The sequence below is a fragment of the Rhamphochromis sp. 'chilingali' genome, assembly GCF_963969265.1.
Source record: "Rhamphochromis sp. 'chilingali' genome assembly, chromosome: 7".
In the NCBI taxonomy this organism is placed as follows: domain Eukaryota; kingdom Metazoa; phylum Chordata; class Actinopteri; order Cichliformes; family Cichlidae; genus Rhamphochromis; species Rhamphochromis sp. 'chilingali'.
The window spans coordinates 5,328,799-5,617,156 of record NC_137934.1 but is presented as its reverse complement, the minus strand read 5'-3'; the positions used below and the strand labels follow the sequence as shown (position 1 = coordinate 5,617,156).

The window sequence follows — 288,358 nt, the reverse complement described above, 5'->3', positions numbered from 1 at the left end:
TCAAAACAGACGGTTTTATGATTGATAAATTCAAAAAATAAATACATTTAATTTCTCTGAGATTCTCTAATATTCAGTTACAGTTCACAACACAGTTACCCGTACATGCAGTATTATACTGTAAATATAAATCTCTGCATTTAGCATCCCACTAGAGTTCAGTTTAGTTTTGATTAGTTTCAGTTATAGTTTTAGTTGTGTTTGCAATAATTAAAATCCCAGTTTCATCATATCAGTCATGCTCTTTTGCTTATCCTTGGGTATGTTGCTATTCCAGCTACCATACCCTGCACCCTGGACAGGTCGCCTGTCTGTCGCAGGGCTAACACGCAGAGACAGACAACTCACATTCCCACCTATGGGTTCTAGGTTCTATAAATAAATAAATAAATAAATAAAGGCAGATGAACAACCATTGATACCAGGCAACTATAAAATGTATATCTTGGCCCCAATGAGACTATTAACTCTTGCAGCACCGGGTGTTCGTAATTTTGGTTCAAGTGAATTGATAAACTTTTTGAAGGCAATTGACTCACACAGTTATGTAGATATCCCAGTCCTGTTGTCTCGGGATGCATCACGCTGCCTTGCCTGGGGTTAGCTTCTGTTTTCTGGGGATGAGGGTTGAGTGTGCTCCCTTACCTTCTCAAGGTAAGCTAGGTTAGCCTTCTTGTGTGAGCTTTTCAAGTGCATTTTTTTTCCCTTTAGAAATGTCCCTCATAAATTGTCTTTTTCCACTACAAGACAATTGCTTTATCCAAAACACAGTCATATTCAAAGTAATCCCAAATTGGACTCTGGCGCTTTCTCCCGACTTTTCCTGACATGATTCTGCGCGTGGACGGAGCAGCAACACAGACGACTCGACTAACTTACTGCCACCTGCTGGCATAATGAGACACAGCAAGAAAAAAATCTGGAAACTAAACTTCATTTTCACCCTTGACTATTGTATGACACACTAGGGCTGGGCGATATGACCCAAAATTCATATCTCGATATTTTTTAGCTGGATGGCGATATAAGATATATATCTCGATATATTTTTTAAAGCCATAAAGTAAGAACAAAAAGAGAGTTCTTAGTCAAAGCTGTGTCCCATATGTCACACAGGCACTTTTATTAACATAGAGCAGATGTACATAAAATTTACTCAAACATAAATTATGAGCATTTATTAAATAATAATGCTCCATAAATAAAAGAAAACAATGTTGTTTTTGTGCATAACAAAAAGCTCACAATTGTGCAGTTAAAATGTAAACTAAAAGACGCTGAGCATAATAACAAAGACAGATTTCACAGCTGCTCTGTTCCCAACTTGTACCGCGTGTACCTGGAGTTTGAAATCCGCTTCACAACCACGTCTCTTAACAGGTGCCATTTATGGTCCTTATACACAGTAGGGTAATATTACGTTGAAACACAGTACGTATCACTCCGCGAGGCTCAGCCGTAATGCTCCGACAATCCATCAAGTGGTGCAGCTCCGTAGCTTACCAAAGTTGTACTAAAACATTTTTTGACAGATTGCTGAGCGCCGTGTTCCACATAAAATCGGTTCGCGGCCATCAAGCACAACCAGAATTCATACATAAGGCGCGCTGTCAACTTTTGAGAGAATGCAAGGATTTTAGTCCGTGCAGCACCTCTGGGCTGCATGGCGTTAGCGTGGTTAGCTCGTTAGCGTGGTTAGCTAGCTAACACGTTGACGCCGTCCAGCACCACGCACGGGGCGATGCACAGTAACTCGTTAACGGAGATTTGCCGTGTCCATCTTGTCGCTTCCTGCAGGTGAAGCGATGGGGAGGAGGGGGAGTTGTGGTCAGTGAAGGAGAGGCGAGGCCGAGCAACGTTGCGTAAAGACGAAAGTGGACGAAAGAGAGGCAAACTTGCGGCTCCACAAGTATAATTATAACGTAACATAGACTATATCGATGTAAAGGATATTGTCACATCTTATATCTTGTATAAAAATATATCGATATTTTTTAAAAACTTGATATATCGCCCAGCTCTATGACACACACACATCAATGAAAACTAAACACATTTTTGCTATAAATTCAGTTAATTTTAGTTAGTTTTGTGAACACTCATTACAGTTTTAGTTTTCCTTTTTTTGGTTTTTATTTTTATTTCCGTTAACGAAAATGTTTTTTCACTTCTAGTTTTTGTTATTTCGTTAGTTTTCGTTAACGATAATAACCTTGATTGAAGTGCAACAATTTTGCAGGTTCTGAAGTAGTTATACTAGTGAATATAATTTTAAATATAAGGATTGCTTTTAATACTTGTCAGTGACACCCTGAAATCTAGACCATCACCAAATGCTGTGTTTCCTCCCACTGTCAGGCCTTCACTGCAGGCACCGTCAGTTGCTGCTTGTTTGTGGGTCTTTATGCCTTCATTTTTGTATTTAACTATTAAAAAGCAGCATCTGTTGGGTTAAGATCTGGTGGTAATGTAAAAAAATCCCAGTTCTTTGCTTTGAAAAACTCAATTTGTTCTTCATTCATCTTCAAGCATGTAACAAAATGTTGATTTGGACACCCTGGAAGTTTTTACTATCTCTCTGGTAGTTTTGTTTTGTTTTGTTTTTTTGACCGCTTCCCCTACTTGCTGTAACATCTCTATGGTGGGGTGTGGTCTGCTGTAGAGGAAGGGTGGTGCAGTAGGTAGGTTCAGGGGCAGTGTCAGGGAGGCTGGCAGGGCAGCTGGGACTAATCGCCTAATCATGCTTCATCTGGAATGAAATAACAAGGAAAAAAAACTTACTTGGTCATGAAGCACGTGAGTCAATTGTCCAATTAGTTTGGAACTTTTGAAAAGGAGGGAATGTAAATACAAATCCTTTAATTCGTAAACATTTAATCCAAAGTATCTGTAAAACTCTGTGAATTAAAACAGAAAGTCAGTACTTCAATTGCATATTAATTGTTGGATTTAAAATCTATTGTGGTGGTAGGAAAAACTACCCAAATTATGGACCTAACTGCCCATAATGAACACATTGTGTTTCTTAATGCTAATGCTATTTGCTTCTGTAGGTCTTTCTAATACACTGATCTCCAGGTTAAATAGAACTTTCAATAGTTTTCCTAAAATTTAAAGCTTACATGTGAAGTCCATTTTCATATGTTCTATCAGAGCTGCTTCATTAAAGCACAGCCTTTTCAGCCAAATATAACTATGTAACTAGTCACTATAAATGGCTGCTTCCTTGGCATCAATGTCATTGACTGAGCAGGTGAAACAGTGCCGCACTCCTACATCTTGCTGCAGGCTTTAAGTACATGTCATTAAGTTAATTAGAACCAGAACTTAGTCTTCTTAGTTACATTTTAAACGAATTCTCCAGAAATGTGGTGGAGGGTTTACTGTCACATGTCTGCGATGCTGTAATGATGTACCGGCCCTCTGTCTGCTGGTGTCGACATTGACTACCAACTGTTAAAGTTAATAGGGAAATCAAGGTATTTCAAACAGATTCCATTAATAACTATAGGTTTCACTGAAACTACATTTTCTTTTTGTTCTCTTAGGCCTGGGTTTATGCATATATGGAAGATTTTTCTATTTTGCAAACTGGTTATTTACACTTTAATGAGCAAAGGCCTGATCGAATGCTAAGGGTAAAACAAAATGTTTGATTTTGCTCTATGTATGTTATGCATAATATGACAGTAGACAGAACATAGCCAGAAGGAACAGTTGAGTCAATTAGGCGTGAATACAAACCTTCAGCCTGTGTTTAAATGAAAGGAAAGAGAGAGTGTGTTAAGTTAGTTGGACCAAAGTCATGAGCAATCGTTCCCCCAGCTCTACATCATTAGGTGACAGCCTTTCTCCTCTGGTTCTGAGCCACACTCTGATACGCTTCCTAACCCTAGTGACATGGACAAAGTAATTGCTCTTGAAATTGTCTGGAGAAGATGAATAGTATGTATGTGCATACATGAGATATGCGTTATAGCAGTGCATGTGGCTGTGCAGTAGTTCCTCACGACTGTAGGAAGCTATTCCTGAATGTCCAGTCATTTCTAATAAGTTCAGTTTGCAGCTAGCTAAATGGTTTGTGTGTGTCTATGTGTGCACATGGCCACAGAGTTCAGAGCGTGGGGAGAGGTCAAAACAGAGACAGATGTGGGAACAGGCTCTATGACAAGAACCCCCATCATAGCCCTCTGATGTCAGCGCTGCCGTCCCTGTGTGACTCGGGTCACTTCACAGCGTGGGAGTTTGTTCGTGTACCTTAAGGTCCGTGTCGTCTGTGTGCAGTGTCAGTCAGAGGCTACGGAGAGTTCAGGGGACGTCAGGTCTTGTACTGAACAGAAAAAAGAGAGGGATGATGAAACAGTAGAATCAGCAGCTGTGTGGGAGTGTTTGAGTGCTTGTTTCCACATGTATCTGTGGGCACGGAAGGATGAGGAGTTTTTGTTGTCCAAGAAAAGTCAGCTAAATCTGAAAGATGATCTGAAATTAAGAGCACAATGAAAACAGTTGGCAGGCTGATGCTGGTGAGGCCGGTGGTCATTACAAACATGGATTTACTATCTGACTCAAAACAACTGGAACAATGACTACAGTAGCTTGTGTTTGCAGTAAGCACAATGATACAGGCCTATATCTAGACCCATATGCTGCAGCTAGAAGGTCCAGAACTGACCTCTAGTCCGTTATAAATCAGATATCTTTGGCTAGAGTTGCCATAATTTCCGTAGTTACCAACTACACTATTGATTTATTTTGCTGATTAAAATAATGAGTACATTTAACAGTAATGTAGCTTTTATTACACAGTCTGACATACTGTAAATTGTTCTCGTTTTCTAGGCGAATTATTGGATTGTTTATGTTAACTTTAAAAATATATATTACATAATATTCTGCGGCACAGCCTGTGAAACAAAAATAGGCAATGTCTCTGTTTGAATATTTCCTCTAATTATCCTTTTTTCCCCCTTAGTCCTACTACTTTATGTTGTTGCAACGCTACTGTACATATTGAATGTACAGTTTCACAGTTCAGCAGTGACCTCCTGGTAAAGGACTAATGGGCCTATTTAGTCCCCCCAACCACCACCTCACTCCTCATCCCAGACAATCCTGGCTCAAACCCAACACCTCTTAGATGAAGATAGTTTCAGTCATGTGAAAATTGCTATCGAGACGGCTCGTGAGCGAGATGCCATCAAAACCCATTTCCCTGCTCATCACGATGTTCATTATTAATGAAACTCGATGTTAATGAATGTAATTTTTTTCTTGATTGTGCTCCCTCTATTGAAGAACAAAAGCAGAATCAGTTACACAGAGCACATTATCTTCATCACGAGCGGCGGTAGAGCGTGTGCAATCACCCAGTCATTGCAGTCATTAGAAGTGTCTCTCAGTTTTGTTTTGTTTTTCATCTTGTCACTTAAAGAACACACAGCACATACTGTGTACAATTACTTACATCACTTACCTTTACATGCTGTGTTTAAAACAAAGTCAGTTTCAACTGCAGTTGAACAATGGCACGTTTAATTCCCCCGTGATACAGATACAAAGTGCAAAATGCAAAGAATCCCAGCAGCAGTCATTAGAATGAAGAATCGCATGCATTGTGCTGTGAAATACTGGCCGAGTCTGCAGTGTATTTTACAGCGTTTTATGAACAAAAGGGCTGAGCTGTTGACACAGAAGTCCAATTAGTATTTAGTATTTAGTATTTATTTATTTATTGTCATTGTCAAGAACAATGAAATTGCGTTTGGGGCTTCCATACAACCCAAAAAAAAAGAAGAAAATAATAAATACCCCTTAAAACCCAAGTGTACATATTTAACCCAGTGTGACTCCAATGCAATAAGACAATCCTTAGCAATAATGTTCGTAGAAATTCAGACAAAGACCTGAGAAACATGACAAAATACAACAATGCAACCCATTCAATATTATTGTACTGTGAGATATGATATCAGATATGATAGTTATCTATTTAAGAAAGAGGGGGGGGGGGGGGGGGGGGGGCAGGAGGGGGAAGAGAATAAAGATATGATGCACCAATGCAGACCAGTTCATTGCTATTAAGAAGTTGGATATGGTTATTGTCCGTGAGAGGGGGGCAGAGAGTTCAGGAGCCTCACAGCCTGTGGATACAGGCTGTTGGCCAGTCTGGATGTTCTGGCCTGTATAGACCTGTACCTTCTCCCTGAGGGCAGCAGATGGAAAAGGTGGCGCGCAGGGTGATGTTGGTCCCGCAGGATACTGTGCACCCTCCTCAGACAGCGAGTGGGGAAGATATTACTGATCTCTGGCAGACTTGTTCCAATAATTCTGCCAGCTTCTTTCACCACCCGCTGGAGTGCTTGCTGATCGGCCTTGGTGCAGCTGGGGAACCACACTAGAAATCCATACGTCAGAACGCTGCTGATGGCACAGTTGTAGAAGTTCAACATCAGAGATCTGGGAATGTGTGCGCTCCGCAGTCTCCTCAGGTAGTAGAGGCGCTGTTGGGCCTTCCGTACAACTGAGGTGATATGGTTGCCCCAGGACAGAAGTCCAATTAAAGTGATACATGTAATATTCTCTGAAAACTGAGCCATGAAAACATGAAAATTAGGTACTGCCTAACTGAAGTATGCCTTTACTGTTTTACTGCTCTGTTTGCTGTGCTAGTATTTGTGGTTCATATGCAAGAAATCAGTAGGTGGACTTTTGCTTCACTTTAAGAATTAACTAAATGCTCCTTTTTTCCTCCTTCTGTTGATCGACTTGGATTTTTTTTGCACAAACTGTATACATACTGTGTATGGGTACAGTGTGGACACAAAGGGCTGGACATTAGTAACTATACTCAGCTAGTCTGTGGTGTTTAAAAAAATGCTCAATTTGTTACTAAGAGGCCAAAGTGTGTCAAGAAAATTTCCCCCCACACCATTATACCAGCAGCATCAGCCTGAACTGTTGTAAGGAAGGATGGATTCATGTTTGCAGTGTGGTCTTCTGCTGCAAGGTTTGACATGTTGTGGATTAAGAGATGCTCTTCTGTATACCTCAGTAATAACAATGGATATTTTAGTTACTGTTGCCTTTCACTATTTTTTTGAAAATTGTTTCACCAACTTGACAATCAATCTGAAAACAGAAAAATAGTCCTGCAAATTGTATCTAATACACATGATAGCCCCCCTCACACACAAAGCACAGTGCTGCTGTCATGATTAGAGGTATTTTTTAAAATCAGTACCCTGTGGGTTTGGTTTGATTAGATGAGAGTGAAGATGACCAAACAAGCCCAACAGATGCCATCAGAGTTTGATTCAAATAAATATTGTTTATTGTGTGATGCAAAACAGAATTTCACATCATCTTTTTCTGACTGAGCCATACTTCCAGAAATCAGACAGAAAACCAAAAAGAATCATGACTGGATTTGGATTCTTTGTTTTTTTCCCACATGAACAGAGATAACACAGCTCCACCTCGATTCTGAAACACAGTTTGTCTGACAACGTTAACGCTCACTAAAAAAGCAAATGATCCACAGTTTTCTGCAGCTCTGTCACTACCCACAGAACACCATCAACAGCAAAATTGCAAAATTTAAAGTAGATCTAACCTGTTATCAAGATTTATTTTTGATATAGGTCTGCATATTTACTGTAACACCAGTTAAAGAGGCTGGACAAAACACCACTGATTTTCTCAGACGTTAAAAAGCAACAACGACAAAGAGACTGTGTGCATTCCCTCACACTATGCCAGTTAAAAAGAACAGCAAGCCTGCAAAGACTCGCATCACTCTGATTAACAAGGACAAATAGCGGATTTAAACAGTTCCCATGTGAACAAACATGGACAGAATGCATTGTTTCAAAGAGAAAGGGCCCATACATAATTAATTACTGTAAATAAAGGCTGTGACTTCAATTATATTTACTAAGAGATAGATCAAATAGAAAATTAATTTTGTCAACCTGTCACATTTTGGTTTAAAAATAGAAAAAGCAAGTGTAATAGATGAATACAGGTATATGAAACAAAGCTTCTCATCAAATAAAGGGCTGACTGTGTGTGTGTGTGTGTGTGTGTGTGTGTGTGTGTGTGTGTGTGTGTGTGTGTGTGATGCTCTTGTGGGAGGCAGATGGGACAGACCTCCACCAACCCACTCTACTTTCTCTCTGCATGACTTGTCACCACATTCGGTGGGTTGTTTTATTTCCAGAGCAACACACGGAGAGAGAGAGACACACACTTGCACACACTCATGTGACAACTACTGTTTCATTAATCATCTGTATGTGTAAATTAGGCATGAAAAAAGAGTATTTGGAGCATAAAACCTTGGACATACTGTCCTTTTCCGTGTTCTGTGGTGATAAATTGGATGATAGAGTGTATCCTTTTGATCACACCAATATCACAGAAATTTGAATAGCCATACACACACACATATACATGTGTATATGCATATATATTTGTGTATATGCATATATATTTGTGTATATGCATATGTGTATATATATATATATATATATATATATATATATATATATATATATATATATATATATATATATATATATATATATATAAATATATATATAGTACATGCCTTGTTTGTTCTCAAGAGCAATTAAACCTTTTTTTCCTCTTAGTTTTGAATTACACTCATGGACTGATTGTTCACCTTCATGTTTAGCTGGTACTAACCAGTAAGTGTAACTCACACTTATTCTTTCTGCTTTCTAGTTCCATAAGTTGCTTTCAGATGTAATTCTCACAATTATTTATCCATGTTGGCAGCATTAAAAGACGTTTTGAATGCCTTGTCTTGCCCCAAAGATTAACAATTCACCAAGCGGCTTATTAGAGTAATTCATCAAATCAGCGGGCAGTGCTGATTAAATCAACTTGGTAATAAATGGAATGATCTAAAGCCTTCTGATGCCCAGAGTCCTCACAGCCCACCTGCCCGATTAGGAGGCAATTTATCCCATAGCTTTCCACAGAGTCTCTCCCTTTAATTGGGGAAAAATGTGAATGTCCTTCTGTTTTGCCTGATGGCAAAAACTGCAGGTTCTTGATGAAGGATCTCATAGTGACACTTTGGCCCCATGATGAGAAAACACCTTCTTGTAGCCCACTGGCATTGTTGGGCCTATTTCAGGTCGCTTAATGCTACAAGAATTTACGGTACATCCCTAAATAATTGATTTTCACTCTTCTTGCAGATTTATAATTTAAGGGTATGATATAGACTCCAAATTCCATTCCTGAAATGTGAGAGATGCATGTGTTGAGAAGCAGCGGGTACAGCCATGTAGGAGTATTTCTATGCACACCAAAGGAACGTGGGAGTAGCTAGGTTTTCTCTTTTTTGTTCACCATGTGTATGGTGCTGGATTGTGCCTGATAAAGAAGATAATCAAAAACATCTCAGGACTGAGAAATGACAGCTTTTTAACCAATATGCCTGTTGTATCAGCTGTACCCACACAAAATAGTTTGAAATCAATTATGCCATGTCATGTTACAGTAGAAAAAATACCAAGTACCGTATTTTCTGCACTATAACGCACACTTAAAATCCTTTAATTTTCTCAAAAATCGACAGAGCACCTTATAATCCGGCGTGCCTTATGTATGTATGAATTCTGTTGTGCTTACTGACCTCGAACCGATTTTATATGGAACACGGTGCTCAGAAATCTGTCAAAAAATGTTTTATTACGACTTTGGTAAGCTACGAAGCCGCACCGCTTGATGGATTGTCGGAGCATTACAGCTACTGTAGTGAGGAGCCTCACGGAGTAATCTGGGTCCAAAACTCCATATGTTTCAGGTCCCAAAGTCAAACGAACACTGCGACATCACTGAGAGTTAAAAACTGTCTAAATTCTATCATCTTTAATAAAATGATCAGTGTTGCTGCTTTACCAGGTGTAACAATTAAGTTTAACATCCAGGTATCCATGAAAACAGAATTTATTAAGTTTAACTGAGTTAGAAATTAGCAGGAATTTAACTCGCTAGTTTCCACCTAAACATGTTCTGACTGAGAGATTTCTGAGAAAATTTAAACGTACAGCTCTGCTATCACTTCCAACATAAATGAAGACAGAAAATTAAACAGCAGTGACGTTTGTAGGGTTACTGAAGTTGGGCTAGCTCGTATATGCTATGTGATTGCTAGCAGCACAGCTATGTTAGCATAATATAAACAGTGAAGCTGGTAGATGAACGCTAAAAAGCAAAGCAAAAAAAGAAAAGTTTCTTTTTGCTTATAATATTAAGTTAATCATACATATGCAAAACTTCACAAACAGTGGGAAAAATATACAAGAAAATTCTTCTCTTAGAATTGGTATCAGTACCTGAACAATGCAACTGGCCTGTATGAATTTTCATAAGGCCATTGCCAGTATATTGCTAATTACACAGTATTTGCAGTGAGTTCATTGCTCTTGGTCATTTTAGGGTTATAATTAACTAATTTTCTTCAGTGCAAAATGCACAAATCTTTACAGAAGCATTACCTTCGACTTCTGCAAGTTTTGTGAGCGTACTTTGAGTATTTGAAGGTCACAAAATCTGTGCTTTGTATGTTTGCCATACACATGTGCTGGATTTAATTTCACCTCATCACAGATCTAAACAGGCTGAATCAGTAGCTAGCTTCAGTATGAATGTAGATGAGCTGCCCTATAGGGGAATGCTCATTCTAATACAGCTCGACGTGTCTGTTTCTGTGTTTCTACTTGTGTGTACAATCATGCATTTGTGCATACTCCCCGTGAATGTGCTTGCTTTGTGTGCCTGGGTATCTGTATTCAGGGAGGTAAAAGTGGAGAATGTTGGCGAAAGCAACTCTCGGCAAGCATCAGATGGCTTGTAATGAATAGTCAATTAACTATAAACTTGTTCCAGGATGACCAGTGAACGAGGGAGGAGAGGATAGCTGAAAAAAAGGCATCCATTATCTAGCAGCTAATTATCTAGCCACTGCCATTTCCATCCTCGAGATAGCTATGTGATTAAAGGGTTTGGTCAATCAAATAGATAACAGGGATTAGAACTGGGAGGACGGGAGAAAAGGAGAATGAGGGAAAGCAACGAAATGAGCCAGAGAGAAGGCTGCCGGAGGCTCATTTTATCTTGTGCGCTATAAAAGCAAAGCAAGGACCTTCGCAATTATAAAAAAAAAAAAAAAAATCCCATCACTGTACTATTACTTCTTGGATCAGGCTATCTATATTGATTGCATCATCAAGTATGTGGCTGCTCAGTGAGTGGACACGAACAGATTCTTATTGAAGTCAACTGTTGACATGCTCTGTAGTAGTCGTGGTGTCAATATTAAGCCGAAGATGCGCTAATGATTATTTAATGGAAATAACGGGGGGGGGGGAAAGGTTATTTTTTCAGTGCTTTTTTTTTCTTTCTTGTGTTGCCTACATATTTTTATTTTTGGAGTATTTACAATTATATTTGCTGACTGTTCACAACAACATCAAGGCACTGACATAAAAGGGCCCTCCTTTTTCTTGTGTTCAGAGCACTAAAAACTAAAACTCTTCTGAAAAATTACTTCACTCCATTAGAAATTGCTGCCCTGGTAAATAAAATGTTTAATACAGTCTCAATTTACTGTATAAATGTTTGCTGATATAGATTAGGGGACATCTGCTGAAATCAGCTTCTATATAATCTAGCTACCATCTAATATAACACATTTCAACAAAAATTTAAACCAACTAATGTGAGTTGAATCAACATATTAAAAGAAGTAAATGGGTGGCATTAGGACAGATTAAAACAGTGACTGTCTCTCCAAACGACTGTCAAATTATGATGGTAATATGGAATAATATGGAATTTAAGTTTTATGGGTTTTAAACCTCAGATTATAAACACATGCAAAAGTATTATTTATACTCCTGTCTTGTTTTTGACTGATTTACACATTTCCAGAATTTGTCATTTATATAAAATCCAGATTGCAGTGAAAATCTGACACTTATTATCTACAAAATCTTTTGAATGGGAAACCCTGCAACCCTGGCAGAGGTAAGAAAGGAACTATTGTGGTACAAACACCATGAGTTATCACCACCAAAAATAGTAAGAGGCAGTTCATGAATGATACATATTAATATCAGTCTGTGTGTTAACTGAAAGATGAGCACAATAACAAGAAATGCCAGCTCTGTGAAATGTTCAATTCTTCTTTGCCTTATTTTTCAGATCCACATAACTGCATAAGGCTTGATTTACTGTAAAATAAATGTATGCATGGGCTGAAGCATGCCTGAGGTTAGCACATTCTCACTCCACTTTTATTCTTTATTAATACTAGATTACACGTGGGAAGAGGCATGTTCACAAAAACCATGTGAACAATGTTTATACATCTAGCCCCTGATGGTTTCTCCTGCCACAATTACACTGCTGCTACACTGCTACTATAATGCAATATAATGTATAATGCATAATGTAATCCTTTCACTGTAAAACATTACTGTATAGTCACTACAAGTGGGCAATTACAATGAAATGAAGGCCTAAAATGTAAAGAGAATGAACACAAGCTTTGGTCGTTTCTTGTAACCAATCGTTGCTAAAACAATATCAAAAGCTGAGTTTTTAACAGTTGAAAATATCACAACGGCAGCACATCTATTGGAGTCATAAATGACTTCACTCAAGCACTTTATTGCTTTATTTGAAATATAATGTTTGTTCCTTGTTTGAGCATTCAGACGTTGTGGTTGTTACTCAAAAAAAGTAAAGTGTAACACATTACCCATTCCTTTTTTAAAAAATATTGCAGTATGATATGTAGTTACTCATCTGAGAAATTAACTCATTACACTACTTTCACATTAACATGACCCAAAAATGCACTGTCACATAGATCAGTTAACTATTTAAACCTGAGGCTATCCTAATATGGACGCAAAGTCTTTTTATTTGTTGTGCACGAACACAAAACCAACAACAAAATCCAAACTTAAAACCCAACAAATAGAGACTTTGAAGCGTTTGCCACTTTAAGTTTACTTTAGAAGCATGTGCAGGTAGAAATTGAGGTTACAATGCTACAAGCATGCTTGCTCATCACTGCTTTTCAGTTCAAATTTCAGGCTCTGGCTAGGCTGAGATCAGCATATGCTCAGCTATAATCACACTTGGTTCTTCACTAGCTCTATGTTAGCATGCTGTCTGTGCAGCCAATGTAGCAGAATAATGCATTGTTTCTGTCCTGGATTCACTTTGCATTTTACCATCACAAAGAACCTTAATAATACAACTAATGACATATTTATAACTATAGTGCAATTATTATACTATACTATACTGTACTATACTTAGTTACTTGTAATGTGTTGCACCTGACACTCATGTGAACACAATGCGTCAATCTTTCCAAGAGTGGACGTCTCAGAAAATTCACCTTAAGGTCAGATCTTGCAGTGCTCGGAGAAACTTCCAAAACCCCAAAAGCTGCATCCTTGACTCTACAGGCTTCCTCTCCTGGGTCCCCACAGCACGTAACTCCATGTTTGATTCGGTAGATTTTTAAGCCTTCCTGACACAACTCCAACAGATTTGTGTCTCCTCTCAGGATTGAACCAGGGACCTTTTGATTGATAGTCAAATGTATAAACCACTACACTATAACAGTAAAGTTAGAAAAAGACTGAACAAAACTACAAGACAATGATCCCAAACACACCAGCAAAGCTACATCAAAATCATTCTTTTTTTATTTGAGCAGTGATCCAGTCAAAAGTTCAGACCTCACCCTGATAGACATACTGAGGCAGAGCCGTAAGAGAGTTGTACATGAACAAGCACTTGCAAACCTGAATGAACTGAAGCCAAAAATCCTCTGCAATTTTTTCACAGTGCTGCAGTGAGTCCTGTGGAAATGTTCTTTTTCGCATAAGTGTAAATATATTTTCATTTTGAGGCCATTGCCTAATGTCATGAATCCAATGTTGCTGTTCTTCTCAGTCTAAAGATACAATTGTAAAATCATCTAAAATAAGGGTGCAATTCACACTCCAATGCTGAAAGTGTGAAAATTCAGGGTTTTTGCCTTATTAATTGTGTTTTAAAATTTGTTGATGCTGTAAATATTAACACACAATCTAGGCTCCTCAACGAGAGAATGTTCTTGTTGTTGTCATTATTGTTAATTTAGAGTCTAAATTGAACTGTTTTACCTCTATGGAACTGAACTGTCGGACACACTTATACCCCTACTAAAAGCAGTAAATCATAAAAATTAAAGTGCTACTCAAAGTGAAACACATTAAAAGAGGCAGATTTTAGGTTTCACCAAAGGTAAATCTATTTTCTTGTTTTGTATCTTTAACCAGTTAGAAAAGCATTCCTCCCTATATGTTACTTGTTATCTAGGGTTTAAAAATTAAGCCATATACATGATCAATGTGTGTGTTTATCCTGTGGATCTAATGCTAACATTTCCATCAGGTTTCATTTTTCTGGCCATGATATAGATGTAAATCAGATAAACATAATTGGCCCTTCAGGCCCACAGCGAAGTTGAATGTCTCTATTAGTGTCCTATGGGGAAAGGAGTGTGTTTATGTGCAGGGGGTGTTTCCCCCCTGTGGATTATTCACATTCTTCTCGATGCATTTTTCCCCTTGACACACCACTGTACTCCAGCAAAGATCATTTTATTGTTTTGTATGTGTGTAAAGAGCGATATTGGTCATTAATATTTCATGCTCACTGTCAGCGTGGTTCCCCGCAGAGGGAAGGCTTTGCGTATGCTTTTGAGTTAGGCCCATGCTCGTAGTGTGAAACCGATGCCTTGGTTGGTTGTCACACTATCAAATGTGACAACCAAGTACTTTTATGTTTCAACCTGACCTTTTATGTCTCCATTGGACAAAGCTCCCCAGGGACGAACCAATCAGGAAACCCCCGTGGTGCACAGATTAAATCAGTCTCCCTGAGCTGCCAAGTTCTCAGAGAGGATCCATCTTTCACAGGAACGTATAAACACACACTGTAGTCAAGTTCTTTAGAGCTATTTTATGTGTGAATGTGTGAACAAAAACAAACCCCAAGGCAATTAAAGTAAAACTGGAGGTGATTTGGTCATTAAATATATCTAAATACAATTAAACAGCAAAAGCCCTGTGACAGGCTGCTGACCTGTCCAGGGCATACCCTGCCTCTCGTCCTATGATAGCTGGGATAGGCTCCAGTCCCCCCGTGACCCTGATAAGGATGAGTGGATGGATGCTTTATAATACCTCTCTTTGCCTTTGAAACACCACCAGATTACCTACTTGCCCAGCTTTTCAGGCTACTGCAAATGTAAAAGCATAGGCAGTGGCAGGACTTCTTCTGGTTGCTGTTAGGTCTACACTACTCTGGCTGCATGGATGCTGTTGTCATGGTGCAGAATCATTTGATTGTGACCTGCCGCCTTGCTAATTGTACTGCATGATGAATAAAAATCTCTTAAAAGCATTTACGCATGATTGCACATATTCAGTCTTCCTACAATCATAAAGTCTGTTTCCATCCATCAGTTTTAATTTTTTAATGCGATTTGTGTTGTATTTTTAATGAAGACACTTAGACTTAAAAATGAAAAGCCGATTAAAGGACAATTAAAACCTTATTAATGGATCTTGATGTGCCCAAGGAGTGTGATGTGATGCAGTGAACCTTGTAATGTTTTGCAATGAACCTTTGCTAACAGACCTAAAACATTCACTGGTATCTCAAAGAACATGCAGCTTGATAACAGAGCACTGCTGAAAGGCAGTCCGTGGTCAAATACTGTCCAGGGTGATTCAGATGTGATGTCGTTAAAGCTCCAGACAGGTGGAGAGAAGCAGTCTCCATGCACCTGCAGCTCATCACCAGCAATCAGCATGGCGGTCTTCAGGACCTTCCCTCACCGCCAGAACGTCAGCTAAACCACAGCGACCATAAGACCATAAATGGGCCTTCGTGCCTAACTAGTTCAATTATTTCCTCGTGCTCTCATTTCTCCAGTTGCCCACACCTCTGGTTTATTCTCCACTTACCTCCGTGCCTTCCTGGACACCATCTGTCTCTGGTCCTTTGCTCCTGTTTCCTGCCAGCCTGCATCTCTCTCCCAGCCACCGCTGCACCACCTGCAGTAATCGGAAAACTAACCTGTCTGCCCTCCTGCTCACCACAATCATCCACTTCTCCTGGAAATTGTATCTGGACATTCCCGTTTTGCCCGCTGCTCACTTCGCCGTGTTTCCCCAGAGAATCACCCCTCCCTCGATAGCTTCTCCTTTCAATCTGCCTCATAATACAACTCACCTGTAGCCATCGGAGTAGGCAATAATACCTCTCTCTTCCCGTTGCAGTCCCTTTCCCTGTGAAGTTTCCTCAGTGCCTTGCTCTGCCATCGATAATTGCTGTGTTTAATAAAATCAGTTTTAGTTGGAATTCCTCGAGTCTGCTTTTGGGTCCTTTCTCACACTGGCCTACTGGCCACTTCTTACAAATCCAGTAATTCAAGACAAATTTTGGATGGTACTTTTAGCCCATTTACCCAGACATTATAAAGTATATAGTGTCTGGGCATATACAATATATAGGTATAATATATATAGCATGATGGAACTGTGTTGCCAAAACTCCTTTTTTGGCAACACAGCGATAATTAAGAACATTGTAACATTGTATAATATAAGAGAGTCTGTAAGACAAACAGACAAAATCCTGCAAAAAATATAATTGGTAAGTTATACTTCATGAATTACCTCACCTGATTATTTCACATCTTAAAATAACTTGGTCGCTTGAGGATTATTCTGCTGAGCATCTCATTCCACTAACATCAGCTATAGCAGATAAACAGTATTACCTTAGCCAACTTTGTCTTTTGACCATTTTAAGCTAGGCAGCTACATTCTTGTTACTGTGAGATTGAACACTGCTGCCAAAACCTTGTGTGCTTTTCAGAGTAAATCCTTTCTAGTAATATTGTTGATCCAAGCAGCTAAGAACAGCACAACTTGATTTTTGAAATATTACGATCAATATTACCTCCTAGGACCTGGCGTCCACATATGTGCACATCACATTTTGGGTTATTTAGACCAAAATACTTAATTTTGCTCTACATGGGCCTGATATCGAGTTATGAGGACATTATACTGCTACTGTTCTATCAAAATTTTTAACAAATATCCTCATATGTGGCTCTTATTTTTCTTAAAAACAAAAATAAGGTTAAAAAAAATCTGGTAATTCTTTGTTTTTACATTCATCGGGCCCCAATATGCCCAAATATCAAAGACAAATTAAAAATGCATGTTGTAGAAGAGTTGAGGTCTTAGGAGGTTAAAATAGAAGTGAAAAACAGAAACTATAAACTTTTATTAGGACAATATAGTGGTTTACATATTAATCTAACAAGCAAGAGATTCACAGTTCAATTCCAGGAAGACACACAAATCGCTTGGGGGTTGCATCAGGAAGGGCATCCAGCATAAAAAATCTGCCAAATCAAATATGCAGAGCTACATGCTGTGGTGACCTCCTGGGAATGAGGGAGCAGCTGAAAGTAGCTTAGGACAGCTTGCGTTCAGATGCACACATATTGTAGGGAGTTGCCACTCCAGTACAGCTTCCTGTGATTTTTGCACATGTGAGTAGACCAGCAGTATCTACCTTCTCTTGTTTTGTTTTGTTTTTTTTTATTTTTCACAGCTTTTCCCCCAAGTCGAACCTAAAATTCTGTAACCCTAACCACATAGTTTAAGTAGCTTCCCGTCTGTCTTAAACCTACAACAACAAAGTTTTTGGCCACATGGGGGCATCCAAACCAACAAATACACAAAACGCACATTTTATCAATTTGTAAAGTTGTTGCTGGTAAACAGTTTCTATTCACAGAGCAAGTAAACAGGGAGTGGAAGTAGTTTCTATTGTATTATTTGAACACAAAAAACATATTTCCGTCTCTTGAGCTGGACTTGAGGAAAATATTGAGCTGGAAAATATTTTCACCAGAAGTTTTTCCTACCTTCTGTTTAGTGCAGCAGAGGTCATATGCAGTTTGTAGTGTTGAAAGCTGTTATTCAAGAGGACCAACCTGCTGTGGCTTCAAGTGCAGCTGATAAGAGCCGTTCTGAATACATCAGTAAAGATGAAGCTTTAAAATAAAAGTAAAAAAAGAAAAACTAAAGAGATGAAACAAAATTATTTATAGAGCTGAAAGGGAATGAAAATCTTGGACATAATTACCTTATATGTTCATCACAACGGAAATCCTATTTGATATAACATGTTGTTATTAAGGATAGGAAGTTGAGAATTACTAACGAATACTACATTCGTTATAACTGTGTACATCCTAAGTTTTCGGTTGCATACCTACGTCAGATACAGCTGATTCTCCAGACTTGTGTAGATTTCTTCCTACTTCTTCCTCTTTGAACAACACAAATTGAGGACGAATCAACAAAGAATATGACCTTTAGACACAATAGTGACACTGATAATTAGGATATTTCAAGAATAAATTACAGTGTAGCTGAATACTTCTGCATAAAATAGCCTGAGAAAATTATAATAAAATTTATAATACTTGCCTCTGATACAAAATAAGTCAAATAAGTGCTTTAAAATAAGAGTTCCCCTGAGCGTGTCACTCTACAAATGAGTGAGTCTTAACAGCAAATGCTGCCTGCAAGTGTCTGCTTGAGGTCTTCAGGCGGAACGCTGGTTTGGTATGTGAACAGGCCATTAAGGAGCCTGTTTAAATAGTCTTTACTAGTATTACTATGCTGCTTTTGAATGATCTACTACCTATTATTTGTTATGTTTTCTAAATTATACCTGTTAAAAGACCATATTAGTGTTCTGGTTTGGCAATATGAGCTCACTGCACATACGTACACGTTACATGCGGGGACGTTTGGGTCGAGCCTCCACGAAGTAATGCACAGCGATCAGTACGAGCTGGGCACTGAGATGTGAAGGACAACAGTTGACCACCCAGCTGCTGCTGCTTCTGTTTTTCATTACACAGAAAAACGAGCGAGAGAGAGAGAGAGAGAATGAGCAGTGGAATATTTTTCCTCGACTGCTCAGGCGCACATTTTAACACCATCACAAAACGACAATAGATCGCATGAAAAATAACAAAAATCAAGATCTGCCCATTCAGAGGAGCGAGTCATTCATTTTATTGTTTTAATGGTCACTCCCTGCGTCACGGCTGCAGTCAGCGAGCGCACCACAGAGCTCAGAACAGCCATTACTTTTTTACATTTACACTCGAAATGCAAATATCAGCGGGACATTAAAAGCTCAGTCCCTTTGCGCTCTGGTTGGAGTCAACTGTGTCAGTTTGTTTTTGCACCAGTGTCACCAGTTTAAACTCCTGCAGTTACTGGAGTCTCATTTTAGCCGCTGACTGACATCTCCGATTAAGTCAGGCCAGAAAATGAGAAAATACAGAAGATTTTTCCACCTCATTAGGGAATTAGAATCTTTTTTAACCTTTTTTCCAGAGTTATGAATATCTCAGTAAATGAGTTTAGGCAATGTGAGGCTGATGTCAGTTAGCGTGAAAATTAAAACAAAAATAAGGAAAAAGTCAGGGAGAGGAAAAATAGAAAAGGTAAAGGAAAGGGATGGCTGGGTGGGATAAATTTACAGACTGTACAACCGGAATGGACACTCTCTAATTGAGACAAATGAACAACAGGAGAGAGGTGTGTGCGAGAGGCGACAGTGAATTTATCTAGTCCATCTTTTGCCCTTTTACCTCGCTTTTTTTTTGTCCGCTCTTTTTACATAAATCCACATCCTTTTTTTACTCTAAATAAAAAGAGGAGTGCAGCACACTCCATCTGCCCATTCTCATACATTTAGAATCTATAAATCATTTATGGCAAACCTCATCGGTAAATGAGGTTATACAATAGGAGTTATTGTAAAATTCTCGCTTCTTCCATTTATTCTGCGTGTCACACTCTAATGCTGCAGGGGATTCTTTCTTAACTATTACACAGTGCAAACAGAATTAGTTTATTTTAGCACAAAACTGGGTGTTTCTTATCCAAGTAGTTACCAAGCCATTCCTTGTAATTTCTGGCAGTTTGATAAAGTACAGATATTGATTCCCCCCCTCCCCCGAAACACTGACTCTTGAGGATGAAGCCAAAGTGCACCAACAGCAGCTCAGCGAGCACACTTTTTGTTCCAAAATGTGATATCCACCTACTCGAGCACTATGAAAAATGGCGGGTTTGTGCTTATAAACCGTAAATTATTTCATGCATTGAATCCTTTAGCACAACCTGAGGTACTTGATATCCCAGAGGATATGTCTGCATTTGCCACGGGATTCTTGAAAAGACTTTGGATAAACTTTAGAAATTGCAAGTAAAAAAACCCAACACATATATTAGTGCACTGTAACACCTGATTACTACATTTTGTAATTCGTGCAAGAAAACTGGCTGGCAATTGAACAGGGCAAATCTTTAAGTAAATGAAAACTGATCCAACTATTGGATAAAATCATTGGACAAGTTTAGACACGGAATGAAAGACACGTATAATAACAAGGGATTGTTCAAAGTAATATATTAAAGGTGGGCATAAGTTGCATAACTGCTGCTAAACTATTGGAAATATTAGATTACGTAACAGATAAATGGTTGGGTGAGAAGCGACTTAGACACTGTTAAATTATAACAGCTTGAGAATCCAACTTTTACTTTACCTTTAAGTCTAAAAAATGTTATATAAAGCCAAAGTCTAATATTGTAGGAGCATATTATGTTATTACATTGTGATATATTTTAATACATTTTTTAAAAATATATGTTGCACCAATATTGTATTTCTGCTTTAGCAAAAATATTGATTAATTCATTAAAGAATTTTTTTTTTTTGATATTTAAGTATTTAATTTTGACATATAAAAACTGTAAGAGATATAATGGTATGAGTCATATTAATTCATAACTTTGAACAAAGTTGGCAAATGAATTTAAACTCAAAATACCATACCATACAACAAAGTAGAAAAAGAAAATTTATTTAATTATCTGCAATATTGTCAAATGTGTTCCACCAATACTACATCTGTGTTTCATTTTTACATATCAGGGATATTTTGACGCTGGTAATTTAACTGACAGTTTAAATGTCTTTGTAAGTTTATGATGTGTACAGGTAACGTGACGATAACCCCTATAAACAAGTAATACGTACTCTCACTGGTCAGCCATGGAAATCTATGTGACTAATCGCACAGTTTTTGTGATGATTTCAGTCCCAGAGGTTTGAAGTTAGCTGAGCTTTAGCCACTTTTACCCTCTTTGTGCCTCACTTCTAGTAACTTCACGTGATCTGCCTCTTCATTGCTGAGTTGCTGCGGTTCCTAAATGTTTCTGCTTTGCAATATTACCATTTACAGTTGATCCTGGATGATCTAGAAGGGAAGAAATTACACAAATTACACATTCTGTATTCCAAAGTATAATACAGTAGCTATCCGGTAGGATGTGATGACAGTTCCTTCCAGTTGATCTGACATTAGATTTCCACATTTTCCCATCTATACTTGCAACATCCATCATGACAAAGCTCTGATTTTAAGTATTCCTCTTATCTTCTTTGCCTTTAATACTAAAATGTTCTTCATGTACACTGTGTCCAACATTGAGGTACCGTGTAATGATTTCAGACTTTTAGATCCTCTAAAAATAAATAGGTGACCTTGTCAGCAGTGCAGCATATTTTGGTAAAACACCCTGTAGCTTTGTGAGTGTGATAGACTACAGTGAGCTACTGATTTGGGGTCAAAAGCTGCTGGAAGGAGCTTTAAATGACTTTGGTGTCACAGTACTCTATATCCCTGGACAGTGAAAGAAGCAGCTAATGGGACATTGTTTTACAAACGATCTTACTATTAAATTTCACTTCAAGCAATGACTGGAGCACCACATTTTGGAATCTGCCATTTGTAAGAAAGCTGTGTTTGTTATTTGCTCTATGAGAATGTGGCGTTGATTTTCAGCATTGCAATATTTGGTTATTTGAAAAGAAGGGCTGCTGGCAAAGGCAGAAACTCACAAATGGTGGTTTTTATCTGTGCTCGCTTTAGGAAAACAAACGAGCTAAATGTCTGATCTTAGACTTCTTTGTCTTTACTCGGTGTTATGGTGGAGGAGCATTTGTTTTAGACGAGAACTGGGTTGCCTTGGCTGACAGTGAGGCCTCAGCTCTCACAAGGATTGCAGTCTTTAAGGCAGTTGCCAAAACTTTCTGTCAGTGCTGATTCTCTCTTATTGAACTAGCTTTAGAGTGGAGGTGAACTTTGAGTTCATTTGCTCTTTTAACCCTTGTGTGGTGTTCGTATTTTTGTTACTCAGCCAGTGTTCATGGGTCTGGTGGACCCGCTAGAGTTTTGGCTTTCCAAATTAACACTATCAAACAATTTTATGTTAAATTACTCAACAGATGTTTACTTCATCCCAATTACAAGACATATGAACAGCAAACATGGTTAATTTTTTCCCTTTACCTTTGTTAGATCACATTTATGAATTAATGTGCTTCTCGTTTTTCTTTTATATAAAATGTTATAAATAAATCAGTTATAATCAAGTGGAGTGAGTGGAAAGACACAACACATTTACACGTGAAAAAATAATTAATTGTTTAATTTTTCTTTTGAAAAAAACTGAACACGGGTCTCACAGACCCGAACACCATACAAGGGTTAAATCCGCCACAAAATTTGTTGTGCGTATTGTTAAATAGTCCCACATGATTAAAAAATACCACCAGTTTAATGAGCACTTTTCAGCATGCTCTGATTTGTGGGGTTTGGACATCCACACTTGTGCCCCTGGCTTTTGCTGAAGCTAGTCTTGGTTTATCGCGTGATTTGATTTTTGATTTGCATTGACAGACAATTATTCTGCACTCTCAGAAGAGTGCTGAACTGTTTTGAAGAAGCGTTGTAATTGGTTAATGAGTCAGAAAGGGAAAGCTTCTTGATCTCATTTCCAGTGCTTAATTAACCTTGGAGTTGGAGATTTCCCCCGGTGCTGGGGACAACGCAGGGTTACCTCACTCTTTCTCTGTCTTTGTCTCCGTCTTGCCTCCGTCGCTCTCTCGGATGTATGACTCTCCTTCGCAATGACAAAAAGATGCTTAGCTCTCGGTGTGCGTCTTTCTAGAGGCAACAACCCTTTTATCGACTGATCTGAGAGTGCAAATATGCATACGCGGAACTTCCGCATGCACAGATGTTCAACCGTGTGCACAAACGTCTTTTGCTCGCATACCGTGTCTCTTTTCTCTTCTCTGAAACATTTAAGTTCAGACTAAAATGATAAAAATAGCACAGCTGCACCTCCCCCAGCTCTCTCCTCCTCTGACTTTCTCCCTGGGCCAGCCCAGTTCTGTGGCCCCGGGGGTATGAACCCAGTTCTGACAGAATTGATCTCTGTTTCCTCGTCTCCCCCCCCCCCCCTCCCTCTGTCCGTCTGCACCCCTGGGCCTGCCGAGACTAGCTCGACACCCTGCCTCCGCAGCCGGCCCAGCACCGGGCCAGTATGTCTTGTCTCCCGCCCTCTTCCCTGTCCTCACCTACATTATTCCCTCTCTTCTTCCCTCCCTCCATCTGGCCCTCCATACTCGATGTATCCTTTCCTCTCTAGTATTGTCTACCTATTCATCTTGCAGGATTTTTTTTGTCTTGTCCTCTCAAAAATTGCTTTTACTCCTTTTTTTCCCCTCTCGGCCTCATGTCCGTTCACTGCTCCATCCATCCATCTTCCCTTCCCCATTTACTGGAACCAGTGCCATTGTTCTTTTTTTTTTTTGCACACTTCCATGGAGTTTCAGCATTCCTTACTTTGATTGTGCGTTTGTTGTGCAGGACAAAACTATAGGATTTAAAGTCCAAATTGACTATTGTACTACTGCAATGTAATGCAGTGTAATGTAATCTATGCAAAGACCAAATGTTCCAAATTTGCTGCTGACCAGCATCACTGAGTGATGACAGTGCACATAGTGTTACATGCAAAAATCCTGACTCTTCTTAAGGTCCACTCTCAGCAACCTGAACCTCAAAGTGTTGTTAATATTTACGCCACATCCTGCAAACCTGGTCAAGCTGTTCACCTTGACACAAAAAGCAATGACAGGTGTAACCACACACTTTGGTTTCAGTGCTTTATTAACTACTACCAAGCACAGGATCACTTCTTTCTATACCGTCTTTTAAAGCTAGCGCTTAAAGCCTCAGCTATTGTGTTATTTCCTAAAAAGAAATTCTGTAAACTTTTGTTTGTGTTGCACATTTAAACAATTTTAATAATGAGGGGAGTAAAAGCTTGCTTACTTACACAAATAAAGGCTTAATGAACAAATGTGGAACAAGCTGATTATTCATTATGTTCATTACTATTCTCAGGGCTTCTTCCCACATCCCCATGGTGCAGTGATTGACACATTTACCATATATGCAAAAGATGCATGGGTCAAGGCCAGGGGGGAGGTAAAAGAAAAGAGAAAACAGGCTCAGGTCACAGGTTAGTGTACTTATAGCACTGGTCCCAAGCCCGGATAAATGGCATCCAGTGCAAACTCTATGCCAAATGAAAGATGTGGATTCATCCGCCGTGCCTGCTTCCCTTTGAACTCCTTATCAGTTTTTATATAGTGGATGATGGCATTTCACTAAGGAACCAGCTGGGAGAAACTATAGTCGTATATCATTAGGCAATAATTAGTTCATAATTACCCATAATTCAATCTAATGATTCACTTTCTTCATGAGTCACTCCTGATTCATTCCAGTCTAAACACCAAACTGCACAAAAACAAAAAACTAACTTATTCATTACTGATTACCCGTGAACTACTAAAGAGCTAGAAGACACTTTAATAACATGCAGCTGTTCGGCAATGAGGAACTACAGCGCAGCCTCTTAGTACGACTGTCTGAAGTGTGTGAGTTGAAGTCAGCAGGACTTCTTTTAGGCTTTTGAAGATGTTTCACTTCTCATCCAAAAGCCACTTTCGACTACCACGACCTGAACGACTGCGAAGCTACACAGACTTACCTACGCCTGGAGTTACCACCAGGAATAAACGAGTAGCTACAAATATAAACAGGAATGTCTTGAGGAAGAAAGGGACTGATTTATTGATAAATATGGATAAATATCATCATAAATGGCATAACTTGATGTTAATCATGACTTTACTTTTTTCTTGTTAAGCTTCAGAGAACGTTAAACATCCTCCTGCCTCCTCTAAATTAAAGCAAGATGCTGCTCAAGTTCTTTTTTTCCATTATCTCATTATGTCCCACGATTTTTTTACCCATCTGAGTTGAGATTGATGCCTCTCTCTATCCTCTTTCTACTCTTTCCCACCCTCCACCCGGCTCTTTGAAGAACCGCTGCTCTGCCAGGTGAGTCGGTGCCTCGTGAGCACCTGCAACCACCTGCAACCACCCCGCCCTCCCTCCTCAGGCTTCCGTCCCGCTCACTGATACCTCCAGATTAATGCCAGGTAATTTGCTCCTGACCGCGCACCACCTTGTTCCTCCTCCTACCCCCCCTCCAGATGAGACATGCACATTTCTTTTAGCCACCTGAGTTCCTCTGTTTTGTGTTTGTAAACCCCTCCTTTTGTTCTTTTTTCATTCTGCTAACTAAGCTTTCCTCATCCATTCCGTTGCTCTGTCCTACCCCTTCATCCTTGCCCTCTTTCTCTGTCTCTCCTATACCCCCTTCATCCGTCTATCAGAGACAGAGCCATATGGCCGGGTGCGGCCCAGGCCTGCCCAGCTCTCAGCCTCGTTTAAATTCACAGCCTGGGGGTCATTCTGCCTCTGCAGTGGGACGATGAGAAACTGCTACGGCGGAAGGGCGGCTAAAAGCCACTGCGATGAGAGAAGATGGGAAGGGGAGAGGAGCGGGAACAACAGCAGCAGGGAAAAAAAACCCAAACTACAGCCTGAAATTCTTAATTATAGGTAAAGATTGCGTGCGCTGAAATTCTGTGTGACATTGTGATATTTAAATGAAACAGACGGTGAAGTCACATGGCTGAAACAGGTGCTAGTTTGACATTGAAATAATTATGTGGCGAGTAAATGGTAGGTAGGCACATTAGTATTAATTTGAATGACCCAGATTCTATTTCTACTCCGCTATGAATTGCTTTCTTGTGTTTAACTATGATTAGAAGCTTTTTGTAACACTATTTTGTGTGTGTGCGTTGTTATGAGAATCAACAAAGGCCATCAACAGCGAAGCGTGGGAGAAAAGTGGAAAAAGAAACAGCACAAAGGAGAGGGAAAACTGTAAGGAGAGCAGTCAAGGAGGAGAAAATGAGGCAGGAATCGGCAGGACTTAGAGGAAAGTAGCTCAGAGAGAGTGAAGGCCAGCGACAGGTTGGAAAGGAGCAGATAAGCTGAGAGGAACGCTCAGAGGAGGGAAGGAGCGGAGCGAAACAGCGGGCATTAAAAGAGAAGAGGTGTGAAATTGAAACCAATAAATCCAGAACAGATTCCTACAGTCACGGGAGCCACAGTGACCGTAACACACGGCCTCGCCAGTGTTCTCTTTTTAATTTGAGCCGAGCCTATTGTTGTCGGACCAGACTTCAACTTGTCAAACATTTGTGTTCAGTGACACCAGGTTTAACGTCTCAACTGAGTTCTGAGTGCCTTCAAAATTACTTTTCAACAAAAAAAAGCAAGATGTTGCATCATAGCAGTAAAAAAAAATACTGCTATCAAACTTTTTATATCTTGTCAGGATGTAATGTTTATCACAATTTACAGTCTCGTGAACAAGTACTTGCCCCCTTTGTAATTTTTTAGTTATTTGCACATTTGTAAAACTTAAAAATGTATTATGTTATTAAACAAATGTAAGATTACACAAAGATAATGCGAAGAAATAATAACCTGATTTTAAAGGATGATTTAACTTGTTAAGGGGAAAAAAGGCTCCATGCCAGTGTTTAGGCTTCCTGTTTTATTTTGATCGTCTCTCAGCTCATGTGAATTGTGTTCCCCTCTTTGTTGTTAATTGGTTCTGTTCACCTCCACCTTGTTTTCCCCAACTGTGTCTCTTTCCCCGATTACCTCACGTGTATTTAATCCCTCAGTTTTCATTGGTACTTTGTTGTATTTTACTGTTTGTCCTGCTTGTCTGCCTGAGTGTTCTCCTCAGATGTTTCCTGGTTTCTCACGTAAATAAAGGTTTGCTCGTTGTTTATTTAAAACTGTCTGGGTCTGCATTTTGGGTCCAAATTCTTCACAACCATGACATTAACAAGATTTTCTGGAATGTGTCTGGAATTTCCTGGAGTTTAATTTCACAAGCCACATCCAGGCCTGAACTTGTCTGATAAAGGCTTAAAGATCTCAAAAAGATCACAGTAAGAGAGGTTATCCACAAATGTAGAAAACCTGGAACAGTGGTGAACCTTCCCAGCAGTGGCCAGCGTACAAAAATTACTCCAATAGTTTATCAACGAATCTTCCAGGAGATCACAAAATAATCCACAAGAATATCAAAAGAACTGCAGGCTTCACTTGCCTCAGTCAAGGTTTAGATTTCATGGCTGAACAATAAGAAGAAAATGCCAAAACTGGCATCCATGGGGGAGTTCCAAGGAGAAAACCACCCTTGACCAAAAACAACACAAAAGCTCATCTCACATTTATCAAAACAAGAAGAAAAAAGAGCTAATACAGCGGGTTTTGCCAAATCATGATCTTTGGTGTGACCTCAAACAGGCTGTCCATGCTTTAAATCTTCCAATGTGGCTGAATTTAAACAATGCTGGAAAGAAGAGTAGGACAAAATGTAATGATGTGAAACATTTAAGTGTGAAAAAATAAAAAAAAAATCAGGAAGGGGGCAAAACTTTTTTTTATTTTAACTGTTAATGTTTCTTGCTTTATTTTGCATCTATAAACACAAATGGGTATTTCAAAATCAAATGAATTTTACTTACAGACTTTTAATGTCAAAATATTTTTTCTTTGTGGAAATTGTTTTATTCACAAGCCACTTTCTGAAGACAGAACCAATTTAATCACCTAAAGGGAAAAGAAAAGCATTATGCCATCACACTCATATACCACAGGTATAGAAAAACCACACAACAGCATGTTATTTTTCTCTGTGTAGTCTATTTGATTCTCCAGCTTTATAGAGAAACATTTGTTTATATATATATATATATATATATATATATATACATATATATATACATATATATATATATATATATATATATATATATATGGTGCACTCTCAGATGAGTGCTGAACTGCTTTGAAGAAGCGTTGTAATTGGTTAATGAGTCGGAAAGGGAAAGCTTCTTGATCTCATTTCTCATTTGGTGGTCCCCGTGATAATCGGAGCACTAGGTGCGGTGACTCCCAAGCTAGGCGAGTGGCTCCAGCAGATCCCGGGAACAACATCGGAGATCTCTGTCCAGAAGAGCGCAGTCCTGGGAACAGCTAAGATACTGCGCAGGACCCTCAAGCTCCCAGGCCTCTGGTAGAGGACCCGAGCTTGAAGGATAAACCGCCCGCAGGGGCGTGCTGGGTGTTTTTATATATATATATATATATATATATATTTTTATATATATATATATATATATATATATATATATATATATATATATATATATATATATATATATATATATATATATATATATATATATATATATATATATATATATATTTTTATATATATATATATATATTTTTATATATATATATATATATTTTTTTTTTATATATATATATATATATATATATATATATTTATATATATATATATATATATTTTTATATATATATATATATATATATATATATATATATATATATATATATATATATATATATAGTGTGAGGTGGTGCCGTGTTTGGTGGACGAGGGTTGCGACCTGTTAGTCAATAGATCTGGCTGGACTTGTACGCAGCCCGGAGGCCAAGTTAAAACCACTACGGTGAGTTCAGGCTCTCTTTTAGTGCCTCAGGTTACACAAAACCACTCACAAGCTGGTCGATGTGCTTAGAAAACCAACTGAAGTGTACAACTAAACCAAGGACACTTTTTTAAAACAAAATAACAGTAATTAAAAAGTAAAGGTTAAGAGAGCTTTTTGACAAGCTGACTCATTGTACAGGGTGGGCCATTTATATGGATACACTGTAATAACTTGGGAATGGTTGGTGGTATTAAAGTCCTGTTTGTGGCACATTAGTATATGTGAGGGGACAAACTCCTCATGATGGGTGGTGACCATGGTGGCCATTTAGAAGTCGGCCATCTTGGATACAACTTTTGTTTTTTCAATAGGAAGAGGGCCATGTGACACATCAAACGTATTGGTAATGTCACAAGAAAACCAATAGTGTGCTTGGTTTCAACGTAACTTTATTCTTTCATGGGTTATTTACAAGTTTCTGACCACTTATAAAATGTGTTCAATGTGCTGCCCATTGTGTTGGATTGTCAATGCAACCCTCTGATGTGTCACATGACCCTCTTCCTATTGAAAAAACAAAAGTTGCATCCAAGATGGCCGACTTCTAAATGGCCACCATGGTCACCACCCATCTTGAGCTGTTGCGTCGACTAGGAATAAAAAAAGTATCTTCATAAAGCAGTCTATTTTGGACCTTGGTCAAAGCTAAATAGTCTCTAAAAGCCTGAAGCCTCTTAAATCCTGTACAAATGCGTGGATCTGGCATATATATGATATTACACTAGTTTTATGTCTAGTAGTAAAATTATAACTTGAAAAGCCTGTTTTACAAAATCGAATGAAAAAACACTGTGTATAAATGTGCAGTTTCAGGACTGTCAGTGCAGAGGGCCTCTTTAGAGTGCAGCTATTATGATTATTTTCAGCTATGTATTTTAGATCTTGGGCTCTACTAGAGTACATTTAAATCTTCACTACATAGCTGCTGTACCTTTAACACTACCAAACCTTCAAGACAGCATTCTTCTGATTGGCTGTCCCTCACAAACAGAAAGTTCAATCAGCAAGGAGCGACTCAGTGGCAAGTTGGAAGCTAAGGGATAGAGGTGGGTGGATTCATTCAAATATTGATATGAATTATAAGCTCAGTATGTAGCCCACTAAAGTGTATTGAATAATTTTTGATTGTTTGTTTGTTCGGAAATTGAAATGAAAAATGTCTGAACCTTTTAATGTTGATTTTTATTTACAGTGCATTCAAATAGCAAAAGTTGACCCAAAGTCCTTCTTACATTCCAGCTCACCAATAAACCCAGTGTCAAAACAGATGAAAAGCTGACAGGTGTGTTTAGTTGCATTAACTAATTATTGTGGAAGGTAAAAATGACATTTAGTGGTCATTAAAATGTGTTCATAAATACAAATGGCTTTTATAATTTAAAAGTATCAGCACCAGTATTGGGCCCTGTATCACATCAGGACAAGCTGAGAGAAACACTCAGAGCAGGAAAGGAGTGAAGTAGCAAGGTTTAAAAGAGAAGAGGTGTGAAATTGAAACTAATAAATCCAGAACAGATTCCTACAGCTGTGGGAGCCACAGTGACCGTAACACACGGCCTTGCCGGTGTTCTCTTTTTAATTTGAGCCGAGCCTATTGTTGTCGGAGCGGACTTCAACTTGTCAAACATTTTTGTTCAATCACACATCTGAGTTGGACTGTGAGCACCTATAAAATTACTTTTCTTATTCTCCAGAACAAACAGAACAAAAAAGACAATAAACAAAAAGAACAAAATTCGTGTATCACAAAATCGAATTAAAATACTACTTGCATGATTGTCCATGCAGCATGTGTGTTTAAAATGGACCTTAAATGCTCATTTTCTGCTTTATGATTTTATGAAGACGGGTAGGTCTGTGGTGCCTGAGGTGACCGTGGTACCCCCTCCTTTTGACGTCATAGAGAGGCACAGGTAAAAAAAAGGGTCTGAAACTGAGGCTGTGTCATAGGCCTCAGTCACACAGGCCTAGAGAGTGACTAGGTGTGGGTGTGGAAAAGATTCAGATTTCCTGACCTGTTGGTGTTTGCCGGAGGTTGGGTGTCACTGGGTGAAATCGGTTGCGAAGGAGATGCTGCGGGTTGATTTGATAGTGCAAAAGATATTTGAGAAAGTACAATCTGCTATTAGACTAATAACTTTGAATGCGTGTGTCACATCACGTGCAGTATTTAGCACCGCAATTACTCGTCGAGATTGGATTGAATGCAATGTGCGATATTACGTGCTATTACATATTGCTATCATAGACAATAAAAGGATGAAAAATCATTGGTAAGAATAACGCATTAATGGAGTTGCGTTCTATCTTGACAACGCAGAGGATTTATTCGGTGGAACATTGTAAGAGGGAATGCATTTTCAGCTGCTTGAAAATGTCATCACTTTGGCAACGTCAGTTTTTCGATTTAAACCCTCTCAGATGATGTATGGCCGCGGCGCGACAACATGGCACACGCTAATTGACTGAGGCATATTGTGTGGATATTTTCTCCACTCATCCACTCAAGATCTTGAATACCAATCCCCCACCCTAACGCCCCCCCCATCTCCTCCTTCCTCTTCTTCGCCTCTCCCGCCTCGCCCTCCCCGTCTAGTGTCAGCAAAGTATGGCACTAAGATTCTTATAGACTTTAGCTGCGCCAAATATGCTTGTTAATATTCCCCATCTGGAGATCTCTTTAAAAAAATCTGATAAATGATGGCTGGGTCTGTCGCTGACAGTGAGCTCAGGCCAGCATACATCAGAGTCCAAAGCCCTTCCCCCACCTCCTCCTTTAGAGCAGGCTATTAGAACGAGCTCCCAGGCAACAAACCGTACATAGCAAATGTGCCTCTTTAATAATATGATAATTTATAAAAGGCACAGAGTGAGACTGACTGAATATTCTGCAGAATTCCCTCACATACTTTGCGCTTAATAGATGGTGTGTGTTATGCCTACTCTCCTCAGGACTGCACCAAATGTGGGAACTCCTGGGGATGATGGAGTGAAGGCCAACCTCGGCCTGACAGCTTTTAATAACTAATGAAAATACTGGAGGGTAAATTTGCCAAAAGAAGATTAGAGAGCTTCTCGTGTACCGGAGGAAAAAAAACACAAGTAGACAAAAAGTCACGATGAGACCGGCTGACACAGAGAGAAAAAGACTACAAGTAGTGAGTGAGCTTTTTGGCAACTATTGAACCCGGGAGATGCAAAAATGTGGCACAAATGACTGTGCCGCCATGTTCCCAGCATGCATCACTCTGCGAGCATCTGAGACACATCTTGTTCCTTTTTTTTATCAACACCAGTCTTTGTCCCCCACCTCTCTTCTTACCACGTTTCTTCCTCTTGCTCTATTAACACCAGTTTCCCGCTGAGTCCCTCATCGCACTGGAAAGAAACACACACGCCTTAAGGATTAAACACTTGGAAAACATTGATTAGGTTAAAATAAAATAAAAAAAGAAGCTTTGGTTGAGGCGATGCCTTCTGTCATCTTTGATGCTGTGATTCATTCATCAGAGGCTGCTGATGAAGACAGTGTGTCTGTGCTCACCCATGTAAGCGTGTGCACATTTATATCTCTGTAACCACAAAGGATGCAGTGTCAGAATGGAGCTGGCTTCCATGCACAAGATTTTTCAAGTGAGACGAGAACAGAGGAAACTTGCTCTGCTCTCTGGAGCAGATTTAAATTCCAGTGGCAGGCAGATAAAACGTTTCGCTTTTCCTTTATTTTGCGAAGACTTGTTGCTTTCTATTCTCTTGTCATTGCAACCTCTCAAAAATGTGGACTCCGTAATAAAGTGTTCAGAGAATAACCGACCCAGTACAAAGATATCCCTGTCACATTTCTTGTTGCTTTTTTTTTTTTTTTTTGAGCCCTTGAATTTGACAGAGCTGGACAAAAGTCGGCCTTTGATTTCTAGTTAGCAACAGTGGAAAGAATTCCTAGAACAATTTGCACGGCTAAGAATAAAGTGTTACAAGCAAAGACATTTAATATTAGGGCTAACCGGTGTGCCTGATGACAAGTAATACTATCCCAGCCAATGCCAACCGGTGCTGCTGCAGCAAAAGTCCCACAAAATCCAAAGAGCTGCTTACATTACCCTTTCTTAAAGAGTGCTGGGCAGGCTCCAGCCTCAACTCTAGAGACCGCTTAGTGACCTCCCAGCAACTGCTAGGGAAAAACTAAGTTTCTCCAACTGGTTGTGAGTGGTTGCTGGTAGTTACTGTGAAATTGAATGCTGATGCTCCAGTCACTTTGGAAAAGAGACCAGTCAGTGATCCTGGTTGGAAAGTGGTTGCAACAGTGGTTTTTGCCTGTCGCTAGTGACGTACCGAAAACCTCGAGTTTGCTTTGGTTATCAGCAGACTAGAATGTGGTAGTGGCCTGTAGTTTCCAATAGAGATGGCACGATACCACTTTTTTATGTCCGATACCGATACCGATATCATAAATTTGGATATCTGCCGATACCGATATGAATCCGATATAGTGTTTTTTTAATCAACAAAACTGTTTTTTTAAATATCTTGCTGCATTTTGTGTAAGTTCATACTCAAGTTTAAAACAACAACTACACTAAAGTTATTCTGTTATACCTGTATGCAAAAAAAAAAAATTTCATAGTTCAGCAATACTGATCAATCTAATAAACTTAAACCTACACCATCCTCCCTATTCTGGTATTTTAAAGAGTACTTAGCGTAAATATTAAGCAACCTAACTAATAGGGTTCCAACTCCCAGCAACAACAAAAATAAATAAATAAAAAATAGGGAACCACCCCTCACGCTCCACCTCATGATGCTTAATCGACGTAATCAACCTTAATTTGATGCAGTGTGGAAAAAAAATGCACAGAAATCAATTATTTTTCAAGAAATATTAAATAGATTCAACATCTTTCTTCAACAAAATTGCAGACTGCACAGATGGTACCTTTCCAAAGGAAAAAGTACTATAGCTTACTAGGGTATATATATATTAGACTTAATAGTCACTATATACAGTAATTGACTTCTATTCATTTTACATCAAATTAAAACTTTGGGTGTCAGATAATTATTTATTAAAAGCTAGACATTTTAAATGAGAATAAGAAAGAAAAGTATGTCTTTGTGCCCCCTTTTCCCTGTTAATGCCCTATCGGCCCCCCTGGCTAAATTTTGCTAGATCCGCCCCTGCACAGTTACCAGCCGTCAGCTACGTAGAAAAAGATCCTCGAGTAGAAAGTAATATTAAATAAATTCTAACAACAGCTTATCAAGCTTAAACGTGCTGCTGTTGTTCAGCCGCTGGTTTCCTCTTTCTGGTGCAAAGTGGGCCAAAAGCAAACTAGAGACACGGACTCGCAACAGAAAAGCCGATCAGCTGATCGTTAAGCAGTTTCATGATTGAAGTAGCAGCAAGAAGAGGCAGTCGCTTGTTAAGCTTAACGCAGGAATGCTTTACAAACATTCAAAGATGGACTTACACACTTGCTTTACTTCTCTCGGGGATAACTTTGTCGGAGATGAAATGCCGGGTTGCTAGCGAAGCTCCACATGCTATCCAGACCACCGACAGGTCCCGCATGCCACAGCCGCTCTATCACGTGATGCATACTGCTCCGAGTGCTAACGTTCTGAGGTGAGTTACGGCGTGTTGCAAGTTTTGTGAGGTGCTTTTGTGATATTTAATGGATCGGATTACATTTTTTATTTTTCTCCGATATCCGATCCAGTAATTTAGGTCAGTATCGGACCGATACCGATACGTAATATCGGATCGGTCCATCTCTAGTTTCCAACATGCCAACTAGTGTTTGCAGAAAAGTTTGTGCCTTCCATGCAACCTATGTGAGACCTAATACTGTACTAGTGACCAAAACAATAAAAAGCAGATTTTGGTGCAGCACCGTCTTTAAGACTAATTTCCCCCAGTGAGAACTTGCAACCAGCAACAACTCTCCAGCGGGTCACTCTCTAGTCTCTAGGCCTGTGTGACTGTGACCTTAGGTTTTGTCTGTGAAGGTTCTCAGTCATCCAGGTCATCATAGTCTAAGGAGCTTGGAAAGAAAAGCGTCTGGACTTCTTTAAGTTACTTGAAGACGTTTCACCTCTCATCCGAGAAGCTTCTTCAGTTCTAAGGTTAAATGGTGGAAAGTCCCAGATTTAAACCCAGTGGGAGTATCCCCCCAAAAGAGGCACAAAAGGACCCCCCTGATGATCCTCTACCTAATCACATGAGCCAAGGTGTGAAAACGGGTGTGGGTCCCAATCAGCCAGGGTTTCGGGTGAGCTCATTGTGAAACCTGGCCCCACCTTATCATGCGAATTCCTGAGGTCAGATGGCCCAGGGTGTGAGTGGGCGTTAAGGCGTCTGGGAAGGGATCTCAAAACTGGATTATAGATGGCAGAGAGTTGGTGTCGTAAACCACCGCCTCTGTTCAAAGATGGTCGCTCACAGTGGACATAGATGGCTTCTTTCATTCCTCTTTCGAACCATCTGTCCTCTCTGTCCAAAATGTGAACATTGGCATCCTCGAAAGAGTGTCCTTTATCCTTAAGATGCAGATGGACTGCTGTCTTGTCCTGTGGAGGTGGCTCTTCTATGTTGTGCCATGCGCTTGTGAAGTGGCTGTTTGTTCTCTCCAATATAGAGGTCTGGGCATTCCTCGCTACACTGTACAGCATACACCACATTGTTAAGTTTGTGTTTTGGAGTTTTGTCTTTTGGGTGAACCAGTTTTTATCTTAGTGTGTTGCTGGGTCTTAAGTACACTGGGATGTCGTGCTTGGAGAAAACTCTCCTGAGTTTCTCTGATACACCGGCTACATAGGGGATGACAATGTTGTCGCGTCTGTCTTTCTTATCTTCCCCAGTTGGTGTCTGATCTTCTTTTCTGTGCATCAAATAAGTCCAGTCGCTTTTCTTTCCAAGCTCCATAGACGTCCTAAGGTCTTCAAATTTTGGGAACTATTAAGTTCTTAATGTCCTAGTTCAGGCACTTTGTAATGTCAGCTAGTGATACAAAAACGAGCTAATCCTCTCGTAAAATTGGACCACCACCTCTATTTCGTGTTGACATGTTGTACTTAGTCTAATCTGATTATCACCCTTTTTATGTGAGGTCACCATTAGATCAAAATTTGTATCTATTCAAATAATAACATTAAAACCAGCAGCTTAATATACTACCAAAAGCAGCTCTAATCTGCTCCTGTCTTGCTAGAAGTGGATCCTCGGGGTCCTGCGGTTTTCGAGTTGGGGCTTCCATGAATCAGACTTTTTCCTGCCAATGCACAATAGGCTGTGGATCTCTGAGTTTAGAGTCAACACCTTGGGCTCTTTAAAATGTTCCTCGAACCGTTCCCGAGCAGTTTATTTGTGGTGCAGTGGGGTGCATTGTCCTGCTGTGAGGGGCCGCCACACTTCAAAGAAACATCTACCTGAATGCCAGGAACCAAAGCTTCCCTAGAGGATCAGTGTTATTCACTTCACCTGTCAGTAGCTTTGATGTTGTGGTGAATCAGTGGGTTTTAGTGATGAGTTACTCTCTGTAGCACTAGTCCAAATCCTTGCTTAGGGTTACACATCTAATAGTAACGCACCTACACCTGTCAATTAAGGCAATAGAGTTGGATGCCAAGAATGCAGGATGCGGGGATGCAGTTCCATCAGTTTTTATCTATTTTTTAAAACTGTCAATCATAAGTATTGCAGTGTTTTAGTAGAGCAGCACTGTGGATGAGGTTTCTAATTTATTTACTCCTTTTTTTATTTCTTTCTGGTAGCTGCTGTTGCAATCTTGAGCTTAAACCAGCTTTTCCAGTAAATTAAATTCACAATTTTATTTCTGCCTGATGCTTTCCCATCGTCTGCATTCTGTAAATGGAAGCCTATTTTTTATACTTATATGTGATTGAAATGCACAAGTGTGTTCAGCTAATGTTCTGTGTCCCTAATGTCTTGCCTGCCTTTCTCAGATCGAAACGTTTCTAACAAGAGCAGGCTTCAGGCATTAGCAGGTACAGCCTGCATGCTTTTTTGCATGTGTGTTCACTGCTGAACATGTTTATCAAAAGGTTATGCAAACTTTGCATCACACACTGCCATTTCTTGATGCTTTCTGCGCCGGCTGTATCGCTCCTGAGGGATGAGACAGACCGAGTAAGGCATTATCACCTTTCTGCCAAAGCATAAGAATTCAATGAATTATTTACGGTGCGCCAAGCGGGTCCCTAGACAGCTCTGAATCTGAACAACCCAGGATTCAGTTAGGGAACCTGGAGGCCAGGGGCCAGCTGAGAAACCTGGGGGAGTCAGTGGGGATCCCAAGGTAACGAGCGAAGGGAAATTAAATGACAAAAAACAGAAAGGAGCTGTAGGATCAGGGGAATGGAGTGCACGTTCATACACAGTTTTGATGAATGTGTGCATCTCTTTGCAAGCACATAGACCACATCCTCAGATAAATTCACACAGGAACACACAACAGCGCGACTCTCGTCTCTGATTCTTGCATGTTTCCTGCAAACATACGCATACAATGCACATAAACAGATACAGAATAGAATATATGTAATAAGTTCCTGGAGACCGCACACACACACACACGTACACACACACACACACACACGCACACACACAAGCTATCATCAATCTCAGGCTTCAGAACCGTTCCCCCCATGAGTCCTTGGCTCTGTTTTTGGCTCTGTCTCTATGCAGGTAGGAGGTCTCCTGATACTCACCACTGGGTTACCTCACTGCACATTAATGCAACATAGTCCCTCGTTAAGAACCCTATATCAGTTTCTGTTCCTTTCCCTTCAGCAGCTCTTGTAAGTCTTCCTATAAAACTGAATCCAGAGTCGGTGTGTAGGGCTACATTAAAAAGACTGATGGTGAATCACCGTTTGAGGCATTGTTTTTTTTTTTTCTTTCTTGCCTTTATTTTTTTAACGAAAACATCATTTGTGACCGCGCTGTGTTGCTGACTTAGAAGCCAGGAGAAACATATTCCATGTTCCAGGACCACACTCGATATCCCTGTGGGATTTTTCAAGGGGTTCCTGTTTCTCTGTGGGCCTTTATGCTTCTGGTTTATCTACAGAGTTCTTACAGCCAAAATACACATCAGGAATTCAAAGTGTTGGGACAGAGGGCTTTGCACCATTTCCCTTTTTTGCACCTCCCCCGGCCCCGGGCCACCTCTTGAACACCAAGGTGACCTGTGTTGTTTGCTTGCAGTTGTGAATGAAATCACAGCGTGAAAAGGCAACAAAATATTTGTACGAGATACACATTGAAGTCAGTGTTGTGCCAAATGAATTCTAAGCAATTAAATGTGATAACCAAAAGAAAAAAGTATTGCAATTTTGACTTAGTGCCAAGTTCATCAAACATTTCACATCCACAGATTCATTACACAAAAATATGCTCACAACATGAGATAACAGAAACCAAGCAACACAGCAAACCTTAATGTTAATGAAACTAACAAATCAATCCCAAAGCACACGGACACTTTCTAAAAGAGTGAAAGCTGTCACTTTATTCAGGTACAGTGTTGGATACAGTTACAGTGAATTTCTCTTTATGGAAGTCCAAAATTCACAGGGAACCATCTTTATCTTTAAATATATAGATGCTTAACAGCTGTGGGAAAGTTTACAGATGCTTGGAATTCACTGTAGACCTACTCTCACCGAATAAAATAAAATCAATTAAAAAATGCAATAACACATCATCTCTGATTCTACAAAAATATTTTACTATCAAAAAGCAGCAAAGATCACTTAACAAAAATTGTCGTTTTAATATGAGTTAAACAGGACAGTTTTGTGAAGGACATGGCTGAAGTTGTTGTTATTAGCGGTGTGCAATACAGCAAATTTTGGTGTGTTATTGCCGATACTGATACCGATACTTTTATCCTATAAAGGAAGGCAACTTATGCAGGGCAGTGTAGAGAAGTTTGTCACGACTTATGAAATGAATCATCATTAATTTGCAAATTCTGGTCACATTTTAATGACCACTAAATCACAGATTTTTACTTTCCACGATAATTATTTGACGTGCTGCCATGACGTACTGGCTAGTCACAGGAGCAGGTTCAGTGAGAGACTGAGATCACCAAAAAGCACCACTGAACAACACAGGAAATCATTCCTGCCGTGGCCATGTCCCTGTACAACTCCTCCATCTAAAACTTGTATATAATTTGTATATATTAGTGCTATTTCTTACATTTGTAAACTCTGTAACATATTGTATTATTTAATTAGTTTAGTCTGTTACTGTTACTGTCTTGGAGAAACTGTAACCCACATAATTTCCTTAGGGATTAATTAAGTATTCTGATTCTGATTACCACAACAAAGCACACCTTGTTGTTTAAACTTCTGTTATTGCCTATAAATAAAATAGATGTCGATCTTTTCTATTCTTTTATCATATGCTCTTTTTTGCCATAATTTCTATTAACAAAAAGGATGAGAAGAAACCAAAGTCAGTTTTACGTTCCCACATCAATGAGTAAAAATATGACCAGTGATTTGAATTAATTTTCCTATCTGACTCGTCATATGGGGGAATATCCTTTTAATAGATCTGCTTTTCAGTAATGAGGAATATATCAAAAGAGATCTAAGCTTACTTTTATGTTTTTGGTAGCGCTTAGGAAATGTTTTAAATACAACTTAATTAATCCCCACAGTCAAAGTCTCTTTTCATTACTTACCCTCTCAGGAAGGTCACAGAAGAGGTAAGCACTGTAGCAGAGCCAGGTTTGCCAACCTGAACACTCAAACCCTCAAACACTTGATTCAAAGTCTGCTTTTCGCTCTCCACAACTGTGTGTGCGTCTGCTTTTTTCAATCTCTTTCCCGTCACGTTAAGACTAAAAGAAGGTCCAGAGGAAATAAGGACGGTGAGTAGTAAAGGGAGTAGTACAAGCTTAGCACTTTGTTCTCCACAGCTGAGGCTCCATCCTGCTTTCAGTGGACTATTCCCAGATCAGATTTCTCACCGCACGTTATCGTTCAACTAAGAATAGTGAGAAACTTTTCTTCCATAGTAAGTTTCTTTTCAAGTGAAATGACATAACATTTAAACTAATTCACAACTTGAAAAAAAAAATCATAATTAACTTGACCAGTTAGTTCAAATACAGCTTTCATGTTCTTGTGTGGACAAATTAATCCAAGACTTCAGTGGAAGAATCATCCAGGAGGGAATTTCTCTTAACTCATATCTCGATCTGATTTTTTTTCTCACATTGATGTCATCAAATTAAAATTTGATCTCGAAGGAAATCAAGATTTATTTAATGTAATTTATTTATTTATTGCTTGGTTGTGATTCCAAATTTTCTTTTTAATCCCAAATTTCATTTATGTCTTAACCCTCTCAAGGCAGCCGTTGCCGATTTGCAACAGTTAAAAACTAACAACCTGATTACCCCACATACACATTTTATGAGTTTTTTTTACTCAGAAGTACCACTGCAGGACTTGGTTGTGCATTAGCAACAAAAAGTTTAATTTGAGCCTGAGAGGGTTAAATGACAATTAAGAATTTGAACGTCAAAGACGTTCTGTGTTGGCCTGGAAGGAATGTCAGCCAAAGACATTTCCAGCAGCAGTTCAGTAAAAGTGGAGACAATGACTGCTGAGCCAATTATGAAAATGATTTGGGCTTAATAAATGAGATTTCAATCTGAGTCATCGTTCAATGTCAGCAGATAAAGTCTGTCTGTATCAAAAAGTGTGATTTGTAAAGATTCAAGTGTTTGTCATTGTAACTCATGCTGCCATTATTCTCATAAGGATTGTTGTACACTGTTTAATATTTGTGATTGCACCTTTGCCACCCAATAGGAACTTAAAGTCCTTTTGAATCATTGTTAATGATCATTTTAAATAATTTTGCATGTAAAGTTGCCAATTACTACACATCAGCCTTTTTGTCTCGGTGTCTGAAATTGAGAATGGCAGCTCCTGCAGGACTGGTACTACTGCTAGAATTTCCAGTTGTAACTGAACGGTGTTAAAATGTTGTTATTTATGTGTATTTTGTTAGGACATAATGTGAACAATGACTTAAAACAGACATTTGGTGTTTTATGCAGATGAATAAGACTTTTGAAGTTTGATTATTTTTTGAACATTATAAGGTAGAACGTCCTGTTTCTTCAAACAAATGTAAGTTATAAGTTAATAAGTTATTTAATCAAAGTAACAAAACAGTTATTCAGCAGTGTTAAGTGTGTTTCACATGAAACTGTAGTATACACAAATCTACGAAGACACACATTAAAATCTAAAATAACACTGGAATAAAAATAACAAAAGGATGTGTATACAATGTCCTTTCTGGCTCACTGGATAAATATCTGGAACACAATTTCATATATAAAAACCAAAAAGGTAAATGCATTTGCAAAGAAACTAATAGTGGTTGTGGTTTAATTGATAGGCTAGGAGGGGGATAGGGGGTATTTATGAGTATTTCTTAGTTATCTATGCAACTTTATAACTTGGCATTGTTATATATTTAGGGGTCATAGTGATTGTTAATAAACTTGTAGGAATATTTTAAATGTACAGCTCTGTATCATTTGATACAATCACAGGCATGTTATACCATTTGTATTAATAATTCTTTAGCTGTTACACAACAGTTATGAATGCCACATAGAAAAGTCTCTCTTTTTTGTATGAAATAGTGATGCATTCTTATTCTCAAGCTGTTTTGTTGGATTAACGGCACTGATCAGAAATGACACTGTTTCCTTTAAATAGTTTAAATTTCTTTCCTGCTATACTTCATATTTTTGTAACCTCACCTTAAAATCCGTTTCTGGCCAGTAAAACTGGGGCTGGTGAGCGGGGAGATAGAGCAAGTAGTACAAGCTAGGCATTTTGTTCACTACACCTGAGTCTCCGTCCTGCTTTCAGGCTATTCCCAGGCCAGGCCTGCCTACTGCGCTGCTCTCCCCTGCCTGCCTATGATTTGTGGAGCCCACTGGGGAAGAAGCTAGCTCTCCCATAGGTTAAAATCTGCAAACAATGAGTCCTGTGTTCGTGACGGATGGCCTACATCCCTCCCCATTTGTCTGCGCTTTATCCCCCATCTCAGAATCAATTGTTGAACTCCAAAGTTTGCTTAACATGCACTCCCTGCTAGGCCAGGGGGGAGAAAAAGGAGTGAGGGAGACAAAGATAGAGGCAATAGTGAGAAAAGGAAAGAGAAAGAGATCAAAGTTGTCCCGAAGTAGAAGAGTGGATGAGAGGGACTTTCAGTATGACTTTCAGGGTCCTAATTAGGGACAGGACAGCGAGCTACCTCTCTCTGTGACATTTAGCTGGACATACTTGATAAATGTCACACTGCTGGATACAGCCACGACAAATGGATGCATCAACAACGGCTTAATAACCTTTACTGATAGTCCTGCCAGGAATTCAAATTCTTTATCTGTTCTCCCTTGCATCCCCAAAACACTGGCCCCTAATAATCAGCATTGTGTACAGAGGATGGGGGTGGATCGTTCGCTGCGCGTGTGTGTGTATTTGCTCGGATACGTTAAGCCAAATCAAGTGTACAAGAAGGCTGTCGGCATGTACTCTCGCATTGCATCAGTGAGCGTGGCCGCGTGTGTTTGGGGCATAGCTGTGTGTCAGTGCCAAATTATCTTGGCCAGGATAGCGGCAGCGAGAGGGAGACCTTTGTAACTAATCAGAGAAAATGGAGAGCTGTAGACCTCCCTTGTATCTTTCTAAGCTTGTATCTCTAGACATGGAGAAGCCAACTGATTTAATCAGCTCCCAAGACAGTAACAATCGGAAAAGAAGAAGCAGAAGATTGTGCCATTTCTCAGTAATAAGATCATTCAGGAAATGAATGGCATTCACGGATGCGCGAAGAAATTCATATTAAAATCACTGAAATGTTATTTAAATGGGGCAAACAATGCTATTGGGACTAAAAAGCTAATTCCTCAGAGGTGGTTAAGAACTGATAACAAATGAGCCCGTCAGACTTTGCTTCATTTTTAATGAAACTGGCATGTCGGTTGTTACTGGATCTGTTTCGGTCCCATTTGGAACTTCTAATTGGCCTCTGATTACAAGTGACGTTCTAGAGAGTAGTGGGGCAATTTTCATAAGCTCTGAGTGTTTATGAGATGCCCAGGCCAGTTGTGAGTTGTGACAAATACATGACACATTTAGGGTGAAACACAAGGAGGTGCGTTTCGTCTTTTGGCCCGCTCTCTCTCTCTCGCAGCAGCTCGAAGTTCTTGTAAGAAGCCAGCAACTTTTACAAAAAGAAACACTTTGTTGTGGCTTTGTATCATTTTGCCTTTTGCTTAGGACAATGATTATTTTTAAAAGAAGAACCCCCAAATGGACACACTAAAGCCTCTTGTCTTTTGAAGTCTCTCTTTGATATGGAAAATACGTACAGTACAATCAGTTTATGGTTTGGTCTGCTTATGCAAAAAAAGTATATATCTGATTAAATTATCCATCTAAATATACACTCCATGGTTTGTTTCAGAGATTCTTTTATCTGTGAAAAACACTGTGCTGTCCCTGGACTCGGGCGCTTGAGTGATTACGACTGGTATGTTCGAATGAATTTGCTACCGCTTTGCATTCACATGTGCTGGATTTGTGTGTGTGTATACCTGTATATGTATGCATGTGTGTAGCATGTTTCAGGCGTAGCTGCTGTGTGGTGGCTAATTGTCTCTCCTGAGGAATAATTATGTGACAAAAGCAAAATGTGCCTCGCCGCAAAAAAAAAAAAAAAAAAAAGATATATGTAGTGTCTTGTGTGTGGTTCAGTGGAGAGTGCCATTTGTTTGCCAGTGGTACGGACTGGAGCAGAGGACGTAGTGGAGGCCGTACATTTGGAGGCCAAAACCTGGAGATGGTGCAACGATTAATTACGGCTAATTAGATGTATCCGTTATATTTACTGGGGCAACAATAAATCAGATGGTTGTGCTATTTTTGTCCTAAAAGACTTGTAACTAACACCCAGCCAACGTGCATGTGTGTGTGAATATTCTTATGAGAGTGTCTTTGTGTTTATGCACTGTTTTTCTGTTGTTGTTTTTGTTACCCTGTGTGTGTCTGTGTGTGTAAACTGCTATTTACTATGTTTTCCAGGTGTTCAGAGCTGGGTCGCCACAGACTCCCTCCTCTTAGATTAATAATCCATTAGTAATCCATTTCACTAATGAGCACTCAGTGGAGAGAGGGGACCAAGGGGGACACAGAGACAGTCAAGGGAAGCCAAGTGCATAATTAATGTCTCAGCCAATCACATGCGCTATTACAGTCGCTCCCTACTGAAGTGAGATGTCACCTGTCCAATAAAATGTGTTTGTCTTTAAACTATATATTTAAAGACACAGGATATTCAAATTGCACAAAATTTTGCACATGATGACCTTTTTTAAAATTGTACTTTTATCAGTAAACATCAGTGATCCCAGTGGTCTAAATTAGAGATGGCACGATACCACTTTTTTATGTCCGATACCGATATCATAAATTTGGATATCTGCCGATACCGATATGAATCCGATATAGTGTTTTTTAATCAACAAAACTGTTTTTTAAAATATCTTGCTGCATTTTGTATAAGTTCATACTCAAGTTTAAAACAACAACTACACTAAAGCTATTCTGTTATACCTGTATGCAAAAAAAAATATTTCATAGTTCAGCAATACTGATCAATCTAATAAACTTAAACCTACACCATCCTCCCTATTCTGGTATTTTAAAGAGTACTTAGCATAAATATTAAGCAACCTAACTAATAGGGTTCCAACTCCCAGCAACAACAAAAATAAAAAAATAAAAAATAGGGAACCACCCCTCACGCTCCACCTCATGATGCTTAATCGACGTAATCAACCTTAATTTGATGCAGTGTGAAAAAAAATGCACAGAAATCAATTATTTTTCAAGAAATATTAAATAGATTCAACATCTTTCTTCAACAAAATTGCAGACTGCACAGATGGTACCTTCCCAAAGGGAAAAAGTACTATAGCTTACTAGGGTATATATATTAGACTTAATAGTTACTATATACAGTAATGGACTTCTATTCATTTTGCATCAAATTAAAACTTTGGGTGTCAGATAATTATTTATTAAAAGCTAGACATTTTAAATGAGAATAAGAAAGAAAAGTATGTCTTTGTGCCCCCTTTTCCCTGTTAATGCCCTATCGGCCCCCCTGGCTAAACTTTACTAGATCCGCCCCTGCACAGTTACCAGCGTCAGCTACGTAGAAAAAGATCCTGGAGTAGAAAGTAATATTAAATAAATTCTAACAACAGCTGATCAAGCTTAAACGTGCTGCTGTTGTTCAGCCGCTGGTTTCCTCTTTCTGGTGCAAAGTGGGCCAAAAACAAACTAGAGACACGGACTCGAGACAGAAAAGCCGATCAGCTGATCTTTAAGCAGTTTCATGATTGAAGTAGCAGCAGGAGAGGCAGTCGCTCCATATATCGCTTGTTAAGCTTAACGCAGGAATGCTTTACATTCAGAGATGGACTTACACACTTGCTTTACTTCTCTCGGGATAACTTTGTCGGAGATGAAATGCTGGGTTGCTAGCGAAACTCCAAATGCTATCCAGACCACCGACAGGTCCCGCATGCCACAGCCGCTCTATCACGTGATGCATACTGCTCTGACGTGCTAACGTTCTGAGGTGAGTTACGGCGTGTTGCAAGTTTTGTGAGGTGCTTTCGTGATATTTAATGGATCGGATTACATTTTTTATTTTTCTCCGATATCCGATCCAGTAATTTAGGTCAGTATCGGACCGATACCGATACGTAATATCGGATCGGTCCATCTCTAGTCTAAATATCTTTTATAATAGAAAGAAAATGAAGAGAAGAAAAGAAACGAAAGAGTGACAACGACATGCTAAGAGGTGGGTGGTCTAAATATCGATAGTACTGACACCAATGCTGGTATTAGTGTTGGATCGATAGTAATGCAATAGGGTTGATAGTTTGGGCATGTAGCCCACTGAATTGTGTTGGGGGAAATTTAAAAAATATACCTCAAACACGTGCTATGAAAAATGTCTGAACCGTTTTGTGTTGAATGTCACCTCTATAATATTTAGAGCTTATAGCACATTCAAACAACAGAAGCTGGCTCAAAGTGCAAACAAAATACCCAGTTTCAAAATAGATGAAAAGCTGAACTAAATGTTGTGAAAAGTAAAAATCACAATAAAAAAAGGAAATGTTTGGAGACGTCCTGCTGGTAACTAACTGAGAGTAAAGAGGTGTCGCTAAAAAAAACATACAGCAAGACAGCAAACTGCTGGTGGTGCATGTCTCAATTTTTGCAGCCTTGCACAGATGGAGTTTCAGTCACAGCCAGGTTAAAGACACAAGCGTATGATTATATTGCTTTTTGTTTTTTTTACCAAAGTTTTAATGATATATCAGCACAGAGGCTTAGACGATCCCAGATTATACAGATGGAGTTTCCGTCACAGCCAGGTTAAAGACACAAGCGTATGATTATATTGTTTTTTGTTTTTGAAAAAGATGAGACTTTCTGGGGAAAAAACATAGTCTTTGTTTGCATGCAACATAACCAATGCACGTGCCATTACTTGAAGGCTAGTGGCACTACATTTGACAAAACCACACCAAGGTTCCGTTAAAGAAGCAAAATTTGGTTCGTCTAAATAATATAGTTTTTAATTCAACTTTTATAAAATTAATAAACAGGCCAACTGATACAAGAATGCTTTCATTTTTCTCAGAGAGTAATATTAAGCTGATACTATAGATAGCAAAACAATAATAACTGCAAGCTTGTTCATGCTATTGAAACATACACTGAGCCACTTAAAGCGTTAGCAGGACTGGATAAAGCTACTTTTAAAAGTACCATGCTATTCTACAGGATTACTATTATTAAAAATTAATCCATATAATCTGTTATGTTACTGATTGAGGGGGGTGGGGAGCTTGCTAGGGTGGTTTTGCATTTAAACTACAATAAACACTTCTTTGATTTTAGCCTTTAGATGTCAATGACATTGTCCAGGGAGTGTGTGTGTCATCAAATTAACAACAAATTTAGTTTGTGACAAGTTACATAAAACACTGGCTTTCATCAACCCAGTTAAAAAGCTTAACCTCAGCACCCAATGTGTTACAGAGTGATGGCAATGAATAATAATTTGCAGAATTTATCCTTTAATTATAGCGAAAAATAAAGATGGCTAACTACGTAAAAGGCTGTGATATTATAGTTTGCAACATTATAAAAAACTAGTAATATTTTGAATTACACAAGCCAATCCCATTACAGTACCAAGAATTTATGCTAATTTCTTTGGACGGATTAATGTTGATATCAGCCCTGCCTTAAAAGTCAGCGTGAAAGGAGAGAATTTAGAGGTGACTTTTTAACAATTCTCAGCCTCAGCTCAAGGTATGCAGACTTGATAAGTTTCTGTCTGTCACAGTGTGATGGGCAAAGCGCTGTTGTGTGCTTTTTAATATAGTTCCGGTGGGGTTTGTGGTACCTAAAAGCTGTTACAAGGTCTGGCACATCAGAATGAGCCGGTAAACACAGAAAATTCCTCACAGCCACCACCAATCCAGCACGACTACACCAATCTAGATCCTGTGTTTCAAGCCTAAACAGAAGATTTCCCCAGGCTTCACCTGGCTTCCCTGTGGATCCTCTGTCTCCTGTTTAGCAGTCAGAACATGATGGAGCATGACAAAAGAGGCCGTTAAAAATTGAACGCCGTAAGTGGGAAAATGTGGAAGGCGGGTCTATTGTTACCTCCACCCACATGCCTGGGTGAAATCTGACACCCTCTTTTCCTCTCTACATCGCCTCTCTCCCCAAGGGAAGCCCAGTATCCCATTCATTCGATTGCCCTACATGATGGATGTGCAGTGTGAGGAATGGGCTGTCCCGGGGGCCGTGGCGTCGTTTCTGGGTTAAACAGGATCCTATATCAAACCCATCTATACCTTCACAAGGAGGCAGCCTATTTACTGGGGCGGGAAAGCAGCGTAATCCATTTCTTATGGTTGCAACAAAAACAGTCCCAGCTTAAGACAAACGTGGTGATAAATGCATACTGTGGTTGGGAAAGCATAGGAGCAACACTCAGGTTTTACATCCATGTTAATAGAATTTTAACTGAATCAAATAAAAGCCTGAAACAACAAGGCCTCATAGCATTCAGTGAGTGATCAAGATCACTTGTTGGAATGTTGGTGTACTCAGTATGTTTATATCTATTAAGCACAGTTGGTGCTTGAGACCCTTCACACAGACACTGCTAACAGGAAAGCTCGCCAGCGGCTTTACTTCCTGAGGAGGCTGAGGAAGTTTGGCATGAACGCAAATATCACCTCAAATTTCTACAGGTGTGCGATCGAGAGCTTGCTGACGAGCTGCATTACAGTTTGGTACGGAAGTTGCTCTGCCAGCAGCCGTAAATCACTACAGAGGGTGGTGAAGGCAGCAGAGCACATCACTGGCATGAGGCTTCCTGCCATTCAGGACATTTATCTTCAGCGATGCCTCCGTAAAGCACACAGCATCATCAAGGACCACAGCCACCCCGCACATCAGCTGTTCTCCTTGTTACCATCTGGCAGACGTTACAGGAGTCTGTCTGCTCGGACTACAAGACTTAAAAACAGTTTTTAACATCAAGCCATACGACACCTCAACCACAACACTTAAACACACACACACACACACACACTCCACAGGACGCACTCAGAAGCTACCCTGCAGCTTCACAAGTACTCTGTTTAATCTGCACTGGTCACTGCACTTTACTGATATTTATATTGATATTTATATTTTAAAAAGTGCAATACTGTAATAACTACCACTGAAAAACTTTTGTACTGTTCAGTTTGTACTGCTGCTCATTCCTGTGCAATATCCCATCTGCCTCCCCGTCACATTCCTATTTAAGATTTTCTTTATTTAATCACTAGTGTGTACATATATATATATATACATTATTATATGTATATATGTATATATACATATTATATATACATATATATTTAGTCACTTAACTGAATATCTCTTTTCTTTTTACTATGTCTCATTAATATTTTGCTCTTTACATTTCATTGCGATGTTGACCCTGTGCTAACTGAAAACTGATCTTGCCAATTAAAAACGTACACCTGCTACTTCCTTTTTGACTCTATTGAGGCTCATAATGATCAAAATGAACATCTTGTTGAATATAATAAGTCCTGAAAGTAGTGACTGAAACTAAAATATCATCAGACAAGCCTTTACTGATCAACATAGGTGAGGGTAATTCTTTATGGACCTCTATACAGCTCTATACAACCTGGAGAAGTCGCCCCCTGCTGGCTAATAGAAATAATGAAGGTTTAAGGCACTTCTGCAATGGCTTCATTTTTCAGATGTCCAAGTTATAACCATGTTTTATTAACTGTGCCTGTTAATACCACATCTACTGTAGCCATCCTGATATGTAGGTAGCAACGCTAGCATAACTAGCATACTTAGCATAGCTGCTCTGTAGTCATTAAAAAGAAGCTTTGTACCCATATAAATATAGATAAAGAAGGCAAAATGCACACACATTTTGTGAAAAAAATTGTGATTATTAATGGTGACTACCAATAATACTAGGAAGAAGAAGTGATCTATCTAGCTTTGATAGGTTTGGTAATAGAGGGTGATGTTTATAAAACTGTTTATAAAACTGTCATTTTAGTCTTTTAATAGTTCCAGATATGGTGGTGTCCTATTTTTTTCTTAATTTAGAACTCGGATAATATGTAGCTAGTATGATCACAGTAAGCAGATATTAGTCTCTAGTCCCACTTGGAAAATAAAAGGTTTTAAAAAAAATGTTGGCAGTAAACTTTCCAGATGGTTAAGACTTTTACAACTTGTTAAAGGCGGGCAACATTTCAAATCCGTTTGCATATAAACTGTATTACCAGGCAGCAATAGTATGACTTTGACAAAAATGAACACAGACTTGGCAGACTCTGTGATGGATTACACATCCCAAATAGATTTCAACTGTCATTTAGTCGATTTTCATATTGTACAAAACTAAATGGAAACTAACTGCTTCCTGGAACGATGGGGGATTATGCATGCATCCAGAAAGTCTAAACCAAAAAAAAGCATAGTTTGCAGATTTTGTTGTATAGAATTTGTCATTCTACTAGATGTTGCAACCTTTTAAGTGTAATTTTTAAGTTTTTCCTATGCAAAATAGTTTGGTTGAAGTTTTATTTAAAGCTCTAAGATTCTGTTTGGGTCTAGCACAGAGTAGCAGCAGTCGTTCTTGTTTACTAATGCACACTTCATTCTAGAACCAAATTCATAAGGTTATTTAGCTTGGACAAAAGGTTGACATATATTTTATTTACTGGCAGATTTAGGACTGATGAAGCGGCCTGCTTTTTAACAGAAAGAATGTGTTGTGTAATTCTTGTGCGCTCTAATTGATAGGCCATCTGTAATTCCACTAGGTGCCGTGTCGTTGCAAAATGAAACCAATTGTTTAGTGAAATGACTGTTGGTGTTTCTCTCGATTGAAACCCCCCTAATTAAGTGAGAGAAGAATACAGTCCCTGCCTTGATACCCAGCGGCTGTGAACCCCCTCCCCCCTCTGTTATTAACACATTTTTCAATAACTTATGTAAACCAAAATGGAAATTGAGTTATGTTGTGCAAGTTATGAGTGTATATATTATCTTTTAAAGATCTTTTCAAATCTTTTTATATCCTGGAGCAGCCAGGGAAATAAACTTAGGAATCACTTCTTTCAAGACCCCCTCAACAATGGTAGCCCAGGGATTCTCTTTATATAATAACGTAGCATATAATATTATTTGAATACTTGAGATAATTCAGTACACACAGTGAGCGCTGCCTGTATGTATCCGCCTTCCTTTGGATATCTCAGCTGCCGAGGGAGCGAGCTCGCTGTTGTCTGTGTATGTGTGCATCCTGGCGGACGCGCATAAAAAGTACTTGCGCGTGTGCTCATGTGTGAGTCGCTGTGGCATGTTTCCTAGAGATAAGACTGCAATGCTTGGCCCTCTGCAGCCCTCACCCCAGGCAAGCAGTGATTAGAGGAATCTCTCATTCTCTGCGGGGCACCCCTCTGCAGTCACAGCCAGCAGCGTGACTCCCTTAATGTTCACACCGCGGTACAAAGGACCTGTGGTTGGTGATATTATCTCGCTTGAAAATATGATTTGGAAAAACTCCGCTACTGTTAGTAAAGTATTAGAAACATACAATGAGATTGCCTTTAAGACCTGGTGTCTCTGGGAGTATAAGCAATGCAGGTTATGTTCAAAATTAGCCTCCATACAAGCTGTCTCGGTGTCTTTTACAACAACTCTTATCTGACTTATACAGGGGATGCACTAAGAAGTTTAGGTGATATTCCTCCAGATTGCATGTTAAATCTAAGCTAATGTGGTGTGGGCTCACCTGCGCACTGTGGGAAGATCAGGAGTCAATTAGTGGGATTGGTGGGCAGTCTCAGCCAAGTGGTCTGAGCCGGTGACAGTTTGTGGTGGACCACCACACCACGGGAGCCAGGTGAGGAGCAAGGGAGCCTAAATGAAATGCTAATACAGGCCACAGAAGTCAGGGCTCTCTAATTGGAACACAGCTGCTGCAGGGACCAAGTATCCCGTGAAGCGCCGCAGAGGCAGAGAAAGCAGCAGGTCACTGTGATCAGGTCAGGTTCCCTCCCTGTGTGTTGCTCAAAATACTTGGCCTAAAATGGCTTGTAGGAACCTCAGAAATGGAAACACTGAACAAAAAACAAAGTCACTTAAACTTTGGATTGTATATATATATATATATATATATATATATATATATATATATATATATATATATATATATATATATATATATATATATATATATATATATATATATATATATATATATATATATAGAGAGAGAGAGAGAGAGAGAGAGAGAGAGATATGTACTATCAGCCAAAAGAATAAGTGAATTTCCCAAACATTCTAATTATTATCAATGATCTCAGTTGAAGATGTCAAAACAATGTGTGAAGAGCTTCACAGACTTTTGTTACTTGTGCACAACACAAAGCACATTTCTCAATCCTTGTTAGGCTCCAAAATATGTTAGAATCACTTCATTGTGTAAGGCATCGCATGCAGAACACTTCATCTAACTGTCAAAATCAAAAGCATGACATTTTATAGACTTACTGCAAGTGAGAGGAATACAGTGCTGGGCAAAAGTCTCGAGCCACCCCCTCATTTGTTTCAAAAATGCATTTTCAAATTATTCAGTTTGAAAATAATTATCAAATTATTAAAGTATTCCATAACATGCAACTGTTTCAGTTAAATTGTTTGTAATTTTATTTAATTGTTTATATTGTTTTTGTGTGTGTGTTGTTGTTGTTGTTGCCTGTGTTTAAATGTGTAATTTTTGTAACTGTGAGATACTTGCTGCTGCCTATCTTAGTCAGGTCTCGCTTAAGCCTTTCACACATAGTGATCCCTGCAGTTACAGCTATTCAAAGGCTGTTTTCTTGTATTTGTGTCAATATTGATGGTATGCTTGCACATAAACCACTACATTGGACATCGATGTGTCACTCCATACCCAGCCACCCACTGGTCGGTTAATGTTACTATAGATGCACGACATGTTTCAGTGTAATTATTGTTATTAAACCCTGTCATGCATGAATTATGACAAACTCAGTCAGGATTTTAAGTATTTTTATTTATCTTTTCATGTCTAAAGATGAATAAAAATAGTTAAGAAAAAAAATCCTGATTGAGATTGTCATAATTTATGCACGACTGGGTTAAAAAAAAAGAGGTTTTTAATCTCAATGGGATCTTCCTGGTTAAATAAAAGTTAAATTCTTTTTTTAAATTAAGATTATGTGAAAGGAAGCAAAAAACTATTAAGCTAGTTAAAGGGTACTAGGATACTACTAATAGTTCTAATATTTAGCTCTAAAGCCATGTTGTTAATTTTTTAGACAGATTATATTACATATATTAAGACTGGTTAGCCAAAAGGGTCTCAAAATACTCAATTAATTTTCTTTGAGGGGGGGGATACCTCATCACAGACACAAATTCTGTATTTTATTATTATTATGGATTTCTTTTTAACAGCAAAATGATTTTGATGTTATTTTAAAATCAACAGGGCTGCTTCCATCAAAGATAAGAGCTCAAATGGGATTTCACTCTAAACAGGAGTGAAAGTGCTGTCTTACACCAGTCTACTTAAACACGAGTGAAAGCTATTCAGCATACTTTTACTGAATTAAAAAAATGACCATATTCAGTTACCAATATTTATTATTTTAGGTCCATTTTAACTTAGAACAAGCTGTGAGTGTCTACAGCCATCTTTAAAACAGAATGGAGGCTCTATCATGGTTTGGGATTGCATTTCAGCCGGTGATGTTGGGGAGCTTGCCAAAAATGATGGAATTATGGACACATATAAGTCATCATACAGTAACATCTGGAAAGAGTCTGGCAGCAGCTTAGTTTTCCACTATGACAATGATCTGAAACACTCAGACAATCCAGTAAAACCATACTTGAATGAAAAAAAAGCACTTGAATTAGAAAATGATCAGTCATGGATTGGCCTCCCGAGTGCCCGCACCTCAACATTATTGAAGGAGTGTGGGATCATCTCAAATCAAATCAAATCACTTTTTATTGTCACATCACATGTGCAGGCACACTGGCACAGCACATGTGAGTGAAATTCTTGTGTGCGAGCCCCACAAGCAACAGAGATGTGCAAACACAACAACACAAACGAGCAAAATACAAGAATGGCCAACCTGAAACTAATAAATATATGTACAATATATAATAGTGTATGCATTTCTGGATGTGTATACTAAATATTTTCCTACGTGTGTGTGTGTGTGTGTGTGTGTGTGTGTGTGTATACACATTTTTACAAATTAAATAGTAAAAAAATAAAATAAAATAATAATAATAATAATAATAATAATAAAATATATAAAATATACAGAGTTGAATATGTGCAAAACAAGTGGCATTTATATACAGTGTGGAGTGCATAATGTTGAAGTTCCAGTAGTGAAGCTGAGGTGTCTATGACGTGTTCAGCAGTCTGATGGCCTGATGGAAAAAGCTGTCTCTCAGTCTGCTGGTACGGGACCGGATGCTGCAGAACCTCCTTCCTGATGGAAGCAGTCTGAACAGTTTATGGCTGGGGTGACTGGAGTCCTTGATGATCCTCCCCGCTTTCCTCAGGCACCGCTTCCTGTAGATGTCTTGGAGGGAGGGAAGCTCACCTCCAATTATCCGTTCAGAGCACCGCACTACTCGCTGGAGAGCTTTGCAGTTGTAGGCGGTGCTGTTGCCATACCAGGTGGTGATGCATCCAGTGAGGATGCTCTCAATGGCACAGCGATAGAAGGTCCTGAGGATGCGGGGGCTCATGCCGAATCTTTTCAGTCTCCTGAGAAAGAAGAGGCGCTGCTGCGCCTTCTTCACTGTTTTGTTTGTGTGTACTGACCACGTAAGATCCTCAGCCAGATGTACACCAAGGAACCGGAAGCTGCTCACTCTCTCCACAGCAGCGCCGCTGATGGTGATGGGGGTATGTACTTCTCTGCACCTCCGGAAGTCCACTATCAACTCCTTTGTCTTTGCGACGTTGAGGGTGAGATGGTTGTCTTGACACCAGTGGGTCAGGGCGCTGACCTCCTCCCTGTAGGCCGTCTCATCACCGTTGGTGATAAGACCCACCACTGTAGTGTCGTCCGCAAACTTCACAATGATGTTGGAGTTGTTAGTGGCCGTGCAGTCGTAAGTGTAGAGTGAGTACAGGAGAGGGCTCAGTACACACCCCTGTGGAGCACCAGTGTTCAGTGTGATGGGGGATGAGGTGATGCTGCCCAGTCTGACCACCTGGCGTCTGTCAGACAGGAAGCTAAGGATCCAGCTGCAGAGGGAGCTGCTCAGTCCTAGATCCTGCAGTTTCCTGTCCAGCTTCGAGGGAACGATGGTATTGAATGCTGAGCTGTAATCTACAAACAGCATTCTCACATACGTGTCTCTCTTCTCCAGGTGTGACAGGGCAGTATGTAGTGTCAGGGCTATGGCATCATCAGTGGACCTGTTGTGGCGGTATGCAAACTGTAGAGGGTCCAGTGAGTCGGGTAGTGCAGAGCAGATGAAGTCCCTGACCAGCTTCTCGAAGCATTTGCTTACGATGGGGGTCAGGGCTACAGGTCGCCAGTCGTTCAATGAGGAGATGGTGGAGGATTTGGGTACAGGGACGATGGTGGCCATTTTGAAGCAGGCTGGGACTACAGACAGAGAGAGGGAAAGGTTGAAGATGTGCGTGAACACTCCAGCCAGCTGAGCTGCGCATGACCTGAGGACGCGGCCGGGAATCCCGTCCGGACCAGTAGCTTTGCGTGCGTTCACCTTCCTGAAGCACCTCCGCACATCCTCCTCAGACACAGTGTGCGCACTGACGTCATCCGCGGTGCGCACACTGTCCGGTCTCATGGTGTTCGCTGTGTCGAATCTAGCGTAGAATACGTTTAGATCCTCACACAGAGAGGCCGTGGTCTGCGGTGTGCTGGTTTTCCCTCTAAAGTCTGTGATCGTGTTTAGTCCCTGCCACATACTCCGAGGGTTGTCAAACTGTTGTTCCACCCTGTCCCTGTACTCACGTTTGGCTGCTTTGATCGTCTTCCGGAGTTGGTAATGTGCGTGTTTGTAGTCCGATGTGTTCGCGGAGGCAAAGGCGGTGTTCCGTGCCGCGCGAACATCTCCGTTAATCCAGGGTTTTTGATTTGGGAAGGATTTGACTGTTCTGGATGGGACGACATCTTCCACGCATTTCCTGATAAATCCACAGACTGAGTCTGTGTATTCATCAATGTCTCTGGCGGCCACGTGAAACATTTCCCAGTCCGCGTGATCAAAACAGTCCCGCAGCGCAGACTCTGATTGGTCCGTCCAACAGTGCACCGCCCTCCGGGTTGGAGCTTCCTGTTTCAGCTTCTGCCTGTAGGCGGGCAGGAGCAGGATGGAGCAGTGATCTGATTGGCCGAATGGGGCGCGGGGGAGGGCTTTGTACGCATCCCGGAAAGAGGTGTAACAGTGGTCGAGTTGCCGGTTTCCACGTGTGTTGAAAAGGATGTGTTGATGGAGTTTTGGTGAGACTTTCTTCAGGTTTCCCTTATTAAAGTCTCCGGCTGTGATAAACGCTGCCTCTGGGTGTGCGGTTTCCTCGCTGCTGATCGCGCTGTACAGTTCCCTGAGTGCACGGTCAGTGTCGGCTTGTGGGGGAATGTAAACAGCCGTAATAATCACTGCTGTAAATTCCCTCGGTAGCCAGAATGGCCGGCACTTAATCATCAGGTACTCCAGGTCCGGTGAGCAGAAGGATTTGACCGGGTGCACGTTCGCATAATCACACCAGCTGTTGTTGATCATGATCATGAAACACACACCACCGCCTCTGCTTTTCCCAGTAAGATCCTGTGACCTGTCCGCGCGGTGCACAGAGAACCCCGGCAGTTGTATTGCGGAGTCCGGTACTTTGTCCGATAGCCGATAGCCGATAGATCTTGGCAGACAACAGAACAAAAGGCAGTCAACATCCAAAGAAGAACTTTTAGCTTTCAAGAAGGCCGAAGAACTATTCCTGAAGAATACTTAAAAAATGACAAGAAAGCTTGACTAAGAAACTTTCAGGCTATGTTGAAGAATAAAGGTGGTCATACCAAATATTGACTTTCAAGCTTACTAGAAAGGCACAAACTCTTTTTTTGCTATGCAGGCATAAGGCAGTACTGTGTGTACTGTTTCACACTTTATACAGTTTTGAAATGGCATTTTGGTTTTTGGTTTACTGTAGTATTATTTTATGTGATCATTGCATGAAAAAAGCTGTTTTGTTCCCCATACTCACCTACAAGGAGCGACCGTGGCTCAGGGGGTTGGGAAGCGTATCTGTAACCGGAAGGTCGCCGGTTCGATCCCCGGGCTCTCTGTCCTGATCGTTGTGTCCTTGGGCAAGACACTTTACCCTACTGGTGTTGGCCAGAGGGGCCGATGGCGCGATATGGCAGCCTCGCTTCTGTCAGTCTGCCCCAGGGCACCTGTGGCTACAACCGTAGCTGCCTCCACCAGTGTGTGAATGCGAGAGTGAATGAATAGTGGCATTGTAAAGCGCTTTGGGTGCCTTGAAAAGCGCTATATAAATCCAATCCATTATTATTATTACATCTGTGTTATTTTCCTTTAAAAGTAGAACCTTCACTTTGACACATAATATCAGTCAGTTATCCTCAGAATACTGGGCGTCTACTACAGCAGTTCTTCAGTGGCTAAAGGACAAGACTGTGGTTTGTGTCAAAACTTTATTTTTATGTTAACATTTAGGGAGAGCTTTAGCATTTTGCGCGTCACCTATTGTGTGTCTGTATTTGTGACCTTTGCTGGAACCTGTATTTTCAAAAATATTGCGGGACATGTGCTACATCTGTTGAGAATAACTGCTCAACAATGTTCTGATTTATTTACCATTTAATTCAAGATCAATTCTCATGCTTCCTGCATTTTTGTTTTTGTTTGTGTGTTTGTGCGTGTCAGTTAAGCCACAGTTTTGCCTCTTTTAACTTTGATCTTTTAACAGCAAATGGTATCCACCCTACACCCTCTCCATATCCACTCGCACATTTCTTTGTAGGTTCATGTGGAACATATGGAATTAACTGTCATTCTTAAAAAACTAGAAAGGGAATGGGTTATAAGGACCCCAACATCCAATATACATTTATTCAGACTACCACACTTCTTGCATGTGCAGCACATGTTATATACTGAAGGCAGAATCTGTGGATTGTTGTCTGTAACTTCAGAGCTTTTACCAGTGACAGATATTTGAGCCTTTAGGTCTTTTTTGTGTGTCTAGCACAGCAATTGCAGACAGAGAAAAAAGAATTTATGCATAATTATGATCACAAGTTGCAGAACTTTTTATAGAGAGGAAGTAGTTATTTGTTCACTGTACTTTACATGACCCTGTTCTACATTTTTTGTGCATTTTTTATTGCTTTTGTTATGAATGCCAATAATAAAGATCAGGAAGAAAGAAGCGCATAAAGGCAGTTTGGAGCCTTTGGAAATGCTCTAAATTCCTGAAACACATTAGGTGCATTTTAGAGTGAGAGATGGACATGATCTGAATACATCCATGTAATAGCAGCATGAACTGCCACTGATGCTGATAAATAACAGAATAGTGAGGCTTTCTATAAGGCATGCCAGTGTATTTAATGACAAATAGGACAGCAACCTCCTTGTGACTAGGAAACAGAGTAATGTTGCATGTAGTTGTGGTGACCAGTAATATCCTCAAGCTCTGAGCGATCACTTTTGATCACCAGTGGAAAGGTTGCCTGGTGGGAGGCAACCTGTCTTAAAACAGTCACATTCGGGCTTAGACTGACTGCAATCACTCTCAGACAGATTCGTAGGGTTTGTAAATAATAACTGTCTTATTTATAAATGCTTACAATCTGTCAACATATAACAATCAATCTGAGTTTGTTTGCATTGATGAACTTGTGTTTCTTTGCAATAGGAGGACTCAGCTGCTTCTTTTCTGGTTATATTCCTGTATAAAAGGAAGGCTGCTTGACTGCCTTTGTCATTTTACAGTTAAATTTTTGACCTGCAGGACCCACGTCACCGTTTATGGAGACATTTCTGATATTTTATTTCAGATCTATGAGGTTCTGGCTCTCTCAGTCTAAATATTTAATGAGAAATTCTCTGCATGCAGACAGCAACTAGTTTTCAGCAGATTTCCAATGATTACTCACATCACAACTAGACCCCATTCAATTGCAAACTGATAGCAGACTGACTCTCTGTTATTGCCAGGTTATATCCAGGTTTTGATCCACCAAACTTGCTTTGAAGATGGCAACTGACTGCAAGTGGTTTTAAACCTGGTCTCCATCTTCAAAACAATCATTTTATTTGAAACAAGACTGCAAGTTCATTGCACACGGTCACAACAATTTCAGTCCTGCTACCGCTGCATTTCCTTTCGTGACTGTAACATAAGAGATGATTGAGTGTAATGGAGTTATCCTCAAGTCAATGTAGGGAGCAGATTGGAATTGGACATAATTTTTTTCCTTTTTGTTTTAATCAGAAAGCCATGACAGTGGAAACCATCCTCATAGTAAACTTAGCAAACAAGTGAATATGTACATCGAACCTTTAAGCCAAATATTCTTTTCTGGAGGGGTTTTCAGACTATACTGCTTCAGCTTAGAAGTGACAGGTTGTTAGCAAATATCTATGAGATATTGCAGTGTAACTTTTAAAGTAATCTGTCTCATGGGGGATGAGCCAAAACAGACAGATGTGCTGGGCAAATTTCAAAAGATTTATACCAAAGGGGGGAAAAAAACAACACTGTCCTCCTTTTTAGGTTGTGACTTTGCAGCACACACTCCAATTTGTATTCTCCTCTGCTCTGAAGAGACATTCTTGGAAGAGAGGATGTTACTGAATCACAAGCCCAGCATGAGCATTTTGACAGCTTCTTAAAACTTTTCTTGGATTTTAAGCTTCTTTCTTATTATAAGTACTGATGTCAATGCAGCATAGCATGAGATAAGTTCAGCTGAACACATGATTAACTCAAAATATAGTGCATTGTATTTCAGCTTTTCAACAGGACACTGTAAGTCGGTCGAGATGAAGAAAGAGAAGGAAGAAAAAAATCCTAATAAAAAGAATTTAATCAAAGAGGAAACGTGGAGAGCGAGATGGTCCACGCGCTGTCTTTTCCATGTTCCACGGTTTCCTCTCTTCTCTTAAAAATAGAAAGGGAATTTTTCTCAGAATAATGGATAAGCTCATTGCAAGCTCCTGCCTCAGAAGTCTGCCCGGTTTATAAAGCTGCGAGGCGATTGACATGAACCACCCAAGAATGAACCTCAGGTGGCGAGGTGTTAGGCGAGCCTTTTAAAGCCATCGCCTGTGATAATGAGTTCATCTCCCACTGTCACGTTAGCTTAGCCCCACAGACAGGGAGACACAGAAAATTCATTCTTTAGATTATTTGCTCTGTTTGAAATTAATAAAGCGCTCCCATTTTTTATAACACCTAGCACACGCCCACTTTTATTCAGAGACATCACGTCAGCCATGAAGCCTGGAGTGAGACTAATGTGGAAGCACAAGAACGCCTACAAGACTCACAGTTGTCTCCTGCCTTGAGCTATTCCTTCTGGTTCAAATTCAGGGTCTCTTGTGGGGAAGAATTGAAGCTTTTCACAGGAAATCATGCCTGAAATTTTTAAACAAAAAAGGTTCTTTGATTTTGGTGAAAAAAAAAAGAAAAGAAAAGAAAAAAAAGAAGCTAAATCATGATGTCATGCTGTGGGATAAACAGTGTAGAGAACGCATGTCATCCCCGCTCATTTCCACTATCATGAACCATTCTATAGAATCTGTCCCTCGCTGTCCTTTTTCAGTCAACTAAACAATTTCAGTGTCTTCTCTCTTGTCAGCATTTATCAGTGGCTTAACTCTCCTATACCCCTCGTCTGGATCTCTGTATGTGGGGCACTAAAACACGCGTCAGGGGCTGAAAGATATAAAGCCGATTCTTTCCAAGTGATGTCAGAGGACTGTATCCAAACCGTCTGGCAGAGTACACTAATATCCCCGTGCTGAGCAGCGTGGAGCTATTGAGCGTGACCATGCACATCGGTTTCACTCCAGTGCACTCAATGAGGCAAACCCACAGAACTGATGGGCAATGGGAGGGAAAGAGGGGAGAGGAAAGGAGTGTGAATGATTTGCTGCTAATGCACATTATTCATCATATAAACATAAAGTTTCTTTGAAAGAAAATCAGGGGGAGATTTGGCTTTGCTCGCCGATTCTCAGTCCTGAATGGGAATTGCGAAACGTGTTGCTGTCGAGGTAGCCAGTTGCAGCTGGATCACCTCTACCTGCAGGAATTTGTTCATTACTGGCCACACAAACCTCCTATCTAACGGTGTTCTCTTCCCCACAAACCCATTCTCTGGCTTTGAAAAACCATAAAAGTGTGTGTGAATCATCAGCCCCCAGTGACATTTGATGGACTGTTGGATTAAAGCCGGTGCAAGTGTCTGGAGGGACAAAGTAGAAATGGCAGGAGTGAGAAGCCAGTGTACCCAGTCATGATGCAATGTTCTCTCTCCTGCCACATTAACATCAGCTTGACTTACATGCAGTAAAAATGCAGCGCTGCAGCTTTCATTAGCACACTGAGGAAAGATTATGGCTCAGTGCAGAGCTATGAATTATGCAAGGGCTATGCACTGTGGTGCAGTTTACTGCGCACCCCCCCCCAATTTTCCCTGTTCATCTTAACATTAGGAACACACCCACTGAATATTGTTCAAGCACACGCACAATGAATGCACAAGCATGCAAATTAAGCAAACAGGCTGCCACACAAACGCGAATGGAGTCATAATTTTGTTCTGAAAAGTGCAATAAAAGCAGTCACTGGTTCACACTCGATCCTAAAACAAGAACTGCTCATTCATGCTGTGAACTCTGGACTATAGAATCTGGTTAGGTAGGCAGGAAGACAGATAGTATTTTAGCTACAGCTGAGACCACAAGCATTTGGTCAACTTTAGGTTACTTTGCCTCTGATCGGTCATCTTTTATTCAGCTGGGTTAACAACAGTGTTCAGTTAATATTTAGAAATTCCAACAAATTTTCTACATAGACCCAAATCTTTCGGGATTCAAAATTTTACTGCAAATCTTTTTTTGTGTCAATGTGAGGCCCGTTCCCTGTAGATAAAGCAGAAAAAATGGAGTGGTACTTATATAACACTTTTCTACTCTAACCGAAAACTTTTTTTCTATATAACTCATTCACCCAATCATGAAAACATCCTCTTATTGCTTTTTATTCTGTGCCTAAACACTTTTTGTAACACTGATACAAATACATCAGGGTAACTGGATAGGATACTTTAACACCCAACATGGAGGAGCTGGTGATCAAACCACCCACTTTTCGTCTGATAGAAAACCTGCTCTACGTCCCGAGGTACAAACTCTCCTCCTGAGTTGTTCACTGCAACTCTCAGAATGAGGTCCAAAGAGATGTCGAGTCAAGTGAAGGAGGGCATCATTAGGCTGAAAAACTATAATAAATCTGATTGATCAACAATCTGGACCTGACTGTACAACCATTAGGGACATAACACCTCTGTAACGCACTGAATTCATGCTTGTTTGTAGTTTGCTACAGAATTATTACTTCTTTACTACTGGGAACAACTTGCAGACAAGTTTGCCAATTGCAACCAAAGCAAGAGCTTTGGGTTTTTTGGTGTATTGTGCAAGATTTTTTATAAGTTAAATAAGTTTATATACCTCTTTGCAACCAGTTTCACCTAGCAACTACCAGAAACCTCCAGCAACCACTCTCCAACCAGTTTGGGAATAGGCAGTTTTTCCTTGGTTGCCATGGGCTCACCTTCTGGTCTCTAAAGGTTTTATTTTTAAGTTCCACATACAAAGAATAAAAGAACATCTCTGATAACTAATATACTGATCTCGATATAACCATTTAAGTCGTTTTGTCAACACAACATGTATAAGAGCACATGTTTATTCAGAGTTTATTAGTTTATTGTATCATTATAATACTGTAATACTTGTTCTGAACCGCTTCAATCTGTTCCAGAAACAGTGACCAAATTGTAATATTTAAAAGAAATAAAAATACTACTGAACTAATAAACTTAATGCATGATTACATGATATAAATAATATATATAAGGCTGAAACCCATTGAAAACCAAACAAAAATAATGAGAAATACAAAACTAACTCTCCCAGAACAGAGCCATGCCAACAAATATAAATGACAGAAACAACATTAATCTTTCTTTGTCTTCTGTTTGATAAGTATCTTATAACATCCATTGATTATTCTACATTAGATTTTTATTATTATTATTTTTCATTCACTAAAACTTGGATCATGATCTCAGAGGTTGTCTGACTGCTGCTGCAAACAGCACTGCGAGCAAATGGTTAGAAATCTGACTGCAGCTGGAGGTCTGTCTGTTCATAATATTTAGAGCTACACAGCAGAACCAGCGATAAATAATATGATTAAAATCCAAAAACACCAACAACAGTGGCCATAACTGTTTAAAGTCATAAATTACAAACAATTAATGGGTGAAGAAATTTGTTTAGAACTTGCTATGTGCTTTATTTTCCAGCAGTGAAAAGAAAAGAATGATTGAATATGTACGTCTTTACCCACATAAGGTCGATCGGATGGATCAGGCAGTGTTTATTTGAATGCGTGGCCTCTGTGATCAAACATGCCATAATCCACCGCTGATGGACTAAACCCAATGAACCATAATCCTAAAAAGATGCACAAATACCTGCACGTACATATGAACCTTTTAGGTTAATGAATGTTGAGGATAATCAGCATGTATGGAAACTGTGGTGACTGAAGTGTCACAGCTGTACCTAAACCCTAACCAGGCCCTGCAATTACTGAATAAAATGGCTTGATTGCTAATGGCAGCTTCTTGTAAAATAATAGGAGAAACTCAGTGATAGTGTGCCACTGCAGGAATTATTTCATGATTTTTTTAAAAAGTCAAGGTATCTGCTCGTTTTTATGTAGAAGATGGTGGTGCTGCAGTGAGACTGGAGGTGGGTGAGCCCGACCTACACAATGTGCTGCTGCTGAAGTCAATGATGATGGAGAGAGGAAGGCCAAGATGCGTTGGGGAAGGTGAGGAGGAGAAGGTCTGAGAATAGCTTGCAGGCAGGAAATATTTTCTTGAGTCACAACTCATTTTTACTATTCTATGCTCTACTGTTTTACTTTATGTGTGTGAAAATGTGAAATAAGTGCAGCGATTTTTTGTAAATGTGCAAACATACATGGAAATACATAATGTAAGGCAGAGTTTGTACCATTCTAAAAAGCCTGAAAGTCAATAGTTGTTATTTTATAGTAACTTTCTGGCAGCCATCTTTCCACTGAGACTACTATGAGGCGTCAGTGAACAGTAGATGGATCAGCTTAACAGCCAGATCCATCTCTGAAAGCCCCGTATCAGATCTTTCTCCTTATTGTTAAAGGACACGACTTTTAGATACGGTTCATCTTTTGTGCGCCACTTGTCCAGTTTCCTCAAAAATGCTATTTAATGGCTGTCAACCTGTATTATCATTGACATCTTTTGTAGATTTACTAAAAGAGATTCTGGGTTTACTCAAAGTCCCTCAAGATAAAATGATACATAGTCCCATAAGAAACAATAATTGCTTCTTTGCTAAGTTGTTAGTAATATGTAGACACAACATCCTTGAATTAAGTGCCCTTGTTATGCTCGAAACTTTGAATTATCTCATGAAAGCATGGCAAGCTACTGCCCAAGACTATAAAAATACAGTGAAGTCTAGCTGCTGGAAAGGCAAATATAAAGGAATGTAGTGTGAGTCAAGACTTTTGCACAGTACTGTAGTTACAGGAGAAAATTTGACTACTTGTCCATGCACAGAAAAACAACACAGGAGCCCAAATCCTCCAAAATCACAGGGTTAAAAAGAAGTGTTTTTAAAGAATTGCACCCTCTACTTTCTTGCACTCTGCTTTTCCTGTGCAATCACAGTTTGTGTAAGCGGGCATGGTTTTGAATGATGAGTTCTTCTTTTAATCAGTCCCTCTGTAAACCAGCAGTGAGTTGTTTACCCCTCTTTTAAGCCCTTGATACTAAATTAAAAACTGATTGTATTTTTCTTCTTAACAGCCTGCAAAGCTCTTGCTCTTTGTCCATCAGTCTTGTCGGTGCTTACTAAAAACCCTCAGGATCCTGTGTGACATGCATGTAAAATCATACTCATACATATAGAACACATGTGACTTGGCCGAGATAACCAGCAGGCTTCAAGCTGCTCATGATGTTGCTGCCACCATCATTTCCCATCACATATCGTCCTGATCTGCAGAAAGCATTGACAGGCTTCCTCAGATTTATCGCTCAGTCTGTTTCCATTGCAATTTTGTCATTTTCAGCAAATTTAACTGTGTTTTATGACTGCAGTTGTGATGGCAATAGAAAATAGAAACATAAAATAACTTGGTACCCCCCCCCCCCCCCCCCCCCCATTTACTTTGTCATGTCCTGCTGACCCCTCAGCTTCTGGCAGGCTGGCTGGTGTTGATTTTAGCCTGCAATCAATTCATTTTAATCACAATGGGCAGCGCAGGGAGCACGGGGAGCAACGCGCTAATTGATTGGCAGGTATTTGCATATACAGTACGCAACAAAATGTCACGACCGGCCTTGGTGATGACCTGTGTGGGCTGTTGGCAAAACAAACTGATGAAGGTAATTTATCATGCTGCTTGTGCTTTACTGAGCAGGGGCAGCCGCGCCCACTATTGTTAGCGTCGTCAGTCACCTGTCACGCTGTGGTGGCCACGGGGACAGGAAAGACGAGAGGAGTCAACAGAAGGGTGGGGGGTAGAGATGGAGATATAGAAGCTGAGAGGGAAGAGATGATGTGCTGTCAATAATACACACAGCTCCTTTATAGCTAGATGTAGCTTCAGTTTGAAAGCTATAGCCCAAATTAACATCTTCAGGGCCCCAGGTAAAAAAAAACAATCACTAACATAATTTAAGGATGTCCACTGTATTACTACAATATCAAATAAAAGATTGTCAGTCAGCATAGAAAAAAAGTGTTATGTGACAGGGTCTACTTATGGTTTTCATCAGAGAATTTAAATGATGAAACTACATAAACTCAGGGACGCTTCAGTCGACACCCCGTTTTATTCTTATGTTTATATTTTGATAAACATGTCACATACCACAAAGGTGGGTCACTTCTTACTTATCATTGTATTTGCAAACATAACCTGATGCTGACATTTGATCTACCAGATCAGTGTGTGCAGGTAGAAGAGATCACTTCCAGGTTGCTTAATGTAGCTAAAGGTGTGCCCCAGGGTTCAGTTCTAGGACCACTGCTATTTACCATTATATTTAAGCAATCTTGGTGATAATATTACAAGATGAAGCTTTCATTTTTATGCAGATAATATGGTAATGTACTCCTCTATCTTTTATAGCCAGGCTTTCTGTCAGCTGCAACCAGAGTTTAATGCATTTGTTTTAAATGCTGACAAAAATAAACTGGTAGTGTTTTTAAATTTAAAATAAAACCACTGAACCTTTTAATTATCATAGCTTTTAGACTGACCTAGTATCCCCAAATAAGTTAGGAATAAAAATTCCTAATTTACAGTGAAAAAGATTAACTTGAAACTGGGTATTTATTTTAGAATCACATCTATCCTTTGAGGCAAGAAAGATACATTTTGTTTCTACCTTTATGTCAGCCCTGAGAATTATTACAAACCTTCAAACCCTTACCCACAATTGTACTTTCTATGCTTAAGTTGAATGTTACTCGTTTTTATTTACAAAGGATATTCTTGGTCTGTTCCCATTTAAATTGTTGACTTTCATTCATCCAAAAAGTGGAAAGTTATTGTCTTTCCCAAAAATCGCCAATGTTTACGGCAAATCTGGAAAAACAGCACTTAAATTTACAACTCCATTCTTCTGCAATCAACTGCAACTTGTACATTTGTATTCTTATTTCGTATATCATTGCCATTTGTATTCAGATATGTGTTATTAGTCTATTCAAATACCAGTGATGATATTGCTGCCTGTCTTGGCCAAGACACACTGGTAAAAGACATTTTTAATCTTAATAATCATATTATCCTGGCTAAATAAAAGTTAAAAAACAAAAAGAAAATGCAATATGTATTGATTAGTTAGTTCCCTGGACAAATAGTATCCAGTGAACCCCATGACACTAGAACTGTTCCTTGTTTTTAGAGACAGTGTAACACTTCATCTTTTGTTGACAAGCGTCCATGAGAGATGCAGATTTTCAGCAGAAAAAATGTTATTCCCTCCTTCATTTCTTATAGGCTGCAAGAAATTTCAAAGCCATGTCTCTGTTCTATAGGCCTTTAAATAGCAGCACTAACCTAAAAGAAATAGCACAAATGCCTTGTAGGCTACTAGTTGACCTTATTTAACTCTGTGAGAGCTGCAGCTAAAGAATAAAGCTAAAAATGTCAAAAGAATACATGTAAGCAAAATATTATTTTAATGAAATGCATAAAGCTATAAAGATACATAGTTGTAAATACCACCTTCTACCATGCTTTAATTGTGCTTTAATTGTGGGGCAGGGATGTTGTTATGGATATTAAGTCCAAATATACATTTGGACTTAATATTAGTCCAATTAGGATAATTTGTGATTGTTCTAACCTTGGATAGCACTTTGGCTTTCCAAGATGTCTAAAGTACTATGTGAATATGTGTGAAAATGTGTGGCTTGTAGTGTAAAGGACTATGAGTGGTCAGTAACAAAAGAAAATCTCTACGTGCTTCTGTTCTTTTTTTTGCTACCTTCCTTTGCTTGCTTTCACTGCAGCAACTCTGTAACATTGAGTTTTGTTATTGTGTTATTTCACTCCAAATTTATTTCACTGTTTAAATTAGCGGTGTGACTGAAACTAGTCCATATTTGAAAATATCATCTGGTTCAAACCCCATCCCTTTTTCACTGAACATGCTCTAAACTAGATTTGGTTTAAGCAAGCCTGGATTAAAATTATAATGAAACACTTAGCTTGACTGTTATTGTCAGGTGTAGTGAAGCCAGATAATTAAAAGAATGTGTTGAACCTGCTTTTCCCAGGTGAAATGGCTTATCAGATAAATAGATAGTAATATGTTTTGATACAGGCGTCATGTGCAACTGGAGAAAACCCAAATAACAAAGTAAAATCTTTTGGGTCTCTTGGTGGCCTGGGGTCCAATAATGGTTACCCACTTTTCACCAGTGGTAATCCCGCTTGGACCAAAGACCTGTCCAGTAAAAAACAGGAGGATGTTTTTATGAATATTGTTTTTGATCTTGAAGCTTAAACAGGTAAAATGCTGCTTCTTTGTGGGATCCTCGTGGAGTCAGCTAGTTTTGTAGTTATTATCAGAGTTATATCTTTGTCTGAGGATCGATACCACATTCTTAAAAGTGTTAAATGACTGATTGAGCAACTGGAATTTTCCAGTACAAATTTTCTCATTATGATGGCTTTCAGTGTCTTTTATCAGTTTTTGTGAATTTTTAGTTTTAAAACATAAAAAGTTGCAGTCCACTTGCTTACAAAGTGACATCGGCCTTTATAATTGTGTTTCAGGTTGCTAATTAAGAAACAGCAAAAATGATTATTTCTACCACTTTCTCTACTTTGCAAAGCTCAAAGGTGCCTTGAACATCAAAGCCACATGTAAGCAGCCAGTTGCACCTCTGGCAACTAATCAGAATGTGATCTTAACAAGATTAATTGTGTGGCTCTATTCTGCTCTAAAAAGAAATAACTGCATGCTGTGACTCTGTTTAATGACAGTTAAGCACTAAATGCTACAATTTACTGAACTGGAAACATTTTTTTCTCCATATGTTCAGGTGAATGCGAAATTTTTGGCTGGTCTGCTGTGAGTCCAGCTGAGATTGTGTCCGCATCATTATTCTCCGTGTTATTACAACTGTACGGCGTCTGCTGAAATGCTCCAGTGTTCACTCTGCTTATAAGGTAAACATTTGGTCATCATCACCATAATTATGCCCAAATACAATTCCCCATGCGCAGCCTGAGCAGAAATATAGTTAGGGGGCTAACGGGAGCCAGTGCAACTCATTAATAGTGTGCCAGACTCACGGTGATAACACTGGACCCAATTCCTGAGAGAGGTTTTATTTTTTGACCAATTAGCTGCCTGAGCAACCTATTGGCCATGAAGTGATCTCTGCAGGGACTTTATCAGACCATGCTCTATTAAATCAGCTCTCTGGCTGAGCAGTTATGTACCATCACAGTGCTTAGAATGGCCAGATCTGATTGATGTCACTGCCAAATGCCAAGTAATAACGGCTGTTATTGTACATCTCCATTCTGCTGTTTCCTTATGGATGCAGCCATTGCTTTGTGCCATCTATGTGTACTTTCAGAAAAAGATACAATGGGTGCTTTTTGTGCATGCCTGTGTGATGGGCATTTTTCATTGATATGGCTAGTTGGAAAGATTATCATAATGCCCAAGGGTGGAAGCTGCTCTGAATTTGAAATACAATGTTAGAGTATTCAGAGTATGTCTTCAGGTGGGTCAAAAGGCCTGGCGATAAGTGCTGTATAATTTAGGCATGTGGGTAAGTAATCATAATGACTTTGCAAACCCGAGATGAACACATCCACTGACACAACTGAGTACCTGGAGGTTTGAGGAATTATTTTCTAAAGCACAATGAATGCTGTGAATACGCTTTGCATACACTCATTTAATCATTGAGTTCATCTTGTTTTAAACACAGGTCAGTTATATCTTTGGAAACAAAAGTGCTTTTGTTTTTGTGTTGTGTAGAAACAGAAAAGTGTTAGAAAGTGTCCTGAAAGGCCTGTTTGACTCAAATGCCTCTGAATTTAAGTATTTTCTTGAAATTACAGTTTACAATATAATAAGAGAAGACTTTAGCAGATATTTTCATTTGAGGAAGTCATTTTGAGTTACAAATTTTGCTGTATTTTTGTAGTTGGTACTGATTGACATTGAGTTTTAATTCAAGGGTGTCCACTTATCATCCCTTTATAAGACGAGACACTGAAGGTGAACTGTAGAGTTTTTGTTTTTTAAAAATATTAATTTAGAGTACAGTCAAGCTTTAACATGTGAATAGCATTTTTCTAAAGTTTTCTGAGTTGTATCTTTTAAATATACAAATACAGAATTATCTAAATAAGTACATTTGTGCAACTTTTCAAACATTTTATGAATAGATATGCAAATCTTGGTGATAATATTGGGTTTTTTCACATGTTAGAGTCAAAGAATTTTAGAGAGGGAAATTTTGAAAATCTCTTTTTTTATCACTCCAACTCAGACAATACTGTTCGCAGCCAGAAAAAGTTAGAATTCCCTCATGTTTTTAGGAGAAAAATGTTCTACACTTCAGATTCTGAATGAGATCTGAACGGATCCCATTGCAAAAACTAAATCAAAATATAACCAGAAAATAGATTGAAGTGGAGCTGTGTGGCTCAGAGTATGAGGAAAACTCATTTTCAAAGAATGCTCTTCAAATCTTTGTATTGCAAACACTGGGAATAAAAAAAAAAGATCCCTAGTTGATTACTCATATTAAGCCAATTATCTTTTCAAATGTAAACCTTTAAAATTGTATTTTTATACATGCAAATGAGGGATTGAGGGATGAGCAGAATCATCTGCAGCTCAACGTGGCAAAGACCAAGGAACTGATCGTGGACTTCAGGAAGACCAGGAAACACTTGACCCCTGTTTCAATCCAGGGGGTCAGTGTGGACATTGTGGAGGACTATAAATACCTTGGAGTACACATTGACAATAAACTGGACTGGGCTAAAAACACCACAGCACTTTACAGGAAGGGCCAGAGTCGTCTCTATTTTTTGAGGCGACTGAGGTCCTTCAACATCTGCCAGAAAATGCTCAGGATTTTCTATGAGTCTGTTGTGGCCAGTGCGATCCTCTATGCTGTTGCATGCTGGGGGAGCAGGCTGAGGGTCGCAGATGCCAACAGACTTAATAAACTATCTGTAAGGCCAGCAATGTTGTGGGGATGGAGCTGGACTCCCTCAAGGTGGTGTCGGAGAGGCGGATGCTGTCCAAGATAAAGACAATGTTGGATAATTCCTCCCACCCACTCCATGACATGCTGGTCAGTCACAGGAGCTCGTTCAGTGAGAGACTGAGATTACCGAAAAGCACCACTGAACGACACAGGAAATCTTTCCTGCCTGTGGCCATCTCCCTGTACAACGCATCCACTTAACACACTGTTTGCTGCTACAGCTACACGTTTCTTTTCCAGCTATTTATTTATGAGTGACTTATGTATGTATGTATGTATATATATGTATATATTGTACTATTCTTAGTTAGCGTATTGTCTGTCTTGTCTTAATGTTGGTTTATAATGGAGCACTGTAACAAAAAATAATTTCCCCCAGGGATCAATAAAGTATTCTGATTCTGATTCTGATTATGTCATTAAAACTGTACAAATTTGAACAAAATGTCCTGTGGAAGAAGAAAATAAACACATTCTTATCTGTTATGGGGATGTTAAGACAAAATAGCCCAAAATCTCAAACGTGTCCAGTGTATAAAATAGAATGTTTTTTCACTGTTGTGTCTGTACAGGATATTTTTAATCTGCCTATATAAATCCAATGTTTATGTTCATACACTAACAACTTTTTTTTAAACTTTCTAAGTTGTTGCAGCTATCACTGATGAACTGTCTTCATGCAGCTAGTGCTCATCATTTATTTTTTTTTTATCTAACCTGATCAATATTTGCTTCAATACATTTTTTTAATTCTTGGAATTTTCTTTATATGCTACATCGCAAAGTCATTTAAGTGAAGCTTAATTTGTAGTATTACATAAAATCTGTATCATAGTTAGCGTGTAGTTACATACTCTGTGCTGTAGCCTAAATGTAAGGTGAAAAGAAAGCCTTCCCAGAAATATAACTACACAGCCCACAACAACAGGGATTGGCCCCATTATTATTATTAGGCCGTGTAAATGTATATCTGTTAACAAAAAGGTAATGACTCTATTATCTATACCTATAACATGTTTTTTACATTTTCATGACTCTGAAAATCCCTGTATATGTTTATTCAAACAATTATGTCGGCAGCTAAAGTGAACGCAGGATTATGAATCAGATTTTAAGTTTTTAAGTATATATTTGAGTATTTAGTAACGCAAATATTTTAATCATACACTCCTTAGACTATGATGACCTGGATGACTGAGAACCTTCACAGACATATTGCGAATGTTTATCCTAAGTGTCAGTTTATGATATTTCAGTCATCTTAGATTGATCTCTAACTCTGATGATCTGTGTACCACACTTACTGGTGTTGCTCCTGCAGGTAACCAGAGCAGGGTACCAGCTGAAATGTAAAGAATTTAAAAAGTAATGTTAAACACAGACATCCAGGTGTTTATTTCTGCAATACAAACTTCACAGAGTTACTAAAAGCCGTGCTCACATTTTATGTTATGCCCATGGAAGTGTAATCAATGAAGAATGCTCGTGTACTTTGCAGCAGAGCTATTCCAAGTCTGGATAACTACCTTAAAGCTGCACTCTTCCCATTTTGTGTACAAGAGGTGATATTTTGGTCATTCGGTTCCTGTGTTGCATTAGTGGTTTTCTCACTCAGTCTGAATCACCTCAGCTCTTTGGTCAGAATCCAAAGCCAACACCAAAGCCAGTTCTTCTGGCTGCACAAACAACAAGCCAGCCTTGATCCTTCCATATGAAATGTTTTGCTGGCCGTACGAGGGCTTGAATGGGGTAAACATGTTAACACTCAGGCACAAATCGCACTGAGGGGAAAAGAGGTGTCTATATAACACATGTCAGATCTCATTTGCATTCGTAACCCACACTTGCTGTGGTTTGTGTCATGTGTAAGGCTGGACTTGGCACTTCTGAGGACAGGCAGTTCTAAACTGCTATCATTGTTGTGTTGGTCGTGTGAAAGCACACTGATCCCTCTGAGCAGGATGATAAAAATCTGTCACAGTTCCCTGCACGGAGGAGCCCATTGTTTTGAGGATTAAGGGGATTAAAGGCGGATGCTGGTGACTGAGGGGCTTGAGCTGTGTGACCCTTTCACTAATCATTACGAGACAGATACAGAGCACTCGAACTTTTAAAGCTCAAGATTGCATTGGATTATTAATTATTCATTGCTGCAGGAACAGTGTTAGAATTAAATAAATGTGGCAACAATTGGAAAAGTCCCTTAGCAAAGTGCAATGAGTGTCCAGAGTGGCTTTGCATAAAATTTATGAATGACTCATGAATGGGGCTCTTAATTTCCTCATATTAGCACCCAGTTTGTGTCATCAATAGTAGCTTCAGTCTGATCAACATGTTGACTTGTAACATGCCTCCCAAAGGGTCAGTGTGCATTGATGCTCAGCTGTAAGCCTACTTGCAATCTCATAATAAACGTTTAGCACTGTGCTGTTGTGTTGCAGCCAGAATCACATGATTAGTTCATTACCAGGTCTCTGGAGAACTTCAAGACATGTTGAAGAGGTAATTTCTCCATTTAAATCAGCTGTGATGGATCAAGGACACATCTAAACCCTGCAGGGACACCGGCCCTCGTCGACTGGGATTGGGGACCCCTGGCTTATAGATACATACACTCTGTCATTTAATAAACCATCATCAGAAATACAGTGCTCGGATTCAAAAGATAGGGAGATAAGCATATTAATATAACTATAAATAGTATTTCATGTTGGAAATAGATGTGACAATCACTCTATCTGTACTTTTCATTATGCTAATACTGTGCCCTTGACTTGCATCTTGGCTTCTCCCAGCAAGGATATGAGAGAGATACAAAGAATAGAAGCAAAGAAGGAGGAACTGAAATTCAGGAATCGTTGCTAAGTGCTATGTGTGTGTGTATATATATGCCTGTAAAATGCAACAGGTATTTGTTCCTATAGATAAGACTAATTGCTACGTGTGAGACTGGGCCTTTGATATAATTTGACCTTTCCTCTGGAGGAAACGCATTCGTCAGTTCCTTTTGATTTGAGTCTGTCTGAGCCAGTATTTGTGTTTTAATGAAGAACATCAATGTGTTCAGCTTCAGTTATAAATCACTGAAGACCATCATAGACATAAAAATCTCTTTGAACAAAGTGGCTTGGATCACTGCCATAGTTGCCCTCTTGGGCTTCCTGTATCAAGTTAGCAGTTGAATTTTCAGTTCAGTTATTAATTTGTAGTTTTAATATGGTGCTTTAAAACCATGCATACATACATACAGCGCTCTGGATCTTCAGTAAGAGAAATGCTTTAAAATGGAAGTCTATTTAAACCTGGAACACTGAACCAGGCGATAAAACCCACCTACAAACTTGTACTTTGGTTTTCTCTGCAAGGTTTTGGGAACTAAGATGCACGACACGACAGAGCTCACTACTCACTAGCAACTAAACTATAAGCAGGACAGAGATTTCATCTGGTCACTCTTTTTTTTGCACCGCTACCTGATAAAATATCTTCTGGTATGTGTGGCACAGCAGAGAGGGAAACAAAATTACTTTGGCTCGGAAGTTTGGAGCCAGTGAACCATGTACAGGGAAGCAATTACACAGCTGTAGAAAATGGCTAACCTTGGCCAATGAAGCACAGTGATACACAGACACCCCTACTGTAAATGACTGCTTGACAGTTGGGGCTGCTTTTAATTTTTCTAGCCTCTGCCATGTAAATGTTGGTAGTGGAAACCACCAGTTTAAAATTACTTGCTTTTCTCTTCTCAAAGAAACGCACATTTATATTATTGATATTTCTCGCCTCACTTTATGGCTGGTGAGGCAGAATTTTCACTCCTTTTCAGGCCAAACCAAGTTTCCTTTAAGCATTGCATTGTAATATTAGGTATGATCAATCATACCTAATATTATGTAATAAGATCATATTATTGTCTGAAAGAAATTCTACACAGCAGTGTGCTCCCTCATTCTCAGAGGTGGCAATATTAGTGTGTCTGCTATACTTATTAAAGCCTCGTGTGATTCAGGAACAATGTGGGACTGACTATCCAAACAGGAGAGATTATTGTGTTTTCTAACAAATCTATCATACCTTCTGTGTGATTTACTATTATAAGATTGATAAGAAATGAATCCTATCAGCTGGTTTTTGTGATTATAAGAGCATAGAGAAATCAAACCACACTCCTCTTGTATTTTCTGGCATTCTTCAACTAAAAACCCAGTAATAACCCAATGGTTATTATTAACTGTCTAATAAAAACTGTAAAATATCTGGAGCAGACACCTTTTTTTTTTCTTTAGTCATTAAATAAAAACAAATGCACATAATAAAAAATTCTGAATTATAAAAAGGTTGTTAGAATGCCAAAGTAAATTTAACCTTCTTTAGACACATCCAGTTACAGGACACTCTCTCTTTTGAAGAGCTATAGAGTCAGTTTTAGAGCCACTGTGAGAAATCTGGTAAGTTTTTGGCAAATAAAATGATACAATTCAAAGCTATGCAATCAATCAGAATAAAAGAAAGAACAACAGAGTCGCCTCAGATGATTCTACTTTTACTGATATATTCATGAACGTTAACACAGGTAAATTTTAATGACAAATTAACAATATTTTGCATAAACATAATGTAAAAAAGTATTTGTTTCATAAAGAATACAACATTTTAAGAGAAAACATCCTCACTTTGTTAAGCATGTGAAACATTTCCTGAACATGTTGGTCAGGCTATCCTGTCAAGTTAGGAGTCATAGTAAAACCTTCCCCAGCACTTATTAAAAGATTTACATAAATGAATGTTTGTATATATTTGAGTCTGTGTGTACTTTTTGTATTTCTGCCCTGTGCAGATTAGAGAAAATACAAAAACATTTCAAACTTAAACAAATAAACTTCAAAGATTTCATTAAAAGGCCCAAATTACCATGACTTTCATGCTCAAGTGTATGTAAACCTCTGACAACAACAGCATTTACATGCTGAACTACTGTGAACAGAACTTTATTGACATCTGAATATCTGAACACATGACAAGGATTACCTAGACCATATACTTTCTTCTTAGCATTGGGATGGACCACTGTAGGACTGATTTGACAAATGAATACACTTGACATTATGTTGTACTAAACTGTCTATTAGATTTCACTAACAGAACACCAGACTGCTCCAGCAGGCAAAGTCACTACAGAATCAACTCAGCTTTATGTTCAGGAAGCAGATGCTCTATCTAATCTAGATTATGCTTTCTTTTTTTTTTTAAATTGCATTTAAAGGTGCCCTGGGTGATCCTGAATTTTTCCTTAATATTTGCTGGTATAGACACTGAGTACCTCTCTGCTTGGCGTGTCCTACATTCTCCATATATTAATACCACTCCTGCATGCCATGAATCTTGTGTCCTTTGTCCTATAGTTTGATTCCAAAGATGAACATTCCAGGTCTGCTGTTACTAGCCAAGGCAGATCACGTGCTGCTTAAAAGAGAATAAAACCTGGCTTTCAGCCAAACACATCAGCTACGCAGCCACTGACGTACATCATTTCCCTCTCTCAGGGCACATTGCTTACATGCATAACCTTCAGATTTACATTTCCTCACCGAAGGATTACTCGAAATAAACATGTCTCATGCGGCAGGGTGGGAAAACTCTATAAGCTACCTCTATTTGGTATCACAATATGTCATAAGTGAGCCAAAATTTCTTTCCATTGTCTGTCAGCAAGGAGGATGACAGTGATTTTAGATGATGATCATGTAACATAATGGACTCATATCAACAGCAGATGTGTTTTTTCAGAGTAATGGCTTTGTTCTTTTTCTGTTTGAAAGATGAAAAACTATCTAAAAGTCACTTTGATCAGTGCATGCTACACTCTCCCACATTGTCAGGATTGGTTATGGTTCCATTGTAGAAGCACTGCTGGGTAAAGATGACATGGGGCATGACTGATGGTTGGCATGACATGCAGACAGCTCGGAAGCTATCTGGAAAGATGTTTCTGAGGTAAGCGGGCTTTGAGCTTTAGTACAGTGATTTACTTTGTTTGGAATCAGCAGGGTGACAAAGGAGAGGGGACACTTGGCTGATCAAAAGTTATGGCAGACTGCATCAGTTGATGCATTTGTTTAAATAACTATCAGACTAGAAGCTACGGTCCACTTCTCAGCACTGATACCACTATGGAAACTCACTCCACATTTATGTGTAGTTTTACATTTTCATTTTTAGATTTTCTTATCCTCTTAAGAAGCTGTGAGGTTTTCATAATATGCTTGCCTAAGTAACAATGTAATACACTTATCTAAGCACTGTGTGTTTCTGTAGCACTATCAGTCTCTTGTTGTGGAGGGATTTTGGACCACTTTTCTTTACAATCTTTACAAGATTGATTTAGTTCATTGAGGCCCTGCCACAGCATTTCAGGCAGGTTGAGGTCTGGACTTTGGACCATTGCAACACTTTGATTCTTTTCTTTTTCAGCCGTTCTGTTGTATATGTATTGGCATGCTTGGGATCATTATTCACTGCTGAGTAATTGTTGGGATAGGACCCTGTTTCAGACAAGCTTTAACACTCAGTCAGATGGTTTCACATGTGACTCTAAAACACTACAGAGGACTTCATGGTTGACTACAAGGTGACTACAAGGTCCCATGGCTGCAAATCATTACCCCTCTACCATTGTGCTTGATAACTGGTATGAGGTGTTTGTGCTAATGTGCTGTCAAAGGCGACTTCCAACAGGGTAATCAGGACCCAGGAAACAGAATGGAGGAGGGGTCCAGTCTTCATCACTGGGCCTCTCCACCTTATTCACTGGGTTTGGTTAAAGTTGGACACAGGACTGCATACACTCATGTAAAAACGTTCTTCTCCACATGAGTGTATAAGTGTTCTCAAAAGAAGATGCTGAAATAGTAATTTGGCCTAAGAGGTTATCAGGAGCAGAGCAGAACACTAGTTAACCTTTGTCAGCCTGCATTTTTTCAGAAACCTTACCAAGTACAATTCTTGGGGCTTTGCATTAATAATATATTTACTATTAGCGTTCGTATAAAAATAAATGTAGATAGATGTGGCATTAAAGCAGGCCTTTTTTCAGAGAATCATATTGACTTTGATACAGTAAGAAAAGGACCACATCAAAAAAAACATAGGAAATCGGAAGATCAACTGACTGCTGTGAGAGTGCTGTGACTGTCAGCCCTTTGTCCGACAGACTCCAGCTCCTGCACGTTGGATGGCAGCTGCTGATGATAGTTCTGGTTCTGTTCTGGGGACCCTGTCTGACCTGGTGTGTCACTCTAACAAGAACCTGCAGCAGGTGGAGGACTGGTTCATGTGCTGAGTCTCCAATGTCTACAGAGCAAAACAAGGACTGCCAGCTTCAGCACACAGTGGTGTAGTTTTAGTTTGATGATGGGGATGAGAAACTCCATGGAGAGACAGCTGATTTTTGCTCCATTATTTATTTTCATAAAGTATATATGCTATGATTTATTAATGTATATAAGAACATGTGGGTGTGCCTTCATTTGTGGTCATACCCTCATGCAAATGGATTACTGTGTTTTCTTTTTAAGACATCAGAGGACCTGATTGAGATGGTGGGCGAGGCGGTTCTGGCACATCTACAGCTGCTCGCTAGCTGGAAGAAGTCCTTACCCTTGAGCTACCTGAATAAGAATTAACGTGTAATTTAACAAAAGGATTAAAGAATACTTAGCTGTCATCAAGCTGCAGTTACTCTCTATTTTGAAGATGTCCAATAAGAGCAGCTATTACTGATTAAAGACTGAAAATCATGTAATAGGAACTCTTTGGCAAAAATGTTGTTTTTCACCCATTTGGCAGGAGAGGTATGGCTAATTCACTGCCACATTAATAATAGTTTTTAATAAAATAAATTAAATAGAGAAAAATCTGTGCTTGTAGAAAAAAAGCTTTTTTAGTTTCAAAAAGAATTGACTGAAAAATGATCAAATTATTTAAATTCTGTGACCTGAATTTCTTGATACTTCACATCTGCTTATTTGGCTTTCATTTGCAAAGCCATTGTTGTCACAAGCACATGCCACTGTGGTTGGCATGGCTGTTTAAAAAGATAAAACATGATATATGTGAGTGAATAAACAACATTTTTAAGCATCGTGTGCATGGATGCAATTGAATTTAATGCCTGCTTGGAATCAGGAATTGTTGCAGTAAAATGTAACTGTCTTTAAAGAGTTTTAGATGCACTTTCACCTCTACTTTGAGGGCACGGAGTCCTTCAGGTGGTGTCATTGTGACTAGCACCACCAGCAGCCCTGCTGTGAATTGTGTTGTTGGAGGGTCATGTCCTCCTTTAGGTCTCCCAGCATCCTCCCAGCGCGAATTCCCCTCCTTCTTGTGTGAAGCTGTTAGTGTGCTAATCGCTTCAGCCACACTCTATTATCAAGGTGCAGTGTGCCTCTAGTAAATGCAGTCCCTCACTTATCACCTGGTCTTTTGGGATAGTTTGAATAAGTTGATGACAGCTGCAGAAAAGTATAAAGGAGTTGTGGTCTCCATCATACATAGACGCTACACTGATGAATCAGCAAACAGTGAGCACACATCAAATATTTTTACTCATACCAAACAACATTTTTGTTTTGTCTCAGTAGACAAAAGATGTGACACCAGGATGTACGACTATAACCTCTGTCTTTTAGAAAAACAAAACATGTTCCAAACTTTATCAAAAGCTGAAATGTAACAGTCAAAGACCCATCATTGAATCATATCTGACCTGCTGCTGGGCCCCACCTTTTCCCTTTTTTATGCTGCTGGGATTGTGGTTACAGAGCATATCAATTAGCGCTTCATACTGTATTTGAAGGGCTACTTGGCCATCAAAATGGTTCACCTTACAATACAAACATGCTAAATATACAAGGAAGCACAGAGAATTGGAGAAAACAGAGGGGGAAAGCTTCAATATCTCACCTGAAATAGCAATCTACGCCAAGCCATTGTTTTTGGAAGCTCTAGTCATGTCAGAGTTGTTGTCTGTGGTTGATAAAAATTGTGCAGACTTGTGGGTCTGGGTTCGAGATTCCTTCAAGGTGTACCTAGCTATACCTGCCAGGCTTAGGTCTCTCAGCTTCAAGCTGGATACAGCTATAAGCTAGCCCCATGTCATCCCACTCCAATACCCTAGTTCCTCAACTTTCACAGTTTAAAGAGTGGGCCTACTAAGCCTCCAATGCAAGAGCCATAAGAACTTCCCAGCCTATAACAGCATCTGTGTTGGCTAGCCTCTGGTCTGTGTCAGCCTCTGTCGCTTTCTACTCCTAAGTTATACCTCTTGGCTGACATTCACAAAAATATGTTTTTGTCCCTTTTGGCTAGTCTGTGCCAGACGGGTTCAGAAGTCCCAGCCTCCATCGCCAGCTCCTTGCTCCATCCCGAAAGAGCTGTTTGTACCAGCCACCTTCCTTGATCCTGGAGGGTCTTTACCTTCACCACCTCTGGATGAGGTCCATCTGCTCAACTCATCTCTTTTTGGCCAAAGAGGGTTTCTGCTTATACTGGTGCCCCCAGTCCTGCCTCTAGTCTGTCTTACGGAGAGGCAATACTTGCTGTCTACCTGAATTCTTCAACACACCAGCAAAAATCACATAAAAGCCTCTGGGCTTTACACCCAAGATGTAAATTTCTTCTGTACTCCAGCTGGTTGTTCACTACTGAAACACCATCCAAGCAAATCTGTTCCGAAAACACTGATTTGCGACGACAATTTATTTACATCGCATTTCACATACATTTGTATTTTGTTTATATTCACGTGCATGTTTGTTAGGATTATTATGAATACAGTGCTTGGATTCATCGACTTCTAACTGAAGATTAAAAAAAGCCCAGCTAACCTGCCTGCTCTCCCTTCCTTTCACTGCATATATGAAAAACCATAAATGACATTTGAAGAACATGCAGGCCTTGCTCTGCTCTGCCTTATTGCTTTAGCCAAATGGAATTACAGTCATATAATCATAAAAAAAGAAGGCAATCAGAAGTCAAAGTGACTGAAAAGTACACATCTGGGCAGATAAGAAAAACATTTTACATATAGGCCTGAGATTTCCTATATTGCTACCAGACTGCAGCAGAGATATTATGGTGATCATTGTGATATTGGATCTCTGTGCACTGTTATTTTGTCAAATGAACACTCCAAGCCCTGTGACTTTCTCCTATCGAATTAGACTAAATGAATGAACAGTCAACTATTGTCCAAAATGTCCTTAGGATGGAGAACTTGGGGCTTCACTTCATTACCTGACAGGAAGACCACAATATGTACGTCTCCCACAGTGTGTGTCTGACAAGGTGATTAGCAACACAGGGGCACCACAGGGGACTGTCCTCTCCCCCTTCCTCTTCACCCTCTACACCACAGACTTCAGCCACTGCACAGAGACCTGCCATCTTCAGAAGTTTTCTGATGACTCTGCGGTGGTTGGATGCATCAGCAGGGATGATGAGACAGAGTACCGGGCTGTGGTCGACTCCTTTGTCACATGGTGTGAGCAGAATCATCTGCAGCTCAACGTGGCAAAGACCAAGGAACTGATCGTGGACTTCAGGAAGACCAGGAAACACTTGACCCCTGTTTCAATCCAGGGGGTCAGTGTTGACATTGTGGAGGACTATAAATGCCTTGGAGTACACATTGACAATAAACTGGACTGGGCTAAAAACACCACAGCACTTTACAGGAAGGGCCAGAGTCGTCTCTATTTTTTGAGGCGACTGAGGTCCTTCAACATCTGCCAGAAAATGCTGAGGATTTTCTATGAGTCTGTTGTGGCCAGTGCGATCCTCTATGCTGTTGCATGCTGGGGGAGCAGGCTGAGGGTCGCAGATGCCAACAGACTTAATAAACTGATCCGTAAGGCCAGCAATGTTGTGGGGATGGAGCTGGACTCCCTCAAGGTGGTGTCGGAGAGGCGGATGCTGTCCAAGATAAAGACAATGTTGGATAACACCTCCCACCCACTCCATGACATGTTGGTCAGTCACAGGAGCTCGTTCAGTGAGAGACTGAGATTACCGAAAAGCACCACTGAACGACACAGGAAATCATTCCTGCCTGTGGCCATCTCCCTGTACAACGCATCCACTTAACACACTGTTTGCTGCTACAACTACACATGTTTCTTTTCCAAATATTTATTTATAAGTGACTTATGTATGTATGTATGTATATATATGTATATATTGTACTATTCTTAGTTAGCGTATTGTCTGTCTTGTCTTAATGTTGGTTTAAAATGGAGCACTGTAACAAAAAATAATTTCCCCCAGGGATCAATAAAGTATTCTGATTCTGATTCTGATTCTGATTCTGATTCACTCAAACAGTCACAAAAAATTTACAGCATTAATGACGAATATGAAATTTCATGCACCAAAAAACAAATGAAGAAACGTATGTGGGATTGCAAAGAGGAATCACAAAGAGGAACACAGACGGCCTGTCATTCTCACAGCAGATACAAAGCAGCCATTAAAGTTTGCCTGATGGGCTGCTCTTTTCCATAAGCTATTTAAAACAAAATGTAGGCAATCACTTCTGTGCAGTGACATAAGACTTAGCATGGAAATGACGAGATCATGCAAGAATGTTCTTTTGAAGTAATTATGGTGGTGAAATGCTGAAATAGAGTTGTCAAGCTCCTGACCCCATTATGGCTTCAAATTTCTTAACAAAGTTTCAGCCCTTTGAAATGCACTGAATAATAATGACGCTGTGATTTAAAGTGCTTTGCCTTTGCTCTTGGGACTATTGACAGTTGTAGAAGCAGAATTTACAGACTTCTAGTGAAGCAAAGAGCTCACACTGCAGCCCTGGGTCTGTTTTTATTGAGCTATTCCCTCCATTTTTACATTTGTGTTCCTGCCCATGTGTAAAGTAACATGTTTTTAATCATAAAAAATGATTACACACCTGTGCGTGTGCATGTGTGCACAAAAACAGACAATGTATGTGTTTATTGTGTAACTGAAACATTTCTAAATGTCTAGTCTTTCCACCAATGATAATTTTGTGACAGTGCTGCAGATATTAAAGAAATTAGAACTTGCACTGTTTATGAATGCTAGCCATCTAATGAGGTTCAATTAGAACAATATTTAATCATGTCACCTTTAAGAACATGTTTTTAGATGACTGTCTGAGTCATACCTCATTTGATTGTCATTCACGCGGTAATTGTGAAATTTAAGTTATGTATTCGTAAATCGTAGTATTTCCATCAATCCATTTTCTTCCACTTACGCAATTCAGGATCGAGGTTAGGCATGCTCTGGACCGTTCTCCAGTCTGTTGCAGATCTAACACAAAGAAACAGAAAACCATTCACACTCATATTTTCACCTATGGCCAATCAATAATCACCAGTTAGCCTAACATGTATGCATGTCTCTGGGAGGAAGAAAGAACACATCATCTCAACACAGAAAGGCCTCAACCAGTGCATTTGAACCCAGGAACTTGTGACTGTGAGGCAACAGTGCTGACAAATACACCACTGCACTACCTGGTAGTGGTTATGTTTGTAAAAATATATTACAGTTATTTAATATAAAAACTAATTTCAATACTGAAATCAGCCTTTAGTCAGCCTCCACAGGTCCCATGCCTTGTGCTCCTGCTCAGCACCAACATATGGTGCCAGAAAATGCTGTTTTCCCTTTTTATTTGAACTTATTAAGACCAGGTAATTTAGTCCGGATGGACGAGCAGAAGGTGAGGGCACAGGGAGTCATGGCAATGTGGACAAAGGCTGTTTTGCCACAGGTTGGGAGTATGGAATTCAGATCACTATAGTTAGCCTGATAAATATTCAGTCAGGACTCAGAACCTGAATTAAACTTTAACCTGATCATAATTTATATTCTAAGGACTTGGTGGATATAGGGTTTTAGTATTTATAACTATGTATGAGTTTGCAGAGTTATATAACTAAAGACCATTATTTTTATTTAACAATGTTTAGAACACAGCTTAAAGACTTTTTTCCTCTTAGACAGTGTAGAATATATGAATACAATTAAACTTCAACTGTAACTTTATTAAACCATGTCCACATGAAATGACATTGTGGAAATGTCAATCAATTTGATATTGCTAAATGATATCACCACTTAATATAATTGCATACAGGGACGGTAGAAAAATGTTTACATCCTCTTTAAATTCTAAGGTCATATCAGGCCATCATAAAACTCATCAGGTCCTTAGCAGGTCTTAAAACTAAGTAAATACAACTTCTGAGTCAACTTCAGACTAACAGCAGAACATGACATGCCATATTACAGCATTTCATTATTTATTTAACAAAAATTAAGCCAAAGTGCAGAAACACTGTTTAAAAAACAAATTGCAGCCATACTGCTGGGCACCTTGCAGTCACTGAGTTGATGATGAACACGTCTGTATACCAAAGTATTCTAGACTCAAATGTGAGACCATCTGTCAAACCGCTAAAGCTTGGCTCAAACTGGTTTTTCAGGACAAATACAGGACAATAACCCCAAGTACAGCAGCAATTCCACTACAGAGTGGCTGAAATGGGAAAGAATCAACGTGCTGCAGTGGTCCAGTCAAAAATTCAAAATATGTTCCCTCTCATATCCCAAAAGGTTGATTCTGTTCATCTGGAGACTTCTTCAAGCTGAGATTGATCTCACAGCCCATTTTTCATTCAGTGGGCCAGTTTTAGTCATTGTGCAAATGTACTGTTTATAAGGTTGGGGAAACCTGCAGTCAGCTGAGACTGAAGAAGTCGCTTGGATGACTGATGAAACGTTTCTCCCACTGAAAACACTACGTCCAGATGAACAGAATCAACCTTTTGGGATTTACTTACCTGGATGATTATGCATGCATCAAGACATTTCCTCATACCTTTTGAATTATATTGTGCTCAAAGATAATTTGGAATATTTACAAAAAGTACTCCAAGCATATTTATATTTCTCAGATTTAAGCAATATTGTCATATTTGTTTTCTTTTCTTTCTGTGAGTGGGCAATTACTGTTCATCCTGAAAGATGGCATTTTCAGCAAGCAAAGTGTGCCTCCGGAAACATTATCTACATTAACAGTTTATTTTAGTGGCAGTGCTTCTAGTTAAAATAAGTTTTTTTTTTTCTCTAGCTTAGTTTTTATCTAACAATCCAGACCATATATAAAATATATTATGAAAAACTAATAAAAAGTCAAGATACCTGAATTATCCTAATATTAGAGAGGGAACTTTCCCATGTTCCACCAGACTTACATGTTACATGTTAATAAGTAATAACAAAGCTGACAGTTTTAAACCAGGAACCCTCTTGCTCTGATGTGAAACCACTAACCACTTGCCCAGTATGCAACATGTAAATTCCATCAGAACATTAAACTTATAATAAACCTTTTTTCATTTAACCTTTTCATATTCTTGACTTCCTGTGCAACAAATTTGAAGTAGCATGCTTATCTTCCCTCCTCATAATTTACACACTGTGTTGCCATTTTCATACTATTCAGACCTGAGATTAGAGGATTGTGCTGCAAATGTGTGTATATTTTGTCTCTTTAGTTTAATTTTAGTGTAGTTTAAAATGTATGTGTGACAAAATTGCGTGGTTGTTAGCTACCTTAATACTTCAATTTCACATGTTACACTTAGGCTTTTAAATGAAAACAATGTAAGTTTAAAACAAACAACAGAATTAGAATGAAAACAACGGAATTAACATGAAAACGATGGAATTAGAATGTACAGAACAGAGTTTGAATCAAAACAATGGAATTTGAATGAAAACAACAGAATTTGAATGAAAACAATGGAAGTTTAAAACAAACAACAGAATTACAATGAAAATGACGGAATTTTAATGAAAAAAACAGAATTTGAATAAAAAGAGTAGAATTAGAATGAAAACAAAAGCATTTGAATGAAAACTACGGAATTTCAATAAAAAGAACGGAATTAGAATGGAATGAATAGAATTTGAATGAAAACAATGGAATTAGAATGAACAGAACAGAATTTGAATGAAAACAATGGAATTTGAATGAAAACAACAGAATTTGAATGAAAACAATGGAATTTAAATAAAAAGAACGGAATTAGAATGAAATGAATAGAATTTGAATGAAAACAACAGAATTAGAATGTACAGAACAGAGTTTGAATGAAAACAATGGAATTTGAATGAAAACAACAGAATTTGAATGTACAGAACAGAGATTGAATGAAAACAATGGAATTTGAATGAAAACAACAGAATTTGAATGAAAACAATGGAAGTTTAAAACAAACAACAGAATTACAATGAAAATGACGGAATTTTAATGAAAAAAACAGAATTTGAATAAAAAGAGTAGAATTAGAATGAAAACAAAAGCATTTGAATGAAAACTACGGAATTTCAATAAAAAGAACGGAATTAGAATGAAATGAATAGAATTTGAATGAAAACAACGGAATTAGAATGTACAGAACAGAGATTGAATGAAAACAACGGAATTAGAATGAAAACAACAGAATTTGAATGTACAGAACAGAGTTTGAATGAAAACAATGGAATTTGAATGAAAACAACAGAAAAGAGTAGAATTAGAATGAAAACAAAAGCATTTGAATGAAAACAATGGAATTTAAATAAAAAGAACGTAATTAGAATGAAATGAATAGAATTTGAATGAAAACAATGGAATTAGAATGAACAGAACAGAATTTGAATGAAAACAATGGAATTTGAATGAAAACAACAGAATTTGAATGAAAAGAGTAGAATTAGACTGAAAACAACGGAATTAGAATGTACAGAACAGGGTTTGAATGAAAACAAAAGCATTTGAATGAAAACAACAGAATTTCAATAAAACGAATGGAATTAGAATGAAATGAATAGAATTTGAATGAAAACAACAGAATTAGAATGAAAACAACGGAATTAACATGAAAACGATGGAATTTTAATGAAAACAACAGAATTTGAATAAAAAGAATAGAATTAGAATGAAAACAAAAGCATTTGAATGAAAACAACGGAATTTCAATAAAAAGAACGGAATTAGAATTAAATGAATAGAATTTGAATGAAAACAACGGAATTAGAATGAACAGAACAGAGTTTGAATGAAAACAATGGAATTTGAATGAAAACAACAGAATTTGAATGTACAGAACAGAGATTGAATGAAAACAACGGAATTAGAATGAAAACAACAGAATTTGAATGAAAACAATGGAATTTGAATGAAAACAACAGAATTTGAATGTACAGAACAGAGATTGAATGAAAACAACGGAATTAGAATGTACAGAACAGAGTTTGAATGAAAACAATGGAATTTGAATGAAAACAACAGAATTTGAATGAAAACAATGGAATTAACATGAAAACGACGGAATTTGAATGAAAACAACAGAATTTAAAGTGGGCTGGAACAATCTGGAACATGCCATCACCTTTAGTTAATGAGTAATTACATCTGATAGGCAGGCTAATGCATTTTACTAGCAAATTTGTTATTTTCTGTATCTGGCATTGCTGCCAGAGACGGAATGGCAATACTTGACAGGTAATAAGAAAATAGCAACACCCCACTGCCAGCTTACACCTTGAACACATCTGTTTTCTTTACATTCCTGTGATCTGTTTGTTGTGCAGATGTATATAAAGTTTCAGTGTCAGTACTTCAGCATCTAGCTAGCTACAGAAGCAAATTGAACATAAATAGTAATGTTTATTAAGTGACAGATAAGCCTAATGTAATTACTACATTTACCAAGGAGTAAAAAAAATGTTACTGGACACCCTGATTGACATGAAAATACTAGGCATGCTAGATAAATGCTAGAGCAGGGTTAACCGCTTAGTTTGCTGTATTGTGATAAAGTTTCCGATATCAATCCATTCATGATGCTGAATAGGTTCTCTCAATGAATTTTGCATTTTTAAACCAGCTCTATAGTGTCTAGCAGCTGGAAATCATACATAAAGCATGCAGAACATCTGCTTATATCTTGTTGAATTCAAATCGCTAAATCCACAAAGAGCAGCAGCGCAGATCATCTGTACACAAAGAAGACTCTACTGAAGCTCACTGAACAAATGATTATGTGACACCAGATAAGTCTTTACCTCACACTGCACTGCTACACCTGCTCTTAGGGTTTTCCCACCTACCCCTGGTTACGTTACTGCTTCACACACAAATATAAAGTGAATCCAGAAACAGATTAGTTTTTTAAAGCATTACCCGCAGCTCTGTTTGCCTTTATGTTCGTTTTTATTGTTTTGTTTTCCCAGCATCACTTTGCATTATTGACATTTATTCCATGAATGTTAAACTGTAAGGCTGGCAATATGTTTTCTGCTTTTGCCATTAGTAAACCTTGCATTTCTATCTTCTAGTGGTATACATTATAGTGACAACTGATCACAATTGAAAGACCAAATGAAGAGGCTATACTCATCCTGAAATTTAATACAGTATGCATTGAAAAACAGCAGGTGATTTTACTTACATTGAAGTGGTGATAAATCGTCTGCTGCTGCCACCGGCAAATGTTGTCTTGAGCCAATAAAATAATCCAAATTTGATTATTTCTCTGACTTTGAGTAATATAGTTTATATTGGTTGCAGTTTTGCAGTGATCAGTAATACAACCAAGGCAATTTAGAAGAAGAAGTTTCAGGACAACTCTATTGTTCCTAGAAAAAGGAGAGCCGGCGCTGTGACATTATTTACGATGGAGCTGCTCTGCAATGTGACGTGCTAGATGTTTTAAATAACCAGACAACTGAACGACTCTAATAACCAAATAAAAAGCCGACTGTTATCTTGAGTTATGTTGAAGGATGGAGCCTCGTGCCCCTCTACTATTATGTCTGGGCTCCATGTCATCAATCCTGCCCATAGCATTAAATCCTGGCCAGGATCTATGAACCCCTATTGGTATTGGATTTCAGGTCAGCTATGAAACCCTCAGTCAAAGCTTTAAAACATCATCTTTGTCTTAATCCACTGATCGATCGGTCTGACAGGTTGAAATAACACAATAAAGTAGATTTAGTGGTCAAACAATCGGGGGCACGTCATACTTCAGAATAAAGGATGGCGCGTGGTGAATTGGAAAAAGGAGTAAAACTCTATCCCGAACAAAAGGGAATGCCCCAAATTAGTCCACAGCACCACTGAAAACTGCAATGCACAATGTTTACTAGGAAAGCAATTAATAAAAGAAAAAACAAGATCTAATGCAGCAAAAGCAACAAAAGATTGTGAGTCCTGTCCTAGAGACACAACAAAAATGTGTTTTTACAAAACCCCGATACTGATTTTTTTCTTTCTAATAGTGTATCCTCATTTGTCCTGAGCAGATGACAGTAAATACATTTCCAGAATAGGTGTTCCATCACATCTATAGCCAATTATGTTAAAAATGTGTTGTATTATAGAGGGATTAATAAATAATTCTGTATAAGACTTACTTTACATAATTTGCAGTCGTGTTTTTTAGCTGATTAATGCCAGCACACTTCAATTCAATTTGGAATTTACAGAAATCTACTGTATGTATCATTTTCCTCTAAAGAAGGGGTGTGAATGGGTCGGGGCAATATTGAAGGAGCGGCTCTTTTTTTATTCAGTGGTGGGTAAGAGTATATTTGTGCCCTAAGGTCACACAGAGTGGCACTTGGGCTGATCAAAGAGAAAATTGGACCAACCAATAGGGGCTTTTTGGACCACTCCAGTGCCCATCTGGTGTGACATTCAAAAATGAGGCATGGAAGTGTTCCACTGGGGCACAGACATATCCCCCAAAAAAAGGCAGTTTGGCAGTCATTTTAAAAAGCAGTGGCTGCTGTGATGAGTCCATTATGCTTACTACGTTAAATGAACTTGGGGCCTGGAGTAGTTAATCTCAGACTTCCAGCTTGGTCCAGTGTGTCCAACCAGTGCCAGATAGCCAGAAACAAACATCTTAGAGCACTCTGCAATATGGACCATGTGAGAAATGACAGAAGTAAAAGGCTTTTAAACAGGTCGACAGGCCTTTATTTCTATTTTGCACCTGTATTTCCCACAGCAGAGGAGTAATTGACCATAGTTACATTACAAATTAGTTGGCCAATTTAATGAAAACTCAAGTTGAGCAAAGAATTTAACAAGAGAACAAAATAAGACAAATAACTGATTATCTCCAGCTTAGACATAATGATCCAAAACTAAATACAGTGAGGAAACAGTTATGCATTGAGGCAATATAGCAGAGCCCCTGACAGCATAGTCTCTATAGTCGGCTCATCACCATGGGTGAAAATACACTGCTCATTATCAGGAACAGCAACTCTTGCCTATATATTCAGTAGCTCTTTCCACCCCAATGAAATGACAGATTGAGCGCCGCTATGTTCATTTAATACTGAATTGGTGTTATATAATAGTTTTTTCTATAAAAGTGTGAAAATAAATGTAGATATATTAAGAGAATGCATCTGCCCTCTATTTAAAATCAATATATCCTTCAATGTATCCTTGAAATATCAGGCAAAACTCCCTTTCGTAATACCACACTTGGCACTTTCCCCCAGGATCTTGACCGTAAAAGGAGTTCAAAAGGATTTTTAATGGTTTGGAAGACAGGGGTAAAATGCAGTCTAGGGGGTGAGAAATAAATTAGTAAATCATGGCTTAGCTGAGGTTTAGCAGGTTTATTCTGTAGCATTCTAAAGTAAGTATTCACTATTAATACTGATTTTATTTATATTATTTGTATTTGACAAATATTATTTTCTCATTCTACTGTTATTTGATTGATATCAGAACAAGTTTTCAATAAGTTTATTAGATGTTAAAGAAACTCGTCAGCATCATGGACAATCCATACCACCCCATGTATGCCTCACAGTTTGGTCACCATAGCACACACAGCAAAAGGCTCAGTCCCCCAAGGTGCAGACTTACACACTACAGGGGGTCTTTTCTGCCTGTGGCTATTAGACTGTACATCTCCTCCCTGTTCTGTAAGGGGTTAGAGCGACATTTAAATACAGTTTAAACCTCGACACACGCATAACACCATTTCACAACACTGTACTGTTACCATCTGTTGTTTACCACACAGGAGGATTACATTATCATCAGTAATTTGTTCGTTTTCTTTCACGCACCTCATCGGGTGAAATTAATATCGTTATTAATGTCGTGCAATTTTCTTCGTATTTGCACTATTATTCTCACATGTGAGATACTGTACATACTGGCCTTTACATTTAGATTCTTACTGTTTTCTTTTATAATCTGCATCATGTTATTGAATAGTTTTACTATATTCTGTTGTTTTAAATTTATTTTCTTCTATAAGTCAGAGGTCAAGCTTCTCAGCTTGAGAAGGATGGAGTGCCCACTCCAGGGTATCGCAGTGTCATTTTCATGAACGAGGGAAGGAAGGAGTGCCAGAGTGACAGGCAGATTGGTGCAGCGACTCCAGTGAGCAAATGCTGCACCGGTCTGTTGTGGTGAAGTGAGGTGGGTGTTCAAGCAAAGTTGCTTGCTTACCGGTTGCTCTATGATCGCACCACGAGTTCTGTTTAGTGACCAACAGAATAAGATGGATACAAGTGGCAGAAAAGAGTTTCTGCCAAATGGAGTCTGGACTTTCTTTAACAGCAAAGGTGAGGAACTTGGTCAATCGGGAGCGACTCAAAGTAAAGCCGCTGCTCATCTTTTTCAAAAGGAGCCAATTGATATAGTTGAGCTCTTTCAGGCATGTCCCACTGGGGGGGGCAGACTCAGGACACACGGGGGAGATTATGCCTCTCAGTTTGCTTAGGAGCACCTCAGTGTCCCTAACAGAAGAGTTGGAGAGAGGGCTGGGGAGACCGCACTGAGGGCATCTCTGCTTAGAATCCTTCCAAACCAACCTGGAACTGCATAAGCGACAAAAGATGGATGGATGGACAGACGGATGGAGCAAGCTCCAGAGGTACAGCGCTACCAATTAGAAGGTTGTTGGTTCAATCGCCAGCTGCTGCAGTCTGGATATCCTTAGGGAAGAAGACACTAACTCCATGTTACTCTCTTATGCATCCATTTGAGAGTGTGAGTATGTGTGAATGTTCCATAAAAAGCACTTAAGCAGTGAATGAAGCTTGTTGTACAAAGCATTTTGAGTGCTCAGGTAGTGTAGAAAGGCAATACATGAGAACCAGTCATTTACCATTTACCTGTCAATGGATGGATAGACATTGTGCCAAAGGCTGCTTTGATTCTAGTTGCTTTTACTGTTGCTCAAAGCCTCCTTGAATTACCAGCAGCAATGCTGTCAGCTTAATTTGAAATAATCCCACAAACAGTATTGTTAAACATTTCACACTCGACAAAGCGTTTTACCTGTGAAAGAACACAAACAAGATTATCTGAGGAGTAAGTCTACTGTTAACAGTAAAAAGCTATCGCTCTTCTGTGCCGACTCGATGGCTTCCAGGTAAAATTACCTTGACACGTAAGCTAGCATAGATGTACTGCCCAGGGAGACATATTGAAACTGTAACCCAAATGTTTCTTTGTATAAATTACACTTCATGACAAACTGCCACTGCTGATAAAGACCCATTTAAATGTATAGAGGGACATCATGGGGGAAAAAAATGCCACTGGGAGGTTAGAAAACTTGTGCTATCAGGATGGTTCCCCTGAGGCCAGTAAGAAGCTGAACCACGGTGTTCTCTCCATGAAGCCTATTGTTAGTCTAATGAACAGACAGAACTTGATTAAAACATTTCAAACATCATTTGGCCCACAATGCAGTGTCGAGAGGCTCCCCCGCAGAGCACACTTAACACCCCGATGATCTGAGGCAGGAGGCCTCTTACCCTCACTCAAAGGTGAGCCCACAAATCACTGTAATGCATTCAGCAGGGGTCTCTCTCGTCTTCTCTGGTTCCCCTTCTCCTTGCCGCTCGCAACGCTCGTCGTTAAAAATTCATTAGACACTGTTTGTATCGCCTCCTCAAGGATGTCACCCTTGATGGCCAACTGTGTAGGAAAAGGTAGTTTCCGCAGGCCGGAGGGGATTGATGGAGCTCCCAGTGTGCGCCGAGGTACACTCCGTGGCTTTGATGTATGCGTCAGATCACCGTGTTAGAGACATGCTCAGCGTTTGAATGAGACACACAAGAGGTTTAGAGCATGACCACAGACTGTGACCTCTGCGAGTTTAACTGCTGTTAGAGCTCTTATACCCAAAGTGCACTTGTGGAATGTTTGAATAGCTGTCATTTTTGAATTACTTACTTGCAGTTGTTGTGGCGTGCAGTGTCATATGTATTGTGAACTTCCAGGTAAGTAACTGACAGTTCTAAAAATGATAATAATAAAAATAACGGCAAATATGAAATGTTTGCGAATTAATGCAGAGGCAGGGAAAGTAAGTCGAGGAGTTGTGGGGATGAGAGCAGCGTGAAGTAGAACAGATGGGTAGCAGAGTGAATGACGGGGAGATTGACAAACTATTTTAAAAATAACCCGAAAGCATCCTTTTCTTAAACTCAAAAACAAATCTCATCTGCTTCTCCACAACCTCACACTTTGTATAAATGACCTTTTAGTTAATTGATGAGAATTGCAATGAGCTTTCATGCACAACCATGCACTATATTAAGATATTTATTAACTTTCCTATAATGGGGTTATAGTTTATAATCTATTGGCCATTTGTGATTTGACACAAATAATTTGATCAGAATAGATGCTAATAAGTGCATTGGTGCAAACAATGAATGTGGCACCACTAGAGATGTTTGAAATGATCATCAGCACAACTTTCCTTCAGCAACAACTTTATTAATATTTATTAAATAATAATAATAATAGCAATAATGGCATACACATATTTTCCTAGAATGGTCAGCCCTTTTGTGTTATTGAGATTGTCCTTTCAGTTTCAGAGTTAATGATGACACTTTTAGTCCCCCACACTTACTTTGATAGCATCTAAATTTTCCACATAATTTTCTTACATGGGTATAATGTAAAATGTTAAATTCAATGGAATCTAATTAAAGGACATTTACTTGATTGGTACAGCTTTAGTTTATACTAAGCATATTTTCCAAAATGATTAATTATCTGAAAAATAGTTGCATTTTATTTAAGATTATTGCTTCCTCTTAATGAGGGGCAAAGAGTCTATGTTTTAGTGTGGCATTGCTCTTGTTTAAAGCCATTGAATTTACAATATAACTAAACACTTATCATGCTTTTAAACTAGGGGTGTCAAACTCATTTTAGATCGTGGGCCATATGCAGCTCATTTTGACTTTCAGTGGGACCAGTAAAATCACACCACAAATGTGTAAAGAAAAAAAAGTTCTGGTACTTCAAAATATAAAGTTTTTGTTAATTTACAGAAAATATCAGTGGGTCAGATTGAAGTCTTTACGAGGTTGATTCTGATCCCTTGTGTTTGACACCCCTGTTCAAAACGTTAATGCTAGTATAAACCTGTGGGCCAGTTTGGAATGCATTTTCTATTCTCAAAACCTTTTTTTTCCTATTTCAACTTTTCTTCCAACTGGCAAGTTGTCATTTGACAGATGTCAAAAATTGTCAGCCCTGAAATAAAAGTTCTGTAGTATGTATTTTATTTTGAGAAGCTGAATTTACCTGCTTTACAGTTCCCTTCCCTCCTGTTCCCGCTTTCATTTATTGCCACCCCTTAGCATATAATTTATTCAAGGCTCAGCATTTAGCAAACGTAATCCTCTCTGCTGATGCTTTTAGGACTGCATACTGTACAGTAATTGTATAAAAGAGCAAAAGCGGGGTTTCAGGCACTCTGATAATCACCTACTCTTTGCCAAGAGCACACCAAAGGTAGTGTGGAAAATGGACGGGGAGAAAAAAGAAGTAAAGAAGCCAAAAAACCTTGACACAGGAGAATCAGCTGTCTATTGGACCGGTGAGCCGGGTCAGGCCGATAGGAGCTTGGCCAGCACGGTCGGTGCACTCAGACTCAGTCCTGTCCTGCAGCTCTGTTGCAGGTCCCCAGCCATAATGGAATCTGACAGGATGTAAATGAGTTTTTAAAAGAGCTGGTGAAAGCTGGTCATTTTTCTCATTTAGTGGTCCAGTGTGTTGGCTAGGTCCCCAGCTGTCACCCTGCATCCCTGCCTTTCCATGGATACGGAGAAGCACTCAGCGTACAGTAGCAAACCTGGATCACTCAAACCAAAGAGAGCGCTAGGAGGATGCATTTCACACTTTTCAGGTCTTTTTTTTCTTTCTTTCTTTTTGCTCCTGAATAGAAAGTTGCACAGCATGATGGTTTACAACTTTTTTTTTTTTTTTGTGGCTTAACTCCAGCTTTTATCCAAAGAAATGTTCCTTTAAACCACTGATTGCGAGCAAGAGATTTAAAAATTCACTTTTGTAAAATAGCATTAGCTTGAAAAAAAGCTAACACTTACTAAAGTAAAAATACTAATAAACACTAATAATAATACTCTAGGAAAAAAAATGTCAATAAATGTTTTATTCATTAGTTTATTTTAAGCTGTTAGTTTTTGCTCATTTTAGTATTTGTCTTTAGCTATTTACAATTCTTGATCACTTTAAGCTAACTAAACTATCAGTTTTGGTTTTTTGACCTAATATTTGATTTCAATAACTTAATTACTTTGTAATTCATTAATGTAATATAAATTTTGTTTTGATATAAATCCCTATAGATCATGTCAAAGCATCATAATCAGATTTGAATCTGGACTTTGATTAGTGTGGTCTACTTGCAGGTGTGTTTTTGGTTTCATTGTACCGCTGCAGCTGAAGTGTGCTTGAGCTTTGCAGCAAAAACTGATGACTGGACATTTTCCTTCTCCCAGAATTTTCTTTTAGAGAGCAGAATTCATGTTTCCATCAGTTGCAAGTCAGGCATATCCTGAAGCAGCAGACCAGCTCCATACCATCTCCATGTTTGACTGTTGGTATGATTTTTTTTAATGCTGTTTTAGTTTTAGATTAATTGGACATTTTAGCTGTTTTTATGTAGCTATTTCAAGGAAATTACACCATTACGCTAAATTACTTTAACATTAATAACGTATTTCAACCATTATTTAGATCTTCCACCCCTATTAAATACAGAAGAATCCCCTTAGGACCAAGTACTTGGGAGACACTGGCATAGCGGACTTTGTTAGAGACTTCAAAGATTTCCTCACATCCTATGAAGTCAGACGTAAACATTGCTTCTAAGATGATTACAGGTGTCTGCATTTTAATGAGGAATTATATTACCAAACATGTTTATGCAATTAACTGTGCCACAACAAAATGATCAAAAAACAACTTCTGTAAGGTCTTCACATTAATACATAGTGCAGCCACTTTACGCAGATGCTCTCAGGGCTGCTCAGCAACACCACTGCAGCATTAATGAACAGTGATAAGGACTACAGGCAGTTAGTTAGAGTTAAATGGAGCTTGAACACCCAGCTGACAATGAACCATCTACCACAGATAGGTTGATCGGGGGGTGTAACAGCAGAGCTCGGGCCCGAAGCACCGGAGCTTAACCTCAGACTATACATGTCAAACTCCACACAGGGGCAAGGCGGTCAATGCGGCAAAAGGTGAGAGGAGCACTACTGCTGGATAGATACACTAATTAAGGTTCTGACGTGAAATGTGTCAGGCTTGGTTCTTCTTCTGGTAAGTGAGCTGATTTTAGAAGCAGTTTCGTGTTTCATACAAGGCTTTTTGAATGAAGGGCCTCAATTATTAGTTGCATTGATTCCACAGGAAATGATTGATGTGATTGCACAAGCTTAACATTAATGCTGTGCATCTTCTTTTCACCTACACTTCTACAAGCTGGGCACTAGCTTTGCCTTCCTGCTGTTTGGTGCAAAGCAGATGGTGGACAGTGTGTTTATCTGAGCTTCTTCAGTGACAACAGCTGCTTGCTGTGGCAGGAAATGGAGGTGCTGTAGTTTAAAGAATAAAAGACACAATCTTTGTATTTTTCTTCTGTACAGGGAAGTTTATATTTTTTTTACAGGTCCTTCATTTTCAGAGACTCACATGTGGGTGGACAAAATAGAATAATCTTTTAAGTTATTTTTAATGCTTCAATGAGAATAATTTGAAATTAATGACTGCCTAAAGTCGAGAACACACATTCTAGACTTCCTTCCTTCCTTGTGTCTTTCCTTGAGGTGCTCTCCCAGGTCTTTACTGAAGCCAGCTTCATTTGATGCTTGTTTGTAGGTTTTTGTGCATTCAGTTTTGTCTTTAGTAACTAAAAAAATCATGCTCTACTGATCTGAGATCGGACGATGGACTTGGCCATTGAATAATATCCAATGTCTTGAGAAACACTTGGGTTTCTTTTGAAGGGTGGTTTAGGTGATTGTCCATTTGCACTATGAACCGTCATGCAATAAGTTTTGCAACATTTGGCTAAATCTTTACCTGTACACTTCAGAATTCATCCTGGTACTCTTATCAGCTTCACATCATCAATAAACATTGCCAGCCATATATGCCCATGCAGTATGGGCATGTATGGCTGTTTCAAATCATGAGCTGTTACTTTCCTTTTTCAGTAATCTGCTATTACTGTCATTCTGGTACAAGTTAATCTTAGTTTCATCTGTCCAAGAATTTTTTTCTTCCAGAACTGTGCAGTCTCTTTTAGCTGTTTTCTACCAAAGTCTGATCTGGCCTTTCTGTTCTGAGTGTAAGCAGTATTGTTGTAAATCCTATGTATTTCTATTAATGGCTGTGTCTCTTGATTGCAAACTTTGACAAAGATGCACCTACCTCGAGTTTTCTTAGCTTAGTTAAATGTACAGAGGTCATTTTTTCCACTTTAGTTGTCTTCAATAGTCCTCCAGGTGTACAGGGAGTGCAGAATTATTAGGCAAATGAGTATTTTGTCCACATCATCCTCTTCATGCATGTTGTCTTACTCCAAGCTGTATAGGCTCGAAAGCCTACTACCAATTAAGCATATTAGGTGATGTGCATCTCTGTAATGAGAAGGGGTGTGGTCTAATGACATCAACACCCTATATCAGGTGTGCATAATTATTAGGCAACTTCCTTTCCTTTGGCAAAATGGGTCAAAAGAAGGACTTGACAGGCTCAGAAAAGTCAAAAATAGTGAGATATCTTGCAGAGGGATGCAGCAGTCTCAAAATTGCAAAGCTTCTGAAGCGTGATCATCGAACAATCAAGCGTTTCATTCAAAATAGTCAACAGGGTCGCAAGAAGCGTGTGGAAAAACCAAGGCGCAAAATAACTGCCCATGAACTGAGAAAAGTCAAGCGTGCAGCTGCCAAGATGCCACTTGCCACCAGTTTGGCCATATTTCAGAGCTGCAACATCACTGGAGTGCCCAAAAACACAAGGTGTGCAATACTCAGAGACATGGCCAAGGTAAGAAAGGCTGAAAGACGACCACCACTGAACAAGACACACAAGCTGAAACGTCAAGACTGGGCCAAGAAATATCTCAAGACTGGTTTTTCTAAGGTTTTATGGACTGATGAAATGAGAGTGAGTCGTGATGGGCCAGATGGATGGGCCCGTGGCTGGATTGGTAAAGGGCAGAGAGCTCCAGTCCGACTCAGACGCCAGCAAGGTGGAGGTGGAGTACTGGTTTGGGCTGGTATCATCAAAGATGAGCTTGTGGGGCCTTTTCGGGTTGAGGATGGAGTCAAGCTCAACTCCCAGTCCTACTGCCAGTTTCTGGAAGACACCTTCTTCAAGCAGTGGTACAGGAAGAAGTCTGCATCCTTCAAGAAAAACATGATTTTCATGCAGGACAATGCTCCATCACACGTGTCCAAGTACTCCACAGCGTGGCTGGCAAGAAAGGGTATAAAAGAAGAAAAACTAATGACATGGCCTCCTTGTTCACCTGATCTGAACCCCATTGAGAACCTGTGGTCCATCATCAAATGTGAGATTTACAAGGAGGGAAAACAGTACACCTCTCTGAACAGTGTCTGGGAGGCTGTGGTTGCTGCTGCACGCAATGTTGATGGTGAACAGATCAAAACACTGACAGAATCCATGGATGGCAGGCTTTTGAGTGTCCTTGCAAAGAAAGGTGGCTATATTGGTCGCTGATTTGTTTTTCTTTTGTTTTTGAATGTCAGAAATGTATATTTGTGAATGTGGAGATGTTATATTGGTTTCACTGGTAAAAATAAATAATTGAAATGGGTATATATTTGTTTTTTGTTAAGTTGCCTAATAATTCTGCACAGTAATAGTCACCTGCACACACAGATATCCCCCTAAAATAGCTAAAACTAAAAACAAACTAAAAACTACTTCCAAGAACATTCAGCTTTGATATTAATGAGTTTTCTGGGTTCATTGAGAACATGGTTGTTGTTCAATAATAAAATTATTCCTCAAAAATACAACTTGCCTAATAATTCTGCACTCCCTGTATTTGTATTGCTGATCTGGACAGTGTCTTTGTTCTTTTTAAAAATGAACTAGATTTTTGGTTTGGTTTGGTTTCCATAATTTGGTTGTACTTGTACATTGATGGCTTCCCTGACTTGCATCAACATCGTTTTGGACCTCATATCCAGTGAACAGTTATTAAATGTTCAATACTTAGAATCAACTTTAGATCTTGTATCAGCTTCTCTGAAATAACAAGGGAACAGGACTCACCTGACTATGGAACTGTTTGCCAGTGCATTGTTGAATTGCTCTAAAAAATGGAGTTAAAGATGAATTCAATTCCTAAACTGTTAAGTAATTTTACCTTGAATAAAGCTGAAAGTCTTCAATCAAATCTTGATTGTTGGATTTTAAATGCATTAATTAATTACCTAAAAGAGGTTAAAAGACTAGAGACATACAGAAAACTGACTTTGAACTAACACTATGACTTAGATCACATTTCTTTAAAAAAAACCAGCAGCTTTACAGTATTAACGCTAAATATGTTGTGCTTCCAATTAACAACATTTTTCTCAATTACCGAGGCAATAAAAAAGGAAAAACCTCCATAAACTGGCTATTAAATAAAAGGAAATTACAGATTAATTATCTTATACCCACATGGCTCTCGTTTAATCGTTTTCTTTATGTAGCAAATATGTCACCTACGGAGGTAATGTTATGTCTCTTGTTGCTCTAACCTTGACAGATTATTGGCCAAGCTGAGAAAACGCAAACTGTTTTATGGGTTGAAAATATTGGCAGGGGAAAGCATCCTTGTGAGGTAAGCAGCTGTGTTGGCCATATTGTGTATTGATCTGCCCTGTGCTGTGAGAGCTGCACTTAATTAGATTTATATTGTAAACAAAGACTCACAGTATGAAATTTGAATTAGCAGGTAAATGTTATCCATCAAAGCAAATAATAATATTTTGTGCTGTGCGATGCAGTATTGGTATTTAGAAGATTTATCTGTGCTGTAAAAGGAGGGAGAATCTTTTACCCTGAGGGTTTACTGCAGGCTGTGGAGCGGCATGTAGCCCACATACTCTTTCCCTCTTCTCTGCAGGCGTTGCTCTCCGAAGAAACTACTGCTTGACATCAACTGACAAACAGTAGCGTGCAGGAATTCAAACAAAGTGGCACGTGTTCTCATATTCAACGAGAAAAAAAGCACATGCACATATTTGAAGCTAAAAAAGTGGGCCGACTTACCTAAGGCATGGATACACTCACTCTATAATATTTGCCCCAATTTGACTCACTAATTGTGTTTTTATACTCCGACGAGCTCTTTTGTGACAGTACCTGCTTATAGTTGTTGCTCCAGGAAACCCCACATTGCCCTGTCTTAATCAAATTAAACCATGTAAAGGCATGACTCCAAATGGTGTCAAAAAAAAGAAGAAACAACAACAACAAAAACCCCTCAAGGATATGGAGCAGATTATTGGAATTCAATCTTGTGTAATTGTACACATCTCCCCCACCAGTTGAGAATTTTTTTTAAATAGTCCCTTTGAGGTCTTGATTCCTGCTCCTGGTATTCCTCTTTGCAATGAGTCACACAGTGTGGTGCACAGGATGATCCAGCCAGATCACTGCCTTAACTCTCAGAGTAAAAGTCAAGTATGGGGGTGCCGAATGGTTCAAAGTCGGATTTAACGAGTAAAGACCTTCCCTTCTCCCTGTTTATCTTGGAATCAAAAGACTTTGTTTCCTGCATGAAGTCTGAAAGGATTCTGATGGATTTACGCTTCTTGTTTGAGGAGATTCCCGCACATTCCCAGAGGCGCACTGTAGGATGCAACAGATACTTGAACCAAATACCTTCATATACCTAAAGTTTCTTATAGTCCCTCTATTTATATTTACATCTGAAGAGCCGTTGATGTATATCTGCTTCTAACATCACTGCAGAAGCGACATGTTGTGCACAGTATAGCTTAGCTTGCAGTGTTTTCAATCTTTGCCAGGTTGCAGAGAGGTAATGAGCAACTTCCAAGTAGCTTGACAATAGTGTGGCAAATGGTGGGCCTGTTGAACCCTTTTCACTACTAGAAGACCTTTTATAATTAACCTCATCTTCATTGATTTTGTTTAGTAAAATCACATTGTTTAAGATTTAGATTTCACCTTTTGCAATAAAACATTATTTCCATGTATTGAACTATTAACTATTAAATTAAACTTAATAGTTTAGATTAAGATATTTTCAGAATCAAATGCATTATTATTTTGTTATGCTTTTAAGGAAAAATTATGTTATCTCTGCAGTTTGTGTTTTTCATATATGCAAAAGAAACATTTTAACTTTAAGCACATAAACATTAGAAAGCATTAGAGGTACAACACATTGTTTTCAGAGGACAGAGAGATCTTATTTGGACCTTTAAATGTACTATAGTTTTACCACAGGGAACCATAAATTGTACAAAAACCCATATTGAACATGCATCATGTTGCTGTGCAAATTGCTATTTCCAATCGAAACCTAACAAAGCCACAACCTTAGATCATCATTGTACAAAGCAATTTTCTGGAATTGCGTTAATTGCTCGCTCAAATATTGCCTCAAAGTCACATTTTCTGTCTTTCTTAAAACCTATTGCATCAATCATGTTAAAAGGTCTTTAAAGCTGAATAAATGATATAACTGTTAACTGATTGTATTTGTATATTAACATTATTAGAAAAATTCTCAACTTTTTCTTGAGGTTCCTCAAACAGTTTTAAAGGGGACAGTGGAGATCTTACTTACCTCCAACATGATAAATGTAAAGTGACTGTTCAAAATGTTTTTTTTTCAAACATGTGTTTCACTTTCATTTTCAACAGCAAATACTGTATGTGTATAGATGTATATATATTGTATATATAAGTGGTCAAAGCCTTTAATGGTCCACATTACATTTTGTGTTGGTGATGGCTTGTTGAAAACATGGTTGTAATTAACCGTCAGTAACTAAGAGGATGTTTGTGATGCACTTTAAAGGGTAGTGTAGTGTGGTTTCAAGGGGATCCTGATAGATATTTCATTGATATAAACAAGTTCTACCAGTTGATTGAGATGCTAATTAATTTTTATCTGCTGGCTTGAGAGATGTGGATACCCAAGTTTGTGAACGTGATAACTCGAGAAAGAAAGGACGTAGGAGTTTCAAATTGATACCAAAGGTGTACCTACTGAAACTCTCAGACGGGTTTGAATATCAATAACCACGACCTCCAGGTCAAGCTCAGAGGTCAAGCTTTCTGAAAATCTTCTGAATGCATAACTCATGAAGGAAGTCACCTAGGATTTTGAAATTGATACCAAAGGTGTATCTATTAGGAGGCTAAGGGTACCAATATTTGAAAAAATGTTTCTTTAAACAATTATTTTTACAGGTTCTTGAACTGTGCACTGTTTTTTATAGAGCTAAATATTTTTTAAAAAGAACTATCAACCCGCAGCTTGATAGTTACACAGTAAGCATCTGATCAGCTGAAACTCCTGTTAGTTGAAACTATTTTTTATGCTTTATTTAGGCTACACAATATCAGTGATACTGTGGCCTATGAAGTGTAAATTTAAATATAGACACCACAGTGCATGGGGCATAGGCTAATGTGCATCACAGTCCATTGTTATATCTCAAAATGAACGAAAGCCAGTGCTGAATTAGGGATGTCTCACAACATCCTTACAGAAAGACTGCCATACCAGAATTTGGGGGGGATTTACCAGTATGAGCACAGAACATACCACCATTCTGTCAGAGTTTTTTCTACCTCCGAGCTGTGTACAACTGTAGACATGGCAAGCCGAAGAAGAAACGATATTGCCAGCGCAGCTAGATGGAAGTGTGAATTGGAGTAAAACAAGACAGTTTGTGCCTCCTTCCTGATGACATCCCACATGTCTTATAATATGGCAGGCATGATTAATCTGAGAACAATATGTGGTGTGTTATGTCTCACAGTCGGCGAAAAGGCAACATTGCATGACTCTATAATCACCTGGTTTTGACACAGTGTCCATGGTAGCACACAAAAATATTCTGTAGTCTAAAGCTATCATTAGAAGCACCGGTGACTTAACTCTAACCTAGGTTAGAGTTAATATATGACATTATAATATACAACATTAATATATATCTCACAAGCAGAAGGTACCCAAGAGGTACTGAGCTTCAGCGGCTCAGACTGCATTCATGGATCAGGTCAACCTCAACCCCAAACCATGCTCACTTAGTGCCTGTTTACCCGGGCCAATCATCACCCCATATGTGGCATACAGAAAAGGTGTTCAGTATCATAATCTTCAACCTCTGCAGTATCCATCCCCAGTCTCTGCTCAATCTTTTTTTAATGAAATGAAATGAAAGTGGCTCTGGGCAAATGCTAGTATTGTTGGTTCTGAAATAAGGCCTTCATTTTAAATTACTTTTTTTCACTTCTCAAACGCTGAACTTCTTATTTTTAGTAGAATTTCGTCTGCGATGTGATGATTTGAGTTTATTCTCAGATCTATGCTTCACACACTGTACTTTTTTTTTTTTTTTTTTAACCACAGGCTACCGGAAGTAGGATTTAAATGGTCATCCATCTCTACGAAAAAACTATATTTGAATCACTTATTCTTAACATTGAACCTTTTTCATTTTCAGATCTTTTATCCTCCTATACTTTATGACTGCATTTGATTTTGGACTTTATATCCATGTATGCTGTCCTAACAAGGCTATGGTAGCTTGTACACTCTCATCCTGTGGTCTCCAGAACTGCTGAATGTTTGTGCAGAAAACACGGCCCTACCACAGCTTCCTCGCTTTGCATTTGCCTGCTCTAACTCTGTGTCTTCTGCTGCTTCCAAGCTTGGGGTTGAAGAGCTCACCGCTTCCTTCAGCACATCCTTTTCATATATATCGGACTTGGCTTCACGGCTTAAAATTAGATGCCCTACTGTAGGTTTAAAGTCAGGCCTTGTAGAGTGATTCTGTTAGGAGCGTCAGGAAATCTGAGTCAGATGGAGGAAGGATAAGCTCCAAGTATAATGGAGATTTTAAAACCTTGCTTTCTTAGATTTCTAGATGGATCTGCAAAGCTGGGATTTTTTTTTACAGGTTCGGTTTAAAAAAGTTAACATAAACCAAAGTTTTTGTTTCATACGACAAATTCTATCCTAAGTCATAATCCTAAAAAAAATCCTGAAATATACATATTAAAAAAAGAATTTGGGGATTTCTTTCTTAATAAGGTTTAAAGTATTAAAGCAACTGCTTTAACCTATTGAGTTAATCCCTTTGTTTATCAGCTGGGTACTGAGGATTTTGAAGCTGTTTCCTTTTCCCATTTCTTAGACTTGGTTTCTCACATGACATTTTCCACTTTGGTAAAAGATTCTCTTCCATTTTGGTCTGTTAAAGAAACTTTTGACATGAAAGGCTGTGATGTTCTCACAAATGCAAGCTTAGCTCCTATGTGTGTTAAGCATGCAGTAGTCCAGCCAAGCCTAATTTGGAAGTGAATGTTCTGAGCAGTTATCGCCCTCTATCAAAACTTTTGGCTGAAGTTCTAGAAAAAGTCATTTTTAATCAACCATCCTTTCTAGACAAGTACAATATCTGTGAGTCCTTTCAATTAGGTTTCAGGGCCTTTCACAGTTCTGAGTCTGTTCTTTTCAAAGCAACAAAGGCTATTCTGCTTGATGCTGATTCTAGTGGTTGTTACATCTTAGTTCTGATTTGACACTGCTGATCACGATTTACTCATTAAGCGCCTGGAACACTATGTAGGAGTCAAGAGTTTGGCGCTTAACTGGTTTTAATCTTATATGGAACTCACGACTTTTGCAGTTAACTTTGGAAAGTCACTGCTTCAGAATCTGGGTCTATCTGTGGGCCTGTTCTTTATTTCCTTGTACATGCTCCTGCATCAAGATAACATATTTTTTCATTGCCATGCAGATGATTTGCAACTGGATTTACCTTTGAATCTTATAAATCACGGTTGCATGTGAAGGCTCAATGCATCTTGGATATAAAAAGTCCAAAACAGACGTCATATTGTTTGGCCCTCTATTATTAACCGAGAGGTTGAAAGATAACTGGGTATCTTTAGTTTTATTAAAATGCAGGTTAACAACCGTGGGATTATCATTGACACCAATTTGAAATTGAACAACCAAGTCAATGCTGTGGTCAAGAGCAGACTATAATCTTCTTTAGATCTGGAAAGGCTCATGCATGCACTTTTTTTTTCATTTAGTCTGTGTTACGGCAGACTAGCAGCCTAGCAGGGTCTCCTCCTGAAATTGCCCATGTGGGTGTGTCCTACTATCTCCCGCTGCCTTAAATGCCATCTTCTTTTTGCACATCTGACTCCCATCAGCAATTAAAAGCACTTAAGGCCAGAGAAAGGTGAGCTCTAGTGCCAGAGAGCAATGTTAGTGGTTGCAGAATGGTTGGGAATATAACAGTCTGGACCATTGTAATACACTTTATACTCTTGTTAGTCAATTATCTCTAGCTTCTTAACAGAAGGAAACTTCAACTGATTGTTGAACTGTTGCTGAACGATAGTTTGTTGTGTTGTGAAATTTTCAGAAACACTTGTTTTTTAAAATTATAAAGCACTTTGGTTTTAAATGTGCTATAAAAAAATATTTACTTACTTTCTTACAATAACATGATGTGTGTAAAATCTGCAGTTTAATATTAGGAAAAGATATAAATCTCTGGTAGGATTATGCTAGGAAGAGGATGTGAGTGTAAAAAAAAAATATTGCAAGTCTAAATAAAGATGTATCTGCTGTGGTGACCTGTTGTGAATCAGTGTGGGTCTTAAAAAACTAGCTAACAATGGAAATACATAAATAGTCACTTGTAGCACCTCAGTGAGTGACTGAACTTCTGATTAAAAACTTAACAATGTTTACAAGAAACTATGAGTTATTTACAATGCACACTGTATTATCAGCTCAGACTAAATTCTACTGTTGGATTGGCCAGGTCACTGGGCTATATGGGAGCTTTCCCTCATGACTGACAAGTTTGGTGGACAAAGCAGCGTGCTTTTTATTTGCAGTCTAAGCATCTGAAACTGTTTCATAAACTACATTTTTCAGACATGCTGTAGTTCTTTAGAGAGATATTTGGAGACTTGCAAAGTTAAGATAACAAACACTGGAAAAACTGGAAAGTTTGGCTGATTGCTTTGGGGTTTTTTGTGGCTTTGCAAGCAAAAATGATGAGCATGCGTTACACTGGAGAGCAGGAAAATTAGATCCAAGCACAAGAGCTCACTTGAGCATTTGGAAAAACATTGAGGTGTGAACAGAAGACGTGATTACTTGTCCACTTTTGGCTGGCTCATCTGAAACCCATGTTAACGCCAGGCGAGAGCTGGCTTTGACTCCCTTTGTTGTTTATACTGAATTTCTTAGGACTTTACCCTGGAAACAATCTAACTATAAATCCTCTGAATCACCTGGGAAGGAAAAGGAAACTTTAATTTTTTTCATACCTTCTCTGGTGCCAGAAACAAATACATTCATTAGAAAAGACCAGAATAAGATCAATTAAAGTTCTTGTTGATGACCTTGAACATCAAGAGCATCTAAGTTTGCAGGGGACATTTCTTGTCATATATTTATTCTTAAAATATTTCATGATATAAAATGTATGTAAATGACCGATACTCCTGCAGTGCTTCCTCTTTCCTTCTCTCCTCACCGTATTCATCGCCATCGGAGAGAAGCTGGATTTGTGCAAAAAAAGAAAAAGAAAGAAAAAATAAAAACAAAAAGAAACACAGGCACAAAATAAATTAAGAGATCAGAACCCATAGAGAGGAAATGAGTCAGTATTCCACACCGTGTACAATACAATATCATAGCAAATTAGCAGATTTCAATGGCTTCCACTGACTACCATAGATTTACAATGTTCAGTTGGCTGCACATCAGTCCTTAATAAATTGTGTCACTTTCCTTTTTTTTCATTAATGGTTCGGATAGACAGTGACTTGTAGATGACCATGAAAAGAAAGCGGCTACTGAGGTGTGAACAGAAAACCTGGGACTACGAGCCAGCAGTAATGAGAACAACAGCATTTGTTCACATCCTACTAAACTGCCATTGTGATCACATTTTAAGTCCAATAAGCTTCTCTACAAAGGTACAACATATAAAACTGTTAAATATATAACTTTTTAGGGCCTTTCAAAATACATTTAATGACTTTTCTTTACGCCTTCTTTTCAGACTTAACAGCATTTAATACTCTCTGTAGATAATTATCATTTCTCTGGTAATGATTTGCACTCCGTATCCATGATCAACACGACAATTCTTCCTGTAAGCTGTCCCAACTGTAGCTACTGAAAAATGCAAATCAGATTTTTTTTTTCTGGTTTTTTTGTTGTTTTTTTTTTTTTTTTTGATACACAGTTATACGTATGTAGTACCTATATCTCCAGTTCCAAAATACAGTGGTGAGCTTAGTCTGCGAAAAAATGTCCGTAAAGTTTGAAAAGTACTCCTTTGATTGTGTTCGGCACATACGCCGCCAGCTGCAAAGGTTCGTTTGTGCACCGAGTCTCTGTGGGGGCAGCCGTTGGTCGGTGGCGACACTCAAAGCATGTTAACAACGTTTCTGTGTGTCTTTGCCAGATGGTCCTCTCTGTCATAATGATCATATTTGTTGTTTTGCTCTTTGGTCTATAAAAATATGGGAGGTTTACTCCAGCAGAAGGCCTATTCACAGCAGAGTGCGCTCGGTTCGGTTTTTACGGCCTCGCGAGCTGGTCTGAGAAGCGTCACATTGTGTTCTGTAATGACCCCGTCTTCACCCTGGAACTCCTGCACTAGAGTCTAGGAGAGAGATGTGGGAAATCCCGTATTAAAAGCAGTTAGCAGCTCCAAACAGTGGACTTCCAGTGAGGCAAAAAAAAAAAAAACATTCATGGGATTTTAAGGTGTCCGAACCTCCGTGGCATGAGCATGTGCTGCTAAATTCACAGAGCAGGCAGATAACAGTGGAGAGGAGGTGGATACAACGTGTTGACCCAACGACAGATAGCAGGAGGGAGCAGTCAGAAACCCGCGGTGGCCAGTCACAGGAAACAGGAAGTGTTTTATAGTAAGTTTGCCCAGTGTCATAGGGAGAGATGACTCCCTCAAACAATCACTCCCTGGTTTTCCCGTCTCTGGCTGTGTTACGAGACCTGTGAATCAACAAGAACAAAGCAAACATGAGAGAACTGTTTTAGCACTCAGTCACAGTCATGCTCAGCTCCACAGAGAAATGTCTGAGGATGTGTTGTATCAAAAACATTTTGGCTCAAATATTTTCACTTCTATAGCCAGCAGAAAGAAAATGACAGAAAATATATTGTCTTTTTAAATACAATTCACATATGTGACGTTGGCTTTTTATTTGCAACAGGAATGTTCTTTTTCATTCAAATAAGCACTGTCATCTCATTTTAAAGTTTGCAATCTGCTTATTCACTTGTTTGCCAAGAGTTGCATGACAAGACTGATAATACTTGTGTATATAGAGTACTGTGCACAAGTCTTAAGTCAGATCTTAATTCTATATATTTTGCCAGGAAAACATGTGCAGACAAACTTGGAAATACTGTATTCAAAGCCAAAACTCTGCAATCTTAAAAGTCAATATTTGGTATCACCCTCTTTATTCTTCAACCTGAGTGCTCTTATGCAAGCTTCCTTGTCAATTCTTTAAATAGTTTTCAGGAATAGTTCTCCAGGATTCTTGAAGGACATTCAAAGGTTTTCTCTGGATGTTGGCTGCCTTTTGTTCCTATGAAAATGATCCCAAACTACTTCAGTAATTTTGAGGTCTGGGCTCTAGGGAGGCCAATTCATGACTGATGCCGTTCTATTGCATGTTGTTCTATCCAGGTATGGCTTCTTGCATGGTCTGTGTCTTTGTGATCGTATTCATGCTGAAAAGAGTCTGGTTCTTGTGTAATTTTCTTAAGTTGGAAAAACAAAAAACAATCCTTTGAAAATGGTCAGGTCCAAGGGCTGGGCTGAAAATGTCTTAAAAAGCAGCCAATATCCAAAGAAAATCCTTCAGAAATGCTGGAGAACTATTGCTCGAGACCACTTTCAAAAATCACAAGAAAGTTGGTTTCTTTGGGAGCAAAATATGGAGAAATAAGGGCTCTAGCTTGGTTTACGATTAATTCAGCTTATCAAAAAGACTACGCAGAATTAAATGATTAGCCTTGCAGTTTCCAAATATTAACGGTCACATACAAACATCTCAAAAGCTCATTAATTAATAAATATATAAAAATGACATTCTACCATTTGGAGCTATTTCATTATTATAGTGATCTTTAGGGACATTTGACATAATTGTTTTCTTTCTAAGATAAGCTAGCAAGGCTTACATTTGGTCCATTCGAAAAACAGAGCAGAGCAAACTGTTCCTTTCCTTCTCCGCCATAATGTTAAAAATAAAACAACGCTAAGTGGCTACTCTTGAAGCACCCTTTAACAAAACCATACGAGAGAGGCATCTCACTGAAATTTCAGCAGCAAAGCTGATAGGGATCATTCTCAGTATGCCAGTCTATTCTCCTAAAGAAAAAAAATATTTTTTTGCAGCCATTGTGTTGACATAAGCATCACACATGACTATTGCTCCATGCCAGACTTAGATGTTAATTACAGGATTGTATGAGAGCTTTACGAGTCAAATATTTAGAACTCTTCAGGGGATATAACCCAGTAACAAAACAAGTCTCACAGTGCAGACACTGAAAAACAATTAATCTAGCAGCAGAAAGACAAATCTCGGAGCCTCCTCACCATCTGGCCCCCGCCAGTCACACAGCCAACTTGATAGAGGTGCTGATGCCTTCCAAGACATTGCCACTGAAGCTTAATTCATAATAATGAACTCTTGATGATTTCACAGGGTGCAAATTACCATGAAAGGGGCAGGTGTTGAACGGGGTTCTAGCATGTATCACAGATGACAATGTCTTATGCTCTGGGAATAATAAACATCTCAGTGAGCTCGGGCTTTAATGGAGATAATGTCGTGGTTTTGTTGGAGCTGGGCATGGAATGACCCAAAGGTTTACTTGGTTAAAGCAGGGCCATGACTTTGCTAACTGCTTGACTGTGATGCCTGGCCAAAACAGGTGTTTAATCCTAGCATAATAAGCACAGTTTCTCTCTGTGCCTCCTAGAGGGCACACAGAGACTACAGCTCAGTAGTAAAAAGCCACAGGTAAAATGGAAGGAGGATAAATTAGTCGCACAAAGATGTGGAAGAAAAGAAATACAATGCAAGTGATTTCAAGCAGACACAGCATATAGACACGGTCTTGTTTTATTCAAGCCACATAGTGTGTGTCTACCATGGTGGATTTTTGTTTTTTAATATCGTCTTTATGTTTTGTTTTGTTTTTTGCTCCCTCTTTTTCTTTCACAGCCACACTGTTGCGAACAGCTTCTCATAAATCTCCCGCGCAAATCTCGTCTCAGGGAAACGCAAGCCTTCCCATTTAAAAACAGCAGCGAATGTCAGACGAATATGAGATGAATCTGCCCCGTGAATAACATTCACAGGCCTTGGGTGATTATTACTTAGAGTTTATCAGGAAGCAGCTACGCAGACAGCGAGCAAATACTTTACACTCTGGTGCAGAGTAGAGGGAAACATTATGCAGCGGTTCTCTGGCTATTGAACATGCCGGGCAAACGTTTAGGACGGTGGCCTTGCTCTTCGAGTAAGAACGAGAATTGGACTTTCGATTGAGACTGATAACTGCTGGGGGTGTCATAGTAACAGAAGGGAGCATCGTGCACTGAATCCATCTGTGTTAATGTGTAATTTGTGCAGCATTTCTCTTCTTATGGAGCAAGCGGACAAACCACTCGATACTTATCGATACGCGCCCGGCAGCTTTTGATCGAGGATGCGGAAAACATTTGATTTCAGGGACGGTACAGACTGCTTCCTGTCTCGAGGCCACAGCTGAAGCACTTTAATGCAACAAAAATGAGAATGTGCATACATGTGGCAGTGGCTTTCGTTTGCGTCGCACTGCTCTAAATAAAAGCATTTTCGCGAGTTGGAAGTATTGAAAGCGAATGCACCTGGACATACGGCCCTGGCTTGACATTTCTTCTCTGTCTGAACTCTTGCTGACTTTCCTCGAAATGTCACGGCCATGTGACCCACGAGGGAACAAGTCGGTGGGTGCACATGAAAGAAAATTGATCCACTTTGCCTATCCGCACTCTTCATCGAGGCGCTGTTTGCTGGGAATAATGCAAAATCTCAAGAGGACCCAGCGGATTAATTGATGTGTTTTTGTACATTCGCCGGAAGCTTTGCTGAAGCCCTCCCGTTCAGCTCGTTCCACAGTGCATCTGCTTTTGGATCTCCTGCTCGTTTCTAACGCTCGTCTCTGCGCTCACCCTTTAACGTTAAGTCTTGTGCAGCTGAGCCCGCGCTCTCTCTTCAGATTTTAGCAGGCGAGCGGCACAACATGATTCCAGATGAATATTCATAAGTGAACTTGTTGGCTAGGAATGATCCACAGGTTAATAAGGGATGGGAAATCGCTCATTACATGCTGTGAAGTTGGATAATGCCTGAAGCAGATGCTGAGATCAAAATACATGAACATGTATGCATGCGCCTCCAGACACTAGGCCCCATTCCACATTAGGAAAGAGTTCAAAGCTATGTGTTATGTCATTATCAGCCCTTTCATACAGCATTTCTTCAGAACATCAAAGCAAACACAGTTCACTATCTGCATTCTACAATATGATCAGAACTTAATGCTCAAGAGTGGAGTATTAGAACAGATTTAACCACGGTGGCATCAGGCTGGTGACAATGTTGCCAACGTGTTCTTCAATACTTTTATGCATCGACTACAGCTGCTCGTAAAGCTACTGCGTTGCGTGGCTCTGTGTGAGATCAGCTGCTTGCAGGCAATGCAGAATCGCCTTCCTTCAGAATATATATTAAAGGATCAAATGTTTAAATCCAATCTCAGATGGCCTCTTCTGTGAGTAAATAGACAATAATCTCTTTGATGCACTGTGCAGAGACCCAAGTTCACCACACACATTCCACCCCTTTTCTATTTATAGCTCCAAATCTACTGAAGACTTGCTGTCTGGAGTGAAAAGCAGCAGGATCACATTTTCCCTCAAAAGCAAATTATAGCATGGGCCATAAACACTGACAGTATTGACCAAAAGAAGAGCCTGTTTCTCAAAGACTCCACAAAAGTGGCCGTTTTTATGACTTTGGCCTTATCCCTTTTTTATATTGCTGTACCTTAAATTTATTACATGGCCACTCTCTATTTCCCGATCACTATTTATTAATATCAGAGTCTGTCTGGCGCCTTGTTTTATTTAAGTGCACAGCCACCATCTGACACAAGACTTTAAAACAATATACAAGGCATGCCAATAAAGCAGGCTGAGAATACACTGAGGGGGGTTTGCTGCACACATGGATTTTCTCTGGTTAAACACACACCAGGGAAATTGTCAGCTTATGGTAAAATACATAAGCCAAACAAGGATATCAAACAAGCAGACGCTCGCTTAAATTGTATCAGGATTTATGAGAGTCTATGCTTCCTGCTGTTTGTGTGTTCTGCTAAAGCTGAAAGATGCGGTCTTAGTGTTGTAATGAGTTCATAATGTTGGTTGTAATGACTTTCATACACTTTTAAGACATTTGACCGTGAGCAACAGGCAAGATCAGTCTCCTCTGTAAGGTCATGTGGAAAGTTACCTTCATTACAAGATGTTATAAAACAGAGCCCGACAGATATATCAGCAGGACTGACACATCGGCCGATATTTTTATTTGCCGATACGTTGGTATCGGCATTTGTAGCTGTTGATTGGGCAGTTATAATGTACAAATGATATATATTTAAGCTTGTACACATTAGATCCTCACTTTGACTCTGGGATGAGACACATTCAGTATGGGGTTGGATTAAGAAGGCCATCTGATTTAAGAAATCTCCTCAAGCTAATAATAGTTTTTATTTTTATTAAGGACTCATAAATAACTGTACCAAATATATGACAAATGTGTGTATATATGTGTGTCTGTTTATATTTAATGATGTGAATGTGGAAAAAAGATGAAAATATAAACGAGTATATCAGATCTTTATCTTTTTTCTAATCACCAAGTCTCAGTATCGGTCTCAAAAATCCTATATCAGTCAGGCTCTAGTTATACATTTAAGGATTTCTTGATTCTAATTCAAGGGATTTGTCTTGTACCTTACTGCCTTCACAAGGCTCTTGGTGCTCTGTAGCTGCTTGTGTTGCTTCCTGCCTTTGAGGCCAAGGTAAGGGCGGAGCTGTTGTAATGGTGGTGGTGGTGGTAGCTGGAAATTGGCTGTCTGTCAAGGGGTCATCAATGCTTTCCATAGTGCAAGAGTGTCGAGGGGGACTCTTGTCACGTCATAGAGCCTGAGGGGAGAAAGGGACAGGGGAAGGCGGTATGGTTATAAAGCTCAGTTTCATTTCTATTTCTGTTTTTTTCTAGATTTAGACACAGTCACAGTACCGCCACCACCACTACCACCATTACCAAATTTATCTTTTTAAGGTGTCGCGGAAATGTGCCCGTTTGGATTTGTCTAAACATGGAGAGCTATTCTGTGAATGTGCTGGGCACTGATGCTGTGTTACTTGTGTTCCAGTTAAATATAGGAGTGTGGGAGTTGAATAGGGTCTGATTCTGCGTAACAGTAGCCCACATGGAAGGAAAATAGAAAACAGCCCTGTGTTTCTCCAGTGACTTCTTAAATATGCTATAAATGTAAAGCACTGATTCATTCATGATTCATTTTTCTGAAATAATTTGTAAATTGTTGTCCTTTACTTAAAATAATAAGCTGGATAGGAATTTATAAGTATCAGGCCTGCTGCAGCGTTTCCACCACTTTAGTCCAGATCTCAGAAACTATTGCATACATTATTGTTTATTCTGGTGTAAATTCTTACAGTCCCAGAGTTAGGAGACTGGTGATTATGGTAAACAACTGTTTTATTCCTGCAATGCAAGTTCGTTCCTTTTCCAAGGGCATCAAATATCTTTTTTAAAAATAAGCCTGTGGTATCTAATAGTTAGAAATTGCTTGCATGGTTACAAAACAACCCCTGGGATCACATTTAAATGCAACATAACCAAGTAGATTTTGGAGTTTTAGTGTGTAAACCTTACACTGAGTAAAACTGAGTAAAACAGCAGTGTTGGGTAAGTTACTTTAAATTAGTAACTTAGTTACATTACTAGTTACTTCTATCAAAAGTAACTCAGTTACTTCAAGTTACTCGTTACTTTCAGAGTAACTAGTTACTAGGGAAAGTAACTTTGGTTTTACTCAGAATTCTCTTGTTAATGTGTTGCTTCCATAACTTTGCCAGTCTTCTAGCTTGCTTACTTGCCACAAGTGCACTGTGCCACCTACCAATAGAAAGGAAAAAATAATGTGCACATTTCCACGAGAGAAATCCCACACCTGATTCTATCCTAGCCTGCTTTTTACATCCAACACAAAAACTGCAGTCATGGTGCTTTCGATTGTACTCAGAACTCGAAGGAAATTCTGCCTTCTGAATAGGAAGATGTAGGTAACACCAGACTGCAGATGAGCTGCATACAGAGCTGGACTGGGACAAAAAAATCGCCCCGGCATTTTGACTAGAGACCGGCCGCCATTATAGGAAAAATCATAAAGCCTTTGAATGAAAATAAACACTGTTGTGACAGTGATGTACACTGTTCTGATGGTATATATGTATCAATTTATCAATTGTTTGTTGCAAGACTCAGATAATTATTTTTTTAAAAGTGAGACATTTTAAATGAGAATAAGAAAGTATTTCCTTGTGCCCCCCTTTCCCTTTTAATGCCCTACATGGACCCCTGGCAACACTTTGCTAGATCCACCCCTGCACAGTTACCAGCTGTCAGCTACCTAAAAAAGGATCCTGGTGTTATTTGTCTCTCAGAAACAGTTCATAACTTCCCTTCAACTCATTCATGTCACCTAAAAGGTAAACCTGTTTCTCCATCACAGCTCTGATGATTCAGTAAGGACATCTCCTGGTTTCATCTTCATGTTTCCCTCTCATCACATAACCAAACCGATATCATGACCAGCAGCTTTACAGCTGTGGCTCCAGCAAACATCAGCTGATACTAGAAATTAATATTAAATAAATTCTAACAACAGCTGATCAAGCTTAAAAGTGCTGCTGTTGTTTCGCGCGACATCTGCTGGTTTCCTCTTTCTGGCGCAAAGTGGGCGATAAATAAACAAGAGAGAAAAGCCGATCAGCTGATCATTGATCAGTTTCATGATTGAAGTAGAATCAGGAGAGAGAGAGGGTGAGAGGATGAGAGAAGAAGAGGCAGCTGTGCAGCGTAAACACAGAATAACTCCAGCTTTGTGTCTTTTCCATTCTAGCTGAAATCCAGGACAAACTGTTCCTTTTCACCTCAATACGAAACGCATGATATTTTCTCTGAATACAAGACGATTCTGTTTTTTATGGGACGGTTGGCAACTCTAATAATTAACCTTATGAACAAAATAAAGTTCAACATCAGTAACATAGCACCCACCCAGCTTTATAGAAACTCCGTCATGCTAGCTAGCACGCAGTACGAAAAAGTCAGCACAACGAAAATAAACTCCAACTAAACTTGGTTTATATCTGACCCAGATGGACTGCAGGTTATAACTTCTTACCTGAAGTTCAGTTCACCTGATTCTCTCGGACCAGCGGCTGCTTCGGGTCTCTGCTCCTGCCTCCCTTTTCCTTCATCCACCTGCTGGCCTCCACCACTTGCTAATGTTACTGAATCTGTGGAAGCTCCGCAATGCCGCCACACAAAGTAACGAATAACGAGCCTATTTAAATCCCAGTAACGAGTAACGCGTTCCCGGTTTTGGCATAATAACTAGTTACCGTGCTCGTTACCACAATAATAACGTAGTTACTGTAACGCATTACTTAATAACGCGTTAGTCCCAACACTGTAAAACAGTGAGTGGAGACTGTGACACAGCCAAAATTACTGCAACTTGGTGCCTTTGAAATTATTGCTTTGAAAATGGGGACCAGGTCTGTGACCGTCCAATGCCAGCTTTAAAGAAACAGTGCTATCAGTCAGGGAATGAATTAGGTCAAGTTGGTAGTTACATGCAATCTGTTTGTGATTAACTGTGACAAATTGGCAAAATTTTCAAATATATTGTTGTCTACATAAACAGAAATTTATAAAAACTACATTACATTCAGAGTCCAGAATACAACTGAGTGAGATGATTTTTCTTTTGTAAAGAGACGTGTTCAATTCCATTCAATACCATTGGGGCGATCGTGGCTCAAGAGTTGGGAGTTCGCCTTGTAATCGGAAGGTTGCCGGTTCGAGCCCCGGCTCAGACAGTCTCGGTCGTTGTGTCCTTGGGCAAGACACTTCACCCGTTGCCTACTGGTGGTGGTCAGAGGGCCCGGTGGCGCCAGTGTCCGGCAGCCTCGCCTCTGTCAGTGCGCCCCAGGGTGGCTGTGGCTACAATGTAGCTTGCCATCACCAGTGTGTGAATGGGTGGATGACTGGATATGTAAAGCGCTTTGGGGTCCTTAGGGACTAGTAAAAGCGCTATATAAATACAGGCCATTTACCATTTTATTTATATAACAGATGCCTCAATATGTTTTTTATTGTAAGGTGAAGACCCTACAATAATACAGAAAAAATCCCAACAATCAAACGACACTGATCCTCTCTGAGCAAACACTTGGCGAGAGTGGAAAGGAAAAACTCCCTTTTACCACAAAGAAACGTCCAACAGAACCAGGCTCAGGGAGGGGCAGCCATCTATCAGGGGTGTGGGGAGGAAGACATGATAAAACACTAATTGCAAGATTGTGCATTTCTTTGAGTTGCCAGGGACTCTGACATGACATACGTTAACAATGGATGTACTGCTTGGCCCTGATAACCTAAATCTGCATCATTTCTAATGGGCAGCAGGGGGCCACGTTTCAATTTTTCTTGTACTGTTGGCAAAAAGACTACCGGCTTACTGGACCTGCAACCTCATTAAACATTTCTCTGATAAATTCATGGAATTAGTTGCAAATTTTTTTGAAAATAACACCATTTCAGCTTGTCATGTCCAGTTTCAAGATACCGAGATTGTGACAGCTCACCTTGAAGATTCCACAATTAACAGAATTTAATTAACCAGCAGGTATATTATAGCACCCTTAGTTAAGAAGATATTGGCAGTTCAAGCAGGTTAAAGCTTTCACAGGTAATATCTCACTGAGAGGACTGATGAAGCTTACATTGCTTTCAGTAATCTCCAGTAACAACTGCTTATCTTGACAGTTTAAAAAAGAACAAAATTCTCCCATAGCCTTATTTGGTAAATGCTTTGCCTCAAAGCTGAAAACATGAATAAGTTTCTCTTTCACTGTTTGAAAAGGAGAAACATGCTTTTCTGAGATCAGAGGTAATACACTATACTTGACTTGGGTGTGAGTGTGCCCATGTTTTGTCCTTGCATGAGTGCGTTTGTTGTTTCCTTCATTTCGGAATACACCTGCACCTCTTGGGACTTGAAACTGTTTGGAGTGCAAACATAAGCCAGCGCTTCATGGAATCAGTTTCCACTTTTGGCCACATGGAAATGTTGGAAACTATAGAAAAGGGAGCAGGGTTGAAATTCAGAATGAAATAAAACAGGTAATCTTTCACTGGGCAGCAGAGGCTTTGGGTTTAGGCAACAGTGGGTCAGATCAATCCCACAAGCTCACAGGGAGTTGATAAGAACAGAGAAAGAGAGACTTTCTTGTTCTTTAAGTCAGTTCCTCTTGCCTCTCACTGTTTATAGTCCCAACATTATTCCCAGCTTCCCAAAATGGAGGATTTAGTATTCTCCAAGCCAATGCAATGTGCTGACTTGGCTCCCTCCAGAAGGAAGTTGGCAGACAGAGCTAATGGTTAGCAGCAACAGAGTTTCTTTCTCTTTCTCTCTTTCTTTTGGCCTGTCTGTGGTGGCCAAGCAGCTGTCTTCTTAGTGGTGATTCTGTTCAACTCACTGTTGGATGTGGCTGGAGGGCCCAGAGGGATCAATTACCACGGTCGATACCAACCCAGAACCACAGGGGGGTGGGGTGAGGGGGGGACATGGTGATGGTGGAGGCGTTGGGGGATACCTTAAAGCCCGGCTTGAACTGCATCCACAGAAAGATTGAGAAGAAGGAGATGGAAAAGAAGTGATGGCGGGGGCAAAGCACCAGTCGAAAAAGCTTTTTCATACTCAACTGAACACACTTGCCATCACTGGCAGGAATACAAATGTGTAAATACAGAGGACGCTTACAGGCGTCCTGTGTAAGCGTCCTTACTGGGAGATCAACTAGTGCAAACCCACCCATTTGTAGCCGGAGATATTTATGGCAGGATGTCCTAAACCACGTATGCATTTGAATTTCCCACGCAGAACCCTGACGAAGTTCAAAAAATATGCACACGCAAGAGCTCATATTATCAAATATTGTGATATTCTCTCTTTCCTTGAAGAGGCTGAAGTAACTGCTCTTCCCAACTGTGTTTTGTCTCCTCTCCTCTCCCCAGTGAAAAAGTCTTGATTACAGTAATCACAGTCTTTCTCTCAGTAGGTGCCACTTGTGCTCATAGCTCTCTGCTCAACGCCTAAATACCCCAATCAGGATCGTCCTAATGAAACATATGATTAAGACTTAGTTAGACAACTGAGGATTTTTAGCCATTCCAGTTTTGTTTTTTTTTCACTGCTTCCTGCAATGTCTGAAATTGTGGCGCTCTTTAGTCCTTTTTCACGATAACAAGAGCTCTTTTTGTGACTTGCTGTGTAATATTCACTTGAAAATACCGGCTAAGCGGCCTGGCTGTTGGATTTTGTGCAATTATAACCTTCCAAAGCTACTTTGGAAGCGACTGTCCCTGTGTGTGAACTTAACGGGTACTCAAGGGTTTAACAAGAGCATCCGCTTGACTCAAACCAACTTAAAATGACTTAATGTTCTACGATTCTTTACGTCTGACTGGCTCAAATCTCTCTCTCTCTCTCTTTCACTCATGCTGCTCTTTTCTTCTCCTGCGCTGCTTTTCTGCCTCTGTTTTGAATTGTTCCTCTTATCAGGCTGTCACAAAAGCTGGCAGATAACCTGAGGTGATTTTGCTTTTCTCCTCTAACAGCGTACTCGCTCTGCCTCGTTCTCGCCGAGCTCCCCGCGTCGGCACACGCAGAGAGAGATAGCTCCTTGCGCTGATTCATCTGCCAGTCTAAAATGGTGGAGGGCATGATGCAGAGCATCCTCCTCTCTGGAGAGAGACAGCAGTAGGCCTTTCAGCGAGAGAAGAAGGTATGGAAGATGACTGCTGAGACTACATATCGTTCTGCTAAAAGAGAGGCCCTTTGCAAAGACAGCATTTCACTGTGGTAACTGAGATAAAATGTATGTTCAAACCTTTTAGCATCATGCAGTGTGGAAAGTATTCCGGTACAGTCAAATTAACCCCTCACTGCTGCTAAAGCGTTTCTTTATCTAGCCATTTTTCCCCAGCCCTTTCTTGATACCACGGAAAGCTATGACCAGGATACTGCACACAGAATGAGATCTTTGCAGTACACTAAAGCTAAAATTGAATTTATTGGTTAATATCTTACATGTGCCAGATCTTTTTACACATCTGGCTAAATTGAGAATAAAATAAAAGACAATTAATGTTAATAGGATGGTTTCATACATGACTGACAGAAGCAATATGCCTCATTAAAAAGTCAGCAGCTGGTGATTGATGTATAAACCATTAAAAACCATGAAAAAAGCATGGTTTATAATTTGAATTAGAGTTGTATGCAGTGTCATGTACAACCTCCGTTCCAAAAAAGCATAGGCGGAGCCATATTTACCACTGCGGACAAAAGTCTGTAAATGTCTGCGAACTGAAGAGACCAATTGCTGAACCTCTGGTACACGAACGTTGTCATATTATTGTCTGATACAGGATTCTAACAGCTCAACAGTCCTTTCATTTTCAATTAGTGAAAGGTTTGGACTGCAGGCACCCGAGTTCAGCACCCAGATTCTTGCCATGCTGTTGTAATAGATGTGGTTTAACATTGTCTTCTGGATGGAAGTAATATGTTGCCTAAAACCCATATATACTTTTCAGGATATTCTTGGAACTGTAGCTGTAATTCAAATTGTGATTGGAATAGTACTCTTTCTAACATAACTAACTTAAATGTTTAGTAATGAAAAACATATTATTTGAACAAGTAGCAGAATGGGTAGATTTACACTGGATTTGTATTTTCTGTATTATCAATTGTTACAAAACCATTTTCACCCAGGAGCTCTGCACCGTATCAGGAGAATGAAGTCAGCACATTGTCCGAATGTTTACTTTCTCGGCACATAACATGAGCAATGCTCTGTTCAGGTAAGGCTAGAGTGCTGCGTGGATAGAGCATGCAGGAGGGAGCACGTGAGCACACAGTAGCTTGTTGTAATTCTCTGCACGGTTACTCGCTGTAACCTTACCTGGACACAAATGTACATCACACGGACAAGGGAGACTGCAGATTTAACAGTATGACAATACGGTTATTAGATAAGAAAACTGAATTAAATGCCCTGTGCTGCTATTTATATTCTAAACTTTGTTGGCAAGTGTGTGAGGCCAATCAGCAGGGAGATGTGTATAAACTCAGCCATATTAAAAAGCCAGTGCACAGAATGAATGAGCTAGTCATTTGCCAGCACAGTAAAACATTTTGTCACATCAGTTATGTTTTGGCAGATCATTCTCAACTAAAGCTGATGTAAGTGCATATTTATCGCCTTACATTCGTGTGGATATGCTACATATATTGGCAGATGCAATAATATCCTGAGGTAACAGGAAAAAAAAACAAGGTGATGACGAACATGCGGCTCATCAGTGCAGTCGAGTAAATCTCCGGGGAGCTTGTTTACAGTCTTAGAGCTTATTTTTGTAGAATTTCATATTCTGTTAGGTCACTCCTTCAGAGGAGAAACTTGTCATTGTTATCAATGAGAAACCTGATTCTGAAATAAATGATATGCTGGAGCTTCACAGCTCTACCTCTGCTTGATATGCGTCCTATTCAGCTGTGGTTAGAGTGCAACGCTGCTAAAAGTAACCTCCCTCAAAAAACGTCACTGTCAACACCGAGCTACGCACATATCAATCTTCATACGTTTCATCTGGAGCCGGCCTCTGAGAAATCCATACTGTAGTTTTATTGACAGGAACAACTGTGTACTCTCCAAAGCAGGGTCAGAGTAAGATAAATGCCTGGAGAGAGAGGGGATGAGGGGGAGGATGAGAGGAAAAACCGAAAAGAGAAAACGCCTGAATGCCTGGGAACGAGACAGGCGGCAGGCGAGGAAGTTATTTTTACTCCGAAGCACATCAAACGGTGACCGCTGAGATGAGTGACGTTGTGTAGGTCGAGAGAGGACGCGCGGCATTACGTCTAATCTTCCTTGCAACTCACGCTGCTGTGTTGCCGAGTAAAGTTAGAGAGGAGGTCAGCGGCGTCACCCTGAACAACAAGCCCCTCCCTCCCCCAAACCCTCTGGTTGACAGAGAAAACACAAACTCCCAAACATTTGACCAATACACGCAAACTGCCTTTTGACATTTGTTCAAAATAACCCTTTATGGGGTTACGGGGGCTGAGTCAGATTGACTTGGCTTAGTCAAATACCCATGAGGGATATGTCTGTTTGTCTGCATTGATGTTTTGGGGGTTTTTCGCACAAACACCTGATGGACAGGTCAGACATGCTCACTGGACCGTGCACAGCTAACAGTCAACCTTGGGCAACAGTGGGGCGGCTGCAGTTTGGGTTTAACCTTGAAAAGCCTCAGGGAAGGCGCTATTTGTTCAAAGTTAAACATGGAAGGGAGTAAATGGTTTTTATTTTTGTGAGTGATTCCCCTTTGGGTGAGCAGATAACAAGAGGTTATTGTCATTTTTGGGCTTGCTAGAATTGCCCTTAAACTTAAGCCTGAGAAGTAAAGGTAATTTTAGAGATTTCTCCATGTGACTGAGTTTGAAGGTGTTGAAAAAATTCATACATTTTAAGAAGAGTTTTAAACAATGACCCGAGTCTGCTTGTTGCCAGTTATTATACTCCCTGACAGTGAAAGCTGGTAGAACCCACGTAAACACACACACACACACGCGGACTAGCACAGATGAGTGCGCATAGCTGTCCAGCCATTTGACTGGCTGTCACCAAGTTTAAAGTAGCCAATGACGCACGCACGAAATACCTGTCACATCCTGCGGATGAGAACTACATTGAGTGACATCCTGAGCAGGATAAGAAAAGTACATGTAGGCCAGAGCATGCAGGGCTACCCTGTGCAACAAAGTAGGGGTACATGGTCACGGATACCAGTATGGAAAACCCACAATAGCAGTCATCAGTTAGAGCCCGTTAGCATGCAAGCCTGAATGCACATGCCATTAGCCTTTTGGTCACACTGTGAGCACCAAGATTTGCAACACCTCATACAATATTTTATCTGACACGTATAATAAATGTTACAGCTACAGTGTGTGCATGCAGCATGTGTGTGGGATAACCTGCCCAGATAACAAGCTGCACTGTAGCTGGAACTTGTAACGGCTGTCACCGCAGTCTCCGCAACTGGGTTAACGTTCGGGTTTGTGTCTGGGCACGGGGAGACGCACATGACTCACAACACAGGAAGGAAACCTGATAGCAAACCATTCAGCATTTTTATATTTTATGCATTCTGTATTTACATGTTTGTTTTCTCGACAGGAAGGAATAAACAAGTTAGTCAGCTGATGACTAAATCATGACAGATGCATTAATGATACACCACTGGTCCTCAGTGTTCACGCATTGACATTCACAGATAGGGCAGTTATGTGTGTGTGTACGAGTGTGTGTGTGTTGCGTAACATGTTTCTCAAGCGAGACCTCTTTAATTGCCACAGTATAGACTCCGTGCATACAGGCGGGAGAGCAACAGTGTTTATGCTTCTTGTAAAGCAGATGTGGGGGTTGAAATCAATGGGAGGATGGTGTTTGTTGGGTAAGGAGGAGAAAGGAGGGGTGGAATAGAGGGTGAAGTGGAGAGGAGGAGACTTGGAGAGCTGGATGCAGTGGTGTAGAGGACAGGCGGGTGAATGAATTGGTGTCATCTTAGCTAGTAGAAGCCGTGGCTTCCCATCTGCTGCCATCATTAACAGTAAGAGCGTCCCTAATTTAAGCTAATTGCTGACATCGAGGAAGTAAACAAAGCGCGTTCAGTTTGGAGATGAGCTGAAGACAAGGAGGGTGAAAAGAAACATTTTCAGGAGGCTGTGAAATGGTTCCAGACTGCACTTGAAATCTTGTCAAGTACAGTCTTGAAAGAGGTGCTGAAACAGAGCTTAAATGGCTATGCTAAACAGGGCTACATCATTTTTTTCAAATAAGCAACAAGGATGATAAATTCATTTTCTTGCATTACCTAAGTGCGTTGTTTAGAGCTGCACTAATGAATATTTATATAATGTATACAATATATTATGAACGGTCCATTTATAATACAAAATATTGTTGCCTGTAATGACTATCTATCTTGCCTCCCTGCAATTTTTTCCTTAGCTTAATGTATCATTTTAGCATCTTTCAACTCAGTGTTCAGAGACCATAGTGTTGGGTAACATTTATAGTATATTCCAGTTACCTACTCTGTATAAATATATTAAATGTTTTCCACATTAATTTAAAATATGCCAAAATGACTGTATGAATACAAGTTATTGTTTATGTAACGCGGTTAAAGGACCAGGGCGCCTGACTGCAGCCTCATAGACAATGAGCTATCAGAATAAGATTCGACTATGGAGCCTGAGGGTGTGAATAAAACACAGGAAACAAAAGTAGAGCTCAAATATATATATATTATGTTTGTTATGAGAAGTGTATAGACGGATGTACAAAAGAAATAAAAACATATGCATATATATCACAAACAAAAATAATGTTGACAATACAAAACAACTTAGTAGGTTCCAAAAGGAGGTGGGATGAGGTGTAGTCCAGTATGTGATTTAGTTTAGTTCCATGGACCTGTGATAGGTCATGTGTCAACAATTTGTGATTCAGTCCATAGGTTCACAATTCCTACCGCAACGTAGCGGTGGTCGGGTGGCTCGCCATCTCGCGCTGATCAGGGCTGATCGCGGGAGAACAAAAAAAACCTGACCGTTGAGTCGAGTGTGAGGTAGTGTAAAGATGAATGAATCGGCCGGGTTATTGCACGCTGTCAACTGGCCTGTAGTGCAAAATTTGTCGATATCTGACAAGTACGCCAACCACAGGGACAACAGCAGCCAGAGGAGCAGGGACATGCAGCTGATTGACCCGGAACTTATACAGGATTCATTCCCGCCACAATAAAGGGACTGGCGGAAGTGGGGTCAGAAGTTACCGTGGTTACACTCTCCCCCCCTAATCTCATGGACGTCCTCGTACATGGACTAGGCTGGCAGCGAATGACTGGTTGGCTGAGGTGTGAAGGCATCGTCTCCTCTTCTTCATCGTCTTGAAGAGCGAAGGAGAAGACAGAACTTAACCCATGCAGGAAGGTCTGAACGCTCTTTAACAGAGGCTTACCAGGCTTGATGTATTGCAGCCAATCAGGAGGATTCCTGGTGCGGGTTGAATGCCTCAAAGGTGGTTCTGCCTCAGGACTGAGAGGCTCTGATTCAGTAGGTGAGTGTTGTGACAAGTTACTTCTGGATCCTTCCGAATCAGAAGACAGACTTTCTTCATCGTGAGAAGTTTCGACAAGATCAACTGGCTCAAAGCCAGCTTCCACGGTTCCGCTAGCAATAACTTGTTCCTCTTCAGCAGGTACAGGTTCCTCTGAGAGGATAGCATTCTCTTCCTCTGTAGCCAATACTACAGGGACATCGGGCTGGTTGATAAGCGGCACAGGTTGCGGAGTATTGGGTAAGTCGATGGTTGTTGTGAAGGTGACAGGTTCAGCAGAGAAGGGAACAGGTAGGTATGAGATTAGTTCCTCTTCGTCATTGTTATCAGCATCATCAGCACGTACAGGAGACACGGGTAAGACAGGCATTTTCCTCTTCTGCTTAGTAAGCATTTCCTTTTCAGGTGGTAAATACCCACAGGGCAGTAGGAGGTCTCGATGTAAAGTTCTCAGGGGCTTGTCTTGGCCTTCGGGTCGGACTGTATACACAGGAAGAGTGCCGGCTTTCTTCACTACAATGTACACAGATGACTCCCATTTATCTGCAAGCTTGTGTTTGCCTCTTAGCCGCACGTTCCTCACAAGAACTCTGTCTCCAACATTCAGCTGTGATGCAGTGACATTTTTATCAAATCTGTTTTTGTTACGTTTCATCACCTTTTCTGAGTTTTCGATGGCCAGCTTGTAACTTTCTTCTAGGTGGGACTTTAGTTTGTCCACATATTGTGTGTGGGATGTTGATCCTTCTTTGGCAAGGGGTAGTCCAAAGGCCAAGTCCACCGGTAAGCGAGGTTGGCGGCCAAACATAAGCTCATATGGTGAAAAACCTGTAACATCGTTTCTTGTGCAATTGTATGCATGCACCAGGGGTTTTACAAAATCTTTCCAATGGGATTTCTGTTGAGCTGTGAGTGTTCCTAGCATATCCAGTAATGTTCGGTTAAACCGTTCAACAGGATTGCCTCTTGGATGGTATGGAGTGGTTCTTATTTTGTGGATCCCAGCCATTTCACAAAGCTCTCGGATGATTCTGGATTCAAAGTCAGGGCCTTGGTCACTGTGCAAACGTTCTGGGATACCATAATGCACAAGAAAGTTGTCCCATAAACATTTGGCAACAGTCCTGGCTTTCTGGTTTGGTGTTGGCACAGCAATGGCATATTTTGTGAAATGGTCAGTTATGACAAGTATGTCTTTGACTCCACGATCTGGTTCCACAGAGAGAAAATCCATGCACACCAGTTCCATGGGATGAGAGGTTTTGATATTGACCAGAGGTGCGGCTCGTTCAGATGGGGATTTGCGTCTCACGCATCTTTCGCACTGTCTTATTTTATTGACCACATCACTTGTCATCTTAGGCCAATAAAACCGGGAACGGACCAAGTCCAGCGTTCTGTCAATTCCCATGTGACCCATTTGATCATGTAGGTGGTTAAGTACAACTGGTCGATATTCCTCAGGTAGCACTAGCTGGTATGCGAAGTCACTTCCCACTTGTCTCTTCCTGACGAGAAGGGTGTTATGGAGCTCCAGTTTATTTACTTCTCGCAGTAATAGAGGTAGATCGGGAAGTTCTTCCCTCAGGAATGGCGGTGGTGACTCGCCTCGTTCAACCTGAGCTATGACATGCCGGATGACAGGGTCAAGGCGTTGTTTGGCTGCAAGGTCAGCTGTTGAGATTTGGGGGAGTACCATGGAGGTGAACTGGATGTCGTCCGTGAAACTGTCAGGCAGACTGTTGACATTGACAGACATGGATAACACCAGAGCAAGATCAGGATCCGTGCTTGAACTGTACATCAGATGACGGTCACAAACTGCTTTGATGGTATGCTGGTCAATAGAGACATAATCTGGTTCATTGAGATGTTGCCATGCAAATCTCCAGATTCGCTCACGTTCTTTCTGTGACAGAGGATCATCAGACAGTTCACCATGAGGTCGGCGAGACAAACCATCAGCATCCGAGTTCTGCTTTCCTGCTCTGTAGATTAATTTGAAGGTGAAAGTGGACAAAGCTGAAAGCCATCTGTAACCGGTAGCGTCAAGTTTTGCTGATGATAAGAGGTATGTTAATGGGTTGCTGTCTGTCACAACTGTAAACTGAGCACCATAAAGGTAGTCGTGGAATTTTTCAGTCACCGCCCACTTCAAAGCAAGAAACTCCAATTTGTGGGCGGGATACTTTGACTCACTCCGGGAAAGACCTCTGCTGGCATATGCTACAGCTCTGTTTTTTCCATCCTGCTCTTGATACAGCACCGCACCAAGACCTGTGGCACTGGCATCAGTGTGGAGTGTGTATGGTTTCTGGGGATCAGCAAATGCCAGAACTGGGGCAGAAGTGAGTTTGTCAATAATGGACTCAAAAGCTTGTTGACACATTTGCGTCCATCGTCCTCCAAATGGCTCTTTGGGGTTGAGGTAATTCTCTGGCTTTACAGTTCGTCTCAGTTTCCTCTGAGAAGGTGGATAACCAGCAGTGAGTTCATGTAACGGCTTGACAATGGCCGAATATCCCTGGACAAAACGTCTGTAGTACCCAGCAAAACCAAGGAAAGATCTTAATTCCTTCAAGCTTTTTGGCACTGGCCAAGAAGTGAGTGTGGAAATCTTGTCCGGATCAGTTTCAACACCAGCCTGGGACACTACATGGCCCAGATACTTCACCGATGTCTGGAAGAACATGCATTTCTCAAGTGAAAGCTTCAAGCCAAAATCTTTGAGTCTGGTGAGAACTTTCATCAGGCGAGCTTCATGTTCCTCAAGAGTTGGTGCAAAGACAATGAGATCGTCAATGAAAACCAAGACTTCTTTTAGATTTAATTCTCCCATGCATTTTTCCATCAGCCGTTGGAAAGTGCTTGGTGCGTTGGTAATCCCTTGTGGCATCCGATTAAATTCCCAAAATCCTACTGGGCAGACAAAGGCAGTCTTTGCCTTATCCTTCTCCTCCATTTCGATTTGGTAGTAACCCGACTTGAGGTCTAGCACCGTGAACCACTTTGATCCTGCAAGTGCGGAGAAGGTGTCTTCCAGTTTAGGCAGAGCATAAGCATCTTTGATTGTTTGCAGATTGAGTTTGCGGTAGTCAATACAAAGACGTATACTGCCGTACTTTTTGCGTGCAACCACAATTGGAGAGGCAAATGGTGAGTCAGATTCTCTGATAACGCCAGAGCCAAGAAGTTCTTGCAGGTGCTTCCTGACAGCATCAAGATCTTGAGGGTGAATTGGTCGTGGTCTTTGCTTGAAAGGAGTTGGATCGGACAATTTGATTTGGTGTTTAACTTTGTTGGTCCTGCCGAAATCCAGATCGTGTTTGGCAAATACTTCAGGAATAGTGTTGAGTTTTTGAACAATGCGTTCTTTCCAGTCTGGAGTTAAGGGGGAATCTCCAAAATTGTATGGTGGTTGAGATGGAGGTAACGACTCTATAGACTGGTCTGAATACTGGGTGGGTTGCTCTTTGGAAATGACCTCTTGGAAGGCGCTGATTTCTGCAATAATAGCTCGAGCTGGAATGTGGATTTCATGGTCGGACTCATTACTCACTACAACAGGCAGAGAACATGGCCGACGTTTAGGTAAGTCCACAAGGCAGGTTTTTACTAGGAGTCCACCAGGCAGAGAACTGGAGGTGGGTTGTTCCAGAATAACTGCTTTCTCACCTTGGAATAGCCTTGTGACCAGGCATCCCTCAAGGACAGTGGTTTGGCCGGCAGTAATCGTATGCGGTTGGTCTGACTTTAAGATTACAGGAGCATACTGGTCATTTGAATTCTGGATGTGGCGACACTGGAGGATTTTATAAACTGCAATGTAACCGGAACCAGATGGCAGGAATGACTGCTCAGAGAGGGTATCACAGTGTTTGCTGTACGCAACGTCAAGAGTGTTGGTACCAACAAGTATCATTGGGGGTGATTGCTGGACGTCAGGCACGACAAGCGCAAGTGTATCAACATTAATGGATGAACCAAAAAAATTAGCTGGGAACGTCATGTTAATCTCAATGTATCCCAGGTAAGGTACGGCTTGTCCATTTGCTCCTTCTACTTCCAACAGATCATCCAGTGGTTTGATTGGATGGTCTGAAAGGTAAGTATTATAGAAGGAAAAAGGAATCGTAGTAACCTGAGAGCCAGAATCAAGAAGACAGTTGAAATGGTTGCCTTTGATTTGAATTTGGCCTGTGCTTTTGGTCCCCACAAGCCCTTTTGGCAACAATGGAAATTTGTTGTGGTTTCTGGGACTGTTCGTGCACGCAGCTCCTGTGTGTCCCACCACAGAAACTCCTTCTAGTTTAAAGATGAAGTATTTCTAGCGTCCCACTCTTGCTGTTTTTTTCTTAATTGGCTCTTTTTCTGTTCAACAAGACTGGAGTTTGCTCTGTTGTTGCAGGTGGAAGAAACATGGCCATCTTCTCCACAGTTAAAACAGTACCATGGCTTGGGTTTGGTATTTGACTGAGGTGAAGAATGACTGGATTTGGTTTGTCGTGGCTTAAACTTTGACTCGGTTGGACTTTTTTGGGACAAAAGTTGGGACATTTGCTGTTGGAGGGTTTGGAGTTGTTTTTTCATTTCTTTTAGCTCTTCATTGGCTGTAGAGTGCCCACAAGAACAAGTACTTTGGGATTGGATGTTAGCTTTTTGTTTTGATGAACCGATGTATTTCTTCATAAGTGACTCCTTAGCAATTTGTCTGTCTTCTTCTGTCCGTAACGACAACAACAAGTCAGAGAAAGGTGGTGGGTTGTCCTTTTGCTGTTCTAATTGTAGTTTGGTTAGTATAGTGTTATCCCAACACCCACGACAAAACTGCTTCAGCAGATGCTTATTCATGTCAGCAGCTGCAAGTCCTCCTTGCTTTACAACAGTGCTGAGGGTTAGCTGCAATCTTTGGAGGTAAGCGGATGGTCGTTCACCTGGATTTTGAAGAATATTTAAGTATTGAGCATACAATTCTTCACCATCTTGAACTGTTCCAAAAGCGGAGTCAAGTACACTTAGTATGACTGAAGGCAATGTGTTGGGACTTAGACCTTTAACCAAATCAGCAGCAGGTGACAACAGGCTCTCTATAATACGCCTGGCGACGTATAGAGCTGACACACTGGGGTCGGCAAGCAATAGATCAATTTGGGAACGCCATGATTCAAAATCTGCTTCACTACTTGGCTTAGGAATCCTTCCTGAAAAAGCACGGAGACGTAGTGAAGTTGTGGTGCTTATGTCTGGGTTTCGGACCACATGCTCAACAACAACCCTTTGTATTTGTGGTGGGTTGAGATCAGGGGCTGTGAGTGATACTCTTGGAGTTGGTCCAGTCTGGCTTTGACGAGGTCGTGCCCCCTGCTGGTCAGTGGAAACCTGTCTGGCAGGAGGTGAAGACAATTGCTGCTGCTCCAGTTCCCTTTCTTCTTCCTCTACACCAATGTCCTCATCTACTCCATTTTCCTCATCATATTCAACTTTTCCATCATCACCTGCTCCTGCTTCATGCAAATGTTGACCAATCTGCCTCATTACTGTCTTCAAGACATCTTCAAACCGGTGCCCGCTGCGATCAGCAATATGCTTGAGCTCTTTGAGGTAATTGGGAGGGGGACTGCTGCTGTCCTCCGTGGCGGCGTACTCACAGGCCAAAGCTGTGACGCGGAAAACGAGGTCGGCAACACTTTTAGAACAGTGGGTGTATGGCAGAAACGGCTCTAGAGTTGTAAAAGCAGTGGTATCTACAAACTCAGCGATCAGGTTTTTGAAGAAAGTACTTGCGGGATCATTTACGTAAAAATGACGGTTAAGATTCCCATAAGTACGCAAGTAGTCAAGAATTTCATTATCAGATTTTGTGTTAGACACACCGGAGATCATCACAGACTGTGATATATTTATGCCAGAAAGTGCAACTGAATCCATTTTTGATTTTATGTTCAGCAAAAGCGAAGTAAATAAGTAAAGAAAACTGTACGTAAGACCCCAAAATAGTCACACACAAAGGCTCCTGGCTGGTTCGCCACTTGTAACGCGGTTAAAGGACCAGGGCGCCTGACTGCAGCCTCATAGACAATGAGCTATCAGAATAAGATTCGACTATGGAGCCTGAGGGTGTGAATAAAACACAGGAAACAAAAGTAGAGCTCAAATATATATATATTATGTTTGTTATGAGAAGTGTATAGACGGATGTACAAAAGAAATAAAAACATATGCATATATATCACAAACAAAAATAATGTTGACAATACAAAACAACTTAGTAGGTTCCAAAAGGAGGTGGGATGAGGTGTAGTCCAGTATGTGATTTAGTTTAGTTCCATGGACCTGTGATAGGTCATGTGTCAACAATTTGTGATTCAGTCCATAGGTTCACAATTCCTACCGCAACGTAGCGGTGGTCGGGTGGCTCGCCATCTCGCGCTGATCAGGGCTGATCGCGGGAGAACAAAAAAAACCTGACCGTTGAGTCGAGTGTGAGGTAGTGTAAAGATGAATGAATCGGCCGGGTTATTGCACGCTGTCAACTGGCCTGTAGTGCAAAATTTGTCGATATCTGACAAGTACGCCAACCACAGGGACAACAGCAGCCAGAGGAGCAGGGACATGCAGCTGATTGACCCGGAACTTATACAGGATTCATTCCCGCCACAATAAAGGGACTGGCGGAAGTGGGGTCAGAAGTTACCGTGGTTATATTTATCTGCCATTTGAAAGAGCTATGAAACTATGAAATAATACTGTTTTTTGAAAAACATTTTTGTCATTCCATGAGCTAGCTGAAAGTGAACAAAAAAGGCTAACAAATATGAAATTGCAAAGATATGTTAGTATTTTTTTTATATAATGTTTATCTGTGCAGACAGTACAAAAAATCTGATAAGGCAATATATGTTTAGAAACTTCCTTTACTTTAGCCAACATGGCTTAAGTAAAGCATGGTTTCAGTATCCTTTGCTAATGTTAGTTGTATTGTATTTTGTAGTATGTTAATTTCTCAGGGACCATGTACAAGAACTGCTTCTTGTAATCTTCTACAAGAAGACATGCCTTGTACTACATTTAACTATTAGCTGATTTTAATCCTACTAGCTAATTTTCTTCCTACTTGCTAATCGTACTAGTAAGTTACTGTAGTTAGCGATGCAAAATTACTCTCTTTTTTTTCTGAGTGATTTGTATTTTACTTTAATGCAACCTGCATTCTGTCAAAATGCTTCAGCTTTATTTATAGAAATATGGTAGAGTAAAACATCTGGGTATCTCACTTCCGACAAATGCTTGCACCACAGTAACTACTGCTATCACTTTACCGGTGTCCATACATGTGTCCATAGGTCAGTTTTCTATTCAGCAGCTTATGTAAACTCAGTTCTAAGCTGTACAGGTAGCATCTTTGAATGCTTTTTCTTTTCTTCATTTTTTTGTTTGTTTTCTTGCACAAACAACTGACACAGTGCACAGTCAATAGAGAAACTTAAAATGTGTCTGTAACTGTAAAATCCAAAGGAATACTCTTATTGGCCACTTTATTAGCTATCCCTGTTATATTGCTCGCTAATGCAAATATCTAATCTACTAATCATATATTAGCAATTCAATGCATTTAGGTAGGTAGGTGGACACTGTATAGACCACCTGTTGGAGCATCAGATTGTGGAAGAAAGGTGATTTAAGAGGCTTTGAACTTGTTTGTTTGCTGTTTTGTTGGTGCTGGCACTTTCTAATGCAACCATCTCTAGGATTTACAGAAAATCCCAAAATGATGAGACAAAAAAATCTAGTGAGCAGCAGTTCTCTGGGTTAAGCTTTTCTGGGTTAAGGCAGCAGTTACTCAAAAAACCAGTTGTTACAACCGAGGTATGTACATCACACAACATGTTGAACCCTGAACCAGATGGGCTGCAAGCAGCAGAGGACTACACCAGTTTTTGTGTTAAGTAGATTGACTGACAGAATGTATAACATTATATAACATTTTTTATATTCTTTAAATCCATGAAAAAGCGTTGTAAAATTGAAACTTCAAGTGTTTCACATTGAAAATCCAGATTCTTAAAGGGTTCTGAAGTAGCCCAATCACTGTCTAATGTCAATAACAGTAAAAATGTTTCAAGCCAAATAACTGAGGCTGAAAATAGTGATTTGAAATGGCTTTGCTATGCTTGCAGATCAGAGCTTTTATTGAGAACAAAGCTGTACTGTACAGGGTGGGCCATTTATATGGATACACCGTAATAAAATGGGAATGGTTGGTGATGTTAAAGTCCTGTTTGTGGCACATTAGTATATGTGAGGGGCAAACTCCTCAAGATGGGTGGTGACCATGGTGGCCATTTAGAAGTCGGCCATCTTGGATACAACTTTTGTTTTTTCAATAGGAAGAAGGCCATGTGACACATCAAACTTATTGGTAATGTCACAAGAAAAACAATGGTGTGCTTGGTTTCAATGTAACTTTATTCTTTCATGAGTTATTTACAAGTTTCTCTTTGTTCACAGCCATTGACATGTCGAAGAGGTTAACACGTGAGGACGTCAGGTGCGGATCGAAATTGTGTTGATATCTGGTGAACGCAGTAACCGGGTTATTGCAGCAGATTTCCATGCAAGACACCCTACGAGACCACCGATCTCCCATGCTACAGTTAGCAAACTGCTTGCTAAGTTTCGTGAAACTGGCTCAGTGTTGGATTTGTCAAAATGTGGACGCAAGAAAACTGTCACTAATGAAGAAACATCAGTGGCTGTCCTAGCTTCATTCAGCAAGAGCCCACAGCGTAGCACTTGCCGCATGTCACTGGAGAGTGGCATTAGTCGAACATCCCTTCGGCGGGTATTAGCTATTCACAAATGGCACCCTTACAAACTCCAGCTACTGCAGCATCTCAACGAGGATGACCCAGATCGGCGCACAGCATTTGCAGAATGGGCAAAACAAAAATTGGAACAGGACCCTCAGTTCACGCAGAAGATTTTGTTCAGTGATGAGGCAAACTTTTATGTGAATGGTGAAGTTAACAAACAAAACCACCGCTATTGGTCTGACACTAATCCACATTGGATGGATCCCTCCAAGACTGTTGGAACAACAAAAGTGATGGTTTGGTGTGGTATATGGGGTACAACGATAGTGGGTCCATTCTTCATCAATGGAAACCTCAAGGCTGCTGGATATTTGAAATTGCTACATGATGATGTGTTTCCCTCTTTATGCACTTAAGCTGGCACGTTCCCTGAGTTTTTCCAGCAAGACGGTGCACCACCACATTGTGGGTGCCAGGTCCGAGCATTCCTAGATGAACAGTTTCCTGGAAAGTGGATTGGTCGTCGTGGGCCAGTTGAATGGCCCCCAAGGTCTCCCGATCTGACCCCCTTAGACTTTTATCTTTGGGGTCATCTGAAGACAATTGTCTACGGTGTGAAGATACGAGATGTGCGGCTCCTGAAACTACAGATAATTGATGCCTGTGCTGGCATTTCTCCAACGGTGTTGCGATTAGTGTGTCAAGAGAGGGAGAAGAGGGTTGCATTGACAATCCAACACAATGGGCAGCACATTGAACACATTTTATAAGTGGTCAGAAACTTGTAAATAACTCATGAAAGAATAAAGTTACGTTGAAACCAAGCACACCATTGCTTTTCTTGTGACATTACCAATACGTTTGATGTGTCACATGGCCCTCTTCCTATTGAAAAAACAAAAGTTGTATCCAAGATGGCCGACTTCTAAATGGCCACCATGGTCACCACCCATCATGAGGAGTTTGTCAGGACTTTAATACCACCAACCATTCCCAAGTTATTACGGTGTTATTACGGTAAATGGCCCACCCTGTACAATGAGTCAGCTTGTCAAAAAGCTCTCTTAACCTTTACTTTTTAATTACTGTTATTTTGTTTTAAAAAAGCATCCTTGGTTTGGTTGTACACTTCAGTTGGTTTTCTAAGCACATCGACCAGCTTGTGAGTGGTTTTGTGTAACCTGAGGCACTAAAAGAGAGCCTGAACTCACCGTAGTGGTTTTAACTCGGCCTCCGGGCTGCGTACAAGTCCAGCCAGATCTATTGACTAACAGGTCGCAACCCTCGTCCTCCAAACATGGCACCATCTCACACCATTGCTTTTTCCGAACAATACCAGCTGCGGAGGAGACACAGAGAGAAAAAGAGTGATTAGGAGAGTGACCTGGGGGGGTTGGGGGGTGAAATAAACAGATGAAGAGAAATGATAGGGAGAAGTCAATGCAAAGATGTAACGATTAAGACAGAAGAAGAGCGGGTCGGGGAATGACAGATGGAGGAAGACAGATACGGGCAAAGTTATAACAGGATTGAAAAATGATGGAAAAGCAGAGATGTGAAAAAAATGTAGAAATATAAATGGAAAAAAGAAGGAGCAATGTGGTGGTGGTGGGGTGAGAGATGAGATGTGGAGGTAGATGAAGAGCAATGAAGTAAAGGGACAATTGAGAGGTATGAACGCAGACGATGACAGTGAGAGATGAGGGAAAGATGGGGAGAATCAGACAGATGGAGTGAAATGGAGAGAGCTGTGATCAGTCAGGTAAATAAAATCAAACATCTCAAATGATATTTAGGAGGCTTTACAGCCATCTTGCCTTCAGCAACATTTCAACCAGGATGATATATTTTGTTAGCACGCCACCTAAATTTTTACCACAAGGGATTTAAAAAACAAAATAAAAACAATTCATATGTTAAATACAGTTGGAACAATCTGGGACATTCAGTGCACATTTTGTCATAGCTGTATGACAAATGTTTTTCCAGCACTGCTCTGCTTTATTGAAGTTTCAGACTCCAGTTAGTTAGTTTCTACTCGTCTCTCAAAAGCAATAGGATTCAGCCCATTACATAGAGGCTGAACACGTACTAGGCTTCACTGACAGACTGAGACACAGTGACAAGACTGATAAATGTATTGACAACTGAAGCAGGCTTCTGTCAATTCAAAGAGAGTGTTGTTGGAGGTGCAATGTATTCTTTCACCTGCACTTACGCTGGCATAGGTTCCCAGTCATCCCTGTCTTTAGTGCTTGAGTTGAAGGCAAATAGCATCTTATTTTAATTCTACTTTTTCTAGTGAATATTGGAGATTTTTTGTTTGTTTTGGACATTCTTAATATATTTTGTGTCCCAAAAAGGGGCAGTACTGCTGCTCACTGCTTTGAGCAGGTCCTTGTTGCATTGCAGGCATTGTGTGTTACACTGTCACACTATTTGGCTATCTATCCACAGTAATGTGAAAAGAAATGTTGTGTTTTTTTGCTTGGAAAATACAAGACAAACACAGAGTTTGTTCAATTCTAATAGTCAACACTCAGTGTGACCACCTGTTTTTCAGTTTTATTGTCTTTTCCTTTAAATAGTCTTCAGAATATTTCTCCAGGCTTCTTAAAAGACATTCAAAGCTCTTCTTTGGATGTTGGCTACCTTTTGTTCTGTTCTCTGTCAAGATGATCCCACAATGCTTCAACAATGTTGAAATCCCGGCTCTAGGAAGACCAATCAATGATTGACTATTTAAATTTGTGTTTTATTATCCAGGCTGAAATGCAGCCCCAAACATGACGGCACCTCCACCATGTTTTGCAGATGATTGTAGACACTCACTGGTGTTACTCTCTTGAGCTCCTCCGTACATACTGATGAAGGTATGTGGATTTATCACTCTATAAGACCTGTTTCCAACAATTTTCAGATCAGTCCTTGTATAATTTTGCATATTTTAGATTTTTCATGAATGGCTGCTTGGCAGCCACCTTACACTGAGGTCATTTCTTATGAGGCTGACAAGCTGAAGGGCCAGATGTGTCTCTCAGATCCTGTGTCAGGTCTTTGCTGGATATTTTTTCCCTTTTCTTAAGGACATGGCTTTCAGGTCCAGTTCATCTGCTGTAGATAGTACTATATCACTTTTGTCCTCCACTTGTTCAGTTTCCTCAGATTTCTTTTATTAAGGGCACATTGCACACCATACTGAGTTATGCCAAGTTTTGGAATCACCTTGTTGAAGCTAAAATATTATTATTATGCCTGTCAAACTGTGTTATCATCGGTATCATTTTCTGTAGATTTAAATAAAGAAATCAGAAACAAATTATGTGATTTTGCCACAGACTGGTTGTAACAAAGTATCTAAAGATACAATTTGGAATTGGTTCTTTGCTCAGTTTTTCTGTTATGTATGGATGCGTCTCTTTTTTGTGCTTGAATAGGTCAGTTTTATGTAGCTTAAAGATTAAAAATACATTCCTCTGAAAATGTTCAAAAAAGCAGATAATGTCCAAAGAAAAAGTTTAGAAAGCTGGAGAAGTGTTGCTCAAAACCACTTTAAGATATTGCACGACAGTCTGACTCACTGGAAGGAAAACATAATGAAATGGGTGGCTAGAGATATTTGCGCAGTACTTTTAAAATTCGGATTAAATGGTTTTTCATCACAAAAGAACCCCGTAATTGTATTTATCCTGACGTACAAACACGGCCATCCAATAGGTAATTTTAATATCTGCAGTTTTCAATTGTAAATAAGCTTCCGTTCAGGGGTTCAGCCTATTTCTTACTGAGTTTTCGACTGTAAGTCATCCATCATATAGCCCCACTAAGTTATCAGGAGTCTTTATTGTCTTCAGCTGCAGCAGAAGTTTGTGAGTTATAGAAAATCAGACAAGATATATGCAGCTAGCTGCTTTCTGTGACAGGCCATGCTGCAGAATGAATCATCAATAAGCATCATCAAAGGATCACAAATTTACATTAAACTCGTGGCTTTGGAAAAGAGCCTCTATGATAACATATTAGCACCAGATTGCATAATAGCAGCCCGGATGAATTTACTGAATATTAAATGAGTAAATGAATGAATATTTCATTTTCATGTCTGGCATTTACATGTCCCATCCCTTACTAATGTGTTATTCAGACACGTTACCTAACAACAAACCAAACATGACATGTTAACCACCATCGTGCAACATCGGAATCACCCAGACATGCACATAAATGTAAACAAATGTAAACATAAACAAAAGGCTACCACAGATAACGCTCTAGGAGATATTTCATTATGGAAATCCAACAAATATACATGCACATAAACACAGGCCCCTAAACCTAAAGCATAATACATGTGACATCTGCATGTACTCGTGACAACCATTTCAACCATTTGTGTGTGTGTGTGTGTGTATATATATATATATATATATATATATATATATATATATATATATATATATATATGTTAGGGGTGCAACGATATTCGTATCGATATTGAACCGTTTGATACAGTGCTTTCGGTTCGGTATGCATATGTATCGAACAATACAACATTTGTAATTTATTTTATCAACTTTCCTTCTGACGATGCTGTCTGTGTTGAGCGCTCAGTGAATCTGCGTTCGACTACTCCGCCTAGGCTGCACTGTCGAGCGCAGATCCACTGAGCGCTCAACACAGACAGCATAGTCAGGAGGAAGAGCGCAGGGCAAGCTAGCGAGACAGAAGTTAAGCTCTCCTTGCAAGATGGACCTCCCCCACCCTCATTCAGATCTGGCGTTTGGAATTATTTTGGTTTTCATGTGACGTATGACCCTGAAGGTAAGCGAGTCATGGACTAAAGTAAAACAGTATGTTGGATGTGCCATGCAATGCTTAATTACATTGGTGTGAACTAGTGTGTTAGCGCAGTTAGCTCGTTAACGTGTTGGCCGTCTAGCCCCATGCACGGGGCGATCGGCGGTAGCTCGTTAATGGAGATTTGCCGTGTTGTGGCGTTAAGGTCATTTCAACGAGATTAACCTGAAAGCACTAGTGGGAACACAACGAATATGACTGCACATTTACGCCGACATCATCCTAGTGCAAAGACAAAAACAACAAGCATGCTACTAACTTTAGCCGAGTCATTTAGACAGCTGTTAGTGTAACGATGTAAAAGAATGGATATGGTTTTGTTGTTGGTAAATTCCTGTTAAACTTGGGATCGCAACCATGGGTTTATTTTGGAACTTTTATTTTGAAAATCCGCAGCGGAAGTCTGCTACTGGTAAACGGGCTACCCCCTAAGCCTATCGTTAGTAGCAATGAAGCTTTCGCTGTGGTAAGTTCCTCTCCGTCCGCTCTCACAGAGCATGAGTTTAAAACATATTTGAAAATCCTCATTGAAGCTAATATGACAGTGCACTAACTGCATGAACTGCCCATACGGTAGTATTTGAGTAGATTTCAGGTTTATGACCGTGTTTTGCAGTTAATAGATTAGACGGTAAGAAAAATGGACACGTGGAGCTAGCGGGTAACAGCTAGAGGAGGCTGTCGTGTCTAATAATTTTGAAACTTCTCTCAATAGTTTGGGCGGAATCCTGTTGCTGAAACCCATGGTTATTCATGTCCCATGTTATTGCAGGTATGTGTACTTTGAAACATATATATGGTTGAGCTGCAGGCTAATTCTGTTTAAGACATATTGCTTATTAAGTTTGCCCAGTAGATGGCAGCATTGTTCCATTTACTATTGTACGTAAAAGGGAATTTTGGCTTTGGTTTATTTATATTTACATGAATGTGCATTTAAGTGAATTAATTTTTCTTTTGTTATCTAAACCACAACGCAGTAATGTTTCTATTTTATTTTCCGTGATAAGTATTGTTGCCATTTTATTTTTCAATCAATATTTGTTTTTATTTATTTGGGAAAACTAAGAGTTCCACTATACGATCATAAGCCTATAGTGAGTAGCAATGAAGCTTTCGCTGTGTTTGGGCGGAATCCTGTTGTTGAAACCCATGGTTATTCATGTCCCATGTTATTGCAGGGGAATAAATCACGCCTGAGCTCTACCCACTTCGAGTCCAGAGAGTTTTATTCACACAGCGCTGGAAAGAGAAGCTGACCATGGGTTACATTGGTGCCGTGAGCCGTCAATCGAGTGTTTGGACGGTGGACTCCTCTCAGCAACGTGGGCCAGTTTCAGCGCTGCACGTTTGTGATTCATTGTTGTTCTTTCTGACACATTTTTTTTTTTAAAAAGGAGCATATATAGCATTTTTGTTTTATTCTAGTTGCTGTGATGGACATCACAGAGGAGGGATCGAGTACTCCTAATGTTGTTGGTAGGGGTAGGGGGTTGTTATGTTCCCCTTTGCGTTTGCGTTATGACACTCCTGTTAGTGGGCGTGGTTTTGTTAGGGGGGATAGTCAGGGGATCCCAGGGCCCCAGTCCAGTGAAGGGGTTGTTGTCCCTCCCCCTAGCCATGTGTCACACACGTCTCAGAACAACAGTTCACCTTCTCCTAACCCAGATACTATTGCCACGGAGATTGTGAGTCAGATGGGGGATGTGATCCAACTGGTTGGTCAGAGAGTAGCGCAGAGTATCTTAACCCAGCTCAGCCCGTCTGCTAGTACCCCCTTACCTGCACCTACGGCCACACCTTTCCATGCTGTGTCATCTACATCTGCTGTTGATGCTGCGCCGGTGCAATTTGTGTCCCACAGGAAGCTTAAGGACCCACCATGCTTTAGAGGGGATGGTTCTGATCTCATTTCTGTGAGAGAGTGGGAGGATCTGATTAGAGCCTTTATAAAGCTGGGGAGTCTGAGACCCGAAGAACAGGCTGAGGAGATTCTTGTTCATTTGAGAGGCAAGGCTAAGGATGTGGTCCAGGTTGGCATTAGAAACAGTGTCGTAGATGTCACACGTGATCCTGAGGCTATTTTTGGAATCCTGAGGAGACACTTTGACTCTGCTCAGTGCTCACCTCTTCCACTGGCAGACTTCTACACCACTCTCCCAGAGAAAGGCGAAAGTGCATTCGATTACTGGCTTAGGCTGCACCGTGCTGTTGATCTTGCTGTTGAGCGCCTGAAGGAACGAGGACAGGCATTGGGTAGCCCCAGCACTGAGGTCACCCGAATGTTCATCAAAAACTGTCCCTCCCCTGAGCTTGCCATGATCTTTAGATCAAAGACAATTGATAAATGGACAGCCAATGAGGTCCAGGAAATCCTGTGTGAGTCCCACTCTGGAGGAACATTGAACTCAAGCAGCACGACGGCCGAGAGAGTTGCAGTGAATACGCAGCAGATATCAACAGCGTTGCCTGTCCAGCCAACAGAGAAGCACATTCAGCCACAGTCGACAGATTCAGCTGCTTTGGAGCGGCTCATAGGCATGCTTGAGAAGGTTCTTCTGCAAAGATCCTTTCAGCCTGGTTTGACCACACGGCCTAACTCCAGACGTTCCAGGATTGAGGGCCTACATGATAAGCCCTGCTCCGTCTGTCATGATATGTCGCACACAGCTTTCATGCACTGCCGAGATCACAAACTCTGTTTTCTGTGCCACTCACCTGACCACACCAGGCGTGCCTGTCCTGGATCCTCGTCGTCTTCTGCCCCTCGACGGTCGGAAAACTAGTTGATCCACATTTGAGGGAGGAAAGTGTGGATCATCTGAGTGACTCTCCCACTTGCGACAGCGATGACCTGGGATCCATGTATGAATCTCTGTGCTCCACTTCGCCACCTGGTACGACAGTTGTCTTCCAAATGACGCAAAGAATTAAGAAATCTGACAGTTTGTTTTATACGACTGTGGGGACTGTGGGCGGAGTTTCACTGAGAGCCATGATCGACAGTGGCTCTATGTCGTGCTCTATTAGTGAGGCTACTGCTACGCGGCTTTTACAGTCCTGCCCTGATCTGAAGCTCGAACCAGCTAATGACATTGTTGTTGTTGGTGCTGGGGGCCACCAGTTCCAACCTAAAGCAGTTTGTGATTTGGAAGTGACTCTTTATGGTTTCAAGCTGCTCATCCCCACGCTGGTTATTCCAGGCCAAAGTGACGACATGATTATTGGCAGTAACGCTATTAAGTCGTTGATTCATGTAATGAAGAATACGGATGAGTATTGGAGGCTTGTATCTATTTCAGGTGATGTCACCAATGATGACTGTAGACAGTTTTTATCCATGCTTTCCAATGTTGAGCGTTGGCGAGGAGGGGCGGTGCCTGATAAGATTGGCACAGTGAAGTTGAGACAGCGTGTTACGCTGGAACCCCTTCAGGAACACCTTGTGTGGGGTAAATTACCTCCCTCTTCACCTCTATCAGCAGGCTGCACTGTTATTGTTGAGCCTACACAGTCACGGTGTAGACCCAGAGACATCCTGGTTGGCCGCTCCGTCTCATCATTGTGGGGTGACAAATGGGTTCCTCTCAAGGTGATTAACCCCAGCAACAAGCGTGTGATTCTGAGGAAGAACTGTAAAATCGCTGATGTCTACCCCTGTGTCGCAGTTGAAGAGCTGTCTCCCCCTGAAAAGATCATGTCTAACAGCCACTCTTTTGAACAGGGTTCTGTTCCCATAAGGTCTGTTGAACAAAGGAAGGAACTCTTGCACAGACTAGGACTACAAGACTTGGACTTAGACAGTTGTGAGGTGTCTGACAGATGGAAAGATCAGCTTCTGCAGCTTGTGGAAAAGTATGAGTCTATCTTTTCTAAGGATAAAATGGACTGTGGAGAAGCTACCGATTTTGTCCACAAAATACACCTTGTGGATGAGAAGCCTTTTCGTTTGCCTTATCGCAGAGTACCGCCGAGTCAGTATGAGAAGCTAAGAACTGCTCTGAATGAGATGGAAGAAAGGGACATAATCCGGAAGTCGAACAGTGAGTATGCATCGCCGCTGGTCTTGGTGTGGAAGAAGGATGGCAGCCTGCGCATTTGCACTGATTTCAGATGGCTCAATGCAAAGACTGTTAAAGACGCGCACCCGCTGCCACACCAAGCCGACGCCCTGGCTGCTCTCAGTGGAAATGTTCTCTTTTCAACAATGGATTTGACCTCTGGATTTTACAATGTGCCTCTCTACGAGCCTCACAAGAAATACACAGCATTCTCCTCGCCCTTTGGTCTCCATGAGTACAACCGGATGCCTCAGGGCCTGTCGAACAGTCCGGCGACATTCATGAGAATGATGATGTCGATCTTTGGTGACGAGAATTTCAGCAGCTTGCTTTGTTACTTGGACGACTTGATGGTGTTTGCGCCTGACGAGGCAACTGCCCTTCAGCGTCTTGAGATGGTCTTCTCTCGGTTGAGGAGTCACAACCTTAAGCTGGCCCCTAAGAAATGCCATCTTCTTAAGAGGTCAGTTAGATTTCTTGGACATGTCATTTGTGCGGATGGTGTGAGAACTGATCCGGACAAGGTTAACACCATTACCAACATCAGGGAAGAACAGCTTATGGAGAGCGATGGTGTGACTCCCTCCCAGAAGAAGATCCGGTCCTTCTTAGGAATGATCCTCTATTACCAACATTTCATCCCTGATTGTTCTGCGAAGGCCAAGCCCTTGTTCAGGTTACTTTCGGGACGACAGGCAATTCCCCATGGGAGGAAAGGAAAGAAGCTCAGGAAGCAACCCTCTGCCAAACCATCTCTGACACCAAGTGACTGGACATCAGCATGTCGCACATCATTTCAAACGCTCAAGATGGAACTAGTTAATGTTGTCACCCTGGCTCATCCCAACTTTAGTGAGCCTTTCATCCTGGCGGTTGATGCCTCCTTTGATGGCATCGGGGCAGTACTCTCACAGGTTTCTCCTGGCGAGACAGTGGCTCGACCTGTTGCCTTTGCCAGCAAGACATTGTCACGGTCTCAGATGAACTACCCAGCGCACAGACTAGAGTTCTTGGCGCTTAAATGGGCCGTGTGTGACAAGTTCAGCCACTGGCTGAAAGGAAGGCACTTCACTGCTTGGACAGACAATAACCCCTTGTCCTACATCTTGACAAAGCCACGTTTAGATGCTTGTGAGCAGAGATGGGTGGCGAAGCTCGCGGCATATGATTTTGATCTAAAGTATGTGCCAGGGGTTAGAAATACAGTTGCTGATGCTTTGAGCCGTGAACCATTTGTCGAGTCATGTATTGGTCATCGTTTGCTGAAAGAACCTTATGTTGCCCTGCTAGATGAGGTCAACGGGGTTGTGAGAGGTACTGTGCAGGATGCTTTTCGGCTGACTAACAACTGCCACATTGTTCAAGACACAGAGCCAGACTCACCAGACTCTGTTTCTGAGTGCGACCTTCAGAGTGAGAGGGGTTCGATCGATGCTGATGAGGTGTCAGCTGTGCTGAGTGCGCAGTGTGACCATGGTTTGACCAATGTCAACCCACCTTTATCACAGCTCCCTGAGGTGGACCCGGTCGTTCCTCTTCCCCAAAGCCAGCTCTCGAGCCTTCAGCAACAAGATCAGGCAATAAACAGAGTCCTTTTCTATGTGCGAAGAAAAAGGAAGGCTACGAGGCGAGAAGCAGCTTCAGAACCAGGTGGTGTTGGTGGACTTCTCAGGCAGTGGAAGAAGCTTAAAGTGCAGAACGGCATCCTGTACAGGGTGATAAGGCATCACCGCTTGAGTAGAAAGATTTTTCAGTTTGTTGTTCCTGATAGCCTGAAGGTTCAAGTCCTCCTCAGCCTTCATGATAATGCAGGCCATCAGGGCCAGGCACGAACACTTTCCCTCGCCCGTGAGAGGTTTTTCTGGGTCGGGATGGAGAGAGACATAACCAACCATGTTCGACAGTGTGAGAGATGTGTGGTTGGAAAAACACCTGAACCTCATGCCTGTGCACCACTAGAGAACATCCAGACGTCAGAGCCGATGGAGCTAGTGTGCATAGACTTTTGGACTGCTGAGCTCAGCGATAATAAGAAAGTGGATGTCCTGGTCGTAACCGATCATTTCTCCAAGATGGCACATGCCTTCCCCTGCCGAAACCAGTCTGCAAAACATGTCGCACGCAGGTTGTGGGATGATTTCTTTTGTGTTTATGGCTTTCCCAAGAGGATTCATTCGGATCAGGGATCAAACTTTGAGAGCAGACTGTTGAAGGACCTCTTAGAGATGGCAGGTGTGCAGAAATCGCATACTACGCCATATCATCCTATGGGCAATGGGGTCACTGAACGGTTCAACAGGACACTTGGGAATATGCTGAGGACTCTCCCTTCTACAGCCAAGGCTAGGTGGCCTCAGATGTTACGCACTCTCACGTTCTGCTACAATTGCACAGTGCATGAGACGACTGGTTTGGCCCCCTTTTATGTCATGTTTGGGCGAGTCCCACGCCTCCCTGTTGACATGATGTTCCAACATGTGCTGCAAAATGATGATGTGATCAGCCACCATGAGTTTGTCTCACGGTTGCGGAAAGACCTGTTTGATGCCTCACAGATTGCCCAGAACCACGCTTTTCACGAGCAAGCGCGCCATGCCAGACTCTACAACCGCAAAGTCAAAGGCTCACCTCTGGCTGTAGGTGATAGAGTGTTGTTGGCCAATCGTGGTGAAAGGGGAAAAAGAAAGTTAGCCGACAAGTGGGATCCCACGCCTTATGATGTTGTGTCAGTTAGGTCTGGGATCAATGTGTACAGGATAAGAGAGAGCCACACAGGCAAGGAAAGAGTTGTACACAGGAACCTCCTTCTCCCTGTTAACTTCCTGGGCTTAGGTGTGGAAGGGAGTCTGGCCTCCCGTGCTGACTTGGACGGAGGGAACCCGAACAGTGGAGATGACCAAGGGTCTGTGAGGTCAACACAGATGGATCATCATGACAGGACACTGGACTGGCTGCTGAAAACGCCAGAGATACAGGGTCTCGCTAATGAGCCGGTGGAAGTTGAAGGTTCCCTCGACGTGGGACACCATTCTCTCTGCGTTGTGGACCCCAGCAGTGGCTCTATCGCAGCGGAGGACCCACCCCCTGAAGTTAATGCTGAAGTGTTTGAAAACTCCATTAGTGAATTCCCCTTGCCTGCTCCCGTGATCAGTGATGCTGCTCTCCGTCAAGGCTCTGAACCTGTTGCCGTGGCTCCTGTGGTTCCCATGGCTGATGTTGACTTAGATCTTGCTATTTGCACACAGCCTCAGACTATTCAGGTGGGCATGGATGGGCTAGCTATCACTAGGTATGGGAGAAGTGTTAGGCCTCCCAAGAGACTGATTTGTGAGATGGCAGCGCAGAAAGTTGAGGAAACTTCTTCTGTTTCAGGGTCAGTTTTTGCATTTCTGACTAGTATGTTTTAGCTCTGAGGGAATTGACTTGGTTTCATGTATCTTTCGACTTATTTTTTTGTGTGGTCCAGGATGTGATTTGGAGTATTATTTCGGGTGCTCTTATATGTGATGTTAAGGAGGTGTAGATGGCATCTTCTCTAGTCTGTTGAAGGTATTGGGCTTGGTACCACCCAATGTCTCGACACTTTTATATAAAAGGATTCTGTATCGACAATGATTAATATTAGTGTATCGATTTTACCCCGAAGCACCTGCTGTTCATAGTTCTTTTGTTTCTGGCCCTTGATACTCCCTTGAACTGGTTTGGAGTTTAACAGAATTTAAGGGGGGTGTATGTAACGATGTAAAAGAATGGATATGGTTTTGTTGTTGTTAAATTCCTGTTAAACTTGGGATCGCAACCATGGGTTTATTTTGGAACTTTTATTTTGAAAATCCGCAGCGGAAGTCTGCTACTGGTAAACGGGCTACCCCCTAAGCCTATCGTTAGTAGCAATGAAGCTTTCGCTGTGGTAAGTTCCTCTCCGTCCGCTCTCACAGAGCATGAGTTTAAAACATATTTGAAAATCCTCATTGAAGCTAATATGACAGTGCACTAACTGCATGAACTGCCCATACGGTAGTATTTGAGTAGATTTCAGGTTTATGACCGTGTTTTGCAGTTAATAGATTAGATGGTAAGAAAAATGGACACGTGGAGCTAGCGGGTAACAGCTAGAGGAGGCTGTCGTGTCTAATAATTTTGAAACTTCTCTCAATAGTTTGGGCGGAATCCTGTTGCTGAAACCCATGGTTATTCATGTCCCATGTTATTGCAGGTATGTGTACTTTGAAACATGTATATGGTTGAGCTGCAGGCTAATTCTGTTTAAGACATATTGCTTATTAAGTTTGCCCAGTAGATGGCAGCATTGTTCCATTTACTATTGTACGTAAAAGGGAATTTTGGCTTTGGTTTATTTATATTTACATGAATGTGCATTTAAGTGAATTAATTTTTCTTTTGTTATCTAAACCACAACGCAGTAATGTTTCTATTTTATTTTCCGTGATAAGTATTGTTGCCATTTTATTTTTCAATCAATATTTGTTTTTATTTATTTGGGAAAACTAAGAGTTCCACTATACGATCATAAGCCTATAGTGAGTAGCAATGAAGCTTTCGCTGTGTTTGGGCGGAATCCTGTTGCTGAAACCCATGGTTATTCATGTCCCATGTTATTGCAGGGGAATAAATCACGCCTGAGCTCTACCCACTTCGAGTCCAGAGAGTTTTATTCACACAGCGCTGGAAAGAGAAGCTGACCAGGGGTTACATTAGCACGTGATTCTCCTTATGCTGCTGAGAATATAGCCCAGAAGAAGCGGATAGTATAGCTTTTATTTTGGAAAGAGACATTTCTCTGTAATAAACTCTCTTTTCCAAAGATGAGTGATTCCTCAATCAGATACAGGGCTCGCAATATCGCTAGCCCGACGTCCTGGGGCTAGCGATCTCTCCAGTCGGGCTACAAAAATCTCTCTGCCCTGCCCGTCGGGCTATTGTAGGAAAAATATATGTCAATGCTTTTGCATTCTTTCAGAAATGTAGCTGGGTAATTATGTCATTGGCATTGGTGAGCCACTGTCAATATGTGACATATTGAAATCGCGTTTGAATTTGCGCTTGTTTTTTTGCTTTCACTTTGCAATGACAGCACTGATCTGTGAGTGATGATAATTTGTGCACCAATTCCTCTGACATCGTCTTATTAATCGTTAGCTTACTATGCAAACATGACAAGTGAAATCTCCCGCAGCAAGCTTAAACATGTGAGAGGTTGATCGCGCAGAGAATCGCTGAGCTTATGTGAGTCCGTGTGTAAAAGTAGCAGTATATATATTTTAGTTCTGCTGAGCCAAATAAGACAGGTCGGGGTGAAGAAGTGACAGCCAAAGAAAAGCTTACCACAAAACGGAGAAGTTATGACAAATGAGACTATAAGGCAAAAAGAAAGTGCAGCTTTATGGTTTCATGGACAAAAGAATTTCTGTGGCTGCAATATGACGAGCTAAATAACCAGGGGTGCACATAAGTGGTCCGCAGGTGCGCATTCGCTGTCAAAATAAAAAACGCGCACAAGGGTTAGGGTTAAATTTAAAAACTGTACTTTTGAGTTAAAATATATATTTATAATTTTAATAAATGACAAATTAAAAAGGCATGAACATTTTTTTGTATCGAAAATATTTGGAAACCGAATTTCCCAGAGGAACCCACCCGAGGGATTACCGTAATAAAGTCTTATCTTATCTTATCTTATCTTATCTTCAAATTTCATCCATCTACGCAACATCGTCGGAAGCATGTTTCCTTTCCTGTGTTTTAGAAAGATATTAAGAAAGTGGAAAAACGCAGTCAAAATGACATCAAATTGAAGCTGCATTCCCAATCGCAACTCCAATCAGGAACATGAACTTTTTAAACAACATTTGTCATAAACTGTGATGTAAAGGACAATTTGAAATCTGTTTAACTCAAAACGTGAAAATATCCGGTGACATTAAACGTGCCCCGTGCGGATTTCCTTATAAACAAACATTATTATTGTAAACAAAAGCTTGACAAGATTTCTCAAAAATAATGGCTGCTGGAGGAAAAATAGATAATAAAAGAAAAAAACAAACAAACTAAGGGTCATTATGTATGTGGTGCAATAGGTTGCTTTTACAAACCCCTTTAAAGATAAGGTGTTTAATCAAGGCCTCGTGGTTTGGCTTGGCTCTCAATCTTTACAACTGAAAAACTGTGTTTGAGAAAAAATATTAAAGGATGAAAACCATGCAACACACATCCACATGAACATGTAAATCAGAGCCACAAAAATGAAAAGGAGATGAACTGAGACAGATAGATGAGAATGGATGAAGACAAAGTAGAGGAAGAGCGTATCTAGATAACATTCTTGACCATTACAGGATATGGGCGAGATAAAGTAAGAAGGATACATTCATACTCATATCAGTATGCATTTATGGATTGAAAATTGTATTCTTTAATGGGTAACAGTGAAACCTAGAATGAATTGTAGTGCAAACATACATCATATTTTTTTCACGGCGTATTCGCTGTCTTATAAAACGGGTGGGAATTGTGCTCGCTTCCGTATCTATAAATTTTCCCGAAGGGCACCTTCAGTAGCTGTAATAACCTCGCATGCAAATCATCGGCAAGCATGCTTCTCGATGTTAATACCTTATCACCATAAACAATATTTATATAGCAATCAATCTATAGAATATGCATACCTTATCGAGCACTACATTGCCAAATAACGCAAGTACCGTGAACAAGGTGTCAGCTCAGTAAAACGGGAGCTTCAAATTGACATCCGTGTGAAGCATTGTTATTATTGAGTGCGTTTTGCTGACATGCTGCTTCAGGTTGAATTACTTGGCGCTACTGCATTTCGCCTCAAGGCTAGCTGCACCCAAGGAATATAATCTATGTTTAACTTCACTATTTTTACTTCAGGGACAAAGTTTCACAAGGCAAAAGAAAGCAATTTCAAACAGTTCAAAATCTGAAACCTATTAAAAACTGTCAGCATATGTGCATAAGCGCATTGCCCTGTCATTCTGCGGAAGATGCATTTCAAAAGTTATTGTTGCAGTTTGCCTGTTAAACAGTTCACTGGCTATCAATCTCTAGACATCTAGAAGTGCTAAGTATCTGTAAGATCAGTATTGTTGATCCTCCTTAAAGCCTCCCTGCATCCCTGCCCAGTTCAGTAGGCTTTGAAATGAAGTGCTTGTCATATGGTGTCTGAAACCACACTATCCTGATTATTTCTCATGTCACAAGTGGACAGTGGTGACTGACAATGTTGGTCATTTTTGGTTGGTCATAATCTCTGCATCAGGCATAAGCTGAACTTTTCTGTTTTTTCAAACACCATTTCTTAGTTCTTAATTCCATCACTGTTCACATGTACAAATGAGCGAAGAACCCGGAGTCCCTTTATGTAAAGCTTTTCCAAAGGTTTGTGCTGTTATTCCCACTGGAACAATTACTGAATCTCAGCTTGTCACAAAATAAGCTATAAAAACGGACGTGATTAGAGGAACACTTCTTACAAACTAGTAACTTTGAAGAATTCCCTGGCCTTCACATCTTCTCTAACAAGCTTTTCCTTACAGGTGTTCCTAAGAGATGTAATTTATATCCTTTATGTTTTACATGCACATAGTTCACATGAACTGCAACAGGTGTCGTCTCTCCATTTTGCACATTGATATTATACTATTACTCATATTTTGGGGGCAGCGGTGGCTCAGGTGATAGAGCTGGTCATCAACCAATCGGAAGGTCGGTGGCTTGAATTTTGGCTTTGCCTGCCCGTTTGCCACAGCATCCTTGCGCACAATACTGTACCCTAAGTTGTGTCTGATGCTTTCAGAGTGTCAGTTTATGTGTAAATGTTAGATAAAAGTGTTTAGGTATAGATACAAGATATGAATGTGTGTATAATATTGGTTACCTGAGACTTCCAGTAGAAAGAGCTTTGAGTGCTACTATTGCTGGATATTTCAAAATCTTTTCTTTTAGATCTATTTTGACATGTTTTAAATTTGGTTTTGGCTGTCCGATTCCAAAAGTTTCTTCTTTTTTTCAGCTATTCCTCGATGGACATGCGAAAGTTGGGTTCAAGTTCATATAATATTAAAATGTCCACTCCAGCTTCAGCTTGCTGGCAGATGGGCTCATATAATCTTTCATTTAATGAAAGATTCATTGTTGACTCCGACCTCCCTAGTCCCCGAGGCAGCAAAGCAACCCCAAACCATAGCATTTTTAACTACCATCCTTCACAGTCTCCACAGGCATCCTCAGCTTCTTTCTTCTGTTTTTCTGAAGGCCTGAGAGAGCTCTTTAGATCATGGTAGAGCACAAACTTCAATAGGAAAAAGGGTACAAAATCCTGGATTGTAATAAATCAGACAGGTTCCACCTGTTACTCTGTAAAAGAGCTCAAATATTATGGATGTAATAAATAGATGGGTGTGCTAACTCTGTCCATGTGTTTATTTGGTTTTGTGTAATTATACTGAAGACGCCATCTTTATATGTTGACAGCGTTCCAAAGATAAATGGCGACAAGCTTTTGCCTCAGCTACCTGTTGCCGTGACCCTACAATAGTCTGAATTAGCATCCCAGCCGCTCCTTTTAACAGCTGCATTCTTCAAGTTCAAAGTTCAAGGAAATTCTTGAGTCTAACAAGTATTTTCAACATTTTTCTCAAGAAAACCTCCAAAACAAACATTCTAAATTGCATTGTACTTCCATGCGTGGGCAATAAAAAGTTTTCTATTTCTACCCTAACATGCTCTGTCCGAAATACAAAACATTTGTTTTCCTTTTAATACTACTAACCTAATCTGTTTAAGATTTTTAAATATAGTCTTTTGTGGAATAATGTCCTTGTGTGATGTTTTTGTACTCACAGTTTATGTGTGAGTACAAAAACTTCTGAACTATAAACAGAACTACTCGGCAGCAGTAAGTGTAATGTAGCAGAAATGATGTAAAGCAAGCCTTTGAAGATGCAAAGGGGAAAATTAAAGGACATATTGTAAACAAACTATTCACTTGGGTGAAGCGAAAATCATGTCAGATGTAATAGCTCGAGGCCTGGCAGTGCTCTCAAGAGTTTCTTTTTTCTTCTTCCTTTTGTTATTTAATCCATTACTGTGAATCTGTCTAATGAATGTTGTCATCAAGGTCACTAAACAATTCACAAACAGGTTTTGTTTAACTTCTGAATTACCATCCAGTAGGGTGACCCTCAGCTGATGAAGATGTATCGTGATGTCTGGTAAATATCAGTAATGAGGGAATGAGTGCTGTTATATATGCGCGTGTACAAGTGGTATATTACAAGTGTCATTTTTGACAGCAAGAACTATAAAACAGCTCCATCAGTGATGACAGTCGACAGATAAGTTATCACACTTGTGATAGATGAATGATGTTAATATTTAATAATGAAGCCACAGAGACATTTCAGGTTGACATAACAGATTTCCAGCTGGTTTTGAAGTGTGATTAATGGAGATTTGTCCTATTGACTTTTTAAGTGAAAATAATCACCATTTAACATCCTTTTTGCATTTTTTAAAAATATTACCAGTAGGTCAAAAAGCCAAAAAACTCCACCAAATATCACCGGTTTTCATTAATTACAGTCACTAACGTTTAGCATTATAACTTGCAGGTTCCTGTGATTCGGAATTAAAAATTGTAAAAGCCCTTTTGTATGACTTTGAGCAGCTGGACTTGAACAGTTACGCATAAATGTTTGTAACCCGAACCTCTCTAGATGCTGTGAGATGTATTTGACCTAAACTTCTTCAGCTACATCCTTATTCTTAAGATAAGACAACCTTTGTTAGTACCAGTATCTATCTACACAAAAAATAGCAATAATGCTATCAGTTAACTTTGTCTATAAGTAAATTTATCTCTATTTATGTATTTTGTGTATAAGCGCCATCAAATGGCAAGAAAGTTTTTAACGGTAACTGATACAAAATAATACAAAAAGAAAAAGCAGCTGAACAATTGTTTGCAATGTTATCAGAAGTGCCTCAATGATACATGATCACTATTTTATTTTTAAATGCCAAAGGTATCATTAGTACAGTTACCATGACACCCTAAAATTTGAGATGCACCAGTTCAGTTCCACTGCGATAATGATACCACAGCTTTAGGTATATGTGGACACTGAACACCAGCTTTAATAAGATGCATTCCTCACTGTGAGGAAGACACTGAGAATATTTTTTATGTGCAAAGCAAAATTAGGATTGGCCTAAATCACTGCTTTCCTGACAATCAATGACAACGGGTCTAAAAAAACCATTACCTGTGAAAACCCTGTGTATTCCACCCAGGGTTTTGAGTTTTCTTGTGTTTTTGTCATTTTGTATTATTAATTATGTTTAAGACTTTGTTAGTCTTAAGTTTATTCTATAGTACCTAGGTTGTTCTGTTTAGCTTTTGTTTATTAGATTCCCCTTGTGCCCTCTGCGTGCCTGTGTTTATGTGCTTGTACTGTATGAGTTCTTGTGCCTTGTTTCCCCTCGTGTTTTATTCCGTCATGTTTATCCATGTTTCCCCCGCCCGTCATGTCTGCTCTCTCTCCCTCGTGTTCCCGCTCCCTCTCATCTGCCTCTCCTCCACTCCTCCATCATGATCCTCCATGTCCTGTCTTATTGTGAAGGTCTCGTTTTTTCATGTTCATTCTGTTCAGTTTTGCTTCCCCTCTCTTGTTATGGTTATTCGTGTAAGATGTGCTATCCTTCTGTGTATTTATGTCAGCGTCTTCCTCTGTCCTGTGTCGCAATCTCCCTCATACCCATCTGTGTGTTCTGGTCCTAGTTTAGTCTCTAGTGTTCCCAGTTTAGTTTTCTGATTTTCCTTCTGTCCAGCCATAAAACTGATTTAGAGTTTACTTTTTGCCTGCCTGTCGAGTCTGCATTTGTGTCCAATCCTGCCGGATCCACACACAGATCAGTTATTTAAATTGTTTCACTTCAGCTCATTGTGAAAGTCATTGCTGCATATCGTTGTAATTTATGTTTGTGTTGCTTTCTGTTATCCTTGTCAGTGCACCTCGCCATACTTGCGCCAACATGGAGTGGAGCATATCAAGAGGAACAGTTGGTGTAGCAAGCATGAAAAACCTCCAAACTGATGACTCACTGCTGCTTCCATTGCTGATGTATTGTATAGAGAAGACAGAACATCATAGTCTATATTGACAAAAGAACTGTGCCACCTGCGTATTACACCTACGTGGAAACCTGTGCCATAAAGCTCCAGGCTCTCGGTGTTAGTGCTGATGTTAATGCCAGAGATTTGTTACTCTGTAGTTATTATAATTATTGAGAAGAGCGCTGCCATTCTGTTACTTTGCACAGTCTGCTACTTCATGGCTGAGTTGCTAAACCACAGGAAACAGATTTGTTGCAATTGTGCCATCCTATTAGAGTACCACACTCAGGTTCACAAAACTCTTTAAAATGAACCATTCTTTGACAAATGTATATAAAGGCAGACTGCATGGCTAGGTGTTTGATGGCAAGGAGACAGAAAATACCTGAAATCAAAATTAAGAGGAGTCGCTCAACAATTTTGTTCGTAAATGGCCTGTGGCGCTTTAAAAAGTGTAGAACAGAATTGAATAAATCAGCTCCAGCTGTCACTGATACCTGTCAGCTTTTTGAATTTCAAAGGCAGAGTAAGTGCAAGATGCATCAGCATTTATTTTCAATTTTGAGTTTTAAAGAAAAACTATAAAGAAAAACATCCAGCAACCATTTATAATGAGAAATCATAAACCATAAAGTTGGGTGAAAAAACGTTCTTCACATTTGGTCTTGCATGACTAACTAAACTGATCTCCCTTGCATAGTGACCCTGTTACCATTCAACCATATTACTGCTCTGATATGGTGCTGGTGTGAGGGCAGTGGCTTATGTTGAAACTTATTAGATTCAGGGGTGATAAAAACATCCCACACATGAAAAGCGGGCAGGCATGGACAGAAATAAATACACGGACACACATAAAGGTTTCAAGCTATGCACATGTCAGGGAACATATCAGCCTCGGTTTCATCAGCGGAAGATAAGACGTAGAGAGGGGAGAACATTATTAAACCCTCCATAGGACACTTATCTTCCCACCAAATGGTAGATCACACTCATGTCAACAGCCAGCATCTTGCCCTAATAAATTCTGTCTAACGCCAAGCCTGAGATGACAGGAGAAAGATGGGCTTGTGTCTGTGTATGTCAGAGAGAGAGAGAGAGAGAGAGAGAGAGAGAGAGAGAGAGTGGGAGAGAGGGGAAAGAAATACAGCAAGAAAAATGACGAAAAAGAAAGAAGACCTAAAGACACATCCAGTCGGATATAATAAATGTAGTTCAGCATGCTATGGTACTAAGATAAGAAGATGGACTAAGATAATTGCAAGCTGTACAGATCAGATATGGTCTGAGGGGGTAGCAGAATCAGCAGAGTGTCAAAGGCTGCTGATGCTGGACACCAGATATGGCTGGGCTGCACTTTACTATTATTTTTTTTTATAAAAGTGGAATTTCCAAAACATTTAAACACATGTATGTGGAAAAAATAAACATAACATAGTTACTGTGGCTGGTAGCAGAGGACACAAACCTCTACCCTCCTTCCCTTTTTTAAGCGCATCCATATTTTTTTCTCCAAAAAGAAATGAATCAAGTAAACCCTGTGGTTATGAAGATAATCATTCAGAGTTGAGCTGTTTGCCACATAACTGTAGTTCTTCTTATTCTTATGAGTTGATTTGGTGTGAGTTGCCCAGTTTTTGAGCTGTTGGCCATAGAGATGTCTGACCTCTGTTGAATATAAAGGAAGTAATTGGCACTTGCCTTTGTGGTGTTCAAAGTACCAAAAAACCCTACATATGAAAAATTCTGTAGTAATATCTCGCAAGACCCAGTTACTCCAAAAACATAAAATCCACAAAGCACTTGTGGAAACACCATCAAAGATGAGATCTTGTTACAATGTCAGGACTACAGGAAACATTACCTTCTACATGGAGATATGGCTGCTGTGGCTAATTTGGTGGAAACAAGATTTTAACATGAAACTGCTCACTAGAGTCCCAGTTTTTTTAAATTTGGAAATTGGAATTATATTGTTGATATTTTGAGCACCACATTTACTTCCATTATATTCAAGAGAAGGCAGACAGACAGTTCTAGAGCTATCACCAACTTTCTGACAAGGCAATTGAATGTTATCGAGACCTGCCACAACACCAACTTGAAACCTGTGCGAGTGCATTTTTTTAAACTTGTTAGCATCAACTGACATATCAAAATAAGAGCAAGATCTTTTGCCACCTAGTAAAGGAACTGCAGGTTGTGATGTGAAACCCTCAAATTTACCCCATTAAATTGCAGACTAACTCTTACTGATCTTGTTTTAACACTGTTTTGATGTCAATTGGCTGCAAATGGTTGCAGTCCTGCTCCCTCTCTTCGAAGAGGAAACGAGATTTCAAGTTCATTGCAAGAATGTAGTATCTTATTATGGTTTTGTATTTCTCTATAATGTAAAACAGTCTACCTCTAACATTATTTCTCAGCTCTGTACTCAAAGCCTTTTTAATGCCTCCTTCCACTGCAAAAATGCATATACAGAGTGTATCAAAAAGAATTACTCGATTTCAAAGTGCTTTCATTCCACAGCTGTTCCCTAGTAACAATCAAAAAATGTACTGTTAGAAAGACCGGATTTGTGAGTTTCATGTGGTTGCTGGTAGGTAGTGTAACAGCGTCCAGAGGGCGACACATGAGTGCTTGATAACATTCAAAGTTTTGTATGTAAAACTTTATATTCAGTCATGTATCTTAATCTTTATCTTATTACTGCAAGCTTCTATGCCCATTACTTAAAAAAAAAAAAAAAAAAAAAAATATATATATATATATATATATATATATATATATATATATATATATATATATATATATATATATATATATATATATATATATATACATAAATATACATATACACACATACAGTGGGGCAAAAAAGTATTTAGTCAGCCACCGATTGTGCAAGTTCCCCCACTTAAAATGATGACAGAGGTCAGTAATTTGCACCAGAGGTACACTTCAACTGTGAGAGACAGAATGTGAAAAAAAAAATCCATGAATCCACATGGTAGGATTTGTAAAGAATTTATTCGTAAATCAGGGTGGAAAATAAGTATTTGGTCACCTCAAACAAGGAAAATCTCTGGCTCTCACAGACCTGTAACGTCTTCTGTAAGAAGCTTTTCTGTCCCCCACTCGTTACCTGTATGAATGGCACCTGTTTGAACTCATCATCTGTATAAAAGACACCTGTCCACAGCCTCAAACAGTCAGACTCCAAACTCCGCCATGGCCAAGACCAAAGAGCTTTCGAAGGACACCAGGAAAAGTATTGTAGACCTGCACCAGACTGGGAAGAGTGAATCTACAATAGGCAAGCAGCTTGGTGTGAAAAAATCAACTGTGGGAGCAATCATCAGAAAATGGAAGACATACAAGACCACTGATAATCTCCCTCGATCTGGGGCTCCACGCAAGATCTCATCCCGTGGGGTCAAAATGATCATGAGAACGGTGAGCAAAGATCCCAGAACCACACGGGGGCACCTGGTGAATGACCTGCAGAGAGCTGGGACCAAAGTAACAAAGGTCACCATCAGTAACACACTACAACGGCAGGGAATCAAATCCCGCAGTGCCAGACGTGTTCCGCTGCTGAAGCCAGTGCATGTCCAGGCCCGTCTGAAGTTTGCCAGAGAGCACATGGATGATACAGCAGAGGATTGGGAGAATGTCATGTGGTCAGATGAAACCAAAGTAGAACTTTTTGGTATAAACTCAACTCGTCGTGTTTGGAGGAAGAAGAATACTGAGTTGCATCCCAAGAACACCATACCTACTGTGAAGCATGGGGGTGGAAACATCATGCTATGGGGCTGTTTTTCTGCCAAGGGGACAGGACGACTGATCCGTGTTAAGGACAGAATGAATGGGGCCATGTATCGTGAGATTTTGAGCCAAAACCTCCTTCCATCAGTGAGAACTTTGAAGATGAAACGAGGCTGGGTCTTCCAACATGACAATGATCCGAAACACACCGCCCGGGCAACAAAGGAGTGGCTCCGTAAGAAGCATTTGAAAGTCCTGGAGTGGCCTAGCCAGTCTCCAGACCTCAACCCCATAGAAAATCTGTGGCGGGAGTTGAAAGTCCGTGTTGCTCGGCGACAGCCCCAAAACATCACTGCTCTCGAGAAGATCTGCATGGAGGAATGGGCCAAAATACCAGCTACTGTGTGTGCAAACCTGGTAAAGACCTATAGTAAACGTTTGACCTCTGTTATTGCCAACAAAGGTTATGTTACAAAGTATTGAGTTGTATTTTTGTTATTGACCAAATACTTATTTTCCACCCTGATTTACGAATAAATTCTTTACAAATCCTACCATGTGGATTCATGGATTTTTTTTTTCACATTCTGTCTCTCACAGTTGAAGTGTACCTCTGGTGCAAATTACTGACCTCTGTCATCATTTTAGGTGGGGGAACTTGCACAATCGGTGGCTGACTAAATACTTTTTTGCCCCACTGTATATGTATATATATATATGTATAGCCCTTTAAAATCGGATTATTCTTTTTGATACACCTTGCATATTGAAATAATTGCCACACACTTGCCATGACTATTGCCTTCTAACTGCTTGAACTAACAACCACTACTCAGGTAGTTAAATCTCCTGCTTGCTCTTAGACAGAAACAAATCAACATCAGCACTACAATGAGGTGTTTGCAAAATAGAGCTCTGACACTTTCTCTGTCAACTGGCTGCCATTTCTGCTCACCTTTGCCACTCTAATGCATCAGCACACAGCCCAGGCCTCCCTATACTCTGTAATGGTAAGTCAAGTAGCCCTTTAAGCAAATTCACTGTGTCTTCATTTCACAGAGGAGTGCTGGGAATCTGTCAAGGGTTTCTCCTTGTGTACCTTTTCTCACGGCAAGTGTGTGAATTTCTCTATGGCACATGAAAGCACCCGAGCACGTGGGCACACATAAAAGCAAGGCTGATCCAGGTATCTTAAAACCAACAATTTAAGATAACTCTGCGTTGCGCTTCATTTGAATTTCCACCGTGTACGTATGCAAGCTCGCCCACAGAGACACACAACCCCACACAGTAATCTCTTTGCTGACATGTCAGGCAACAAAGTCAAACAAAAGATGGCTGGAAGAAGCCCAACTGAGCGCCATTAAAACTCTGAGATTTGCTTTCATCATGGAAATCCCCTCCTGTGTCTCCTTTTACAGTGGATCATCTATCTGGATAATTAACTGTACTATCTGACCTGCCGTGGTAGGCAGACGTTCCTTAAAACTGAATCAAGCCTAGCTGGAATTAGGAGGTGGCCCAGCAGCATGTGAGAGAAAAACCCAATGCAAAGAAAATAAATCCCTGCGCTTTGTAATTAGCCACCATCTCTTTATCTGCCTTTTCTTCTGCTCACAGCTGTTCTCCTCTCGGCTAATTTTCCCTCGTCTTGTCTTTTTCCCTTCCGCCCTCCTTCACCCTCATCTGTACCTTCCTCACAACCTTTGTTTTCTCTTTTTTGCACTTTATAGCTGCCCTCTTTTTATGCTTTTTTTATACCCCCCATCTCATCTCTTCCTCCTCTCTTTTTTTCTCCCTTCACCTCCTTTCCTTCCTTAGCTTGTTCTTTTCCAGTCTATTGCCTTGCCTGATTTTCATAAGATTATTCCACCCGTTTGGCTGCCTTGATGAGTATCTGCGCACTAAAAGCTGTCAAGCCCTTTTTAAAAAGCCAGAGTTTTTTTTCTCCCCCCTCTTTTTTCAATGAAGTGAATTTGTGTCCCAAATAGCTCCTCTGCACTCATGAAACTTCAAGAGGCAGAAATAATGAGATAGCATGCTGACTGACATTTCCAGACCTTGGCCCTGTGTCTGTGTGCACGCATGTATGTCTGTGTGGGTGTCTTGAATTTTTTTTTCCCCATGTATTTGTGTGCGTAACAGAAATTCACCTAATAATCGCCGACCACCACAAATACAGCCTACAGTCGTCTGATGTGCTTCTTTTTTGTGCACTTGAGACAAACGTATGAAACAGACCTTTTAATTTTTTTGAGCGGGGCAGGGTAAAAAAGACAAAGAAAAATGAAACTGAAGTTTAAATGACATATTCACTGCTCAAATTTCAAAAACTGAGATAGCTGCTTCCTCTGTCGTTTAATGTGCTAAATGAACATCTTTAATGCGAAAAGATATTACCCTGTTACAACTGGATTCTCTTTAATAGACTGGGATGCTCTGAAATTAATGTTAGATTCTCAGTTTTAAAATGAAAGTCATTTTTTTTCTGTGTTTTACCACCCTCACCAAAAAGCTGCCTTTGGGTAACTAAAAACACAAACGTTTGGCTTAGAAGTCTGCTTCAATTAAGTGAGATAAATTCAGCAAAGGAATTTTTCGCCTTTGTGGGGAAAATACTTGTAGCTAATTGCCAAGACTTGGATGAAAAGAGAGAAACTGTTCTCATGTCTAACCTTTACGTAGAGAGATTGGATTCTCATAACTGAGCTTAGCAAAAAGACTTCAAAAGGAAGGAAACTGCTAGCCCAACTGTTTAAAGGTAATAAAACCCAGAATTGAATGAAAGCATCGCCAACATTTTAATATAACATGTTTGCTCCGCTCTATTAAGGAAGTCATATCACCTGGTCAAGAAGTAACTCTTCTTATAACCTTTGGTAAGGCCACAAAGGTTTGGATGTATTGACACTGTACTGTGTTTAGATTACGCTAATTTCCAAGGTTCATGCTAACATAATACATCTGGAATCTGGTGGAGTTTTTCTGCTATATCTATCTATCTCAATAAATAGAGATATGATATAATATCGCATGATGCCAAAGCCAAATAATAATAATAATAATAATAATGGATACTTTATTGATCCCCATGGGGAAATTACTTGTTTTTCTCTGCATTTGACCCATTCACTCAGTGAAGCAGTGGGCAGCCCACTAAGCAGGCGCCCGGGGAGCAGTGTGTAGGGACGGTACCTTGCTCAGGGGTACCTCAGGGTAGCCGTTAAGTGGATTCGAACCGCCGACCTTCCGATCATGGGGCGACCACTTTACCTACTGAGCTATCCCTGCGCTATCCCTGCCCCCATCCCCCCAAATATGGTCACTAGTAGATTGTCCCGGTCTCCTGTAGTTTGCTTGCAAAACACTCACTGTTCATTCACTGTTTCCATACCACTATCAACAAGCAGCTGGCAAGTGTTTGCATACATGTCAAACTTTTCTAGCAAACTTTGGGCAACTGCATTAATCTGCTAGTGGCCAAAACAATTGCAAGGTTTTTGATGCAGAACCATATACCTCCTTGTTACCAATTTCCCTTAGCAACAACTTGGAGAACATGTACTTTTGCCTAATGACCTGTGACTGCCGGGGGTCACTGACCCATTTCTAGCTCTGTGTGAATGGGCCTTTAGTAGACAAGTCCCATGCATACAGCTGAGGAGCACACATTTCATTAATGAAAATACTGTACAGTATTTCTCTAAATTCTGCTAGAATGTAAAACAAAAATGTGGATATAAATATGTGTTTTTTTGTAACTATGAAATTCATACATCTTGAAGTATATTTTATATCTGTCAGTTTATTTATTGGGCTATATGATATTACATTTCATTTATATACCACATAAACAACAAGCAGATTTTTATACTAAATGTGCTTCACAAACACAGACAAACAGTACACACAGAGGTATATTTGTATAACAGACTCTGAAGACAAAATTTAAAAATGGAAACAAGTTCAAACACAGTTTAAAACCTGAGAATCATGACACTGAGAAACTTTCTTTGTTTCCCTCATGTCCAAATGTCTCAACTGTCTGGTTGCCACATTGTTGCTTCCAGCTTCATTCTGCTTTCCATGCATACTATTTATGCTAGGTACCATTGTTGTGCATAACTGGCAGGTTGTGCGGCGTACCATTGCTCGGGGCTTTTTTTCTCCTGTGCATGTGTGTGTGTGTGTGTGTGTGTGTGTGTGTGTGTGTGTGTGTGTGTGTACTGGCCACCAGGTACTGCCGATATCGTTCTTTCACAGATGTACTCTGACATTTCCTCACAGCTGAACGCCAACGGCAACCCAAGATTTGTGGACACACACACACAAAGAAGGAGAGCCCAAAGGCACTGCGAGCCAGAGGAGAAAATGTCAATGTGAACAGGATCTGTGTGAAAGAGATCATTTAACACCACTGTCTACAGAGACACCGGTACATCAGCTGTGAACTGTAAACGCCTGACACGCACACACCTGGAAGCAGCTTATGATCACAAACTACTTATTCAATATAGCCAGTAATTCCATTGCATTTCATATTTAGGCCAAAAGTGACCAAAAATAATCAGACAGACAAGCAAAAATACAGAAAGCTGTGTATTTGATTCACACGGTTTAGTTATCATTTCAAGTTCCATTATTAAAAAAGAAAAAACTGTGGTTACAAGAAGGAAGAATGGAAGAGAAGACACATTTAGTCTACGTGGGGCCTCCTGTAAGAGAAGTGAAATTTGGGTTTTGTCTTATGCCTTCAGATTTAGAAAGCTTCAAAGCAGGGATGTCAAACTCTTTTCATATTGTGGGACACATACATTTTGATCTCGTGTGTGCCAGACCAGTGAAACTCTTCTTTCTGTCAGCATGAAGAAGTTTAACTACATATTTAATACCTGAGATATTTTAATATCAGAAAAATAAGTGCTATTTCAAAAATACATCTAAGTTTTTCTACATGATTATGAAAATCTGCTTTGGGCTTAAATTATAGGAAATAAAAGTGTAAAATTACAGAAAAAGTTCTGTTAGCTCCTGTAATTATAAAAAGAAATTTTTGTCCTTTGGCAGAATATGGGTTTAAATTTTTTTTTTTTCTTTTACTGTTAATGTTCTGTAAAAATTTTACATTTCTTCAATAGAAACTTCAAACTTTCTGTTTTTTAATTGCTCATCTATTAGTTTTTCGGCGGGCCATTTCTGGCCACTGGGCTTTATGTTTGACACCCCTGCTTCAAAGAGTTGCTAAACCCACTTTTATGAGGTGTCAGTTCAAGTGTGTCAAGGAGTGCTTGAATATACCACAGAGGTGAGGATGATGGCAGTAATGTAGCCAGTACCGTAGCCGAGTGGCTTCTGTGACTAAACTTTAAAGCATTTTTATGAATATGTAAACAAAGCAAGATTTGTTCAAGTTAAAATGGAGTGTTAAATTACTCTTTGTGTTACAAGAAACCAATATGTTTTGCTCTTCACACAATGCAAAATAAACCCTTCATTATTCTCATTCTTTTTTATTATCTCAGCTGCCTGCTGTTTGTTTTTTGGATGCTCGCTTCCTTGCATGATGTACCAACACTGAACTGCTGTCTGACAGAAGCAACTTAAAGCAAAGTGGAGGGAAAAGAAAAGAAAAAAACACTGTTTGCTTATACTGCCATTATCAGCAGCTGAGTGAACAGGTCGTAAACAATGCAAAGAGCACGGAGATTGTGACAAACACACAAGCGCGTCAGCACCGTGGCACAGCGCTGTAATGACGGGTTATGATGACAGTCGTGATGGTGATGTGGCCGACGGTAATGAAGGTGACTACGTTGAAGCTGATGATGAATGACATCGTGGCATACTTAGTCTAAAGTAGAACAATGGCTCGGGGCTGCAAGCAGAAATAAACATACTGACATAATTAGTTTGCACACGTATAGTATGCCTGCTGTTAACCGCTCATGTGTGTGCTGATGTATGAGAAAGGTGCATGTATGAGTATGTTAATGGGAGCTAATGCATGCTCCAGGATTCATATGAGGAGGCCTTAAAGTCTTGTAACACAGAGTTTGTTCAGCTGGTGGAGGCCCCGGACCCTCATGACGCCTCTTCTCCTTCCTGGATGTTGATGATTCTTGTCTATTTAGCCTTATTGACCTCTACATCCAAACTAATCCGCCTGAAATTATGCATAACCTTTTACTTGGCAGAGCTCCCCATAAATCTGTTTATTCCCTGTTTGCTCCCTTACAAAAGCCCACTAAACAAATTCCAATTAAGCAAAACAGCAATACAGCATGAATGATAATTCAACTCAGTGCAGTCCCCAAAGCAGATAAAAGCATAATAATTGCTGTTATGTGTAAGTCAGCTTACAAAGACTGTCGAATTTCCCTTGAATGTGGTTAGTCTAATTATTTTAGGTCATTTGCTTTTTCTTTTTTTTTTTGCCTTTTTCGTGACTAGTGATATCACACTAATGTGTGGCCCTTTTGTGCATCCTTGTGCATGTATGAATAATACTTGTGCCGCATGGTCGTATTGCAAGCTCACGCACACACGGTTCTTTCTCTTTCATGCCTTCTTACAAATGTACTCCACTTACATATGAAAATAATGTGTTTCTATAGTAATATATTGTAGTCGGGTTTGCTGTCATGCCGCTGAATGAATCCGAGCCCCCAGCGGACACCTAAGGTGATGAATGAGAAGCAAAACAAATGCGAGCAGTAGCTTATGATGTACGAAAAAAAATGTAATTTAACAAAGTATGAGAATAAAAGCCACCTTTGTTTCTAGTTGGATGTTTTTATTGTTGAGCATCAGGAGGAAGTGCTTGCATTGGTATTAAGTTTCCAAAGATGATGCGGCATAAGGAGAAGAGAGAGTCAACGTAAAGCTGGTATCACTTACACACAGCTACAGCGTGGGGCTGAATCAAACGAGCATCCTGCCAATCCCGTGTGCGTAGGAAGTTAAATCTGAATTCAGCATGTGAAGTGCAGCAGCGCAGGAAAATTACTGCTGAGCAAAAATAATTAGAACATGCGCACTGACTGCATTTTTACTACTTTAGAGCACTTTATGTATCTGGTTGTATACATCACGTTTTACAGGGAAAGAAAATTCATGCTGATGATGTAGAGCTCTCAAAAACTCATTTATCAAATGTGATATAAATGGCATTACAGGGTTAAGTCATTACCTGCAACTCTTTTATCCTTTTTTTTTAAAGTAAAGTTTAAAAACTTTAAGAATCAAGATACTTCCATTACTTTTTTTTGCCACCAGCTAAGATCTCATTGCTTATTCAGCTTCTACATTGTATGATAATTTAGTAATTAGAGCAAGGAAACAAAATAAAATAATAATGGATTATGCAATGTGTTGAGCCTTCTTAAGATAAGGGAAACTGGAAATGTGTCAGGCATTAATCTTAAAGCTTTGATTTTGGAAGGTAAAATAAAAAGACAAACTGGAGGAGGAACGACTTTAAATGTTATCAGCAAAATGTAAAAACAGGTAACACAGGTCGTTTGAGTCAATTTGACACCACTAGCCATTGTTTGGGTTTCCTTCTTCCATTTCTATTGCTGAACTATTCCTTTTTTCATGTCAAAAGGACTGAAAATTACCTTCATTTTCCCAAACTCTGTGTAAGAGAAGCACTTTTTCGATGTATTTCCCAGCACTTGTTGTTGTTATTGTTATTTAATTTATTTAATGCTGCCTCTGAGTGTACTCTTGCTCGTTGTTCTGATGATTAATTTCATTTTTTTTAAAGGCACTTTTCTTTCTGCAGTAACAAAGACTAATCAGGCTTCATTATCCTACCTACTTTCAAAGCTGTATTTTTCCCCCCACCTCACTCTCTTTCATAAGAGGGTTTCACTCAATAAGGCAGTCTGTGTTATTAATTTCTTTTGACAAACGGGAAGAAAAAAAGGAGTTCTTTTACTCACAGAGCACGTAAAATGAGGGGAAAAAAATGTAAGAAACAGGAGCATTTTTTTATATTTTGTTTCCATACAATTAAAATGTGTTGGCTTAAATCTATGAGATTTTTCTCTATGTTAAATATTAAAACACACATTCGTTTTTTTAAACTTCGCATTATACAACAAAGTAACGTAGACATCGGCTGGTTACTCCAGTTGATCCAGTGTGCACCAGGTGTCCTTCACTTGGTCGCACATGTGCATTTCAAAGGATAAACGCTCCAAATATATCTGTCCTGGTGCTCTGAATTTCTAAGACCTTCTCCATTAAGTGTGAGCGATAACAGGGCCCCAGCTGTGCATTCTGCCACCACCACCACCACCACCGCTCCAAAGACACAGGGAGAAAGTGAGGAGGAGGGGGTTGAACTGATTGTTCCCCCCTTCTCCATCCCCACCCCAGCGGTCTTGCCCCAGTTAAGATGGTTCTGTGACTGATAACCGATGTAGAGGCCGTCAGACAAGCTTTATTGAGACAATAAATGAGCCGGGACTCTAGTTGCACCGCAAGGAACATTAGTTATGTATTTAGAGTACTGCTTGGCTGAGCCCTGTATCCATCCTCTTCTCTGTTCCATCCTCCCTCTCTCTCTCCTTCCCGCTCCCTATTCTCCACTCCTCTTCTGTCCTCTGATGTCTGATGTCATTTCCTCCCAACCTGGCATGGCAGCTTCAACAGGAAGCAATCTAGTTCTCACTCCTACACAATTCCTCCACCCCCGCACCCTCGCCCTCACTCCTTGCCAGAAAAGTGCTGAGTTACAGATCAAAATCTGGCCAATCTGCCTCTCCTCTTGATTCTATCTTTCTTTTTCTTCTTTTTTTTCCCGTTTTTTTGTATCAAACTGCCAAGTTTAGATTAACACCAGAACTTTCCAACTTCAATTTTTGATGCATTTCTACCTCACATTCCCTCCGTCATTGTCTCTCTACAGCAGGTCGGTGAAAGTGATAACTGGTATGGTGCAGTTTTGGGCTAAAAGGAAGAGGTTATGCCTGCAGTGGCGGAAACTCTGTGGCTAGAGAAAAGTCTGATATCCACGCACCCATGTCTGAAGCTGTATCCACAGAGGAAGCGAGTCCCTCGTTGTGCATTGCTTTGAAGCTGACAGTTGGTCACTAGTGGACATTCCAGCTGCCTTGCCTATAATGTATTTAATACTCTGCCATATGTCAGTCATCTGCATCCTGTGCTCCCAGTGGTAGTCTCTACAATTGCCCGCTTTGAAGTTGAGAAAAGTTAGGATCTGTAGTCACTTGAAGTTGGAGAATTAGCCTTCTGGTGGTCATCATGTTGCTGCGAATCACTTCCTGTGCGAATCCAGGTTTACTCTAGGCTTTTTGTACTAAGTTACTTCAAAAATGTGTACCAATGAGGTACATTTAAGATATTTTTATATAACTTTACTGAATTATCATCAATGATTTGAGAAAAATCCCAATCTTTCCAGTTTACACTGTTGAATTGTTAACCAAGTATTATTTACCTATATGCAACTGAACAAAAAATAATAATAAATAACCCAAAAAGCATCTCCTCATAAAACTCTTGTTTCTTGAAAAAAATGTTTTTGCAAGTCTGCAAAACTGCTCAGGCAAAGCATATTTCATGTGTTTCATGTGCTCCTCGAATAGCCAGCTGTTCTTTCAATAGTATAGGTTTCTATAGAGCAACCTACTAATAGGACCCTAAAAAATCCTCTAAAACACATCTTTCTATCTTAGCTTTTAATTAGTGTAACAATACTGTGATTTCCTTTGTTTTTTTATTCATTCAGATTTTTGTTGCTGTTCTTTTTCTTTGTTTAAAATTAGTGTTAGTATTCAAAAATACACTTTTGTTCCTCATTTTTTCCTCACTCCTGTGAGTGCTTTAATCAGTCCTATTAACCAGCTTGAATTACTCCCACTTCATAACTTGTGCTCTATTGATACATTTTGATTAACTGATTTTGGTCATATTTCCTCTGACAGATGGAAACATCAAATCTTTAAGCACCAGTATGAACACTGTTCCATTTCCCCGTTTCTACTTGCTCCTCTGATTAACACATTAAAACAAAAAGGCAATCCAACCTATCTCCTACTAATAATGCATAATGGTGAAGAACACCACACAGTGCAATTCCCTATTTAGATACCCATACACATACGAGGGGATGTTTTGTGTGTGCAGGAATGCATACAGTACATAAACACAACAACCCTATTTTAACCGTCTTGTGTGTGAAACGGCCAATAAAGTAATCTCCTTTACAAAAGCTCATTGATGTTAATGAGCAGTGTTATAAAGACATGAAAGAATACAGTGGTGATTGCGGGGCTTGTGCATTTTGTCATTTCTCTGGACATACAATCCACCAGTAACTATCACAATTAAACGCACTTGTTAGACAATGTTGTCTTATAATTGCATTTCACAATGAAATTAGGTTATAGAATCACCCTCTTGTTCCGGCCGCACAAAGTAGGTTCTTGTAATGTTTGTGTGCGGGCAACTGCATTTAGTAAGCGTGGCTAAGGGTTGCGGAGTTTCTAACTTGACATTTCCAAAGGATCAGCGAGGATCAATCGCAAAGGTCAGTGAAACAATAACCTCCGGCTTGTTGTGACGACTGGTAGAGGAATTGTGCCCGTGTCTGCACTGCTGAGCTCCTGATGCTGTAACAGTATATTTTCCATCTGCATCGATCAAGAACTGAGCTGCAAGCTGTGGCCATTATATTATGAAACAAATGCACCTCGAACTTAAATAATCCCACTTTGTTCAAGCGCAACCAACGGATACACATCCAGGATTAAGAATTAGAACTGTATCCTACAGTAGATTCGACCTATCGCTGTATTTTGTCTTGTCTTCCTCCTCTCAGCCCCTCCCTCCTTCTGCTGGACATTTCTTCCTGTTAAAAGGGAGTTATTCCTTCCCACTGTCCCCAAATTGCATGCTCGTAGGGGGGTCATCTGATTGTTGGAGTCTCTTTATTACTGGAAGGTCTTTACCTTACAATAATAAGCACCGTGAGGTACTGTTGTTGTGATTTGGCGCTATATAAATAAAATTGAATTGAACTGAATTGAATTGAATCTTTCTTCATTCAAGTTCAGTTCCTCCCAGACTCACCGTTTTTTGTAGCATTACGTGGAACCAAGCAGAGCATCAAAGCACTCAACCTAAAAACAGGGTTGCACTTGGAGTACTGTAGTGGGCGTTGAGCAGCCAGGAGAGCTGCCAGTTAGCGGCAAGCGGCAACAGTAAACCTTGGAGACCCCAGCCATTATGAAGTCCATCATGCACGCTGAAGGGGCATTGTGCACCTCAGATTGTAAACAACAAATCGATAGCTCATTTGTCATTTTGTTTGGAAGGAAACATGTTTCTTTCTTCTTCTTCTTTTTTTTCTTTTTTTTTGCAGGGAGATATCCACTTTTCCAATCCAAATGAACCAATCAATCTCAGCTCTCCCCTGAGGCCTCCCTGCCACTGAGCAGGGTGAGGATGGAGCAAGAAAACCACTCCGTCTCCCTTTCCTCACTCACTTCTTTCCCCGTGTCTTATCTCCTCCCTCTGTTCATTTCCTTCCCTCTCTTGCTAATACTTGCTCGGGCTCAAACGCATCTTTCTGTCTGTTTTTGCTCTCTGAGTGTGTTTCTTCGGTCTTTCTACACCACCACCCACGTTGTGTTCTCGTGCTGCATTTGTAATGCAGAGAGAAGAGGAGGAGGAGAAAGATTGGAGAGGAGAATGGGTTCTACTGTTCCGCACTGATGGTATTTTGTGTTTAAGTGGGGGGGCAGAATGTTCCTGCCAGAGTGCTGCTGATGCTGAACGGGACTGGCAGGTGGATTATACCTTGTGCTGCTTTGTCCCTGGACAAATTTAAAGGCAGCCCAACAACTAGGCACCATGGGAGAATGTAGGTACAAGGGAGGTTTAGACTCTCTTTCTCCCCCTCTGCTTTTTTTTCCTTTCTTTTTTCCCCTATGACCATTCCCCTTTTATTACAAGCTCTCTGGCAGCTTTATTTTATTTCACACAATTTTTCACACATATATAATAACACCCATTTTGGCCCTTTAGCTTCACTTCTTCCAATGCTAAATGACATTCCACTTACAGTCCTGAGCATCTGCTTGGCTATCTACAAAAGAGTGTGCGGGGGCTGAGATCAAGTGGCAGTATATGAACTGATAGTGATGAGCAGCAATGAGCAAGCTGAAACACTCACTCCAAAGCGAGCGCAATGCATCAAGTGTTAAACATTTCATAAATCCATACTCACAAAATGCCTGCCAACATGGTTTACATAAATCTATTTGTGTTATGAAACTACATGAAATTACCCAATAAAAAGTAGCAAAATACCACAAATTAACTGTAAATAAAGCATTCAATAGTTCACTAACGCACTGATGTCCCTTACTTATATTAGGACTTAATCTCACATGCCTAAAGACTCGTCTGTGGCCCTCTGGCAGCCATAGTTCTCTCGGGAAAAATGTGTTCCAGATGGTTTGCTAGGAGTTGTGCGACAGTGTTCGGTGTTGTTACGTAATTCAAATTAGTCGCAAGGAGGGTGCTGCCCCAAAATCTCTTTGCGGTCATGGTCACCGACTTAACTGCAGACACATGCCAACTACTTGGCAGAGAGTAGGGAAACTAAAAAGCGTGACAGAAACCTGGGTCGGAGAACACTAGCTTTCAAAGTAAAGTTTGAAATGTGTTTGTTTAGAAGTAAATGCACAACTTTTACTTTGACGGCATCACACATTTTACAGTTTAAACTACCTTTTGGTGATTAGCAGATTTGCAGATAAATTTCACCAAGTGACTCCCAGCAACTTTCAGCAAACACTCACCAACTGGTTGGGGAACATTTGGGAACAAGTTGGTTTCTAGGTCTATGTGACTGAGGCCTTTTACTGGGCAGGCTCTTGGCATATCTTCTGCTCTGTTCTCTTTATGGCCACAATCCCATTAAGCCAACTTTCCCCTGACTGACTGCCCCTCATAAACAGAGGGTTGCCATTTATAGACTGCCATGTTCACTACACGACTGCAGTATGATTTTTGCAGTATGATGTTTCTCCAAATAAAATCCTATTAAAAAATAATTGAGAAGAGAAGGGTATGTAGATGAAGTGAATTCCTGGCAGTCTCCTAAATCTCGTAAATAAGTAGCAAGAAGTTTGAATAAAAGAATACAGTTGAACAAAGGAACACAACTGTAAAAACCACTAACACAAACATTTTACCAAGACAAGGAGTGATACTTAAGGTCAGCGGTTTGCTGAGCATGAAAATTGTTAACTAAATTATGACTTTTGGAATTTTCACTGAATTTGGGAAGGATTCAGCTGCTTATCTACACGAACGGATGACATCATGAGAACGGTTGTCTGAACTAATAATTTCCCCAGAGCTTGAATCTGAAAGCTCTGGGGAATCAGTCTGAATCATTGTGTTCCAAATGACAAGTACATTACCCATAGTCTGCCACATCACACCAAAGTAAGGTGCTTCTGTCAGTAACGGCTGTTTTGTTTCTTTCTAATGACAGCAGACTCAATATGGAAAAACTGAGTCTAATTGTTAAAATTGCACATATTTCTGAATACCTCCCAGCTTTTCATCTGTTTTGAAAATGTCTGGTTCCCCTAAATGTGAATGCTGACAGCATGTGCTTCTTTGCACAAAAGAAAGGATGGAAAATGGGATGTTTTTAAAAAAAATTAAATAAAAGTATATATATATATATATATATATATATATATATATATATATATATATATATATATATATATATACATATATATATATATATACACACACATATATATATATATAATGGATTTGTTTTTACTGGTCAAACTGGGCAATCATCAATTATTAGAATCCATAATTTGATAGACATCTATGAAAATAAATCAGCAACATAAAAATAGATTTCCAGTCATTAACGAACTATTTTTTCTAACTTTAATATCTTAGGTTAACTTCAGCAAAAGTTATTTTCTTATCTTATTTATCATTATTTTTATTTGTCTTATTCTTACCAGTATTAAAGTGACATGCTAATGGGTTAGGTAATTATTTTTCTTCTTCTCCTTAACAAGCTGCAAAGAGATTGCTTTAAGTGCATCTAAATCATGAGATAAATAAAAAGCCCGCTACGTTTTAATAATGCTTTTACTTTAAAAGCCAAACTTTTAATTTAATTAAAAATTAACACACACATCTTTCAAATTTCTATTTATGAATCTACAGATCTGCTTTGATAAATTAAAAGGAAAACCTAATGGCAATGAGTGACGCATAGCTGGCAGCTTCTGTCGTGAGTATTCTGGAAAAGGTAAGCGCTTTCAGAAAACCTGAACTCAAAAGTGTACTGAAACTTTATTTTTTTAATGACACCTATACTTTTCTTGCTGTTAGTCCTTTCTATCACTGCTCATGTCCTGTACATATGCAGCAACACACACACACACACACACACACACACACACACACACACACACACACACACACACACACACACACACACACACACACACACACACACCAGCTGTAATGAAATCTTTCCAAAAAGTCAGTTCCCAGTAGGTAACAGAGGTTATGGAAAAAGGACAGCTTCAAATGTGTGATTAAATACATGACGACCAAACACCAAAGGACGATTTATCACTTCATACCTGAGTCTGTGCTGGCTTTAATGTGAGCCAACAGCTGTGTTCACCAGATTTATTGTAAACAAAATAATTTCTACCCTGCTCTCCTTTACTTTGATTTGCTCTCTTGCCCTTGATTTCTCTCTTTCAAACAAACACACAGACACACACACACTGCAAAATTTTCCCTCTCCATCTTTATCAGTCAGTGTAAGTCCAGCCTCTGGTGACTTGCTCCCTCTGGGCTTTGTGTAACTCTCCATATTGACTTTGTCCTGTCTCAGGAGATGATCTTGTCTCCCATAGGAATCCCACTTCTCATGCACATGCAACCTTGCGCATATCGCAGACACATACACATATAAACACACTAAGTGTACGTCTGTGTAAATTCACCATATCAATGATCAAAATAGCCTTTTAACTGTGTGAGGCTATAGTTATAGTAATAACCTGCATCATAGCATCAGCACTTAACGGTAAATTTAAATGCAAAAATAAATAGCCATACTATATTGGTCATCTGAGCACAGTTTACATCAGTGGCACAATTTTCTAACATGATCCTGTAAGTACTATATATATATATGTATATACTGTATATCAACCAACAAAGTAAAGCAATAAAAAAATAACTAAAAATTACATTTGAAATGATCTGCATTTACAATCGTCCTTTGTGCATTTGAGAAAATTACTCAGAATAATTTTCACTAACATATAGAAACGAGTATTTTGTTCAGGTGCAAGTGGCTATCATCTCTAAATCTCCTTTATATATTTTTTTATATTTAATAAAAATAAGTAACTGAAAAAAGATTTCAAAACTCCAAAAGCAAACAAGGAAGCTCATTAGCATTGCTGAGTCATTAGCAGGCTGAGAAGTTTTCCCTTCACTGTGCCTATTTCCACCTGACATTTAAGTCTCCGTGCACACCATCATGTCCAATAAATAACACTACTAAGAGCAAAAACTAAAGAATAAAGCTCTGTTAGTAAATTATCTAGCTAGCAGTCACTTAGTAATCTCATTAGTGTACCTCTGTCACTAATGGGACAATAGGTTCAATCGTTTCATTCTAAACGTGTCCATTTCTGGCTTAGAACTCTCTGGAAAATGAAAAAGGTTAAACAAAAATTAAAAGCTGCAACACAGTTAATAAGCTAAGGCCAGATACTGCGGCAAGGTCAGCTCGTCAACGCTTCGTCAACAAGCTATTTATTCGAACAGAGCACAGCTGTGGTCAGAACTGTATTTTATAACCCCAAATAAAGAAGGAATGGATATAAGAGGCCACTGTGTCCCAATGTGTGCAATTTATTTATTTATTTTTCATTTCACTGACATTGCTGCTATCGCCTCCACCACCTCCAGCGTGGACACAAAGCTCATCATCAGCATATATCCCATCGCTATGCAAATGAGTTTATTAATATAAATGAGTGTAATTAGTGCCAGTGATGAGGAGGTGGAGCTTTTGTTACACTCATTAACTCCATCCTACACAGCTGGACTCCATATGATAATATAAGACCTGCTTAACCATACCCCTTTTTGTGACTTTATTCCTGTGCTCTTGTACTATTGAATGAATAATTCCTGTCCTTAAATAAAACACTATAATTATTGTAATGTGTTAGGCTACTTTCAAAGCAGCCCATCTCAAATTAAATCACAATTAACAGTATTTGTTGGCTAGTTTTTTAATCAGTGCATGAAAAGAGGGTAATTAATGAGCTACAAAGTTTCAAACAAGGTATTTCTTTTCATTCAGGGTATATTGTTAGCTATTCTAACATTTAAAAGTCTTGCAAATCGTATGTTGGACAGAGCAAAGAAAAGCATAGTGAAGGTCACTCTCTCAAAAAGTGAAAGGGCAAGGAGATTTAAAAGATAGAAGTACGAGAAGACTGTACATGTTTTAGTATTCCCCGTGTGCGATGTAGGGTGTAGGTGTTGGATGTGAAGCCATTTTGGATAGATAAGAAAAGATGCAAGCGATATTGATCAATTCTCCAACAGTGCTCAGTGAATAGTCTGAGCTGTCCTGGTGCTGTTGAAGCTGAAAACAGTTACATAGTTTAATTCCCTTCCCTGTATCCCGAAACCTGTTAATATGTGACTGCTTTTAAGGCGCTTGGTTTGAATAGCAATGCTGATATTCCCTTGTGTGAAAGAAAAGAAAATACAAAATGCACATTGAAATTTCAGCTAGCCAAGTTAATTACATCAAAATACTTGTTCAACCTATTAACTGAAATGCTTTTGGTCTCATTCAAAAATCTCTGTGGGTATTTTAGTTTCTCCAAACATTTGTTTGCTAATGTTCATTTTGAGTAGCTAGCATAAATAAATGTCTCATAACTTTTTATAAATTGGTGTGATTACCAAAACCTTGTAATATGATACTAGCTACTGATCACAGCTAGAATTTTAAGAAGGCTCTGTCAACTTCATAGGAATTATGGCTTTTATTTCTTCCCTTCACAACTAAGAGTAGTGAGGATTTTCTATGATACAGTAATTCAGGTGTAGTCTGCAGGTGTAAACAGTCACTGAAGGATGTCTGGAATTAAAAACCGGCAGGACTCTGTTTCCTGAGGCCTGCAATTTTATATTACAGCTCTTCTCCAATCAACAAAAACTTTGGTTTAGGCAGAACAAAAGCAAAGCCTGTGAGAACGTTCAGACAAAATGCAATGAAAGTAATAGGCAATTTTGAAGTAGTATCAAGGAATGGCCAGACTGGGGACAGAAAACTTCATAACTTCATACAGAAGGGCACTTTGATAAGTTCATAACTTATCATCACTTTCACAACTGTAGCCTGTTGATCACCAGAGTACATAAAACCAACTTTTGGCAAAAACCCATCTTGGTACACAACACTTCTCAGCAGCCCTGGCCTTTAAAGTGCTATAGCCACGCTAAAGTGCTCATACAAAGTGTTGTTCCCCTTGGGACCAAACCTCTGGCCTCAGTCTAGACTCAGAAAGATTTGCAGGGAGCAAGGTTTGCTTGCCTGCGGGCGTGCTTGCAACACACAATAACCTGATGTGAGCCTTTACCTCTTCCTCTTCCATCTATCAATCGGGACGTGCCCTCTGCTCCCTCAAATCAGTCTAGCCTGGTCCCATTACGCCAGAGTTTATCCATTTTTCAAGGAAAAAGTAGCAGTTGCTGTTTTTGTTTGTTTAGAGAGGAAACTTTGGTTTGCAACCTGTAACCTTGAGAGTGAAAAATATTTTCAAGTAATTACAGTTTCAATCTTCATTTAAACTATTTCTCATGCTTACTTCTTTTTAGTAAGGGTTACGAAAATGCACTTCTCCAAAGCGAGAGGTGTGAACATCAAGTCAACAAAGTGACAACAAATTAGCTGATGTACTATGAAATGTGCAACTTGTCCAGGTCTACATGACACCAATTAACTATTTTAACTTTTTATAATGATAATACTATGTTTACTGTACATTGCCACGTGCAACACACACACACACACACACACCTGTTGTCTTCTTCCATTCTCATTCTATCTCTCTGTCTCTGTTTTCCTGGCGATCACCTCCTCCTTTTCCTCCTTTCAGTGCCTATTAGCAGTACACAGCAGCACAGTTTTGCTCCCAGATGAGTGTTGAAGCACTAATGAAGTAGAGCTCAGAGAGCTTTTCTCAGAAAAAAGCACTTGTGGGATGTGTCCACTTAGAAAAGGAATACATATTTTTCTATCTCAAAAAAAAAAAAAAAAAATGAAAGTAAGAAATTCCCTGAATACTCGCTTCGTCAGTTGTGAAGGGTAGTGGGCCCTCCACTGGTGGGGACAGCCTGGCTTCTTTTAGCTCCAATCAAAGTTTAGCTCATAAATTTGCTGTGACTGTGTGCGGCTGCTACAGGTAACCTTCAGACTACCTTAAGACGATCTGCAATTTTTTAATGTTCAATCTGCTTAATAAACAATGGCCATGGTCATCCCATCTTTTTCATTTTCCTCCATCATGCCTGTCATTCATTTTTGAAGTACCCCATCCACCAGCTAGCTTACTTTGGGAGAGACTATTAGCCCCAGCAACAAGGGGAGAAAGGGTGAGATGGAATACAGACTACTATATTCTACCAATTATATTATTTTCTTATGATAAATCAAAATGGGCTTCTGTACACATTTTCTAATGGAAGCCCTCACATATGTCTGTTCTACCTTATGAATCCTCTTTTCTATACTAGCTTGTTTGTCAGTTGGCAAAGTGGCTATTTTGTCCTTGGAAATCATCACAGCTGTTTACTCACCAGTTTGAATTTGTTGGCTTAGCTCCACATCCACATGTTAAAAGTGATGTCAGGAGATTTTTAATCCACACTAACATCAAGACGGATAACTGAATAAAAATAACAGAATTAGTCAAAGTAATGCATATGGATACGGGGAATCATGTGGATTACTGGATGGAATAGAGTGCCAAGATGGGAACATCAAAGCAGTTCGCGTATGCCAAAATACATAATGGCAAATAAAGTTGGCTTGTATAAATTATTCTAATAGAAGAAAGATTAGGAGCTACAGACGTTAACAAAAAGAAATAAGAATATATAAGATGAGAATATAGTCTGAGTTTGGCGTATGCTCTGAGCTCATCATTCATTTAAAACAGCATCCAAACATTTTTTTCTTTGTTTCCTAAATTTTCAAATGTTCTAGAGTAATATGCATTTACTGGTCTTTCATTAGTTTTTTATTAATTTTGAGCTCAAAGGTGTCAAACTGTTGTTTAGCAACAATGCAAGTAGATTCAGACTTTCGTCACATTCGTAAATAATCAAACTTCTGATAAAAATTCCAGTAAGGTTATAAGAAACCACCCATCGATCACAATCCACACAGCATTACTGCTACACAGCATTAGGCCAAAGATAAACAATCACTAAAGGCGCAATGGCTCACTGGCCAGGTCGCAGCCCCAGGAGAGAGGTCTGCTGAATGAGCGAGTGTGTTATTCACTGGCAGAAATTTTAGTGTCATCTGAAAGTCAGACATAGATTTGAGAGACATTTGCAGACAGTAAAGTTAAGACAACAAACACTGGAAATATTGGAAAGCCTGATTTTTCTTGATTGCATCGCTGCTTGGCCATTTTTAAGCACAGCTGGGATTCTCGGCCTGCATCTTTGGCCGGCTTTTCCCCTGCTGCATCACACATGTTGGGAAGTGATGAGTACATATTCCCTGGAGCCTCCAGGTGGATGCTGGGGTGCTGGAGATAGTTTTAGATCACAAAAGGAAGGTGTGTTTGGTATATTACATGAGGAGGATTTGTGTATGTGTGTTGGCGAGATGCAGTGCAGCTTGGGTTGCGTGAGTGACCTAGCTCACACCATTCATTAGTTTTACTCCTGATGTGCCCTCCAGATATACTCTATGAGAGTCAAAACAAAGTGTACGCTAGATGTCAGGTTAGAAAAGCAGCTCTGTTGTTAAAAGAGAGACTGCTGCTTCAATTAGTCTAAAAAGCACAATTACACCAGCGCAAATGTACTGCTACAGAGGAGAAGAGCACTTCAAAAGACACTAGTGATTTGAGCTTATTCTTTAGTCACGAATGGAGTGTATAAGTAAACAGAAAATGTAAAGTACATTTCACATCACACACAAGCGTCCCCCTCAATGAGATGGCGAAGTCTGCTGTATTTCTGCACAATGACATTCTGACACCTACATACGGTAAATACCTCAGCTCTTGCCCTTACCTCTCTGAGCGGATTATTAATACAGAAGGACACTTTGTAGCTAACTTAATCAGATGAAGTGAGGCAGGGAATGAAAGGCAACGAAAAAGAGGTGGAGAGAGCGAGAACGCTTGTGAGATGGCGAAAAAGTGTCAGAGAGGGAGAGAGCGCACAACACATTAGTCCACATATGATTTATTCCCCCCTCTAGGTGAAGGAGACACCATTTGTTTTCATTTGCCTTTATTTTTATCCCAGATTCATCTTGCCTTCACATGCCTGTCACCACTGCACTAATATTATTTTGACCATGTGATGTCCCATAACTGGCTCTTATAAAAATTGCCCCCACGCGACAGCAGAGGATGACGCATGGAGAGAGAGAGGGGGGAGGGGTTTCCGTTTTAATTTGTTGATCTGATTTCATTCTTTGTGGTTTTTTGCACAGAGATTAAAAGGTTCGCTGGACAGGAATGTGTGAAGGGTGGGGATAATAATATCTGTCCCCCAGAACATCCGCACAAATGCACACAGACACACATTTGAAATGTGTTTGCATTTAACAGAAGCCCTGGCTTTTTCTTTTTTTTATTATTATTACTGGCAAGGTGAGCCAGTTGTGCTCCAACCCAAGGACAAAGACAACTGTGACCACAGTCCCCTCCTTGCGGGGCTTTGCAGAACAATTAGAAGAGCGTGGAGGGTGACTGCAGCTGTATTTCAGGACAGCATACACACACACAAGAACACACACACACACACAAGAACACAGTGCATGTATAAGCGCAGGTACAACGTTGATGCAAGTTAAAAGGTGTGATAAGTAAAATTCCTAATACGTATGAATTAAAATTAATCTCTATTAATCAATATGGGGGCAGGTAACATTTTAACAGGAATGTTTATTTTAATAATAACAAACCTTATTTTTAAAAGAACAACACACCATGGATGTATTCAAAGAGCCGTAGTGAAAAAAACTTCCACGGGTCATCACAATGCTAAACTAAAATAGTACTCCTCTGTCACACAGATAACCAAGTCTGTCATATTTCTGTAATGTGTCAAAAAGTGGTGAGGCTATAAAGATAAGGGGATACAGCAAGGAACGTGGAATGTCCTAACCTGAAGCAATTTAGGGAAAGGAAGGTTCATGTAGCTCCAGTACTTGTACGAGAGCAGCCTAGTTGTAGGGATCCAATGGTAACAATGACTCTTTTTCACTGGAGGGTCTCTAGCGAGGTGTTCGTACCGCTGCCAACGAGTGGAAAAGGGAGAAATCTACAATTTAAGAATTAATAAGCAAGACTGAGTGATGCAACAGCAAGACATTCTACATACAAATAATATATTATTTTCAGCAACGATAAATCATTCCTATCCATACATGATGTGCTATAGTTAGATTCTCTTAATAAACAGTGCGTTGTTCTCAAATGTCAGATTGTTACAGGACACTTTGGTGTCCAGTTTGCTGTTCCAACTGAAATCATCAGAGACAAATTTGGCTTCAGTTTGTACATTAACTTTATAAATACAAAGATATTACTGTGGGTGTATTTTCTGTGTATACATTTATGCGCAATATACTATTATTGAATTCATTTTGTGTTTGATCTTTGAAATGTTAATTACATTTGTAGATGATAAGTCTGTTCTTTTTTTTTGGGGGGGGGGGAACATTTTTCATGCTGGCTGGGTAACTTTGAGAATTTCAAGTTTCAATATTGAATATCCAGCAGTCAGAACAGGCAACGCTGAATCCAACTAAAACTGGTGGCAAAAGACAAAAGTAGATGTAGTGACACTGTGATTAATGATGGCAGTAATAACACCAGCTTGCATCAATTAGTAAATCCTGTTGTTGCTCTAACGGTAGAGCCCAGCTGTTTTATCAGCGGGCTGATATTAGCTATTTTCCAATATCGATATCACTGAAATGAATGAGAATATCTGAGGTGTAAATCAGCAATTATCTCTACCCATGGGGTGGCTGTAGCTCAGGCAGTAGGGCAGGTCATCTACTGATTGGAAGGTTGGTGGTTTGATTCCTGGCTTCCCCTAGTCTGCATGCCAAATATCCTTGGGCAAGATATTAACCCCAAATTGCTCTCCGATGCATCCATCGGAGTATGAATGTGTGTGAATGTTACTTAGAAAGCACTTAGAACAATGTACTTGTGCGAATGGGTGAATGCACAAGTTGTGTAAAGCGCTTTGAGTGCTCAGAAGAGTAGAAAAGCGCTGTATAAGAACCAGTCCATTTACCATGTTGTAAAAATCCTAATATCATCCTATCATCTAATATTTAACGCTGAAAGGGGGAATACATTTTCTAAAACAATACTGTACTAGTTTTTTTCTGGTCCCCTCCCAACATGACATATATGTCCATTAAATAGCAACTCACTAGGTGATGTCCAGAAGACAATGTATGTGGTTTAAAAAAATTCTGCCATGTTTCTGGAAAATTAACCAATGGGCCAGTGTCCTACAGGCTTTAGATATCACCCTGGGACAACACACCTGAATCAAATGATTAGAGAACTTCAACACATGTTTAGGAGGTAATTTAGCCATTTAAATCAGCTGTGTTGGATCAAGGACACATCTAAAACCTGCAGGACACCGGCCTGTGAGGCCTGGAGATGGACACCCCTGATCTAATTTAAACAAACCAAAAAATAAGAATCAAATAGTGCTGTTGTCTAACAATTTGGGGTCTTTTAACTTGTATTGAACTTTAATTGGATACATGGAATATAGACAAATGATTACAAATGTTGTGAAAATATTATCATAGATAATTAAGATGATTTGGGTGTGACTTAAACTGTTTTTATACAAACAATGCTACCCCAAAGGGCCTAACTCCCATTGTAACAAAAACAAGCAATGTTCTTAATATGCTAATATTTCTGTTTTGGCCAGCCAAGTATCCAGCAGGGACTCCAACAAGTTAATGGTCCCCACCAAAAAGTATTCGGGGCACAAAACCCCAATGCAAAACAGAGTGTTAAGATTAAACAAACACCATATGTTAATTAGTGAGCTTAAGAAGTGCTGATGGGCAGATTTTGTTCGCTTTACACAGATCTAGACTAGCTGTGTCGCTTTTATCCCCTTTGTCTTAAGCTAAGCTAACCGGCTGCTGAGACCATATTAACCTTGCCGGCATAAGATGGTCTTCTTATCCGACTCTTGGTAAAGAAGTAGATTAAATGCTCAGAAATTTCAAACATGGTTTAAAAGGGAAGAAAACTATGCATGTGGAAGCTGTTTGCTTTTCTAGTAACAGTAAGTCATTGTCTTCATGCCTTCCATACCGAGTCCTTGCATTCAGATTGTGCGCCCATCCAGCAGAGTGCACCCAGCTGCACAGCAATTACAGGTGGGTTTGAAACGGTACACAACGAGACGCATACATTATTAAATGAACCCGTGTTCAGATGAAATTGCTAAGCCAGCCAATAAAGGTAAATTACCAAAGACAAAACGCGGCGGCGAGGAAGAGCGAGGGCCCTCCCCGAAATTGCATTGCATTAATGAACAACCTCATTTCTGAAAATGGAGAGGAAACACACAGTTTCACCTATCAGCATGAGACAGAGCAAGGGAAAGAGGGGGAAGAGAGAGTGAGATGGAACACAACATTGACTACCTAATTATGCATTTTATCATTTCAGTCACAATAGAGTGCCTCCTTTCTTTAGTTGCCCAGTGTACTCGTGCAGCTGTTCCTTCACTGCTTTAATGAGGAAGATAAAGAACAATCACAACCGTGTTATATTAACATCCACTGACCACCAAATTGCTTCCTGCTGCAGCATCTCATACACACAAACACATCACTTCCCAATCATGTACAGGCCGCATAGTCACAGTCCCCTCATTTGAGCATAAACCGAATTTGGTTCATGTTGTTTTTGTCCATCAGTAAAGCCTGTGAGAGACAAAAATTACCCACACGAGTTTAATAATATTATATAAGGCAGAGGGTATTTGCTTTCCCTCTGTGGTTGTTTGTGTTTTGACACTGTAGGAATACAGGCTGTTACACATGACCTCCTGTTTTTCTTCTTCCATTGGCTTTCCCTTCACGTCCCTGACAGTCAAAGCTAGCACAGATCCTTGACTCTCTGGTGGAGCTGTAATATCATGTTGCCGGTCTATCAGATTGTGTCCATCCATCCGCTCATCCATCTGCCCAACCATCCATTCATCCAGGAAGACAATCACCCTTATCACCCTTTTCCTTTTGGCTCTTAAAAATAAAAAAATAAAAAAATAATAACTGTAATCACAAGGTAGAGCTGAAAGGAAGATAAGTGGCTGCAGGAGGGAGGAGGAGATGTACACTGCAGGGCTCTGACACCCGTCATATGGAATCAGCACCTCATGAGTAATGGGGGTTAAAAAGGGAAAAGCGCTTTCTCTCTCAGTGCCAGATGGGCTCGTGTGTGCTGAGTGAGAGCTGTGAGTGACTGAGGGAGTGAATGAGTGAGTGAACAGTTGCATCCCTTCTTAGCAGTCCTTCTCCGTCAACAGCAGAAATCAAATAGCACGGGGGACGCGAAGGCTGACCGGCCCTACCTCGTCTGAGCTTCCGTCGAGAACTGGCAGGAAAAGACGCTTTACAATCCAGCAAGAGAATTACTGAAGAACAAGCTGTCTTTTTACATAGTGTATCTTAATGTTTGCCAAAAAGCGGGGGGGAAATTAACATCTGCTTATGAGAGATTGTGGCATTTGCTGGAGTTCTTGATGATGTCTAAAATGCTCGTAGATGACAAAGTGGTTTGTTTTTCTCCCTGAGACGGTTTCAGGTAAATAACTAAACACCTTTTTAACCCATGTAGATTTAGGAAAATTAAGTACACTGAATTTATTACATTTTTCTCTTGAGGCAACTTCTAAAGAATTCCAGTTCCTATCTTGTTAGTTTATAGGAGTGTTTCCCAACCGCTGTGCCGCAGCACGTAGGTGTGCCGTGAGAAATGATCAGGTGTGGAAGATTATCTGGTTCCACCTGATTAGTACTCTAGCGACCTACGTGAGTAACGGGCAGACCAATTACATTCTCTTCCACTAGAGGGCAGTACAACTATCTGCTCTAATTAAATGGGTTGCCAATTGCCAGTAAAACAGAAGACTAAGAAGAAATTAAATAATAGTCATGCTGTGAGTGAGACAAGGAAAATTAGTCAATCTGACCTGAGTCCTGGAGAAAATTCCGACCCAGATGAAGAAAGCAAAAAAGGTATACCGTGGACAAACTGAGCTAATTCCGCTCTGCCTGATGCGCGGGGAAAAGTTATCAATATGCTTTTTGTGACATTTTTGTTTGGTGCTGTGCCATGTGATTTTTCTAATGTGAAATATGTGCTGTGGCTCCAAAAGATTGGGAAACACTGGTTTATAATACATTATCAAGAGCTCATCCCCCATGACCCTGAATTGGCTAAATAAAAGAGAATGGATAGATCAAAATTTCATATTTACAAAATCCATATCCATACAAAATATCTCATGAAAACATGTTATGTATGCATATAGCAAGAAAAATCTTATCACTTAAAGACATGCTATACTTGTTTATTCTATCCAGAAGCCAAAGATCTTTGGTTACTGAGACTCAGACCTTGTGCAGGAATACAGCAGAATATAAGAACCAAGTATAATGTAAAAAAAAGTTAGAGTTGTTAACTCTGAGTTTTTTTCAATTTGTCTCATGGCCTAAACTTTTTTTTTTTAAATTGCAGTAAAATATATGTATATGTTTTGACAGTTTGATGTTGCTAATAAAGATCTATAGTCATATAAACGTCAAAGCATTTTCAAATTTGTGATGCATTTTTGCATCATATTTATATATTTTTGACACTTTTTACAGCTAATACATTATTATATCTCATATTTCATACTTTGTTCAAGGTTGCATTATAAAAAATATAAAACAAATGATGACCGTCTCATGCTCTGTTTTTTAACAGTGTTCCTGAGAGGCCCATCACATGCAAAATCATGGGAAAACCCCCCAAACATAGGTCCTTAACCATTATTCACAGTGTTTCAGCAGTAGTTAAGTCTACAGACTCGTTTTAACACCCTCACCATCCTGTAAATGTGGCATGTGCCCCAAGAGGGTCTGTAGAAGCAGTAATTATTTATTAATTGTTCATAGCCTGAGCAGGCATAGCCCCTTGGACATGCGTTCACAGCGGGGGGAACTTTTCTCTTCCAATTAGCCCAGTGAGGTGGAGATGGTGAGAGCACGGGCCATCAACCACGATGGTGCCCGTGCACAGACTTGTGGGAGATGTGAAGGAGAGGCGGTGAGCGTTTAGGAAGGCACACCATGTTGTGTGCAGCCAAAAGAATACATCAGTGTCCTCGCCATCCTTTGGTGTTATGACTAGCGTCAGGGCTCAAGGTGTAAAGAAAAAATAGACTGAAAATGGTGGCAAAAGAGCAGAAGCAGACTGTATTAATCCATGCATCTGTGTGCTTTTATACATATAAGTGAAGTTACTGTATGTGAGGTCTGTGTTAGTCTGTGTTCCATGTGTGTGTTCTCAGAGGATGTAAAAGACAAGGTGGGAGTGAGTTACAGCGGAGGCTGAGACATATTAGCTCTTGAGGATTTATGAGGCTGAGATGTTAGGATGACTCTGATGGGCTCACCAAGTGATTGGTGTGCTGGCCTTGCTAAGAATTCGCTTTATGAAGAGCTCTGTAATACTTCAACACAAGAGCCTGATGGCTCATTTGAAAGCCAGACAGAGCACATGAAGGCAATCCACCAAGCCAACATCCCTCTTCATGAACACTTAGCGCAGAGTTGATCTTCAGCTGAATGATTTGGCATCAAATCAGCATAGACCTTAACAAGAGTTATTTTTTTCTCCCCTCATCCTGAACCAAAATTAATGGTGACTCACTGTTGCTTGGGTAACATAAGATTTCTGCGTCAAAAATGCCACGAGACGAGGAAAAAAAAAGAGTTGAAATTATGGATGGTTTTAGGTGATTGCGAGTTACATTTTTAATGTGGCTACCTTTCATTTCACACGTACATGCTTATCAAGCATTTTAAACCAATCTTCACTGTCTTCTTTCTTTTGACCTGGATTAATTATAATAAAACACAGAGACTGCAGCCCATGGTGTCCAACAATAGGGCATCAATAATGCCTGACGTTATCAACATCTCAGAACCTTGGAACACCTGGGTCCACTTGATCACACTGAAGGCGTAGATTTATGAACGCAGAGTGCAATGGGTTCTGGGCAGAAGGGATACATGGATAATGCAGCTTCATCAGGAGAGACCGTAATGGCTTGCAAGAATGCATTATGGCATCAGCATAAGCTATATCATCTGGGATATTGAAGATATGCAATCGATGTAATTATACATGCCCACGCACACACATCTAGTGCACTACTTTTTTATGTTTGGCTGCATTAATATCCATCATCTGCAATAACAAAAACAAACTACACATCTGTTTATGCAAAAGTTTAAAGGCTTTGCTGTAAATGTGGCAAGAATTTTGAAATGACATTACACGAATTTTACCTGCTTATGTTGATTCATGTAAAAATGACTTTTATAATAACATGTGACCCTTTTATGATTCCATAAAAAGCTAACAAAGACATTCTGTCTGCTTAAAAGGTTTTTATTTTAAAAATACTGCTAATGTACACGATCATATCACACATTCATAATATGTGAGTGTGTCATCATTTATTAAGAAATACAAAACCAGGACATTTTTTAAATAACTGTGAAAAATGAATGCGCCTTACTGGGCAATTCAACAGGGAAGAGGCTACAAAGCGACATAATGCAAGGTTAATAGATGGGAAACTTACTGTAACTATGCCACAGAATGAAAGCCAGAGCTCAACACTTTGCATTATTTTTATGCTAATGTTCGCCACTCGTCAGCTTTTTCACCCCACGGGGGAAAACACAAGCTTTCTTTGTATTATATTTCTGCTTGTCATACTGCAAAACACAAACCAGTTCATGATGTGTGTGTGTGTGTGCGCGTGCATAAACTCACAAAGAAGCTGTTTTGATAGCAGTCGCTCTTGGGGGAAGAGAGCTCCGCAGTAATATTTTCCAAAAATTCAGAGTGCCCAAGAAACGGGAAAAACAGGAGGAAAGTATTAAACAAAACAAAAAAAAAGGACAATGCTCATTTGGGAATTTTTTTGTTCTCGTTCTCTTTTATAGCCTGCAAAACCGATGGCTTGACAGTTGGAGCAACTTGCTTGGATAATGTTTGAAGAGTGTTGGGGAAGAAAGATGCTGCTATTTTTAGCTCTCACTCAATACTTTTCATTCTGAGTTTCTTAGAGTTCCTGTCCCATGAACAAAAAAAGCAGTGAGAATATAGAATTCACAACAATGGTCAGTGTCAAAGTGCCTCATTATTGCAGAAAAGAAAACTGTAGCAGCTGATGTAAGTAACACTTGCAGTTTTACCTTCAGTATAAAACTCAGAAATCAGTCAGATGTGGCCATTTGTGTTTCTTTGCCATTTTTCTCACGTTCCCTTTTATTTTCTCCGTTTTTCATTATTCAGTTGTATCTTTTTCAGTAGTTGTTGTTTGGTGAATGCATTTTCCAGTATTACAGGCCACGAGATGCTAATGGGTCCTTCACAATGGACAGTGTTGGGAAGGTTACTTTTAAAATGTATTCCATTACAGAATACAGAATACATGCCCCAAAATGTATTCTGTAACGTATTCCGTTACGTTACTCAATGACAGTAACGTATTCTGAATACTTTGGATTACTTAATATATTATCATGCTGTTTACAACAACGTGAATGTACTATTGCTGTGTGATTTATTACTATTACTGAAGGTCCGCGACTCCGAACTGTAGTAAAGGGACCTCTGACTAATACGGCGGGGTCCCTGTCGGCTCGTAGCCGAAAAATAGCTTTACTTTGTTGTGTGGGTCAACTTTTCTTGCGAGAGACAGAGAGAGGCGTTGAAAGACTGCTCCAACGGAACTTATTGTTTTCGGAGGAAAACACGAACACGGTGTACAGTCGAGTCTTAATAGCTTGGCTGAAGTGGTTATTATTATATTTACATGCTTCCAGCTCCCGTTTTTCCTCGATGACAACTCCTACCTTTTCACTCCCCTTTTTCTCTCTCCCTCCTCGCGCTCACAGACCCATAACGTGTAACACGGACTACACTGCCTATGATGCTACATTCTTTAGAGCTATGCTTGTAGCATTCTGCCTGTTAGCTTAGCACAACAACAACAACAACAACAACAACAACGAAAAGGCGCTCTCTCACCCAGGAAACACACAGTCGCAGAGAGAGAGAGAGAGAGCGTCGCCCTGTAACCATGGCAACCGTAACGCTGCCGCCTGGAACAAAAGAACGTAGCTGTCAAACAAAACCCAAACAGTCCTGACAAAATGAAACAGGAAAGTACCGCAGTGTAATCCATTTATTTCAACAAAGTAACTGTATTCTGAATACCACCTTTTTAAACGGTAACTGTAACGGAATACAGTTACTCATATTTTGTATTTTAAATACGTAACGGCGGTACATGTATTCCGTTACTCCCCAACACTGACAATGGATTCACACCACATATGATACATGATACAGAGTGGCTCAGTATACAAAAGACTGATGTCAAAATGAAAATATACAATGTGGATGTACTGTTTTTCTCCTTTCTTTTTTAATAAAAAATGAAAGTGTCAGCAAGGAAAACTGTGGATTCTGTATATCCATTACTATAGTATTGTTATTTGAAGTTAATATTTTAGTGCATATTGGATGATGAATGGGAGATTTCTGCAAAAGAAAAATACATTTTGTTAATAGCACCAATACTGTCAATAAGAAAATCCAGGAAGCAAACGGGAAGCAGACTGGAGGGTTTGCATGTACTGGGTATTATTGGTACATAAAAAGAATCATGCAGTTCGTGTCCCACTGCAGTTAGTAGGCTACAGCCTCTAAGCCAGCACACCCAAGGAGAAGCATCCCACCCCAGGCTGCAGTCCCCATCTGCCTGCCCTTTTTCACTCCTCTCCCTTTGACAAGACTGCAGCCCATGGTGTTCAGTCGTTGCTATACTTGTGCACATCAGAAACAGAAAATTTAAAAAAAGGGAAAAATAGAAAGAGTGATATTACAATTGCACTGCTGGGCCATTCCAGTCTCTGTGCCCCTAGACAGTACTGTGGTAGTGGCTAGCTTGCTAACTGGCTACAGGAGGTGACATGACATGTTTTCCCAACAGACTGTGATTCCCTCCTTTCCTCTCTGGATCAAATCAAACCAGTGTGCTGATGCAGTATGATTGGAGCTGTGGTACTATTTAATAGCCCAGAGACTGAGTCTGACGCATACTGTTGTCTCTATCACTGACTGATTCACTGGAACAATTCCTCATATGCAAGCTACCCGGGGAAGTGAGTCTAGTGGGAAGAGTCATTTTTGAAGCTTGCAATGCAGCTTAGTGAAATGACAATGCAACCTGTATTTTAGAAGTGGTGGAAAAAGTATTTATTTAGATTAAAAACAGTAGTACAAAAAAATAGGAACAGTATTTTTAAAAAATGATTGTAGTTTAATCTGTCTTAACACATTTACATTTCTTAATATAACATATATATAAAGTTAATTAGAACATTCAATAATGTTTTTTAAAAAAATGTGTCTTTAATCAATCTGGAAAAAAAACGGACTCTATCCTAACACTACCATTAACACTATCCAGAATTCGAAGCCAGCCAGAAGCCAGCAGCCTCGGTATTAGCAAAAGCTCAGATGAGTTAAAATTCAGTGACTGGAATTAATAAACAGACTGGGAAAAATGTGAGTAAATGACATTTATTTTGTCATATAAATCTTTTCCACCTGCTTTTGATTTTTGAGGTAAAATATGTTAGGTAACAGTGAAGCACATAGCATCTTTTTATTATCCGTACCTCTTTCAATCGGCAGAGTGCTTTATTTTCAGTTGACAGAAAATCCTGCAGTCTTTGCAGAGTTTCATAATTTCTTTTATTAAGAAAATAAAATTTTTCATGAAAGAAAAGGTTATTTTTACTTGTAAATGCTGCCAGTTACAGTTCTTGGAATCTGCAAAAACCAGTATTTCCAAGGCAATACTGAAAAAACTGGAAATCGGAATGAGTCAAGAAAATTAGTGCATCTCTATAAAACAGTGGAGACATCTGACCAGTGTGCAAAGTAATGTTGCTCTTTAACTATATATAGCAAGGTAATGTGTCCACAGTCGAGTCACAGTTTACATTAAATCCATTATGTGAATTTAACAATTACAGTAAGTAAGTAGACATAAAAAAACGTGAATGTTACAGGTAATTTTAAAAAATCTTCTGGGATTAATAAAATATTCTGAAATACAAAACCACCAAAAAAAAAATTTATTATTCCAGGTCATTCATCAAAAGTGTACTTTTTATGAAATATTTTAGCTGTGCGCTGTGTTGTTGAACAACCCTGTCGCCAATACACTGGAACCTGAAAAAGTAGATTTTAAAAAGTGTTTCTTGTTGTGTTCTAATACATTTTTGACCATTAAATTGAAACTACTCACTCCTAAGAGACATAAGACTTCACTCACACTAATGTCAAGCAACTTTTAAAATCAGGGTGGAATGTAAAATGGCTTGTGAAACTCAACGATGATGTAGTTATATAGAAATAAGGACAGAAATTTTGAAGTTTTTCTTGTACTGGTTAGTGGGACACGCTCATTCTAGTCTGAAAAGATTGGAAAAAATGTCAGCTTATATCAAAGAGGACTGACGTTTGGTCTAGCCATGATGTTAGCACACGGCTCGATCATGTCACTCACTGTTTCTGCAATTCCAGGCTAAATAGGTTTCCGAAAGAGGTTTGCACATTTATTGTTGGACATAACAGTATATGCTTGAATTGAATCAATGTCATCATTTCAGCCAAACAAAATCAAACACAAGCACATTCACCTGAGGCAGGGGCTCCCTGCTGAGCTACCACACTCCACCTGTAACAAGCTCCTCCAAGTCTCTGGCTCACTCTGTAGCCCCCTCACGCATGCAGCAAGTCTGGGTAGGTAACATTGTTTCTCTCTAATAGTATCTCTTGGTCTCTCAGCCTCATAAAAAGAATTATTATCAGCTCTCTTAAAAATCATCAAGCACAGATGTAAAAAGGCTCAAGAGCATGAAATTGTAGCTACTAAAGGGTGTACTTATGCAACACTAGGGTGTGATTCAGGCCTCAAATAGCCAGAGCCATTGAAGAAAGACACTATTGCAGCGCGTGACAGAGACAATTGAAAAAAAAAAGCAAAGAGGAGAAGAAGAGGGAAAGAACAAAATGTGAAATGGAAAGGGTCAGAGAAAGACAGCATTTTATGCCACATATGTAATTCTGCAGGGTTTTGTTTTATTTTCTCAAAGCACGTTCCCTTACTGACTCGTGCATCAAACAGCGCGACAACAGAAAGCTTATCATGTTGACGGCTTATCTCCTACTTTCACCTCCTCAAAGCAATAAACACACACAGAACAAGTGGAAGATGGGAAATGCACAACAACAGAGGATGGCTCTTCAGGATCAATGCCACTACAGCTTTCCCTGTCTTTTTTTTTTTTCATCTTCCAGGTCCTGTCCAAGAAACAGAAACAGTCTAAGGCTGTTGACGGAGCTATGGATTATCCTGTATGCATGGAATGACCGATGTGAACAGAGTCTGAAGCATGAAGGACACCGATCGTGTCAGCCAAGGCAAAGGCATATTACAACAGAGCGCAGACCTCAAGGACTCAAGTAGATTAAAACTGATTGAAATCCCATTTGTGGCATTTGTGGTCTGTTCTGTCAGCATCCCTCCCCGCCCGTCACCCTCCACCCGCTCTCTTTTTCAATGTTCCCAAAGTGAGCCGAGTGTGAGTCTGAATATAAAACAAATAAGATTGCATTTGTGGAGACAAGCGCCTCAAATTTGCATGGCAATAATATCAAGCTGTGAGATTTTGTAATATGAACAGCAATAAAGAAGTGTGTGTTTGTGTGTGCTTGAGCGCTTGTGTGTCTGTGTATGGGTGTCAGTTTTTTGACAGGAAACAACGTGACATTATGGAAGGAAACTGATAAATCACTATCTGACAGAAAAATATGTACACAGATGTGCATCTGCGTACGGGCATGCTCGAAACCAAACATTCAATTCAGTCACACGTGCATGTACACACACCTTTAACCAAATACAAAAACGCACCATCATGCGTTTAAAATGCTTGATGCTTTTATTTTAGTTAGCAGAAGATTTCAAATCTCAGGTTATTTAGGGGATTTAGGGATTATTATGTAGGTTGTTTTATTATGTTGTATAAAGCTTTATAATGGCTGGCAGGAGGCACTGCCTGCAAAGTCCCCTGTGTGCAGCAATTGCCACATATTGCATGCAAAATCATCAGCTGTGTGTTAATTTTAATTATTTTAAGATCATAGTAAAATCCTCCTGCACAGATGCGGGTATATGCTGTTTACCTGCAAAATGAACCACTAAACCTACATGCAGTGCATACAGATACATACCTTGCTTTTGTGGATTTACTATAAGTTGTTATATTTACTGCAGGCCTATCCTCTCTAATTTGGGGAGGAGGATAGATCTGAGTCTACAGTACGTAACACTGATTGCAGAATTTTTACATCTATAGCTATAGTATGAAGAAGAAACAGGAAGACTGAGGGGAAAATCATCACACTTTACATAGGTAGGAATTCTAGTTTATTTTAGTTGCAAAAGCAAAAATGCAGTAAAGCCTAGAGCTTTCAACAGAGTACTTAATTGCTTAATGGTTAAATAAATTATGCATATAGGATAAGTAATTACACACCTAAATACAATGGTCAAAACAGCTTCTTCATGCTTTGTGTTGAGCACTTCGAATTGAAATGTGCTTTGAAAAGGAAAAAAGTTCCATGACACAGTGTTCCCCTGTTAATGTATGTAGCGCATATGCACACTATCGGTCTTCTTTTTTTTTTTTTCAGTAGTTGGTTATACCTGGCATCCACCTCCACGGGTCTCTTGAGGCAAGCTGATAAGCTTAAGCTCTCTTCAATAAGAGTCATATCTAGCCTACACAAAATGCCACCATGCGCCATGGAGTCCACGTTGTGACAAATACTTCCTGATGTTATCAAGATACTGAGGATTTATGAAACATGCATACCGCTTATTTAATGGCAAAAGTGAAGTGCCTCCACAGCGCGAGCGGTTATGTCAATAAGATCGGAACTTCCTTGAAACGAAACACGCGCAGCTCAGTGTGAAGCAGTTTAGCCACAGGAAGAAAATGATTTTGGAGAAAGACCAGATTTCGAATGTCATGTTGACTCCTGTCTGCTGAACAAATTGGTATTAACGTTCAGTCCATTTAAACACGGTTCAAAGCCGTCTCTTCATGAGATCAGCAGGTAAAAAACAGTCAAACAGAGCACTGAGGATATGTAGCTCCTCTAACCAGGCATACAACTGTGAAGGCACAGTTGAAAAACAGGCAAAACAAGACATCCACAGTTACAGTTCACTGCAGGTCTTTCTTGATAATAGAGCCATTTGTTCTGCCTTCACCTGAGCACACAACCTCCCCTCCCTCAATGTGTAGAGGCCACATCATGAGAGAGAGTAAAAGGCCATGGGGCTGCAGTGAAGATACCTCATTTCTTAAAATTCTTTGAGATGTAATGGAGCCAGAATGGTGATAACGAGAAAAAGCTTCGAGATGACCAAGCTCAAGCTTCCCCTCGTTAAATAAATGTATGCGAAGATGTCTGGGCAACAACTAATGAGCCCTTTTCTACTGTAAACAACCATTAAGTTTCTTTTCTTTGTAATGATCATTTCTCTCCCTTTTGGCTGTCCATTGAAAACTATGCATTTACCATCTGAAAACACATTGTGAGCACTTAGCATTTAGGGGATGTTTTAGTTTAGTTATGCTGATATTTTGGAGAGCTTTTTGCAAGGTGAGGATTCTTAATCTTTTATTCAGGAAATGCAGAGATTATGTGTTGTATCTCAGTAATAAAAAGTTCAGTTATGTCAAGATTTGTAATAACAACGCTTACAGTGATGACTTCCCACTTGAAATATGAATGTTAGCATTTTTCTTCGTGTAATTGCTGCAGCTGACTTTGCTATTTCTATGCTACTGAGCTCAGTGAAACACAGTTGGCTTTTTACTCAACTGGATAAGGAAACTACTGCCCGACTATATAGGATTGTAAGGACCAATATCTGGTGATGTAAAAATCTGATGTATCAGCCAAACTTCTTTTCTTCAGAAACACAAAATATTAAAACATTTCTCCAACATTTGTATGCATAGTTATTTATGGGTCCTTACTAAGATGATTTAACAATGTAGTTCATATTTGATGTCAACATGAAAGTTGCAGACGATCTTCTGGCAGACAAAATATGCAAAATCAACACTTGTAACATTGTTAACCAATGTTTCTAACATCTTTTTATATTTTTATTAATCAGCTATTGCAAATTGCTTGTCAAATAGCTAATATCGGTTCTGCTTATATCATGTAGCTACTTGTATTTGTTTAGAATAACTGTCTCTAAGTCTCTGACAGTCAACATTAAGAATTCCTTCATCTGCAAGATGTCTGCACGTATTACACTCTCCCAGAACATTTCAGTGTATTTAGATTTTTGCATCACCGTAGAGTGACAGAAATTTACATGACCACTAAATAGCCTCCACTCGGGGCATTTTCCAGAGTTTGGCTTTATCTTGTGCAACTGTATAAAATGTTCTCTTTTTTTGAAATTGCAGCTCATATCAGCAGATAACCACAGATGTCGACTTCAAATTGCTTGATCTAAAGATGACAGTCTTATTATTTTGGATCTTATTATTAGGATAAAGCAGCCTGAGAAATTAAGCAAGCACTCACATTTAGAGAGCTTATAGCAGCTTTCATTTTTGCTTCCAAATGACAAATGTTGCTTTTCTTCTCTATTAATAATATCAATAACAATAAGAACTCTGGTTGGACTAAAACTGACATTATTACACAGGAAGTGCCACTCTTCCATGAAAAATAAGTCCATCTGTTGGTGAGGGATTTAGAAACACCCCTGGAGCTTCTTCTTCTTCTTCTTTTTTTTTTTTTTAAAGATGAAACAGAAAAAAAGATTTAGTGCAGGTTTTACTAACATAAAGAAAGCCCTGTGATCCACTTTGCTCCACACTGTAGGTTTATCCACCTTAAGCCCTAACTAAAAAACAGCGAAAATCTAGCTGCCCCGAGACTGTTGATGCAGTTTTCTACGCTTGGATATGGCTTAATTTTACATTCAATTTTCTTTACATGCTTCAAGGAAAACACAATTCAATGTAAAAGCCAAACAACCCGGAGGAAAATCGTGTTCATGTCTGAGTAGTTTTCACTCTTAATGACAGCAAAGCTAAGTCAGAATCTACCCCTGCCCCTGCCCCTCTCTCTTACCGTCCACACAGGCGGGTCTAGCTCTTGTAGTTCCAGCGATCTGGCCCTTCTTACAGGCACAGCGGGCCGTCTGCCTGGCGATGGTCCGCCGTGGTTGGCTGCTGTCCCTGTCCAGCGTCACAATCTCACATGTCCCCGCTGCCAGCTGGCCTGGAAATGACATTGCACCACAGGACACGAGGTCAGAAAGATGAAATCATAAACAGGGCAAAATAAATGACTCTGTCTCTTCTGTTAAATTTGTGTTATGTTGTATGTTCAGCAGTGTAGAACTTTTTTTTAAATCCTTGGTAGCTCAGCTGACAGGGCAGCAGGTTAACAATAGCTAATTTGTAGTGTCAGGTCTTATGAGAACAACTAGTGCATGTGTGCATTCTGAAATGTCCTTATCTTTAGCAAAGACTCTAGACACATTAATATGCATGCTAAGATCATTTAACCTCAGAAAGGTAAGACTCATTGTGCTGTACCGGTTGTATCCTGGAAAGTAGATGCTTTATTCCCCTGCTGAAGTACAGGCAGGTGTGATTTCAGTGCTGGGTTTAATAAAAGCTAGAGAGGAGTAAGAGCAAGGTTCAATGATGGAGCACATCCAGGTTCTTCTATTTACATTTACAAGACAGAGCACCGGCCTTGGTGAAAGTGTGCACCTCTTGATGTCCTTTTAATTGCTCACGAATTCAACTTTCTTTTTCTAAGAGACGTTGCGGTGTCTAACTTGAATAAACAGATTGGAGATGTGAAAGGGCTAGATGAAAAATCTACTTTCCTTTAACTGATTTTAACCACATCAGCAGGAATACCATTTTTGCCTCTTTCACCGTGAAAGCAATTTGCGTTCATTAAGGTTTGACAGGCCTGAGATCCTTAGCCCTCGACATCTCCACTGGAACCACTCACAAGCCAGCAGAGGGACACTGTAATGGGGCTGACTTTAAAAGACAATGGTGGAGAAATTACTTTTAAATTTCAGCCACCTAAAGACTACCCATGAGCTATTTCCCATTAAGGGCCACATCCAATCAGTGCACCTCTTTGAAGGTAATGTTCCCATTACCCATGAATAAAACGCATGAATACTGATGAACTTTGTAATTGCTGCCAAGCCCCACTGTCTTACACACAGACATATCCTTCCATGTATTCAATCAGGCGACCTTTGGCCTTGTAGCTGGGCCCTTGCTGCTCGCAAATTAACCTTTGTCTGTGTGTGGAGGCCCTCGGATGCCATCTTGGAGAGGCTTATCGGGATCTAATTGTGATTGGCAAGAGGATGGAAGTTGTGATTAAATCTGGACTTGAGTCGCGAACACTTGGGTGGCTAGCTTAATGAACTGAGCGGCGAGGGGTCACACCCAGGGTAATGGGGATCTATCAGGATTCATCCACATGCAGGTACCTGCGGTGGCCATGGTCACACACACTGAGAACACGGCTGTGTGCATATAATATTTAGCTTGCTATACTCTTACATGTGCTATTTGAATAATATGTCTATGGATATAGGTTTGCATGTGTTCAGTACCTTCAAACGTTGATTAAGTAGCATTATGCTGCACTTTAATTAATATATTTATATAAGAAGACAGATATTCAAAAATTAATTGATGTAACAAAACGTTGTCTCTGAGAATTAGACAGAGCTGTAGTGTTTTAGCAATGGGTAAGGGTTCAGACACATGGATCCGTTACTCAAACAAATTCCTGGAATTAATCTTCTCACTGGTGATACCTGAAACAACACACCCCTACCAGTCACGGACATTCTTCAGTTTAATAGTTTAACCTTTTAATAATTTAATTATTCTTCTTTTGTTTCACATTTTTGTGTGTTTTGCTGACACCAAAAAATTATATCCCAAACGAGTGAAAACAAGCTTAAAACATCTCCTGACATATTTTCTGCTGAAACAGGCCAAATTATTTTGGCAGAAGTGCTACTTCTGTCCAAAATGTCAGAAACACAGTGTGAAAAATGCTTTGCAAAACTACTGCGACTGCTTCCAAGGAGCTGGCAGGTCACTGATAAACGAATGCAGAATTAGCTAACCCACTTGGAAAAGTAACACAAATTTGGTATTTGCCCAGGCAGATGCATTTGATGGTTCACTTGTCAAATATAGGGTCAAAGTAAAAGTACTGTACTCCAATAAATGTCAAATTAAGTACCAGATCAAAGTGGCCAATTATTTCAACTACTTTATCGATGTAATTAAGAACAGCACCCATCATTACCCATGTCCACCTATATTGTCTGTGTGTCTGTTTGTGTGTGCATGCAGCCAGTTACCAGGCGTTATTGGTATACAATTTATTATATCTATAAATACAACTCTACAAAGAAGACAGGAGACGTGATTAGAGATGTGCAGAAAGATAAATTAACACAAGATGCCTTTGCTCAGAAAGGCATGCCAACAAAATTCACTGTCTGAAATGTTTTGCAGTGAGATGAAGCGCCCCTTCCCCATCAAAACACACACACACACACACACACACACACACACACACACACACACACACACACACACACACACACACACACACACACACACACACTTGCTCTTCTTCTCCTTCATGCCTTCTTACTTAACATACCTCTTGCATCTATTCTATCTTTAATGCCTGATGTCGGATAATGATGTCTGAACTGCTGTATGTGTATTTACATCTATGCGCATCTTAATGCTACTCACTGCCTTCTTCCTGCTTCCTCTTTTGGAACTCTTCCATCGCAAGACGCTGGACAGACTGTTTAGATCTGTCTTATGCAATCTTGTGAATCACTGTGCCACCGAGTTACCATGTGCGAAGTCAACAAGTTCAGAGACTGTGGCTGATTTGACGCTGCGATCCTCTGTTGTTGGTCTATTTTGAGTCGATGGAGCTCATTAATTGACTATGTTTCATCAAACAGGGGTCTTGCTCTTGCCGCCACAGCTGTAGCTGTCAGGAAACTGAATTAATATCTGTTTTATGTTGTTGTCTTGCCGTGTAAAGTATACTACTTCTTGGTATGACGATGAATCTTCACATTTTAAACTGAGGTTAAAACGAAACAGTTCCTTACTCACATTATGAAGCTAAATAGGACAGAGAAAAATATTTCATGTTTTATTTAAATGTATATTTTTGAGCTGCTGACACTGATCTTAACTGTTGGATTATATACCTTTAAAACTTTGAAACAGACCTTTAAACTGGTCAGGAATTGCTTGGCAACAACTGGTCGCTAGGATAAAATGAGTAGTCCTTGAGCAGCTTCAAGGACTTCAAGTGTTTGCTGGAGGTTGCTAAAACTGATGACTAAAGCTTGATTTAGACTTCCCACTTAGACTGTGGCAAACCAACTTACATACTAACTGCAAGCTCTTTTTATTCCTACAGTGCAACTTTCCACACCATTTAATTTGTTGTGGTATGCGTCGACGAGACGTGTAGTTACATTTCTCAGGAGGTGCATTTCAGGTTGCATAGAAGCTTGCAGCATAAATTTAAAGGGGTTAAAGCGTAAGTTACAACTTAGATCTGACACATTCATATGTAAGCCCCAATCACACATGGAGTAAAGACCGGTCAGTAACTCCACGGTAACCACTGGTTGCCAAGAAAAAAATGTGTATCCCCCAAATCTAAAATTCTTTGCTGTTGCTAGGTGACATTGGCCAAAACGAGCTAGTTGAAGTTGCTAGTTGTACTGAAAACCTTGCAATTGTTTTGGTTGCTAGCAGTTTGTCATGGTCAGCCTTAGTTTATATGGAAGACGCAGGCTTGTCTCCAAACTCTTGCCAACTACGAACCGCTAACAGTCCAGCACAAATCAGAAACACACACTGCTCACTTTCTAAAACATTTTGGTTTCAACGTAAGGCACAACCTTTACTTTGAAGATTAATGGTTTCCATTATCAAATTGTGTTGCAGTTTGTTCAAGTTTCATTACAGCTCACTGGTTAGTTAGCAAATCTATGTAGACAAGTTGCCATTTTCAATCCAACAATAGGCACCCCAGCAATCTGCTTGCGACCAAAGCAATCACAAGGATGTTTTTGTGCGCAGTACCTTTTATGTGACAAGCAAACATTCACCAACTGACCGGGAAATACACATTTTTCCAGGGGGTAGTTGATGAGTATCTAGGCTTGTGTGACTGAGGCCTTGAATTGAAATTGTCAAATTATTCAACGGGTTGAATTTCTGTGCACGTTTGAACACATTTTATGGCTGTAAAACTCAAAAACAATTTCACTTTTAAATTGAAGTGTAACAAATGTGTTTCATGGAGTTTGGTCAATGTTAAGATAATTCATCCATGCCAGCTGACGCAAGACTTTAATGAGAAGAGTTAAAAGCCATTATACACACGCTAACATGCTTAGAAAGCAGTTTGATGTTGGCCAGGTATTATATTCACCTTCTTCATTCATCATATTAGATGTTAACCAGTTAGCACTAACACCAGAAACACAGCTCCACAGGTATGTCCACAGTAAGTAATTAATCCTTAATAATAACAAATATCTTCCTCAGATTTCACAGCAGTCCATAACTAAACCAGTAATAAAATGTAAAAATATGGTCCAACTTTCGAATTCTTGCAATAAATTCTAAATCAAATTTCCGCAAGCATCCTTAATATGCTACTAAAAATGATAATAAAAAGTTAATACTAAAAATGTATCTGGGTTGCCATCCTGAGGAATTTGTTTCTGCAGACAGTTTTACAGACAGAAAGATATTTGTTTGATAGTTGGGGGGAATCTCACAGAAGTCTTTAGGGAAATGCCAAAACAAGTTCTAAATGCAAGTGTTCTAGGTGTTTCAGTTTTTCCAGATAATATGTAAGAGAACTTGAAGACAAGCTGGTCTCTATCTCCCAATAACGTGGGAGTTGACTTCATTGCTTCTTTTCTAAAACAAATTGCTCCAAGCGTCCCTGTGGCTCTGCCTCCAGAACACAGTGCCAAGGATAGGACAGACTCTGCCACTGTGAAACACAGCAAAGCTAAACAAACAAAGAATAAAAAAAATGAACCGAACCAAATCTCCCCAACACAACAAAGTATCCCTCCTCCCACTGGTCCTGGGGGATCTGCAGAAAAAGTTGAAATGTTAGAGGATACACAGCTCCGATAAGGCTCTCTCACCACAGCATAACTGCACATTTGGTCCACAACACAAACTCTGTATTTCTCAGAATTAATATGAAATATCATTGTTCATTTACAATTTATTACATGCACTGATGCAGTCTTTTCACAATCATCCCATGAAGAAAATGGACCGTGACGAGAGGAAGCTGTAATCCCCTTTTTGGGGATAGCCACATAAACAGTGGAGAAAAAAAATCAGAAACTGGAAGGAATCCTTAGAAAGAAGCCCAAAGCTTGTACTAGTAGTGCTATGATTCATCATCAACCTTATCGGCTCCTGTTGTTGAGCAGTTGTCAACTTGGCCAGCCAAATGCCTGATTAAAATGTATGTGTGGCCACCCTAGAGTGAAATGAAGGCTCTGACTGTGGCAGAAGATGAATGTGACACAGTGTATGACTTAATGCAATGTAATGTTATTGACATGCTCCTGTGTCTTATTATTCCTTTTCCCGCTATTCAGCACATTAAAATTGCACAGCCATACAGGGCTATTTGACAAATGTCCAGCATGGCATTGCAGGAAGACTTGACTCGACCCCTGCTGCTTGCATCTTTTGCTTTGCGTCTTTTTCAGAAGGTGATTTTTCATTCATTTTTTAAAAATATATTATTTTTTGTCTTGTTTTCCTGCTCAAGAGACCCAAACGCAAGAAAAAGCTACTTCTAAGAATCTGCTGATCTGAATGTCTAAGATATTTATAAATGTGTGGTTAAGGCTTGCTATGAACGGTTGGTATAGTTTGGTTGCTGTTTTTTTTCTCTTCTTCTTCTTCTTTCTTGGTCCTTTGAAAATCTAAAGTGTGTTAGACTCATGCTGAGATTGCATACTGTGCTAAACAAGAAGCTGCTATTACTGAACCATTTTTGAGTGTCCTCGTAAATGCAGCACAAAAACACATTCTGACATGACATTTACTGAGATACTGAAGTGCGGTCTAACCGAATGAGTTTTTAATTAGCCCTCATTTTCCAGTAATACTCATGGCAGCGTACATAAGAAAGATGAGTCCTCCCATGCAAAAAATAGTTGCAAAATGTCTCTGGATGGTAAATGAACACCACGGCACACATTTGAAGTAGTAAATGAAATTCAGCCATTTAACAATGGCGGTGCAACAAACAAATTATAAATGGGATGTACATAGGGATAAAACCTTAACTGCTCACAGTGGCATATGAGAAAAGATGGTCCCATCAATTACTAATGCAAACACAATTAGCATTTTTTTTAATCATTATTATTACTATTATTATTATTATTGGGATTTTTTTTAAAGCAAACTAATACATGCTGCCTCAAATAACATGCTGCATCATGTTTCAGGTATTATAAACTGATTGTAAATTATATATAGCACCTTTCAAGATAAATATCATAAAGTGCCTTACAGCACAAAAATATTAGTCTACAGAGTTTGCATATTTATATCCAAATATCTGTTTATAAAAAAGGTATAATTAGCTTAGGAACCAGAATAATTTGATCTCATTTTAAGCGCTGATTGACTGGAAGGTAGGCTTGTGATTGTACTATAATAACAGGATACAGGAACAGATAGATATAATTGGAAGCCCACTTTTTAATGCACAAAATATGTAAAGCTTATCCTTAAAAATATTTAGTCACATTTAAATTTCAAAGACAATCATTGGGACGATGTTATTGGACACATTTAGCGGCAAAGCAATAGTCTTGAAAACTGTATTAGGAGGAGATAACAGGAGCATTGTAGTTCTTTAGAGTCGCCACACATTTGCTGTCATTTGAACCAACCAAGTGACTACCATCAGCATCTGTGGAGCCCTGTGATCTCACTAGCATGGCTAAAATTATGCTGTGTAAGGGGAAGAACCTTAAATGCTGAAATATATACATGCAGTATTGATTTGTGTATTAAGCAAACATTGTTGTAATTGTGTCTCCAAGGAGCCAAGTCACTTGTGTATATTGTGCAGCTGTGAAGCAATTACAACAGTGCTAACACGCAGATATGCAATACATGTAATGTTTAAACAAAAAATTTTTTTTCACATACTCATCATTTAAGCTAGTTGGAGACTGCCATTTCTGTTCGGAGAAGTCACAGTGTGAGTGTGAAACATTGCCAGGCTTAAATACTATATCACTACAGCTGTTTGGATCGAGACAAAAGAGTCCAGCGCCAACATTGCAAGTCTATACGCTGTTTTAGCCAAATGTAGCATTAGTAGAACCTTGGTGTCATCATCCTACCCTAAAGCCTGATGGGCTAGCTTTTAAACAAATCCTTTTAACAAGCCTAATCAAGGCTGGAAGAGCAAGTTGAACAGCATGTGGTGTGACGGGAAGGAGAGCAGAGCAGACGATATTACAGCTTCAGGTAAAAAGCAGAAAGCTGATGGAGTGTCAGAATGAAAGACATATTTAAAAAAATAAAAATAAAAAAACAACAATCATTTTATGTTTTAAGTGAAAGGGTTTTAGCTTAGCAAGCATAACATAACGCATCTGCTCAGCTAACATGTTTAGCTAAGCTAGTTAGCTTGGCTCAACAAACATACAAGATCAAGGCATACAGCCTGATCCTCTCCAAAATCGTCCAGCAACTTCCACCTTACTAACCAGCATGACACATGCTGTATTTCCTCTAAAACAATCCACTGTCTTTAGAATCTAAATAATCTATTCTAAATTATTACCTATTATCAATTCTAAAAACAATACTGTAAACCATAGTTTCTGATTGGCGTGGAGCATATTAGCATAGTAGTCAATTAACTTTAATAAAAACAGAGATACACTTACTATTATTTTATTTGATTAATAGAATATAATTGTTGGAAGGTAGATTTCATTATCTTTTATAAAAACAAATCTTGTTAGGTTGCTCCATCTCCGGTTAAACTAATCTAAACTAATCTCCTAGTTTCTTTTTACTTTTTCCTAAGGGCAGCTGATATCTTGAACTACTTTTTGACTTGCTCTGGATACTTAATTAAAATAAACTCAGAAAAATCTAACTGATTGACACACACACACACACACACACACTAGACTAGAGTGACCAAAAACTCATAAAAAGTTAGCCTTGGAATTATTAATACCTCGTCTATGCTGCCATGAGTCAGAGAAAGTTCTGGAGACAATTCTCATCGGAGCGCTTCTTCATCATGCAGAGAGAGAGTGAGGGAGAAAAAGAACTGTAGCTTGGCCGATCTATTTTGGGTGAAGCAAGCTTGTATGAGTGCTTCACTTGCTTTGAGGAAGTGGAAGTGATTTGATTTTTCTTTGCTGCGTTTTCCCCTAAAATGTTCAAGCAAAGAAGCAGTCGCACTGAGGCACAAACACACACACTAAAACATACAATTATGCATGAAAGAATATAAGCAGACAATGCAGCACACAAACTATTGCCAAGGATATAACCATGAGACAGACTTCTATCGTCCTCTCTGTCTTTCTTACATACAGTATGTGCACTCAGACATACTTAACTGAATATTGCCATGCAACCATAACGAAAATTTAAGTAAGTCGAGCCTCTGCTCTGCACAAATCTCATGAAGATAAATTTTCTGCTCCTAGTTCTCAATGTCTAAAATTTCCAGCACAAGATAATAAGCATAAAAAGAGCTGCTTTTAATTCCAGTCAGTCTCTCAGTGATGACCCATGTGCTAATCAGTACAAGTTAGTATATTAATTTACAAAAGTGAAATGGCAAACATGGTCCACATTATACTAGGTAAATATTAACAGTTAACATTTACACTGGGAATGTGTCACACAGATGTCACATCAGAGCTGCCTCTCTCCTGCATAGGGTGGCTGATTAGAAGTTGTGACCCATTTCTCTTAAAAAAGAAAAAAGCCATACATTTGTCATGCTTTTCGATATTCACATATAAGAAATATTAAAAATAAGCAACACAAAAAATGTTTCTCTCTGACAAAAAAAGCTATAACATCTGCCGCATATATTAAAACAACCCAGTACAAGAAGGTTTATAAGATTTGCAAACCACTGCATTCTTTTCATTTAAGTTTTACACAATGTTTCCACACAAAGGGTGTGGGCTCAAATCCACAATCTGGCTGTGTTGTGTTTACATGTTCTGCCTGTGTCTATGTGGGTTCTCTCTGAGGAACTCTCACTTGTTTTTCTCACAGTTCAAAGACATGCAGATACAGGAGTTAGGTTAATTTGTGACTTTGAATTGCCCACGAGTCTGAATAGTTTTCTGTGAGAGCCTGGAAATGGTTTCTCATAGGGTGATCCTGAATTGGATAAGCAGAAGAAAAGTGGTGGATGGACAAAGTTCCAACTGCTTTGGAATTGGGTCTGTATAATTTAAATTAAAAAAAAAAAAAAAAGTTAAAAAAAAAAAAGCAACTGTGGCTTGTGGGGACATGAGTTTTAGACCCGCACAATGGAGAACGTTTGGCTGAAATGGTTTCTCACTTTGTTCAAGAAAACTAACAGTAGCACCAGCTACCCTGAGCAACCGGAAGACATTGGAAGCTAATGATATCCCTTGAATTAGCTCACCTAAGTAAACCTTACAAAGGCTCTCTTTCTCTCATCTTGTCTCTAGCTTCACCAAACAGTGAATGACTTTGAGCTTTTAGGAAGAGGCGAATGTGTACTGAAAAGGAAAAGAAAAAAAAGGAAGATTTGTAATGAAAATGAATACAAAAAATACAACTAGTTTAATTCTGACTATATTTTATGGACTAAAGTACTGTAAATAGGCAGGGCCACAACTCTTAATCTTTCAGTTCAGGTGTTTTCAGTCCCACCGTGTCACTGGTGTATTAAACTCAAGGTTCTAGCCATGAAGTTTGCCTTTACAGTAGGGCTGGGCTATATGATCTAAAATCAAAATCACATTCACATGGACATTTTCCCTTGATTTCAGTGCATGTGTATTATTATCACACATACACACATATATTTTTCTTGCACTCAGGGTTCACTAGGTACAGTATGCTAAAATACTAAAGCTGGAATTTTTATTATTTATTTATTGGTAATATGATTGGGCTCAAAGCTTTTTAACAGCTTAGTAGTATTGATTTCAGTTACTGAAACTATTAATCACACAGTTGTTTGTTGTCCGTTTTTGTCTTTCTGTTTGATGTTGTCTTTACTAAAACCAAAAACAGTGTCCAAATAATGGACACAGGATTTGTATTTGCTCCAGTTGCTACCTAGACCATGTATGTAACATCATATACAGTAATACATTTAAAGGGAACAGTGCATAATGGTAAGTACATAACGTTTGTCTATATACTGTAATTTAATGCTGTTTAAAATTTGATTACTCATTATGGCAAATGAGGCTTGCCTCCATCATATTTGGGTTCAAATACACCCTTTCATAACATTACAAATTATTAAAAGTCAGACATTTGAGTAGAATTTAGTAGAAAAACTGCTTAAATCTACCACTATTTCCACTCTCGCTCCATGACCTTCTTCCACGCAGTAATCACAGCTTTTCCAAAATGGCTTCCAGAGTGTGTCAATGTAAAAATGCTACCTTGGTTTTATGGTTTATGTGGAGATAGAAGTACACTATGATAATAAAGTAGAAGTCTTGATGACAGTTTTGTTTATTTTGTTTGTTTGTTTTTACCCCTTTTAACATTTTTTTCTAAATTCAGCAAAAGGTGGTACTTTATTTTTACAAAACAAAGATGTGATAAATCAGTTTATTGCTAGAAAAAATCAGACATTTCACAATCTTACTGAGGTCCCATTCCAAGTACAGTAAGATACAAATGAAATGCTTTTCTTCTATTAACTACATAATGAAGCAGGGACCCCCTTTTCCTACTGTGACCTTGTGTAAAGCCCATAAAGAATGGTGTTTCCCTAGAGGCACCCTCTTTTCCCCAGTGTTAGTGTTTAAGAATAATGAACTCTGCTTAATAACAGGTTGTTGGTGCGAAACAATGAATGACCATCAATTAAAATGGAGGGGGGGGAAAAGTAAAACAAATAAGACACTGTAAGCCTCGATATCACCGGAAAGTTCATGTGCTTACACACATGCTGCTACTTCACTAAAGCAGTAAAGCACATTTTTTCTCGCCCTGAGGATACGTCACAACAGGGCAATGATGTTCAGGTGAAATCCCTTAAATCTTGCTATGGTTTAGCAGACTATAGACCCAGAACATGTCAAAGTCCAATCATTTCTGTCGTTCTGTTCCCCTCGGGGAAGCATCTAATGTCAGACAGCGTTAGTCTCCTGATTAGATCTGGAATGTATGCTTTAATATAGTATCTATAACTAAGTGTGTTTGGTAAGAGCTTATATACATTTTGCACATGCATGTATTCCATGGACTACAGTTGTCATATTACTGGGTCGTCTTTGTTACTGCACTTCATTTTCCTATATAAAAATGTTCTCTAGCCCCCTTATTTATATTCTCTCACTGACATGGACAGAGGCCCTCGCTAGGGCGCTAGGGATATTCACGATTTATAACCTGTCTTCCCCAACAAAATATCAGTTGAACAAAAGCCCTTTTTTGAAAAACTCTTTATCCAAACTTCAAAAAGGTGCACTCGTGCAGATGTTTTGCATTCCGTACAAAGCACCGACACATTTTTGAACGTGACGTGAAGAAGAATGTGGACCTACAGTGAAAGGAGAAAACAAAAACTAACCTTCTGAGTCACAGTCACAACATACGAAAAAGTAATGGATTCATGTTTCTGCATCAGGGTGCCACAAAGTCTTTGTAGTGCTGCTGGAAGTGCTTCCAGTGCTGTGATGCAACTCAAAAATGTAACTGCAGAACAGAAAGTATGATTAGTCAACTGGAGGTGTTTGTATTTGCCCCTTTATGTCTCTAATTCAGACAAAAACTCTATTTGTTGTGGATTAAAACGCAACACAAAGTGAGCTAATGTCTGCTGCTCTTGATAATCTTAGACAATGTTATATTTTGTGATCTCGCAAAGCCATTTCGAGGGCTTCTCAGTGATTGTCACAACCATTAAGTGGCTACAAAACTGGAAGCACAATTATTTCAAGTAGGCTTTATAATTAATGTGAAGGACTTCTTGGCATAATCTGTTAATGTCTGCGAAGGAAAGAAAATGTGTGAAGTCAGGAATTTTTGGCATTTATGTGCTTGCATTTCTGTCTTGGGCTATATATATGGAATACACTTAAACAAACGTGCCATAACTAAATAATGCTTGAACTTAGCTTTAATTGTCATAATATAACTATAAACACTTTTACTATTGGTGTATTACACACATGCTAAAAAGACAGTTGAGAGTTAGCTAGAAATTAGCTGTAAGTATGTGCAGCACTACATGCTGATATTATGGATGTCACTAGAACCAATGCTTATGGCAGCTTTTGATACTAAAATTCTGTGAATGCAGTGATACTTGTCTTATGCTCCCTACTTGGAACATAGGCAAAATAACTAGGTCTCAGAAATATTCGTAACATCCATCTTTCCTTAATCAGGGCCGGATATCCAGTCTCAGCAGAGAAGCCCAGACCTCCCTCACTCCAGCCACCTCCTCCAGCTTGCCTGGCGTTCTCAGGCCAGCCTAGAGGTATAATCTCTCCAGCATGTCCTGGGTCTGCCCCGGGGCCTTCTGCCAGTGGGACATGCCTGCAACACCTCAACTGGCTCCTTTCGATGTTGAGGAGCAGTGGCTCTACTCTGGCTGGACTTCTCCCCCTATCTCTAAGGGAGAGGCCAGCCACCCTTCGGAGGAAGCTAATTTTTGCCGCTTGTATCCGCGCTCTCGTTCTTTCAGTCACTACCCACAGCTTGTGACCAAAGGTGAGGGCAGGGATGTAGATCGACCGTTTTCCCCTCAGCGAATCGCTACCTTATCGTGGTGGTAGGGGTTTGTGTGTCCCAGGGATCACAGGGGCTATATTGTCAGGGGTCTTCTGCCCCCTGGTAGGGTCTCCCATGGCAAATTGGTCCTGGGTGAGGGACCAGACAAAGAGTGATTCAGAAGACCCCTATGAGTAGAACATCAAGGGAACAGTTCACCCTGCCCTGGATAGGGTTACCAGTGCCTCGCCCTGGACCCAGGCCCAGCCCGACACAGCCCGGAAAAGGGACATAGGCCCATTCTCCTGCAAATATTTGTACTTGGATACTAATTAATATTAAAAATTAATATTGGATTAGCTACTCATTTGAAGGGCAGGCACACAGGCCCTCCACTCACTAGTAGCTGAATACACATTAGTAGCACAGTGAACTTGGTAAAATGACTTAAAAACGGAGACCCTTGTCCTTATGAAGAATTTCATACGGTCAGCAAATCTCCAATTTCAGCAAAACTAAACTTTTAAACAATTATTTAAACATGTATTAACCTGGCCGATGCACATGGCAACGTTGGTTAATGTTGAAGCTAGCCAGCAAGTTTTACCAATTCTGCAAATCCATAAGATAGCTAATGTTAATTTAACAGGATAACATGATTACTTATGTCTCAGACTGAAGCAGCCTACCATACAACTCTTATTTGATCAGCACTGAACACAAAGTACCAAGTCACCAGAAATACAGGAAATAAACACTGACATAGCTCAATACGCTTGTACCAACTACCTAATTTTTTTTAAAGCACATCTTTATTTTGCATTTTTCTTCACTCTGTGGTTTTGAAAATGATATTGAGTATCATGTATGTCCTGTGTATAGGTATCAAGTTTAAAATTCTAGTGTTGTAATAACCCTACTGGATATTGCAGTTTAATCTTCAATTACACATACCACCACATTTAAAGCTTTAAAAGTGGAATCACCATTTTACCAACAAATAATATAACATAATCTAATAATTATGTTATATCAAGTGAAAAGAATGTAATTTTATATATTATCAGCCCAAGGTCACCTCCTTGTTGTTACATTATGTCAAAACTCAAAGCTAAACTTCATTGTTTGAAAAAAAAATCAAAAATTCAAAGTGACTTATGTTTCCAGGGAAGTAGAAGTTTCAGAACAAAAATGTTTAATCTCACATGAATCATCCATCTACTGCACACTGCGGTGGCGATCAACAGGTGACACTCAGCTATAAATAACTCCCTTCCTACAGGGGAATCTAAAGCAGAAGCAACCTCGACAAAGACACATAAATATAAATGAACTTGGAGTTTGTTAAGTGAAAAGTGAAACAGGCTGGTCACACATCCACATTCGCTCCTATGGATCCCATCCATTCCTAATCCCCCACCTGAACTACAGTATTCAGCTCAGTTATCTCAATTCTCTGAGGCTTTATAGGCTGCTTAAGTATTAACGAGAAAGCACGGTTCTTTCCACAACGTTTTATCTTCTTTCAGTTACATTGAAGATGTAAAGATGATCAATCATGTAATATCTTTCACAGCACACTGAGACAACCTAAAAATGATATAATGGTAATATAATAATAAAATCTGTTTTATATAGTGTGATGGTATTGATGTTAATTGAAAAGTTAAAGTCGCATTTCATGACGGCAGGAGTGTGCAGTCTGGGCACTGGTGTATGGGAGTGGCAGGGTGCATGGCTCCTTTCACTTCGGCTTGATCAGCATGCAGGCTGGGATGTTGGGGAGAGCGGTGATTGAATACAGAGGCTGCAGGCCTCAGCACTGCCTTTAATCTCTACTCCCCATTTAAGTTGGCCTCTGTGTTGCCGCTCTGCTGAGGCTCAGCTGGAGCATAAAGACACCAACGCGCACAAACAAACACATACACACTGCCACATCTGCCAGCCCTCTCTCAGTCCCATCTGTCTTCTGGTATGTCCATCTTTGTGTTTTCGCGTGTCCCTATCTCTGATCAACTGTTTCTCCTTTTTCATCCACCTTTTGGTACTCTGACTGTGTTTGCCCTCCATTTTCAGTTTGTAAGTTAATCAGAATATATATATAGATACCAAACTGTTGCGGAGTCCCTAGTGTAATAATTTACCTTCCAGGTCTTATGTGTTAGTCCATGTGAACTAACACATAATACCTGGAGCACCATGCATTTTATTTTATTGCCCAATAGGGAACACAACAGACTGTATTTAATAAGGGGTGTAACCATACTGAATGAGTTTAGTTACAGTTATCTGTAACAGTAAACCAGTACTCCCGTGTCCTCATCATTTTTACTGTGTGTGTTGGGGGATGGGGGGGGTGTTATGAGCAAGGTAGGCATGTGTTGCGATTGCAGTCGGCATTATACTGAACAAGGAAGTAAAAGCTGCAGAAAACAGGACTTGTTAAAAAAAATGGCTTGTTTGTGAGTTCTTATTAATTCTGTTCCTGTATTTCAGGGTGAGCAGAGAAAACAGAAAAGTCATGTCGGTAGATCCGCAAAAACCCTATTTATCATGACTAGTTATCAGTGAAAAAACAGCCAGAGCGCTCTTTTGTTTGTTTCTACCTCCTTTTTTTTTGGCATACCAAATCTCCGACATTGGAACAACTGGCATTTTTTTCAGGTTTCATGAAAAGGCTATTTTACCATGTGATGAACACATTTATCCATATTTGCAAGTATTGTTGAAGGCACTGACAATTTGGAGAAAAAAATTATTTAACAGGCCTTGGAAAATATTGTTCACAAACCCTTAAAAGCAAAAAAATCAAATCAAATAAATCCATATTTTGTATTAGCTAGTGTAGTGCCAGAGCCTGTTTGAGGTGCATGTGAAAATCCAGTTTGCTGAAGATGGTGACCGAAGCAAGCATTGGGAGAGGATAACTGTTCTTGAGCATTTTTAATTATTTAGCAGAGAGTCAATATATGAAGAGGCAACGCTGTACTTCTTTCACAAAAGGAAGGAAACGACCCCAGGGAGTACAACACTACAGTATAGTGCAACACGGGGAATGGAACAGTGTCCTCATGTTTAGACAGACAAAAAATAAAATAACAAGCCTGCAAAACCAGTAAAGTGAAGACCTGGCAATATATTGCTTCTTGCTGAGGAATCTCCACAAAATAATATCAACAAAACAAATAAGAAAAAACAGATGGAGAAAATGTAAAGTTTGGGCTCGGAGAACTCAGAAGATACTCATCCAAAGTAGCCCCTGTGATGGACAGGATATGCCGTTAGCTGCAGGAAGTTGGCAGCCGCACCAGGCTGAAAGTTAATATTTTTGTCTCCCTGAGGGAAAAAAAACGAGACTGTAAGCACAACTTGGGATAAAGGAGACGAAAACAGAGGGGCGCAACCCATCAGAGCCTCCACTCTCACTGATGGGTCCCAGCTTTTGGCTGCTTTTCAGGTGAACTGCTCCAGCATCAATAAGCAATGAAAGTGAGGCTGAAGGTGATTGCCGCATGAAAATTTCAGAACGGGCCCGCTTTTTTGACATGGTTTGAATGAAACTGTGTGGAGAATCAAAATGAAAATCAGTGAGAAATCTACTTCAAAGTATTTGCAGAGTGGTGCGTCTTCTGCATTTACGTGCTTAAATATAGCCTCAGGTGTAAATGTTGGAATGTCTGCCGACCAGCCGGAGTATTACCTAGAGTGAAACAAACAAACAAACAACGGCTCTACAACTCCGTTTATGACTAACACAAGCATTTCCAGGTAATATTTTTTGTGCAAGTCGTTTTTGCTGTTGGTATTTAGGGAAACCGTATTATGGAGATACAAGCACAAATATTCATTGTACTCAGAGCCAATAAACACAATACTTTTTTAAATACAAGTGTGAAAGTAGTAGACTTTCTATTGTCTGTGTTAATCTTGAATAGGAGGGAGTAGAGTTTTATTGGAGCAGTTGTGTTAATGTTAACAACATCCACCAAGATCTTCAAGGTCAACTTAATGATTTATTGGTTGAAAATTGACAGAAATCCTTATAATGTGGACACTATGATTCTTGCAAGTAGGGTGTGTATTGTCAACGTATAGAGGGTAATGTATGAAGATTTAAAATATTATCTCACATTTGACCTCTGACATGTCCTTCAAGGTCAGAAGTCTGGTCTAAAGGACAAAGTGATAATAATTCCACATGAAGTTATTTAAGACTATGTTTCTTACTGCCATTGTTTGTATTGTCAACATTTAGGCATATAGGGAGTGGTATATGGGGATTCTAAATATCATGTGATTTTGGATCCCTAGGTCGAACTTTCATAAATTGTTTTTAATTTTTAAAATCAAAATGTGTTATATCTACAAACAGTCAAGAGAGGAATGCTGCCTAGTTACTTAGAAACAAACTGTAACATAATAAACTCACCATATTCATGTCTATTTACATATCAATACTTGTTATTCATCACCTACTCCTACATAATGTCTGTGTCATCAAAGTTAACAACTGTCATACAATCCCTTATCTGATTTTTACTGCACTACAAACTTTTTAAAATAGGCTTAAACAGAACAGAGAATACAACATGAATATATACAAAATACAGAACTATTGCTTTTTTATTGCAAGTTGGGGTTTTTTGAACAAAGAAAAACTCTTTTAGGTCTAGGGAATGATCATTTTCCAAACTGCATACTGCAAATTACACTTGCCCCTAAAATTTATTTTGATGCTAGGGGGTCTTTTACAATCAAACATTGTTTTATGAGTTTGGAGAGCCTATCCTGGCTACCATGGGGCGACAGGCGGGGTACACCCTGGACAGGTTGCCAGTCTGACAGTCTGCAGGGATAACACAAAGAGATAGACATGGCCCCAGCCATACCACCATGGTGCCCTGTGTCAGGTACAGATGCTGGAAAACATGCATCTAAAAGGTGTTGTGGCAGATCAGCAGTATTTGACCCATGGGGGGGAAAAAGACAATTCAACAAATGTTGCGATTGTATGTAAAAGCCAATTTTAAAGGTTTTCCTGCTGAAACGCTGGAAGATTATAGCATTTTCAACCAGCACATGAAACTAGTGTTAGCTCAATAAATAATTAACTACAGCACTGCAGCTGGCAGAGTCTGATGCTGCTGATTTGAAAATGGACTGTTTTGGCTACATCTGTCTGAAATCAATGGACCGTAGTTTCAGAGTGTGAAGATTTTCAAGTAATAAAAGCCATTCTAAAATGCGCAGGCATAGAAAGAGACCTGGGAACGGGGGGAGTGGGGAAGTTGGGAAAATGTCAGTTGCCAGATGTATCCAACTGTTTCATCATGTACCAAGAAACCCCCTATATGTTGTGCCTGATTAGCAGCTCACCCAATTATCACTGTGCAACATTAGGGTGCCAATAAGTGCCAGGAAGCCGTTAAATAAGCCTACAGCTTTCACTTTATTCAGCCCTCAAAGTTTGCAATTTGCATTTTTCGGTGCATGTCACCATGTCTGGGTGTAAGAGCAGGAGGGAAACGAGAGAAAGTTGATGAACAGAGAGGGAAGGCAAGTGAGAGATGCTGAGAAGAAAAAAGCAGCAGATGAAAATGAGAGTACAATCAAGTAAAAATCACAAAAGAGAGACTGAAAATAGGTAAAAGAAAATAACTGAGTGATTTGTGCCATGACCTAAGTTATTTAGTGAGATTTATCTCTCCTCTCCACGCCACCGTACCTCCCTACCAGATGAGCCGAATAAAGACAATTCCCTCAGCTGAACAAAAGGTCTTTTCTTAATCATCCCAATAATGCTGCTGACAGCTGACTGACTGACAATGAGACAAATACACAGAACATGAAGCTCGTCTCATGTCGGACCATTGTAAAGAGGGGCTTTCATTCATGTACACACATGCTACATTTCCCCAGAGCTGTTCGTGAGTGACTGCAACAGTTTTTGGCGTGTTGGAAAGTGGAAAACCCGGTGTCAGAAATGTCATCTGAATGAAAGACAAAGAAAAAAAGAAGAAGAAAGTAATTTGTCCCTCCAACTTTTCTCTTCATTTCAAATGTTTTTCAGATGAATAATTTGGTGTCCTTGTGATGATTGCTGAGAAGAGTTTTGTGTGATTGATGCTTTCAGATGCAGGGACAAGCTGTCATTTTGTCATAGTCTCACAACACGTCCGTATCATGCTGGTACAATAGAAAATCAGGCCATGAGGACTAGCTCTTTGAGTGACTGTTAAGTGATTTTCTTTTACACAGAAAAACCTGCACATTGATGAAAAGAGCAAGAGATAACATTTTAAAATAAAAAGGAATTTAAATGCACTGACTAAAAGAGTGAAAAAGTGTCATTTCACATCACTAGATGCTGCATGATTTTTATTTGAAAGGCTGATAATAATAATAGGTTTTGAGAAAGAAGAAATTCCTTTATCGTAGCTCAGTAAAGTAATGCCACTAGTATATGCTGAAACACACAATTTAACTGGGCATCTGAGTAGGCATTATTTAATTTTGTGTTACAGCAGGTCTGTAAATCGTCACAGAGTCCCTGGGTAATTAGCACATACAATGATAACTAACAATAATCATGTGATCAGTTCACCAGAACTCATACTTATGATACCTTTCATATCGAAATTCTGAAAAAAACAATGGCATTTGTTTTGTTTCAGTAACATTGGTAACATAGACGTCATGTGTACCAAGGTTGCAGTTCTGACGGGCACAGCATACACATACTCGGGATGGGCAGATTGATTCAAATATCAATAGTATTGATGCCAACACTGGTACAGGTGTTAAACCGATACTAGAATGATAGAACTGATATTTTAGTTTTTATTTTATTGATTGTAGTTTTCGATTTTCAAATTTGCCTCATATATGAACTATAAAGAATACATTTTAAAAATGTCTTAACGAAATGTTTATAGCATATTTAAAAAGCAGAAGTTGAACCAAACTCTTTAACACATTTAAAAAACCTAGTTTCAAAATAAATAAAAAGCTGAAAGTTCCTTTTTTTTGTGTGTTAATTGTGTGAAAAGTAAAAACCACAGTGATTTAGTTAGGTATTGAATTGTTCAAATTTGGCTAATTGAATATGCTTCTCATACATCATGACACTGCTCTCCTGTATCGGGATCAGCAATACTGGCCCTACATTTACTGGGTGTAAAATCGATACTAAAATTTGCAGTACTGCACATTTAGCATACTGAAAAAGGACTTAGGATGGCCACAAATACAGGAGTTATTGATAAGAAAGGCAATATAAGGTGAGTATGGAAGCTCTTTGCATTTCAGTCAGATGACCAAGGGGTGATAATCGATTCACAAAAGGAAATATCCAAACACTGCTATCATACTTTTCAGACCAAGGGAGAAAATACAAATACATAAAAGCGCTATACAAATGCAGGCCATTTACCATTTACCATTACTGTGTGACGTATCATTACTTTCAAAGAACTCAAGTTAAGTAAGTTTCACGATGCAGCAGCAACATTCAAATTCTTATTCTTATCATGTTATCCTGAAAAACAACTGACAAGTTTTTTTAAGACAACTGGTATTACAGGTATTCTATTCGATTCGATTCGATTAACTACTTAAGCTAACATCATGTAACTCCTGTAAACCATGTAGAATGATGTCCGTAAGCTACTTGGCAACCATCCTAATAATTCAGTCTGTGTTCTGTTAACAAAACATAATATGAATATTTTCTGTTTGTTATTTAGAGAAATCCCATTTTTGTAATGTTACTTTTTTCTTTTTTAAATAAAGGAATTCTTTGCCCTGTGATCTTTTACCTTTGCTTTCTTTTGGTATTTGTAACTGCTGAATTTATGGTATCGTGACATCCCAAGCTACAGCTACATTGTCATTGGCTGCCCTTATTCAAGTCTGAGCACGGGTTAAAACACAAGGTCCCAAAACTACATCTCTATGAGACTGGTAGAAGCTCCAGGGCCATCAGCCAGTGACAGAGCCAAGATACAAATATTGTAATATGTCCTAGTATATGCACCGATAGAGATCAAATGAAGGAATGATTTGGCCTCTGTCTATAATCAAAGAAAGTGATGGGCTCAAGTTGACCTAATGGCTCTACAGATAAATAAGCCCTTAAGCCTCCAAAATTATCTGTAACACTGCTGCTTATGCAGATCAAGCATATCACCCCCATTAAAACCCTGCAGCACTTCCAGAGCAGCAGTACTTGTGCTAACGATTTCCACTAATGTTTGCACTTATCATATATTGTATGTATCACAACCTTTCATTTTCACTGTATGTGCACATTCTTCTAAATTGCAAGTCACATCTTAACTGTTACATAGTACAAGTAACATGCAATGAGAAGGACGCTGCTATCTTCGGTGCATTTGTGTATTTAAGGTCTCTGGTGTAAAAGATTCATTTGTAACATATAAAAGCTAAAATGTTTCTATTAAAATGTGTTATGGACATGTAATTATACTTTATGGCTCATAAACATGGCAAATGACTGCGTAGTACATAATACTTTCTATGTTAGAGACTGGGGTAACATAGAAGTGCAAGAATGAAATCTAACAGCATATTAACCATCACGAGGGAAAAAGACCATTAATAGAGGAATTCTCCCAAGGCCATTTTTTGCACAGCATATATAAATGGGTTACTTAGCAGTTACCGCAACCTCATAAGCCCAGCCATTTTGTTCAGCTAAGCTTGAGTCATCAGGTTTTCTAAAAGGGGCTCATTTGTCTGGGATATAACTGTCCCCACATGTTGTGAGAGTTTAAATAAAAAGTTTGATGCCAAAAGAATGATAGGGTGTTGTAATATCCAAGTGGTGCTTAGCACATGGGTATAAATGCCCTGAGTCATAAGGTCCAGATTTTCAAAACCCTTAAAACATGGGATTCCTCTACTCTCTTTAAGAGTGTTTTCTCTCACTCTTTGTGTAAAAAAAAAGAAAAAAGAAAAGTGGACCAGTGGCTTATAGTTGTAGTTTTCTATCTCTACAGGACTATCTGAAGTGCTGCGAGTTGGCTTCTTGATAACACGCTTTACACCATGTAAAAGACAAAGACTCTAAAAGACAAAGACATGAAGATAAAGGTTAAAAGTGGAGCATTGCTTAATATAAGGTTTTAAATGTCACTTTGGGTGTCATATTTAAATGCCATGTGAATGTCTGTGCAGTAAGGCGGAATTCACTGTATACTTTTGAAAATATACTGTAGCAAACACTTGTAAGTAATGAAAAAATGACAAGATCCTGACAACCTCTTCTTGTGTCTGACAACCTAACATTCCTCTAATGCTGCTTTCTGCATCTGCCATCAATCTGCCATCAAATTATTCATCTAGAGAATAACTGAAGTGAATAAAAGAAAGGAACAAAAGGAAAAACAACCCTCACCTTTTGTTTTTTAATCTCATGATGCATCCAAACATACTTTTCCCCCCTTCTGTCTAATTTCCATAAGAATCAGAGGAGAAGGTGTCAGACAGGCCAATGTGAATGCTACGTTTTCACTGCACCACATTTGACTGCGCAAAAATAAATCTGATAGAGGTTTATAGTCGAATGCACACGCGACTGGTAACAAAAAACTAAATTTGACATACGTAATGCTGATCAACAAAAGCTGTTAAAAGTTATTACAGAGCTCGTGACTTCACCCCATGAAATACAATAAGTTTTGTTTTGGTTGTAAAAAATAAAAAATAAAGCAAAGGTGATGTATATCTTATTTGCATGGTAATATGTCATTTATTGCTCTGTAATCATGATGTATGTGTGCCATCTCTGGAAAATAAACCTATCAAAAGTTCTTACTCTGCTCATTTTTCATTTTCAACTACACGCCTCTGGACAATTTTTGAACGAAAGAAAGAAAAAAATCTCGACTGGGAACTACCTCAGTGAAGGCCGCCGCATTGTCGGAGGGAAACTTCTGTTCCCATAATTCTCCTTCAAGACATGCAAATACATCATCTTTTCCAAAACTCCCCACCCATTGCCACAAACTGCAGCAAAAAACAAGCACATAAAAAGGCAAACTGTGTCTTATATTTCACTATTCTGGCAGGGGAAGCTGTTTGGCCAGACATTTGCTCATGAATATTTAGGTGGTGGTGTTATGAATATGCATTAGAATGCCGGAGGAGCACTATCAGCACACAGATTTATGAGCTAGTGTAAGAGATAATGATAAAGGAGGAGCTAACCTGGCTACTGGTATGACAAACAGAATGCACATGGAGAAACACAGGGAACCGTATCCGTGTTTAAGGACAGAAACAGATCTGCCTCACAGTGATTAGGGAAAAAAAGAAAATAACAATAATAGTAATTTAATAAGACATATTACTGCAAAACGTCTGAAGCTAATGGCCTAAATATGTATTACAGGTATATTACAGGTTTTAAAGGTCTGTGTAAATACACGAGTAAGGCAATTTTTTATCATTTGCTAATGTGTATACTTTTTTTTGGAAAGTATACACATTAAAGTGAGGTTCAAATATTTTTCTTCTTTTTTGATTAAAGAATTTTTACAGCCTCAATCAATCAGTAAATTCATCAACAAAAAGTCAAGATTGCACATGATTTTAGAAATATAAATGGAAAGTTTTGTTTGTGTAAGTGCTACTGAAGTTGATAATCTCATTTTGAGAAAATTGCATTTGCATATTACATAAATATATATAATTTTATGGGGGGAGGGTTATTATAACATCTAAGAAAATGATTATTTTCATAATTACATTACATTTTGTGTGTGTATTTAAATGTTAAGGTTTCATATATTCAAATTAATTTGTATAAATGTTTAATAGAAAAAGAGGAAAATAAACAATTGAAGCTGTATTTTCCTGTTAGCATTACAGAATTTATACACTTTTACTGTAAAATGTATAAATCCAGTTAACTGAGCTAAACTGTCACTAGGATAAAAATGTAAAATGGCATTTCTGTTATTTCAGGTTGCAACTGAGAAGTTTGTTTCTTCTCTGCCCCTGGGGTATATACTTAGAAGCATAGCATTGCAATCTTTTTTTTAATCTGTGCAATGCTGTACCTGCATGTGGTGCTTCTTAGAAAGCATCGCCTGATAACACCCCATACTGGCCACCCAGTGGTTGCAGAGATACCGCAATATTTTGCCTCGGGTGCAGAAAGGCCAGGAAAAAAGAGAAAGGATGCATACAGAAGAATTCAGAAACAGCTAGAAATGTTCCCTGCAGAACTGAGGTGAAGATTGGCATGGACGCCATACTGGAACCTGCAAGATACTATTTCAGAGTAGAAAGAAGGCCTTCTTGCGTGCAGTTATAATCTTATTTGGGCAGTGAAAGCACAGCAGTTAATTGCAAATATATTCCTTGCACTATTACTGAGCACGCTGGGTCATTGTAAAATAAACAAAATGCAAATTTTATAACCATTTTTATGACAATTCTTTGGCAACATTACAAGCAATCCTGACTTAATATTAACTTTGAATATTGAGGTTATGCGTTTCAATAAACTCCATAGGGACACAATAAAAATCATCAGAAAATGTGTGACATAGCTAATTAAAATATTGCTCTGAAGGGGAAAAGAACTTAATTTCTCATGCATGTGAGTCACTGTGAAATTATTTTACTGAACTTATGTAACCTTGTCAGAGGCAGCTCATTTAAACCCACCACCTCCACGACCGTTACACTGTCAGAGGAATTAAGATTTGCTTTGCACAGAAAAAACCCAATCTTTTTAAAGAATGCTGACTAATCATGAGAGCAATATAAAATAAAATAGTACTATAGCACTCAAGTCCAGTCTGAGTTCTCTAACATTTTTGTCTATCATCACAGACTTTGATTCCTCTTTAGTGTTTTTGGCCTTGGATTTCATCGGTTTAAATGAAAAACATGTAACAGTATCCTAAAATATTACAAATGCATCACATAATGGGTTAATTGATGACCCTACCCTGAAAACATCAGTGATAAACAAATAAATAAACAGGACGTCACATGCATTTATTGAACATCCCGCCAGGCAAGGGCTAAAGGTTAGCCACAGCCCAGCCTGTGTTATGATTCAGACTTGACCTTATTGGGAACTGGTTATGATTTGACCTCATAGCTGTTTGTATTTGGAAAGTTCCTCCAGCCATATCAGAAATTTACCCTTACATTTATTGTTTGCTAATAGGTACACTTAAAAAATGAGCAGCTTTGTGGTTTAAAAGCTAACACATTTGCCCTACATGAGTCAAAGCTTGGGTTTAAGTGGGGGAGCAGACACAATCCCATTGTGCAAAATCAAACATGACAATTTACCTGCTGTGGCCACTCACTGGAAAATAAGAGGCCAGCTTAAAGTACTTTGATACTATTTTAAATTCAGAATTAAGATTATCCACAAATTCCTCTAAGTACCAATTTCTACAACACAGTGTGAAGACCGTGAAAGCTCCATAAAGCTCCACCAATTGTTCCACTCTTACTACAAAAATCAAAGAAATAAAATCTTGTTTTTAGACATGTTTAGGGTGTGTGGAAAGCAAATTTTTAATATTTCATATTTCTTGAAGTTTAAAAGTCAAACATGAGGTGAGCCACATATTTGTGTGGGGACCAATTTACTAGTTACTCAAAATATTTTGTGTTACGCTAACTTATGATACATTTAAATTTGATGCATAATACTACTGTATATGCTACATAATTTTCTTTTTATCAATGTATTTGTTTTTATTGGTATACCTCCAAAATATGAAATTACCTCAGCATAAAGAGATAATTCTGATTTTAAATGACAGCGCTTGGAAACGAGTTTGATCACTTCAGTTCCCTTCCCCACAGAAAGACAAAGATCGCCAGTGAAGCGGTACAATCTGATTATAGTATCATCATGATACTGCTGCATTATGACAAAAAAAATTAGTTTGCCTTGAATTTAGTGATGGATTGGAGAGATTTAAGTGTAGCAATCAGGTGTTTTTAGTAGCTCTTTATAGAAATCAGACACTTATATATGCAGCTTTCTCTACCGTACATATTTTACACTTTTAAATGGCCCATTATTTATAGTGGGGGGGGGGGAAACCCCTCTGATAACCACTGGCAGACTCACAGTGTTATCATATAGGTGATTGGCTAACTCCCATGTGTAGACACAAAGTTACTGTGTAAACCTGCATACTGCAGAAAAATACATAATTTTCTTCAACAAAACCCAGAGTGCTAAATGCACATACAAATAAGATACGAGGAGGACAATAACTTCCATTGCAGCATGGAGCTGTGTTCCCTGCAGACGCGCAGCCTTCCACAATAAGTGGATGAGGAAGAGCTGATAGTTTGGCACAGTTGCTGCTTTTCAAAGCTAACAAAGTCTTTGTGGCAGTCACAAAGGTAGTGCCTGGCAATTGACTCCTGCAACAAAAAAAAAGTATTTAAAAAAAACTGCCTTTGAGAGTAGAAAGTAGGAGAGATACAGGAAGGGAAAGAAAAAATGCATTGTATATCACAGCAAGTGGTGACACATTGTTGGGGCTTTGGGAGTTTAAGAGTGCACTGCCTCCTTTGTTGTAGCTCTTCTCGGAGGACTTGAACATATCGACGTCCGGGGTTTTTTTCCCCTCGTTGCAACCTGAATTCTCATCCTGCACTCTGCTCCTGCAGAAGAAACTGAACTGCTTCCTGTACAATGACAGCTCTTTGCATGACAAAGGAGAAGCAAATGGGGGAACCTGGAAAAAGGAGGGAAAAAAGATGGAAGCGTGTCAAGTACGTAGAGGAAGTTTTTGCCTTTGTGAAAATGTGCGAGCGTTCGTGCATCTGCATGTCCACACGTGTGCGCGTCGGTACAAAAGCCAGCGAGCCAGAGCTGAAGCACAGACAGTCAATGTGCTTTAATGGAGACTATGTGCTCACTGCGGCACGGCGTATGTGATAAATTATTCATTGGCTACAACACCAGAGCTATCATCGGCTCTGTTATTATCACAAACCGATGGTCAGCTGTTGCTTTAAAAGGCAATGGAGAGGGGGGGAAAGTTTAACTTTGTAGAAAATGCTCCACGACAGTACAGGACAGGGGGGTTACACCTTGTTAGGCTGTGTTGATCAGCTTACAGGGTATGAAAAGTTGTGAACAGAGGGAGTGATGATAGGGTTACAGCTCCCCTGATCTCTCACAGATGTCTTGTTTCCCTCCTTTTATCCCTCTCTTCTTAATCATTCCCAGACACATGCAAGGCTCGCCCTGCAGTTTTCTCTCTGTCCATTTCATTTTATATGGCGTCCCTCTGTCCTTGCATTCATCTCACCCTACATCCCTTCTCTGGATGTCCCTTTCTGTCACCACAGCCACCCCACCCCCTGCCAATGCTCCTTCTTGCTCCCACAACCCCTATTTCTGTCTCTATCTCCACGGAGGAGGTGCCAGAGCAGCGTAATTGGTATTCAGGCTCTGTCAGAGTCAATGCAGAGCCCTGTTAGCAGAATAAGAGAGGAAACATCCTTATCTGGATTTCCACAGTAACCAGAGGGTGGGTGGATGGGTGGGTGGGGGGGGTTCAGCTTCACTCGCTGCTCTTATTATATTTTATTTCTATATTCCTTTTTTTTTGTTGTTGTTGTTTTCCATCTTGTTTTCTCTCATCGTCCTCCCCCTGCTGTCTGTGCTAATTATTGACTGGCTGTGTTGCATGCTCCTAAGCGCACACGCACGCACGTACACCCTTAATAGGAATTCACACATTGACTGGAGTTTGTAATCGCACACAACTGCACAGAGGAAGCACAGAAGAACTACAACCTGTGTGTGCAGACACACTTGCACAGACATTACACAACCCTGATACAGTCCGCTGGCACAACCACATCTGCATCTACTACACTTATTACACACACAGACTCTCCCTCTCTCTCTACTCTCACTGTGTCCTCTCTGTCTCCTCTCAATTCCAGAGGGCTACACTACAAGACACATGTACTTGCACAGCACCATTATGGGGCTATTTTGAGGATGCTGAGTGAGTGCACCGAGCTCTTGAACTACACAAACGACTGCATCTCTCTGCACACTGTAAAATGTAACTGTAGCTTAAATGAGTAAGGAAATAATATTTATAATGTGTTTATAATGATTATGAAAACAAAATCATGAAATCAAATCAGCTCAGGGTGTGAAAGCCAGTTTTGGCGACTGAAATTTGAGTTTTACTGAAGACTCAAAATAAATAATTGAATAAAAGAAAATAAATACATGCCCAAGCTTCTTTTTACAGACAGTGTTGTTAGTTTGTATGTCACTTAGAGTGTCTGATCAGGTTTTGAGACTGATGAAAATGCAGACAGACACCGGGATCGATGCAGTGTTAACGTGTTTCACCTTTGACCTTAGTGGAAAGATGACGTCACACAGGCTGGTTAGCGGTACATTCATTCTCTTTTGAGTGCTTTCTTAAAATTTAGTCCTATCATTGAATCATGGACTTAACGACAAAGAAATCAACTGCCACCTCGCAAACACATTTTCATAGAAAGAATTCAAATCTTAATTCTGACCAAATTTCACACAAATGTCTGACAGGATATAAACTGATGTGGTACTTTTAGCTGCTCCCTTAATTCCCAAGATTTAACCCTAACCCTCTGAGGACAGATCCACATGTTTGATTTGGCATAGACTTCATGCCAGATGCCCTTCCTGATAAAATAGCTAGACTTGGGACCAGCGTTAGTACACTAGCTACCTCCCCCGGGTATCTTTCACATGCAAATGTGTTAACCACTACACCGCGAAGCCACCATTTTTTGCAAAAAGCACTTATTTGACCTTTATTCAACCCCAAAACTCAGGAAAAGAAGAGGAAATTCAGAATATATTTCTTATTTGGTCTAACATGACACTAAGTTTGGGTGCCATCTAAGACTTTGGACAAACATGGTTGGAAACTGCACCTTGACTAGTTTGACAGAGGCAGTAATTCTAGCTTTTCCCATGGTGATCACTAAGGATTATTTAAAAGTGTAGCTCACATTGAGTTCAAGAAAAGAGCTGTTCGACTTGAATGTACTACTCACAAAGAATCAATACAAAATACTATTAATCAGATTGTTTTCTTTGATCTACCTTTTAACAGCTGATTTCTAAACAATGGCATTGCCAACAGTGTCCAGTGCCTCAATCGCGACCTCAAATTTGATAGTAGTCTTACTATTGCTTTATTTTACTGAAACTTACTGACTACTGTTGTCCTGCTCAACCATGTGTACCAGCAGAATGCAGGTTTTTCAAGTTGTTTGTAAAGTAAAGCTGTTTATTTGGCCTTGCACCATATATCTCCTTTCTCTACCTGTAGCAAAATGTTTAGTTTGTCTTTCTGAAGCAAGAACTGTTTCTCTCTCTGCTACTTCGCTTCCCCCTTACACACAAACCCAACAGAGTTTCTTTGTTTTGCTTTGCCAAGAAATAAGTGGGCACAATATAGAAAAGATGGGAAAAAAAGGAGGAGAAAGGATTAAAAGACTGGATTCAGCCTCAGTGGGAGACTATTCAAAGCCAGTGTGCAGATTCTCTAAGTGTGAAAGAGTGGACACCATGCAGACTATGTTCAACATGCAGTGATAAAAAAAGAAACAAAAAAGAGACAAGTGAGCGAAATACAACAACCTGCAGAGCCCGTCTCACATCCAATAGTTGTTGTGAGCATCTCAACAAATTAATTGGATCTACTTGTGATAAAAAAAAAAATCAGAGGGCAACAGAACATATGTTTTGTTCCTTATAATCAAAAGCTGCGTATTGCTATAAGAGAAGACCAACTAGCCTAAATGAAGAATAAACAATTCCCGAACAAATGTATATATAGATACATTAAAACTGGTATGAAATCTATGTACAACATTAGTGACTTACATACCAAATAAGAAAACTAAAGTACATCAGTATTCAGTTTATTAACTTTATATTTATTTTGTATATTATTACAGCATAAAAGAACTGCAGTTCAATCATTGTTTTCGGTTTTCCTACCGTCTCTTTTCAGTGGCCTAATCCGACCTCTAGAAGCTCCACTGTTTCTTTGATGTAGTGATTTGAGTTGCTTTCCAGTTACTCAAAAAAACAATAAGGAAAGTAGAAGATCTGCACTGCGTTGTTCTCATTTTTCACGGAAGCAGCCAAATGCAATAAGACTACATTGATGGAAGAATCATTTTAAGAATACTAAAATGTTATCGATTACACACATAGTAACTGTGAAAGATGACACACTAACCGATATTAAGACATATAAGGAATGTTGTTACACCCTAAGTATCATTTAGCAAATAATCCACATACATAAATTCATTATATAATGCAAAATGCTACAACACATGCGAATATGTCGGGACTTCCAGTGCTGAATACCAAAATGTACCGATGACAAATCTTAATTTTACCAATTTATTTTTACATGACGGTTGACATACCTCGTTTTTAGCCCATCTGCAGTGACTCCCTGGGGCATTGACAGAAAACAAATAATCTATTTAAAAAGCCTACACATTGAATTTAAAAAAAATTTAAGTTTATGTCTACCCCTCTTCACTTTACAATTATAATTTTGACTTCATAATTGTTCTGTTTTTTTAGATATGTAAGTATGAGTAAATAACGCAAAATGTCCTTCCTTTTTTTGTTCTATAATGTCATAAATGTAATAAAAACACGACATCGCTGTCATAAAAATGCAAAGTTAAGGTAAAAAATTATCCCAAATGTATTTTATATGTTTTATACTCAAAAGGCTGTGCAAGCTTCAGTAGATTCAAGATTCAACTCTCTTTACCGTCATTATGCAAGCTCGATGAAATTATGGCAATATTTCCTCACATAATAAATAATATAATCAAACCAACATAAATATGAATACAAAATGCAATATACTAATATGTGTATATATCAAAAGTATAACGTTTTTACCCATTATGCCCAGCAATACTGAACCTAAGAATATTGGAGGGTAATGGATACTTTATGGTTCTATATGGATGTTTTTGGTCCAAACTTGGCCTTTCAATACGGAAGGTTCCTGATCCCTGGGTTATGATTTACTTTTTCCAGTATCTTTGGAGATTAATTGATTGTACTTTTACTAATGTGCTATTTTAATTGCAATACTTTTGTATTTTTAATATTACTTGAAAGATCTGAACACTTCCACTTTGTTTAATAACAAGATACAAACTTTTTAAAAACATTTTTTATTATTATTATTCCAATGTTCCAGTTTGTCTTTTCAAAATGTTCCAGGGTACAGCTTTTGACTCTTTCTGTTGTCAGAAAGTTTAAATTGTGCACATCAAACTTCAACGTACGGTAAGGTGTGACATGTTTTCTCCTAAAGTTAGGACAGGGACAAATCTCTTAAATGACAAACCTCGGTGCTCTCTGTTGACAGAAAACAGAACTCTCAGACATCATTGAGAAAATTAATTAATCCTCAGCTGTGTTGAGGCAAACGTTGGGAGAGAAACTACATATAATTTGGATGATATCCTCTCTCTCTCTTAGCATTGGTGCAGGTTACTAGCACAACCAATCCCTGTCTGCCATTACCTGAGTTGCCATGGTAACCCTCCCCCAAAAAGAATTTATTTCAGGAAGCAACCCATCGGCAACAACCTGTGACTCTCTCTCTGTCGCTCTCATTCTTTCTCTCCTCCTCCTCCGTCTCGTCATCGCGCTACCCTTTTTACTCCTTTCACACACTTCCTGCTCCTCTCCTCTCAAGCTGTCTGTCTACATATGGTGTCCTATACTTTCTTCCTCCGCCTCGCTCCCTTTCTGCATTTTATCTGACTGTCCCCTTCCTCCTCATTTGCTGTCATAGTCTGTCCATATTCAGCCACTGGGTTAGTTCATTTGTAGCTACCACCAGAGGAAATGGTGCATCAGGCTCCTTCACTAGGTTGTTATCTGTACTCATGGCTGGAGCTCCGTGTGTTTGAGGGAAAAGTACAGCGTCTGTACACGCGTGTGCTTTGCATGCATTCAGAAGTGCAACTGTGTGTGTGTGTGTGTGTGTGTGTGTGTGTGTGTGTGTGTGTGTGTGTGTGTGTGTGTGTGTGTGTGTGTGTGTGTGTGTGTGTGTGCATGGGTGCTCGCGTGTGTAACCGTTTGTGCCAATTATTTCATTACCGGCTGACAGATTTCTCTTTCCACTATTACCGCTCCCCTAGCCACAGGCACCAGCACAAACCCCAGCAGTCACAGACACACAAACACACACACACACACACACACACAAGCTAGCACACAGCAACCAGTTAAAGTCCATCAATTAAGAAGGCAATTTGCTCAAGTGGTTCCACCTGGGCTAAAAGGCAGGTGGGTGGCTATGCTCTGTTTACCTATCAGACACTATTAGGGCCGGGATGTTGCTGGTTTTACTTCTGTCCTGCTTCCATGATGTCAGCTCTGCCTTTCTTTTTTTTTGGTCTGCCTTTATGTCTTATAGGCTGTGTATGTTTGTGTGTGTGTGTGTATGACTGAACGGGAGATTATGTCAAGTGTTCGTGATAACTGGAATGCACTGTATCTGTCAATGAGTGGCAACCAAATGACAGATGATGCTAACATTTTGTGGATGCGGTGCGCGTGTGTGTATGCATGTTATGTGTCAGGTTATGAAGCCGCTGACATCTAGAAGTGGTAGCTGACGCCGCTCTGTCCACACACATCCCCCGTCTTTGACAAGATTTCATCAGCAATACCTCGAAGTGTGTGTGTGTGTGTGTGTGCTGTTATTTTTGTGAGTGCTTCATTGTGGACTGTGTGCGTGCGTGTGTGTGGCCTCTGCAGCAATATTTCATCCTTTCTGGAGTCCCCTAAGAACCTGCGGCACTCTGTGTGAGTGTGTGTGTTTGTGGCGGTGTATGCATATGTATTCATGGCTACCTCTGTGTCTTTGTGGGTGTGTGGGTGTGCATGTGTGTGCGTGCGCACATCTACACTCGCTCCAAGCATTTATTCACTATCATGGAGAACAGCACGTGTGTGTGTGTTCTGAATGTATGATGAAACTTCACACGCACAGAGGCACACACGCACCATGCCACACACTCACACAGTCTGTTTGATAAATTAGACTTGGAGCTACAGGAATTTGCTTTGCAATGAACTAAGGCAGCCACGAGATAGTCCATACAGTCTGTCAAGCTCCGGTGTATACTTGCAGCCCCTGCGTATGCATATGCTTGCGTTTGTATTTGTCACCCTACCTCTGCATGTTAACTTAACATGTGCCGATGCCTGTGGCCTCGACGTTTATCTGCAAGAAACGGAGAGACCGCGTGTTTACATACCGACCTCGCCATACAAAGCGCTCAGAGGCACAACAGAAAGCACGCTCAGGAGGTAAACCGCACCGACAGGACCTACATGTCAATGCTTCCTCTCTCCGTTCATTTGATTTCAGGCAAGGGCGTTCTGTTTCCTGCATCCCACAAGCCCCATTTCCTTTCTCATTGGATGTGGTATTATCCTTGGGCTTATGTGGCAGAGTACAAGATATAATTTATTGTCTGTTCAGCAAGGCAAATGTGCAAACCTGGCATATTTCATTTGCTGAACATATCATTATTAAAATATGATTCCCCCCCACCTCCTTTTTTTTGTTTCGCACTGTGTGGAGAAATGATATCTGGGGGAGATCTGATTCTTGGCCTCACTGTGAATTTCTTGCCACTAATATATATAAAACATCGGAGGATGGGCAACCTCTGTGTGAGGAGGGGAGACTGGCGAAGTCAGTGTTACGAAAGGGGAAAGCACAGTGGTAAAAGAGTCAGACACATCGATGGATATCAATGCATACCAAGTAGAAAAATGTGCATTACTTCTCAGATGATGAAACACCAGGTTTGGGAAAGCAGTGAACCTCCTTGCCCTGCTTAATACATACATACAATCTGAGTTCAGACAGCTACGAAGTCCAGGCTGCTTTAGCACCCATAGCAGCAAATACCCAGCATGCCTTGTAAATGACTGTGTACACAGCGTGTATACTATATATGCATTATTTTTACGTGAAGAATGTGCCTTTAAACATTCCCCAGCAGCAGCACTGTAAAGCAACAACACGCCATGGAAGAAAGCTTTCTGTATTCATGAGTTTGGTTTTAACAGTCCCTGCAGGTACAATAATGAAGTTCCTTTCTCCCATGTGGAATGGACCGTAATGATTGTGATGAAGCAGAATTGCTGGCTGGTTTCCTTTTTTTTTTTCTTTCTCCCCCCCTCGCTGCTGTTGTATTGACAGAGCTGTAAACATAAGCATAAAACTATATGTCGCAACGATGTAACTGTAAAAAAGAACTATTAACAGATGCAAAGAGCGAGGCCAAGCCTGGAAAAAGATGCAAAAACAGGCTTCAGTGGTTGTTTGAGTGCCCTATTTGAAGTCTATTCTCTGATAAACAACACCTTTGCAAAAAGGTTCAAACATAAAAACGGAAAATGTGAATAAAAACAGAAACATTTTGTGAACTGTTATTAGATTTAGGTATTTATGTAGAAGGAACACATAAAAAGTTGAAATTGAGACATTTTACTGTGTTTTTTTAATAGAAGGGCAAAAGGCTGAAAAAGTTATGTAACGTTTAAAAATACCTGGTGCAACATGTCACAACAAGTTAGCTTAATTAGTAATACAATTAGGCAAATAAACAGCTTCCCAGAGGCTGAATCTTTCAGAGGATAGGGTTTTACAATGCTGTGAAAGACTGTGTGGGTCAGTTCCACAAACACTTCCTTTCTGGACCTTGCCTCTTTTCGGATGGCCTGAAATGAAGTAGAAATCTGTCCTGTGGTCGGAATAATCAAAATGTGAAATTCTGTTTGAAAATCATGCATGCTACATCCTCCAGCACAGAATCTGCCTATTTACTGTATGATACATACAGGTTTTGGAGTGCCACATGCTGCCATCCAGACGTCGTTTTGAGTGTTGGGCATGGTTTTACTGAGCTCAGTGGGACAACTTTGAAATACATTCTGCTTCACTAGTGTGGTAGATGTATTTTATATGCTAAAAATGGGTCAATTTTGCCTGTTACTAGGTGGTTGCTAGGCATGTATAATTCAGATTTTGTGAATATGAGATGTTGTTGTCATGAAATAAAATGACACAATGCTATTAGAAGGTTTTAAAGGTGCATAAGTGCTAAAAACAGGCTAAGTCTCTTGATAGGTGGCTGATTGCTCAACTCCTGATAGCGTAGGCGGAGCTTGTAGACAAAGTAACAAACACACAGGCAGAGAGAGATTTATTGTGTAATAGTAAGATATCCTAAATGAAACAGCGGAGGCTATGAACAACTAAACAATAGTGGGGACATTGAAGTTTCTCAACTACAGAAATTGTTCTGATTTTCCAAATAAGAAAACCCAGAGAAGGTTGTTTTAAAAAGACATGTTGAGAAACTATGGTAAATGTGCACCCAAATGAAAAACAGATCTATTTGTTCAAAAACCAGCAACTTCCTGATTACATTATTTGATACAGTTTCTGTTTACTATTATCTAAATATGGTTTTAAATATTATATATTATATTTTAATTATATTTTTGTTTTATTGTATTATTATTATTGACATTTTACTACTTAAAAAATCAGGATTACAATTGAAAAAGCCCAAATTGTTTAATTTTTATCAGCTGAAGATAATTCTCTTTATAAGTTATAAGTTAGCTACACTGTGTAATGGAGTGGCAACAGGTTCCTTCTGCATTTAAAATGCTTCACAACTGGAACAACAAAGACAGTTCCAATGAGTAAACAAGCTAAAGCATGCAATGATTTGAATAATGTTATTCAAGCAACCTGCTGGATTACAGTTTGACACCGCAATGCTTGCCCGCTACATCAATTATGTCAATGATGATCACCGTACGAGCAGAAAACCTGATGACTTATCTTGCTTCGTTGCATGACTAACATCCATGTCAGCACCTTTTTCGCCGCATGCTTTAATGCCATTAGAAGATAAATGAGTGGCGCTGCTTGTTATGACCCGTAATGATATGGTTTGTCCTTTACAGTGAGCTAAACCCATTTTCTTCTACTGCGTAAGAACGGGAATAGGAATTGGAACCCCACAAGCAATCTATTCAAGGGTGCAACAAGCTAAGGGGATGTGACGTGCCAATGTTTTTTAGTGATTTTCATTATGTGTCATTCTATTCTAATTCATTTTCAATTTGACCATAAGAGCTGCTGCCGTAAGCAGTATAAAAAGCAAGAATGAACGAGGGAGGATCTTGTTTAGCTGCAAGACATCCTGAGAAAGAAAATAATGATCTTTATGAAATTGCTTTAGACACAATCTGACAGCCGAGACAAAGCAAGTGGCTGGCCCTGTTCGAATCGATAAAGCCTCCATTAGTTTTCTAAAGAGTAACATGCAATTTGTTTCGGTGGAGCAGCATAGCATCAGTAATATTCTGCCCCTTTGACACAAAAAGCTAATGCACTATAGCCCGCCTAATGTCAGATTAAACCTACATTTCTGTCAGATGGAAATGGAAAAACGGTTAGAACGCAGCGGATCCATAAAGCATGACCAAGTCTGTTATCGCAGACACCAAATTTGTGTCACAATGGCCTTGGGGGCCAAGCTTTCGTGAAGACAGAAAAAAACCCTAGTTTCACAATCCATTGACTGAATGACTGTGATCTCACGCACACAGAAGATCAAACTTCTTAAGCAGCTATCGATCGACTAGATGAACAGAGGCACGGTGATTGATCCAACCTCGGGATGACCTCATCGCTACCCTTGACACAGCAGGAAGGCACAAATAGAAAAGGCAGAAGGGTAAGCACACTTCTCACCCATCATTTCCTAAAGAATGTGTGGATGTATCACTCTCAAGCACCCTGGTGGTCAGGGAATCAATAGTCTGGAGAGTTGGCCTATGAATAAAATGGACAGGCTCAGTTCCCCTAAATCAGCACTCTTTCAGCTCGCACAGTATATCCTGATGAATCCACTGACTCGGGTTAGATCATCCAAGGGGCGGGACCAGCTTCTCTTTGAGAGATGATCATGATGGACATGTTGCCAGTGTTGCAAGAACAGACCCACAGGAATCCGCCCTCCTCTAAGGAAAATGCTGATCTGAGAGGATCTCTCTCCCACCAGCTGACAAGTCGATAGACAAATGGCTCTGCTTGCCTCTAACCTCTCAAACTACTGGCCCTCCTTCTTCTTGTCCTACTCCTCAGTTTGGGTGTCTACTGCCAAACACTCCACCATTTACTTTCATTTTATGCGCGTGCAAATGCACCCATGATTAATTTATACAGCCGAGCTCTATCAGATCGAAGTGACCAGGAGACATTCTGGACGAGGTTTTAATCAAAGATGCAGCCACAGTTATTTAAACTGCTCAGCTCCTTTATGCTGTTTGCCACTTTTTACAGCCAAGAGGAGCACAACCTAACAATCTGTGCTCTGTGGCTTCCTGATCTGTGCCACAATTTAATATGTGTGGCACACTTTTTTTTAAATCACCATCATCTTTATTACACTAATGTGCTTGGAAGATGTCGCATTGCATGTCCTTGCTGATCCAAGGTTTTACAGAATAGCTCAAATCTATGTCTTCAAGCTTGGTTTGGTAGGGCCTTGGGGAGTTTTACACGGCACTTCATGGGTGGAAGGGCACGAATGAAGTGTGTAAGGGTGATGTCTTTCTGACATCGCTATTTCCAAAGGCCGCTGAGTGTTTCCAGTAAAAAATAACGGAACCCTAGGAGGATCCCCACAGCCAGCTTTTTATTAGAAAAGCCAACGCCAATCAATAGGACTTTTGGAAAACTGGGTGCAATAGTGCACACTTTTTACTGTCCCACAATCAATAGGAACTGTGAAGAACAGTGCCATGAGCAAACACACAAACAGATGAAAAGTGGCCCTGGACACAAGGCACAAGGGGCTTGTTTGAGACCAGGCTTAGATTACCTTGAAAAAACCACCACAGGCTTCTGCTGCAACTGTGATTGACTCACAGAAGTGATTTAATTAACAAACCCCTTAACTAATGAATCAATTAAGCAATTGATTAATGCGTGCCACCCCTATGGATTACAGCTGATACTGACCATTAAAGATAAATTGTGTTCAATTTAGAGCAGTTTACAGCAGATTACATTCAGACAGACTTTTACCTACGTACCCCTTGGCTGTGAGGGATTTGAAATCACCGAGGATTTGCCAAGTAAAACACGGTGATTGTGACATTGCTTCTGTATGCTGAAGGAGTATTACTGCAGCATTAAATACATGCATATTATCTTTATCTCAGTTGAGTCCTAAAGCTGTGCTGCAGGGCTAAGTTCCCTAAAATCCTTCCTTTCTGCAGATTAATAATAGATGCTTAAAAAAAGGAAGAAATACTTAATGACTGCACCTCTGCTGCTGGATCTCAAAATCACATTCGAGTGGGAGCTCGTGCAGCCGTTCGCCCTGGCCTCCACTCTAATTAGACCATCGGCAGGTTTTAGATGCAGGTGATAGCTGGAAAAGCGGCTACGCCTCTTAAAGGCCGTGCCTAGCACGCATTGTGCATTCTGCTACAGTGGCACAAACAGAATTAATATTCAGATGGAGAAATGAGACACGACATCCGCAGATGGCACGACGAAATTGAATACTTGTACTGAAATCTCTGCAGTGATAGGAGGAAACTGGAGGACAAAATAGTACGAAAAGTGGAGGGAAAAATAATAACTGCCGATATAAACAGCAGTTGTGGAGCAGATCTTTAGTATGTTACATAACCATCTACTGTTTGACAACTCTGGCACATAAAACCGATCACGCTAGGATTTCTTTTAGTCATGCAATCAGTTTAATTTGAGCAAAAGAGCTCGACGTAAGAGACAGCGATGTCCTGTGTTTCAGGCAGTGACGTGAGTTTTGAGCACATAACCCCCGACTGCAGACTCCCGGTTTGTTCATATGTTTATTATTATACTATTACACCCTCTCTTTTTCATCTGGTGTCCTAAGTGACAGGGCTCCCCTTCCTTCATGGGCCACGTGCGTGCATGACACTGCGAGTTTGCCACCACTTGACCCGAATCTGCCTGAGGCTGCTCCGAGCTGAGCCTCCACAGCACAGGATGTCATTCTAATCCACATCTTTTTGTTTGGAAAAAAAAGAGGATACCCTGCACTGTGCTTTTTAGAGCACCTGCTGTAAATGATTTTGGTTGTCTGACATTGAGTGCAGTGCATTCACACAGACACACACACACTGTATATCTGTCACTTTGGTCCATTATGGCTCACTCTGTGGTTTTACCTGAAGATCAATAACTGCAGTTGTTAGGCAGCCTGGTGGTCTGTCTGAGGGAGGTGGAGGACGGAGAGAGGCCACTGGGCTGTGCAGACATGAGGTTTTTGGGAGTGCTTCACCTACTCAGCTCCTCAGTGTCACAGAGACGTTTAATATTTCATCTTTTCAAGACGTATTAATTTAAAAAAAAAATTAAATAAAAATAACATTTTTTGCCAATTAATGTGAAGTACTCTCTTATAATAACCATACATTTTTCTGCAATTTTATAAATTCATGCTGACAAACTTCTTTCATTTAGCACTGCAGCATTTCTTTATCATGTAGAAAACCACACAATGAAAGCTACTGTTAAAACTGCACTTCTTCATATGTTTTTAATTAAATGGAATTAAATGATGTGTAATCAAACATCTTTCTCCTGACAGACGCTGGTTTGGCCAACTTGAAATCAGAGTGGGATGCATGTGTCCCACGATGCTTATAAGTTTTGGGAAAACAACCTTCTATATGGCGCCATCCATGACATAGTTACAACGATGAGAAAATGCAAACTAATCATTCAAGATTATTCAAATTTGTCTTTAAGGTTTTATTGACTCTTAAAGCATCCTCATGAACACTTGAGAGAATTTTCAATAAAGCCACTAAGCTGCGTTCTGGTACACCTTCACAATGTTACTCCAATATTGAGAGCGAACAGGCCACTGGTGTTTTAAAGATGCTGCTCTTTTTAGCTTTAAAAGCACACCAAAGATATAACCGTAGCATATTATGCAGGCCATTTTATTACAGTGACTAACGCGTTATTTCCAGAACAAAACCTTTCACGTGCCTCGATGGTCCCAGACTCGCCGGGGGATTTCTGCACCAGGAGCTGTTCTGCGAACCTGTCGGACCCTCTATTGCCATGTGACAAATATCTCAGCCAATAAAGAGCGAAACGGGATTCGCTTCATTGTGTGAATTATTGAAGTGGACAGTGTGAGAAATTTATGGCCCAAAATTCATCCACATTCCGAGCGCATAATACGTTTCCAATCCCAAACCCAAGCCTCTCTGCGAGCCGAGATCCTGTGCCACATTATGCAAGAGGGCTGACGCAACGGGGTGTACAACCCCCCAACCTCAAATGCATATTTCTGCTCATAGTGTGTTCAGCTTCCTAACAAGCTGACACAGAGCTGACGTATTCTTTCTCCATGAGCCCAAATCACCATCTTCAATCTGTAGTTTGCAAGCTCACAATCACTGATATGAAAATAACTCTCTTGTTGACAGGCTACCTTAAATAATATACCACCTGCATGCACATCTGTACCGCCAGCTTCAGCGTCCTCACGCACTGAAGCACAGAGGAGGCGATCAATCCGGCACATGATAGAGAGGAGACTAAAAATACTTCTCCACCCCCCCCCACCCCCCTGCTTTCTTTTGTTCTAATTCACACTAAAAGATGGTAGTGTTGGACAACCCCAATGTTCTTAATGAAAGAATATGCAGGCTGAGACTAAACGGCCTCTGTTCTTTTTTAGGTCCCTTGTGCATGCCTTTCATTATCCTCATTCCCAAAAGACTGTCGCTAATGCACTCCTTTGAATTCATTTTATCAGTTCGTATTATTAGGCCTCAGAGCAGGGTTTGACCTTGGCCATTCTTGTAGCCTAAAGTGAGCATATTCTCACCACTTCTCTCCCTCCGTCTCTCTGTGCCACATTTCAATAAAGCCCAAACCGAAATTAAATGTGGCCTCTTGCCAGAGAGTGACCAGCAGACTTCTCCCCCCCGAAAACTTAAAAGCTATTCTGTGTCAAGTTAGAAAGCACAGAAAAACACGGGCTTAAGGGAACAACACCTCAGCGTAAAAAGCAGAACATGATACCGGCAAACAACTCGGCAGTGAAGGTCAAAAATATTGTCTTGCCAGTCAACAAGCTCAACAATGCTGATGGCCCGAATCTAATAAGATCCCATCGCATCAACACGGCCGCAAGCAGCACTTTTTTGTACTGTTAGGTGGCCACACAATCCTCTTTTTGACCTCTCTGTAAGGCCAGTGTGCCACAGTAAATTAAAACTACAAAGGGTGGCTTTGGGACATGTGCCAGTACAGAATCCTCAACTCCCCTTGCTTCAAATTTTTTGGCTGACAGACCTATTTCTCACCCCTCGCTCCCTTTACTTCACTATGGCTGGACATACTCCTACCCAGAAGCAGTCATGGACTCACCACGGTGAGGGAAGTGCTTGCTACTGCTTGACCCGAATATCTGCCCAGGGCTGGAGGCAGCGAGGGCATGGCGAGCCATTCCAAGCCTTCGCTTTTCAACAATCACCACAAAGGAAAACTCGTGACCGTTCCTAAGTGCCAAACAGACCCTGCTCGCCCCGGGGTATACATGTGTAAGGGTAGTATTAAGAGCTGTTTTACGTGCCAGCTTTATGCAGTGCAGTAATTCCCCCAGCTTACACCATTTGACTTTCATAAGGAGTTTGAGCAGTAAGTGTGCTCAACCTCTGCATGAAAGTCTCCCCGCAGACAGATGTGATTTGTGTATATCGCGGTGTACTGTAGGTGGAATTAATGACCGGTTACACGGAACAATCTCCCACGCTGAGACATCGGCTAAGTTGTGATTCATTAAAGCATTAACAGCTGAATGTCAGCAAATGGAACTCAATTAATTAGCACCCCCCCCCCAACAAAAACCCCAGCTGCACCAACTTCCCACAATGCAGCCATATCTGCAGGCTGTGCATCCAGACAGCATGTCAGCAATGACAGACACACAGCAGCCAGAGCAACAGAGAAGCTGAGAGTTGTGTGACCGAGGGTCTGCATTGGAATTGTACCCGACTTTCGACTCCAAGAAAGGAGGTCTGAAAACACAATATAAAGGCGAATGGAACGACATTAGAACCGCTTGACCTCAATGTTACCCTAAAGCTAGACTCTAGTGCCATCTATTGAAAACGCTTACAACAAATCAGTATCTCCATTCAGTCAACTGCTTTTGGTGGTACTTTTTTTCACCCCCTCTTCCTTGAGCACAATTCTTCCTTCTCCTCTGGCATTCAATACTGGTTAATCGAACATATTCGGGTTGATTACTTGTTGATGAGCAGAGATGCAGAAATGCAGGTGGGATAGGAATCACCGCAGCGCTTGTGCGCCTCATGAATTTGCTTTTGTGCAAACTGGATTGGATTCTTTTTTCTTTTTTTCTGTATCGGAGCCACTTAAGAAAATTGGATATTTGATCATGTTTGAATATGTATATATACATATTTGTATTATTATTATTTTATTTTTATTATTTTTTTTATTTTTTTGCGGAAAACTTCACATAAACTACACGGCAGAGGATAGCTCGGTAACAGATCAGATTGAGGGGGTAAATCGGTGGAGTTCGGTGTGATTACCTTCTTTGAGCAGGCGGGAGTGGATAAGGAGAATGAGAAAGCAGCAGATCGCCGCTCCGGTCAGTGCCCACGCAACTCTGAGCAGCTGCATCCTGGCGTGGGAAGGTTTTGTGGCGGACCGAGACAGCCGTGCAAGCGGGAGAGAGAGATAGACGCACACTCCACCTCAGCTCACAGACACGCACTGACTCATATTCTGTTGGCCATGGAATGCAGCTTTCGTGCAAATAAAAAAATAAAAATAAATAAATAATGAAAAAAAATCCCCACTTGATAGTCCGCTTTAGATGTGACACAGAAGGAAGGAGGATGGGATTCCGCAAAAATAAGCGCGCTCGCTTCGTCGCCGGTGCGTCAGAGTGATTTCCAAACAGAGGGGTGATTAACCCCAAATCACAGCCTGAGCGGCTGGCATCTTTCCTCACACCACTTCTTCTGCTTCTTTTGCTCCTTCAGGGGGCTCTCGCCGGCTTCACGGGAGTGTCGGTCACGACGGGTACGGGAGAGCGGGCTGCACCCCTCGGTGTGTCTCCGTCTATGAGTGCGCACGGCGGTCCACGGCGATGCGGCGCGCAGATGATGATCACCGCTCTCCGCTGCATGTTACGCACATCTCTCCCACTGCCTGAGAGACAGAGGCGAACACTGCCAACCAAGTCGCTTCACAGCCTCTCTCTCTGTCTCTCTCTCGTTTTCCCTCTCTCTCTCTCTCTCTCCCTCTCTCTCTCTCTCTCTCTGTCGCGCTGTCTCTTTCTCCCACTTTTTCGCCATATCGCTCGGCCGATCCGTCACTTTCTCTCTACCCCCCGCCCCCACTCTACCTCTCAATCCCCGACCCCCTATTCCTCCAGTCCAGTGCAACTCTTGGCATTTTACGCACGAGAACGATACAGTTTCATAAACTATGCATCTCCAGGATATTCCCCGTTCTGAAAACACCCCCATTCAAAATCTAAGATTAAGAGGCGCTGTGGTCAGCAATTCCCCCCCTGCCTTCTCTGCTCAGGTTCTTCCCATCAACCTTCCCATGCATCCTCCCATCAATCATGTAGTAGATTAATAAGAAACAGTTGCGGCCAGGCATGTGGGAACATCTTACTTTCTGTCCCTCATACGTGATTCACTGTTCCCCCCCCCCCCCCCCCCCCCTCGCCTCTCCCCTCTGCTTAGCTCCAGGTTACGTCACAACTCTCCAAATAATCTCCTCGGGGTACAAAGCAGGAGACATGGTAGTGCTCTAAGAAAAAAAAGACGCTAGCCTCCACGAATAAATAAATAAATAATAGTGATCCGAGGATATTTTCTGGCTAATGAAGAAATTTAAAAGTGCTGATTTTAGTTTTGGAGCCTGTACAAATCTTTTTCTTCTTCTTCTTCTTCTTCTTCTTCTTTTTAAATGCACAGGAAATTAGTCGAACCATATTAGTCGAACCTTTTAGATATTGGAACAGGCAACAGGTTTGGCTAGTTGGCTCAGCCTCGTGTTTTTTTTTTTATTAATCATTCACCGCCCCCCACATACCCAACAGCAAACCTATGACAGGTGCAGCCTAAATTTCCTCTGATTAAAACAATCTAAACAGCTGATACTGTTGCAATTTCTTAACAAAAAATACATTTAGTGCTCTTTTCATCATTCGAGCTTTGAATGGGTATCATGATCACGGGAATGAAAGCAATCCAGCTGGAGGAGGACCAAGGCTGAATGGCCACACAATGGCACGTGTAATCCTTTACCCTAACCCCCTCTGCACGGCACAAAAAGCACTGCCATTGTTTCAGTTCGTGTGTTGTCGCATTCTGCTTTTCGAGGCTCGACCGATGTGGGACTTGCCGAGTGATGTGAAATGTGAAATAAATATTCATTCATTTATTTATCCACTGAAGTTTAGTCTGCCATTTGGGAGAGAGCGTGGCCAGTCTGCACACAATAACCCATATGGCCGCTCAAGTGATCACAGCATCTGAAAGCAGCGTCTCCTCCTTGGGGTGATTGTACGTTCCGTTCCCTGCATCTGTGTATTTATAATTGAATCACAATGATACGGCGGGAGAAGTGACAGTGCCACTCAAACCAGAAAACCGTTATTCCAGTGTCAATAAGGTTGGCCCCTGCAGTTACTGCTACTAATTAGCTGATAACAGTCTCCGTTGGCTGAAATGTGTGCCAGACTCTCTGTGTGTGTCTTACCACATGCGTGTTTTTCTTTCCCTACACCTCCCAGCCTCGTCAACTGAAGCCGTGATCCATCCATCTACTCCATGGAAAGCAATTAACAGAGACTTGACCTCGACATGGATTTGGGCTGAGGAGGCCGAATGTGTGCCCATGACTGTGTGGGTGTACAAAGCCGCCATTGTCATCGGCGGACTCTACAAGTCTATACTTCCTGGAAAGAGCAAAAGTGGCTAAATCTAACTGTGTGTCAAGTTTGACAGCTGGATGTTCCGAGACAGAGTGATGGTTTGATCTGTCAGAGGAAACCAATTACAGCTGTTCACGAGGTTGCCATCTTTATGCAACCCTGAGATCTCGCCTCACACGTTTGAACCACACGCACCAACATCCACCATATGTACAGCGCTAAGAACAGCTTCTTTTTTCTTTTCTTTTTTTTCACTACCAGTTTAAGGTGGCACCAGCAATTTGCGTAACTGTGAGTAAATATTTAGAACATGAAAAGAATTCAGCTGCGCAGCTTTCACATCAACCAACAATTAGGCTTTTGTGTTATTTATAAAGTAGAAATGTGCTTCTCCACAAACTCTGGAGCGAGCAGCCGAGGCTTGAGCTCACTCACTCATCACGGAACAGCATCTGCAGGCAGTGCATCCATTTGTACAGTGCGTACAGTAACTCAAATAAAACAGCGACAATGTTGATGGAGTTCTGCTTCCTTCACATGTCTATCCCTTTTTTCAATTTTTTCTGTCGAGTTTTCTAAAACCCCAAGAGTTACAGGAGTTTATGAATATATAAAGCAGTTCAAGTAAGTTTTCACATGTACAATTATATTTAGGCTACTCATGGTTAATGTTGTATTATGTGAGATATCTTCGTCTAGTCAGAGATGCTGTTTTCATTAGCGCGCAGAAGCTGTGCTGGATCCTAGGTAAAGCTCTACTTTCCACGTTTTAAAAATCCTATGGCACATGGACATCGATGCCAGCAGTGATTGTGTTCATTTTCCAAACATCGCTGCAGCATATCTGCTAGAAAACAACCTGGATTAAGATCTGCTAAAACACCTGACGCCCGTGGTGAGGGAGGGCATATTTTAAACATTGTGCAAAGATATGACAAGATTTTTTTAGGCTTAAAAAAAAAGAAAAGAAATATGCATATGATCTCTTACACAGATGTCATTGTCATTCAAACTGCACCTTTTATCTCCAGGACTTATTGTAAACAATAGTGTTAGCGGAGGAGAGAGATATTTAAGTCAAAGGCTAATGTTTTGTTGACCCGTCCATCTACCCCAGAGGAAACAGCTACTGCAAAACTGATATTTTATTTCCTCTAATCAAAATGTCTACTGCAGATTACCCTAAACGTTTCTTTTATTGGACATCATCAGAAATGTTTCTTAAAAAATTTATGAATCTCCTCCTCAACCCGTAAACTTAAACTTTGTATGTAAATTGGTGGAGTTCTGCTTTAAATTGGATTTCTGTATTGTTTTTCCTTTTTCTTCTGGCCTAGAAAACGTTGCACATTTAAAAAAGCAAAATTACCATAAAGCTTTGTAATAAAACACACTAAACCAATATGAGCAAATATAGTATATTATCTTTGTCTCCAACAGAAAAGCATTCAAAGGCACAAGCTAATTTATAGTATACATGATTATTACTTACTAATGAGCTTACTGCCAGGGGTTTCACACTATGCTTAGCAGTTCTCCTATAATTAAAAAAATATACTTAATACACTCACATATAGACATTTATACACAGACAGAGTATAAACTGTAAGGATCACTATCTTGTGTAACAGTTTCATCTCTGAACTTTAACTTTGTCACCCAGCACACAGGGTCTCATTTTTTTTTTTGCGCTACTTCCTTAGGGATCAACTGTTCTGTCTAGACACTATTATAAATCCCTGTTAGGCAGTTTCTTGCATTATATGCAACTTCTTTTCTATATTACAAAGAGATAGCAAAAATATTTTGAGATAAGTTTTGGAATACTGAAATCTCCTTTTTTTTGTAAATTATTAAACAATTTCCTTCCTCTCTATCCTCACATCACCCACCTACACTGCTGCCACGTCTCCTCTCTCACTTTCTCCTTCTCTATATTGCCACCTCCTCACTGCTATGCTTTTCCTTGCCAAGAGCCAGGAGAGGCGTTACTTGCTTTGTCCTCTGTACAGGTCAATGGCTGTATGCCAAACAGAGCCCATGCCAATAAAAGCCATGAGTAATGGGCTAAAACTTCTACATTCGCTGTGTTTCCCATTATTTCCCATGGCCAATAAATCTGAAGAAGGGCTTAATCAGAGGGAAAAGCTGGAACATACGGCCCATGCCCAGTAGGGTGTTCAACACAAGGATTCTTACAGTTTAATCAGAGATAAAAGTTGAGGTGGCAGCCACCAATAAGGCTTTGCTTGTGACCCACTTTGTCTTCTGACAGGTGGAGCCATTATTGTTTCGGGAGATGAACACACTGCTGCTGTCATGCAACAAAGCTGCCTCTGGGCCTCTGAGATCAGGTCGAGTCTTAATAGAGTCCCCGAAGAACCTAATAGACAGGTAATTGAATAAATGTTGCAAAATTCATGAATTGCTCAGTGAAAAACCAAAGTTTCAAGGCAGAATAGGGCAGTCTAATATGTCTGTCAGCATTTTAAACAGCATGCCAACCAAAAGTGACAGAGCCAAAAAAGATTCTTGCTGAAAAGAGGATATCTTTCTACACAGTCACTAGGATGGTTATCATTATTATTCACAATTACATAGCTATGCTGTAACACCTTATTCATAGCATGGCACATCAATCCCACTTGCACACTTACACTACAAAGGAACATATTTTGTTAGCTGTGGTTAACAGGGTAACACTGTAGATATACAGTATGAAAAGCCTTCATTTTAAAAAGCTGGCACAAACCATTCCTCCAACTCTGGAGAGACCTGAACAAAAGCTTTCTAGCTTGGATACAGGAAGGGAAAATACACTATCGGCAAACAAAATGCTAGCTTTTCAGACTAGCTTCTTAGGTGTTTTGCTTTAACTGTTGGGTTTGCTTGTATTCTGCAAAACCTATCCATCTATCTATCGATGAAAATTCTGCTCTTGGCCAACATATTAAACCATAAAAACTGCACTTCATGGATCACTCAGTGTGTGACAATGTGCGATTGATTGATTGATTGATTGATTGATTGATTGATTGATTGATTGATTGATTGATTGATTGATTGATTGATTGATTGATTGATTGATTGATTGATTGATTGATTGATTGATTGATTGGAACACATTTCTCCATGGACATGAGTGTGAATGGATGAACAAGGCTTGAAGTGTAAAAAAGTTGGAGTGGTCATCAAGACTAGAAAAGCACCATATAAATTCCTGCTCGAGATGGACTGGAGGGCTCCTCACATGTTTTGGAATCAGACACAGCTTTTCCAAAGAAACAAAAATCACCCTATAATGAAAAAGCACTTTTAAGATTTTGTTCAAATAAAAACAGAAAAGCCGCTACGTGTTTCACATTGCTTACTGTCAGTCACACTGACACTTGGGGAAAGAATCCAACCATCTATCAAGAAGTTACCTGTGAAAAGACCCCACCTTAGATATCTGTCCTGTTTTTGTCTTAATATTTGTGAAGCATTCGTTAGGGAGATGTCAATTAATTTTCCACACCATGAAGTTTGTGTGTTTTTAGTAAATATGTCTAATTTCACTCATTATGCAACTCATGAGGATATCCAAACATCTGAGGTATAAAAAAAAATACTTTAATTACTTTTCCTTTTCTAATTCACTTCTGTACTTGGAGAACATGATATCCTTGCTGAGCCTAATAAAAAAAAAACTCTTTTAGTGGTTTACAGAGCATGCACATTTTTTTTGAGCGTTCTGTCAAGTTTTTCTGCCTACTTTCCATTGCAGTCAATAATTGAGTAACCTGACAGGAGTATTTTATTCAGCTGCACATTTTTTAGTCATTGCATGTATTGCTTCTCTTAGAATTTCATCTCTTTAGGAGCTTTTATGAAGACAGTATGCAAGGAAAATGAGCCACGTTCGACCCACATAGAAATCATTATATGTTGTAATGTGATACAGGAAATGGCATATTGATGGTTTAATCTAAACATCTTAAACGTTTAACATGATTTTAATTAGAAACGATGTCACCCACACAACTAAGTTTTAACAGTATTCATGATTAAAACTCACGCACAACATATTTAATTAAGTTGTGTTACCGGAAGCCTGACATAGTGATGGACTCATTCTCTTGAGGCCTCTACTAAGCTTCTTACATTTCCTGTAATGAGATGAGAAAAACAGGCAACGAAAAGGTATCTCTATTGTCACCTCCTCCCAGTTGTTCCCGGTCAGATCCAGGTGTAATTCTGGTTCATCCAGCTGTGTGTGTCAGACACTAAAACACATGAAAGCCTGTTTTTCCAATAGTAAAATTTTCATAGTTATTACCACAGTAAGGGTGTTAAATAGATACATGAGTTGATTCAATTCAATGTTTTTTATAGCCCCAAATCACAACAACAGTCGCCTCACAGCGCTTTATGTTATAAGGTAAAGACCCTACAATAATACAGAGAAAACCACAAAAATCAAACAAACGAGTGTGAGCAAGCACTTGGTGACAGTGGGAAGGAAAAACTCCTTTTAACAAGAAGAGACCTACAGCAGAAGCAGGCACACGGAGGGGCAGCCATAAATTAAAACTGAAGTTGATTCAGTCCAGTAAACCGAACTCCAGTTATAAAATGGCACTTTCTTGAACACTCTAGAAGAAAAGGTAAATCATGCTTAATATTTGGGGTAATATAGTAATATTTATGTTGTGTATAAACTCCTGCAAGTGCTAATGGTGCTTTCTTTTAGCTTACAATGTTTCCTTAACGCAATTATGTAACATTGTGTTCAATAAACTGAATGACAGCGCAGACTGAAGCGCTCTAACAACAGCAACAACAAAACCATCTTTGGTTTACAGTTTAGTTACTGCCCAGTTATCTTGAAATTAAATGGCAAATGAAAGCAACAGCTTTGATAATTAAATATTTAACACAAAAGTATCAACAGCACCAAACACAAGTGTATCTAGCAAGTGTTTTAATTGTCCACAGGGAGAGTTGTTGGTAATGATACCCAGAAGACAGATTAAAAACCAAATGTGCCTGTGTCACCATTAACGGTTATTAGGATCTGGTATTCCACCTGTTTTGTTTTTGATCTATTTTAGAAGGGTTTCCATTGTGCACATACAATGTAGGTAACCTGGTCTTACACAAATAACAGACACATAAAAAAGACAAATAAAATCAGGATAAACATGAGTGACAACTCCGTGACTTCTGTTTCTACTACAGTACTTGCTTTTTTTTAATGGATGTGTAAAGATCATTGGGATTGCCTTTAAAAATTGAAATCTTCATAAAACTAAGCTCTATTTCCACTGAATAATTATTAGTTAGGAAACTGTAGGAAGTCTTAGTGGTCATCACCTTTGTCAAATTTAAAAGTAGTCCCATGCAAAGCAGCACGTCTGCAGTTTGAGGTTGTTGGCAAGGTTTTTTTTTGGTTTTGTTCTGGTTGTCTTCCAAATTATGGAGCTTATAAGTGATTAAAACTGAAATTCTAAGTGAAAGTTTGGAAAGCATTGGGTAATCTAATGTCAACATACACAACACGGAGACCCACTGCATGACGAGCAAGTTCAGCTCCACCAGAAAGCCCACATGATAAAGAACATTTTGTTTTCTTTCTGCAGACTTAACAGATATTTCAAAGCAATCTATTTTTCATTATTAGTGACCAGTAAGTTTCTAAAACACATCTGTCATCATATTAGTAATTAAAAAAAACAGTTTAAGCTGCATAGTCTCGTTTCTTTTAATCAAATTCACACATGAAAGCTTGAACATGTTTGGAAATCAGACTCTTAAACAGCACAGCACAAGTGGCACTACACAATATACAGCAGTTTCCAATATATAAATTAAATTGACAGCATTATTAACTGTCTTAATCTGTTTCAGTTTTTAGCCAAAAAAGTGCCATCACTGCTAAACTGTTGTAATTACCGAGTCCAGGAACGGCAGCTCACATCAGTGTCAACACAAAGATCTCTCTGGGGCGGACTTCAGTTCACTTTCAACATGAGCACTTTCGGAGGATAGCTGACTTCATCATTTAAATATTGATCAACTTTTGTAATGAGGATGTCATATTCAATCTGTTACCGTGTAATTAAAAATCAATATTCTATCAACTTTAAATGAACCGCTCTTTCTGTGTTATTCTCGATTGACTGAAAGAAAGTTAATTGACTTGAGTCTCAATTTTCACATCAATCTTCCACGTGGCGAACATCGTCGCTGGTTTTAAATGTGGTCAAAATATCCTGTTGGTGCATTTCGGAACACATCACTGAGTCTCTGGCGGGGAGGCAGAGAATAATGGATGAGCTCTCAGCATACAACAGCCCATTCACCTTATCCATAGGCAAAATTAAAATCCTCCTGCAATATGTGTCTTATTCTGTATACATATCAGTCCAGTAAATTTGTAGTAACTACACTGATTTTGCATTGTAAAATTACGTCAAATCTGTTTTTTATGTGTTTTGGATCATTACTGGATTCTTATATAGTATTTCAATGCGTCTAAAGTACATTGTGAATAAATGATGCACAGCTGGCTGCTACAGGATGAAAAGCAATACAATGGAAATTGAAAAGCAGCAATAGCATTAAAGCAGGGGAGGCTGTGGCCTCTCTGGCCAGGACAAAATTCAATTGTGAAAATAGAGTAGATAATGATAATATTTGGTAGCAGCATTGTCTGGCACGAGTGAAAAAAAAGAAAGAAAAAAAAACAAAGAGCTCCGCTCACTAGATTGCTGTAACCTTGAATATCACCCTGGGAGGCCTGAATTCATCTGTGAGTTAAAAAAAAAGAAAGGCATTTGAAAAGAAATGTGATTATTAGATGACGGCACGCAGAGAGAGAGAAACTGAAAAGAGAGGGAGCCAGAATGGAGCAAGATGTCCACAAAAAAAAGGGGAAAAAAGGGTCAGACATTAAAAAAAAAAGTCTACCAGGGCACGAGGAGGAGAGCGAGTAAAGCATATGGAGTGACATGAAGGGTGAGATGATTCACAGTTTTGCAGCAACACTTCAGTAGAAAGCCAGACACTAACACAGTCTGCCTGTCACCACAGGCTGCTGATGGACACACAATATTGGATTCATACACCGGCTCTTCACTCAGATGCAGTTCCTCACTGTAGACACCTAGCCTTCAATTAAACAGTCAAGAGACCTGTTCAGAGGTCTTGTCACAGAAACTAATATGCTTGTCTGTGGTTTCAGAATAGCAAAGGGTACATAAAAAGATTTAGCATCTGAAATACTAAACTTAATCTCCACAAAATGAATAGCTAATGCATTCTTGCTCGAGTAGAGCCCGACCAATACCTCGACAGGGCAATATATGAGCCGATAATGGCTGTTTGTTGATATATCTGTATTTACATTTATAAAGGCTGATAACTCGAAATGTAAAAAATAAAGAACGCATGGGAGAAACACCCTTCAGCCAAGTTACGAGTGTTGATGTTGCATATTTGAGTCCACCAGAGAGCACTGTGCAACTGCCCTGTTGGCAAAATATGTGCTTGGAGCACCACAAGCACAACAGGCAGCTGATCTTGTTGTAACAGTAAAACAAGAACATTTTTGAAATGCATTGTCATACTGTACTGTCTTGGTAAGGCTTCAATATATGAAAAAAAAAAAAAGAAATCAGGAAAGGAAATTTGTTACTTATACTTAAAAAAAACATATCAGTTGGGATCTATACTCAATTGTAACTAAAAAGACTATGAAAATACCCCCAGAGGTTTTGTGACGATCCCCAAACTCCCCCCACTTACTTATAAAAGACTCACTCTCTTTCTTAACCCAATCACATTATCAGTGACATGTTACCAACAACATCCTTGACCTGTTTCCAATTGAGTTGTAAGATGTGAGCCTGTATTTTTCAATTCTAAAAATCTTGGTTGAATTACAGTATTTTTGTGAAGCATGCATTAGAAATGATCAGAATAACCAAGCCTATACAGAAGTTGTTCTAGGCAACGCAAGACGTTGAAAGAAGCTGGTATGGTCCTTCAAAAAGAGGCCTTAGACTGGCAGACAAATATTTTGAATACTTCATTGACAGGATAGTTTAGAAGACTGTAACAGAAAGGAAAAAAGACTGACAGCATATAGTGAGAAAAAAGGGAAATACAAAGGCAACAAGACAGAAAGCTATGAGAGAAAGGAGGCAGAAACATGTTGACAGACACAAAGAAACAAAAGCAGATAAAGTAAGCGAAAATGAGGAAGATGACAAACACTGTAAAGACAGAGCCCGTCCTCTGGCCTCTTCAGGGCTCAAACTCCCTCTGACAGCTTTAAAAAGACAGGGGATCAACACTGATTCCAACCGGGCTTTGTCTCTTTACCCCATGAAAATATGGCCTGGAATCCCATTATCCCCGGCTATAGAGATGTAAGAGCTCCATCTTCATCTCTTATCACTTAGACCCCCGGAGAGCAGTCATTTTGGTTTTCTACCTTAGACCCCTGCGGAGTCATCATTTTGCGTTTCTACCTTTAAAAGCCGGAGAGCAGTCAGTCAAATGCTGGAGTCGTTCATATGTATATTAGGTCGTTACCTAGGAATTCTGGAGGGAGGGGAGTGGGGGTGAGTGATTGAGGGGGTGGGGGAGTGGAGTGTTGCATGATGTCTTGGAAGCGGTTTCGTGCCATAGTTCCAATTATCTGTGGGTTTCCCAGGTTTGCTGACCAGCAGTCATTTACCGATGGAACCCTGTAACCCCCCCGCAAGATGACAATTGCAATAAATGCCATTAGTTCAGGGAGGTCCATGAACCAATGAACATGCTCCATGCACCACTCAGCAGGCCATTTGTAAATATGTGTACAAATGGTTGGTTTTTTGTACTGTTTTTATCAATAAATGTCAGCAACAAAGGACATACAAAGGACATGTGTTGATTTCTCCCTAAGATGGCAAACTGAAACACTGAAACACTCCACTCCCCCACCCCCTCAATCACTCACTGAGTGATTGAGGGGGTGGGGGAGCTGCTAAAAGCGGTGAGCTTCCTTTTGTGTTTCATCTTGATGCATTCTCAATCATCCAGGGAAACAAATCTCCAAAAGTCACCAACTTGGAGTGTTTCAGTTTGCCATCTTAGGGAGAAATCAACACACATGGGTGTATGTCCTTTGTTGCTGACATTTATTGATAAAAACAGTACAAAAAACCAACCATTTGTACACATATTTACAAATGGCCTGCTGAGTGGTGCATGGAGCAAGTTTTGGGTGGCTTGCGACCTAAAATCCAAGTACACAGATGCAAAAAAAATCAGGCCACTGTGCGATGTGTTCACTGCTACAGGTACACATGTGGTAAATGCAGACGACAGATACCGTGGCAGTGCCAGGATTGTGAGTGATTGCTGAAAATGTTGAAATGTACTCACTCACTTTTTATCATTATTTGTAAATATGTGTACAAATGGTTGGTTTTTTGTACTGTTTTCATCAATAAATGTCAGCAACAAAGGACATACAAAGGACATGTGTTGATTTCTCCCTAAGATGGCAAACTGAAACACTCCACTCCCCCACCCCCTCAATCACTCACCCCCACTCCCCTCCCTCCAGAATTCCTAGGTAACGACCTAATATACATATGAACGACTCCAGCATTTGACTGACTGCTCTCCGGCTTTTAAAGGTAGAAACGCAAAATGATGACTCCGCGGTCAATTTAGCCAATTTAGCTTCCACTTCCACCATTTGACTGCTCTCGGGTTTTATAGGTAGAAAGGTAGAAGCCTGGGGATGCTAGTGTTATTCCACAGCGCAGAGGGTATGGCACCACCTGCATTGTATATTGAAGCTGTAGCCTTAAAAAATGCTCTCACCCATTCTGGTAGACTCAAGAGGCTTTTTAGTTGAAGGGCAAATAGAAGCAGAGCAGAGGATGGATGACACACATTTTGAGCCACAGCCATATTCACAGTGTTCCGTAACTTTGGCATACCAGTGAACACCGTAAACTCAATTTTCACGGGAGTAACGTACAAGAGTTGAGCGCTCACACACACGCGCATATTTAGTCCCACGTGTTTTATGTCGCTTTTACACACAAACACAGAGATCACTTTGAGAATTGAGCCGGTGACAGGAGCTAGATTTGATTTTATCCCCTCTCTGCCTTCTCGGCTCTCCTTAGGGTTGTCGCACAAACAATCTCCCAGCTGCAGAAGTAGATATGAGATTAGTTTTGTGGGGTGTTGGCAAGTGCCACATGTTGGCTCTGCAACCTGTGTCTCTCTCTCATACTTGTGTGTGTGTTTGTTGTGTGCGTATGTGTGTGAGGGAAAGTGTGAAGGGAAGAAAGGAGTGAGTGATCACACATACACACACATGAATTTATAGATCAGTGATCCCGCCCAGATGTACAGCATCGCACAAGGTTGCATCCAGTCGTGAGTCAAAGGCAGCTTCTAACATATTCATCAGCACATCTCTCCTACACAGACCCACATATACATACAGCATTTATGGACGCGCACACACATACACACACGCTCACTGATAATCATCTTCCTGTGTCGCTGCCAAGGGCACGGATGTCTGTTCTTGCTTTCATTGCAGGGACTGATCCATGAAGGAGTCAAGGCGGAGTCAAATGTTTCCACACACACACAAACACACACACACCTATCGGTGCATGAAGGTGCTAGTTTTACATGAACAACGGGGAGTGGTGAGAGCGTCATACTGTTGGCGTGGCTAAGATCTGCTGGGTGATTAAAAAAAGAAGAGGGTTGTTAATTGAACATGTACAAGTGGTGAACAGAGAGAGAGAAAGAGACTGATTAACCAAAAAAGAGAGGACGGCAGACTGCTTAGGAAGAGAAGGAGAGGAAAGGCAGCGTATGTCATGGAAGCTTACTCAAGAAGAGCGCTATCAAGCAAAGCCTCGACTCTGATCACTCATGTGTTTGCATCTAAAGTAGGCCCAAAATGCTTAGAGGCAAATGGCAATGTTTCACAGCAGCACTGGGCATTTACATATTTATCCACCAACAATATTCTGCCCACAAATGCACTTTTTTTTTCTTTTCTTTCTTTCTTTCTTTTTATTTATTTATTTATTTTACCCACGTTTGCTTTATTTATTGATTGATTTAAGCTTGGTAAGCATTTAAAAAAATGTATAAAATGAGCTGAGACCTGAATTTCTCTCCATTTACATTCCAACCACCTCACACCCTACACATAACTCCTTCCTGTATCTCAGCAAATCCTGCACACTCACAGAAACACTATGGGATGCTCCAAACTAAAATAAATAAATTTAAAAAAAAATCAGTCCACATGCACACAAATAAGCCTGCACACCTTAAAATCCCCAACACATCGATCTTACACACACACACATTCAGTCAGTGGACTGCTTGGCTGGTGCTGGGCAGTGTTGGGAAAAGGAGGTGGAAAAGGAGGAGGAGGCTCCATCTGTGCAGGAAAGTTGGGTGCCTGGCAGCCTCCTCTGGCCGCTCAGCCATCCATCCGTCCCATCCATCCCTCCTTCCCTCAACCCGACCGCTAACCCCCCTACCCCCACCCCCCACATTTGCTCCTACTCTCCTCCCCCCCTCTATCTTCTCCCCTGAACCACAAACATTTCCATCCTGCTTCCTTTCATGTGAAGAGCGGAAGTGTGGCTGGCATCCACTGCTGTTGTTTGATACAGTGGCCGCATGATGTCTGACTGCCTGCTTGGCTGCCACACACACACACACACACACACACACACACACACACACACACACACACACACACACACACACACACACACACGGGCAGCTTGCACTGGCTTCATGTGCTACCGTGGAACAAGCAGAAAGCTTCTTTTGTGGACAGGAAGACACTGACTGGTCTAATGTCAAACACTAAAAATCAGTGTTTGTCAAAAAGGGTTTGGCAAGTATGTAACCCAGCCATTCAAAGTTACAGAAAACAACCACACAGTCCATACTGTACATGAATACACAGCAACTGACATCTAGAAACCAGTTTATTTTCCAAAACATGAATCATAATGAATCCTGATTGATGCAGGGATCTACTGACTTTTGGTCTGGCATGAAATATTCACATATCACATAAAATAATAACAAATGTAGAGCTGCAAGACAGTTTCAGAAGGGCTTCAAGCCCTACTTTGTTAGGCTAATAAGAAAAATGTAGCATGTTAACAGTGTCTGTGTTGCACTGTGTATTGCTTACAAAATATGCACACAAACTGTGATATTTGCCATATGTTAATTACCACATGTAAAACATTTTTAACATCTTGTCTTGAATGTTAAAAAAGTATCAGCCTTTATTAAGTGTTTAAGTGGCAAGTTTCTATGAAAAAAGGCAATCTACGTTTCCAATTAATGGACTATAGAAATAGTATCATGACATAAATAAGAAAAAAACAAACGTATTCTGAGACTGACAGATCGCAGCATCGGGTATCTGTGACAACAGTAAGAGCTATGAGGTCTGATCTGTTCGGTTCTCAGCTGTGAATATCTAACGGTGGTCAGTTCAGTCGACAGTGATATAAAAGTGCCATCAACGGAGCCTCCCCTGTCAGCTTGTCAGGCTCTCTTTCTTTGTTAGATCTAACGTTTGTTGCAAAATTTTCATCGCTCTTATAGTGATGTAAGGAGCTGTTGATTTACCTGACCCTTGTCTGCTCTGGCCTGTGTGCGAGTGAGTAGATGCTGACCTTGTGAAACAGCGAGCAGAGGAGGAGAGGACAGAGAGTAGTGTGACTGTAAGTGACTTGTAGTATTGTCGAGACTCGATGATGTGAAAGGGAATAGATGCGTGCACATAAATAAATAAATACGATTTTTTTAATGGTAAATGTTTGCCTTGTTCCTGGTGTTGATGTCTTCTTAAGTAACAAATATCTCTTAATTTAACTAATGTGTAAAGGCTGATGCCGCCTCACACATGATTGGCTGATTCTTAGTGACAGTGAAAAACAGCCTATTAATTGAAGATGGATGGCAAATTCCTTCTTGAGACAACAAAAGGAAGGATCAGCATATCACTAGTTATTTCATGCCTCTATTGACAATAATATAATTTCAAATATATTTTTTCCATGCTTTCAAACTGTATATTTTCTACAGTCGCTTTGTAATGCTTTTTTCGAATCATCAACTGCATTTACTTTTTTAGAAGCAGCCTATATTGAATCGCACGACCTGCTCTACCCTAACTGTCTAAGTACTAAGTGGTGAGAATGGATTTATTCACAGTTAATATTCAATATTTAATTATATGAAAATGTATTGCACAATATCTAATGTACTCATCTACTAAGCATGCTGGGGTCACCAGTCTATGAGTACTGCAGTGGAGGAGCTTTACAGGACTGGACTAATCTCCACAACACTGGAGAATAATAGACATGAAATATATTATGTTGGAGAGTTTTAATACTCCTATTTGATGTATACTATATTGTGTATATTAGTCTGAGTATCGCTGCTGGAAAATTACAGTCCTACCTTAAATGTCAGTGCAACGGCTTCTTGAAGCAAAGGCCTTAAAAGTTTCCTTGGTGCATCGAAAATCAGTAACTGACTGTTATTTACAATTCATGCCACAAGTTTGCCTTAATGCCTATCAAGTTCTTCCCCTGGGGAACTGACGAAGGTCCATAATGAAAGTGACTAACCTGTGATTTACCAAGCCCCGGGGTAAACATCTGCTGCCTGTCATCTGGACTGCTTACAAGACGCAACTATTTACATGGGCCTTACTGGTGGAGCGGCATTAAAAAAGGGGGGGGAAAGTGCAAGAATTTGTGATTCCTCAGCAAGTTCTTGCTGCTACCCTGCCAACCTCATCACCACACCCTTATGTGCCTTGGTGGGATGTAAGGAAAGTCAGCAAGGGGGTGGAGGGGTGGGGTTTATTACCCACCGCCCTTCCTCTTTCTGTTCCCTCCATCACATCATGCCTCTCAATCACTTGGCAGGCAGGAGGAGATGGAGGATAAAGACAGGTTGATGAGTTGTACAAGAGGAGAGACAAATACAAATGAAAGCAAATTAAAGAGGGGAACAAACAGGAAATAGTCATGGATAGAAGAGAATGAAATGTGAGGTTGAGCATACAAGGAGATAAAGAAAACATAAGTGGTTCCAGTATACACTTTCTGAAGGAAATGGTACTATTGTAACATGGCCACGGTTAAGAGTGCATTTTTAGAGAGATGAGGAAAAAAGGGAAGATGTTGTTGGGTTTTTGGGGGGAGGGCAGGGGATTTGTGCTGGGTACCAGACCGTGAAAAACAAGGTTCAGCCTACCATCTCCAAACCAGTAATTTCTGCACAAAAGAATGACAGCACCTACAAACCAGATGGCACTTAAACATTTGTGTCTTTCACATTCTCCTTGCATATTTGTGACCGTTGTTTCTCACTGTTCTCTGCAAACTCCAAATAAACACATCTACCATGTGAGCCCAGCCTTGCCTTTATACCCCTTGTCACACTCCCTCTTGTCCCTTCACAGCTAATAGTGGAAGATAGAATGAAGGAGGGCTGCCATGAACATATCGATAATAGGCAACTCCTGCAGTATTACCATTGCCTCTGCCAAGCCGCTGGCTAATGGAGCACACAGTCAACAGTAGGAGTAGTGGTGGCTGGGAGGAAGGGAGAGTCGAAGAGACCAATTTTGATGAAGTCCCTTTCAAAGCTCAGCACTGAGTTGAAAGCATCTCTCTCTTCATTGATTCTCTTTTGATTTCTGCCCTCCCCTACCCCTTTTTCTTTCCGTTTAACTCTCTTGCACTCTTGAATTGTCATTCCCACTAAGTTCTGTCTTTATTTATGTGTCTGTCTTCCCCTCTCTCTTGATCTTTTCAGCCGTCCACAGCGCAATCAATCTCCGTGTCCATTGACGTGTATAACAAACACCTGTCAGCTTGCGGCCAGATAAGCAAAGCAAGACATTTCGAGGAAGTGAGCTAATAGCTGAACCCGAGCCACAGGCGTCAGGACATAATCCGCATTGCCATGAGCAAAGTGACATCCACATTTAGTTAGATTAAAGCTAATCAATTAGTACATGCAATCTTCAAAAACATAAATTAAATTAATCCCAATAAATTGAGCTCAAATCCTTAGCTTTCTCCCCTCTAGGCAAAATCCAATAATTATAATTGTCAATTTGCAAATGGAGAGGCCGAGAAATATTTAAATCATGTAGGAAAAACACTTGACAGAGGGCTAATTAATTAAACTATTTCAACAACTTGTTTGCAACTGTTTAGTTGAAAAGACGGTCTGTGTGTGGCGCCTAAAATATGAGACAAGCATGTGAAGAAAAAGCCAGTCCATTAGTTATCGGACAATGGCACTTTTTTTGTCATTTTGTCTCTGTGGATTTTGAATTAGGAATTTAAATATTTGATGAACATTTTTTGCAGTAAATGACTCCCTAAAATCTAGAACTCGTGGGCATCCCCAAATCCTGCGATTCCTCCTGCTCGGTTAGACTTTCACTGCCACAGCTTTGAGCTGCCTGTGTGTTTGTAGGTCGCTGCTTTCAGTTTTGTCCTCAGTAACTGAAAAGCTGCTCTACTGGGGTGAGATCAGGTGACTGACTTATCCCATTTCTTTGCCTTCAGAAACTCTTGGGTTGCTTTTGCAGTATGCTTTGGGTCACTATTCATTTGCACTGTGAAGTGCGTCTGATCAGTTTTAAAGCATTTGGCTGAATCTGAGCAGAGAGTACAGCCATGTACTCTTCAGAACCCGGTTCCACTCAATGCCTTACATGTCCATGCCATAATATTGCATCCACCAAGTCTGACAGACAGTGTGCTTCAGCTCATGAGCCGTTTCCCTCGTTCTCCATACTATTCTATTCCCTTCATTCAGGGACAAGTTAATTTTGTCCACAAAGTTTTTTTCCCCAGAACTGTACAGGTTCTTGTAATCTGGCTTTCCACTTCTTGATTGTACACTCTGACAATGATATGCCTACCTCCTCAAGGCTGGTCTTCACTTGTGAAGAAAATGTAAAGGCAGTTTTGATAACTAAGGAAAGTATTCTGTGATCATCCACTTTAGCTGTCTTTCACAGTCTTCCTGGCCTTATGCATTCACTAAGCTGGTCAGCTCATTCCGTCTTTTAAAGAATGGAGCGGATTGTAGATTCAGCCTCTCGGATAGGTTTATATTGATTTTTCAGCTTAACGATATCATCCTTAACTTGCATCGACATCTCTTTGGGTTTCATATTGAGACTTCCACTGAACCAAATGCGAGTTCAGCACTTGGAATAAACTCCAGATCTTTTGTTTGCTTAATTTGTCTTGAAATAATGAGGGAACAGGCTGCACTTGGCCAAGAAGCTGCCTGTCATCCAATTACTTTTGAGACATTTGAACTGAAGATGTTAAGGTCTATGAGTTTGACTCTGAGTCCTTCTGTTTGTCATGTTGAGGTTTTCTGTATTTTTTATAATCGTAGCTAATAGTTACTATCTAACTAATTTTTATTTATGTGTTCCTTTGTTACCTTAGCAAGTATTAATACTATGAAGAGTTCTAGTCATTGATGTTCTGGATATATAGACTCTGCTTGTGTTACAGTTATGTTGACTTCTTGTGTTTCAGATTATGCTACGTCCCTTGTGCTTCCTTGTCAAGTCTACCTCCCTATGTTAGGTATGTCCTTCTTATTTTACCTTTCTTTTAATTTGCTACTCCTTTGTCGCTTGTACTTTGTCTTGCTGTCATTGATTAGTTTCACCCATAGCCCCGACTCACCTCTATTTACCTGCCTCCTGTGCTCATATTTCTTTGTGTCGTGGCCTTAGTGGGTTTTGCTTCATTTTTTGAGATACCAACAACAAAAAGTAATTTTTTTGTTTCATTTTTAAGCCTCTCTGTAAGTCCTGCAGGTATTTCCTACATCTTGAAAATACTGTGACAGAAAATGAAGGTTGGACAATCCTAAACAGTTATGGCGAGACGGAAAGTCTGCATTTCAATCTCACCTCTGATGTAGAAACCTGAACCTCACTGTGTTCGTTAAACCTCCACACCAAATCAAATCTCTAAAAAATATATATTCTTGCATTACCTGTGTGTGTGTGTGTGTGTGTGTGTGTGTGTGTGTGTGTGTGTGTGTGTGTGTGTGTAGAAAGTAATGACCTTAACACTAGAGTCCTTGGATCATGTCTTGGAACAGGAAGGGACCACCCCCAAGTTATGCATAAACTCGCTGGTTTAAAATTGTTTTTTTTTAATCGACACTATCAGTATTCCTTTTAAAAACAATGGTTATTGGTCACCCCGGCCCAGCAGATGCAAGGTATGATGACAAGAAGAAAATAAGTCAACAATACAATCCACTTTCATTTTTTTGACCACTAACAGCTGCCTAATTACATAACTAGTACAACAGAGTTTACTCAATAATTTATTTACTGTTGCTCCTTCCAGATATGTTTTGGTGCAAACCAGTTGCAAAGAAAAGCCATCTGGCTCTTTAGTTGCAGAAATCCAACTTTGTTTACCAGCTGTTTGGTGTCAGGTAGGTACCATACTCTTGGTTTTTAGAGTTTTTTTCACTTAAAGCAGGTTGGATATGTGCAAAGCTGCGAGAGAGAATAGAAACAACTAAAAATTCTACAGCACTCTTAAACTGAGGTGCTAATTATCTGTGTTACTTATATATATATATATATATATATATACATACATATATATATATATATATATATATATATATATATATATAGATCTACATACATAGCTGTTGTAATAGTGTCTGTTTGACACTATGACATCCCATTCTAAATCCATTGGGTTTAATAAGATGTCAGCCCACACTTTGCAGCTATAACAGCTTCAAGTCTTCTAGGAAGGCTTTCTTTAAGGTTAGGAGTGTGTTTGTGGGACGTTTTGACCGTTCTTCCAGAAGCACATTTGTGAGGTCAGATACCCATATCGAATGAGAAGGCCTGGTTCACAGTCTCTGCTCTAATTCATTCCAAAGATGTTTTATCAGGTTAAGATCAAGACTCTGTGCAGGCCAGTGAAGTTCTGCCACACCAAACTCGCTTATCCATCTCTTTATGGACTGCTTTGTGCACTGGTCTGTAGTTATGTTGGAACTGGAAGGCACCATCCCCAAACTGTTCCCACAAAGTTGGGTACACAAAAATGTCCAACAGGTCTTGGTATGCTGAAGCATTAAGAATTCCTTTCACAGGAACTAAAGAGTTGAACTGAATTCTGAAAAACAACCAGACAGCATAATCTCCCCAGCACCAAAATTTACATTTTGCAAAGTCAAACAATGCACTCAGATAAGTACTGTTCTCCTGGCAATCACCAAACCCAGACTCATCTATTGGATTTCCAGATGGAGAAATGTGATTTATCACTCAAGAGAAGGATGATCTGATATCCTCGTGTTGGTGTTGTTCCCAGACCATCATGAAAATGTTGTTCCAGGTTCAACATTGCAAGTGACCAATCACATTGTTGTGACGTTATTCCTTTGCGCGCCAAGCCATTCGTGCATTTATGAAATTCCAATGTTGCAAGGACAATATCAATTCTGCTTACTGTTTATTAAAGGGTTAGGGTTAGGGTTAGGGTTAGGGTCAGGGTCCGTTGATCGGCGGACAGAGGCGGTTTCACGCAGCTTAAGTACAGTTTTTTGTTTTACGCCAGTTTTTCCCGAAGTCGCAAAAGTATGACGTCACAACATTCTGATTGGTCACTTGCAATGTTGATCCTGGAACAACATTTAGTATGATGATCTGGGAACAACACCAACACGAGGATATCAGATCAACCCTCAAGAGAACACGTCTTCACTGCGTCCTGTGGCGGTGTGCTTTAACACTACTACATCCAACTCTTTGCATTGCGCTTGGTGATTTAAATCCTGGATGCAGCTGCTCAGCCATGGAAAGCCACTGCATGAAGCTCTATGTGCACTGTTCTTGAGCTAGTTTGGAGGTTTCTCCTGAAAGGTGGTGCTCCTTATGTGGCCTACCACTTCACGGCTGAGTTGCTATAATTTACTATTGCTTCCACTTTGTCATAATACCACTAACAGTTGACTATAGAATATTTAGTAGCAAATAAATTTCACAACTGGACTTGTTACACAGGTGGCATCCCTTTCTTTCACAAATGCTTGTAGAAGCAGTCTCTATATGTGTTTTATTTTATACACCTGTGGCCATGAAAGTGACTGGAACACCTGAATTCAACGATTTGGATGGGTGAGTTTGAGAACTGTATGATGTTATAGATTTATCCACTAAAATCTGCAAAAATTGCATGCACGCTTTACAACATGTATTACAGAATGCATTTGCACTTATTTATCATAGCAAGCCATCTCTGTTATCCCTCTGTCAGTTACATTAACAGGATTAATTGTAGAAAAAAAGATTGGATTCTTTTGGTTTATTATTTAATCAGATCAGGTTGATTTATAAAACAGAGGGGATTTGACTGTAAAAGAAGGTTATTCTTTTAAAGTAGAAAAAGCAAAAGCAAAATCTCTCTTTCCCCATTACCTTGATTATGAAACAGTTAAAAAGAGTTGATTTGAACATCTAAGACCCACAGACTGAACTGATTAAGAGAAGTTGAATGAACTGTGGGTGCCTTAAAGGAGAAATTAAAGACCCCTAAAATCAATTGTAATTCTCTGGTGAACCTTAAGGCATACTGCTATCTATAATTGCTAGAATATGCAATACTTTTATATTGGGATTTGATCATGGACATGAAATAGAGAAGAATAGCAATATATAATAAGCATTTATTTTCTTGCTTTACACTTTTATCCCCCTCTTTTTCTGTCGGTCAGCCTCATCCCTCTTTTCTTGGCCCATCCCTGGATGCATGCTGGGAGCCGCGACCTGCTCCTTTATCAACACAGAGCCAGGTGCACTCTGGGAGCTTCCTGCTTGCCCTTTATCAGCACAGGCTACACAGATGTAGGTGTAGGTTTGTGTGCTTCTTGGTGGATATGCGCGCGTGTTTGTGTGTGTGCATGTCTGCCAGACACGGAGGCAGATCGTATTTTTTTTGGGTGCTCAATTGAGCGAGAGCAGATTGCGTGTCGGTGCCTGCATCAATGTGGATATGCGAATATGTGTGTATTTGTGTCCTGGCAAAGTGTGGATGTGTGTGAGAGAGAGAGCAGAGGGATCATATCCCAAGCCTCTCCCAGGGGACTCAGGGGGCCTATAACTTCAAAGGGCCATGAGGGCCAGCAACGCCAGCCTGTCCGCCAAGGGGGAAATCCTGTTGATGTGGCGGGGCCTGCCTTGGCAAGACTAGTAGCTAACACCGGAACCTGGCGTTCGCACAGACTGCCACCACCCATGCCGGTTTAAATCCCGAACCACACTGCGATCCTACAATCCCGTCGTGCCCCCCTTCCCTCTTCTCAGGCAAAAATATCCAAATTAGAGGGGAATGATATTTCAGGAAAAAAAATCACAGCTTTGATTTAAGACCTGAAAAGGGTAAAAAAAAAAAGGGCAGATTTAGTTTCTGATTCGACAATACATTCACTGTTAGTTATGATATTCTGCATGGTGGCTTCTTTCTGTCTTCGAGCTGCGCTCACAAAATGAGAAGCCCACTTTAACACCCCTAGTGTAGTCAACAAAAGAGAAGAAAGAAGGGGAAAAGCCTTAAGCCTTCAAAGTGGCTGACTGGGGAGACAGAGAGGGAAACAGCTTTGCCTTTAAAACGTTTTGAAACACTTTTATCTCATCAAGCTCGACTGATCACAAAGAAAATTGATCTGTACCAGGCAAAAGGTTCTTCAGTGCACTTTGTACTCCTCCGTGATTTGCTTGACAGGTTCCTGCTGAGGGACTTAGTTTTCAAAAGGGATTTTGATGAGGCTGAGGAATGATGTGGATGTGACGTTAATGTGTCGACTATTTTGAAATTGTTTTGATTTCGTAAAGACTGACTAGCTTTTAGGGTTTTTTTGGTCCGAAAATTATCTCCATTATCCTCTTTTGTTAAATACAACAATACACAGAAAGCATTGTTATATCTTCAGCCACTTTTATCGGACAGAGAAGAAAAGCATTTATGTCAAATGAACAGTCAAATATTGGCTTATTCCACTAGGCAGTAGAGTGCAATTTAAAGCAACTATATTTTGACAAACGCAGCTTGTGGCTTTACAACTAAGAAGGAAGGCATTCTTGGAAATACTGTAATATTTAAAGAGGTGAATGCAATGAGGCAATGAACCCTCCCCACACCCAAAGTGTTGTGTATATAATAGTATGACCCAGTAATGTCACGTAAGGGTTTGGATTTGGAGGGTCGGTGGACAGATCTGCATTATGTTTTGGGGAAAGAAAACCCATCTGTAAGCCTGAAATAAAAATGGCAAATAAAGCAGTTATGCTCCAGCACAGTCAAATGTGGTCAGTCATTGAGTCACATAGTCAAGGAGAAGGGAGACAGTGAACCCACTAAGTTAATATACCTTTGAATATCAGATGGCTTCTGGATTATTACAATTTTACTGCCAGGGGGGTCAATTGGGATTTACTCTAAATCTTGTCTCCGATTTTCTACCTCACTGTCATAAATATGCAAAGCACACAAGCACACTCTCAAGGCAAAAACCATGAAATGAAGTCTTTTCTATTTCCTTGCCTTCACCAGCCCCATCCTCTTCTGTCCTGCCCCATCTTCCCTCACTCTGCCCTGTAACCTCAGTCAGTGCATTATCTCAGGGACGCTGACATCAGCCATGTGGAGAGAAAGTGGCAGCTCTTGAAAGCAGAATGATATTATTAAGTGGAAACGCCTCAATTCTCGAATTAGCGTGTTTTTTCCTGTTCTCAATGGCTGAGGCAACTCAAAATATGCCGGTACCTCAAACACACCGTTGTAATTAACTGAATTTGGTTTATAAAGTTGTGGCAGGATCTCTCAGCCTTACAATGGACTCCATGTAATATCACCACATCTTAATTTTTTTGCTTTCGCAATCAGAGTACAGCAGGTGACTTGTAATGATAACGCTATCTAATAACGCAGGTGTTAAAAGTTCCATATCCAAGGCTTCAGCATAGCTGATGATTAATAACGCTTCATGGGCTTTTTAGGAGATTTATTCAGGAGGAAACTTGACAAATGTCTAAAGGCGCCTTCATCCTGCAATTTCTGTAATCTTATAAATTTATTCCAAGCCACACTGTGTGACATGGATCAAACAAACGTGGGTAAATAGTACCAACTGTATGATGCACTGCATCTACACTAGTGTGGTCATGATAACAGCTGGAGGATGCATCATACAAAAAAGATTCTGCTGCTGAAATTCAACTACATTTCCTTCTTTGTTGGAGTCCCAAACATGTTTTTTTCTTTCTTTTTTGCATTTATTACCACCATCATTTCTGTTTAGACTTGTTTTTGTTTTTCTGCTTTTCCTTGACAAATGCCAATGTGTGGCTGAGCAGCAATTACACTGTAAAAATTGTAATTTTATTCATGATGGCCATCTTTTGTTTGTGATCAGACAAAATCAAGAGTGAATGCCCATTTTAACGCCTTTTAAGGCTTTAGTCCAAATAAAATCAATTATTTTCCACCAAATCAGTCTGTTTGTGGTATTTTGGTGTCTTTACCATACAATTTCCCTGCTTTTCACTCATTCACACACTGACAGCAGTAGAGCTACCGTGTAAGGTTTTGGCTTATCATCAGAAGGAACTTTGGATCGAGTGTTTTGTCCAAAACAGACTTTCAGAGCATGATTAGTGGACAACAGGATCCACAAAGCAGACTACAGCCACGCTTCTCAAATAACCACCAGTGACAATGGTTTGTAGGAGGCATGGATGCAATTTCTCTCCCTCTCTATTCCTTTCTTCTTGCCTCCTCTGATTTGGATAAAGGAATAAATAAAAGAGAACTAGGGGAGTAGACACAGCTGTAATTGGAATTTTTACACATTTTGTCTCCATTTAAATCACATCAAAATTGCTTCCTGTGGCAGAGACTGATGTTTTGGACAGCAATTGTGTGATTTTAACAGCATGGCAAAGCAAAATTGTCTTCTTTTTTTTTTTTTTGCTTTACCATAAAATAAAACGTTTTATTGCTCTGCTGCTGATGAAGACCTTTAACAGCAGCGAAACAACAGACAAAAAGGAAAAGGTAGTGGCAAGAATCAAGGAACTTGTGTGTTAAGCACTATCAAAAAAAGAAGCTTGCCTGAAAGTGGACTGCAAAATGACAGATATGAGGGCTGGGACAGGAAAGCGAAGGAAACAGAAGAAAGGAAAATGAAGGATAAAAGCATTCAAGCAAGGTATAATTTCCTATCCATAACCAAAAGTTCTCTACTTACCAAAAAGACTTATTCATTTTCATATGTACCAAACCTTGGGGCAGTACCTGTAAAACTAAAGCTTTTATAAGTATGGATGACTATAAACATGCCTCCAAGCAATCTTCAGAGGTGTAGGATCATTTGTATTTCATTGTCACCCTTTTTTCCACGGCTAACTCCCACTGAGTTGAGGAAAAGCCTATTAAGAGCAGTTTGTCTAAGAGTGCAGAGACTTAATATGCTTCAGTATTTCAAAATGCCCCTATACATGCCACCTACGCTCTCTCAAGGAAACCACTTATGAGTATTTTAATGCAATGCAGTGTGCGTGTGTTTTTATGTGAATGCATGTTTATGCATGCATTTCTTGAAAGAAGCTAAGAATGTATGCATACTGTAGTTGGAGCTGTAGCTTATGCTGTTGTTGCTCATGTTATAATAAGGTATGTGTGCTGTGGGAGTTATGTCATGTCTCTACATTTCTTTTTGCAAGAGTCTCCATTTGCTCTGCAGTGAAATGCAGGTGTATGTGAATTTTTTGTATTTGCCTTACTGTATTGCCAGCCGCTGTCACTCAGCCTATTAAAGCATTCACACACCGGATATTTTGTGCGTTAAAATACTTCTCTGACTCATCTATTCTTAATGCAGCCATTCACACCTACCGGGTAATTGAGCTGGACAAATGTTCAGCAGTTATCGCTGTGAGCCAAGCTCAATTTTTTTGGTGGGAAAAAACTGATCTGACCAGTCAGACCCCTGAATTTGGCAAAAAGTGTGCTCGTAGCTTAACTTTAATAAATAGTAATGTTAGTTTACCTCAGACACAGAGCTAGATGCTCTCTAGGTCAATCGGCTCTCTGAATTGATTTTTCTGCCTCCCCAGACATGGCCCAAACTGTGCCAACAAGACCTCAAATTGCCCCACTAACATCCTGAAATATGTAGAAAAGCGGTTGTGACACAGCTTCAACTCCTGGATCAAACCATGAAATTCTCCCTGCTGCTTACTTCTCATGAGAACTGGATGAACCTAGAATCTCAATTTCTTCCTTTAATTGTTTAGAAACATCAGGACCAGCTCATCATCACTTCCTGTCGGCTTCTTTTTTTTCACAGTTTGTCATTTGAGGATGAATTACACGACAAGTTTGAATCTAACTCACTTTTTTCACAGCTTTTTCAGCAAGTAATGGCCTTTACCCCACAGACCTCAGTGAGTGAGTATTGAAAGACCAGGTAGGTTTAGTTTGTTCAAACAATGAGGGTTAGTTTCTGGCAACAAATTTGCTAATTGTTTAATTTAAAACAAAACGTTTAAAACACGGAAAACATTTAAAGCTAAGTAATAATTTAAATGCACGAGTCAGACACACACAATATCAGTTTGCAAAGTTTGGCTAATCTTAGCAACACTAGTAGCAGTAGCCCTGGCTTCTTCTTGGTTACATCCACAACTTGCTGTGCATTATATGATTATAATCCACAGCAATCCATATAATCAATTTCATCTGGCTTCTGCTGTTTGGTTCCGGTTTAGTTTGACACAGAGGTATAAACTTTGGCCATATGTCTTTTCTTCAGTGGCCACAAAAAGGAGGGACTGTCAACCAATTTCCTGTTGGTAGGAGGATTGCAATGCTAACTAGCTAACGGTGGCAAACCGCACATTATATATGCTACGGTGTTGTTTAGTGTCTGTGTGTAAAAAACATTTTCAGAGTACAAGAATGTGTTGTCAGTTGCACAACAAGTATCAAATGTTCACAAACTGTTGTAGCTGCCGCGATATCTGTCATCATATGCAAATATTACACTACTTTGTCAAGGGTAATGTACTACACAAGCATGATGTAGCATACACAGTGTACGCCATGAATGTATACTACCTAAAGTATTCAAAATGAGATGCACAAATTCTCCCCTACTAGCTTGAAGGGCTTTTCAGAGGTGATGTGTCAACTTTATACCCGCCTCCCTTTTTTTGCCATTATTTTTTATGATGCAACCATTAAAAGGTTTTGGCACACACAGACACACACACCATTAATAGCACCATTAATATAGCAGCATTTAATGATCTTTGCCCAAGTGGGGATACAGGCTATGTTTTCTTTAAGCTAGCAAATAGCTAAGCTTTAATGCTTTGTCTTTCTTTTATATTGTGAAGCGCTCTGATCTTAACTTCACTCACATGAAATATAAAGCGTGTGCATATAATATATACACTCATCTTGCAGTATGCAAACCCATCACACACTAATGCCTTGACTGCTTCACCCTGGAGCCATCATTGCATTTCTGGCAGCACTGGTGGTCCCTTTCCACTTTCCTTTTACAACATCTAGGGCTATTCAATAAAGAAGCTTCGGGGAGCTCTGAGGAGCAGGACGGAAAAAATAGAGTGAGCATTCAATTCTGCCTGAATTATCCCAGGGTTTGTGTGCTCACCCTGATAAAAAAAAAAACAGAGAAGAAATCTATGGCTTATTTAAAGGCCACTGCGTTGTGCTCAAATCCGTCTCTCTCAAACAGGACCTAAATTTTGCATGCCCGTAAGGAAACAGCTTCTGCACTTTACAAGTAACATGGCACATTGTTAAGCGTGACACTACATGCTGGGATTTCTTGTTGAATTCGGAGGCCTATATGCTTGTACTACATCGGGAATGGGTGGCAGCCTGAATGTGACCATTGACGGAGTGCGTGTCCTCACACAAAGGTCGCGGCTTTCCGCTGAGAGCCCTCATTACTCCCAGTTTGTCAATAATGTGTCAGTTTAAACCCTTCTGAGTGCAAACTCTTAGCGTCAAGCAGACGATTTTTGGAGTATTAATGGACTTCAAGCGTGATATTCTGTTGTGGCGAGAAGGAGATTACAACTGCTGTGGGAGAAAGCCATTTGGCTCGTATTTTGCGAAAATCCTGTAAGCAGGGGGAAATTTGAGACAAAATTAAGGCACAATGGCTTCTAGAGATGACACAGCAGAGAAGGAGAGTAAGAAGGGAGGAAGGAGGGGGAGCGGGAGGAGACGGGATGAAACATTAAAATCAGATCTTTACAAGTAAAAGGGGAGCAAAAGGGAAAAAGAGCTTCCATCCTCACAGTTTACATTAAGTGGGGGAAAAACTGATGTATACCAGCAAACCTTGCATTTAATTAAGCAGGTCCCCTCAGCCTCTTTTTTTCTATTGGCGAGCCAGCATAATCATTTCATATATGCTGCGATATCATCTGCTTAATGTGCTATTTTACCATAAAGTTAAACCTGGGCGATAAATCTCGCTGTGCTCTCCATTAATAGATGCAGAGCCTCGCTGAATAATGTGTGCATTAGATTAGATGCACTACAGAAGTGAACCACCATGCAGTGAGAAATACTTCAAGTTAATCTCCCTTGGTGGTTCCCGAAGGATGAGAACTTAGTGCCCCTTCCCTTGGCTATAGGTGTAGTGTGGAGGAGGTGTGTGTGTGTATGTGTGTCTGCAAATGGGGAAAGGAGAAAGATTGAAAGATGGGCCGGAAGCCTGCATGTATATTCAAAGGCGTGTTTCCCTCGTAAGCTTCTGATAATTCATTTCAGTCGCACAATACATTCACACGCTCCGAGTTCACACCAGAAAACCTCAACAAAACCGCTTTCACGCACACACACTCCAGCCGGACATTCAGAATCGCATCACAATTCGTATTCATTCCGAGCACGGCGCAGGTTGAAATGCGGCTTTTCAAAGACATCAACACATTTTCTACTATATCTGCACAGTTAAGATTGGCCCCAGAGAACCCTTTGAATTTCTGACATTACATTCAGACCTCATTCTCTCCCCTTTCCTCCCTTAACATACTCCTGTTCCCTGATTTCCAGCATGCGTGAGGAGTGATTTGAGGTGACCTCGTTACAGAGGAGGACAATACAACAAAAGAACGGGGTTATGAAATCGAGGAATTCTATTTCCACCCTCCTGGCCATTCATCCCCCTGCAATAGTAGGAAGAGGATTCATTATTTGGTACCCTCTCTCCGCAATCTTGTGAATTTGCATACTCTATGTAGATGGTTGAACGTAGTGTATGTCGGGCTATGTGTGTGCGTCATTCTCCTTAACTGTACTTGTGGGCATGAAGATAAAAGGTAGGTGGGGTTAAATTTGGTGGGAGGTAAAGGTAAACCTGCAGGATATTAGTGTAATAACAAACAGTGTAAGCTAGTGTGCTTGTTTGTGTGAAAATGACAAAAATGAAGACAGACTAGAAAAGTGACAGTGAGTCTGATGGTGTGTATAATTAGGTCTAAGTATATAAATGTATCCATCTGTGCCCCAAGTTTCCCCTTGAGCCCTAAACACCTACTTAATAACCGAATCATTGACGCTCTGCATTCCTGTGAGCTGTCGCCATCACAAGGGCGGGTGAAGTTCCTCGTGAGGGTCAGCGGACGTTCAGCCCTCTGGTCAAACGCTTAAAGCTGAATCAACTAAAGTGCAGACGTAAAAGCAAATGTCAACCCAGAGGCCCACAGGCCAGCGTGAGTCGAGTCAACAGCACAAAAATGGGCAGAGAGAGAGAAAAAAGAGAGAAAAAGGAAGAAAACTGAGAGAGAAAGTGAGTTTTGAGACAAATTACCTGCAGGTTTATAATTAAAGCTACCGTGACGCACATTGTTTAGTTCTGACTCCAATGCATAAGATAACACAAAGCAACAAACATGTATCAGATCCATTAATTATCTCTTTCATTATCCATTAGGAATCTTTTGGACAATTAGTCAAATTTCATGTACTTTTTTTGACCCTGTGACAGACTGGTGACTTTTCTTTGGTGTACCCGTGCCTCTAGTACTATGACAGCTGGGATAGGCTCCATCCCATCTGTGATCATTAACTGGATAAGTGTAAGAATGGATGGATCTAGTTCTTGAAGCTTTGAAGTCAAAGGACAAAAACTATGGAAAAAGTATTAAAGATAAATAGCAATGAGAGAAAAGAGCACTTTAAGCAATTAAGGTTCTTACAAAAACTGCAATAAAAACAATTCAGAAGACACTTGCTGATTTTTGGATTTTGAGTATGGGTAATAAAATAAAATAACCATCATACATTTCTCATAATTGAAGCCAGATGCTCGCTTAATACAAATCTTTAAAGCTGCTTTAATTTAACTATTTAAGTAAAAAAAAAAAAACATTGTAATATAAAAGTAGCCACATTTTTGTAATGAAGTTGAAGAGAATTGTCATTAATCTTTCTCTTGGCTCAGATCATCAGTTGGCCAGCAGCTTTAGTTTTTGTCTTCAGTCTATCTCATTGCTTATATATGGTAAATGGCCTGTATTTGTATAGCGCTTTACTAGTCCCTAAGGACCCCAAAGCGCTTTACACAACCAGTCATCCACCCATTCAGACACTGGTGATGGCAAGCTACATTGGCAAGCTACATTGTAGCCACAGCCACCCTGGGGCGCACTGGCAGAGGCGAGGCTGCCGGACACTGGCCCTCTGACCACCACCAGTAGGCAACGGTGGTGGTCAGAGGGCCAGTGTCTTGCCCAAGGACACAACGACTGAGACTGTCCAAGCCGGGGCTCGAACCGGCAACCTTCCGATTACAAGGCGAACTCCCAACTCTTGAGCCACGATCACCCACTATATACAAGGGTCGCTGTGATAAGGCTGACTTCTTCTTTTTTTAAATTTGATTTCTAACACAGGTTAATGGGGCAGCTGAAGAGACCGATATATCACTAAGGATGCGATGGAGACCAAGTGCATAAAAGGGAGTGAATGATAATAGCAACGTAATTCTAAATTAATGCTGTTTGTTTTCATTTTCCCCAACTGGCCTAAAATGGTTTTTGTGTTGTACTATATTAAATATTGGCAGTGTTTCCCTTCAAAGAAAGATTAAAGTGTACATAGGGTCAAAACTGTCTAGATGGAGCCGAGGGGTGGAAGGGTTCGGGCTACTGTTAGCTGCTTTGACCAATAATTTTCTCTCTTTTTTTTCCCGGTTCAGTGGTCTCAGTATCTCGTCTCTGCTTTCCACAGATGATGTGGTTCTGTTGGTGTCATCGAGCCATGACCTCCAATTCACACTGGTGTGGTTTGCAGCCAAGTGTGAAGCACTTGAGATGAGAATTAGCACCTCCAAATCTGGGGCCATAATTCTCAATTGGCAAAAGGTGCCCACTTTGGGTCAGGAACAAATTGCTCCCCAAAGTGGAGAAGTTTAAGTGTCTTGGGGGTCTCATTCATAAGTGAGGAAAGAGTGGAGTGGGAGATTTACAGATGTCGGTTTATCAGTTTATCTCTGTCTCTATTCCTACCCTCACCTCTTCACCTCACTGTGCAATACCTTTTGTGCAATACTTTTGTAAATAGTCAACGGTGCAATAGACTCAATACTTGAAATGTGCAATTCACTTGTATTTTTATTTTTATTCCTATTTATTCTATTTATCCCCTTCGTATATTTTATTTATATTGTCTCTGTATTTATATATATGTGTGTGTGTATAACTCTGTAACTTCTGTCGGTGCTGTGCTTTTTTGGAAATCGAATTTCCCAGAGGAACCCACCCGAGGGATTAATAAAGTTCTATCTTATCTTATCTCTCTTATCTTACCTATAGTCCCGAGATGTGAGTAATGACCAAAAGAATGAGATTGTGGATACAAGTGGGAGAACTGACGTTTCCCCAACAGGTATCTGGGCTCCACATCAAAAGGAGTCAGGTGAGGTGGTTTGGGCATTTAACTACCATATTTCCTGAATTCCTCTTAAGTTGCATTTTTCAGGCATGTCCTAAAGTAGGGGTCTCCAACTCCAGGCCTCGAGGGCCGATGTCCCCCAGGTTTTAGATCTCACCCTGGGTCAATACACCTGAATCAAATGATTCGTTCATTACCAGGCCTCTGGAGAACTGCAAGACATGTTGAGGAGGTAATTTAGCCATTTGAATCAGCTGTGTTGGATCAAGGACACATCTAAAAACTGCAGGACACCGGCCCTTGAGGCCTGGAGTTGGGGACCCCTGTCCTAAAGGGAGAAAGACTGGAATCAAATCCAGGATGGGCTGGCTTAGGAAGGACTGGATATTCAACTTGTAAAAGGGGGAAACATGCATCAGTGCACTTGACAGAGATGTTTAATATGCACTTATGTCCCAATTAAAATCTATTAAAACAACTGCTGTGAAAATGAATTCCAAGTTATTACATACCCCTCTGATGCAAAAGTGTTGAAATATTCTGTTTACTTTTTATCAGATTCATCAAAGCAATAATATGATGCCTCCGTCTCACTGCACATAAAACAGCAACAGCTGATGGCTGGTGATGACATGCCGTGTCAACAGGAAATGGAAAGAGAGCCACCCCACCTCTTCTGTGCCTTGTGTCTCTCGCTTTGGTTTCCCTTGCTCTCAGACTCACGTGTCACTCCAGAAGCTGGGGAATTAGTTGGCGGTGGCGGAGGGGAGAGAGTGAATGCTACTACCGGCACCCATAAACTAGTTACATGTGCATGTTTGCGTATTGATATGCTGACAGTCTATGATCCAACAAAACATCTCCCTTCCCTCCCGCAGCCTCTGAACGCGAAGACGTACTTCAACATCGCCCAAGGATTTGTTAATTAGCTTGCCAACATCTGTCCTCTCTATGCAAGATGGGATTAGAATACAAAAAAAAAACCAGAACACCCGTCGTATGATCACCACCTTTCCGCAACAGCACCCATAACAACAGATGTCAACCACCCTCCACCCCCACCGCAATAGCTGAGAGGTAAGGAGAATTAAAAAAAGAAATGACTCATTTTTTTTATGTGATCCCTCTTTAATTGACGTTAGCATGTTGTTGAATAATACATGCCCTTCTTTGGTAGAGTGCTGCAAAGTGATAAATTGTGTATGTGTGTTTGGGTGTAGGTGGGTATGAATGGGGGTACAAGCTACTTTGATGTGAAACTCATATCCTGCATGTCGTCCAGGGGCCAAACGGAATTGATAAAGGGATAACTTTTGCTCTTACGGAATGATTATACTTATAATTAAGTTGTACGGGACAGATCCTACAGGAGATGAAGAGGAGGGTGAAATGGTGAGGAGTTCTCTCCATTCATTTTTTCTGTTGAAGCTTTGGGTACACAGAGCTCAATGTGGTCTCCCCAGACATTGACCAATGAAGTAATTACATTTATGTGAGTGTGTAGGATTGATTCATCAAACAACGCTTGCTACAGAAAGCTTCTGATTTAATTGGGGAGCGGATGACACATGCATCTTCCTGTGATAACAGATCATTTTTCATCAAAATGAAATCACCCCCCAGTATTATATATGGAATTCAGTACTGCCCTGAGTCAATGATAATTTGGAGTTGCAATTATTCATGATTTGAGAGGTGCAGGAGGTACAGTGCCATTTGTTACTTGGTGGACACAACACCAAGTAACAAATCTGTAGAAATATCTCATTATTGATTTTTCAGCTGTTAATACAAAATGTACATATGCTCGTAATGTATGTGCAAAACAGTTACTGAAAATTTTCCCCTGCAATATGTACACCATAACATGTGACTGACAGCTACATGATTGGAGGGGGAAGACTCAAAATCCCAAGCCAATGGCAGTGGTTGAGAATGCTTACTAGATCCTAAATAAATAATATCACAGTGCAAAAACACTATTTTAACTCATTCACTGCCATTGACGTCTATAGCCGTCAATTGCAGTGAATGAGTCAATGGGTTTAACTCATTCACTGCCAATGGCTGGCAGTGAATGAGTTAATTTATAGGTTAACATGCTGCTTAAATAATCATAGGAATATTCATAGTCAAGTCAAGTCAGGAAGTGTACTTCAAAAGTTAAACTGCTCAGTGCAGCATTTTGCAGCTGTAGCTGGTTATTTTATGCACACCAGCAGTTGAAGATTCATTTTCTTCTTCTTACATGCTGGCACTCTACATGGGGTAACTGTTCAGTACAAAAGGTATTAATTCAATAATTACCCAATTAAAAAAAACAACAACTAATTGATTCTAATTGATTGGTATCAGTATAGACCAAAATTGATGTAACACAGTAATAAGGAGGAAAAAATAAAGGAAAACTGATTTAAAGGTTGAAATTAATAAAAGTAGTTTGGTAACTTAATGCAAACTACCAACATTGTTATTACCAAACATAATAATTGATAATTACATGGTAATATAATTACATAAGATCATCACAATATTTTTTTTAGCTTTTTTATTTCGAAACCTTTACCCCAACATTAACAAGTTATAGTGCTATCTAACCCAAATACAATAAAGCAATGACAAATAATAATTCTGAACTTTGTAAAGGTCAAATCCTTAAAATCTAATGTAATTTCATGTTTTTAAATCACTTAATCCATTTTTGAAGTTGTTCAGTCAATAAATTGACAAATATTTTGAGTTTTAAGCTGATCGATATTGTTTTTTTATTATCTATAACAACGCTTTTCACAATCTCTTCATAGTTGTTGTGAGCAAATTTGAGATAAGTAAAAAGGTGAGATTAGTTTGGATAAGGAAAGGAGTACTTTGGGGGTCTTTACTGAGATATAACAGTGGAAACAAGACAGGAAAGCTGGGAGAGAGAGCAGAGGGTAGACATGCTGTAAATGGCTTTGGAGCAGATTTGAACTCGGGCCTCTGCCATAGCCTTGGGTCACTACACCGACATCAAGGCAAGGATTTCTGTCACTAAAACAATCTGTTAACTTTAACCGGTTTAAACAAAGTTACATATTTTACCTGCCCTTTAATATTCCCTGAACCTAACAACACAAAGCACATGAAGAATGGAGAGCTCAGCAATTACACCTTTTTACATTTATGTAGCAAAACTTTTCAAACAGTGAACAGTAAAATAGGAACTGAATTTTGCGGACGATTCAATGCAGACTGATAGTTTAGAAAGTAATTCATTCAGATTGTAAGATTTCAAATTTCTGCACCCATTTCAGCAGAATAAATGTAGATGATTTAAAGAACTTGGCTCCCGTTAAAGACACAGCTATGAATGGTTGAGCAAAAATCACATTCACACAGGGGCCATCTGGTCAGCAATGGCCCTGAAATTATGCAGATTGTATCTTTTTCATGACTGACAATGTTCTGTTTTTTGCCTAAGATTACATTAGATGTTTTCTTCAGCGTTAGTCCAATATCGTATTAAATTATCAGAGTCAAAACGTGTCATTTGTGCATTTGTACCATCTGAATGCGTTCCCAGATGATATCTTACACGAATAGAACCCAGGGAGGAGTTAACAGCGTGAAATAAAAAGAAACCATGACTTTTAACTGAATGCAGTAAGCTGGCTGCCTACAGTACACTGGTCATGTCACATACAGTGAAATGTTGCCCATAGGATCTCTGCACAGATGTTGTAATGAGCTCTTCAAACCTAAAGAGGCAGACATAACTCGCATGTTATGCTGTCGCTACGACAATGGAAGGGTTTATCACTGACAGTGGCTTGTGGGGAGAGTGTGTGCACTGAGGAGTGGGGTGGGTGGGTGGGGGTAACTGAGATAGCAAAAGTGCATGAGAGAAATAAAAAAAAATCTCCTCCAGCATCCCATGCATGCATAAAGAGGCATGCTTCAGCATGTCTAGGGGTAACAGCAGGAGTTAGACTGCCGCAGCTCAGTGAACACTTTCAGGCAACATTTTCTACTGTATCCCTTGCAGCAGTACTAACCTTCTGTCCCACCCCTCTGCCTCTCACACTCTTTTCTGAGTTTCCTCGCTTGCATCTCTGGCTCTCTAGCTCTGTCTTGCCCATCTCTCCCTCAGACTGTGTCATGAGGGTAAAGAGAAAAAAAAAGAAGACGGGGATCTCCTTTTACACGACAGGGCCCCAGAGGTGATGGCTGACAAAATAATCTAACTTGCACAAACCACAGCAGTGTATTTATTCATATTTCTAAAAAATAAAAAGACATCTCTGCAAGCAGCTAGTGCTGCATGAGTGTACTTCTAGACCAGATCATCAAAGTAGTATGGCTTTTGGAGTGTCTAGAGCACAATTTGGGGTCACAGAAGTGCAAGGCTCGCTAAAACGATCTGATATTAAGAGAAAATATATGAGGAAATTTATGCTTTAGCAATTTTTAGGAGACACCTGACACTTCCTTAGGTGGTTTAGTCTGAGTGAAACTGGCCAAACACAATATGCAAAGCAGTTGATACAAAAATGGCAGCCGTCAGCTTAGCATGCTCGTCATTGGGCACAAGACCTGGACAGCATAAGCAAACATGTATATGACAAGGTTTTTAGATAAGCAACTGGCTTAATTCAATGTAAATTTCGCCATGAAGTACTTGAGTAGTGGTGTAAAACTGTTTAGGCTTCTATTGCTTCCATCTTGATTGGTAATACTTACTTTGGTAATAATCAGAGCAAAAGAGAGAGATTCTGCCCATTTTTGAGCTCAGTGTTCAGGCAATGGCAATGTTCTGGAAGAAGTATATTGCAGAGGGACACACCTGTACAAGAGACAATTCTAGCTGGTGATGACTGGGGCCTAGGCTGTAAAGTGAGTACTCTAACTATACCATAAAATACCCATCAGTAGAGATGCCCCATCATTCTTCTGCTGTTCACACAACTGTTAAAAGGTAGAAAAATACATCTATCAAATTAACATCTTGCATTGAAATTTTGTTAAAGGTTCCAGGAAGCTTTAAGAGACTCACAAGAAGCTAAAACTGCAACAGCTACTTATTTCATCTGACTGCCTCGTCTCTTTCTAGGCAGAAACATCCTCTTGTGTTTTCTGTTTTACCTGCTGCTGTAATGTGGGGTCAGGATTATACACTGGTTTTTAAATCCTAACTAATGTAGACTCCATCATTCGCATTGCAAAAAGAAACTCCAGTGGGCAACTTTACTGAGTTTCCAAGCTCCAATGAAACTTGCTGCCTTCAGAATTTTATGTCACATCTCGAACATCTGTTGGATTAGAGAGTGGCGTTCTGACTGTAAATGAGTAACATCAAGCAAACAAGCACATTTATCACAGGAGAAATTTTTTTATATGTTACAGTTTAAAATAATAGCTGTACAGAGGATACAGCTATTTGGATGTTACCTTCTAATAACATCCTAACTAGAGAGACTTGTATCCCAGAGGACATGTGAAGCCATTTAGGAGCTGCCAAAAATCCAGTTCCACTAATGGCCGCTTCAGGCTGGCTCCAAAAGTGACTCAAAAACTCCAATGTCACAATGCCCAACTTCATGACAGAAATAAACATATTTACAGCCAACAAACAGGCCTTTATAGCTGATGTCTTACATCATGACAACTGTCGGGGGATTCATTTTTCACAACTTACCAGTTCAAATTACATTAAGATTGAAAGTTGGCCATTAGTAGGCTGGTAGCCCACCAGCGGGTGCCGTTATATTTTCCATTTAATGTAAAAAGAACGACAAGAAGAATGTGCTGCAGTTTTGTAAAGTGAAGAACTAGCGTTTTATTTACAACTTATGTCACACTAATTATCAGTTATCTTAGTTATCTGTGCAACGTACCCAAACAGTAGCAGTAATTTCTAACCAGGTTTGATAGCATTAGCTGACTGGTGTTAATTCTAGACTGCCATCTAAATGACAAAAGAATGGGAAACCAGTGGCTGATTGCACAGTGGCTATATTGAATAAATGGAAGAAAATGAATGGCTGAATGGCTGGATGTATGTATGGATGGATGGATGGATGGACAAACGGACTGATGGGAATAACTTGGGTAGCTGAGTAACTTTGTTGTAATAGAGGTGTCATGAATGCATAAATTAAATGAATAAACACCTGAAATCAGAACTTCTACTGGCTCAGTAAGTAGTGTAGCGCCATAGTGTACTGGGTTACATATTAGCTTGGCAAATAAAAGGTCACTGGTTCACTCTTTGCCAAATAAACCACTCCTCTTTGGGGCTGTGTCTGGAAAGGCATCTGGTGTAAAACTTTTCCAAATCAAATATATGGAGCTATGGAGTGTGTTTATACACCACTCTACATTTAATCACTAGTTATTATTCATCTCTGGCTCTCTTAAACAGCAACCAACCAACTGGTTGCAGCAGATGGCTGTCCCTACATGAGCCTGGTTCTGCTGGAAGTTTCTTCCTGTTAAAAGGGAGTTTTTCTGTCCCACTGTCACCAAATCGCTTGCTCATAGGAGGTCATATGATTGTTGGGGTTTTCATCTTTTTTCTCTGCGTTATTGTAAAGTCTTCACCTTAGAATATATAATGCGCCTTGAGACAATTGTTATTGGGATTTAGTGCTATTTAAATAAAATTGGAATTGAACCTGCTGTGGTGACTCCCTTGCAATACGGGAGCGGTTAAAAGTGGCTCCATTGGATCAGTTGTTAATGAGCTAAAATGATAACAGACATTCAGAATGTGGCAGTTCATATTGTTATTTGTGCTGAGGAGCATCCAGTTTAATATTCCTTCAGTAGACAAAGAGGGGTAATCTGGCAGCTTTTTGGTGGCATTTAATCAACTGCATAAAAGAAGAAAATGGAAATTGTTTTGACTGCAAAATAATTAGAGTAAATGTGTGCTATGACCCCCAAAAAGGACATGGAATGTAGAAATTCATTTTCATGGGTGACTTGGAGGTAAAAAACAAAACAAGAAAAACCAAAAAGGTTTTAGATCCATAAGTACATTTAGCTTTTTAACTGCATTGTTTTATTTATGTATTTGTCTATTCCATGATATGTTTGACTTATCTGGTTAGTAATACTTGCTGCTTCCGAGACTTCATATGTGCCTCAGGAAAGATTAAGGTTACCGCCTCGTAGGCACAGTGGTAGTTTTTCCATTAAAACAGGAAACCTTCCTCATCCACTGGGCTACACACGGTCTCAAATCAAATCTTTACTATATATTTCTTTTTCTCTCTGCAACAGCAGCTGCAGATCAGTTTGTTTCTGCATCCCAAAATGGTTGTTGGAGCAGCAACAAGCAACGCTGCAAGATAAATGAGGGCAAGCACAATGTAATTTCCATATCAATCATAGTGTCAGCAGCTTAGGTTGAGGAGAAGGAGAAAGGGAAAGAGGGAGGAATGGAACGATACAAGGAGAGGGAGAAAGGTAAAGGCTGAAAGTAAGAAAACAGATGCTTTTGTTGTTACATACATACTCCAGCTATTATTGAAATAAGCCATTTCAAACCAAGGGCCAAGTAATGCACCGTGGGGCACAGAGCGAAAACTCAGACCGACCGACTGACTGAGCCACCAGGTGTCTGACTGACAGACAATCCTTGAAACCATTTCAGAATCTCAACTGCCTCTCGCATGTGGGTGCCGACTGAGTGCAGCTGTCATTTAGATCATAAACGCCCCAAAGATTTATCTTCTAAAAACATTAACACTGAACTGTAGCCTTGATGTGGAGATGGTGTGGCTGACAAGCTGTGGGCATGAATGGAAGGAAAAGGAGGAAGAAAAGGACTAAGGGGAGGCCCTCAAGGCCCCATAACAAGTTCTCAAGAGTTGGGCTGGCGAAACTTTGCGCCGGTGTTATCTTGTTAAGCACGAGAGTCACTGAAGGACACCAGACAATTGATTGAACGGAGTTGACTTCAGCACAATTTCCTCTTCGTGGCGACATGCATCAACCAGGCCACGGGTCCCTATATTCTGCAGCTTAACTACCTCTCAGGCCTCCCACTGTGACAAATGGCTTCTGTCTCTTCTAATGTAATATTTGTTTCTACTTCTGAGAGCCTCTCGGCTACTCTGCGGCAAGTCTGTCTGCCGACTGCTTCATTGTGTTAGCTGACTTTATTCCCCAACCGGCTGTCAATTGGTGGACCGTCTGAGTGTTCTCGTCTGTCTGTCTTTTGTCTCATTGCTTGCGCGTCCTTCCCCCCCCCTCTCCCAAGCTCTTTCTACTGCTCCCCCGTCAACCCCTTGCTCTCTCTGTCTCATGCTCACCATTTCTCTGTCTCCCATGTGCGCTATGTCTATCTCGCTTCCTTCCCCTACTCTCTCATTCTCATTGCCTCCCTGCCATCCTGCTCCCTCTTTCCCTCTCTCTCTGAAATCTCCCTCCTCCCCCTATTCCTTTCTCCACTTTACCGCCATGTCTTTGCTCCAGATGCTAGCTGTCTCAGCTCCGTGGGCTGAGTCTCAGTGATGGGCCCCTGCAGGAATTCAAAGCACCATTCTGGCATTTTCTTCCAAGCAATTGCTTCTTGCAGTAATAAAGGGGAGTAGCTTTAGCATCTCTGTCTGAATGGGCTCACTAGCCCTAGGCAAAACAAGCACAAGTGCACATCCGCCAATCCTCTCGGGGCAGGAGCACATCGTGAGTCTCTGTCCGGATTTCGACCCAATTAAGCCATCTCACGCAATTTACAGAATTGGTTACAAAAAAACGTACCATTAATCACATTTTCTCTGTCAAAAGCTCAGAATGAGGCTCCGGAATAAGAAAATCCGCATTTTTATTGTCACTGGAGAGCTGGACGAGAAGTTCACATTTGCATACCATGTACAATTATTATACACAAACAACCCTTTTCTTTGAGCTGTGACCTGTTGAGCCCTGTAGTCATACACCACTCATAACATGATATGTAAATATTGCACATGTGGTTTTAATGGTAATTAAAGTCACATCGACAGCAAATTAATTCACGATGGGACACGGAGCATTTAAGGTGCAATTAGCCATGGAGGCGGCTACGGTGATACTTTGCCTAACTGCAAACAGCAAACACTTTGCAATTTGTTTTCACATTAAGTAAATGTCACAGCATATTAGCATGCCATTATGACATCTATGTTTTCTTTTTTTTCCCCCTTTACACAGCAGAGTCTGGTTACAAAGGTGCAGGTGATGGAACAGAGAAAAAAGGAGAGTCTGTTGAAGATGAAGCAAGGAGACAAGGAAGAAGCTTTGATGAAACTTTTACTGCATCTCTGTGTAAACAACTTCACAAACTGTTGTAGCTGCTAACTGTTCTGGGGCCATGAAAGCAGCTTTGGAGGAACAGGTTGTTCTTACAAGTCAGCATCATCTTTGTATTTTGCTTGGATATTCAGTCACTACATGTTTGCAGCACACAGTGTATGTGCATATTTTTTGTATTTTGTATACCTAAAATCAATATTATTAACCAGAAGCCCAGAAATACACATCAATAATACCGGAAATAGAAGTACTGGGAATGTAACTGAGTGTTTACCTTCATTTGTGAGTTTTATGTCTAAAAGGCTTAAATAGAGTATTTACCTAAAAGGCCAGCATTCATTAATTCAGTGACGGTGTGGAAGAGCAATGCATCTGTTACTTCTAAGCAGTTCTGTTTGTTATGTGTGTTTTGATGTAAATCAACTGATTTTTTTTTCAAGTTTTTAAGAAAACGTTGGTTTGATGTTTTCCTTTAACAGAACTGAGCCTCTTCATGCAAGTAAATCTATGAAGTTCTACTAACGCACAGTACTAGCTTGAGTTAAATGCTAACAGTGGTTTGGTAATAGTAACAATATCCATTTTCACACATGCACCAGAGTTCTAAACATTTCTATACAAGTATTTTAGTATAGCCAGGTGTGAGTTGCAGCCCTTCTCTTTACCTGGGTGTTACTTATCCCGAATTATCAGGTATTACCTCTTGTGTGTAGCACCCATCCAGTTTATGGCTACAGCTTGCTAACCAAGCTTTTTACTGTTTAATGATAGCCTACTAATTCATTTAAAGAACAACTTCCGACAATGCCCTAGCCTTATTCTCCCTACATTCTCTGAAATTCAAATGTGATGTTAAGTACAGCATCTTAATTTAGTATGTTAACATGCTAATATTTGCTCATTAGCATACAGCTGAAGCTAATGAAAACACTATGTACTTTGGTACTCTAAATACCTGCAAAGTTAGCAGGTATTTAGAGTACAAAGTTTGTCTTTCCAAAATTGTAATAAGAGCCCACCCTTAGCTGCTAAAATATTTTGTTGTAGACCAAAGGGGTCACCTAAAGTGGATGCAACCAACTGCTTGAGTATTAGACTCCTATTGCTCCCCATAAAGTCACAGTTGAACCTAAGTAATACGTATATAAAATGAGCTTTACAAACTAGCAAATAAGCTATTAAATTCTGATTTATTAACAAGAGTATTTATGAAGTGGTATCACAGTCCCAAATGTGCAAACCTTTTTAAAACTTACAGGATGATAGATTACCTTAGAGAGAGCCAAAAGTACTTACAGCACACCAAACAAAAACGTACTGATCATTTCCACACAGCAGATACCATCAATGAATTGACACAAGTGCTACACGTAAAACAGAACAAGGAAAAACAGAAAATACTGCCTGTGGCCATGCTGCCATATCCTTCCACACACTAAAAAAGTTTCCATATCCACTTAAAATTTTATACTCTAAGTTGCCAAAGCCTCAATATTAGTTCTTCGCCTTACTAAGCTCGACACTGCCGATAAGTAGTATGGTCATTACGTGATAACAGCAAACGCTCCTCCTCCCCTTCAAATGACACTCATCATGGTCTTTAAATTTTGCAAAGCTACCTTTTAAAAAGTTGCTCAAATATGCATGCGATCCCTGGCCCCATTTCCGGCGGTCCGTAATGTGGCTCTTTGCTTTCTCTGTGGAAAAACTCAACAAGTTGACTCTTTATGAATTTGCGTCCCCAGGCCATCTGCAAGCCTTTCTGCCGTTCCCTGACAGTGGCTGCTCTCTCTGCCTCCCTCCCTGCAGAGGAAGAAGCTCCAGGCTATGCTGAAAATAGGATAAGATATTAAAATAAGTGCGCGCGTTCACCTACAAGTTCTTGCGTCTTTTCTTTTTTTTCAGGTCAGTCAAGTCCTGTCTTCTCCGCTGGCAAACCAGCCTCGCAACAGCAACAGATTATGCGTGTGTGTGTGTGTGTGTGTGTGTGTGTGTGTGTGTGTGTGTGTGTGTGTGTGTGTGTGTGTGTGTGTGTGTGTGTGTGTGTGTGTGTGTGTGTGCACTTGAGCACATGTAAGCCTTGGCGAATCACCACAGATGCATGACCGTGTGTTTTGAGCTCTTTGGGCGATGGTTTGAAATGCCCCCAGGCCTGCAATTCTCAGTAAACCAGTAACAGTTAACAACCTATTGATACAGCTGCAGAAGTACAGCGACCCATAAACAAACAGGCAGGAAACACAGGATACCACGCTGAGCGACAGAGTGATGTGATGAGAATGGCTTTAAGCTTTCGAGCCTGACAGCAGGGGAATGCATGCACGTGTGTGTGTGTTTGTTTGTTTTTGTTTCTTTGTGTGTGTGTCTGACCTTTCAGCATTTTCTAAAGTCTGTATCTTTACAGGGTGGTCATGTATGTGCAAATAGGTGATTGATGTTCCTGAACGACCTTGATGACGTTTCGCTCGTTTGTGTGCCCCGGTGTAACCTGCGTGCCTGCTTTGATGTTACGTTCATTACTGTCTCTGCTTTTCAGGGCTCAGATCTGAGTGTGCATGTGCCTGTGCCAGAGGTGTATGTACCTGCACGCAACATTGTATCCAAGGGTGGAATGAATCAGCAGTTGCTACATGCCTAAAAATGAAGGCTGCTATAAGAAAAGAGTTGTGCGTGACCTCTCTTCCTTTCTTCGTCTCTATCACTTCCTCCTCCTCGTTCTCTTGCTTCCAGTTTCTCTACTTGTTACTCTGTCTTACCTCGCTCTCTGCTGTCTCTGCCTCTCTCAGTGTGTTTGCAGTTCAGACCCAGACCACAGCCGTGTTACATTCCTTAGCCATCCCAAGCTAAGATTAGCATACTGATTAGCTACCCTTGTGGGCTCTCTCATCCGCCTTCCCCCGAGCTCACATGCAGGGCTACAGTCTCATGAATACATAATTGCGCCGTTGGCAAACAAATGCACGGCTGAGAGCTTCCAGATGAGGGAGCTAGTGCACAGAATACAATATTGTTTGTTGCTGTTGTCGTTGTTGTTGGCTTCTTTGTAATGTAATCAAAAGGTACTGCAGCATTCTGGTGTGATTAATGTTTCCAGTACCGACACGTACATTCCAAATACTTCAGTTGTTGACTTGTTTTTATTTATCTCTCCCTCTTTTACTTTTTTCTCCTCTCCTCATGTTTGTCTTCTCCTTTCAGTTTTGGTTTTTTTTGCCACTTTCACCCTCTTGACCGTGGCTTCTATTTCACCCTCAGCAGGGTTTGTCTTTCCTTTACTGCTTTATATCTTTTGCCTTCATCCTTCCCCTTATACTCCCTTTTTTCCATCTCTTTCTTCTTGCCTCACTTGCTTTCCTTATCAAGGTATTAGAGGGGATATCAAGTCACCTGCTGCTCTCACCTTATTCGGTGCCTCTGCTTCTCTCTCTCTCTCTCTCTCTCTCTCTCTCTCTCTCTCTCTCTCCCTTTCTTCCCTCCACCCCGTGCCTCTCTCTGTTCTCTCTTCAATCTCTTCCTCTCACGAGGGCCTGGGAGAGGACAGCGTATCGTGTGAAGTTGGATGTTGATTCTAGGTGACAGGCACCATATGAGTCATAGCCATAAATCACAGAGCTCCACCACCACCACCCTTTTGGCTGTAAAACACAGCAACAATGCAAAGCAAAAGTGCCCTTTGCACAGATATTAGCCATACATTACCAACCATCACACAAATGCATTTTCTAAGATGTAACACATTTTGTAAACACTTGAGAATTTTCTTTCTTATTTTGGTATCTATCTCAATAGATAGATAGATAGATAGATAGATAGATAGATAGATAGATAGATAGATAGATAGATAGATAGATAGATAGATAGATAGATAGATAGATAGATAGATAGATAGATAGATAGATAGATAGATAGATAGATAGATAGATAGATAGATAGATAGATAGATAGATAGATAGATAGATAGATAGATATGAAACCAGTGCTGAACTTTAGCAAAAACACTTCCAGTTCTATACAGGTCCATGGAAAACATCCTTTAAACTTGATCTCTGTAAACACTTTCCTGATGAGTTTTTGGTTCAGTCACTCATTTTGGATCATACTGAATGAAAAGTTAGATCTGTTCTGTAAATCTTGGTCATGCTATGTTTCAAACTGAAGTATTATCTGCAGTATGAAACTGCACACTCTTTGGTCGATAGCCAGTGAGCGGTTTCACAGTCAGACCTGCCCTTACTCGTCACATCTGAAAGATGAGAGTTGGTTGATTTTTCTGCAACAAAGATGGTGAGGGTGGAAACGCTCCTCTCAAGGCATTAAATAATCAGACTTTGGAAATTGGTAGGTCCACCTACCAATTTATGGGCTCAGATTATGAACTGATCCCATAATCTCATCTGGAAAGGATTCACTGAGGTCATAAATGAAGAAAGCCAAAGTGACATTTTCTGATAAACTTCTATACAACTTGGCATCTTTTGCAACCAGAGGAGATGCCCCCTGCAGGCCATTAGAAAAACTGCAGACTCTAGAAACTTCAGCATTGGCTTCATTTTTCAGTTATGCTGATTCTGTATGCATGTGAGTAACATGGACATCAATTTCTAGTAAAACTTGAAATCCTTTACAAACTGTGGACAATTTTTGTAAGAATATATATGAATAACTACCATGTGTGTATGTGATTATTACCATTTATATACACAAACCAATGGTTAATCATGTTTTATTGGTTTCTTTCTTAATTTTGAGTAGAAGGCTGTAGTAAAGCTGCCATTTAAAAAAAAAATTAGACAATCAATCAATAGTAGAATATTAATCAGTAAATTGCTTGAAAACTGTCATTTTTCACACAAAATTGTCAAAGGTTTACGAGCTCCAGCTTCTAAAAACATGTCACCTGTCTTACATTAATGTATATTGATCTTGTAGTGAGAATGAATTGATCACTCTCACAAATATCATTATTGTCTTGAGATGCAGTCAATATGATAATGAATGCTTGGGTTGTAAAATAAACAACAATCAGAAGAGAAGAGAAGAGAAGAGAAGAGAAGAGAAGAGAAGAGAAGAGAAGAGAAGAGAAGAGAAGAGAAGAGAAGAGAAGAGAAGAGAAGAGAAGAGAAGAGTCTGCTGAGAAAGCAGAGACTTCAGACAGAATAGCATAGAGGACATGCATTGGTCAGCTCAGCCCAGAGATCCACTGGTTTGAAAGATCTGGTTAAAAAGAGGAAATGAATAAAAGAACAAGTGCTACAAAGAGTGGGGGGAAAACAACATAAAAATTTCAAGCAGAAGAAAGTTAAGCACAAAACAGCGACAAAGATAGACAAAAATGTAAAAAAGAAAAAGAAAAAAAAACCTCAAACAAACCCAGTGTGACCGGGACATCGGAGGACACATGAACAAAGTAGAGGGTAAGAAAAAATACAAAAAGTATAAAACAGAAATACTGCACTGTCGAGGAAGGTCAGAGTAAAAGGAAACCCACAAGAAGAAAGGCAAAGCTAACAGTGAAAGGGAGTTGTGCGATCTACAGAGCTGCAAGTTCAAATGTTTGGAAATTAACAACGAAAAAAAATGAAACGAGGAGCGAGAAGGGAGGAAATTACACAAAGTCGGCCCCGGCACTAGAGTTTAATAGACCAATAATGGTGGTAACAAAAATGAAATATACCCATAAGGCGGACTGTTGGACAAAAGGTACCAAATAACACAGTTTGAGCAGCGTGGAGTAAAGAGGTCATAAAAGAGGAAATCCAGGAATGATTATCACTCAGATTATTAAGTCTCTGAAGGCTCGCGGTGTTACTGGGTAAAAAGGTCGAGGTCCTTGCAAAAGGAAAAAGCAAGACTGCTGACTGAAACAAACATCCAAGTGTCGTGATTGGACACAAACGGAAGATCAATGGCACATGGCCGAAGGCACCATAAAAGAATAAAAAGCCCCCCTCCAGAAGCTTTGGCTCTTATAAACTAAGCCTGTCATTGATTAACCTGAGGTCTGTGTGATTACAAAGCAAACTCAATCTTGTGTCCTTTGTAGAGAAGGAAAAAAAGGTAAAAAGGAAATGAACGAGCTGAGGTCGGTTCACATCGCTGTAAGGAAAACTCAGTACGATCACAGTACGAATCTGTTACAGCACCAGCATAGCTAATGCACTGGAGGACAGGGTGATTACATTAACCATTAGCTCAGCTGCTAATGAAATAACTTTTCCCTTTCCTCTTTTTTTCCATGAGCTTATCATGGCTATTGCACATAGCCTCCTTTTTTTTGTTCACACATAGCAGACTGAAGCTCTGTGTGCCAGCTGGATTTCTCCTCATAAGTGAGTCAGAGGCGGTTTGAGCGAGAGAAGGAAAGCAAGACGGAGAGAAGGTGTGAGGGTGCCAGGGAACAAGAAATGAAAAGACACCCATGGCCAGAGAAGTAGCCCAAAAGAGAGAGAGAGAGAGGAGCAAATTGCGTGTGTGTGTGTGTGTGTGTGTGTGTGTGTGTGTGTGTGTGTGTGTGTGTGTGTGTGTGTGTGTGTGTGTGTGTGCTTGTACTTGCATACATTTGCCTAATAAGGTTATCCTCAGGCACTCTTGAATTACTGCCTGGAGTACTATTTGTCCAACTAAAAAGGGTTTATTCATAAATTTAAAATAATAATAATAAGATTTGTACCTTTTAACATTATGTGAATTTGTTATGTATATCTTCTGGATTCTGTGTTTCAGAGATGACAGATGCATGACAGCCTGACCTCACTCAGTCAGTCTGAGAAGCTTTAAGAGATAGATGGGTGCGTGTGTGTGTGTGTGTTGAAGAGACAGATAGAATAAGAATTAACGGGAGTCACATGAGACTTAATTAGGCCTGTGGCGCACTCCTATTCCAAGCCAAAGAAAGTAGTTTCACAAGACAATGAGACACATTCCCCTGTTTTTTTATGAGAGAGGATTTGTGTGTGTGGTGGTGAGGGGCTTCTCTTGATTCTGCCTGTCTGCATACACAGGAGCAGGAAGGGGCTTTAAAGTGAGTATGTGCACGCGCAGCTGTGATCCCCGTGCGTGTTTTTCAATAGGGGGAAAAAAGAAGAATATGACACGTCGACAACTACTGAGATCAATACGCTAAGAGCGATTGCCAATACCACTCACATAATTTTGTTGTCAAAGCCTTCCCACATGGCACGGTCACCCACTGTGGGTGTGTGTGTGGTCAAAATAGAGAGCGTGTGACAGACAGAGAGAGGAGAGGAAAGCGGCAGGACTTACCGCAATAGAGAAGCAGCAGCGCTGTCAGGAGCAGCACAGCCCAGAAACTTGACGACATTCTCGGCCAGCGACTGGCATCTTTGCGTCTTCCCAACCTTGACACTGAAGCCATTGAAGAAAACAGCTAGAGCACTTCCTTCGTTATGGAGACAAGTTTTAAAAAAGGAAGAAGAAATAAAGAAAAAATAAAGAAGAAAAAAAGCGCTGACAGTAAATTCACAATCCAACTCGGTCTCTCACAGTGATCATATCTCCGCGTGTAATCCCACAAAAAGACATGTCAAGCTCGAGTAACTGATTAGGGGGTGGAAAAAACAAAAGAAAACAAAAGAAAAAAAAGAACTAATAACAAAAGGAAAAAAAAGCAGTGATTTGCTCCACGGGGCGCAACAGAAAAGGTCACATCTTCCACAGAAAGCCCAGTTGGGGAAACAACGCAGCAGGTTTTAGATTCGCTCGGAAACAGAACTTGGTCCCTTTTTAGTTGTTCCAAGGTGTTTTAGCCTCAATTTCCGCCCCGTTTCAGTCAGGGTAAGCGGGGAGATTGCGCTGAGTTACTGCTAAAGTGTTCAATCATCTGTACCGCAGCGTCGTAAAAGCTCCTTTCACCTGTGGTAGGTTTCCCCGATTCTCTTCAGTCTCAGCAGCCCCGACACTGTAGCTCATAGACTGTGTTTAAAATATATATATATGTAATTAAACAGGCTCTTATAAAATCCAGCGAACAAACGCCTGCCTGGATGAAAGAGGGTTGGTCATAAAAGAGAAAGAGAGATTGGGCGGGGGGGGGGGGGGGGTCCTTCAAGCTCTCGGTTTGGGCACAGAGTGGATGAAGATCACAGCATGCTTACAGAAGGAACCGAAGGATGGAGAGTGGAGGGGGTGGAGGCAGACGGAGAGGGAAAAAGTGCGCACTGTGCGACTCCAAGTGTTTTTGCCTAAAGTGAAACATCCACATAATCGATATTACATCAGGCAATAAGCCACTTGAGGTCGCGTCTTTTGCTGTTACGCCAAAGCAATCGCTTTGCGTCGTTAAATCGGCGTGAATTACAGCTTACAGTGTATCGATTTCACATACCCCGCTTTGATTTTTACCAATCAATCACGTCTGAAAACGTGAGATCGTCCCGCGAACGGTCGATATTTGTTCTGGAGCAAATGTGGGATTTGAACTATTTTGCAGTGACATCAAGATGAGTTTGTCCCATTTCAGCAATATATCGACACACAGGGGCGATACTAACAAAGTGATGATGTGGGGGTGTGAGGAGGAGGTGGGGGGGTCCGATATTTTTCTGCTTGTGCTGCTGTTTATGTGCTTCTCTGTGGTGGGGATTTTCCATACACATCATACAGTCATTATTAGTTAGAGGTCTCAGTGCATGCACAGCCTTTTTTTTAATCTTCTCAAAACGTCACTGAGCGTCTCTGGAAGAGCACAAGCTTCAGTTTGAAATAAATGGGTTTTATTGCCAGCATTGAGCATGGTGACGTTATCAGCTCATCGAACCATCTTAACCACAGTAACAGCGCCTCCTTTTTTTTCCTTGCCACACTGGTGTACTCCCATTAATACAATTATTTTTAAAAGTGGGGCGATGTTGTGTAAT

At 39.9% G+C, this 288,358-nt stretch overlaps 1 protein-coding gene and 1 long non-coding RNA gene across 3 annotated transcripts in view; one reads left to right on the top strand and one right to left on the bottom strand.

Annotated features, from left to right (window-relative positions):
- Window positions 1-143, top strand: part of LOC308399508 — a 2,026-nt gene extending 1,883 nt beyond the window's left edge. The window contains exon 4 of the long non-coding RNA XR_013972187.1: window positions 1-143. This exon is cut by the window's left edge and continues 648 nt beyond it. This is a non-coding gene — a long non-coding RNA (uncharacterized lncRNA).
- Window positions 144-107,055: 106,912 nt separating this feature from the next.
- On the bottom strand, window positions 107,056-287,117 carry tafa5a (TAFA chemokine like family member 5a). Of its 2 annotated transcripts, XR_013972235.1 has the most exons (5): window positions 237,740-238,477; window positions 194,993-195,142; window positions 135,425-135,552; window positions 113,833-114,024; window positions 107,056-108,737 (listed from the first exon to the last, which is right to left on the bottom strand). XR_013972235.1 is itself a non-coding variant. In XM_080887035.1 (4 exons), the coding sequence occupies exons 1-4, from the start codon at window positions 286,855-286,857 to the stop codon at window positions 108,729-108,731; spliced, it is 399 nt and encodes a 132-aa protein (XP_080743161.1). In that variant the 5' UTR covers window positions 286,858-287,117; the 3' UTR covers window positions 107,056-108,728. The 2 variants fall into 2 exon arrangements, 1 of the variants encoding a protein (XP_080743161.1); XM_080887035.1 differs by lacking the exons at window positions 113,833-114,024; window positions 237,740-238,477 and adding an exon at window positions 286,746-287,117.
- Between the last annotated feature and the right edge of the window lie 1,241 nt (window positions 287,118-288,358).

What these genes read in the sequence shown, in the direction of transcription:
- tafa5a (XM_080887035.1), bottom strand. Translation starts at nt 286,857, where the DNA reads ATGGCTTCAGTGTCAAGGTTGGGAAGACGCAAAGATGCCAGTCGCTGG. An exon ending in GCTGCTGCTTCTCTATTGCG is followed by an intron (nt 195,143 to 286,745) that starts GTAAGTCCTGCC and finishes TGTCATTTCCAG; the next exon opens with GCCAGCTGGCAGCGGGGACA. An exon ending in TAGACCCGCCTGTGTGGACG is followed by an intron (nt 135,553 to 194,992) that starts GTAAGAGAGAGG and finishes TCTCCTCCGCAG; the next exon opens with CTGGTATTGTTCGGAAAAAG.